The sequence below is a fragment of the Prionailurus bengalensis genome, chromosome B2, assembly GCF_016509475.1.
Source record: "Prionailurus bengalensis isolate Pbe53 chromosome B2, Fcat_Pben_1.1_paternal_pri, whole genome shotgun sequence".
NCBI classification, from domain to species: Eukaryota; Metazoa; Chordata; class Mammalia; order Carnivora; family Felidae; genus Prionailurus; species Prionailurus bengalensis.
In genome coordinates, this window is record NC_057349.1 from 129,767,507 (window position 1) to 130,030,297 (window position 262,791).

General features: G+C 39.9%; 4 protein-coding genes, 1 non-coding gene and 2 pseudogenes across 16 annotated transcripts; 2 read left to right on the top strand and 5 right to left on the bottom strand.

Annotated features, from left to right (window-relative positions):
* Nucleotides 1–9,036: 9,036 nt before the first annotated feature.
* On the top strand, nucleotides 9,037–24,653 carry LTV1 (LTV1 ribosome biogenesis factor). Its single transcript, XM_043592511.1, has 11 exons — nucleotides 9,037–9,234; nucleotides 10,235–10,366; nucleotides 12,532–12,705; nucleotides 17,148–17,235; nucleotides 19,256–19,394; nucleotides 19,760–20,015; nucleotides 21,247–21,374; nucleotides 23,069–23,208; nucleotides 23,521–23,573; nucleotides 23,782–23,982; nucleotides 24,112–24,653. Exons 1-11 carry the CDS (start codon nucleotides 9,232–9,234, stop codon nucleotides 24,220–24,222), a joined length of 1,425 nt encoding a protein of 474 aa, XP_043448446.1. The 5' UTR covers nucleotides 9,037–9,231; the 3' UTR covers nucleotides 24,223–24,653.
* Nucleotides 24,654–24,767: 114 nt separating this feature from the next.
* Nucleotides 24,768–66,698, top strand: ZC2HC1B (zinc finger C2HC-type containing 1B). 2 transcript variants are annotated; one of them, XM_043592513.1, is made up of 8 exons: nucleotides 24,768–25,262; nucleotides 34,741–34,802; nucleotides 37,411–37,530; nucleotides 38,058–38,196; nucleotides 55,297–55,436; nucleotides 58,945–59,053; nucleotides 65,937–66,021; nucleotides 66,492–66,698. In XM_043592513.1, exons 1-7 carry the CDS (start codon nucleotides 25,235–25,237, stop codon nucleotides 66,005–66,007), a joined length of 669 nt encoding a protein of 222 aa, XP_043448448.1. In that variant the 5' UTR covers nucleotides 24,768–25,234; the 3' UTR covers nucleotides 66,008–66,021; nucleotides 66,492–66,698. The 2 variants fall into 2 exon arrangements, with proteins under 2 accessions (XP_043448448.1, XP_043448447.1); XM_043592512.1 differs by lacking the exon at nucleotides 65,937–66,021.
* A 2,200-nt stretch (nucleotides 66,699–68,898) lies between these two features.
* On the bottom strand, nucleotides 68,899–143,019 carry PLAGL1 (PLAG1 like zinc finger 1). 11 transcript variants are annotated; one of them, XM_043592522.1, is made up of 8 exons: nucleotides 142,244–142,562; nucleotides 117,070–117,103; nucleotides 99,023–99,096; nucleotides 96,991–97,078; nucleotides 94,844–94,875; nucleotides 90,154–90,227; nucleotides 76,343–76,474; nucleotides 68,899–71,256 (listed from the first exon to the last, which is right to left on the bottom strand). In XM_043592522.1, exons 7-8 carry the CDS (start codon nucleotides 76,369–76,371, stop codon nucleotides 70,011–70,013), a joined length of 1,275 nt encoding a protein of 424 aa, XP_043448457.1. In that variant the 5' UTR covers nucleotides 76,372–76,474; nucleotides 90,154–90,227; nucleotides 94,844–94,875; nucleotides 96,991–97,078; nucleotides 99,023–99,096; nucleotides 117,070–117,103; nucleotides 142,244–142,562; the 3' UTR covers nucleotides 68,899–70,010. The 11 variants fall into 11 exon arrangements, with proteins under 11 accessions (XP_043448457.1, XP_043448454.1, XP_043448450.1 ...); XM_043592519.1 differs by having other exon boundaries at nucleotides 76,008–76,474; nucleotides 142,244–142,553; XM_043592515.1 differs by lacking the exon at nucleotides 96,991–97,078 and having other exon boundaries at nucleotides 76,008–76,474; nucleotides 142,244–142,565.
* Nucleotides 85,817–85,925, bottom strand: LOC122490690. The gene has a single exon (XR_006299224.1). It is a non-coding gene; the product is annotated as a U6 spliceosomal RNA (small nuclear RNA).
* Nucleotides 130,191–131,348, bottom strand: LOC122490550 (annotated as a pseudogene).
* A 64,521-nt stretch (nucleotides 143,020–207,540) lies between the features above and the next one.
* SF3B5 (splicing factor 3b subunit 5) lies at nucleotides 207,541–208,847 on the bottom strand. The gene has a single exon (XM_043592526.1). It carries the CDS (start codon nucleotides 208,141–208,143, stop codon nucleotides 207,883–207,885), a length of 261 nt encoding a protein of 86 aa, XP_043448461.1. The 5' UTR covers nucleotides 208,144–208,847; the 3' UTR covers nucleotides 207,541–207,882.
* A 34,151-nt stretch (nucleotides 208,848–242,998) lies between these two features.
* On the bottom strand, nucleotides 242,999–243,431 carry LOC122490551 (annotated as a pseudogene).
* Nucleotides 243,432–262,791: the final 19,360 nt, after the last annotated feature.

The window sequence follows — 262,791 nt, forward strand, 5'->3', positions numbered from 1 at the left end:
CTAGAGAAAGGCTAAGAACCTAAAATTTGTGTGAAGGCTTTTTTGCTCTTTTGCCAAAAACAGGTACCATTTCTAGGGTTTTAAGGAGAAAAGCTGTAGATAACTTTTCACAATTAGAAAAATATCGTAAGGTGGAGAGAACTTGCATTTCAATGCTTGTTAACTCAAGGGGCGCCTGGGTGGCGCAGTCGGTTAAGCCTCCGACTTCAGCCAGGTCACGATCTCGCGGTCCGGGAGTTCAAGCCCTGCGTCAGGCTCTGGGGCTGATGGCTCAGAGCCTGGAGCCTGTTTCCGATTCTGTGTCTCCCTCTCTCTCTGCCCCTCCCCCGTTCATGCTCTGTCTCTCTCTGTCCCAAAAATAAATAAACGTTGAAAAAAAAAAATCAATGCTTGTTAACTGAAGGATTTGTTCCTGGATGGACTTTTGACCTCAGCTGGCCCAGGTCACTCTGAAATAGGAAGCACTCAACATTTGGAAGAATTTGCCCCTAATTATCAAGTAGGTATACTCAGCAGCTCAACCTTAAGTTATAAGTCATCTTCTCCATTGTCAATTTAAATCTGTTACCTCTTTACGTTCAGCCCCTTGATTACCTCTGAAATCTTGGTCTTTGCCTGAGTCTTCCCCAGCCAATCCGTTCTTAATCCTGCTACCACATTATTCTTCCTAAAGGATAGGCCTCATATAATTCCTTCTTAGAACTTTCCAGTGAGTCCCCTCTGCCTACTGAATACCTCCCAGGTGCTTCAAGCTAGCCCTCAACATCTTCTGTGGTTTCACCATAGACCACAGTTCCAGATTATTCTTTTATTCCTCACTCGGGCCTAAGTGAGTGAAACTCGTTGTTTTCCAAATAAATACATCATGCATTCTTCCAACATCACAACTTTGCTTAATTGCCATTCCCTCGAGCTAGAATTGTCTCCTGTTTATTAACATCCACCCATCCTTCTAGGGCTCAAATGTCTTCTCCAGCTATTGCATTGTAGTTTCTTTAAAGTGTTCAACACCAGGGGCTCCTGGGTGGCTCAGTCTGTTAAGCATCTGACTTCTGGCTCTGGTGATGATCTCACGGTTCATGGGTTTGATCCCTGTGTTGGGCTCTGTGCTGACAGCTCAGAGCCTGGAGCCTGCTTTGGATTCTGTGTCTCCCTCTCTCTTTGCCCCTCATACTCTGTCTGTCTGTCTGTTTCTCTCTCTCAAAAATAAAGGGATGGAAGACTAAAGAGCTTAACAATGGCTAAATTTTGAAGGTCCTTCTAACCTTTCTAAAAGAGTTTGAAATTTATTCTTAAGATGAAGAATTTTAAGCTCAGGGGCAACATCCTCAGATTTGCCCTGATTACACTGGCTATAATGACAAGACTGGACTGGAGGAAGCAATGTTGGAAGCATGAAGACCATTACTATTGCCATAATCTGACTGGAAGATTATGGTGGCCTCAACCAAGGTTTTTTTGTTTGTTTGTTTGTTTTTTATACATTTTTTTTTCAACGTTTATTTATTTTTGGGTCAGAGAGAGACAGAGCATGAACGGGGGAGGGGCAGAGAGAGAGGGAGACAGAATCGGAAACAGGCTCCAGGCTCCGAGCCATCAGCCCAGAGCCCGACGCGGGGCTCAAACTCCCGGACCGCGAGATCGTGACCTGGCTGAAGTCGGACGCTCAACCGACTGCGCCACCCAGGCGCCCCTCAACCAAGGTTTTAACTAAGGGAATGAAGAGGGAGACATAAATTCAAGGGACAGCTGAAGGGTAAAAGTGATTGTTGCCTGTGGTAAATGAGGGATATGGAAAAGTAAAGACTCTACCTATGTTTTCCGCTTGGGCAACTTGGTGGATGGTGGTGATGCCATGTGCTGAAATAGAAGGCAGCAAAGGTAAAGTTGTGTGAGTGGGGCGTGTGGGGACAGAGAGCCAGGCCAGGAGAGTGGAGGAGGCATGGAGAGGTGAGGCATTTAATTTGGACGTGAAATTCAATTTGGATTGTCTGCCTGTTGAGACATCCGCACGTGGGTAGATGTAAGTATTCAAGTGGATATATGAATCTAAAGGTCAGGAAGAAGGTCTGGCCTACATAGAGGAAGTTGAGAATATTAGCACATGTAACAGAAACTCTGGAAATGAATACACCTCCCTAAAGATAATGTAGCTGAAGACTAAATAAATTAGCACAATGAAATTCAATGAACTATTTTTTCTTCACCAGACTTTGTTTCCAAGACCATAAAGTCATTTCATTTACACATCATCTGAGTGCTTTGGAGAATATATGTATTTTTAATTTTAACTGGGTTTTACTGGTTAGCTTAATTTTAAGTAAAATGGAGTAGTGTTTTATGTAGAGGGTTAAGTTGTAAAGCAAATTATATTTGAAAATATATTTCCTCAAATACAATGAACGTACATATATTTCAATAGGTTCACACAGACTATTTTTACTTCAACAGTGAAATACGTGGCTGGTTCTGTAATTCAGCCACAGATGAGGAAGTTAGTTTACATTTAAGTACTATCTTGTGTTAAAAAAAAAAAAAGAAAGAAAAAGAAAAAACAAGCAAATCTTACCTGAAAAAAACAAACAAACCTTACCTTTAAGCATAAGAATTACACTCAGCACAATGAGATGCTCATACCATAAGCACAGAGAATATAGTAATCGAGGAAATAGTGGTCAGTGTCTCACCCACATTCCCAGTATGAGTTCATTGATGGAAGGCAGGGAGAATCACTCAGTAGTAATGATGGTAATCTTATTTCTTTCTCATTTGCTGAAAACATACAGTTAAATTCATAAGTTGAACTCATGGATAATGTAATTACCCCATATTTTTTCAAAGTTTGTCACCTGTCTCAATAGTGTCGTTGGCACTTAAAGGAGACTAATGATTTGTGAGCTTTTAATAGCCCAAAGCTAGAATGAGCATAACTGAATCATACCAAAGAAAACTCAAAATTCATGTTATAATTAGAAAGGCACAGTAAAAAAAAAAAAAAGGATTAGTATTTCCAAAGTGTATTCACCAGTGAAATGTATGTACTTTCAACTCAAGGAACAGGAGTCAGTAAACATAAAGCCAAGAAATATTATGAGTTTGTGCTGTTAAAAAGGATTTTTAAAAATATACAATTACTGGGGACTACAAGCTAGCAAAAAAATCTAAGTATGTAATATAAAGGACCTGAAAGGTACTGGGATTTGAGAGAAATCAAAAGGATTAGGACCGAAGGAAGCTGACAAGTTGGGTTAAAAGGCAAGCTGGGAGATTCCCATGATGTGAATCTGATTTGAAGCAAAGCACATGTTCCTGGACAAATCCCAGGTGCTGGGGGCCCTGATTTCAGGACACAGCCATCCTGAGGCTATCATGAAGTTAGGTGAGTAACTTACACTAACCTGGAAGAGGACAATGCTAACCTTCGCTGAGTGCTGAGCACAGGCCAGGCACAGGCCCCAGAAAACGTGTTTTCTCATTTAATCCAATAACGATTCCTATAAGGTAAGTATTAATAATATTATCCTTCCCGTTTTACATTCAGGTGAGAAAAAAGAAGCCCACTCGCCACCCCAAGTTACACAATAAAAGTGAAACAAACCAGAGTCTAATTTCAGCGAGTATACCAAGCATACTATAGCTGTCATTTAATTTGTGCTTCACTGGAAAATGATGCATTTCCAGAGCAGCACACACTTCCATTTCTGGTTTTGTGACGACTTTGCGCCTATCCTTGCCTTTGAGCTATTTCGCAACTTTGTAAGTTGTAGAAAGCTGACAGTAATGTGGAATAATTCTTGGCTCCAGACACATACATAAATTCTGCCCAGTGGAAGTTCAACTGTCTTCCCTAGGTCACTGGGAAAGAAGCCAGTTTTGTCTCCATTTGCACATTCTTCTCAGTATTCCTGCTCTTGAAACGTTTTTCTGAATTATCCTCTGAACTAATTGTAACATCTTCTGTTTCCCTCATTAAAAATTTGTTAAATAAAATCTTTACATGTGCTCACTTTATGCATATATTTTTTTAATATTTATTTTTGAGAGAGAGACAAGAGTATGAGAGGGTCAAAAAGAGAGAGAGACACAGAATGTGAAGCAGGCTCCAGGCTCTGAGCTGTCAGCACAGAGCCCGACGCAGGACCTGAACCCATGAACCGTGAGATCATGACCTGAGCCGAAGTTGGACGCTCAACCGACTGAGCCACAAAGGTGCCCTCACTTTATGCATATGTATGAGAGTCATGGGTTTACCATTAAAAAATTATTCTTTAACAACGTTTATTGGACAAGATTATACTAGTATTTAACCTCATTTTGGTTTTTTTTTTTAAGATTCTGTTTTTTAATGTTTGTTTATTCTTTTAATGTTTATTATTTATTTTTGAGAGAGAGACACAGCACAAGCAGGGCAGGGTCAGAGAGAGAGGGAGACACAGAATCTGAAGCAGGCTCCAGGGTCTGAGCTGTCAGCACAGAGCCCAGCATGGGGCTTAAACTCACAAATTGTGAAATCATGACCTGAGCCGAAGTCGGATGCCCAACTGACTGAACCACCCAGGCACCCCTATGTATTTTTGACAGAGAAAGAGAGAATCCCAAGCAGGCTTTGGCTGTCAGCATGGAGCCCAACACGGGGCTCGATCCTACGACCTGTGAGATCATGACCTGAGCCAAAATCAAGAGTCAGACTGTTTGATTGAGCCACCCAAGCGCCCCTTAGAGATTTTATTTTTAAATGATCTCTATATCCACCGTGGGACTCCAACTCACAACCCAGAGATCAAGAGTCACATGTTCTATCTGCTGAGCCAGCCAGGTGCCCCACTTTGGTTTTTAACTATCTTTACTTTTTTTAGATACCAAACATAATACTTCAAATCTTCACTGTAAATATATAAACAATAAAATACATAAAACAATGTAAACTATTGTGTCTTTTTCCATTGTTTACGGTTATAAACAATGAAAAAATATGTCAAATAGACCTCTAACGTTCCTGTAATCCCAGCTCCTGATGGAAAATCGCTATGGCGAGTTTGGTACATAGTCAACCAGATAGTTCTCAGTGCTTGCACTGATACGCCCCGATTCGAGAGACACCCCCCCCCCCCCCCAGGACAAACCACCAGAGTCCAGAGTCAAAGCCAAGCAGCAAGGGTCGTTTATTGCAGGTTCAAACCTGGTCCCCCTCGCACTCGTTGCCGGTGACGCTAAGAGGCCCCGAGCAAGGATCTTACAGCTTCTTTTATAGACAGGCACAAACAAGTTAGGGATTTTTTTTTAGAGGTTACAGAGCTGTTGTTGGTTGACATTTAAATTTGAACGCTCAGCAGAACTTGATTGGTTCCTGCCTTTATTTCAAACCATTCAGCAGAACTTGATTGGTTCCCGCCTTTAAGTCAGACTACAACCGGGCACGCCCTGGCTGGTTTCAGGAATGGCGGGGGAGGGGGGGAGGACTTTTCTTTGCAGTTGTGAGTACACCTGGTAATTTTTCTCTTAGTCTCTCACGCACTATGATATTTCTGTGTAAAATGTTTTCTATTTATAATTTTTAACAACAATAAATGCCATTTGCATAGTGTTCTACAACCTGCTTTTTATTTCATGGCGTTCTACACCCGCTTTTTTTCTGACTGAAAAAGTGTCCACATCCTCTTTCTTAGAACAGCTTCATAAGAGATTATGGTTATTAATTTTTTCAATTCATCCCTTACTAGTGGAATTTTAGTTGCGTTATTATTGTCTAATAAAAACAGTGCTACTGTGGACATTCTGGTACATCATCTTGATGCTCTTTCCCTTTTTATATATTAACTATCTCCATTAGCTCTATTAATATTGTCAAGCACGTAATTTATAACTCCTAAAGTCACTGCATCACTGTCTAGTTAGTTTGCTGTATTCAAGCAAGTTTTCTCCACTTTTTGTGTGCGTTGGTTTCCCGGTGCTGGGGGTCTTTGGGCAATACTGACGGAGAACCACTGCTAAGTGTGATATAAATGGTGTTAAGACGGTAAAAACGGTTCAATGGGAAAGTTCATTTCTCATAGAAAATACAAAATTTTTCAAAGCCTAGACTAAACCAGAAATTAGAATTAAGTTAATTAAAATTCTGTTGGGGTGCCTGGGTGGCTCAGTCGGTTAAGCGTCCAACTTTAGCTCAGGTCATGATCTCATGGTTTGTGAGTTCGAGCCCCATGTCAGGCTCCGTGCTGACACCTCAGAGCCTGGAGCCTGCTTTGGTTTCTGTGTCTCCCATTCTCTCTGCCCCTCTCCTACTTGTGCTCCCTCTCTCTTTCGAAAATAAACATTTTTTAAAAAATTTTTTAAATAAAATTCTGTTTAATTATTTTGAAATGGATGCCATTTAGTAGAGCATACTAATAAGAGACTAGGTGGTTATTTATTAGTGATAGGAAATTTTTTTCTGTGTTAAGACAAGCCAAGGTTTTGTATATATATACTACTTTAATGAATGCATTGTTCTAGATACTGTATTAAACAAATATTAAATGAGCTCACACATATATAGTATAACTCTAATGCAAGCAAGCTCACCATATGTGTCGACTTTTTGAAATGGGTATATTGTAATGGTTAAGGGTGCAATTCTCCGGTGAATTCAGGGTGAATACACCTGAATTCACAGTCTGGCTTCATCATGTAGGGTTCTGTGCTCTTGGGCCAAAGTCCACTTAACTTTATGTTCCTCAATCTTTAATCTGTATATAACAAGAGAATAATGATAGTATATCTCTTAAAACCTTCCTTAAGAATTTAAAGAGTAAATATATGTAAAGTGCTTTAAACAGTCCAATTCTTATTGAGTCCTTACTATGCTATATGCCCTGGGGGAAGTAAATTAGGTAAGACAAAAATCCTTGCCCTCAAGTGGGTTTCTGCAACTTGAGTCTAAAGACATTTGAGAATGGTACGGGTTTATAATTTGGCGTAACTGAGTAGTCACAGGGTACAGTGAAAACATTTAGGGTGGGCCCTAGTTTTGAAGAGTGTAAGTTTCCTAGGGGCAGAAATGGCCAAGCTAACACCTGAACAGGAAGGCGAGAGAAAGAAATTTTCAGATGGGCACAAGAAAGTCCATCTGTTTTAGGTACATTTGGGAACTGCAAACAGTTTGACAGGGCTGAGTCATAGAGTGATGTGTGGGGAATAGGAGACACAACACTAAATTGAGGGGTAGAGGCCAGATGATAGAAACTCTCAGCTGCTATGCAAGAGTTTGGACTTTATCCTGAGGCCAGGGCATAGACATTGAAAGGTTTTGCACAGGAAAATGACATGATCAGATTAGAGTACTAAAAATGATAAATTTGATAAGAGGGGTAATGAGGTGTTGGCTATTTAAAAAGTAGAATGGACAGAATTTGCTGGCTGCCTGCTTTATGGTGGTAATGTAGCACATGGTTAAGGGTGTGGCCTTCTTGACCAGATGGGCTACGCATCTAACTTTTCCATTTATTGTGTGACCTTAGGCAAATCACTTCAGTGCTCTGAACTTCAGGCTTTATAAGATTGGCTAAGTGTCATCTAACTACAGATTTATCAAGGGAATTAAATGACATAATGAATACAAAGTGAGCGGCACAGTGTGTCTAGTGTATTACTACATCAGTAAATGTATACAATAACAGAATATTACTCAAAAATTTAAAAACCAGCCAGTTATGGTTAAGTGGTCAGGTCTAGTCAGACTCAGGCTTAAATTCCCACTCTGCCATTTACTACCTGTAGGACATTTCCTGTGCCTCAGTTTTAGTATTTGTAAGATGATGAAAATGATAGTGCCTCTCAAAGTGTTTGGTAAGGAAGATATGAGATAGTTGAGGCAAAGTGCCAGCATATTAATTCATTTAAACAGATTACTTATTGAGTATATGTGCCAGGCACTATTCTAGGCCCTGAGAAGAGACAGGCACAGTAGTAAATAAAACAGATGAAAACAGCACATGGAGCTTAACTATATCAAACATCTGGCACATACAAGTGTTAGGTATTCTATCTGTTACAAAGCATTATTCAAAGACAAGTTCTGTGGTCCTAATCTAAATTATTTCTATAATTTATATTGTAATAAAAGAGTAATATTCCATAAACATTTGTAATAGTAATAGGAAGACAGAGAGACACAATTCAAGATAACTCAGACATTGTAAAGACGCCAGGTATTGGAAAAGGGAAACACATATTTGAGGAAAGATTTGCTGATAAGACGATGACTGCATTAACACTTTCTTTTTCCCAGGAAAAGCTGGAAGCGCGCGCGGGCACCTGCCTGAAATCTTCCTAAGAAGGTGTGATTATAGCCTATTTGCTTAAACCACGTTAAAACATTTGAGGAACGACTTGGAAGAAAATAAACATTAGTTTCCTTCTTATAAGATAAGGTATGCAAACACCAGAGATTCCAGACATATTTATTTAGTTCAAATGCCTCTACTTACAACAGAATCTCGGGGGTTTGTGCACCGGATGTTTGAACAAAGACCTGATTAAGCATGGTGCAGCCTAGAATAGCGAGGCCCTGATCCTCCGTTGCTAAGGCAACCAACTCCGCGCTGGCCCAGAGGAGATGGAACCTGAAACCTCGGTGACCCGGCGGGTGGCCACCTTCCTTTTGTGTGTGTGTGAGTGTGTGTGTGTGTGTGTGTGTGTGTGTGTGTGTGACCTGGGAGGGTAGCCACCTTCCTTCTGTGTGTGTGTGTGTGTGTGTGTGCGCGCGTGTGTGTTATGGGTGAGAATAGGCCAGCAATACAACGGTCAATGGGGATGCTAGATACGTTGCCTGCCTCTATTCTCGGTAGAGGGCGCTACAAAAGCAAGTTCCTCTAGAAACAGCAACCCCTCTTTCGCGCCTCACCGCCACAAAAGCGCCCAACACTCCCTTTCCTAGCTTACTTAATTTTGGCCGGAAAAGCCCCGCCCCCAGGGGAGAAAATAGCTCCACCTCCCAATAGCTTCTCGCGATCGTTGCGACGGAGCTAGCTATGGGTAACTTCCGGCCGCGACCGCTTCAGCTCTTCGGCGATTGGCCCATTTCCACCGTCTGCGCTTAACTTCCTGTATGGGTTCCGGGGTTGCACGTGTGGAGAGGCCTAAAGACGCAGCGGGGATTCGGGCTTTGCTGGCGTTTTGGTAATAGTCATTTTCCCGGGGCTGGCAGCGTGCCGTCGTCACTCTTCTCTGGAGTGAGCGCCGCGCAGCTGCAACATGGTGAGCAAGCCTCGTTGTCTCGGGTACGAGGCGCTCTGGTTTTCCAGACGCCAGGCGGCTTCCTCTGGTGCCAGTGGCTACTACGGCCAGGGTTTGGGACGGCTGGCCCAAAGGTGTGGGGAGGCGGCTTGGCGGCCCTGTGCCCCGTATGAGTCACCCTCACCACCCTGGGCATCCTTTGCAGTTTAGAGTGCTTCTCCCACGGCCAGGCCTCCCCGGGGAGTGGAAAGAAGAGAATGGCTTCCCATTTATTCCAAGGGGCCTAAAAAAGCCTGTGAACGCAAAACACACAAACGTATCACCCTGTGCTTTCTGCAGTCGGAGGGGGAGTTGGCAGGTTTCTCCAGACGTTGGAATGCCAGTTGTCTGCTCATCGGGTGTTCTCGGCATAGGCAACTTGTGGGAGAGTCTGAGTTTGGGCCCGAAGCAAGGTGGCTTACTCAATTGGGATGATGCTTTCTCAGTTTAGGAAGTCAGAGTTGGGTAGGGTAATAAGAGTGTAGAAATGATGAATCTTACTGTAGTTGTGCAGTCCTGGTTTCACTTATAGTTGGTACGCGCCGTGCATAACTTGCTGGAAATGGTCTTCCCCAGATTTTCTGTGGCAGGCTCCTCCTTGTCATTCTGGTTCCACCTGTTGGGGACCTTCTCTGAGCACCCAGTCTAAAGTAACTGTTAGTCATTTGTAAGTTACTGTGTTTTATTTTCTTTACTTGAAATCTTTTTTTACTTATGGTTTGCTTGATAAGAGTAGGGACTGTGACCGTCTCATTGCTGTATCCCCAGAACCCATAACAAGGTTGGGCACAAAGTGCCATCAAATGTTTATCGAAGGAAGGTAAGTACAGATTTTCTCCAACATTGTTGATGTTGCTTACCACAGAAATGTGAGTTTTAAAAATCTGTTGACCCTTTTATGTAACTTCCTGAAGGTGCCTATGTGGATTATGGTCTTTTTTATTCTTTTTCAACGGCTCATTCTGATTCCGTTGCTTTGAAGCCTCACAGGAAGAAGAAGCCTTTTATAGAGAAGAAGAAAGCTGTATCTTTTCACCTGGTCCACCGGAGCCAGCGAGATCCTTTAGCCGCGGATGAGACTGCACCCCAGAGGGTTCTATTGCCCACACAGAAAGTAGGTCCTGTTATATAGCCAATAAGTTTGCAGGCAGACTGTCAGATTTTAAATAAATTGTTAACCGCTGCTATTCTCAGACAACTGTGATTTTCTGGGAAACAAAATCTGTGACTTAATTTTCAGTAAATGTGCTGATTTTTACGTCTTGGGTATTTGATTGAGAGGATAAAGCATCTTTATTTGAGATGTTTAAATGAGCAAATGTTATAAAGTAACAGTGGATATTTACTAAACTAGCTACAGTGCTGCATGATTATTTAGGGCACATCTTTGCTTTCCTGTCATTTCAAAATCACGGACTCCCTTTTGGAGTGATGATAACCTCATCACTTCTCTCATGAATTAGCTTTAAAAAATGCCAGGAAACCTTTAAAAAGTTGACTTGATTGTCAGAGTGTAAGTGTTGGTAAATTTGATAGGAAGTCTTGGAGAACATTGACTGTATCTAGCTTTTTAGTAAAGCCTGCTTGTGTTGTATGTTGGGAAGGGTTTTTTTTGCATATAAATACAAGAAATTGTACTTACTTTTCAGGACCCTCTGGTCTTTTAACCCTCCAAGTACGTGATAAAATTCTGTGTGTGTGTGTTTCTTGGCCTGAATTTAAAAAAAAAAATTTTTTTTTAAGTTTTTAAATTAAAAAATTTTTAATGTTTTAAATTAAAAAGTTTTTTATTTATCTTTGAGAAAGAGAGAGACAGAGTGCCAGTGTGGGAGGGGCAGAGAGAGAGGGAGACACAGAATCCAAAGCAGGCTCCAGGCTCTGAGCTGTCAGCACAGAGCCCAACACTGGGCTGGAACTCATGAACTGCGAGATCATGACCTCAGCCAAAGTCAGACGCTTAACTGACTGAGCCACTCCGGTGCCCTGGCTGAATTTTTTTAATTGAACTGTAGTTAGACATACAACGTTACATTACTTTCAGGTGTACAGCATAGTGATTTGACAAGTCTGTACGTTAAGCTGTGCTCATCACAAGCATAGTTACCATCTGTCACTGAACAATGCTATTATAGTACCATTGGCCATATTCCCTATGTCGTACCTTATATTTCCACGACTTAACTCATTCTATAACTGGAAGACTGTATCTCCTGTTCCCCTTCACCCATTTGCCCATCCCCCCACCCTCCCCTTTAGCAGTCATCAGTTTTGTTCTCTGTATTTATGGATCTGCTTCTGCTTGTTTTTTTTTTTTTCTTTTTTTAGATTCCACACATAAGTAAAATCATATATGTTTGTCTTTCTCTGACTTACTTCGTTTAGCATAATACTCTTTAGGTCTGTCCGTGTTGCAGTGGCAAGAACTCACTGTTTTTGTTTTTATGGCAGAGTAATACTCCATTGTGTGTGTATGTGTATATATATACACACTACATCTTTATCCGTTCCTCTGTCAGTGGACACTTGGGTTGTTTCCATATCTTGGTTGTTGTAAATAATGCTGCAGTCAACATGGGAGTCCATATATTTCCTTCAAATTAGTGTTTTCATTTTCTTTGAGTAAATCGTAGTGGAATTACTGGATTATATGACATTCCAATTAATTTTTTGAGGAACTCCATTCTCTTTTCCACAGTGACTTCACCAGTTTATATTCCCACCAACAGTGCACGAGTGTTCCTTTTTCTCCACATTCTCGCCAACGCTTGTTCTTTTTTTTCTACCTTGGCTTGAATTGTTGCACAGAAATGTCTAGTAGAAGCAGTAATTGTTTTCATTCCATTTAACTTTTTTTTTTATTTTTTTAATTTTTTTTTTTCAACGTTTATTTATTTTTGGGACAGAGAGAGACAGAGCATGAACGGGGGAGGGGCAGAGAGAGAGGGAGACACAGAATCGGAAGCAGGCTCCAGGCTCTGAGCTATCATCAGCCCAGAGCCCGACGTGGGGCTCGAACTCCCGGACCGCGAGATCGTGACCTGGCTGAAGTCGGACGCTTAACCGACTGCGCCACCCAGGCGCCCCTCCATTTAACTTTTATATAGCACTTGGGTTCAGAATCTCTGTTTTTCCTGAGTTTTCAAGAATTCTTTGTCTCATTCTTATTAGCCACATCTTTCGTGTGCCATCTGCCTCCTATTCTGAAAGCTGTGTTCACTGGAAGGTTCCTGTGGCTTGTGCTTGGAAGAGGTGCTGATTCCATTTTGTTTATTATCCTAGATAAATGACGAAGAACGGCGAGCAGAACAGAGGAAGTACGGTGTGTTCTTTGATGATGGCTATGACTATCTGCAGCACCTGAAGGAACCATCTGGACCCTCAGAGCTGGTTCTCACAAGTGCCTTCAGTGCACCCAACAGAAGAGACGAAAAAGGAGGAAGTTTAGAAATTTCAGTAAGGCTTTTTATCAATATGTGTGGGAGCGAGTGAAGAAAGCACCATTTATAAATCAAGATAACTAGGGCGAGAAATGGTGTCAATCTGAACACAAAAATAAGCCACGCTCTCACTTGAAATCATGTATGTGTGTGCGCATAGGAGACAGTAGGCTTCCTGTTCTCTGGTGGCAGCGGTTGGAAGTTGCAGCCTTTGACGGGGTTAGAACCTTTCATTAGTAGATGTAGTCATGTTAGAAAGCACCTTCCAATAGAGGAAAAGCAGCTGATATTCCATGCGTTAACTATTTAGTGTCATAAACTGTCTTCTAAGGTAGAACTTAATTTTTGTGGAATGTTCGGATCTTTAATAGTTGTAAAAAGCTGTAAGCTGACCAGAAGAGAATAGAAGCAATAGATATCATAATGAAGTTTCTGATACTCTTCTCAACAGAAATGCGGTGTACTTTAATTTTTTCTTTAAAGTATAAGCTAGAGCACATATTTCTGTGAAATTAATACTACTAACAAGTTCTGTTTCCTTGTTTATGTTCAGGATACTCGTGTCATATGACTTTATCTTTTTATTTAGTATTAGTATATAGTAAATTTTCCTGTGAAACTTTTATATCACCTGACACTTAAAAAAAGCTATTTATTTATTGGGTTTGTTGACAAAAAGAAGAGTTAAAAAGGGCACGAATTTCTCCTGCTTCTCATTCTTCAATCCTGTCATGGTCTAGGTATTGTTTTCCTCAGTGAAGTGTGATCATAGCTCCTTCAGTCTATAGCTTGTTGCTTAAGGAGAGTCAAAGGGGTTGCATTCAGGGTATCATCCCAAAGGAAGGTAATAACTGCAGCTGCTCTCGTTCACTCCCTAGGTTGTAGCTCTCTTGTAAGGCTGCATAGTCCACTCCACAGCCCTGTCCCACTCCCACTGGGCTGTGTCCCACAGCCCACTCCCACATCTCTGTCCTAACAGAACCAACTTCTGTACTGCTTCTTTCCCAAGGTGATATTACTATCAGGAGTAGGGTAGGTATCTTATTGGCTCACCTCCTTCCATGACCCAGTGAGGGAGGGAAGAGGGTCTGGTAGTGCTTCAACTTTATCTTTTTTTTTTTTTAACGTTTCTTTATTTTTGGGAGACAGAGTGAGAGGGAGACACAGAATCCAAAGCAGGCTCCAGGCTCTGAGCTGTCAGCACAGAACCCAATGAAGGGCTCAGATCCATGAACTATGAGATCATGACCAGAGCTAAAGTTGGATGCTTAACTGACCGAGCTACCCAGGTGCCCCTTGCTTCAACTTTATTTTAGGGAGAAAAGTCTTAATAAAGTTCTTAACATTTTTCTGGCTGAATTGTATTGGCTTTTAAAAGATTAGCTTTTTAAGGGGCACCTGGATGGCTCTGTTCGGCTTTGGCTTAGGTCATGATCTCGCGATTCACGCATCTCAGCCCCACGTCGGGCTCTGTGTTGACAGCTGCAGAGCCCAGAGCCTGCTTCTGATCCTGTGTCTCTCTGCCCCTCCCCCACTCATGCTCTGTCTCTGTCTCTCAAAAATGAATAAATTGTTAAAAAGTTAAAAAAGATTAGCTTTTGAAAGATTGTTTTAATCCTCAGTTAATTTTGGGTAAAAGTAATCACTGTCTAATTGGCTTTGTAAGAGAATAATGCTCTTAAATGGACGCCTCAGTGATATTTACAAGGGTGAGTGAATTCTATTTAAAAACAAAAATGCCATCTGTTTTCTGTAGCATGATGCAAAAATATGGATGAGTCCTTTGTGCTTTTTTGATTTTAAAGTATTTTGTAACAAACTGCCAAAGTTGAGTAAACCAGAAATATTGAATAAACCCTAGAAACAGGAAATGAAGCAGTACAGAAGTAGTCCTGTGTGAGCAGCTCGATTGTCACATGAAGGAAAGGAGGTCCTGCTGTGGTGGAAAGCAGCTGGGCAAACTCAGCAGAGTTCACAACTACTGCAACCAATAAAAACATACACATTTTTTTAAATGTTTACTTTTACTTATTTTGAGAGAGAGTGAGCACGAGCAGGGAGGAGTAGAGAGAGACAGTCCTAAGCAGGCTCTGTGCCATATCAGTGCAGAGCCCGACAAGAGGCTCAGTATCACAAACTGAGATCATCACCTGAGCCAAAATCAAGAGTCATGCGCTTAACCGACTGAGCCAGTTAGGTGCCTCCACCTTTCTTTTTTAAGAACGTAATCCCTAAACTCTGTGATTGTGATTCTTTGACTCTTTTTCAAAATTTGAAAAATACCTCCAAAGGTGAATTCACTAAACACAAGCTGATCCTCCCTTTTATCTTTTTAAGGTTTATTCATTTTCAGAGGCAAAGTGTGAGTGGGGGAGGGGCACAAAGAGAAGGAGACAAAGAATCTGAAGCAGGATCCAGGCTCTGAGGTGTCAACACAGATCCCGACGTGGGGCTCAAACTCATAGACTAGCAAGATCATGACCTGAGCTGAAGTTGGAGGCTTAACGGACTCAGCCACCCAGGTGCCCCTGATCCTTTTTTTTAATCCCACCTTCCAAGAATAATCAGAATATCTTACAAACAAAACAAAACTGCATACATATTTTATAATTTTTAAAAAGTAATTTATCAAAAGTCATTAAATTGTGCACTTTAAGTGGCTGAATTGTATCATATGTCAATCCTATCTCAGTAAAGCTGTTTTTTCTTTAAAAAAAGAACTCTGTAGCAGAAACCAGATCTTTTCCTGTACTTTATGCCACCAAGAAGCGCCTTTTGGAAGCTAAGTTTGCTTGGTGTGCACTACTCCATAGCTTTTACTCATGCTCCTCAGAGGTTTCCAGTTTCACATGCTCCATGGGCCAGCGAGAACCAACATCTCAGCTATCTGCCTGCTACTAGACTGAGGATATGGTGGGTGATGAGGTACATGAGACAGATAACATGTGACCCTCACATTGGTAACTATTTGATTGAAAAAAGATCAAACAGAGTATAAGGACCAGTCAGTTCTATGTGCCAGCGTAAGTGGAGGTATTTGTGTGGTATGAAGAATGAAAGAGATTTCACCCAAAGGAAAGTTCTGGGAAAGTGATCAAGAAGGCCTTCATGGAGGAGGGAGAAACTGAGCTGGACACTAAAGGGTGGGTCGTATTGAAGGAAGGAAACATTCCAGTTAGAAGGAGCATAGGTAGTAGTTGGATCAGTGTGTGACATGTGTGCTCCATAAATTACTTTGAATTATCCCATGATGTGAGGAACTGGACCTGAGTTACATGGCGGCCATCTTACCAGAGGTACTGAGTAACAGTCATTTGGATACGTAGAATAGGCCTGGATTTTACAGACCCTGAAAATCAGGAGTGAAAAATCAAAACCCATTACAAGTTTGAGAAGGTCACCTTATAAAATATTACAGGAGTGTTAATCTGGAAGTGATGTGAAGGTTGGATTAGGTGTGGACTAGCTAAGCAGTGGTGGTAGTAATCTACATCTTGGTTAGCCATGAGCAAGATGGTGCCTGAAAGACTGATGTGAAATCACTTTATACAAGAGAGTTCAAAGGGTTCTAGGGATGGAGAGATGATTTATGACCATCCCAGGATTTAAGATACCCAGTTCAGGGAAATGCTCTGCTATTAACCAGAAATTGGCATGTTATCTCGGTTTAAGAGGGAAAAGATTAAATTTTGAGACGAGGACAGTGGCATTGCAAAATCTGGATTTGAATCCCAGAACTTCACTTGAGCACTTTGAGGCAGGCATGGCATTTGATCTTTCTTAGCTTTTGTTGACTAAAACATGCTGATATCTCATGAGCATTAAATGGAATAATACTGGAGAACACTTTGAAGTATTGCTTTGAAGCTGCTTGTTGCTTCAGCTGATGGAATATACATGTTTAAGATATTTAACTGGAGCATAAGTGAGAGAGAATGCAGGATATAGTTGTATTAATTTTCCTGGGACTGCCATAGCAAATTACCACACATTACCACTGGGTGGCTTAAAACAACGGAAATGTAATCTGTCACAGCTCTGGAAGTCAGAAGTCCAAAAGTAACCTTTCAGCAGCATTGCTTGCATTGTGGGGGCTCAGGGCAAGAACACTGTCCCATACCTATCTCCTTGCTCTTGGTGGTTACCAGCAATCCTTGGTGTTCCTTGGCTTTCGTAGACCCATTGCTCAGTCCACTTGAATCTTCACATGGCATTCTCCCCTGTGGCTTCGTGTCATCACATGGCCTTCTTACAGGGACACACCAGTCTTGATGAATTAGGGCCCACCATAATCTACTGTCACCTCATCTTAACTAATTACATCTGCAAGGATCCTATTTCCAAATGAGGTCACATTCTGAGCTATTGGGTGGACAAGAATTTGGGGTGGGGGGAGGACACTTCAACCCAGTTCAGAAGTATTTCTGAATCTAACCATTGTGTAATTTCTCTTTCAAGACCACGGGAATTCAGTTGCCTTCATCAGTATTTGCATCAGAGTTTGAGGAAGATGTTGGATTGTTGAATAAAGCCGCTCCTGTTTCAGGTGTGCTTGATTTCTTGAACTTCTCAAGTGATTTGATCTGTGTTTTACAAACAAAGCATAATAATGATAGTTTTTCTGTCTCTGATAAAGTGATGAAACAATTTGAGATGTGTGTAAATTCAGATTAGCGGTCATTAGGAAAGGATGAGTGAACAGGATACTTTTCTTTCATTGCCATCAAATTCTTAGTCTTTGAAGTTCCTTTTTGGAGAGGAAAGTAAGAAAACTGTTTTTGGAGATCCAGTAGGGGAATTTTAACCTGGACCTAGCCTCTTGCAGTGGAAACGTCGGTTAGCCTTAACATGTATATAGACTTGGGGGCGCTTGGGTGGCTTAGTTGGGTGAGCATTCGACTCTTGATTTCGACTAAGGTCATGATCCCAGGGTTGTGGGATTGAGCATGGAACCTGCCTGAGATTCATTCTCCCTCCCTCTCCCCCCTGCTCATGCACTCTCCCTCTCTCTCAAAAACAACAAAACAACCCCCCCAAACATAACTTATGATAGACTAAATATGCTTTCAGAATTTCTCCCAAGAGTGTATTTTATGGAAGTCCATTTTACCATCTGTTGCAGATGGACTGAAAAGTTGTTTTATTTATTTTTACTATCAACATTGTATTTTAGAACAAACAGAAGTGATGTTTGGTATTTTCTGTTGAATTGTCTTAATTGAGTAATATTTGCCTTGTAGCTTTCATTCGTTCATTCCACAGATTTTTGAGTTACCACTATATGATGGGCTCTGGGCTTAAACCAGAATAAAGCATAATATCTGACTTCAGGGAATTTATTATGAGTTGGGAAAGATGGACAATAAAGAAGGAATTACAGTTAAGTGTGCAAGTGAATAAATGGTTTAGGTAATAGTGGGCAAGTTGTCCTGGAGAAAATGGTGTCTGTTATTTCTTAAGTAGAAGTTAGGCAGGTGGATGAGGAGGGGGGTGGGAAGGAGAGGATATTCTAAACAGGAAGCTGCATATGCAAAATTGAGAGAACATGAATACAGGAAACCATATTTTAGCATGCCTAGAATGAGGCAAGAATTAGTATGAAATGAGGCTGGAGAGTCCAGCAGGGGCCATGTTATGAGGGGGGGGTTGGAATGGAAGCCATGTCAGTTTACAAGTTTGAATGTGAGGTTTTTCATAGACTGTTTTTACACACAGAAGACCATAGCTGAAGAAACAGGATTTATTAAACTCTCCTAGGCTAGAAGTTTAACAGGCCACACATACTTAGAGTTACTTTTTTTTAAGCTTATTTATCTTGAGAGAGAGAGCAAGCACACACGCGCCAGGGAGGGACAGAAAGAGAGAGAGAGAGAATCCCAAGAAGGCTCCGTACTGTCAGCGCATAGCCCAATGTGGGACTCCAACCCACAAACTGAGATCACCACCTGAGCTGAAATCCAGTTAGACATTTAACCCACTAGCCACCCAGATATCCTAATTTGAGTTATTTCTTACAGGTGAATTTAAAACCTGATTCTAACTGCAGGTGTATGCTGTGAATTTTATAAGTAGACGAAGTTTAATATAGTCTGTAATGCAAGAGGTTTTATGATTTGATTACTGAAACCAGAGGTATTGTTTCCCCATCTCCTCCCATTCAACCCTCTCTGTGTCCCACACTAGACTGAACTTAAAGTTTTTTTTATTTTTTATTTTTAAAAAATTTTTTTCAATGTTCATTTATTTTTGAGAGACAGCATGAGTGGGGGAGGGGCAGAGAGAGAGGGAGACACAGAATCTGAAGCAGGCTTCAGGCTCTGAGCTGCCGGCGCAGAGCCTGACGCGGGGCTCGAACACACGAACTGGGAGATCATGACCTGAGCTGAAGTTGGATGCTTAACCAACTGAGCCACCCAGGTGCCCCTGAGCTTAAAGTTTTTAATCATTTTTTTAATCCTCAATACATTGATAGGTAGAATGTGGCATAGAATAGGTACTCAGATTATGTTACAGAAAGGAATGCTGTTTTCTTGGGAATTAGTGCTCAGTTTTTGTTTTCCTTCTAGGACCTCGACTGGATTTTGATCCTGACATCGTTGCGGCTCTTGATGATGATTTTGACTTTGATAATCCAGACAATCTGCTTGAAGATGATTTTATTCTTCAGGCCAATAAGCCAACAGAGGAAGATGGAATGGATATACAGTACGTGTTGTTTCTTTCAAATTGGGAATGACCTGACTGTTGGTTCTTCTGTAGGGTGGTATCTATAGAATGTTAAAACTGCAAGAGACCTTTGAGAACATTTAGTGTGAGGCTTTTGTATTTTAGAGCAGAAAATGTGAGACTTGAGGTCTTTACAAATTGACGATAGGTGGGGCTAAAGTCCAAGTTGCCTGATTGCTGGTTCATTACTTTTCCAGCCATACCAGACAGGTCAGGCAGCACAGCTGTTCCTGCCTTAAACAGGAATCCTCCCTGAAATACCCTCAAATTTTACTTGTGTAAAGTCATTTGGTTCTGTTGTTTCTCAGGTTGTTTTGACAGTTAATTTATGACTCTGACTTTAGGAAATCTGAGGCTGAAGATGACAGTGAGTGGGAAGATGTGGATGATGAGAAGGAAAGAGGTAGAGATGACGATAACTATGGCTCTGCGGGCTCATCAGATGAGGCCATGTCTGTCCCTGGAAAACCTCCTGGGGCTGTAGAAAATCATTTGTTCTGGGAAGAGGAAACTAAAAGTCGCTTTACTGAGTATTCTATAACATCCTCAGTCATGAGAAGAAATGAACAGCTGACTCTTCATGATGAGAGATTTGAGAAGGTAAGGTTCCCAGATAAGGAACCTTTTGATACTGGTTCCTGGTAAATTTCTTATGACATCGGAACTCAAAGCCAAAACTTTCAACATTAGAAATCGCCTGTCTTATTAAAACAGATCACAAAACCATCCTAGTTTTAATTCTGGAAAGAATGCATATAGATCTGAGACAGCTGATAGAACTTCCTGACTTTCCTTAGAGAGGTTTGATATTTTGATAATGAGAGTCTGACTCCAATCCCCAAGATTATGCTGTTTTCCTCAAGCATTGGCCTGAGCATAAACAAAATTCCATTACTTTTCTGTTTTTTTGTGTATGTTTGTTCACTGATATAGCCCCAAGTCTAATGTGGTATCTGGCATATGGTAGGAATTCAGACTGTTCAGCAAATGATGAATGTGTGGATGGTTGGTTTCCTTTAGAGTGAATCTTAAAGGTTCTAACTTTGCTACCTTTTCACTAAGTACCAGTAGGTGAACTGTTACTACAAATAACCTCACTCTTCAGGATTCACATCATCCCATTTACTCTTAACAGAGTTTGAATAATACAGTAAACATCTAAACAAGAATGAAATTTGTAACTAAGCCCCCTTAAAGTCTGCATAATCACTGAATTTGAAAGCATCTGAAGTAAAGATTTCTACCTAGCATTGTTCTCTAAGCTGGACAGAGTGATCATCTTTCACTTTCATTAAATGGCAGCCTATTTTCCACTAAGTGTAAGTCTTAAAGTACTGGGTAAAATGTCTTCCACATACCATTGTAATGGTGCTTGTGATCTCATGGTAGTGCTTAAGTAATTGTGTAGAAAGGAAATTAATGTAAAAACCAGGGTGCTTAGCTGACTGAGTTGGTGGAGCCTGCGACTCATGATCTCAGGGTTGCGAGTTCAGGTCCCACCTTGGGTGTAGAGATTACCTTTAAAAAAACTTAAGGGGCGCCTGGGTGGCGCAGTCGGTTAAGCGTCCGACTTCAGCCAGGTCACGATCTCGCGGCCCGTGAGTTCGAGCCCCGCGTCAGGCTCTGGGCTGATGGCTCAGAGCCTGGAGCCTGTTTCCGATTCTGTCTCCCTCTCTCTCTGCCCCTCCCCCGTTCATGCTCTGTCTCTCTCTGTCCCAAAAATAAATAAATGTTGAAAAAAAAAAAAAAACTTAAAAAAAAAAAGTAACATTTTAAGTGCTGTAGTTTTAAAACATTTTTTTTCATGGTATCTTTTCTCTTTATATACAAGTTTTATGAGCAGTATGACGATGATGAAATTGGAGCTCTGGATAATGCTGAATTGGAAGGTTCCATTCAAGTAGACAGCAATCGCTTAGAGGAAGTCTTGAATGACTACTATAAAGAGAAGGCAGAGAAGTACGTGCCTCTTCCTTGTTCACTTACTTTTTTTTCCACTTTCATTTTTCTGCATGTTTTCTTACGGTCTTAATGGATTTCCATCCATCATTAAAATAGTGTTTATTGTCTCAAATGGAAGGTAGACTCAGCTCAAGACAAAGTAGTATTTTCTAGCTCTTAGTTCCAAAAAGTTTTTAAAAACCATAGCAGAGATAAAAGATGAAAACCAAAGTATAATTGTTTTGCAAGGGTCAGATCCTTGAGAGAGATGGTCTTTAGATTTCTGAAAACACTATTTTCAAATTGAGGAAATCTATTAGATTCAATAAAGCTGAATTTCTCTAGAGAGTGAGTAGGTAAGGATTCTTTCTGTCTTTATTTCTATTTTTTATAGAAGGAAGGGTGATGATTAGATATTGGGTACCAGAGGACCAGAGTTCTAAGTCCATAGTTGAGAGGATACAAGAATGAAAGGAGCATCTTGGTTACGGGGAACACTGCCCATGTCAAAAGAACATTCTGAGAGCTTTATTGATAGGATTATTTTATTGAGAGAAACAAAGTGTTAATGAACGAGGAGACTTCATACCTGAAGTTGGTATGGAGCTCAGAGGCATGACAAGCAGGGTGACTTTTCTTTTTTTCATTTTCAAATAAAGTTTTTAGTTCAACATCTGAATCTAGAAAATCACCCAGTCAGAATCTATATTGAGAAAATGGTATGTTTCCTTCAGTGTTGACTCACATTTTGATATTGAGGTTCAGAAGCTGACTGTAACTTTGGGTGGGAACATACTGAGAACCACTTTCTTTATGGCTCTGACCTGAGAGTCAACAATTGAAGGGCTTGAGGGTTAGAGTGGGGAGGTGCAAGATCACATTCCACTTGAAGAATAAGGTGGTGCTTTTAGCCTCCTTGGCTGAAGAATTCTGACTTCTGATTATATATGCTCTTCTCATCTTTCTGAAATGCCAGGCATTCTGAGAAGTTGATTTTTATGGCTCATAGAAAAATAAGAATTTGTCTCTCCAGCCATATTAGTATAACTTTATGGCCAAATATTTGGCAAATCAACATCCATATTGAGGTGATTTTTCTGCGAGAAACTAATGAAGTGTTTATGTCTGCTGGAAGGGTCTCCTTTTCCGTGATCACTATCACTTGCAGATCCTACAGTGGAACAAGGGCTACATATATTGAGTGAATTGTTTGATCACTTTGGAGAGACAGATTGGGTAATAACTTTTCGAGGCTTTAAGAAGACCATGTTTTAGGAAAGCTCCCATCTTGTTTATTGTAACCTTGCAGAGATCTCTTTTCTCTCAGCGGAATGAACGTTGGGGCTGGGGAGAGCTGGGATTTTTTTGAAATGCTATTGTTTCTGGGGCGCCTGGGTGGCTCAGTCGGTTGGACGTCCAACTTCGGCTCAGGTCATGATCTCACAGTTTGTGTGTTCGAGCCCCGCGTAGAGCTCTCTGTTGACAGCTCAGAGCCTGGAGCCTGCTTCAGAGCCTATCTCCCCCTCTCTCTGCCCCATCCCCGCTGTCACTCTGTCTTTCAAAATAAAGGTACACACACACACAAATTTGAAATACTCTTGTTTCCATAGCTCGTCAAACATCCATACCAGTTTTAGTAACATACAGTATAATAATGGGTGGTGTTTTGTTTTTCCCTCTTGTGCTGCCTTTTTCAAAAACTCAATCAAAAGTTGTGTAAAACTGAATACTCTGGAACCCTTTGAGGATCAGGACCTGCTAATGAATGAACTGGATGGGTCTGAGGAGGAAGAGATTGTTACTGTAGTTCTTGAAGAAGCTAAAGAGAAGTGGGATTGTGAATCTATTTGTAGTAAGTATTTTGGTGTCCTTTTTACTGATAAAGGTATGGTAGTGATTTTAAAGTATTAAATACATCAGTATTTTGAAAAAGTATGTTTTCTGTGAAAATGATTTAGAAAAAGTAATATTCCTGTTACTAAGTTGCAAAAAATTTCAAAACATCTGTAATAAGAGAGACTGCCATTTTGGCCCCCATGCTATAATAACAGAGACTTCTTTAAGGTATGAAAAGATCAAAGTTGGGAAGATAGTAGGAACTCAGTAATGTTTTCTGAATTGAAAGTGTTCGTATCGATACGTGTTTATTTGGTTTTTTTTAAAGGTACATACTCCAATTTATATAACCATCCGCAAATTATCAAGTATCAACCAAAGGTAAGTCTTGGTGTCCTGAGCTACTTGAAGTATGCAATGCAGAAAACAGTGGATGAATCATTTTTTCACGGTAGCTATATCCTTTTGTGGCTGGAAACACTATTGGGAAGAGCAACACATGATATGTCATTAGTGAGCTGTGTGTGTGTGTGAGCTTTTTTAATAGGAATGGGAAATGACCTTAGTATGATTTTTGTTTTTATTTCAGCCCAAACAAATCCAAATATCTTCTAAAACAGGAATACCTCTCAATGTCTTACCTAAGAAAGGACTCACAGCAAAGCAAGTTGAAAGAATGCAGATGATTAATGGCAGTGATCTGCCAAAGGTGTCAACCCAACCTCGATCTAAAAACGAAAGCAAAGAAGATAAAAGAACGAGAAAGCAAGCTATAAAAGAGGAACGCAAGGTGAAGTACTTTTCTCAAATGGAAGATTTACAAAGAGCTTATGGGGGCAGTGGTCATAGAGATTTTCTTTTGTAAAATTAGTCTGCGTTTGTTTGAAGATTTGAATAACACTAATGTATTCTTATACAGGAACGGAGAGTGGAGAAGAAAGCTAACAAATTAGCCTTCAAATTGGAGAAAAGAAGGCAGGAAAAGGAGTTGTTGAACTTGAAGAATAATGTTGAGGGTCTCAAGCTATGACAGTAGAACATTTAGGAAAAGGTGCCTTCCCCATTGGGGTTCTTTGTTATGTTCAGTAACGTACAAGGATCTTCAAAGAGACAAAACTATGTAATCTGCCATTTTTACTAGCAAGTATTTATACGACCAAGTTTTCTGTGCCATCTGTCTTGTAAATATTGTAACATTTAAAAAATATTATAAACGTAGAATATGCTCTGAAATAAATGATGTCACAAATGTGAAATGTTTGGATGAGTTGAAGGAAAACATCTTCATAATGTAAATGGAATTGGTGTATTCTTCATTTATTTGTATGATTGTCCCAGCTGTCTTTTGCAGATGTTCTCAAATATTTCTTTGAAACCTCTCCACTCCTTTTCAGGAGTTAAGTGGTTTAATTTGCTGTATGTAGAAAAGTGACCCCAATAAACCCCATTTTGAAATGCTAAGTGGTAAGAGTTTTCCTGAGAAGATTCCACTGGTAAGAAACTAAGTTTCCCCTGCTGTATGCAAAGGCCTATTTCAAAAGGATGGTAAAACTGAATATTAAGGTTGTTGGGACTCAATTACTGGATGACTGACTTTTGGAATTTAGGAACAGTGAAGACAGGAAGCAGAAGAAGAAATAATCAAGAAAACTTCCTTGGCTTCAGTAAGTACCTGGCTCAAAATCAGAAATATTTACTTCAGTTTAAACTAGAAAGTTTGTCTTTAAAACATTATTTAATGCTTGGAATCGTTCATATTTGATTAAAAGACATAGTTGAAAACTTTCCTTGTTTTTTTGGTGAGGTTTTTGTTTTGTTTTTGGTTTTTTTTTTTTGTTTTTTTCCCCTGTAAAACCTCTTCAAGGCTCAAGCAATGACACCATCACAATTGTTAATTATTTGGTAAACTGTGACTTCCTTGCAACAGATGAGTTGTTAGTGACCCTTGTTCCTGTGTCCATGACTAATGTGTTACCTGGACTGTTCTGGGGGAAAAAAAAAAAAAAAATCCGTGGACGCTGTTGGTCTGAGTTGGGAACAGAATGGCTGAGACAGAAGCATTTTTAGCCGGTGAGCTGCATTTGGTAACTAAATTATTAGAAAGGCTTTTCTATAATTCATTTGATTACAACGTTTCCAAACTTGGTGGGTGTTATTTTGTTCTGTTTGTTTTAAATTGTAAATCTGGGTACTCAAGGATTTTTAAGAGCTGTGAAAACCAGTAGCATTAGGTACTCAACCAGCACTGATACTCAGCAGAAGAGCTTGTCTTTATAGAAATAGACTCTGACTGGGGAGTGTATGTTTAAGTGTCAGTCTGCAGAAGCACAAGGTCAAGTGATGGTTTATGTTAATAACTCTGTGAATGTATTAAATCCTGACAAGATTGACCATTTATTTTGGTAGCTATCTCAGTTGAAGGTATTAAAACCACCAAACCATCAAGAATCTTAGACTTGGAATATTATTTTGACTTGATATTATTCAGATTCCTAAGGAGCCTCTTTTTTTACTATATATATATATATATATATTTTTTTTTTTTTTTTTTTTTTTTTTTAAGTTTGAGAGGGATAGAGAACAAGAGGGGGAGGGGCAGAGAGAGAGGGAGACAGAGAATGCATCCCAGCAGACTCTCCGCTGCCAGTGAAGAGCCTGATGCGGGGCTTGAACTCAACTGTGAGATCATGACCTGAGTCGAAACCAAGAGTCAGATACTTAACCCACTGAGCCACCCAGGTGCCCCACCTTAGGAGCTTCTCATATCACTTCACTTGATTCAACACATTTAAATCAGCTCATGTTATATTTTGCAGTCAAGGAAAGGTGACTACAAGCCATGAATCTTGCTGACGTATTATTGTGACTTAGGCTGGTTATCCTCCAAATGTAAAGATCATCTTTCTATTCTAGAGAGCAAAATTTACATATTTTGGGTTATTGTGTAAAATTTTGGAGTATTTATTATTTGAGTTATTTATAAACAATGGTTGGGAACTTAACAGAAGGTCCTTGTGAATGTTGAGTCCAGAGCGATAAGGGGGCTTTTGCCTTCAGAGACCACATTATCTGTGGAGGCAGGGTGTACAGCAGAATCTGACCACACAAAGTCACTGATAAGTACCACTTGAAATGGGGATCTTGGTACTTGCTGTTCCCCTTGAAGGGCTTACCTCAAATAAAGTTTACTTAAGGTTGGTTTTCAGTTGTCGCCTCCAACTATAAGCTTTCACCTGACCATATTTAAAAATAGCAACATCCCTCCCCCGCATTTTTTACGCTCCTTCCCTGCTTTATGGTCTCCATAGCATGTGTTGGCATCTTGTTTTTCATTCTCTCACTATGGCAGGGAATTTTTGCTGCTTTATCTGCATGGTCTAAAACAACTTGTGGCATTTGATAAATGTTCACTAAGGAGTATATAAATGAATGGGTAGGGAAGACATTTCACCACTGCTTAAACTTGGAAGGAACGCTAGGACCTAAGCCTCCAGGTTAGCTAGGAGAAAAAAGGCCTGAGGCATCCCAGGTAGAGGGCAAAGTCATGAAGAATTTGCCTGCTGTACTGGAAGCCCCTATTTTGTATGAGCTTACTTTTTACTTGTTATAAAGTCACTTTCAGATACTTCAAAACTGTTGATTTACAAGTTTAAGTATCAAGAGCTATTACCACTTGTGTATATTGTTGTGTGGCCCATTGTATCCATACCTCCATTGTGATGTCATCAAATCATCTCAGGTAAAGGACAGACAGCTCCAGCCAGCTTGTAACTTTACTATTATCAGTACATTTATGTCGCTTTTTCTTGCACATTGATTAGTATGTTTTATCCACCTTGGTTGTTACAATGAAGAATCAGGATAAGGTAAAAATTCTAACGGCCTTTTTTTTTTTTTTTTTTTTTTTTTTTTAAGAAATAGAACATAGCAACCTGTGGTTCCATCCTCAATTTCATTCCACTCTTTCCCCTCAGGAACTCTTAAGTACTGTCTAGATTATATTAATCATCACCTGTATGGTATTCCTAAATACAATATCTTGTGTAGTGTAGTTTTGAAACACTAATCTGGCTTTATGAGGGTAGTAGTTACTACCAGTTGATGAAGGCATGCTTGAGCTGAATGGTCTCTGAGCCTGAGTTCCACGTCTAGAATTTACAAGAGCCCCAGGTGGAGATGTCATTGAGCCAGATGATGAGTGAATCCTAGGGAACATAAGTCCCCTCAGTTGACACATCTTGGATCTCCTGCATAAATATGCTTAGTGGCTGAATGCTCATTTTATATTTTCTGCTTCTAAGGTCACCGTGATCTGAAGATCAATGCAGAACTTTCCTGTGGAGTGAAATGGGTGTCCTCAGCTCATGTAGATGTCAGAATGGGAAGGGAAGAACAAGCACTCTAATGGGACATGGTCAAATAAACCAAGTATAGAACAGAATGGGAGCCAGATACACTAGGACATACTGTCCTCCCATTAAAAGGCAATGAATATCTTCCTCACAGCAGCCTTCAACCTGGCAGTTTTTCATTACACGCCTTCAGATATGGACTGTTTGCCTTCTAGTTTTTCCAGCTGTTATCTTGGGAGTTACTTTCCCTCTTGTGTTGAATTGCCTATTTGCTGTATGTTTTACTCACATTGTGGAGCACATCCTCCAGTAATTCTTGAGACAGGGTATGTGGGAAGTCAACTTCTTGAAACCCTGCATGTTGAAAAATACACTCAACTCTCATATTTGATAAATAGCTCGGCTGGGTATGAAATTATAGGTTGTAGATTATTTTCCCTCTGAAGTTTAGAGGATTTCCCCCCCATTTTATAAATTTACTATATGGGAATCTGAAGCCATTCTGATTCCTAATATTTTGTATGTTGTTATTTTTTTCATCTCCGTAGAATTCTGTCTCTAGCATTCTGAAGTTTCATGATGTTACAGATCTATTTTCATCTATTGTGTGGTGTCTTTTCAATGGAGGCTCATGTCCTTTCACTTCTGGAAATCGTTCAAGTTTTTTATTTTCTTCCCTGTGTTTTCTCCTTTTTTTCTCTTGAATTGTTATTTGGAGTAGGTCCTGCTGGACCAGAGGTACTCAAATTGCTTATGTTTCTCTCCCATCTCTGTGCCGTTTTACTCTACTTTCTGAAAGATTTCCCTAAGTGTATCTTCCAAACTTTGTTGAGTTTTTCATTTTTCCTAGAAGACTTTTAATTTCTAAGAGTTTTAGTTTTTATTTAGATTGCTTTTTTATTTGTTTTGGGCTTACATGCTAGAGTTTTTCTTCAGATCTTTGGAAATTCTTGTCAGCTCATTAAGACTAGAGAAAGGAGACACTGGAAATTCTGAACGGATAAGTGACATTTGATAATTTTGAGCTTTATTGTAGTCTGAGTGAGCTCTTTGGGTATCTTTCCGGTGTTGGTATCTTTAAGTATTTTGTCATGGAATGGTTATATTCTCAGGGAAGTTTTCATTCTGCCTTGAGAGTAAGTCTGGTAGGCAGAGTTCTATGAGCCAGTAGAGGAAGGGGATTTGGAGTATTCTCTGCTTTCAGCATCACTATTCACGAAAGTAATCACTAGGTTAATCGCCATATATGCACACATATGTCATCAACCTTGATTAATCGAGTCCCTATTTGCAAATTTGCCTACTTGCTAAAATTTGAAAACCTAGAAACAATATTGTGGTGCTTTCATAGTCATTTGCAGACCTGCACATAGCAGTTAAAAAGTTGAGTCACAGGGCACCTGGGTGGCTCAGTCTAAGGTTAAGTGCCCAGCTTTTGCTCAGGTCATGATCTTGTGGTTTGTGGGTTCAAGCCCTGCTTCTGGCTATTTACTGTCCATGCAGAGCCTGCTTCAGATCCTGTGTCACCCACCCACCCTCTCTCTTTCTCTTTCTCTCTCTGCCCCTCCTCTGCCAGTGCTCTCTCAAATACAAATATTTAAAAGAAAAAAAGGTGAGTCACCCGACATGCATGTTCCCAGCAAAATTAGAACAAAGTGATGCCCTGCCTTCTTGTTTCAGCTCTCATCCTGTAAACAAGTGTCCTTTTCACAGTCTGTGCCACATTTTTCATATTTTTGCAATTTTTCTTGGTGATTTTGCTGTACAAAATGACCCCCAAACACAGTGTTGAAATGTACTCTAGTGTTTCTGAGTACAGGAAGTCTGTGATGTGCCTTATGGAGAAACTATGTCTGTTAGATAAGCTTCATCCAGGCATGAGTTATAGCATTGCTGGCTATGTGTGTTCATGGTTACTGAATCAACAATATATATTTATACAAGGTGTCTTTAAATAGGTTGATAGGTTGATAAAAATAGGGTGACCAGAGGCTCACAGGACCTTGACACTGTATTTCCCCTAGAAGTAGTAAGTCTGTATTTGCCCATTCAGTGCTCACAGAGACTTTATAGAATAACTACCACAAATAATCAGGCAACATGAGGCGCTGCTGAAGACATGGGTATGCAGACCTCCTCTTTCAATCCTTTTGGGAGGGTAGACAGGCTACAGTTGGAGAGGGCAGTCACCCAGAAGGTATGGAGCGGGGGGGGGGGGGGGCGTCTAGGAGTCCACTGTTTTCAGAACTCTTTCATCTTGGCCCTCCATATTTTAGCAGGCTCTACCTCATTTATCTCGTCCTAATTCCAGAGATACTTGCTGCTCTGGGGATTCCTACAACTTTGAAGGGTTCTGCAGTGTTGGTTGGGAAGTGGATGTTGATGTAGTTTTAAGTCTTCTGGGTCACTTATGTCTATCAGTTTTCCAGAGTCCAATTTTTTTATTGTCTTCCTTCCTCCATGACCTGTGGCTCTCTTTGTCTCTTTTCCTTTACTGCAGTTTTTTGGGGACTTGGGGGGAAAGCAAAAACTGATTTGGGTGTTCTCTCTGCCATCCTGTCTTAATTCCTCTTTTTTCTTTCAGAACTCATGTTCCTGAGATAAGTTAATAAGTTGTTACCCCCTTCATCATAGGGCCATGGAAGATGTTGATATTGGTAGTAGTTGTATGTTCTGGACTGCAAAGGACGATGTGAGAGTTTTTTGATTCGCTGACAACTGAATGAGAAAATGTCTTCCTTTTCTTTTTTCTACCATGCCTTTGTAAGGAAGTGTGGATTGGTAGGTGTCTGTACAGAGCATTCTTAACTTCCAGCTCAGAAATAGTAGGTCTAGTCAGAAGTAAAATTTTTTCCAATTTCATTACAGTCATAATCCTCTCCAGGCTTCTCATAAAATTTTTGAACCGAGATCTTTGTGATGCTTATTTTTCATTGTTAACATACTAAACAAAACTGTTGATGGCTTCCAGATCACTTTATTTTCCTTATTTAAAAAATTGTCTTAAGATTTTAAACCAATGTATAAAAATAATAGCCAATGTATAAAAACAGTGGCCACTTTAATAGTCTACTAAGTAATACTCCTCTTAGGGTAAAGACACATAGCTAAGTTGGTACTTACTGTTTTAGAATATTTCCTATCAAAGGGTTCTTTTTAAAAATGTCAGTGTTTTAATTTTTTTTTTTTTAATTTATTTTTGGGACAGAGACAGAGCATGAACGGGGGAGGGGCAGAGAGAGAGGGAGACACAGAATCGGAAACAGGCTCCAGGCTCCGAGCCATCAGCCCAGAGCCCGACGCGGGGCTCGAACTCACGGACCGCGAGATCGTGACCTGGCTGAAGTCGGACGCTTAACCGACTGCGCCACCCAGGCACCCCGAGTGTTTTTTAATTTTTAAAACAATAATGAGTATTCTTTGTAGAAAAATTGAAAATGCAGGAAACTAAACGTGCACCTTTATTATCACTTAGGTGTGTGTGTCACTGTGTGTGTGTGTGTGTGTGTGTGTGTATCTATACATGTAATGATCTATTTCCAGTCTTTATTTGTAAATATATGAATAAAAATGTATCATTAACATTTTCCATGTTATTCTCCCACAGATTGTTTTTAATCACTATATTCTCATTCACTGATTGGCAACCTATTTTTTAGTATAATTTTTGACTTTGTAGGCCATACGGTCTCTGTTAACAACTACTCTACTGTTGTAGTGTGAAAGCAGCAATAGATATTATATAAACAAGCAAATGGGTGTGATTCTTTACTAATAAAGCTTTATGTACAAAAACATACAGTGCCAGATTTGGCCTACTGGCCACAATTTGCTGACCCCTAGATGTTTTTTTAAACTTTTTATTTTGATAAAATTAGTGCACAAGAATTGCAAAATAGTAGGATCCCATTCACCTTTTACCCAGTTTCCCCAGTTTAAGGTCCAGTTTAACTAACTATAGTACAATATCAAAACCAGGAAACATGCATTGGTGCAATGTGCATTTATAGTTCCAGACCATTTTGTTACATGTATAATAACCACAACCACATTATAGCTACAGAACTATTGCATTACCCAAAGGTCTCCCTCATTGTATCCTGTATAGTCGCAACCACCTCCATGCCTTCCTTGTTGGCAATCACTATTTTCCATCTCTATAATTTTGTCATTTTGAGATTGTTACACAAATGAAATCATACAGTATGTGACCTTTTGAGATCGGCTTTTCTCAGCATTGAGATCCATCTAGGTGTTGCATATATCAATAGTGTTCTGTTGCTGAACAGTATTCCAGGGTTTGGATGTTAACAGTATAACCATTCACCTGTTGCAAGGCCTTTTGGTTGTTTTAAATTATTTTAAGGTTCTAGTGATCATATATTCTATGTGATTCAGCATTCTGGAACAAGTACTATAGACCTCATTGATCTCCATGTTTGGTTTAAGTGACTTAGGCACGTGTTCCCTTTCTTATAGTCAAGCTTCAGAATGCAGTATTCCAGGTGTTCTGTTGAATATTGTATCTCATTATTTTAAACTCATTGAACTAATTAAAACTCATGGATTTAAATCAGAGGCTATTTATCCTTCAGGGACTTCCATTTGTTTTGCAGGTTAGTACTGACATATCTGCACTTATGGTAATGGTTGGATACATAGTCTTAATACTTGTAGAGACAGAGACTCAAGTTTTGAGTCTCAGTGTTATTGCTTACTACCTGTGGTCTCGAGAAGTCCCCCAACTTTCCATCTCTGTTTTCTTATCTGTTAAAAAAAAAAAAGGTGGTACCAACTCTGTCTTGCAGGGCTGCTGTGAGAAGTAAAGGAGATTACATAGGAAAAGCGTTTGGCAAACCGGAAAACACTACACAAACGGCACAGTAATAATCATAAAAATCATCCTTCATTAGCAGTTTAGAAAAAGCAGTTTTATAATTAAGATGAGTACCTTTTATTCACTAGTAAGTGTGTGGAAGGGTGGAATATTCTTGCTGAAAAAAAAAAACACAATTTTAAGACCCAGTTTTACAGAGTTAGAAGGCCAAAAGAACAGAGAGGAAGAGTAATATTTCTGTATGCTGTAATGGATGACCTGTGTTGCAAATACAATACCATCTGGCAGATGTGAGAAGAAATCATTTAAATCAACAATGTCTGTAATGAGCTACCATCTGATTCCTGTTAATCAGTCCTTCCTTTTTCAAACCTTTTCTTGGTTTCCATGACCCTGTTCTCTCCTGTTTCTCCTTCTGGCTTATCATCCTCATCTTCTTGGCCCTTAAATACGGAGTTCCCTAGGGATCATCCCTGTACTTCTCTTTCCATGACCTCTTCCCTGGCAATATCATGCCTTTACATCACTCTCCAAACAAAGCCTACATCTGTGTCTCTAGCCCTGACCTCCCTCATTTCCATCCTGCTGGCTGGATGACTCTCTCAAACTCAGTATTTCCAAAGCTGAGGTCATTTTTCTTACTAAGATGGCCCTTCTTTTCAAATTCTGTTTCTGTCCACAGCCCGACCATGTTCTGTGTCCTTCAGCACTGTTCTCTCTTTGCCACTTCCCCACTCCCTCCACAGCTAGTCATGTTGTCAGTTCTTTGAGCCTGGTGTCTCCCATTTCCTCTTTTCTTTCCAGTTCCAGCCTACACCTTTAGCTTTTTAACTGAAATCTCATCTTCCCTCCCACTACCGTCCATTCGGCCCTCCTCACCTTTGTCACATGAACCTTCCACAGCTCTGTTCAGATTCTTCTTCATGTCAGCGATTGTTCCCCTTGTTTGTAGGATAAAGCCCAGATTGTTAATCTAATATAAAGTCCTCTCCATGATCAGCTTTTCTAGTCTTTATGTATTCAACTCCAGGTGAACTTTAAGTAATATGAAGCAAAATCTTCTCAGAATTCCATGTTTTCCTTTTCTTTTGACACTTATCTAACTTTAATGTAATTGATGCCCACATTCTTTTCTGTGCCGGACATATGTATGGTTTCTCTCAATATTTCTACAGAGTTGCATGTAGCAGATATTTATTGAATGACTGGTCTTGTGGTAGAAACTCAATTCTTGTTTGACCCATACGTTCAACAAGTATTTACTAAGCACCTTACTATGGGTCAGGTACTTTGAGACATGGGACATATGTGGGTGCAATCTCGTGCCTTTTTTTTTTTTTTTATATATTTGACTTTATTCTTCATTTAACTTTTAAAACACTATAGTTATTTTATCAATAACAATAGCAAGTAGTGAGCATATTGTGATTATACTCCTTCACTCATTCACAACTGTATATAAAATGCCAGCAGTGAGTGTTCTTCACTGACCTCAGGAAGAGGGCTGACACCAACACCACCCCTAGGATGATGCTTATCCTCACATGCTTCTCCACTGTAATGGTCCCATCTTTCTTGATTTAGATAGAACTCCTCAGTTCTTTCTACTCGGTCCTTTTCATCAGTATTTTATACTCTCTCTCAGGTAGGAGTTTTTCCTGCAAAACTCTTTGAGAGAGAGAAAGCCATTCTCAGGAAAGTTGACCTTAAATTTGATTATTAGGTGATCCTTTACATATGACCTATGATAAATTGCCATGCCTTCATTTAGCACACACACAGACTTTGCACTCTAGTAGGAATCTCAAAGACGTTACTGTTAGATAATTTATCACTTTTAAAAAATATTTATTTATTTTGAGAGAGACCGTGCGCACAAGTGAGGGGATGGGCAGAGAGGAGAGAGGGAGAGGATCCCAAGCAGGCTCTGTGCTGTCAGCATGGAACCCAGTGCAGGGCTTAATCCCACAAACCCGTGAGATCATTGACCTGAGCCAAAATCCACAGTCAGACGTTCAACTAGCTGAGCCACCCAGGTGCCCCAGTTAATTTATGACTTTATACTAAAGTATTAACTTTGTACTTCTGTCTAAAGCAAAGCTATCAGGTGCTTAGTTTAGGAGTATATTAAATGTACTCTGGTTGCCTGAAGGATATGGAATTTACCTGTTTAGTGAAGTGAGAAGTCTCTGTTAGAAGAGGAAAATGGGTGAGTTCATGAAATATCTTCCTAAGAGAAGTTGGTGGGGAGGGAAAAGAATGAGGAGATCAAGCTATTGAGGTCCCCTCCAGTTAGTCATTTCTTCTTGGGCAGGCAGTTCCACGAAACTAACATAATGTGCTTTTGGATCTTATACAGATGGCAATCAGGAGTTACTTCCCTGTGAAGTCTGTGGAAGACGCTTTGCAGCAGATGTTCTGGTAAACATAAAGACATTTTGTAGATGTGTTTCGTTGGAGTTAAATGAACTGTCAAGTCAGTGAGGAGGCTGTAGCGGCAAAGATTAAAGACAGATGTGGAGAGAAAGCGAGGGAAGAGGATAGGATAACCTATGGCTGGCAGGCCCGGAGGACACTGAGGCGGATAGATGCCACCCCATTCAGAAGGGAGTGTAATTAAACATGGTACTCTTAGAAAAAGGATGCCAGATGAAAGTGTTTTGGCACAGCTCGTTGTCTCTTGAGAGCTTTTGGCTCTTTTGCCTTTTCTATAAGCATCAAAAATTCAAATTTTAAGGCCAAAGCACCAGGGAAATTAGCTAGTCAAGAGGAATGAACATTGAATTTGGAGCATCTGGAAACTTGGCTTTTAGCCTCAAATTTGTCACTAATTCTGACAAGTCCTTTAACCTCCCTCTGTTTCCTGCTTTGCCACGTATGAAGACAGAACCTTTCAATTTTCAGGGGTTTTATGTAATTTGAACAAAATGGGTGTAAGGCCTGTTCCAAGATTTAATTGTTAATCAGATTCAAGCTAACTGCATGTCAAGTCCCCTGATTGATGCCTATAAAGTGGAATAAAAGCTTAATTTATTTAAAAATTGGGGAATCAAACAGGTATTAGACCTCGGTATTCTAAAGAGATGCCCAAGAAAAATGATTAAAAAGAAACAAACAAACAACTTAAGGTGATAATACAACTATGAGATTGAACATTTTAGATCAAGGAGACATAAGCAGACTTAAAGGTTTTGGACCATATACCTGACTACATTTGGGGCAAAAGACTATATAATAAGGTTGTAAGTTTTGTTTCTCTGGGGAATTTTAAAAATGAAATACCTGTTCTGATTAACTATAGTTAGCGCTTCCTGAATTTAGAAACAGGAGTTCACAGGGCCTGTTGTGGCCCAGGAATCCACCGGTGTGCTGCTTTTTGCCAAGCCAGGCTTGCACCCCATAAGGATGAGTTGCAGAACTAGGAGGTACCATTCCATTTGAAATGGAATCACTGAATGTCAAATGTGTCTTGGCGTCTTCTTGGTTTTTACTTTCTAGGCCTATCTCCAGGCTACAAAGAGCATTTGATCGAATGATATGATACCTTTCTTTCCTTTAATTTAAAATGGAGGGGACGCCTGGATGCCTTAGTCAGTTGAGTGTGTGACTCTTGATTTCAGCTCAGGTCATGATCTCATGGTTTGTGGCTTCAAGCCCCCACATCCAGGCTCCGCAGTGCGGAGCCTGCTTTGGAGTCTCTCTTCCTCTCTATCTCTCTCAGAATAAATAAACTTAAAAAAGATAATAATAAAATGGAGGGCACCTGGCGGGCTCAATCAGTAGAGCATGTGACTCCTGATCTTGGGGTCATGAGTTTGAGCCCTACATGGGGTGTAGAGATTACTTAAATAAAACTTAAAAAAATAAAATGGTATAGCTTGTTTGTAACCAAGTATAGGGATTTTTTATAGAGTCCGTATTTTGTTGGGTCTGGACAAAGGAACTGTGTGTTAACCATTATGAGTTCCATATCCACCAAGGAAGAGGCCATTTAGTGGAAAGTTGTTGGTATAATTCTATAGCAGTGATGCCCTAGCAGATTTTGTAAGGGTGGTACACAAGCAAAGCTCTGTTTGTTGGTGCCGTTTTTTATGTACTAGAAATGTTGACTACTTAAAGGATTACTTGGCTGGAGTAAAGAATGTTTTCCCTGCCGATTATCTGTTAAATGTTAAATATTGTAACACTTTAAAACTTAATATTAAAAGTTTAGATTTGCTCTGAAATAGATGACTTCATGGATGTGAAATGTTTGGATAAATTAAAGGAAAATATCTTCATAATGTAAATGGAATTGGTGTATTCTTCACTTATTTGTATGGTTGTCCCAGTTGTCTTTTGCAGATGTTCTCAAATATTTCTTTGAAACCTCTCCACTCCTTGAGGAAGTTAAGTAGTTTAATGTGCTCTATGTAGAAAAGTGGCCCCGTTGAATTCAATTTTGAAATTGCTGAGTGGTAAGAAGAGTTTTCTTGAGAAGGTTCCATCGGTAGGAGCTAAGTTTCCCCCTGCTGTATGCAAAGGGCTATCTCAAAAGAACGGTAAAATGGAATATTAGGATTGCTGGGACTCAGATTCCCTGTTATGTTACTGGATGCCTTGCTCGTGGAATTTGGAAACCGTGGAGGCAGGAAACAGGAGACAGGAAAATTTCCTTGGCTTCAGTGAGTACCTAGCTCAATATCAAAAATATTTATTTCAATTTAAACTAGAATGTTTGCCTTCTCAACATTATTTAATGCCTGGAATCATTCACGCAGCCCAAGTGGTAGAGTTCAGTGTATAAAACCAAATTCGAAATAAGTCTCTGTAGCTGTGGAGGCCTTTTCTTGACCTTGCCCTCACTCAATATCTAGTGATGTGTAACATGGGTGGAGAGAGCCAGATGGATTTGCTCTGCTGTGATTTGAGAGTTAGAGAATGAACTTGGCTCCGAAGGTGAACCCCGTCATTCTAGTGGGGGCTGCCTGAGTACAAACCTTGTGACTATACATGTTAAAAATTTTAATCCCCACTGTTTCTTTTCTAGGAAAGACATGGACCAATATGTAGGAAACTCTTCAACAAAAAGCGTAAACCTTTCAATTCCCTGAAACAAAGATTACAGGGCACTGACATTCTCATTGTGAGAACAGCTCCTCAGTCCAAGGTACTATCAGTATCGTGCTTGTTCTTCTTGATTACATCCTTAAGTACATTAAAGCCCCTTTTTGGCTCTCTGGTTTCATTTTTGCTTGATAGTGCAGTGTAATGTCATGTAAGTATAATCCACCTTTACTGTTTTCTTTTTAATCATGCTCACTTAGATTTCGAAATGTATTTCAGATACTTTCCAGATGTGGCAAAAAAGAATCTCGTTTATGTTTTCGTTAGTGTAGCATTAAATCTCGCAATTAACTTAAAGAAAGTCCCTTTTCATCTTACAGTTAAGTCTTTCTGTAAAGTGTTGTCGTTTGTTTTTCTGATTGTTATTTTGTGTTTTCCCACACTGTTGTGACTTGCAAATTTTATTACTGTATTTTTCCAAATCTCTTTTTGTACTCTTGAACACAAATTTTCTTTTCCCTCCAAATTTCACAGTCCTATGTCCTGTAAATTTAAATCCCAGCTTAAAATAAAGTTGCAAGGGACAGATGTACAGTCGAGGTTAGTATATATTGGTTTTCTTTTTTATAGCATCAACCTGTGAGGAGATCTAACTGGAGACAACAGCATGAAGATTTCATTAATGCAATCCGTTCAGCCAAGCAGTCTACACTAGCCGTTAAAGAAGGCCGACCTCTCCCACCTCCACCTCCTCCATCCATCAACCCAGGTGTGGGGCCAGTTTGGTTTGCTTTGGGCATTTTATTCTTAACCAATTGTGCTTGATTTGGGGCCAGATCATCATGCCTTGCTTCCTCCTCTGCATTCTAAAATTAATAATAACAAATTATAAAAGTAATTTTATCATACAATATATCTTATCCTAATTTTAATTCCGTATAAAGGTTCTGTGTTTCTTTCTAACTCTATTTCAACATAAGACCACTACATAACTCCAGGGGACACCGTTCACATCATGGTCTATGAGAATGGGGCTGTGCAGGATACTTCTCCAATACAGTGTCAGATACCCAAGCTCTGGGTTTGTTTGTTTGTTTGTTTGTTTGTTTGTTTTTGGTGGGGAGGACAGGGGGATAGGGTTTTGTTGTGAGATAAAAATCCCATAATATGAAATTCACTGTCTTAACCATTTTAAGTTGTGCAATTTAGTGGCCTAAAGGCTTTTTACCCTAAACTTTTCATTTTGAAAATTTTCAAATTTACAGAAAAGAGGAAGGTATAGTACAGTAATCACTCATACACCATACCTTCCATTGAAATTTGACAGTTGTTTACATTGCCATGTTTTCTGTCTTATTTTTGGGGGGACAGAACTATTTAACACTAAGTTTCAGACATCATAACACTTTACTTTTAACTGTATCAGTATGCGTTTCTGAAGTATGCGTGCATTTTCTTGCATAATATAGGGACTCATATTTTCCCAGTTATCTTAAGAATGTCTTTTAAAGCTCACTCCTTGCTCCCTAATCACAATCCAAGAATCATGCATTTTTTGTTGTTGTCTCTTTTCTTTAATCTTGCACAATACCCTTACTAAGCCAGTAGGCTTTTAGGATATCTTTTAGGACATCTTTTAGGATATCTCTTGTTCTAGATTTGTCTGGTTTTTTTTACTCAGGCTAATGTTTAACTTGTTCCTCTATCCTCTGTTTTTCTGTAAATTGGAAATTAGGGCTAGAGACTCTATTAGATTAATATTAATATTAATCCCTATCAGATATAAGATTTTCAAGTATTTTCTCCCATTCTGTAGACTTTCTTTTCACTTTTTTTTTGTCTTTACACTTTCTTGATGGTATCCTTTGATACACAATTTTTTTAATTTTGATAAAAGTGCAGTTTATTTTTCTTGTGTTTCCTAGCTTTTGATTGTCAGATCCAAAAAATCATTGCAAAATCCATGTCATGAAGCCTTCCCCATGTGCTTTCTTCTAAGAGTTTTATATTTTCAGCTTTTACAGTTTTGTATTTGAGCCAGGTGGAGTTAATTCTGTATGTGGCATAAGGTAAGATCCCAGCTTCATTGGAAGTTGCAGATCTAGTTTTACATGTGGGTATCTAGTTTTCTCAGCACTGTTTGTTGAAAAGACTATCCTTTCCCTATTGAGTGATCTTGGCACCCTTATAAAAAGTCATTTGACCATATATGTGAAGGTTTATTTCTGAGCTACTCTAGTCTGTTTTTCTATATGTCTGTCTTTATGCCAGTAACACCCTGTTTTGGTTACTCTAGTAAATTTGTAGCAAGTGTTGAAACTCCTCCAAGATTGTTTTGGGTATTTGGGGACCTCTGAGATTGTATATGAATTTTTAGGATGGATTTTTTTTTGTTGTTTCTGAAAATGCCACTGGGATTTTTATAGGGATTGCATTAAATCTATACATTGCTTTGAGTAGTGTTATCGTCTTAACAAAATTGTTTTCCAGTCCATGAACATGCAATGTCTTTTCATTTATTTGTTTTCTTTTTAATTTCTATCATCAACATTTCATTGACTAGGTATAGGAACGTACAAGTCTTTTACCCCTTTGGTTTGATTTATTCCTATTTTATTATTTTTGATGTTATTGTAAATGGAATTGTTAAGTTTATTTTCAGATTGTTCATTGCTAGTATATAGAAATACGACTGATTTGAGGGTATTAATTTTGTATCCTACAACTCAGTTGAATTTTGTTAGCTCTAACAGTTTTTTTGGTGGTTTTTTTTTTTTGGTGTGGAATTTTCAGGGTTTTCTACATATAAAATTATGTCATTTGTGAACTGATGTAATTTTACTTCTTCCTCTCCAGTTTGTCTCTTTTATTTCTTTTTCATGTCTAAATCCTCTGGTTAGAACTTCCAATACTATATTGTACAGCAGTGGTGAAAGCAGATATCCTTGTCTTGTTTTCCATTGAGTAAATGTTATCTGAGAGTTATAACTGGCTATTTAAAACATAAATAATAACATATTGTGAGGATTATGCATGTGGAAGTGGTGAAATGTATGAAAACAATACAATAAGGTTAAGTAAGGAAAATGGACATACATTGTTGAAAGTTTTCTGTGTAATAGACATGAATAAGTTTAGTACCCATTATACATGAATAGGTGTAGTATTGTTTGAAGGTAGAATATTATATCTTAAAGATATAATATTATATCTTTATAATAAACCCTAGAGTAAACACACAAAAATATTACTTTATAGTAAACCCTAGAGTAAAAACACAAAAATATTGACACTGCATCAGTAATAAGACAATAGGTGGAGTGGAGATAAAATGGAAGAAAATTCAATCTAAGAGAAGATAGGAAAAGGGGGGGGGAACAACAAAGAAAAGATGGGATAAAGACAAATAGCAAGATGGTAAACTTAAACCCAACCATGTGGATAGTTGCGTATAAATGACCTAAACCCTTCAGATAAAAAGCAGATTGTCAGACTGAATAATAAAGCAAGGTCCAATTATATACTTTCCACAAGAAACACACTTTAAATAGAAAGATGTAAATAAATGTGCCAGGCAGGTGAGCAAACAAGGAGGTGACCCAGGTAGGCCTACAGAGACCACACTCTCAGGACAGCTGCTCCTATGTTAGCAGGCTGCTGCCGCCTCAAGGGGACATACACCAGGGTGGCCATATCTAATTTCTCAAAGGATGTCAGAAATGCAGATTTCCTGATTTATAAATACCAGAAACTCAAATGTTTTAGAAACTTCAAGTTTGAACCTCTGAGGTTGGAAGTCAGTCAGCGGTTTTCCTTGGAGGGGTGGGGATGAGCAGGAGTGGACATGAGGAACATTGCTGAGAATGTTCTGTGTCTTGATCCGGGCTGGATTACATGGGTGTGTGCAGCTTGAAAACATTTCGTGGAGACATACATTTACGATCTGTGCCTTCCCTCTTGGATAAAAAGATAAAAGGAGAAATAAACACCAGCAATGTCAAAACAACTATAGACTGGCATGTTAAAAGCATGGGGAAAGATATACATGCAAATAATAATCATAAAACCTGAGTGCTAATATTAATATCAGGCAAAGCAAATGTCAAGTGTTATTAACAAGAGTAACGATTAAACATACATATTCATCAAGAAGGCCTATCAGTCCTAAATGTTTATGTACCTAGTAACAGAGTTCAGAGAACATAAAACAAAAACTGACAAAACTCTAGACAGATTCACAGTTATATTTAGAGATTTTAGTGTTCCTTTCTTAGTAGCTAATAAAATAAGCAACAGGAAAATCAGTGAGGACGTAGGACATTTTCTAATGTGAACAACAGTATCAACCAGTTTGACCTAATTGATATCTAAAGCTATAATGTGACGTGTAGCAACAGCAGAATATAATTCTTTTTAAGTACACATGGAGCATTTGTCCAGGATAGACCATGTGTAGGGCCACAAAGTTTCAGTAAATGTAAAAGGATTGAGATATCATGCAGATTGTTACTTGACAGAGCAGAATTAAGTTGAAATTTATGATGAAAATATATCTAGAAAATTTCCTAATATTTGGAAATTATCAGCTTTTCTTAATGCATGGATTTAAGAAGAAATCGTAAGAGATATGGGAAAATATTTTGAACGGAATGGTAATGAAAACATCAAAATTTGTGGGATTCAGCTACAACAGTGCAAGGAGGAGGTTTATAGCTTTAAAAAAAGCTTATAATTAGAAAAGAAAAAAAACGTTTAAACCAATTGCTTTATATGTTTCCTCTTTAAAAAGTTTCAAGAGGGGCGCCTGGGTGGCACAGTCGATTAAGCGTCCGACTTCAGCCAGGTCACATCTCGCGGTCTGTGGGTTTGAGCCCCGCGTCGGGCTCTGTGCTGACAGCTCAGAGCCTGGAGCTGCTTCACATTCTGTCTCCCTCTCTCTCTGCCCCTCCCCCATTCATGCTCTGTCTCTCTCTGTCCCCAAAATAAATAAAAAACGTTGAAAAAAATTTTTTTCAAAGTTTCAAGAACAAATTACACCTCAGTTAAGTAGAGGGAAGAAAATAGTAAATGTAGTTCACCATATCAACAAAATATTTGTAAAAGCATATGATTATCCCACTAGATACAGGAAAAGCCTGTGACAAAATGCAACCCCTGTACATGTTTATATAAGAAAATTCTTAGAAAAGGTAGAAATAGAAGGGAAACACCTCAATAAAAGGACATTTTTGAACAATCTGCAGTTAACATTACACTTGATGAAAAACTGAACACTTTCCCATGGAGATGAGAAAAAGCAAGGATGTCTTTTCTGACCAGTTCTGTTCAATACTATACTAAAGATGTAGTACCCACCGAAATAAGGAAATAAATTATTGGAGAAGAAGAGGTAAAACTGTCTTTCTTCATAGACAACATAACCATGAATGACTAAATATAGAAAATCTTAGGAAACTGTAAGAAAGCTACTGGAGTTAAAAGTGCATTTAACACACTTTTCAGGATATAAAGTCAATATACATAAATAATTTATATTTTTATATACTAGGCATAAACAATTAAAAAATGAAATTAAAAATATGTTTACAATTGGGGCGCCTGGGTGGCTCAGTCGGTTAAGCATCTGACTTCGGCTCAGGTCATGATCTCCCTGGGTTTGCGGGTTCAAGCCCTGCGTCAGGCTCTGTGCTGACAGTCCAGAGCCTGGAGCCTCCTTCAGATTCTGTGTCTCCTCCTCTCTCTGCCCCTCCCATGCTCATGCTTTCTCTCTCTCAGTAATAAATAAATGTTAAAAAAAAATACGTTTACAATTATGAAAAAGCATTAGTACTTAGGGGTACGTTTTTTTTTAAGTTTTTTTTTTTAATTTTTTCTTTTCAATGTTTATTTATTTTTGGGACAGAGAGAGAGCATGAATGGGGGAGGGTCAGAGAGAGAGAGGGAGACACAGAATCTGAAGCAGTCTCCAGGCTCTGAGCTGTCAGCACAGAACCCGACGTGGGGCTCGAACTCACAGACCGTGAGATCATGACCTGAGCCAAACTTGGACGCTTAACTGACTGAGCCACCCAGGTGCCCCTACTTAGGGGTATGTTTAACAAAATATGTGTAAGACTTGAAAAATGAAAACCATGAAACACTGTTCAGAGAAATTTTAAAAAGACCAAAATAAATGGAGAGATTTACCATTTTCATGATTTGAAAGACTCAGTATTATGTTACAATGTCAGTTCTTCCTAAATTGATCTATGGACTCAGTGTAATTCCAGTAAAAACCCCTGCAAGTTTTCTTTGCCACATAGGAATTTACCAGTTGACTTTAAAATTATATGGAAATTCAAAGGATCTGGAATAGCCAAGATAGTTTGGAAAAAAGGGAAAAAATTGGAGGACTTACACTACCTGATGTCAAGACTTATTATGATGTTAGAGTTATTCAGGAATTTGATATTGGTGTATCAATTGAACAGAAAAGAGTATCTGGATGTAGATCCATGTATGGGCGATTGATTTTTGACATAAATATCCATTTGGAGAAAATGAGTCATGATCCTTATACAAAAATTAATTGACAAAAATTAACTGACAAAAATTAATTCACAATGGAACATTGACCTTATAAGTGCTACAACAATAAGATTTCTAGAAAAACCAAAAATCTTTGATCTAAGAGTCAAACAAGATTTCTTAAGCAGGATATAAAATGTACAGATTTTTAAAAAGGAAATTGATAAATTGGGCTTCACCAAAATTAAAAATTTTAGTCTTGAGAGACACCATTAAGAGAGTGCAAAGGCAAGCCACAGGCTGAGAGATAATACTCATAATACATACTGACAAAGGACTCGTATCAAGAATATAGAAAGAACTCTTGAAATTCAAGAAGACAACCCAGTAAGAAAAAAGGTGAGAGATGTATTTGAACAGATACATCACAGAATAATGGCCAATAAGCACATAAAAAGATACTTAACATCATTTCTGTCAAGGAAATATGAATTACAACTAGGGTGAGATACTACCACATGCCCACTTGATGGCTAAAATTAAGGACTGACAATACAAATGATAGCGAGGATGTGGAACAGCTGGAAGTCTCCCACTGCTGAAGGGAGTGTAAAATAGGACAGCTACTCTGCACTGGTATTTTCTTAAGTTAAACATATGCTTATTTATAGAGCAATTCTATACCTAGGTATTTTTGCAAAAAACTGGAAATGTGTCCTTAGAAAAGACTTATATATTAATGTTCATAGTAGCTCTATATAGCATAAACTGGGGGAAAACCCCCCCGCAAACGTCCATCAGCAAGTGAGTAGATACAAAAATTGTGTAATTACTTACAAACCAGAATACAACTCCACAGTAAGAAGAAAGTGCTACTATATAAGCAGCAACATGGGTATTCTCTTATGCGAAACTATACAACAGATAAAACTTGAGTGGCAGGAAGGGTGCCTGGTGGCTCAGTTGGTTGCATGTCGCACTTTTGATTTCAGCTCAGGTCATGATCCCATGGTTGTGGGATCAAGCCCCACATTGGGCTCCACACTGAGCATGGAGCCTGCTTAAGATTCAGTCTCTCTCTCTCGCTCTGTCCCTCACCCCCCTCATGTGCTCATGCTGTCTCTCTCTCAAAAACAAAACAAAAAACCCCGAAACTTTAGTGATAGAAAATGGAGTTTTGATTGATTGAGACTGGGTTTGGGGGAATATTGACTGAAAAGGGGCATGAAGGGAACAGTTCTGTGTTTTAAATGAAGTGGTTACACAAATGTGTACGTTTATTAAAACTCACTGGCCGGTATGCTTAAAATAGGTGTATTTTACTTCATGTAAATTAGTTCACATTAGTGATTCGACATTTGTACACATTACAAAATGCTCACCACGTTGAGTGTAATTAACATCTGTCACCGTACAAATTTACTACAATATCATTGACTATATTCTCTACACTATACTTTTTATCCCCATGACTGATTTACTTCTTACTTATTTTTAAGTTTTGAGGGGAAGATGAAACTATTTGGTACTGAAGTGCACAGGAATGTGGAGTAAAGGATTATGTTGGCTGTAATAATTTTCCAGTGTGAAAAGAGCTTACCTTGACTATTCTTAACACAGGAGATTATTTCAGTTGCTGAATGAATGAAATTTTAGAGCTCTATGTGAAAAATAAAGTATATTTTACTTGGGCCACTATAACAGTGTTGAGATCGATCATTGTGGGTGTTGTTGGTCTGTTACCCATTGACAGAGCACGTCCTAATTTTCTGTTCTTGTGTTAGTTTTCCTTGATTAATTTAATCTGCCTTTTTCCTTCCTTCCTTCCTTCCTTCCTTCTTTCCTAACCAGAGGAAGCAGAAAAGGAGTAAGATAGGATGCTTTCGGTAATGCTTTTTGTATTGCGTCTGGTGTTCGTTTTGTTTTCTAATGTGAGGAAACTTACAGATTCCTTTTATAAAATTAAAAAACATATTTTTTTGGTGAGGTGACCTTTTTTCTTTATCCTTTGTTTAGGATTATTATTTAAGATTCAGCCTTTATTGAAAGGGTGATTTACTTATATTGTAACTGGAAGTTTTTACCTCTTAATCCCTTTTACCTATTTTGCCCATCCCCGCACCTCCCTCCCCTGCTGGCAACCACCACTTTGTTTTTTGTATTTATAAGTCTGTTTCTGTTTTTTGTTTGTTCATTTGTTTTTTAGATTACACGTATAAGTGAAATCATATGCTATTTATCTTTCTCTGTTTTATTACCCTCTAGGTCCATCCATGTTAAATTACTGTTTTCATTTCTTTGGGTAAATATCCAGAAATGGAATTACTGGATTATATGGTCTCTCTCTCTCTCTCTCCCCCTCCCTCCCTCTCTCCCTCTCCCTCCCTCCCTCCCTCGCTCTCCCTCTCTCACTCTTTCCCTCTCCCCCTCCCTCCCTCCTTCCCTCTCTATCTCTTTCTCTCCATATATATATATATATGTTCACTTATTTTTTTTTGAGAGTGGAGACTGAGAATCCCAAGTAGGCTCCATGCTCTTTGCTGAGCCCAAGGCGGGGCTTGATTTCACAACCATAAAATCATGACCTGAGCCAAACTCAAGAGTTAGCTTGAGCCATCCAGGCACTCCTGGTATTTATATTTTTAATTTTTTGAGGAATCTCCATGTTCTTTTACACAGTGGCTGCATCAGTTTCTATTCCCACCAATAGTGCTTGGGGGTTACCTTTCTCTGCATCTTCACCAACACTTGTTTTTTCCTGTCTTTTTTATTCTAGCCCTTCTGACAAGTGCAAAGTAATATTTTATTTTGGTTTTGATTTGCATTTCCCTGATTAGTGATGTTGAGCATCTTTTCATGTGCCTGTTAGTCTTCTGTATGTCTTCTTTGGAAAAATGACTATTCAGGTCTTGAGTTCATTTTTTAATCAGATTTTTTTGGTGTTGAGTTCTGGGAGTTCTTTATATATTTTGGATACTAACCCCTTATCAGATATATCATTTTCAGATATCTTCTCCCAATCAGTAGGTTGTCTTTTTGTCTTGTTCATGGTTTCTTTCATTGTGCAAAATTTTTTAGTTTGATATAGTCCCAGTTTATTTTTGTTTTTGTTGCCCTTGTCTAAGGAGACAGATCCAAAAATATATTACTAACTCCTATGTCCAAGAGTCTATTGCCTGTGTTTTCTTTTAGAACTTTTATGGTTTCAGGTCTTACATTTAGGTTTTTAATTCATTTTGAGTTTATTTTTGTATATGGTGTAAAAAAAAAAAATGGCCTATTCTCATTCTTTTGTGTGTATCCATACAGTTTTCCCAGCACCATTTGTTGAAGAGATTGTCTTTTCCCTACTGTATATTCTTGCCTTCTTCTCTCTATTCTGTTCCATTGTGTCTGTTTTTGTGACAGGACTATACTGTTTTGATTATTAGAGCTTTGTAATAGAGTTTGAAATCTGGGATTGTGATATCTCTAGCTTTGTTCTTCTTTCTCAAGATTTCTTTGGCTATTCAGGGTCTTTGGTAGTTCCATAAAAATTTTGTTATTTGTTCTAGATGTGTGAAAATGCTAGATTTATGAAAAATGCTAGTGATAATTTGGTAGGAATTGTGTTGAATCTGTAGATTGCTTTGGATATTATAGACATTTTAACAATATTAAATTTTTCAGTCCATGAGCATGGTGTATCTTTCCATTTATTTGTGTTGTCTTCAGTTTCTTTAATCAGTATTTTATAGTTATCAGAGTACAGGTCTTTCACCTTCTTAGTTAAATATATTCCTATTTATTTTATTCTTTTTGATGAAGTTGTAAGTGGGAATGTTTTCTTAATTTCTCTTTCTGTTACTTCATTTAAAGTGCATAGAAATGCAACAGATTCCTGCATATTAATTTTGTATCTTGTAACTTTACTGAATTAATTTACTAGTTCTAACAGTCTTTAGGGTTTTCTATGTATATAGTATGTCATCTGCAAATAGTGACAGTTTTGTTTCTTCCTTACCAAGTTATATGTCTCTTATTTCTTTTTCTTGTCTGTTTTCTGTGGCTAGGACTTCTTGTAGTATGTTGAACAAAACTTGTGAGAGTGGACATCTTTGTCTTGTTCCTGATCTAAGGGGAAAAGCTCTCAACCTTTCACCATTGAGTATGATGCTAGCTCTTTGTTTGCCATATATGGCATTTATTATGTTGAGGTATGTTCCCTCTGTACCCATTTTGTTGAGAGTTTTTATTATAAATGGATGTTGAATTTTGTCAAATGCTTTTTCTTCCTCTATTGAAAGGATTATATGAAGGATTTTATCCTTCATTTTTTTGAACATGTTGTATCACATTGATTAATTTGCAGATATTGAACCATCCTTGCATCCCAGGGAATAAATCCCACTTGATTGTGGTATATGATCTTTTAAACATTTTTTATTTTTATTTAGTTATTTTTATTGATGTAGTTAACATACAATGTTATATTAATTTCAGGTGTGCAGCATATTGATTCAACAATTCAGTACATTACTCAGTGCTCACCATGGTAAGTGTAGTCACCATCTGTCATCATACAAAATTATTGGTGTTACTGACTATATTCCCTATGCTGTATTTTTCCTCTCTGTGACTTACTTATTTTAATGTGAATTAATTTGAATTTGGTTTGCTAATATTTTGTTGAGGATTTTTGCTTTAAATTTCATTAGAGATATTGGCTTATAATTTTTTTTTTTTTTTTTTTTTTGTAGTAGCTTTGGTTTTGGTATCAGGTTGCTGGCCTCATAGAAGGAATTTGGAACCATGTCTTTCTCCTCAGTATTTTGGAATGGTTTGAGAAAGGTAGATATTAACTCTTCTTTAAATGTTTGGTAGAATTCACCTGCAAATTCATTTGATCCTGGACTTTTGTTTGTTCAGAGTTTTTGGATTGCTGATTCAATTTTTTTTTTTAATTTTTTTTTAATGTTTGTTTTTGAGAGAGAGCAAGCAAGTAGATGAAAGGCAGAGAGAGAGGGAGACACAGAATCTGAAGCAGGCTCCAGGCTCTTAGCTGTCAGCACAGAGCCCGATGCGGGGCTTGAACTCACAAACTGCGAGATCATGACCTGAGTGGAAGTCAGATGTTCAACTGACTGAGCCACCCACGCGCCCCTGCTGATTCAATTTCATTACTGGTAAATGGTCTGTTCAGATTTTCTATATCTTCATGATTCAGTCTTGGAAGATTTCATGCTTCTAGAAATTTATCCATTTCTTCTAAGTTGTCCGGTTTGTTGGTATATAATTTTCAATAGTAGTTCCTTATAATTCTTTGTATCTTTATATTGTTGGTTGTACCTTCTCCTCTTTCATTTCTAATTTTATTTGAGTTCTCCTTTTTCCTTGATGAGTCTGACTAAAAGTTTGTTCATTTTGTTTATCTCTTCAAAGAATCATCTTTTATTTTCATTGATCTTCTCTATTGCTTTTTTAGTTCTAATTTCATTTATTTCTGCTCTGATTTTTATTATTTCCTTCTATTAACTTGGGCTTTGTTTGTTCTTTCTGTAGTTCCTTTAGGTGTAAGGTTAGATAGCTTATTTGATATTTTTCTTGCTTCTTGAGGTAAGCTATATTGCTGTAAACTTCCTTCTTAGAGCTGCTTTTGCTGCCTCTCAAAGATTTTGAAACATTGTGTTTTCAAATTCATTTGTTTCAGGGTGTGTTTTGATTTACTTTTTGATTTCTTTGTTGATCCATTGGTTGTTTAGTAGTAGCATGTTGATGTAACTGATTTAACTACTTTTGTGTTTTAACTTTCATACTAGCTTTATAAGTGATTGACCTTTACTATATGTTTGCTTTTACCAGTGAAACTGTTTTTTTCATAATTTTCTTACTTTCTTACTTATGGCCTTTTATTTTACACTTAAGTCCTTTTAACATTTCTTGTAAGGCCAATTTAGTGGTGATGAACTCTAACTTTTGTTTGGGAAACTCTTTATCCGTCCTTTAATTCTGAATGATAACCTTGCCAGGTAGAGTGTTCTTGGTTATAGGTTTTTTTCCTTTCAGCCCTTTGAATATAGATCATGCCACTCCTTTTTAGCTTTCAAAGTTTCTGCAGAATAACTTTAATGACTAAATGACTTTAGTTTTAGCAGAAACTAAAAAATCAGCAGATAGCCTTATGTGGAGGATTCCCTTGTATGTAACTAGTTGCTTTCCTGTTGCTGCTGTTAAGAATCTTCCTTTATCTGTGATTGTTGACATTTTAATTATTACATGTCTTGGTAGACTTCTTTGGGTTCATCTTATTTGGGACTCTGTGATTCCTGGACCTGGATGTCAGTTTTCATCCCAAGGTTAGGGAAGTTTCTTCAATATTATTGAAGAAATTATTCAAAATTATTTATTTCTTCAGTAAATTTTCTGCCCTTTTTTCTTGCTTTCCTCCTTCTGGGCCGCCCATGATACAAATGTTAAAATGCTTGATGTTGTCCCAGAAGTTCCTTAACCTATCCTCATTTTTTTTTCTTTTGAGAGAGAGAAAGAGAGAGAGAGAGGCAGAGAGAAAGGGAGAGAGAGAATCTTATAGGCTTCACAACCAGCATGGGGCCTGACATGGGGCTCGATCTCATGACTGTGAGATCACGACCTGAGCCAAAATCAAGAGTCAGATACTTAACTGACTGAACCACCCAGGTGCCCCAACCTATCCTCATTTTTAAAAATTATTTTTTATTTTTGCTGTTCAGTTTGGGTGATTTCCACTACCGTGTCTTCCAGATTGTTGGTCCATTCTTCTGCATCCTCTAATCTATGTTGATTCCCTCTAGTGCATTTTTCATTTTGTTATTCGATTCTCTGATTGGTTCTTACACTTTCTTTGTCTTTGTTGAAGTTATCATTGACTTCATCCACTCTTCTCTCAAGTCCAGTGAGCATCCTTGTTAACATCACTTTGAACTTTTTATCAGGGAGATTGCTCATCTCCATTTTGTTTAGTTATGTGTGTTTTTGAGATTTTGTCTGTTTTTTTATTTTTTGTTGTTTGGCATATATTCTCTGTCTTTTTTTTCTTATTCTCTGTGTTTGTTTCTATGTATTTGGTAGGTCACTTATGTTTCCTGGTCTTGAAGGAAGGTAGATGTCTTGTGTAGAAGGCCTATAGGACCCAGTAGTGCAATCCGCCCTGGTCACCAGAACCAGGAGCTCCAGGAGTGTGCTCTCTGTGGGCTGCTTGTGCCCTCTCGTTGTGACTGGGCCGTTACTGCTGTGAGTGCACTGCTGGGCGGGGCTGGCCCTTGGCATAGCTGGCCGAGCAGCTTGGCTGCAGCTGCTGTGGGCGTGCTGGTGGGTGGGATTAGCTCCCAGCGCAGCTGGCTAAGAGGCCTGGCCACAACTGTTGTGGGCGTGCTGGTGTGCCAGAAAATAATCTTAATAATTGCTTTACTTTTGCTGGGTGCTAATGAAAATATAGCTTAAAATAATGTGAAAGTAGAAAGATCTATGGCTGTGATTTTGATAATACTTTGGCAACAAGCCTTATATAACAAAAAAAATCTTTTATGAGTAGTATTTCCTGTTAATAGCAGAAGCTACAGGGTTGATGGCTACTTTATAGTTCTTTAGTCAAATAAACGAAACTATGTCAGCTGTCCTGCTGTGTGGATTTCTCTAATTTCCACATTGGATTTAAAATGTGGGGATTATTGTTTCCTTAAAATAAATAATTCTCTTTGTAAGGTCTCATGACATGTACAATTTATTTTTCTGCCCTCATATTCTTATGCTAAAACATAGCTTTATAATTAAATTCTTCCCTGTGCCCTTAGTATAATTTTATGCACCAAACAAAACGATTATCTAAAATAGCACATTTTTCATTACTATTCCATTAGACTATGTGAGGATTTTATATTAGTCCATATATTCTCAGTCTTAAATACTAGAAAACATGTACAGTTATAACTGGGGTTATATATAATGCGGCCTAGCATGCATGAGTTTGCAGATCATTTCCTTGTTTTCTCAGCATGATTCCTGATTTCATGACTCAGTTTTTGTGACATGCGTATATTTATTGTAATTCTTCCTAACTTAAGTAAATGTGCTAATCATTCAACTTTCCAGGATGCTGTGATACTTTATAGGAACAATGATAGAGAATATTTGCAGTTGAGATTTTCAGTGAGGCCTGGGACATTTAGTGCCCATTTCACAGGCTTCATAGACATGGACACTCAACACAATGCTTACATTTTAAAAATGATGCTTGCTGAATGTTTTTGAGATCTGGCCACCTTTCCCATAGTCGTCCTAAGAACCCATGTGTAGTCAGACTTTAAAGATCATTACTTTGGAAATAAATAGCACATAGTGACTTTTATGACACCATTATTTTTTTTTAATTTTTTTAAATGTTTATTTATTTTTGAGACAGAGAGAGACAGAGCATGAACGGGGGAGGGTCAGAGAGAGAGGGAGACACAGAATCTGAAGCAGGCTCCAGGCTCTGAGCTGTCAGCCCAGCGCAGGGCTCGAACTCACAAACCGCGAGATCGTAACCTGAGCCAAAGTCGGACGCTTAACCTACTAAGCCACCCAGGCGCCCCACGACACCATTATTGATAGAGGAAGAGGGGACTCAGATTGAGATGACGGTGGACCATGTAAACCAGTCATGCTGTGTTCAGATTACTGTTACAAAACCATTTTTTTTCCATTCTCAGAGTATTTGAAGTTTTCTTCCTCTGGCCCTTTATTATTATTATTATTTTAATATTTGTTTATTTTTGAGAGAGAGAGACAGAGCACAAGTGGGGGAGCGGCAGAGAGAGAGACACACATAGAATCTGCAGCAGGCCCCAGGCTCTGAGCTGTTAGCACAGAGCCCCATGTGGGTCTCGAACTCAGGAGCTGTGAGATCATGACCTGAGTAGAAGTTGGGTGCTTAATCAGCTGATCCACCCAAGCCACCCCTTCCTCTGCCCCTTTAAGTCTTGGCTTCCTGTCCCTCCTCTGGGCCCCTGGAGGACCCAGTGCTTCCTTAGAAGCTTACATCATGAGTGGCACTTGTCTACTTCTTTGCCTAGCCTTCTAGTTTTCTCTGAGATTTTTGTTGGCAGGGAAATACACCTCAGCTTTGTTGTGTCCCTGATGGCATACAGCACCACACAGAAGGGTGGCAGTGAATCAATGAACGAACAAGTGGGAGTGAAGAAGCCATCCAGTCACTGCCATGATCACTGTCTTTGCACAAACTGAGTAGGGTTTGTGGTAGCAGCATTTCTGATCAAAGCCTTGACTCTCAGCTGGTAAAACTCAAGAAACCACCAAAGCAAGAGAAGAGTTCTAGGTTTGCTTTCTCCATCACCACCATGAATTCTGCACAATAATGGCACTTTCAATTTTACTTTTATAAGCAGTTTCATTCCTGTTTGGTAGTTGGAAACGCAAGCTTGCTGGGCCTGTTTCCTTATAGTAATAGGATGTTCCACCTGCCCACTGTACTGAGCCCTAGTGTGACTTATCTGAGTTAACTTTCACAACAGCCTGATGAAATAGGTGCTGTGTAGGGACTGGGGAAATCGAAGCTTAAGGGATATTGAGTAACTTGCCGATGTTCGCGCATGTAGCAGGTGAAGAGCTCAGGTTCAAAACCAGTCAGGCAGGCTGCAGGGCCTTCATCATTTCCCAATGCTGCCCTATTTTATTCTGTTCAAGGGAAAAACCTTTACCACTGCGGGAAAACTTTGTTTCTGCAGAGTCTTTGTGCCCCCAACTATAAACCAGTGCCGGGCACGTAATAGGTGTTCAATACAGATTGAATTGATGATTACATACTGCCTTTTAGGATGTGAAATAAAAGGTTAGGCTAAGTGCTCATCTGTTATATTCCAATTTCTTATATATGCCAATTATTACACTTTACTAGTATTCATTCTAGGAAATGATTTGTTCCAACAAAACTCTCCCAAATTGTTTTAGAAGATGCCTTCAAAAAGACTCTTAATCTTGAAGACATCACTGCTTCAAACAGTCATGCACCCGTGTAGATGTGGATGTGGGTGACTATATACTAATCCAAATTTCCGTACCAAGCGTAAGATCGGTGCTGTCTCAGATCTTTCCTGGCAGGGGGGAAGGGGAATGTTGCTCTCTTCTAGTGCTCCTATCCACTTTGTCATCCCTTACCGGTGCCTAAAACAAAACAAAAAGAAAACCTCACGTTCCCGCGCACTTCAGAGGGGTGGGCTCCAAAATGGCTTTGCCATGAACGCCTCCTCATTCTACAAAGGCCGTGGTTCTGGCACATCCCCTTGCGCTCACTGGTTAGTCATTACAAACAAGGGCCAAACGGAGAGCAGTGGGCAGCAGCACAGAGGGTCCTGGTGCCCACAGAGCTGTCCGGAAGGTTCTGACCCTGAAGCTTTCCTACCACTCCTCCTGCTTTCCCCTTTCTCCTTTTTGAACCCCACCTTTTTCTTTTTCCTTTACCTCCTTCCTGAACTTATTATTTGCCTCCTTATTTAGGAGTTGAGTAAAAAAAAAAAAAAAAAAAAAAAAAAAAAAAAATCAACCACTGCAAAAGTAGTGTGTTTTTCTGCCAGCGACACTGACTTCAAATCCCATCCCCCAAACCCACAAATTTGAAACACCTTCCTCCTTCTATAAAGAGCAAGAGGAGCCCCATAACCTCTCTGGTGACCTTCCGTCCCACCCAGTACCACAGCCTGGGCTTTTTATTTTTTGTGTTCTTCACCATCATCAAAACCAACTGTCTGTGATCCTAGGACTGTTTTCTTTACATAAGGATTCACTGAATATCTCATTTAATTGAGAAGTGCCTAAATATAATGAGTCTATTGTCTAAGAAAATACCACATATGGGGCACCTGGGTGGCTCAGTCGGTTGAACGTCCGACTTCGGCCCAGATCATGATCTCGCAGTCCGGTCCGTGAGTTCGAGCCCCGCATCAGGCTCTGTGCTGACCGCTCAGAGCCTGGAGCCTGTTTCAGATTCTGTGCCTCCCTCTCTCTGACCCTCCCCCGTTCATGCTCTGTCTCTCTCTGTCTCAAAAATAAATAAACGTTAAAACAAAAATTTAAAAATGAAAAAAAAGAAAATACCACATAAACATTTTAAAGAGACACATTTAATTGAAATAAATGTATACAGGAGAAAGATGTCTCCCCATGCTCTGTCCTTTATTTCCACCCTTGTACACCTTTCCCTCGGGCATAACACTGTCTCAAACCATAGTCTGAGACTTTTGCTCTTTTATGTTGGAGCAGAGGTCATATCTCATTTATTTCATTTCATATAGCCCATTCCAGAGTTGTTTTTGAAACATTGATTGCCTTTCGTTGTTATCTTTGCATTTAGATTATATTCAGTGCCCATACTGTATGAGGAGGTTTAATGAAACCGCCGCCAGTCGGCATATTAATTTCTGCAAGGATCAGTCTTCTCGCCGAGTCTTTGATCCAGCCCAGACAGCAGCCAAAATGGCATCCAGGGTGCAGGTAACTATCTCTCCCCAGGTGTTGGCTCTGTGCCCTTGTGTGTTCGGGGTGAGCAGGTAGGGTTTGCTAGGGAACCTAAATTACCCATCCCCAGAAGTATAAGGATCAAGGTCGCTACTCACTGTCATTCATCCTCATGGAAGTTGGCTTCTTTTGAGGCATGCTTTCTAGCTAGCAGCACCTTTGGATATTATAGAAAAAAATATTTCTACAGTGTTTGAAGCTTCTCAGGATGAAGCCTTGAATATATAAGTAGTGTTTCTGTAGTGTTACGGTAAAACCCTGTGCATGTATGCAACAGTAACTATCAGCCTTAGTCATCCAGAAAAGCACTCCGAACCTGAAGCGGGGCTGGCCGAGTGGGCAAGCTGTCGTAAGGAAGACCTGTTCTGTAGGTCGTCTGTGTTGTTCTCTGATAGAGGAGGGGTCTGCAGCCTTTTCTTTAAAGCCATAGAATCAGCAAGGTAAAGTAAATGAATGGAAACAGGCTGTTACAAATAGGTACGGGTAAGTAAATGGACGGGCTGATCCGGAAGACAACAGACTAATGAAAACAGAACTGAGGTCCGGCAAACAGCTTCACACACATCAGCGGCCCCAGGGATATAACTTACGATATACTATGGAGACTGTTAGTCTCATAACATGACTCCGATGCCAAGGAAAGATTAAACTGGCCTGAATACTTGAGGGTATGAAACATTGAGAAAGATTTCCACAAAATCCAGTATGTAATAGGGGGTGGGAGCTTGTCCAACAGTAGCATATCCCGCGGACTCTGGACTCTGAGCTCTGTCTCCATACACAGTGGACAGTTACTGAGTGTCTGTTCTGTCCCAGACACTGTGCTAGGTGCTGATTGATCAGCATTTGTAATTCAACAGAGGTGGAGGAGGGCTTGGAAACGAGGCAGTCGGAAGCTGTGGGATTTGACCTGTGCAGGAGCGCTATGGAGGAAGAGGCCAGTGAGATCCATGGGAGCCTTCAAAGAAGAGCAGCATTTCTCCTTGAATATCAGATGGGTTCAGCAGCCTGGAGTGGGGGTTGGGAAGGATATTGCACACAAAATATCCAGTTTGTGGCCTGAGGAGTGCCTGTGTGCGAGGGGGAAGGGGCAGGTGAGGGGGCATCAGATCTAGAAGGGCTTCCACTCGAGTCAGTTCAGAGAGGAGGAAAAGAGGAAGTGGCGAGATGCCCTCAAATCTGAGGACCTCACACAGGAACTGGGAAGTCCCCCCTGAACCCAGGAAGTCATCCTCTCCACTTTCTCAACTTGTCCCTTCTTCCTGGCATGCTTCTGCTAGCTCCCTTCTCTGCAGATCACCTTTCTTAGCTCTCCTGTCTGGTTGTGACCTGCCTCCTGTGTCATTCTGTGGGCAGTGTCAACGGGTTGAATAGTGCAGACTGGAGTGACACAATTGGTGTTTTAGAAGGATCACCTTTGCCACTAGTGGTCAGATGGATTGGCCACGGTTAGGAGTCCCAGCAACAGATAAAGAATGCGGGACCAGAGAAAGAGGACTCACGGGTTGTATGCGGAGGAAGAATTTGAAAATGGGGGGTCTGAGATGCCGATTGGATATGGGCTAAAAGAGGATCAGGGTTGACAAGGATTTTAGCTTCGGAGCCTGAGAAGGTAGTATACTATACATCTAGATAAAGAAACACAGGAAGCAGGAGATAGATGTGTTGGTGGAGCAGGCAGGGTGGTTATGATAAATACAGTTGTAGAGATTCAATCTTTATACCTGCAATAGCATGGGAGCAGTGCGGCGTGGAAGGAACCCAGATTCTGCAATCGCTAGTTAGGGTTTGACTTTCAATTCTTTAATTTATTATCCGTAGTAAACTTAGACAAATTCTTTGAGACTCACTTTAATCCGTACCTTGCCACATTGTTGCGAGGATTATAGACAACATAAGCAAAGTGGCTTGCACACAGGTCTCCTCTGCCTTTCCTCTTTCCACGCTGCCCCACCCTCCTCCTCCTCTCTGGCCATCCTCTCTTGTCAGTGGGACAGGCACCACAATCTGGGGGGGTGTATGATGCTTTGGGCTTGAGTTCAACTGAGTTGGAAAAGTTTTCTTTCTTAAAATTTCTTTTTTTTTTTGAAAAATTTTTTAAAAAGTTTATTCATTTATTTCTGAGAGTGTGAGAGACAGTGAGCGCTAGTGGGGGAGGGGCAGAGAGAGAGAGAGAGAGAGAGAGCAAGAGAATCCCAAGCAGGCTGTCAGCACAGAGTCCGACGTGGGGCTTGAACCCACGAACAGTGAGATCATGACCTGAGCCAGGACCAAGAGTCGGATGGATACTCAACCGACCGAGCCCCCCGGGCACCCCGGAAAAGTTTTCTAAGTAAAACTCTACCTATACCTTCTAAAGCAGGGAAGGGCGCATTACATTTCTTCGAAATGTTCTAACCAGTTCACGAAGTTCGTCACATTAGTGGGGCCAAAGGGAGCCCAGGGAAGCAGCAAACGGAAGTGCTTTTTATTCCTGAAGAAGGCCAGCTGGCCGTCCTGAGTGTAACCAGTGACTTGGCCCTGTTCCTCTCCTTGTTTTCCAGAACTAAGTGGTGATTGGGAGCGCAGAAGAAAAATTAGCTGCTTTCTGAGGAAACTCCCCGTGGAGTGTATCTGAACAGCAGCCCTTGTTTGTCTTCTGCCAGCTTCGCCACTCAGGGGCCGGGCTAATAGTGGGGCCCATTCAGAGTGGCGCAAGACGGGAGGGGTCGTCTTACTGCTGAAGGGCTGTTAACAGCACAGCTGAAATGTGTTTCTATTTTAAACATAATCAACTTTAAAAATGTGTTATAGCCTTCACCAAAAGAGACCAGTACGGGCCTCTGGAAATAGCTGTCTTTGTCTGCATGGGGATGAGCTGCCTGCTGTAGCCCCGCGGCTATCCTTGCCCACGTGAGAACTCTCACTTGGAGTAGCAGGTTATCTTTATACAGTAGTTGCCATGGAGATGTTGGGACCGGTAGCTAGGTAGGAAGCCCCCAAGGACCTTCGGGTCCTTATTCTGTATTAATGTAACTGTTCAGCTACCGCTGCGCGGCAGGGAGGGGCGTGGTGTGGAGATGATGGAATTCTGTGTTTAAAACATGTGCTGCCTGCCAACGTCTGTTTTTCTTCTCCGTTCGTGGATTTAAAAACAAAATCATCCTCAAGTAAAATGAACAACTAAAATGTTCCATAACTGTCCTTATTGACATTAAGTGATTTCTTATGTCTCCATACAATGAATTTTACAGGATTAACATATCACCACTCCCCTCAGGGGTTGATTATGGAGTGCAAGTGCCAAAACCCAGACGTGACTCTGAGAACCAGCAGGAAGGACAGGCGAACGAGGGTACAGGGTGTGTGTGTGTCCCCTCCCCGTGGGTGCAGCATGTCCTGGAGCTGACCCCCATCTGCTACTGGTTAAGTGGCAACAGCTTTACCTCCTGAGTGCTACCTGAGGTTACAGACTTGTTCCCCGTCTCTCTTGCTCTTCCTGTAGGCTAGGGCTCAGATGAGTCCAAAAAAAGAGCCAACTGTAACCAGTGCCGTGAGAGTGTTGCTGCAGAACAGGGCCCTGGGATCCCCGACTGTGGTCCCAGCTAGGCCAGGTGAGTCGGAGCGAGCGAGTCGGCTATCGGATGAGGGACCAGAGGGGAACCACTGTTGGCTTTGGGATTTGTTGGCGGTTGAAGAAAGCTGTGACATACAGTGTCGCTTTTGGGTGTAAAGATATGTGGTTTTGTTTGAGGTTAACACTTATTTGCCAAGAAGGAGTGTTTCCGAATTTATCGGGATTTGATAACTCTGTTGATATACAGAGTCAGATACGATTACAACAGGACGGTCTAGAGCCATCCTTCTCTGGTCTTGTGAAATTGAAAAGAGGTTAAGAATGGGATATAGCAGTGTGTCAGGTATGGTGTGGAAAATAAGAGAAGAAAATGGAAGAGCCAAGACATGGCAACAACCTAAGTGCTGCTGGATGAAGAGTTAAAGACGTTGCATATAGACATGATGGAATGTTATGTAGCCATAGAAAAGAAGGAAATTCTGCCTTCTGTGACAACACGGACGGACATTAAGATCATTATCCTAAGTGAGATAGTTCGGACAGAGAAAGATAAATACCGTGTGATCACACTGACATATGGAATCTAAAAGAAGTTGAACTCATAAAAACAGAAGTAGAATGGTGTTTGTCCTAGGTGAAGGTGGGGTTGGGGAAATGATGGTCAAAGGGTACAGACTCCCAGTTGTAAGTGCCGGGGATCTAATGTATGGCATGGGGACTTTTGTTAAAAATATTGTGTTATATACTTGAAACTTGCTAAGAGAGTAGATCTTAAATAGCCTCACCACACACACCCACCAAAAGTAACTATGTGAGGTGATGGATGTGTAAAATTTTTTGTGGTAGTTATTTTGCAAGATATATGTGTATCAAACCATCCTGTTGTGCACCTTAAACCTTCACAATGTTCTAATCAATTATATCTCAATAAAGCTGGGAAAGAAAAAAAAAGGGAAATTTTCCTTGCTAGAACTAAACAATTTCTTCCAAGTAGCAGAAAGGCATAACCACCATTAAAGCACTTCCTATGTGCTAGAACCATTTCATTTTATCCTCCTAATAATCTCCCGAATGTTTTAATCTGTGGAAAGGGAAAGAGGCTCGGAGAGGAGAAGTTATTTGTTCAAGGCACACGACCGGTAAACCTACATGTGTTTCCCCTCTGCACTCAGCTGCCTTAATAAATGTGGCATTCTTCTTATGATCAACATTATGCTATGAAGGCAATGTGAATTCACTCACGACCATATTGTTGCCTCTGACCAGAAGTCATATTTTGAAGAAGTTCTCAGAATCAGACCAGGAACTGCCAGTCTCAAAGCTTATAAAGTCGCCACACCAGAAAGCTTTTGTAGTTTTGAAATTCCTCGTGAGTTGTTTATCATGGGCTAAAAATGGAATGGGACATTGGAAAAAGATTCCCTACAGGCCTGTAAGCCCAATCCATTCATTTTTTTCCTGATCTGTGAAAACTTAACAATGGGGTTTTAGTTTTCACTTAGAGAAAAATAAATTCAAATTGTACGTGTGTTTATTTGGTAAAACTTGCTATTTTTCTAAATTATAGATTAGTGTCCTTCAGGAGAGACAAATTCTTTCTATTATAGTTTCTTTCCTTATTTTTTCCAAAGATTATATTGCCTCCCTTCCAGTGAAAGGCCCTCTTTTAAGTTTGAGCTTGAACCTTACTTGCCAGGAGGGAATATTTCTAAATTCATCATGATTAGAGAACTCTGACAATGTGCAAAGTCCAGTCTGAGTGCAGCAGTGGAGATAGGGCCTTCATTCCTTGGTCTAGTAAATTTGCAAACCGATTGGGAATGGTTCGAGAAGACAGTGTGTCAGGATGAAACAGTGTTGAAAATAAAGGAAGAGGTTTTTTTGGCTTGAGCTAAGTAATTTCTTCAAAGTAGCAGCAAGGCGTAAGTGAAAAAGTCCTAAACTACAACTCAGAAGTCTCATGTCACAGTATGTGACACATCCCATAATATGTCTTGGGATCTGATATGTCCCAGCACTTGACACTAGGCAGAATGTTATAGACACCATTCTAATATATCAGAAAATAGATTAATAGCCAGCAGGTCTAAGCAAAATAGTATTATGTTTGCTCTCGACGAGTTATGGTGGTTTATGACCACTGTGATGTGGCTAAAAGGCACATTTTTTAACATGGCTCACACTGGGTTCTATACCACCACCACCTCTGTGTTCTTTAAAAAAATTTTTTTTAATGTTTATTTATTTTTGAGAGAGAGTATGAGTGGGGGAAGGGCAGAGAGAGAGGGAGACACAGAATCCAAAGCAGGCTCTAGGCTCCCAGCTGTCATCACAGGGCCCGACGCGGGGCTCGAACTCACAAACTGAGATCGTGAGCTGAGCTGAAGTCGGACACTTAACTGACGGAGTCCCCCAGGCGCCCCTGTATTGTTCTAGGCGGTAACAGGCCTGCACACTCCTGACCCAGGGCTCTTGTTGCTCCTTTGGCTGAAGACCAAAATAGTCCCCCACCGACCTGCACTGCTCACTCCCTTCAGGTCATTAGTGAGTGTCGTCTTCAGAGTGACCCCCCCCCCCAACCTCTGTGTTTAAACTTAAACCCTCCATAATTCCCTTTGTAGTCTTTTTAAAAACTTTTTTAGTGTCTATTTATTTATTTTGAAAGAGAGCATGCACGCTCTAGCAGGGGAGGGGCAGAGAGAGAGAGAAGAGAGAGAGAAAAAGTGAATCCCAAGCAGGCTCCGTGCTGCCAGCGCAGAGCCTGACATGGGGCTCGAACTCACAAACCATGAGATCGTGACCTAGGCCAAAACCAAGAGTCAGATGCTTAACCTACTGAGCCACCCATGTGCTCTCCCCCTTTGTAGTTTTTTAATATAGAATTTATTACCATTTAATATTCTATATATATTTTTCTCCCACCACCAAAAAGGAGTTTAAGTTTCAAGAAGGCTAGGATCTGTCTCGTTTGTCTATTTTTTTTTTTTAATTTTTTTTCAACGTTTATTTATTTTTGGGACAGAGAGAGACAGAGCATGAACGGGGGAGGGGCAGAGAGAGAGGGAGACACAGAATCGGAAACAGGCTCCAGGCTCTGAGCCATCAGCCCAGAGCCTGACGCGGGGCTCGAACTCCCGGACCGCGAGATCGTGACCTGGCTGAAGTCGGACGCTTAACCGACTGCGCCACCCAGGCGCCCCTCGTTTGTCTATTTTTAATTCTGCTGTATCTCTACCTGTTGGAACTGTTTAGAGCACATATGAGATATTTGAGAAACACTTTTTTGAATGAAATATATGGGAGAGAAGTAGATATCTTGATTCTGTAATTTCCCACTTAAATTATTGGCATGTGAATTAGAATTGTCATGTTAATTAGCTTTAAGAGGTAGTTTTTGTTTTGGTGTGCCTGGGTGGCTCAGTCGGTTGAGCGTCCGACTTCGGCTCAGGTTATGATCTCACAGTTTGAGAGTTCGAGCCCCGCATCAGGCTCTGTGCTGACCGCTTTCTTAGAGCCTGGAGCCTGCTTCGGATTCTGTGTCTCCTTCTCTTTCTGCCCCTTCCCTGCTCATGCTCTGTCTCTTTCTGTTTCTCAAAGATAAATAAATGTTAAAAAAAAAAAAAAGAGGTAGTTTTTGTTTTATTTCAGGTTTAAGATGCTTTTAAATTTTAATTTCTTGGAGTGCCTGGGTGGCTTAGTCAGTTAAGCCTCTGACTCCTCATTTCAGCTTAGGTCGTGATCTCGCAGCTTGTGAGATCGAGCCCGTGTTGGGCTCTGTGCTGATGGCCTGGACACTGCTTGGGATTCTCGCTGTCCCTCTCTTTCTCCCCTACCCCATGTGCACAGGCACTCTCTCTCAAAATAAGCATTAAAAAAAAAATTGAATTCCTTGTCTTTTCCTGTAGTGTCACCTGCTTACATTTAAATATAAAGTCTCCGGTTGGTATGCCTTTAAATTAGTTAACATTTCATTTGGAGTCATTCTGGGGAGAAAGCATGCTGAACATATAAGAAGTATATTCATCTCAGGGGAGATGAATTCTTAAAAATGTTTAAGGCTTAGAGAAAAACATTGCCTTTCACTAATATAAAGAGGCTCTGATATGAATCAGATCTGCATCTTACTGTCCGTTGTTTCTGTTCAGCTCGGTCTCAGTGTATTTGAGAATAGGAGAATCTTTTAAAAAATTGTGGTTGCTGGGCTTTGCTATTTCTAGATTGATAATCAGTAGTTTAGGCCACTTGGTGTCACTCGCCTTCCACATAAATCCTATTATTGTCTATCATCTAGCTGGCGGTTAACTCTCTAAAACTCTGGCTTTCATTCTTAACCTCTCTTGAGTAAAATAAACATGTAGTACCTTCCAGGTACAGCATTTTGTTCTAAATTCAGTCAGGGGAGATACGTGTGCAAAAGTCACAATCTTAGGAGAAGATAAGCGTGTGCGGGAAGATCTCTGATTCAAGAAAGCATGTGATGTATGAAGTTGACACAGCAGCTGCCGTGGATGTTCAGAGGATTCATTCATTGAACATATTATGCATGGTTATTTCTTATGCCCGTAGATTCTTAAAAGTCTAAGAGAAGAGGCAGTTAAAAATTATGTCAAGTATTTAACAATTAGAAGTGAAAGTCCTAAGGGAATACAAGAAAATCATGTTTGCTCAGGAGGCTTTATGGAGGACGTGTCAGCCTGAGAGAGAGGAAGCTTCATGGGGGCGGAGGCATTCGGGATGAGCTTTCAGGGTGAGCTAGATTTTGACCAGTGGAGAAAAATTGAAGATGGAACAAACAAAGATAAGAAAAGGAAAATGCAGAAGACATACTTCGGAAACAAATGGCCCAAAGCATAGCAACGAGTTGGGGTGTGAGCAGAAAATCAAGTTAGAACGGAAGGCTGGCCCTGGAGCAAGGAGGGTCATAAATGCTCAGTGAGGCACCCAGACTGGATGTGATAAACGCAGACGCTGATGTTGCCTCCTCCGTCACTGGTGGCTGCATAAGTTAGGCAATCACGATGGCCTGGGATTTCTCATTTCGAGCTATTTTGTTTGTCTGCAGAAAATTCTTTTGAGGGAGCATTTTTTAAAAAGTATCACGTAGGAAATTAATGCTTAGTGTGGAAAATACTGGAAAATGGAGAAGAAGAAGAAAATAAAAGACACTCATAATTCCATATCCTGACATGACCACTGTTAACACCGATACCGTTTTCCATTTTCCTCTACTTACACTTTCTTTTTTTTTCCCTTTTATCAAAGTTTGGGATCATAGCCCCTCTACTCATCCTCACTTTTTTTCACTAACACATTTTGAAGATTTCCCTATGGCAAAAAGAGTTTTGTCTTCGAGCACTGTATCACAGATTACTTATTTAGTTCTTTTCCTGGTAGTGAGCAGCTAGGTGGTATCCACTTTTTTGCTGTGCTAAGTAATTCCCTTCTTCATGGATGATGGCCCAGACTGACTGATGGCCCAGACTGACGTCGAGCAGTCTTCTGAGCACGTCATGTATCAACTCGTTCACACCTCACAGTAATACAGTGCACACGTAATTGTCCTGTTCCTGGTTTACAGGTGAGGGAAGCACAGAAAGCCTAAGGAACTGGCTCAAGCCACTTCATCGAAAGGGGTAGAGCCGACCAGACCTTTGTCTGGGAGAACTGGGTCAGAAATGAAAACATTAAGGAGATAGGCATTGATAATATTGTAATCATTACCTGTAATACTTATGTATGGAAATTGTTGTGGAAAAAGACACATAGATCTTTTACTCACACGAAGATTCTGATGTTCAGTTGCAAAGTGAGTTTATAGCCTAGTTAGCAAATATACAACCGGTGGCTATTTGCTCGAGGGTTTGGGTGTAAAAGGGACTGGGTTTCTGAGAAGGTGCTGCTGAGCGAAGCTTCTCCAGGACTTTCATACAGAGCAACTACGATCACTGTGTCAATACAGTTCTGGGCGCTAGACCTATATTGTGTCATGTATTCACTGAATCGTATTGCACGACTTTGTTGGATCCAGCGGATTTGATGAAGGTAAGCATCTTCCCTGCACTGGCATCCCCTCCTTACTAATTTAATTATGTAGCAGATGTAACGAGTATCAAAGGGTCAGTTGCCGAGTCTTTGGAAGACCTAAAACTTGTAGGACTTTCAGTAAAAGGAACACTGAAAACTCTTTCTACTCCCATGTCTTTTGATTAGTTTGATTCACGGTGTCCTTGGGTTGTTTGGTAACTCCCCCTTCATAAAACACGGAGTGGAAAGGAGGCCTGTAGGACAGAAGGGGATTGTTCCATTTTACAAAACAAAACAAAAAAAAAGATTTATCTGAGACTCCTGTCCCATACCATGCAGTACAAAACAGACCATGGTATGGCAGGCTTGTATCTACAAACTCCTCCACCCTGATACCTAATAATGCTGCTGGGCACAAAGGAAAAGAATCCTGTTTGTGGAATGAGTCCATCGCTATGAAAATAAGCCCTGGGAGGAAAGGCATCTCATGCTTCCATAAGGCTTATCAAACCCTTTCTGGAATGAGAGCCGGCAAAGAACTGTGAAGACACGATATGCTCAGGGAACATTTCGAAAGCCAGGACAGCAGTGGGGAGAGTCGGATTGTATAAGTGGTGGCCCGCCTGAGGTGCTGGTCCCAGAGGGCCCAACCGCGAGAAAGGGAAGCGCCAGGGGCAGAGATAGAGAAGGTGCCTGGGACTGTCCCTGTTTCCCTTATTATTTGGCCCAAGATAGAGACTGATTATTTGTCTATAGCTACAAAACAAAACAGAACAAAACAAAAAGGAAGGAGAGACTTCTGAATCCAGTGTGAGGATTTCATAATCATTCCTTTTTTTTTTTTTCTTGCTAATGTTTGCTTTTACATAATAACAAATCTGTTTATGTCTGCAAAGGATTAGCAGTGGACCCTGCTTCTGGAGCAAAACTCAGACAAGCATTTACTAAATCTTCTAAAAAAGATTAACTCCTAGAGGCCAGGTAAGGGGAAAAAAAAAAAAAATTAACCTCTAATCCAGGTGTTGCTAATCATTTAATGTGTAAGATCCTGTTACTGAGCCTTTAAGAGAATGAATCCATAGCAGGCAAACCAAAGAGAAATTTGGGTAAACCCTCCCTTGGATTAACAAAATATATGCTCTTGAAACATACTCTTTTGTTAAACATATAGTTTGAAAATGATATTCAGCTTCTGACTGGTAAACCACAGGAAAGGGGAATGAGCCCTCATTTTGACCTGGAAGGCTACAGCCCTGTCCCTTCTTCCACACGCATTTCCCCCAAAAAGGCCATTTCCCTGAGATTGATACTGAATCGGACTGCTATGGAGACTTTTTTTTTTTTTGATATTGTGATTTTTGTTGTTAAAACTGTAATGAGGCCTATATTATTTAACATTCTCAATGTGGAAACAATGAAGTTCTAAAGTAAATGCCTTTTTTTGTTTTCAGACGGTCTCCCCTTATCAGCCTGCGTGGCTGTGTACCCAGGAATGCCACCTAAGGGGGGGGAAAGGCGGACAGCTCTTCCATAAGCCCACGATTCTTCTTGAGACGTCATGTAGAACAAGTAAAAACCAGATTCAGATTTTCTTTTTCTTTACTCCCTTTAAAATTTTCAAAACAGTATCATTAAACAACATATCAGCCTGCGTGAAAGTGGTTGAAGTTTTGGTGGTTTTTTTCGGACATTTAATAGGTCTTTAAAGAAATGTTACTTTGGTGTTAGAACTTTTTGGTGAAACAGTCTTTGGAGTTCTATTTACTGGCATTATTTACTTACTAGGAGAATCAGTTTTTTATCCAGCTTCAGTCTATATAATGTGAAATCCCATTTTTGATATTTTCTTCTGATAAACTTTAATTAGTAAATATCCTAAGTTTCCATCTGTATACGACGAAGAATTGTCCCACACCAGTGCACACAATTTCGGGGGAAACGCTGCAGTGGAGGAACAAGATACAAGAACCTTCCCGTCCTGTGGGAAGGATGCTCTTAAGAGGCCTCAGGCTGTTTCTCATGGCCAGGTCAGAAGTCACCTGCTCAGTTTGCCTCCGGTTTCTATGGCTCTGTGGGGAGGTGGTGTCTCAACTCTTCCTTCTCCTTGCCGTCCTCTGGGTGAATACACTCTTTTTGTAAAGTCTTTTGTACTCCTGCTTTTTCATGTAAGAATTTTTATTTAAAAAAATTGTTTTAATGTTTTATTCATCTTTTGGAGACAGAGCGAGACAGAGTGCAAGTAGGGGAGAGGCAGAGAGAGACAAAATCCGAAGCAGGCTCCAGGCTCTGAGCTGTGAGCACAGCTGACACGAACCGTGAGATCATGACCTGAGCTGAAGTCAGACGCTGAACTGACCAAGCCACCCAGGTGCCCCAAGGATTATTTTTAATTAAAGCTTTTATTTATTTTGAGTGGGGGAGGGGCAGAGGAGGGAGAGAGAGAATCCCAAGCAGGTTCCTCGCTGACAGCATGGAGCCCTGTGCAGGACTCAGACTCACGAACTGTGAGATCATGACCTGAGCCAAAACCAAAGTCGGGCGCTTAACCCACAAAACCACCCAGTTTTTTTCTTGAACTCAGGGAATTTAAATTAGGAATTAGCCCATTTTTCCTAGATTTATTTTTATTTTTTTAATGCTTATTTTTGAGAGAGAGCATGAGCAGGGGAAGGGCAGAGAGAAGGACGCAGAATCCAAAGCAGGCACCAGGCTCTGAGCTGTCAGCACAGAACCCAACTTGGGGCTTGAAACCACGAACTATGACATCATGACCTGAGCCGAGGCCGGACACTTAGCTGATTGAGCCACCCAGGCACCCCTCCTGTCTAAATTTAAATAGGAGAATCCCAAGCTACTCCCACTCGTAGTATAGCAAGTACAACATCTGAACTCTTTTGATCTGTATTTTGGGACCAAACGCTATGTTCTGTGCTCAGGTGTATCAAGTATGTGTTCTGGATTGGACTGAAGACTACGAAGCCATGTAAAAGTATCTGTGGAAGGTTCCGTAAGTGGATCTTGGGAGATTTTGCTAAGGTGAGCCAGTACTCTCGTCATGCTCTGGCAGGTTGCCTTCTCTCAGGTAAGAGTGGATATAGGAATGGAGCTAGGCCTCCCACTGGAGTCCTACTGAAGAAACTTTACCCCTTTTTCTCATTTCCTACCCACAGCTTAAACTGTACTTTAAGGATCCACCATGTTGGTTCCCCATACTCCAGCCAAGCCCTGGGTCACTTGGTGCCCTGTGTTCATCAGCATCACCATTAAGGGCTACAGGCCAGGGTCTCTCACATTGGCTAACAGGCTTCTTTGACGGACAAAGGTTCTCACGGCTTCCTTTTCTCGGCCCACCCCCCAACCCCATCCTAATCAGAGACAAAGCAGAAATAGGCTTTTCAGATTCAAGGGGTCCTAATACTTTCTGAAGAAATCCCAACAAGGAATAGGCAAATTTCTAATCTGTACTAGAAATTAATGGTAAGGACCATTGTAAAACTGGAACATGGTCGTCCAGGATAGACTACACTTCAGTAGCTAGTACTCTGACATCCGCATCAGAAATAAATTACATAATATTATGGCAGAATTCAAAATGTTTTATCAGTAATTTTTAGAAATAAAGTCACAGTGGTGGGAACTTAACTGAAGCATTTAAGCTTCCACCTTAAATCCTAATTTACTCCAAAAAAGGTAGTTTCTAACAGATGCTGAGTAGAAGTCACAATAGTAGTTTCTGTGGGGGGGAGTAATGGCCAGGAGGGGGCATGAGGGAGCCAGCTAGGGAGCTGGAAATGTTTTATATCCCAATCTGGACGGTTATGCGAGTGTAGTTTGTAAAAAAAAAAAATCAGTCAAGTCTGCAGGATTTGTAGAGTTTATTATATGTAAGATATATCTTCATATAGAAAGCCTCTAAACACAAAAGACAAAGGAGCTTTAAAAAAAAAAAAAGGTTAGGTTTTATATTCTTAAACTCATTAGATACCAAATTCAAGACATAGATTATAGTTACATTGCAAATGTTATCCTTTTGAAAAAAACTAATATTGACTTAAATGATGAATTTAAATGCATTTATTGGTGATTAAAAATAATACTTAAGCAGAGTAGTATTTTAAGCCAGACAGAGCAAAGAAAATTCTTGTTTAATATATATATATATTTTAAAATTCCAGTAATATTTTCTTAAATTCCTGTTAAAAATATAATCAATATTAAAGTCAGCAAAATGCTTTCTTTTGACTGACGCCTGGATTATTTTACCACTTAACCTGGTTACACAGTGATTTTTTTTTTTTCTGTCAGATGTAACTGACAACCAGTTTAGTCTTTTAAGATACATGAAGTGATAACTCACATTGTAGCATCTTGTGGAAAATATTCAAACTACATTTAAAATGCTTTTTTAAAATGGAGACGTCTATTATTCCACAAGAAATTGTTTCTGTAAAACTACAGGTTGGCTATGGCAATAGTAACTAAACTACATCCAACCCTGAAGGTAGAAAAATCCCTGAAAAGAAATACACAGCCTAGTTATAATATGCAATATAAAGGTTATTTTGTATTTTAAAAATTCTCCCATTTTGGAGAAAGCCAAACCTTCCCATAGTTCCCTTTACTAGGCAGTGCCACATAAAATTAGTTAACATTATTATGATCATGGCTTACGATTAAATTCAATTTGACAAACACCTATATATAGCAGCCCTCGTTTGGATGTCGGTTCTGACAATATTTGCAGTTCCATTAAAGAATACTTGCTTATCAAATTTGGTACAAAGCATGAACACTCAGGACAATTGGCACGATACATGCAGTTCGAGAACTCTCTTATCTCAAGCCAGTCATCACTGAATTAGCCGTATTTCTAGTCCCGCTTTCCAAATCTCTCCTTGTAGCATAACTGATGCTTACATGCTCCTTAAAACACATCTTCCAGAATAAGAAAAGGACGCTTTAAAAACCAGTCATCTGAATGCATGATGGAAATGAGGCAGGATAGCAGAGCCGGTGCCAGCTGGGAAAACATGGGGGATGGGGGGGAGGGGGAGCTGGCCCAGGCTCATAGTGCTCATGGCTAGTGAGGGATCTTGTTGCTGCTGCCCCAGACAGCTTAACCTGTGGGGCAGAGACTCCCCAGGCCCCAGGGTGAGAGTGCCATTCCCAAAGGCGTTTTGGGTAGCAGGAGGGGGCAGCTGCCAGAAGCCCAACAGGGGGGAAATGTCCAGAGAGGCAGGTATCGTTAGGTTCACAGCATCTGCAGGTAGCTCCTTGGGCAGGCTCACTTTACCAGCGCTTCCCTTAGCCGGATCGAAACCTGGGTTGAGCTTGTGAGGTGACTGAGGCTCTTGCAGAGGCAAGTCCTCAAGCAAATTGATATTGCAAAATCCTTTAGTATCTGCTTTGAGGGGCAGGCTTGCAAGTGGGGAGTATGAGGTAGAACTGGTGTTGTACTTGTGATTCTGGAGGGGCGCGGGAGGGGAGCTGGGAGAGGTTACGGGGTGGAGGGGGGCCAGGGGCTCCGGCAGCGCCTGTACAGGCTGGGAGGCTGGATCCGAGGGGTTGTGGGCGTGGCCGTGTACCTCAGCGGGCAGGCCGCTGGCGAGCCCGTTCTGCGCGTGCGCGGGAGCCCCCAGAGGGAAGGGAGACAGCGGGGCGGCCTTCAGCTGAAACTGGGGAGAGATGGAGTGGAAGGTGCTCAGAAGGTCTCCAGACTGCAGACTCTCTTTCATCAGCTCCTGCGAGTGTGTCTTCTTGGTATGTCGCGTGAGGTGGTCTTTGCGCCCAAATCTCTGGGCACAAAACTGGCACAGGAAGTCCTTGCAGCCTGTGTGGACCACCAGGTGGCGCCGCACGTCCTTCCGGGTGTAGAAGCATCTCTCACAGTGGTCGCACTGGTGCTTCTTCTCCTTGGTGCCGCTGGGGGGCTTTTCTTCCGCGTGGGCTTTGAGGTGGTCCAGCAGCACCTCGGTGCTCCCTAGCTCCAGGGCGCAGACCCCGCAGGTGAGGTCGCCACTGCTGGCCGCGTGGAGGGCCAGGTGCCTCTTGTAGCCCAGCATGGTGTTGTACTTCTTCCCACACTCCTCACACCCAAAGGCCATTTTGTTGGGGTCATGCGTTTGGAGGTGGTTTTTTAGGTGGTCTTTCCGGTTGAACGTCTTCTCACAGTGAGCACACTGGTGAGATTTCTGGGGCGAATGGGTAGCCATGTGCCTAGGAACAGAAGGAAAAAAAATTGAGTCCATTCTGAAATTTCAACAGTCAAAGGTGTAGGAAAAATATTAAAATGTTAATAGTTTTCTCTAGGTGCAGGCGTAAGAAATTATTTTCGTTAAAAAAAAATAACTTTTCCATGACTTTCCGGATTCTACAAATATATATCTCTGTGATAAAAAAAAGTAGGCACCACTAAAGGCATCATACAATTTTCATACCTGTAAAAAAATACTCTTTGAGAACCTATTTTCCTCATATAGGCAAAGATTTCTAAGCAAATACGAATATTTAAAAATATGTCATTTTCAGGAAGGGGTTCAATGGATGTCCTATACTCTCTGGAAATTACTCAATTTTCAAAAGTGACCCAATTAACCTTCTACACAGAACCCATGCGCCCCTTCACACCCTCTTCCCAGATTTTAGGTTTTTATCCTATGTACAATTCCTGCTTGGTTTCATTAATTGAGGCAAAAAGTTCAGGCCGTAGAAATAACACGAAAAGTCTATCCTTGACCTCAGAGAGTGCTCAGTTGGACCCAAAACCCAGAATGCCACCCCACCACCTGTGCTGTGAGCCTGAGCCTCATGCTCAAGTCTCGGCCCCCTGTTTAAGATTTTCTATCAGCTGTCATCTCAGAGGTGTGCAGCCCCTGTCTCCAGAGGCTCGAACGACAACATTTGTGAAGCAGCCTAGGTTGTACTTCAAGCCACAAGCTGCAATTAAGGATGCTGTTCTGGAAGTACAAGTAACATACAGGACCTGGCGTTTCACAGGATACACTCAGTTATTAAAATGAACCTTTTTAAAGTTTTAAGGATGACAAACAGGATTTCCTCATCGAGGTTGTTTTGTTTTTTAAAACCAACAGAGTTTAGGGGTAGATTCTCGTGATGTATATACTGTATGTTAGCCAACTTGACAATAAATTATATTTAAAAAATAATAAAAATTAAAAAATCAACAGAGTTTAGATTTTAGGAGCTCAGTGGAACTACAACAAATGGAATTGTGATGGTTTTCCAAAATGGATTTGTGCTTTACAAATATAATACAGGTATTTTGATGTTTCAGACCGACTAACAGGACTATGGCTTGTCCCTGAAGCTCAAAGGAAAACTTTTTTTTTTTTAACATTTTTTTATTTTGAGAGAGAGCGTGAGCAGAGAGAGAGAGAGCGTGAGCAGAGAGAGAGAATCCCAAGCAAGCTCCACGCAGGCTTGAACTCACAAACCATGAGAGCATGAGCTGAGCTGAAATCAAGAGTCGGATGCTCCACCGACTGAGCCACCCAGGCGCGCCCCTCAAAGGAAAACGTTGAACTGTTGTAGAAGCTTAGTCCTTCTAGAAAAAGCCCTTTTGAATTTTGCCAATGAAATTACCAGTGACCTTCACGAAGCAGGCTGAGGGTGTCTCAGTGGGATCTTGAAGAACTGGAGACGGGCTGCACGCCTCTGAGATGCAATTGAACTTGTGGCTTTGGGTACAAAAGAATTTCTAACAACTCATTCTGTAAAAAAAGAATTTCTTTAAAGACCATATGTTGAAGTCAAAAGGATACTCATCATACCTTTCACCCAACCTTCTAACCTACATTGTCCACTCCTGATCCTTTTCTAGAATTGGTAAGGGGTCTATAGTAGCCGCTGTTGGGAAGCCAGTTCAAAAACATAAAGGTGATTTGAGTCTAATTGTCATTTTCTTAAAAATAAAGCAAAACCTTAGGTCACCTCCCTTTCTCCTTTAAAAACAAAAAGCCAACTAAGTGCAGGGGATAGAAGGAAAAGGAAGTTCCTTCCGTCCCTTCCCTCCAGGACACCAGAGCTCAGCGTACACAGGGATACGTATAATGGTACAGACAGTTGTGGAGAGACAGGAGCCAGTGCGACAGGCACCTGGGACATGCAGAAGTGTGTCCCCAAGTTCTGCATGTATTGAAACAGACTGCAGAAAGGGTTTTGCAAGCCAAGTTATACAAGGCTTATACCCCATTCTTACACAAGATATCCACAGATACATCATCAGCAATAGATGTGAGGGGGAACTGTTTGCAAACTTGGCATTTAAACAGTTTTCAATGTGGTCTAGTACTAGTGAACAGGACCCCCTGAGCTCTGCCCTGGCTCTTCTTTCTTGCTTCTCTTCCTTTTATTCTTTGTGGAGGACTTTGATCGGATTAGATTTGTCACCCATGGGTGGGTCAATGCCAAGTTAACGACTCTGGACTGTCCTACTCCTGACTACCTGTGAGAAAGGCACAGGTTGACAAAACCCTACTTGAGCAACAATCCCACTTTTCACATTTTACCAGCTGCCATTCCTCCGAATTTTTTGACTCTTTCCTTTGACTGGTATCCAGCCCTTCCCCTTTTAATTGATCCCTTACTCACTCATGCAATAGTCCCAATCTAGAACACGATCATCTTATAGCTGAAATTACTTCAACAAGTGGTTTCCTTCCCTCAACTTCTTGTCTTGCCTCACAGTCCACGACACCATCAGTTTCAGTCTGTGCTACAGGCAGCACCAAGTGTAACTGCTTACAGTAAGACTTCCCACCAGGAATTCTGACCAGCCTTGCCGAATCCTCTTTTCTTCTTGCCTTCTGCTGTTTCCACCTGCGTCCCCCGTTTGCTGTACTGGGGCCCACGTTCTCTTTTCTACTTAAGCAAGTTCTTTTCTCCAACCTCTGCTTCTAAAACAGAGCTTATGTTGAAGCTGTGGGAAATGGGATGGAATGCTACCCCCACCGTAAAAACGAAAACCACAAAACCTAAAGCGTCCCCTCATCTTGCCACTCTTTACTCTCCTTCAGGCCAGAGAGGTGTGAGGTGCGGGGGCCGTGCAGGGCGAGCGGTTCTTGCATAAAGCCCGTTGCTTCCCGTTTTGGCCGCACTTTGCCCCCTTCGCCCAGCAAGCTGTTTCCCTTGCTTGAAACGACCACCTCCCAAATATTGCTTAAGGCGACTTCCTCAGCGCGGTTTACCACAGTAATCCCACCTAATTCCTGTCATTCCAATAATCTGTTAGCTCCAGTCTTTTTCAAATATTTACCTCCTGTATGTGTTTTGATCTTTATTCACAGCCTAATATCATCACTGTGGGTTTTAACTGCAGCAAATGCTGCTTTCAGTGTTTGGGTAGAACAATCACTGTGCACACATAAGAAGCTTGTTGCAAAACAGGAGGGCTTTGCAACAAAATTGATGCACACAATAGGCACTCGGTACTTATATATTTCTGGCAACTAAAGACTGGCCTGTGTACAGAACCCATTTGAGTTTTAAAATACCTAAGCGTTTATCGGCTTATTTTAAACCCGATTCTATTACATTATGACAGTGGTATACTGAGGGGCCAGGAGCATAATGTAGATCTTTTTAAAACTTTCAGGTGCCTCTCTTCAAGGGCACTCCAAGATGTAATAATAATGTGGTCCATGTTAATGCCACTCATATGGACATCCTCTCTTGCCAAATTTCGACTCTCGCCTGTGCATTTATAGGTGAGTAGTCTGAAAGTTGAAGCTCTAATGTTCATTTCATGGAGATGAAAGGCAAATAAGTTTCCCTTAACCAGGTGTCAAAAGATGCACACAACAGCACAGATTCTGCGTGTGGACCACATCCATAGCACACGTGGCCTTTGTTCTCAACAGTTCTCAAGACTACTGTGCAATTTAGCAACTTTGTGTGTGTGTGTGTGTGTGTGTGCGCGTGTGTATTTTATCTTTTCTAGGATGTGAAAATCCTTTAGAGGGAGAAGCTTCAACTTGTATATTCATTTCCCTTGCAGAAGTGAGGACCTAATAGGCATTCAAAAAATAATTCAAACTAAATAAACTTTTTTTTTTAAATAACGGTTTTTATCCTTTGGTGTATCATGGATGCCTGTGAAAATCTGATTAAATGCACATACTCAATACCTGTATTCCCAACAGAATTCCACTTGGGAGGTTGGACAAACTCCTCGCAAGTTGAGAAACTGCTCCGAAAGCTGGCACTTGGGAGATGTTCCCTCCCCTCCATCCTTACTGTCAGGATGCGAACACACGCTCCGTATTTCATACTGGACTATTACTTCACACCTCCCCGCTCAGTCTACTTGCCTCTTCTCTCACCTCCGAATTACTACCAGAGTCCTCTAACACCCTGATCAAAACCACCTTTTCCACTGCCCAGACTCATTACAATAAACAGACCCTTCAGGACAGAGGCTAAGGCCAGTTACAAGCTGCTTTCCTTTTTTGCCTCCACTTTGAGCCTCACCTGTTCCTCCTCCACTACTACCCTTTAGATTTGTGCGCCTTAAGGCCAAGGCTTCGGGCTTCCCCAGAACCTCATCTCTGTCCGCCTCCTGGTCCAGCGTATGGCTGTGTCTTTCTGAGAAGCCCTACCGACGCTCCTCATCAAGCAGCGGAGAACAGCTTCCTCCACCTGCACACCTCTGTCCAAGCACCTGCACTGCATTTTAATTGTGTTTGCATGACTATCTCCCCAGCACGGGTCTTTTCATCTTTGTGTTTTTATGCCTGGCATATTGTAGGACCACAGGAAATACTCGCTGAATGAACGAACTGACACTACATGCAAAACTGTCATAGAAAACCGCATTAAACCCTGCAGTGTGCAAGGCTAATGTGCATCCACATTCTGCATCCATTTTCCCTTGTGGTCTCTGGTCAGAGGGCTAGCAAAGCCACTTAAAGGTATGTGTCGAAGTACATACCTTTTCTAGAGCCTCTCACCTCATTAATTTATATCTGGAAATGAAGGCTTTGCCACAGTCTGGCTGCAAGCACTTGTAAGGTCGCTCCCTGGAGTGGGAATAATTGTGGATAGTGAACTTCTCCAGGGTGAGGAACGTCTTGCCACATAATTGGCAGGGATAGGTGGCCATGGGCTTTACTTCTCACACCTTCCTTTTCAGATGCGCTGACCAAATGCTGTGCCATTTAAGCACAAATGGAAGGATGGTGCTGAGCACATGAGCAGAGCCACGGCAGCCTGAACTCCAGACCAGGGGAGAGGCAGCGTCGTGGTCCTGGGCCTGGTTCTACCCAGACATGGGCCTCTCAGTTACCATGAGCTTTGCTTCCTGCTTTCCCACATCCCAATTTATAGATGCAGTCTCAGGCTGGGAGAATGTCGGAGGCACAGATGAGGTTCCAGGAGCATCACCAGAGCTGGGGCATCTTCTGGATCGCCAGACTGGCTGCGGAGAGAACAACAGTGTTCTTGTATTAGCTTGTATTGGACAAGAGTGCTCTTCCTCTCCTCCCAGCTCAGCATCGACTACCCAGAATCCACATATTACTTTCAATGGCTCCAATGCAGCACCCGAGTCTCTGTCCTCCCCTCATGTGCTTCGGGAGGTCCTTCTGCACATAAATCCTCCCAAGTGGCGAGGAGGCAAGCACACAGTGTTCTGATGGTAGGTGAAGCACACTTTCCTTTTGACAGAGACAGCTCTTTCCATCGACTAAGGTGTGCGTTACCTACTTCAGATCATGACTTCAGGTCAGTGTGAGGCTCAGCCAACCAATTCAAAGGAAAAAAAACCAAAAATCTCCCCCATGTGTTAGAGTGTTTTATCGGTACAGAAATAAAAGTCATCTCTGCTTATTCAAACCTTGGGCTGTCTTCACCCATGGTTAGCATAACATACGTTGTTTATCACACCTGTTTAAACTTCCAGGGGAGGAGATGAAATAATTTGTATACATCCAAGTTAATTTGTTTATAAGGTTGCCATGCTGAAGATCTCAACAGCGTGATGTAAACAAAATGTGAATAAAACCAGTTTAGTTCACTCATGTGCCTTTGGAGGGGAGACAGAATATTCCCACGGAAACAAAAATGATGGCTCAGGCTGCAGTCAGAGGTGTGGGTAGCATCCTCTTGTAAACTGTTCTACTGATCTCTTCCCCTTTTGTTTCTGGGGACCTTTCCTCATTCCCCAGCCCCACTCTGGAGGGCCAACTACTCGTTAGTAAGGCCACTTCTAGAAGGTGGGCCTGCTGCCTCAACCTGTCTCAAACCAACCTTCCAACCCAGGCAAAGTCACCCCAATCCATGCTCTTCTTCTTCTACCAATGCGCCACCATTTGAGGAGCCTTAAGAGTCTCGGGCAGTCATGAACAATGCAGAAAAAACCCTGGCTACCTAGAATCCTGTGCTTCTCTAGAGAGAGTAATTCTCAGGCAAGTGGATGCTAACCTTTCAGTTGCCATACTTAAAAAAAAAAAAAAAGTACTATATGTTTACATTAAACACACTGGAGTAGCTTGTATGCAGGCCAGTCTTTTCTGAGCTTTGCCAAATAAGCAGGGCACCCGCAGCAAAGTGACCAATCACAGCAGGTCCTCAAGGGCCCGTTTCCTGCATGCATTCATTTACTGCCCAGTCTTTAGAGATGCTCCTTGTTGTTAAAAGTTTTTACTTACCTTTTCACAGTTACTTTCAGGTAAGAAGGCTGGAGTCTAGCTAGGTCAAATTTATTACAACAACAGTCTAAGCATCTTTAAACCTACCAGCTCACAGCACACATACACAGAAAGAGAGATACCCCTTTTCCAGCAGACAAAACCTAGAGCAGACTTCTTGTGTCCCTCATCAGCTAGCTCGGATGTTTGCAGACACTGCTCAGAGCTCGGCAGGAGCCAGCACCAGGCAGAGAGCCCTCCCCCTGTGCCCCGCCTGCTCGGAACCCTCAGAGCTGACACGCAGGCTTTGAGCCGAAGCTTCAGCGCTGATCCAAAACTGGGGACGCGGGCGCTCTCAGCCAGCATCTTGGCACCAAAACTTCCTTCTGATGGCAGCACGCACACGCCTTGTTCCTCTGTCACCAAGTGTGACTTGAACTGAGCCCCTCTTCCCCAACTCCTTGTTCCCGCACAGTACTGCAGCTCATGCCTGAGGCCCTACTCTGAGGCATCCCCAACGAGCGTGGCCACAGACAAAATGATTCCTTCCAGGAATGCCATCCTGCGTGGCCGAGTTTTTGCTGCCAGGTCTCATGACGTGTCCCACTTCCCATCCAGCCAAAGTCTGGCTGCAATACTGGCCCAGCTATAAGAGGCATAGAATTTATCATCACCATTAAATGTCCTCATTCATTTGAAATTTCTGTGTTCCAAGGCTATCAAAAAACATTAAAATGTAAACATAATATGAAGTTTGAAATTCATCTTTTCCTTGTTCTCATGATGGCTGAACTCAAAATAGCACCAGTCCCTCAGGAGGAGAGCCGGTGTGGTGGAGGGATTTGCTCTCTCTCTCTCCCCCGCCAATCCCCTGCATGTACACTAAATTCATTCTCCACATTCTTGCTGAGAGATGACCAGTACGTCCAAGAGAACTTTCTGTGATGACGGAAGTGTCTCATATATGTCGGCTACTGAACACTCAAAACGTGACTCTGAGAAACCGAAATTTTTGTTGAAATGTAAATAGCCCCGTGTGGCTAGTGGCTGCTGTATGAGACGGCACAACTCAGTTCCACACTTGAGAGCAAGAAAGGCAAGGTTCTGCTTTCCTTCAGACACAACTGTGCTGATTCACCCTCAGGTGTTTCCCTGAAGTGTGGGAGCGATTCGTGTAGATCCAGCCACTTGTTCTATGAATACAGTGGAAAGATTCCCCAGTTCAAATTCTAGCTTGTCCACTTGTCGGCTACATCTTGAGTCTGTTTCCTTATTTGTGATACCACCTGATGCATATAATGGGCTGCTGGGGACAACCAACTGGAACAACAGGGATCTGAAATATGCAGTAATCTAAAAACATACCACACAAGTATAAGTTGTTTATGAAACACTGGGATTAAGAGCAGAAGCCATCAGCTGCACAAGTGGCACAGGGTTCTAGCCACTCAGCTACGGCCATGATAGAAAAACTCACGTTCTCTCCCTCTGTGTGACCCACCATCCGCTATTCACAGTGGGAGGAACCAGTAGTCTGGATAACACAACATGCTCACACACGCAGAAAGACCTATAACCTTGGCAAGTCAAAATCGGCATTCTTTGTTCCTCAACAGATACCAACTTTGACTGATGGCTTACCAACAGACCAAGAATATGAAGGAAAAGTAGTATTTATTCCATTTAGACTTAACAAAAAGTGACTGCCCTTTAGCACTAAATAAAATTTTCCCAGATCAACTTTCCAGCCACTTCCCTAGATTCCAAAGTCCACCAGTCATGGACATCATTACCTACATTTCCCTTGGGCCTTTGAAGACAGTGGGTATATAATCAGGGATTTACAGACACAGCAGATTTTATTTAAATGTGACACACATTTCCTCACTTTGTTCCACGTGGAACTTTCAAACAATAACAAACATCACTTAAACATTTTTATACACATTTAACTCATTTCATGAGTGTCTCTTCACAATCCCTGATGTGTTTTTAGGTCCATGTGTTAAATACGCCTAGCCCAACACTAACTGGCCTTCAAATGTCAAACTGAATTAATTATACTATAATTAACATTCTTTAAGTCTTTTTGAACGATGAATTCAAATTCACAAATGGTTTTAACGTTTCTTTCACCATAACTGTGTATTTCATTAATGTGGACCTTCAAACATAAATATTTACACTGTGTTCATGATACTATCACAAACTCCTATAAAAATAGTCTTTCTCAACAGACTATAAATTCATTGTGGCCGAGGATCAAAGCCTAGCTATTTTTAAAAAAATAAACCGTGTGGATAATACAGCGTCCCCCATCACCATGTACTTGACCAGTACGGGCTGGCTGCCGCTGATTCCAATCTTTGGTTGAAACCTGATGCGCTTTCTGGCCACATCCTTGAAACAGACTCGTGATTAACTTTCTATTATCTGGCAAACCACCAACAATCCTAACAGAACTGACAAAGGGATGGTCCTGATGATAATCAGTCTATATTCTGTGACCTGAAATACAGATGGCATTTGAGTCTTAAATACGGTAATATTTCAACACCTGTCACCCTGGAAAGATAGTAAGTCTTCCCCCAAAACATCTCAGGACATAATTTTCAATCCCCTTGATTCTAAAAATACTGCGTGAGTGATACAGATCTGCCACTATGCCAAAGAAGGCTTGTGCCATCTGCTTCATTCTGTTCATGCTGATTATTTTGGGGAGGAGTGAGGATCAGATTGGAATAAGAACATATATATATGGCAACAGCTAGGAAAGACTGTGTTCCCTGAGAGCGAGTGGTATACTACAGTAGAGGTCAGAGCACAAGTGTAGTTCTAGGATGTCCCCAGTGCTGCGTAACACAAGCATCTAATAGGGGACGACAAATGTTCTACAACATTCTCAAAATAAACTATGACTTCTGGCTTCTATTTCCATTGTCCCCAGTGACACAATGCAAGACCCATTTCTGAGAGGAAACTGAATTTCCATTTTTAATCTTCTAACATGGGTACTCCAAGCTCTTTTTTTGACTCCATTCATCATCACTCCTTGTGGATAAGAAGGTTCTGCTCCAAACATTTCCCTGTGTCTCATAGACCCCTAACTTGGGATTGTTTTTATACAAATGAGTTAAAACCAGTTTTAGAAGGGCTTCTATAAAAGTTCTCTTTTCTTTTTATACACGCAAAACATGAAAACAGCCCATCATGGAGCAGGGTAAGTGGAACTTCATTGCTTGTTTGAGCTCTAAGAGCCCTCTGTAGAGAGTGCGCTTCTCTTAGTATCAGTTCTTTGAAGGACTTTGGTAGTGAGTTTCTAACCTCAATGAACAAAACTATCCATAAACATCAACAAGATAAAGAAGATTCTCAGAACCTCTGGGTAGTCGTTAATTGCTTATTACGCACATGCACTGTAGAATTTGTTAGGTACTGTATCTGAGCAAGCACGACAGAAGAGTTGGGGCTCAGTATATGTCTGATCAGCAAAACAGGTGCTCACGGGGCAGGACTAACTTGGTTGAGGATGACAGATGTGAGGCCTTGATAAGTACCTCACCACATGGCTGTGGCTGGGTTTTCACTCTTAACCTACAGCAGGGGGTTATAAGTGGCTCCGAATTCTCTGAAATTCTGTATAAAATTAGGAGGCATGTACGCTGGAGTTCTTATGGGGGGAGGGGCCATGGCTTTCTTCAGATATTCTAAGGGGTCCTAGATTCAAACAGGTTAAAGGTCACTGACTTAGATGAAAACAGAGGAAATCCCTCTTGGTGCTATCAATTCAGTTTATTCATAAAGTCATTGATATTTCCTAATCTGTGGGCCATATATTTTGTGCCTCAATCACTGCATGTTATCAGGTTAATGTAAAAAAAAAAACAAAACAAACCCAAAAAGGTCCTATAATAATGTTCTTCTGAAATTCAAGCAGTAAACAACTTGTATAAATTTCATTTCAAATATGGCCTCAGGGGCACCTGGCTGGCTCAGTAAAGCACGTGACTCTGGATCTTGGGGCTGTGAGTTTGAGCCCCATGTTGGGCAAAGAGATTAAATAAAAAAATTAAAAAACAAATAGGTGAAAAAAAACAAATATGGCTACAGATGATAAATTCAACCATCACGTAAGACAGGGCTACATTTTGAATACAGGGAAGACTACCCTCAAAATTATAGGGGTTCATTTGTCAGCATCTCTAAAAATCTTTTATATAAAAAATATGTGTATTTATCTTCTTTAATGTTGTAATATATTATCACTAAAATCCGCTAACACCTGAGCTGCCAGCACATGGAATGAACTCATAAGGAGGATCCACAGGCTTGTCACCCCCTTGTGTGTGCACCTCTCTCCCACAGTGGCCCAATGGCTACCGGGACTGCAGGTCGATTTACATGCTATTTCATTAGCGTGCCCCGTTCTGTCACGCTTCTGTGTTTTCCACACGATGCCCCTTCCTAGAATGGTCCTCCCACCCCCTGCCCACCTGGCACCTGGCAAACTCTTCCTTCTCCCTGTCACTCCCAGGCAGAGGAATGAGCTCCTTTCCTGCATAGGGAGATGGTGGACCTGAGAGGAACGGATTTGAAAGTCCAGCTGAAACCCTACAGACTTGGGCTCAGGAGGTTGCAGTGGAGAGAAAAGCAGATCACTGAAAACCATGGCTAACTGAGAGCAAAATCTGTTTGGTGAGAACCTACCTCCACAAAAAGTTCTTCTGTGTACTTCCAGAATTACATATTCAACAGCCTATTAGATATTAGACATCTCCACCTTAACACATTGGAAACCATTTGTTCTCATCTGGTGGGAAGCACCCACTGACTGACCTTGCCCCTCTGTTCTGTTCTGGGAGCACCACCGGCCACCTGCTGAACAATCAAGTTTGCTGCCTACTGACTTTTAAACTGCTACCTTGAGAGACTTAGCTTTGTTAACTCAATGACTCAGCTCTTATTTTCTTAGAAACAAGGCCTAAAATAAACAAGAAAGCCAAAGTGACTTATTTAATATTCAGAGAGAAAAAAAAACGAGAAAGCTCTCTGGTCGACTATACCACAGCTTTAGAACATCAAATCTATGCTATTTTCTAGACTTAGAAAATGTCAGTAAGGGGCTCCTGGGTGGCTCAGTGGGTTAAGTGTCAGACTTCGGCTCAGGTCATGATCTCACAGTTTGTGGGTTCGAGCCCCCGTTAGGGTTCTGTGCTGACAGCTCAGAGCCCGGAGCCTGCTTCAGATTTTGTGTGTGTGTGTGTGTGTGTGTGTGTGTGTGTGTGTGTCTCTGCCCCTCCCCTGTCGCTGTCTCTCTCTCAAAAATAATAAACATTAACAAAAAAAGAAGAAGAAAATGTCAATAAGGACAGGGTGCTAACTTTCTATTTACAGATAGCTGGGAAAAATCCAGTGGAAGATGGCAAACTGAATAAAAGTATGTAGTTCTAGTCTCTCCTGAAACGCTACTAAAACAGTATTAGTGAGATTTTTTCAAATACAGCCTAAGATAACAGGAAAGGAGAAAACTACCACAAAATATGGGAAGCTGGGAAGCAGGTAAACCAGCAGTAACTGGCTTTGCAGTCATAAGAAAGCTCAGTGCTAAGCCAGTCATGAAAAGCTGTGAAGCAACTTGATTGACCCTGCAGAACCCATTAAGAGTCTCAGAAATGTGGGCACTAGGGAACTCTGGAGGTGGGGATGAGAGTGGGTGTACAAACACAAAGAGTGGGAACGTCTGTGGGGAAGCATGCAGCGCTCTGACCCCTCCCGGTAGAGGGCATGGGGGCGGGGCACTCTGCGGAAACAGGGAATGAAGGGAAGTTTGTATATTTGCCTTATTTGGCGACCAGGCCCATCCCCTCCAGGGTAGGAGACTGAAGGAGTCTTCTCTGGGAAAGCTGACCGGCCCAAGAGAAAAGAGTTAATTACAAGGACAAATGGCAGGCCCCGGGTTTACCTGCATTAACCTACAACAAGCCCTAGTGAAGTACACAAAGCTTCCATCAGCTTTTTAATGGCTCCACTCATAAATCAGCAGGCAGCTGAGGATCACCAGAAACCAGAAGAAAGCATCTAATACAAAAAACTGACAGAATAAATAGAAAAAAGCAGCTGGGATGAAGACGATGACTCTACGGGGAAAAGAAAACTTAAAAAACAACTATAAATACCTGAGAGAGGGAGAGAGATCCCTAAAAGAAGAAATACACATACACAGATACAAACACATTTTTTTAAGAAAACAAAAGAAAAGGCAGTAGCAAGAGCCAGACAGGGGCAGGGATTTGAGTCAAACTTGCTAGGGGAGCATCTGAGAATCTGCAGAAACTCCTCTGATATCTTATGTTTGCCAGTGTGGCTTATCTTGAGGGTACCTGCTATTTTTACATGTTTGCTCCTCCTAATGCTCACTAGTGATTAACACCATGAAGCAACCTTTTATAAGCCAGCTAATATAACCCAGAGACTAATTAACAGTAAAACCATTCATAGGCTAAATAGTTGAAATATGCACTGTTAAACTTAGAAACAGTAAAGAGGAGGTAATTTTTAAGTTAATGAAACAGCTGATTATCTTCATTATATGATAAATACCTATTAAACACTGCACCTTGTTAAACATTTGTACTAGAAGTGGACCTATAATAAAGCTATAAAAAGAGATGACAGGTGTAAAATTGGAATGGAGTAAAATCCTTCATTATTTATAGATGACTGTCTACATAGATTCCAAAGAATCCATACACAGAATAGAATTAGAAAGCTTGGCAAATACTCAGTTATGAAAAATCAAAATACAAAAGGAACTATTTCTAAATGCCAGCAAACAAAAATAAAATTAAAAATGCCATATACATTTGCCACAAAACAAAGATCTAGGAATAAATCTAATCACAAATGTACCATATATTTATGGAGCAATTATAAAGCTATACTGAAAGACATTACAGAAGAGCTAAATAAATAGAGAAATATACCATGTTCATGAATAGGGAAATATAGATAGAATTATTGTAACATCAGTTCTTTCCATATTATTAATTCGAAGAAGTGCTAATAAAAATTCAACAGGATTCTTTGTTAGAACTCTTACCATTTTAAATTTTATATGGAAAAAGAAAAGTCCAAGAACAGCCAAGAACTTCCCAGTCCTACTGGATCATACTCATCAACATATAAACAGACCACGGTATCTCCCAAAGAAGAAAAAGGTAGGAGATAACAAATACAACAAATGGAAGTTGTTTTTTTTTTTTTAAAGCTACCATAATTAAGGCAGGATGACCTACTAAGGCACAGAATTAGACAAGTGGACCAATAGAGTAGAATGAATAGCCAAGAAACAGACCCACCCTTGTATGGAAACAATATATTACAGGGCTGGGACTGCAATCACTGGGGAGAGAATAGACTACTTAATAACTGGTTATCCATAGGAAAAATAAGGAAATTGGATTCCTATCATACATCATATATAAAAAGTCTTGACAGGTTATAAGCTTAATGTTTAAACAAAACTTTAAAACTGCAATCAGGAATGAAAAATAAGGGGTGCCTGGGTGTCTCAGTCAGTTAAGCATCCAACTTCGGCTCAGGTCATGATCTCGGAGTTCTTTAGTTTGAGCCCCCCATAGGGCTCTGTGCTAAAAAAACAGCTCAGAGCCTAAAGCTGCTTAAGATTCTGTGTCTCTCTCCCTCTCTCTCTGCCCCTCCCCCACTCACACTCACAACGGGAAGGGCAGAAATATAGGAATCTAAGTTTCAAGAAGACCAAGAGGAGCCAAACCACAAGAAGCAAGGACAACCCAGGGCTGATACCAGGGGGCTGAGCAACAGGAACCCATTATAAGCAGTGGACTTGTCATCAGATCATACTTTGTGACAATAATAATGGCAGAAATATGAAAGATCTATTGGAGACTGGTGAGACCAGGAATAGTGAGGCCATTTTAGCTTCTGCCGCATCTCAGAAGAGATAACAGTCACCTGGAAAGAAGAGAGGGTAGGTTGAAATGACAGTAAACAGACTGGTTAGATTAGGATTTAGGTGAGGTCATCAGAGGAAAGAGGTGACTGTGACGGTGGTGAAGGAAAGGAAGGAGGAGTCCCAGAAGAAAAGCCCAGCAAAACATATGCGTCAGGAATTTAGTTTTGGACATGTTATCCTTAGTATTAGACAAGCTAATCTTCTCTGTATCACTCCAATTTTAGTATATGTGCTGCCGAAGTGAGCACTGGTTTCAAACATCTTGAATCTCCTGGTGCCTAATGGGCATTCAGGCTCGTGAGGAGACCTAGGACATGAAGGAGGAGCTGAGGCACTTTTCTAGACCAAATTAACAGCAAATGACACCCTTTGGTTACTGGCTTCTGTAAGGACCCCAATAGCTCAAGTCTTTGGTTGCCCAGTGTACTAAAAGAAAGTAGGTTCTTTACAGGTGGGAACCTTTCCTTGTTATATTGTGTTTGGCAGATTGAAAATCTATCTAACCTATTTAACAGTCAAGGCTAACCCTTCTGAGTCTACATGGAATGGGGTGAAGAAGGTAGGAAGAGAAGGTGTAGAAGTAAGTAGAAAATGCCACTCGAACTCTGTCTCAGCTGGACTAGGAGGAAGCCCCAAGCAGCAATGGAAAAGGCAGAAGCCTAGGAACATGAGCCTCAAAGAGCCACAGAAGATGAAGAGAAGCCACACTACCATGGGGAAAAGGACCGATGACCAGGGAGCCAGGATCCATCATCACTGCAGAGGCCCCTCTCTGAAGCTGGGGCAGGGCAAGTAAAGGGGTGGGGGGGGGGGCGGGGGAAGGGGGGGGGGGAAAGGGGGCTTGCACAGCTCGGGATTCCCCAGACAGGGCCAAAGCACTTCCCCAGAATGGGTCACTGTGCATGGTACTTAAATCTTCCACTCCCTTCCTCTCCCCACCACATACATGATATTTTTAAATTCAAACATTTAGGAAGAAACATCAAATGTCCACAAACAAGCAGAACAGGCATGTGTATACAGAGAGATAGTGTGAGGTCCAGGGATGGTTCTCAAGCATAGACAGAACAGACCTGATTTCACAAAGACTACTAACGAACTCCAGGTAGCATGGTAGGGATGAGAAGCGGACAGCAGTCCTGAAATCCAGACGAGAGCTTCTGGGATTAGGAGAAGATTTTCTAGTCATTAAAGTCAGCGGTGGGGACTATTCTTTTTTGACAGCTGAAAATAGATCCCCCTCCTCCCTCCCAACACACCCTTTGCGCCAGGCCGCTAGGCCTTTTTAGGGTATGCTTCTACAGCTGACAGCCAGTGATCTCTTTTCCTGGGTCTCTAAGAGGAGGGCGCAGAGGAACCAAAACTTACCTAATTAGCAGCAGGGCCTATTGTCCTAATACGGTTACCATTCTAGGGAAAAGAAAAGCCTGGTCCCTTCCCAGGAAGTGTGTGAGGGTAAAGGCGTACACTGAGAAAAGAAAGAAGAAAAGCATACTAGTCACACTGATGACGGGAAGCCAGATCCATGAGTCAAAAATCTCTTGAGAGCAACATAAAAGCTACAGGAGGTCTGGAAAAGATGCTCATGACTTAGGTGGACTATTTGATCCTGAAACAGCACTATCTCTAAATAAACAGAAAAAGGCCTGCAAACAGGTACCTAGGTGTCAGCAAAGTATCTCTGGGTGGCAGACTTAGACATGGCTTCAGTTCATTCTTTCTGAAAGTCTGTACTTGCTAAATTTTGATACTGGCCAGTCAGGCGAACCTAGGAGCACATGAGGAGGGCGAGGTGGCCTTTAGACAGAGGGAAGAACACTAAGCAGAGGCCTGCAGCAGCACAGGGGCAGCCTGGCCCAAAGTCCGGCAGGAAGGCAGGTGTGAGGATAAAGGGAGGAGGCAGTGCCCTGAGCAGCAGGCAGAGGAACAACAGGGGCTGTCCTAGAAGGAGCTGGGGGCCGGTGAAAGTGAGGATGTTTCCATCAGAGGGATTCCTTCACACAGGAAAAGCCTCACAAGTACTCACTTATTCCTCTCCACCAGGGGCAACTCCCTTACCCTGGGGGAACAGCAGTTAAAAGTACTATTCGGAAATTCTACCTGGCTCTTTTTACACACAATGAGCCTGGGACCAAATGTGATTACCCAAATGGACACAAATGTAAAGCACCCTGCTTACAATGCAGTTGACAAATGACAGCATACAGTCTTTTTCCCCCTAAGCTTTTTCAACAAATGAGCATCCAGAACTCACTTTACTGTGACCTGTCTTCATACTTAAGGGAAAAAGGTAAAATCGCCACACCTCTTCCGGAGCTCACTCCTCCTTCTTCTAGAAGGGTGTCTGCCCACCTGTGAGGACACATGCCCTATATTTATCAGACAGAATGACCCCACAATGCCAGAGTGAGAATTTTCTCTTTCCCTTTCCATACCACATCCAAAAGATCCAAACAATGCAGAGCAAACTGTTCATCCAGAAATGCTTAATTTGAAATGTAAAAAAATGTACCACTGGCCCTTTAAAATGATTCCAATTGTTGACTTTTTTCTTTTTAAGATGATACACATTTCATCGGGTTTCCATTTTAAAAGGCGCGGGCTCTGGACAGACAAGGCAACTTGTCCCAGTTCTTGCACTGGCCTCTCTGAAAGGGAGAAAGGAATGTCGGGGGAAATGGGGGCGAAAGCTTCAGAAGAGAGGAACACTGGCAAGCAGGGCCGCCTCTCCTTTTCACCTTAAGTCTTTTCTCTCCCCCCATTCACAGCTTTAGGTCCTTTGTTTGTTTAACAAACCATTACAATCATACCCAGTTCAATGGGGAGGAATGTGAACTCTCTAAGTAGCTGTCCTCGTAATCCACATGTGTGGTCCAGCCCACAGCCCATCCCAGGGGCTTCAGTGTGCGGTTCTGTGCTCCCGGCCCCTGGAGGCCAGGCACCTTGCTCACAATGAGCCCAATTTCCCCGGCCGCATGCTTGCTGCTCCTTCCCAGTAGCCTGTAGCGATGTCCCAAGTTGTTCCTCCTTTCCCCCTTGCCTAGCGACTGTACTGGCCGTCCTGTCCGGGCTTGTCCAGTTCAGCCTGAGACAGGCACTGCCTGGTGTGGCAGCCACCCCCTACCTTCTTCAGCCCACAGACTCACCACTGACACAGAGCCCATACATTCCAGGGTCTTCCTGGTCATCACGCCCAACTTCCAACCCAGCCCTCCGACGTCAATCACACGGTATACAGAAGACACAATGGCAAGAGTCCCCCTCCCCGCCTTTGCTGGAACTGTTAGTGCCTTGCTCAGTTCCTAGTAGATATATTGGCCACGTTGGGATGAATTTCAATGTCTTGGCCAATAAGTCAAAATAGCATTCAGTCAGATTATATTTCAAAGGGAACCAAAATACTACCTAGCAGAACGATATTCTAGGTCAAACTCCTAAAGCCCTCTGTCAGCCCTGCTAGATAGAAGGGCACCTTTATACCCATCCAATAGATGAAGAAACTGAGGTTTAGAGACTTACACTGTTTGTCCATAGGCCCTGACAAGATACTGCAAGTAATGTTCTGTACTAAGCAGAGTGCCTAGCACAGAGTGAGTGTCCCAGAAGTGTTAGCTTCCCTCAATACCATTATTGACAATAATGACGAGGATGACCAGGGGCCAAACCCAGATGGTCTGAGCTAAGCTAAGTGTTCTTCCTACTCATACCTCGCCATCCTTCCTAGTTACACTGTCTGCATGAGCAGCGGACTTCAGCATTTTACTACAGCGTTTCCAAGTAAAGCCTTGGAATCTGTGACTGGATCCCCTGGTGCCACTGGTATGTGACCAGCATCGTCCTCAAGCTAATCAGTTAACATGTTCCACAAAGAGGACTTTTCTTAGGTACACAAGTTAGGGCAAGGTACCTTTAAAACTTTTGAGCTGACAAAGCGCCCCACAGAAAACTCCACAGGTTTGTATGTATTACCACAGTCCGTGGATGGGGGACAGTAGAGGATATGAAAAGTTGCTGACTGCATCATCTGATTCCCTGAATTGTACAGCATACTAATGCTCCTCAAAAAACAAAAGGTTAGAAGAATTCTGTTCTAAGGTATTTGGCAGTTTGAGGCAGAAATGTATTTATTCCCTACCAGAAAGTTTAGAAACAAAAAATGTTTGTTTTTGAAAGAAAGAGAGAGAGAGAGAGAGACAGAGAGAGAGAGAGAGAGAGAGAGAGAGAGAGAGAGAATCCCAAGCAGGCTCCACGCTGTCAGCACAGAGCCTCACGTTGTGCTCAATCCCACGAACCGTGAGATCATGACCTGAGTCGAAATCAAGAAACAAATGCTTAACCAACCCAGGCACCTCTATACTAGAAGCTTTTTGAAGTACCTTGAATCTCCTTGACTGATTTTACTATGTGTTTCCAAGTAATTGTTAATAAACATGCCCAGGCAGAAATAATTTGAAGAAGCTTTCATTGTTTGCATACCTACTCGGTGACAGGAAACAACAGCTTCCAGGTGGTCATGGAGTCCCCTTGGAAGTTTGTCTGACGACTCAAACCTGTAACAAGAGATCTTGCACACCTTCAGTGAATGAAGCTAGGAAAACATTTCCCCCCATCATGTTGCAGCTTGAGCCTGACTTCAAGAGCACATACACACAATTGATGACTGACAGAGATTTCTGACTGCCCTTTCACGCATTTTCATTCACAGATCAATTTTAAGTGTTAAAATCCTGTAGTAGGATACCTCAACAGACACACAACCATTAATTTTTAAATGTCTCAGATCGACCATCTGGCCAAAGTCTTAAACATTTAGCTCATCTGACATATTTTAAAGGTATGATGAAGTTCATAATGCTGTAACTTAAAGGATTTTCAATCTTATATTACCTTGACCAAGATCTTTAAGTATTTATATTACAATTGGGTTAGAAAAACCCTGGAGTTTTCCCCTACTTTCTGCAAGTAGGGAAAATAACAAAACAAAACATGAAATTGTTTACATCAAATATTCAAAAGAGCACAGAGAGGAAATGGTATTTTTTTTAAAGCAACAGTATTAGAATACTATAAAACAGGTATGCAAATCTATGCAATAACAGAACCGGAAACAAATTGTGAACTGAAAAAAGCAATAACCAGCAGGCATTCATTTTCAACAAAAGCTTCAAATAAACATATAGATTCATCAGATGGTGAAAAGGCTGAGGTCTCCAAATTGAATACACAATTCAGTGGTTACCAAACCTGGCTATGCATTAGAATTGCCAGAGACATCTTTTAAAAATACAGATTCCGAGGCCACAGCACAAAGCAGCACAGAATGCCGTAACATCACTTTGGCACTGGGCATTCACGTTTTCACCAAGTTCTCCAGAGCCAAGTCCATGGCCAGCTTTGTACCACTGATCTCTGGTGAGCATTCGGAAACCAGTATCTCTATTCACCAATTAATTACAAAACTTGGCTTCTTCCAATTTAGGACTATTCCAACCAGTCAATTCTCATAGAGGGAAAGCTTTTTAGGATTTTCTTAACCAGCACAAAGGTAAGCTTACTATGAAACAAAGCCAATTATATCCTACCTATGTGGTTTATTCACTTGGTCGCCTGTTCTCTTAGTTTGATTAAAAAAAAAAAAAGCTATGTCTGTTTATTTTGTAGGAGAGCATTCCTTTTAAGTTAAAAATGGAAAAATGAAGATCATTTTTAGACAACCAAATTTGAAAAATAACCCATCACAATTCAGGAAAAAATCAGAGGTGAGTAGGACCTCTGAATTATCCAGAGAATTTGTTTTAAATGTATTCCTCACTTTGCATGTATAAACACTTCAACACATCATCTCATGGCCCATCTCTCTTCTCAAAATACCCACCATTTATCATGGTGATTTAATTGGGTGGTCTACAAAGGCCTGTATTAATTTTTTTTTTTTAAAGAGCTTTAAAAAAACACTGAGCAAGAGAGTAAAATTCTTCTGGAGGATTCTTCCTTTGCTTCTACTCATCTCACCAACGGACAATACCAATTTACAAATTCAGAGAGGCGAGGGCTCTCTTCTTCCCAAGGAAGGGCGCACATGACACGAGGTACGCAAACCAGGCAGTGGAGTGGCTTAGCTTCATTGTCGAAATATTCAAATGATCACTAAAAGAAAGCGATTCCTTTCTGAATCCAACAATACTCCTTGGCCTCCGAGGGCTCACACAGGAGCTTATTCTTAAGCTGTTCAATGTAAGCAGCACTAGTGAAAGAGGAGAACTCTGGCGGGGAGGAGGCCAAGTTCCTCTGCCTCTCCCACCTGCCATCTCGGCACCAGCCAAACGCTTAAATAGTTAACAATGCAACAGAGAACCCGAAAGCATGCGTGGCCCTGGGGAAAAATCGTGCGCGGTGTGTGACAGTTTAATAAAGCAGAGAAGAGACAGGAAAAATAACACATCTAAGTTTGACAGGATGCTCCTTGCAGACTGCTTTTCAGGTCAGAACTTAGATTTCAAATCTGACAAAAGGGCTTTAATCATTCATATATGTATATATGTATGTATATATGTATATATACACATGTATATATAATCTTTTAATATATAATATGTAAATATATATTTAAAGTATATGGTAAAAACACTCCTAAATATACATGTTTCTGGGCTCCAAAGTAACAAGGAAAGTCACAGTTTTCTAGGAATGAAATCGGCACACAGTAAACAGATCATTGTTTTAAATAAAAGGGAAAATGTTTTTTTGGAAAATGATCTGTTTACATCTGCTTACTCAGATGTTTCGATGACAAAAAGTAAAATTTCCTGAATACAGAACATATGATTTGTAGAATAACTTTTTGCTGGCACGGTAGGTCTTTCTAGGCGTTTGCCTCTGAGAGCATTTAAGAACATGCCCTTTTCTCTATGAATGTCCTGATTTAGCTGCCTGCTGAGCCTGCACTGAAACCCCCATGAAACAAAGGGATTCTCCTCCACTTTCAGCTCATTCACTTCCGGCTACTCCTGATTTTTCATAAGTCAATTCTTCAAACTGACTCTTTTATTTCTAATGATTTGAGTGGGAAAGAATTGGGAAAGCCCCAAACACTGGGAATTGTCTTAGTTTTCAGTGAAAGCCTCCTCTCGATTGAAGATTGCAAGGTTTGTTTTTGAAAAGCTTTTCAAAAAAGGTGTGTCCGTGTGTGTTTTTCTAAACACTGTAATTCCAGATAGAAAGGAGCCCACCCAATATGGGAGATTACAGACAACTAACTTGTATTTCACCGAGCAAACAATGAGATTATACCTCCGAAGCAAAGACCCTAAACGGGATATTCATGTTCATCTCAAAACAATGAAGTCAGGGGGCGCCTGGGTGGCGCAGTCGGTTAGGCATCCGACTTCAGCCAGGTCACGATCTCGAGGTCTGTGAGTTCGAGCCCCGCGTCAGGCTCTGGGCTGGTGGCTCAGAGCCTGGAGCCTGTTTCCGATTCTGTGTTTCCCTCTCTCTCTGCCCCTCCCCCGTTCATGCTCTGTCTCTCTCTCTCCCAAAAATATAAATAAATGTTGAAAAAAAAAATTAAAAAAAAACAAAAACAATGAAGTCAGTTTAAAGATGACATAGGGGGGCGATGTCTGAATACATTTGTGGGCCTGACACCTGCCCCTCTACCTTCTTGCACCATTTCTGGGGGACCACATTCATACCCCAAGGCGTCAACTACTCCATGGAGGCAAAGGTCTCCCAAATCTGTCTACAATCCCGAGCTTTCTTTCCAAGTCCAGATGAATCCATCTACCACCTCTCAGCCTGGCTATCTCACAGCCCTGAGGGTCACCTGCCCTAAAGCAGGGGCTCCTCCTCTAGTATTACAGATTTTAGCTACTGGCACCACCACATAATAATAGCTAACATTTACTGGATGCTCAGAAGGTCATGACCGTTTTAGTCATGCTCACAACCATATGAGTATGCAGTATTAGCCCCATTTTACTTATGGGGAAACTGAGGCTTAAAAGTTGCACTAATTTGCTCATGCTCACATGACCAGCAGGCAGTGGAGCTGAGACCTGCATCCAGAGTGTGTGGTGTGAGTCCACATTATCAACAGGTCAGTCTCTTTACTGTGTTACTTCCTGGTCTCTCTGAAGTCAGAAACTCTGGAGTCATACTAGATTTTTCTCACTGACTAAGCTATACAGATTCTGCAAGCTTACTGTCTCTCAAATCTGTTTCCTTCTCTTAATTTCCATAGTTACCACTGTTTGGGCGATGTTTTGCCTTCATTACAGCCTCCAAATCAGCACGGCAGGACAACTCTGGAATTTCGCTTTGTTTGTCCTCCCAACAGCTTTTCTTTCTAGCTCATTTAAAACAGGTGGCAGGCTCTGTAATTCCTTGTATTTTAGCCCAGATGACGGCACAGGCAGTTTGTCTTTGTTAACCTCTAAACCCAATGAGGAGATTCTGCCTGACTCCTGAGACTAGAGAAGCAGAGGGCACATACAAGGGTGAGAAAAAGACCCTCTCTCTCCCTCCACCCCCCACCCCGGGGCCTGTAAAAGAGAAGGAGATCTGTCAGCACCAGCCAGGCATCCCTTGCACAGCTCTGTTCCCCAGGGCGGTGAGCAGAGCCCTCAAGAGTGTGGGATGTGCTCTGGGAGACCAGACCCGTGGCACGGTTTCCAGCCTCTACTCAGTCCTGAGGCAGATACACAAAAGGTCAGAGGCCAGTCCCTTACCTACCAGGTGCCATGGTAATCTCTGGGTTCTAGAACACACCCCATGGGGGAAGGAGAGACACCTAAAAATGACTGAGATGAAATTTCCCTGTAGGTTAGCAGATTGGGGGCTGGAGTCTGAATTAGTTACAGGGAATAAAAAAAAAAAAAGGAAGATTTCCTGCATACTTGAAGTTGTGCAGGGAGATTCAGACTCGCAGGGTGCCTGCATAAGGCGCCAAGAACCTTAGACTCATACATATCTGCGCTATCGACTGGCCTCAATTGCTAAAACTGGAGCCAGAATGTTTTTTTAAAAAAGGCCACCCCCTGTTGCAGACAGGAGTGTGGTCTCTGCAAAGGCAATGGTGACCTGGGGGCAGTCCTGTGCTTTAGAATCCTGGGGCAGATAGAGAAAGAAGGAAGGAAGGAAACTGTGCAGATGTTGAGAGTTTACTCACAAGATTAACTCCTCTGATTCCTATGCAAATACCTAGAAAGGGAGAGGCAGAGAAAGTTGTCTTTAAGGCCTTTATCTTAAACTGTGAATTGCTTAAAAACCAAAGGAAGTAACAATGTCAACCAGGAAGAGGAAAGAGACAGCCCAGTGCTGTTGGTCTCGAAGCACAGGACATCCCTGCTTCCCAAGCCTGGCCATGCCTCCCACCCAGGTCAGCAAGTGGGACAGGAGAAGGATGGCTGATTTCCATAGGATGGAAATGAGACTGTGTGGCAAACTGACGAGTTTTCGGGAGAGGAGATTCCCCCCCGGGGGAAAGGCTATAAGTTCTTAATGTAACAAATTTGCTGATTCAAACATGTTGGGGTACTGTGACACCAAGTGAAACGTCTAAGAGGGGTTCAGACTCTGAAACTAGTCACACATTCTCAAAGCACATTCCATCCATTTCAGTTCTGTGGCTGAATATCTGAGACCTTCAGAAGAGGTTTCCGAAAGCCCTGATGAAAACTGGAGAGGATTCTAGATAAGCCAAGATATACCATCCATCCTGCAGAGATCAGAGTTTTTAGAACAAAGAGCCCTGGCTGGAAGAACTTCATATGAACAAGAGTCAGCAACCAGGGAGCCCCATATTCCTGCCACCCAGATGCCCACTAAGTCTGCCGAGAACGTGGGGTGCAGATGGTGGGAAGACGGAACTGGGAGAGGGGGAGTTGCCTAGGGAGCAAGTGCTCTGTCATAGATGCAGAGTGTGCCAAGACAGTGCCCCCTCCTGGCTTTGGTTATAAGGAAGGGGAAAATTTCATATTAAATTGTACCTAAGAAGGAAACTCACAGGAAACATGGAAGCTAGGTATGTTGAGCCAGCAGGCAGAGGGTTGGAAAAGCAAAGCAACCACAGCATGGGGCCACTCTGGCCTCTGCTGACAATTGTTTCCCTTCTCACACCAGATAGGTGAGGCCCAGAAGGGAAGAGAGTAACAAGCAGTTCATGAACATTCACATGGCCTATCCCCAACCCCTATCACCCAGTGTGGGCAACCACATGCAGAAGACTGCTTTCCAAACTGTGGTGCCTAAAAACCTGGTAGGAGGAAGGTGGGGAGATATGCTGGAGAATGGAGGACTAGCCCATTTTATGGGCCCAAACTCAACTTTCATGTGGCTCCCTTAAACTCGCTACCAGTCTGGTGAGTAAAGAGCTTGAGCAGCTAGGTCAGTGCAAAGGGACATTTCTGCGTGCTAGAGATCTAGGTCCGTTCGGGCTCCTGTCTCTGTTTTTGGAGTGGCCCCCTTCATTCTAATCACAATGCTGCTGCTAGAGTGATTCTTCTAGCACGCAAATACACGACATGACTTGGCTATTTGGAATTCTTCAAAGGTCCCATTAGTTTCCGTCAGTTAAAACCAAGAGTCCTGACTAATCAGAATCACTGAAAGTTTTTAATCAGGAAAGCAGTATGCTCGGGCTTATGTTCTCCAAAGAGACCTCAGACAGATGTACAGATTATGCTGCTGGATTTAACCATCATATACACTAAAATTAATATAATAGTAATTCCCTTGGGGGAAAAGAAACCCAAAACCCAAAAAAATGTGCACAGAAAGAATAAACGCAATAACTGCACACTGAAGTTGCTCTATAAATCCGTTCACAGGGACTTCTAAGTCTTCCGTGAATCAGAACTAACAACACCGTCACAGCACTCTGAGTTGAACATACAGGGCAAATGAGAACCATTTTAGGGAAACAACGTAAAATGATGATCATCTTAATGTGGTTCTAATTTACATGTTGATTGTGTGTGTGTGTGTGTGTGTGTGTGTGTGTGTCTGTTTTATGAATCACTTTTAATTCCTGTGTTCAAACAAAAAGGAAAAAATTACCTTGGTAAATGCCACATAATGGACTAATTAAATTATTCCCCCAATAAAGTATACTTTGTTAAAGTATAAACATGCACAACTCCTAGAGCTATTTTAAACATACTAATAAACTGTGCTTTATTTACTATTTTTATATTTAATACTATCCTATATTATGACCACCCCCCAACTCCCTTCATCTCTGAACTGCCTTAATTTTAACCTTTTGTTTGTCCAAGAAGTCAGAAATTTTAATAATTCTTAGATAACTTTTCTTACCTAAAAGTGGTACAATAATGTATTTTAACCACTCCTCCCTTATTCTACTGTGTCAGCAGCATACTCTACTTAACACGAGGATGTGTTCCTACAGTTAGTTTAAAAAAAAAAAAAGAGTCGATTAAATGATGGTATTCATCTAGATACAACATAGAAAAATGGTGTGGTATAACGCAAAGACCAGGTGATGACTGGCTCTGCTACCTGCCAGGTATGGAATCTCACGCAAGTTCCCTAACTTCCCTATTTGGCGACATCTATGTACTTTCCAGAGCTGTTACAAGATCACACATTATGTATGTACCTACAGAAGCACAGACACTCATACAGAGTCTAAAGTGTATGTGCAAAAGAGATGGGTGGCCTGTTGTAAGTTTCAAGAAGGACTTTGCACACTGGGTAAATTCACAATTAGGAAACATTAGTAACTTGTTTCAGAATGCAATATATGTGACAGAATAAAAATTATTGATTCACTTCCATAACCTTTCCTTCATTTGGACCATCATGACATGATTTCATTTCCTAACATGTGCTTGTAAAATAAATTTCTATTATTTCCTGCACGCTACAAAGTTTTGTGTAGATTTTGTGTACTTTTGAAAGATTCCTGAATTCTTAAGCAGTGTGATATTATTGCTGTGCTTTAAATGGTAATATCATGTTTAACTAGAGAAAACCATTATAATTGGCATGAATTGGTTGTACAGGTACTATAAAGTCACTTAAGTATATACAGAAGTGATTCTGGCATTTTTGGATTTTGCTAAATTGTTCTTTTTGAATGTGTTGGTGGGGAAGTGGACTGGTTTCAGTAAGAATCATTTGGAGAACAGGAATTTAAACACACACACACACACACACACACACACACACACACACACACATATCTAACATTCTCTTCACTCTGGCCTTCCACCTCAGGCAGCTGTGGATAACCTTCTAGAAGTTAGCCCCAAGAGCAAAATAAATTGGGAAGTGACTTATCTAGTGAGGGGTTTAGGGAAAAAAAAAGTGTAAGATGTAATGTAAGAAAACTTACAAAGAACACTGGAATAAAAAAAATATGGCATATTACAGTCAAGGACATTTTGCAAAAAAAAAAAAAAAAAAAAAAAAACCACACAAAAAAAGTGTGGACAGAGGCCAAGAATTATGGTTAAACAACACTGTTAGCACCGAAGCTACAAAACAGTGGGTGGGTAGCATTAGGGGGGGAAGGCAATGGGCTCACACGGAAAACTAATACATGTTACAGGGAAAAACCATCAAAATGTTGGATATGAAATTTAAGGCTGCAATTAGAGGTTGCTATTTTGAAATAGGTGGTTAGAACAAATTATAATCTCCATATGTATGATGGGTAATGATAAGAAATAAAAACGCCTGATAAATACTGAGGATCCTGCCAACCATAAGTTCTCTCAAATACACACTGGATTTAGAAGCACACTTATTTCATAACTTAGGGAATCCGGACAGAATAGATGCAAATGGAGAATCACCTCATATTATGGTTTTAAGAGCATGATTTAGAAACTATATTGTAATAAAGGCAACAGATTAAGTATGATTCTACATGAAGGCTAACACACCAAATTCTCCCCCCCATATGTATTTGTCCGTTTTTAAGGTAATTTTAAAACATCTTTTGAAAACGTGAGAGAGGGAGATCACAAATTTCTAGCGAGCAAGTCATGATAAATAAAAAGCAATTGTATAATATCCCTTATTTCTAAATTAATATGAGTATCAATGATAGTTCTTGGCATATTCTCCTGATTTTTTTCTAAACAGTGAAAAATAGGTTTTCATATCCCTCAACCTTATTTTTCCCTCAAAGCCTCAAGTTCCTCAAGTGCAAATTCTCTGAGAGCAAGCATTTTCGGGAACATAACCCCCTCTACTGTGGAAAAAGCAGAAGGCTTTGGTGTGTGCTCTACCATAGGAAAGAACGAGAATACAGACTCACGACTGACCATGGGAGAGCAGACTGGGCAGAAGTCCGAGGGCTTAGCAGAGACATACTTACCTTTTTAAGTCTGAGGTACAGAGAAGTTTTAGATGTGACATGAAACAGAGGCCACATCAGACGTGAGAGCAAGCCTAGAACGGGGGTGGGGGGAGAGAAGAGAAATCAAAAGGTTAGGAAAAAAAAAAAAAGCATGGAGAAAAACCACACTGGTACTAAGTAAGTAGACATTTATATACAGAATATTAGTCCAGGTATGCCAAGATCAAACATGTCTCTTCGTCAACACGCCACAGTGCCATATTCCAGCCTTCCAGAGACACGTGTGCCTTTAAGTTTTACAGGAGTCTTACTTTTAGAGAGGCAGTGCAGTGATGTGGTTAGGAGCATGGGCTCTGGTGTCAGAATGCCTAGATTCAGATCCTTGTGCCACCGGAGCCACTTAGAAACCTCACGCAATTTGTTTAGTCTCTCCCTGCCTCGTCCTCCTCGCCTGTAAAATGGAGACTATAACCGTACCTACGGCACAAGAGCCTTTTGAGGATTAGATGAATTAATTTGAGTAGTGCTTAACAGTACTGCCTGGTAAGCAAGGAGCAAGCATGTATTTGCAACTGTATTCCAGAGACCTCAGTTCAAGTGAAAATACCTCACAGCCTCAGGCAGAAATTAGACAATAATCAGAACCTTTTAAAAAGTATCACACGTGAACCCTATCCTTTGGGAAAAGGAAACCAGCCCCTGAGCAGGACTGAAGGTGAAGTAGGGAGGAGAGGAGAATATTCTAAGGAGCAAGGAAAGATCATTAAAAGGCCCAAAACAAGCACAGGCAAACAAAAACCAAAAACACCAAAAACCAAACCAAACCAAACCAAAACAAACAAAAAAACCCCCAAAACAAAACAAACAAAACTCCTTTCCTTGATTCCATTTTTACCCCCTGAAGACAAGGCTGCTGTGAGAAGAGAGGCCTGAATGGCAGAATTTGTTGACAGTAAGCATACCCAATGAAGGTAATTTCAAATCTGTATTTCAGAACAGTCTTTCCTGTAATTCAATCTAATGAAGAAGGAGGATGTTTCCCTTTCAATGACTAGATAAGCCTGTATTAGGGCTGCTTTATTTGGTCAGTCTCGATGGACGGGAAGCCATCTAAGAGGGAAGTATCTGGTGTCTTTCTACAAGGAAGTTTGCTTATGGAGATAAACACACACGCGCAAATACAAACACCTAATATGTGTTGATCCCCAAACCTATTTTGGAGGTTTGACTCACATTATTTGAAATTATTCTTCTCAGACATTATAGCATTCTTCAGGCCTGAGAAAAGGCGCTTTTATGGAGGATCATGTAGTTGGAGTTACCTGATTCTATAGACCTAGCTAGAACACAATTCTTACTGAAATTATTTCCTTGGCCTGTAAGTAGTTCTATCAATGTGGACAAAGATATGCCTCACTGCTAAAATGAAAAAGTGTGGTTTGATTTCCTATGTTTCCTTCCACCCTCTACCCCTCCCTACTTTGGTATGATGTCACATGAAATTACTTCCAGAAACAGAGGGTAGAGCAGCCAAGTTATAAAACCTAAGTGCTATGCTTACTGCTTTCTTATCTACAAGTTAATACTTATGGGGGCGAGAGTCTATCGATGATCAAGGCCATGGTAATTTTCCTATTTGGTAAGAAATCTGAAATCTCAGCAGAATCACAAACTGCTGAGTCCACCACATTCGTATGACCCATACAAATACCCATTCCTCTACAAGATTCCTACCGCAACTCGCACATTTGCAAACCTGTTTAAACTTCACCCTTACCTTTAATCAAAAACAGACAACCAAATAGATTTCTTTAAAAAATAATCTTGGTGGTAAAAACAAAAATATCATGGAGAGTAACATATTAGCCAGTTACCACACTTCTGTGATGACTTACCACCCCCCATCCCCATTTACTAAATTTTTCCATTACGATTTTAAGATGTTGTTTCCCAAAGAATGTTGACAACTATTTCCCACTTAAAGCTGTGGTTTAAAAAGAAATAGGTTTTAACTTGCGAAGAGCTCAGAATTGGGCTTGTTCTAGGGTCCCTGTGAAATCATAGCAGTTAGCCCTTTAGACTCAAAATTTCCCTTACACTTTTCACTGACAAATGAAGGTGTTGGCTTCCTTTGATAAGGGGTTCATAACATACAGCAGTGGTAAATCTGGTTAAATAAACTGTCAAAGGATGGTTTGTTTTATATTATTTAACATTACATCATAGAATTAAATCATGTAAAATGGAAGCTTTATCCATCTCCATCACTAAATGTGGTCAAGTGGAAGTCTACAAAACTCGAAATTAAAAGCTTTTTCATTATACTGAAAATACGTAAACCCTGTGTTGAGATTTAATTTTAGGAAAGAATATTAGACAACAGAGCTTAGACTTAAAAAGGACAATGCCATCCACTTTTTTAATGCTTCCTGTTCAGAGGCTGATGGACTGCTCAACAAACTTGCCAAATCAAAAGTGTTTAATGAAATTCTCCATAGAGCACAGATTTTAAAAAGCCATAGCACCAATCAGGTAACAATAGATCAATCAAGTTTTCCTAAAACGTAGTATTTGCAGTTGAAGCCTGGATAAGTAATTACATTCAAACTAACGTACAGGGAGCTATCAATCCCCATTCATGCAGCTCGCATTCACTGAGCCAAGAGCTTTGCTGGGCTTGGAGATATAAAAATGAATCCGACACAGCTGCTTTACTTCCAGCTAAAAGAATACACCTAAACAAAGAGCTACAGGGCAATGTGTTAAGTGCGAGAATAGAGGTGTGCACAAAGGGCTCAGGGCCAAAGGAAGACGCCATAAATTCTTCCTGGGAAATCAAGCAAGCGAGGGGAGATGTAAAAGAAGGTATGGTGATGTTTCCTTGTGATAAACTCAAGATTTTTTCCTTGCTGTGTTCTCAAAAGTTAGGTAGTAATTTTAGGATTTATGAAATACGTTAATTGCAAGTGCTAATAGTGGTCTATTAGTTTCATTTATGCTTCGCATAGACTTTCAGTTACAATATTCAAATAGAAGTTTTTAAAAATAAATGTATTTCCACACAACGCACACTATCCAGAGCAGCAGGAATGGGCAGCATGAGTGAAATTTAGATACAAAGTTCAAAGATGTTCTGGAACATAAATGAATGACATTCTTTATACTCAGTAATATTACATTAATGCTGATTTCAAGTGTCAGTTTTTTTCTTCTTCTTCTGAATGCAAAAATAAAAGAATTACTCGATTATATCATGGGTAATATTTGTCTTTCTCTACTTCTGTGTTTAAAATAGAAGGAGGGTGTTGAATCAACTTCTACTTAACATCATTTATTATGCATACCATATTCCTACTTATAACACAGTTGTGACAGAACCTCCATTGTTCATTACACACTAGCCCCAAACTCGAGTAATTCTAATGTAAGCATGAGAAACCACCGTCTCCTTTGGGGTGAATTTCCAAATTCCTCTGTGTTAAATTGAGGTCTAATTTTCCCTGCGCCTGGTTTTCACAAGAAGGTCCATCCCACCCCATGTGCTCCTTTTCAGCTGTCAATAAACAGAGGCAGTGAATTCCCCCACAGCTTCACAAAGCTAGTTAGGCAGAGCCATTCATTCCTTCAGGAAAACAGGGCATTGATTTCAGCGAGTTCCCAGGGAGCAGCTGCAACAAAGAGATCAAAGGCCCACCTCTCTTTCCCTCCACTGCTTCCATCAGGCCAGGCCCAGACAAACAGCGACAGGTTTCCTTGAGACAAGGAGAGGGCCCGGCAGACCACCTCATGGTTCAATTCAAATTCATCCGTTTCCTACATTCCAGTGACAGTCCAGAATGCTAACCATGACAAACCAGCACAATCGCCCGGCATAATATACTGCTCGCTAGTTCATCCAAGGTCAGAGGGAGAAAACAAGCACCGAGGGAAGTCCTCCACTTCTAGGGCCTGCTGAGCCTCAATGGCCCCCTGACATTCCATAAATAAACTTCGCCTGCTCACTCTCCCTTTCTTTTTCCATCCTGCAACCCCACAAGCAATGGTCTCACTTAATCTGCAATTTCTTTCGTGTCACCGTACCCAAACTATTGGGACATTTTATTCTCAACCTAATAGTTCTAATGATGATAGGAACATGGCTTTGTGGGCAGCCCTTCTCGGTTCACACCTAGTAAACTACCACCATAGGGTGAATTTACAGCTGTAATTACTAGGGCTTCCTTCAAGGCCTCATTTCTAGTGAAGGCCACACAACCTAAAGAGTCAGTTTGCGTAAATTCTGTTTGCGAAACAAAAAACGTGAACAGAGACAGAAGGGTTAGCTTTTGATGTGAACGGAGTAATCACCCAAACCGCTAATCCAAACCCCTATGTGACAGTCTGTGTGTGAATGAGCCCTGTGCAGCTCTGTGGGAGTGAGAGGACTGGGGGTGGGGGGTGGTGGGGGTAAGAGGGGCTAGAGGAAGATGGGTTCTCCTGATTGGTTACCTCTGTTGAACAGATTTGATTAAAAGGTTTCTAAAGTCCCCACTGAATTCTGAGCCGCTTCTTTGACACAACCTTCACGAAAGCCTGTAACAAAATGCATTTGTTTTGTTGCGCCCCCTTCCATTTCTGTCACTAATCCCGAGGAAACATGGGAGTGGATGGGTTAAATTTGAAAATTCCTAAACCAAAAAGAAAATAAACAATATTGGAATGAAAGGTATGGAGAACTCATTCCTTGACACAGAACACAACCTTCCCACGTGCCCATCTTATGAGCTTCAGTGTGACCGGGGGGGGGGGGGGGGGGGGGGGATCCGTTCACTGATTATTCATTTGACTGCCAAAGATGCCATTTTGTACATGGTACTGAACAGCCCTCCAAGAGAAGACTTTCACTTTCTCTCAAGCTGGGACAGAAATGAGCTTAGAAAATACAGAAGTCTAAATGGCGCAGGAAAGGTAGCTTCCTAGTAGGCACAGTGTGACAGCTATATTAGGAACCTCAAAGCTGACTCTGGCACTGATCTACTTTGGGCCTCTCTGTCTTTCTACTCTTCCAAAATGGAGACAGAAATATCCGTCAAGAATTCCATTACGAGGTATTGTGAAATAACCATTCCTCAAAAACAAAGTATCTCATCGAAGAACGCTAGTCTTTTGAGTAGAACTTCCTTATGTAATCACTCTAAATTCAATAGAGCTGCTCTAGAAACTCACTAAGTTCCTATAAATCAAATTATTTTTTAAAAGCACTCAGAAAATTTACTACTTAAATGAAAGTCTATAGCAAATGACAAAATACACCCGTCAATTCATTTGTATACCCTTTCAAAAGCATTGAAAGCACCTACAAACATCAATTTGCTCTTCATCACAACCACCTGAGATAGGTGGTTTTATTAGTTTCTATTTTTCAGTGAGGAAAACAGGCTTAAGAAAGGTAATAAATTGACTTGCCAAAGTCACAGAGCTGGTAAGGAGAAGAGTCACTGTGAAGTATCCAGTTTCTCAATCCCACGCAGTTTCCACTGCATGTAGCTACCATATATGCATACAACTGCTCACTGAACTTCTCTCACAATAACTATATTATATAATCACAATCTACTCCTAAGCCCAAAGCACTGGCCCACTCATTCAAGGACGCAGTGCTTGAGTATGGATTATGGTGTCAGATCCATATTTAAATTTTAGTGTCACCTTTTAGTAACTGTGTAAATTAAGCACTTAGTATTTGCACACTCAGTTTCCTCATCTGTAAGACATAAATAATATCTTCTGATAGGGTTTGTGAAGGATCAAATAATGAGTATAAAGCCCCTAAAGCAGTGTTAGCATATAATAAATGCTTAATAACGGTACCTATTATCAATGGTGCTGAAAATCAAACCAATGTAAAACTTGTCAAAAGAGAAAAACACGTCTCCTTTTTCTTTTTAAAAAAATTTTTTTTTTCAAAGTTTATTTATTTTTTTTGGGACAGAGAGAGACAGAGCATGAACGGGGGAGGGGCAGAGAGAGAGGGAAACACAGAATCGGAAACAGGCTCCAGGCTCTGAGCCATCAGCCCAGAGCCCGACGCGGGGCTCGAACTCACGGACCGCGAGATCGTGACCTGGCTGAAGTCGGACACTCAACCGACTGTGCCACCCAGGCGCCCCAATGTCTCCTTTTTCAATAAAAAGACATAAAATTTAACTTACAGCTTCTGGATTACATAGCTCTCTTTAGCACTAAAAATTTACCACTCGCATCTAATATTTTAAGGTGGCCAACTAATAAACCCAGATCAAACTGTCATAAAAGATAAGCTACTACACAAAATAGAAGCACTAATTGAATTGTGTTTTAAAAAGCTGATTGAAGAAAATCCCTGGCTGTTATAAAGCAGCAATGTGGTTTTTTTGTACAATCAGCTTTACTTCTTGCCATTTAACTATTTTAAGCAAGAATGTATTGGTGCTAGGCAGAAATGCAGACAGTTGCCACATGAAGAGAAAAATACATAATAGGAATATTTGTTACACAGAGCTAGTGCTTTACAGTTTTCAAAGAATACGTATATTATTTCATTTGACCCTCACACTGCTCTGCTCACTAGAAGAAAACAGATGGACTTTTTAAGCACAGGCAAAGACTGCCAGTGATAAACGGTAAACTTTTTTTTTTTTTTTAAACTCTTGGTCTCATTTTTCATAACACCTTATCGATAGTTGGTAGTATGTAGATGTTACAGTACAGAGTGTACAGAATACTGTGGAAAGACAGAGGCCACTAAGTCTGGTAGAGCCAGAAAAGGCTGTGGAGAGAAGTGACATTTATCCAACATTTTACCTAGTACAAAATCACATCTAGAATGTTAGTGATTATCCCTGAGCTTGATAAAATTTTCTCTGAACTCTGAATATGCCTTTCAGTACCTTAGTTCTCATGCACTGCTTTTGTTTATTTGCAAACTTAAATGCATTTCCCTTTAAAAAAAATTTTTTTTTAATATATTAAAAGAGGCAGGGAGTTGAGGCCACTGCTGTTTGACTAAACACCACTTAAGGCTCTAATTCTACAGTTCTGTGATTTTTAAAATTACTGGTCATTCTTATATTACCTACTATATAATACATCAGTTTAAATGTGCATGTTAATGTATAGCCTATTAACATTGAGAAATATATATGCTTTTTTACTTCACTAACATTTATCTCAGAAATTAATAGTTGGGAAGAGCTTTTAAGAATATCTAAGGGAGGGACACCTGGATCAGTTGATATACATGTGACTTTGAGCCCCACCCAGGGATTACTTACAAAAAAAAAAAAAATTAGAGTATATCTAAGGGAACATGCCTCATTAAAGAAACTCAGCTCCCAGCAGGGGAAGTCTAATGGTTATTGCTTCCCTATGAAGGGCCAAGAGTTGCCTTTTTATAACCACCAGTATTGTCTCCTCCAACATGAAACAAACATGTTTAATAAAAGACATCCACAAATTTGAAGACAATTGTGACAATCCCTTACCTTCAGCCATTACTTTGAGACTGTTCTTTTCTAACATGGGCACATAGTGCTATACATTTCCCTCTAAGCACTGCTATAGTTGCATCCTAGTTATTTGGAAATATGTTTTCATTCCAATTCAGTTGAAAATACTTTCCAATTTCCTTTTTCATTTTTTGTCACATGGGTTATTTGGCAAAAGTCACCAGCCCAACCATTTGGGCCGGGTGCATTTTCTTTTCTGGAAAGTTGTGGGTTTTTTTGTTTTTCGGTTTTTCCCATTTCATCTGTTATCAAATTTGTAGGCAGAGACTGATTGTAGTATTCCCTTATTCGCCCTATAATATCATGAGATCAGTAGTCATGAACCCTCTTTCATTACTGACACTGGTAATCTAGGTCTTCTTTTTTTCTTTGGCCAATCTGGTTATAGTTTTATTTTTTTGATCTTGTTGAGAGGACCATTTTTTGTTTTTATTTTCTCTCGTTTTCCTATTTTTCAACTCTATTGACTTCCCTAATTTTTATTTATTTTCTTCTACTTGCTTTCAGTTTAATTTGCTCTTCTTTCTCTAGTTTCATAAAGTGGAAATTTAGGTTATTGATTTTAGATATTATTTCTAATACATGCATTTAATACTATAAATTTCCCTCTAAGCACTGTTTTAGCTTCCTCCCCTACCCCCAATTTTTATAAGCTGTATTTTCTTTTAGTTTAAAATATTTTTAAGGTTTCATGAGGCTTCTCTGACCTATGGATTATTTAGAAGTGTGCTATTTATTGGAGAAGTATTCTATTGGAGAATTTTCCAGCTATTGTTCTGTTATTAACTTGCAGTTTAATTCTGTTGTAGTCTGAGAACATACTTTGTATAATTTCTATTCTTTTAAACTTAAAGTATCTCGTATGGCCTAGAATGTGCTCCTGGGTTGTTTGGAAGTGTGTTGTTACATTTGAAAATATTTTTCCAGATACCTTTCTGTACTAATTCCTTTATGGGCAGGAGATATTCTTTGTATGATTAGAATTTTAAAAAAAATTAATTTAGTCATTTTCTTACCTAGAATATGGTCCATCTTAATAAATGTTCTGGGTATACTTAAACGTGGTGGGTAGAGTACTCTATAAATGTCAATTAGGTCAAGTTGGTTGACAGTACTGTTCAAGTCTTCTCTATCCTTACTGATTTTCTATCTAGTTGATCTATCATCTATTGAGAAGGGTATTGAAATCGGACTGTAATTGTGGATTTATCTATTTCTCTTTATGTATAGTAAAACTTTATTATTAGGTGTAAAAACACTTACGATTATGTCCTCAGTTTAGCACTTTATCATTATGAAAATCATCTTTATACCTGGCAGTATTTTTTGCTCTCATTTCTACTTAGAGGTTTTAAGTCAAGGCTTAAAAAAAGGTTAGTATTATTGTTTTGTATCCTTTACATTATAACCTAATTGTGTCTTTAGCTATATGAAGTACATTGTTTTGCAGACAGCATATAGTTAATTCATTTTCTTTAAAAAAAAAAAATCTAAGCTGACATTCACTGCCTTTTAACTAGAGTGTTTAAACCATTTATACTTAATATGATTATTGATATAGGTAGGCTGAAATGTTCATCTTGCTGTTTGTTTTGTATTTGTTCTATCTGTTCTCCATTTCCCCTTTCCTTTGCTTTTCTGTCTTCTTTTGGACTATTTTTTTCTGATTTAATTTTATCTCCTTTAGCTTATAACTCTTTTGAGGTTTTAGTGGTTGATTTAGGGTTTACAGTCATATCCTTAACACAATGTACCTTCAAGGGATATTATACCTCTTCACATAGAGTATAAAAGGTTTGTATTACATTTCAATTTTTCCAATTCTGACCTTTGTGCAATTGTTGTCAATACATTTTACATGTTATAAACCTCCACTACGTTGTTACTATTTTTGGTTAAAACAATCTTTTTAAAAAAATATTTAAGTTGAAAAAAATTTATATATTTACTCATTTCTGATGTTCTTTGTTTCGATATAGTATTAGTTTCCTTCTTCCTTATGGTTTCCTGTAACATTTCTTATAGTGTGGGTATAGTAGCAGTGAATTCTTTCAGCTTTTACAGGACTAAAACAGTCTTTTACTACCTTTCTTTCATTACTTAAATTATGTTGTTCCACTGTCTTCTGGCTTGCATTGCTTTTGGTGAAAAGTCTACTGTCATTCTTTGTTCCTCTAAATGTATAGTGTCCTGTTCTCTCCTTTGCAATCTTTATTATTGGTTTTAAAGTATTTGATTGTGGTGTACTCTGATGTAATTTTCTTCCTTTTTTTTGGTAACTGCTGGTATTCACCAAACCTCTAAGATTTGTGGGCTTACCGTTTCCATAAAATTTAGCAAACTTTCAGTCATTATTTCTTTAAATATTTTTTCTATTACCTTCCTCCTTTGGAGACTCCACTTATACATATATTTGACTGACTGAAGTTGTCCCAAAGCTCACTGATGTGGTGTTTACAGTGTGTTTTATTTTGTATAATATCTAATGCTTTTTATCTTCAAGTTCACAGAGTCTTTCTTCAGTGTCTGGTCTGCTATTACTCCTATCCAGTGTATGTTCCATTTCAGATGTTTATGTTGCCTCTAGAAGTTCACCTTGTATCTTTTTTTTTTTTTTTTTTTTATAGATTTTGTATCTCTCCTTAAACCAGTGCTGTCCTCTACAATCTTGAGCATATGTATAAAATAACTTTTAATATCTTTGTTTAGTAAAGCTGTTTACTAAATCTTTAAAAATCTGTTTAATATCTTTATTAAAATCTATCATCTATGAGTCTATTTGTATTGACTTATTTTTCTCTTCACCAATGAATTTTCCTGTTTCTTGACATATCTAGTAAATTTTGATTGAATACTAGATACTGCACACTTTACCTTTTTAGGTGCCAGATATTTTGTATTTCTTTAAATATTCTTGAGCTTTGTTCTGGGATGAAGTTAAACTACTAAAAACAATTTGACCTTTAAGAATGGAGAGTCTGCAAATTGTGGCCCACAGGCCAAATCTGGCCCACAGCCTATTTCTGTAAATGAAGTTTTACTAGAATTTGGCCATCCTCATTCACTTAGGTATTGTCTATGGCTGCTTTAACGTTACAATGGCAGAGCTTAGTAGCTGCAACAGAGATCATATGGCCTGTAAAGCCTAAAATATTTTGTATCTTTTCCTTTATCAAAAAAGTTTATGATTCCTCTTCAATGGTTTACTTTCAGGATTTTTTTTTAAAGAAAGGACCAAAGCAACCTTTACTCTAGAGCTAATTTTCCCTTACTACTGAGGCAATACCCTTCTGAGTACTCCACTTTATGCCACTTATACTACAAAGGGTTTTGTACTCTGCTGGGACACATTCTTCCTTACGCTGTGATCTACATTTGCCTTCCTAGTGGTTCTTTTCTCAGCCTTGGGTATTTCTCTTACATGCATGCACTAATCAGCACTCAGCTAAAGACTCCAGTGTTCCGTGTTCTCTTTGTGCAACTCTCTTTTCTGGCACTCTGTCCTACAAATTCTAGTGGCACCTGCCTCCCTGAATTCCCAACTCTATTACTTCAATTCATGGTGACCACTGAGCTGTGTTTGGTTTCCCCTTCTTACACTGTGGCCGTGGGCACATCATTTGTTTTCCTTCTCTCAGTGTTCATGATAGTATACGGCTAGTTGCCCAATGTGTGAAAACCTATTTTAAATTTTTATGGGCTTTTATTGGTTCCATTTTGTTTTTTGGTTGTTTAAGGCTGGAAAATGAATCAAGTTTCTGTTACTACCTCATGGCTGGAAGTCATGAAAGTCCCCTCAGTTTGAAGTTCCAATTGCTTACATTTGTATTAGTGTTTTATATTTACAAATAAGTACTGAAAACTCTGCATTACCTCATTTCATCCTCTCCACATCACTAAGATATAGATATTACCAAAAAGCTCAGAAACTACAAAAAGTGACTTGTCTGGGGTCACATTACAGAGCAGCCCATGTCTCTTAGTCATTTTCTCTTCCATAGAAATAGAGAAGTTCTCAAAATTTGGGATATAAATAATAAGAGGCTGCCTTCTCTATAAAGTACATTGTAAAATACTTACTAGTATCTCAAATTATAATACTGAAAAATATAGAATTAAAGGATTGTTACTGAATGTCGCTAATGACCAGGTCTATCACCTCAATTAATCCTCATAGCTATTATTATTTCGGTTTTATAAAAGACAACTTGTGACTAAGAAAGGTTAACTTGCTCACAATCATGTACTTACTGACATTACAGCTAGAATTCAAGCCAGGCTACACTCATTCTAAAATTTGTGCTCTCCATGCTGTCTGCTCTCTAATTTATAGCTCTTTAAAAAAAGGGAGCTTTTGGAACTAAATTATGATAGAACACTCCAAGTCCTCAGTAACAAACTGGTTATAAATTAGGAGCCATTTATTAAAAGTATCAAGATCTATTCATTTTTACCAAAGAGCTTTTAATCAAACAACCATTGAAAAAGAAAATGAAGTATGTTCTTAGAAGAAATTTCAAACCTAGTTTTTCTCCCTGTAATACTTAGAAACATATAGATGATTGAGATTTTGGATGCTTTTTAATCATGTTTCATCTAACTGAAGTTCTCAAATCAAGCATTTAAAATTCCCTTACTGAGTTATCTGGGAAAGCCTACAACTGAACAAAACTCAGTTGAGCTTGAGCTCCTGCAACAGAATTTTCTTACCTCTAAATACTGAAAATATATTCAGCTTTCTTAAGATATTACTACTTATTTTCTGGTAACAAAGCTATATATACTTACTGTAGGAAATTCTGAAAATACACATTTTTTTATTTGCATTATTCTCAGTATGTCAGTTTCTTGCTAGCTTTTTTTTTTTATTTATTTTTGAGACACAGAGAGACAGAGCATGAACGGGGGAGGGGCAATGAACCTATTATCTTAAGCTTCCAATTATTGCCACTAAATGTATACTTATCATCTCTGACTACTTTATGCAATTGCATTAATTCTAAAAGTTTTAGGGGCGCCTGGGTGGCGAGGTCAGTTAAGCATCCGACTTCAGCCAGGTCACGATCTCGCGGTCCGTGAGTTCGAGCCCCGCGTCAGGCTCTGGGCTGATGGCTCAGAGCCTGGAGCCTGTTTCCGATTCTGTGTCTCCCTCTCTCTCTGCCCCTCCCCCATTCATGCTCTGTCTCTCTCTGTCCCAAAAATAAATAAACATTGAAAAAAAATTAAAAAAAAAAAGTTTCATAACTCATTTTCAGAACTGTATAGGTCTATCATCATATTGCCTACAGATTTTAGCGTTATCTCCTCCTCTAATAACTATACTTGTTACTTGTCTGTCTCACTGACTGGCTAGAACTTCTACTACCCATGTTAGCAGACATCATGTCACTACTCTTGTTTTTGATGGAAATGTTTGTGACCTTTGCTATTAATAAATGTGTTAAGATTCAAAACAAATATTTTATATCCAAAATAAGAAAGTACTATTCCTAAGGGATGACCAGAAATGGGTGTTTAATGTTGTCAAATGTCCCACAAAACTCTAAGTTCACATTTAAAAAAATTATTAATATGGTGTAGTTTTTCCAGAAGATTCCCAAATACTGAATCATTTTTGTACTCAGGGCAAGTCCAATTGGTTAGAGTAGACAGTTCATTTTAAAATCTTATTTGTAGACTTTACATTTATTCTCCTAACTGACAATATTTTAAAAGTTTTGTGTTGGCCATTACATTTTAATGACAGTTATATAAATCAATATATCTATTTTACCTTTCTGAGCTGTGGAAGTTATGTAGCATGGAAGTAACTATTACATGAACATTAGGAAGAATCAATCTGACAGGCAAACCAAGTCAAAATAACCTTTAGCATCTTAATCACTCAAAGTTTTAAAGCTTATTTATATAGAACTTTATATCATGTTCACTTAAATTTTTCTTATTTTCCTCTCTATTTCTCTGATATATATACACACATTTTGATAACCTAGTATATGGGCAATTTTTGTATGTCTTCCAAAGGTATTATAGTGTATGGCTGTACTTATCTTTCGTCTAATGGTTTGTTAACAGTTAAGGGGATCCATGACAAGATATGAATTATTTATTTATTGCCACTTCCAGCAGAAAAAATCAAAATCCCATGGAAAAATTCCAGTTGGCCTGGCTTGGATCACATGCCAATCCTAGGACTAGAAAAACAGAAGGACAAGATACAAAAACTGCCTCAATGCGAGTCACTTACCCATCTTTGTGAGTCAGGAGGCAACAACAGAAGGGCATATTAGACAAAGTCAGTAACTACTACATAATCCCTTTCCCCTGTTCCACTTGTGGAGTTCATCTTTGAATGAAGGGAAGACAAATAAAATATATATTAGATGGTGATTAAAAACTAAAGTACTTAAGAGATAAAAGACCATTAAGAGAGTAAAGGGAGGGAGAAATAACGGCAATTCAAAATAGGCTGGGGCACCTAAGTAGCTTAGTTGGTTAAGCGTCCAACTCTTGATTTCGGCTCAGGTCATGATCTCATGGTTTGTGAAATCGAGCCCCATGTCAGGCTCTGTGCTGACTGTAAGGAGCCTGTTGGGATTCTCTCCTTCTCTCTCCCTGCCCCCACCCCAAATAAATAAATAAACTTAAAAAATGTTTAACAAAACAAAAACAAAACAGGCTGGTCAGGGAAGGCCTAGGTGAGGAGATGACAACTTAGCAAATACCTGAAGGAGGTAAAGAAGCAAGTCTTATGGCTTCTTGTGGCAACAATAACTGCAAAACCCTAACTTGGAAGAAGAATATTGGTATGGGTAAAGCAGTGAGTGAGGGGGAGCAGTAGAAGGTTAGGTCAGAGGTAATGGGGGCCCATATCATGTAGAAGATGATAAACCTCTATAAAGAGAGGCACTGAGGCATTGGAGCAAAAAAGTAACGTGACCAGACTTAGAGTTTTAAATAATTTATCTGGCTGCTCTTTGGAAAATGGATTATAGGAGAAAAAGTATGAAAGCAGAAAGACCATGGAGTGCCTGGCTGAGCAGGTTAAGCATCGGCTCTTGATTTTGGCTCGGGTCATGATCTCATAGTTGTGAGACTGAGCCCCGCATAGGGCTCCTCACTGAGTGTGGAGCCTGCTTGAGATTCTCTCTCCTTCTCTCCACTTGCCCTTCCCCCCTTGAGCTCTCTCTCTCAAAAAAAAAAAAAAAAAAAAAAAAAGGCAGGGAGAACAGTAAGGAGCCTATTTTAATAAAAAGATGATTAATGATGATGGTTTGGACCAGTATGAGAGTGGAAGAAATGGTGAGAAGCAGTCATCTTCTGGATATATCTAAGGTAGAGCTAACAGTATTTCCTGACAGCTAGATAAACAGAAGGTGAGATAAAGAAGAAATGACAATGGTGTCAAAGAGTGTGGTGTGAGAAAATAGAGTAACAGAGTTAATATTTATGAGTGATAGAGTTGCCATTTACAGAGATGAAAAAGACTAAGGAAGAAGAAAGTTTAGTTGAGAGTGGAGAGGAACCTAACTGTAGACATATTAGGTTTGGTATGCCTGTTAGACATTCAGCAATTGGGTATTTAAATTTGGAGTTCAGGAGAAAGGTTCACAATGGAGATATAAATTTGGTAGATATCAGCATATATGTGTAGTTAAAGCCATGAAACTGAACCAGCTTAGCTAGGAGTAAGTGTAGGCAGAGAAACAGTGTAGGAACTGTCCTGGGTCACCCAGTGTTTGGAAGTCAGGGCAATGAAGAGATATCTGCAAGGAAGACTGATACGAGTGGTCATGGTAACTGGAAGGCAGCTGGGAAAGTGTGGAGACTCAACGCTAGGGAGGTGCATGACTGACAGGGTCAACGATACTGGTAGGTCAGGTAAAACGAGGGCTGAGAACTGTGAGATTTGCAACATGGAGGTCACTGGTGACATTTAAGACAGTTTTGGTAGAATGATGAGAATCAGTCCAGACTGAGATGGGATCAGGACAGAATGGACAGAAAGACTGAAAAATTGTGTAGAAGAAAATGGAAATGAAATGGACTGGTAACTAGGGAGAATGGGAAGTAAATAATTTTTTTTAAGTAAAAGAGGCAGGAAATCCATAACTCAGGGGGGTGAAGGGACAACTGCTACAGCAATATCCTTGAGTAGGTGAAAGGAAATAGAATATAAAAACATAAGTAGAAGAGTAAGCTTTAGATTGGATTTGGGCACAAGTTCACCCAGAGAGGAAGAAGAGAATGCAGAATTGTATGGTGCAGGTAGTAGGGGTATATGTGACGATGGGCACTTATGGAAGTTCTCTTTTGAGTATTTGTATTTTATCAGTGATAAAGAAAACAGAGTCATCAGGTGAAAGGGAAAACAGAAGAAGAGGAACTGCAAGTTTATAGAGAAATAGGTTTTAAATGTCTTCCTAGGAATTAGTTGTCCAAATTGCCTGAAAACATTAGGGGACCACTGAGGTTAATAATCAAAATAGTTAAAATAAGACTAGTGAGTATGGCTGATCACTTTTCTCCAGCTATGACTAGCTGTGCAGCTAAAGGCATGGAAGAGACAAAGTCTTTGGGGTTTAGATAGCAAAGTATCTAAAAAGTAGAGCAAGAAGGAGGGATAAGAGAAGGGGATAAACAGGTAATTTCAATGACAGGGTAGAGGCTATTTACACTGAATAAGCAAATATCTAGATGGAATTAAAAATTTGGGAGCAGGGACTGGTGGAGAATGGGATTCTTGAACTCAAGATCATGGAGGGAAACAGTTATTGCTAATGACTAAGTTTGCAATATCACCATGGGAGGGGAGGACAGGACCAAAGTAGTCTGGGAGACAAGATCACTGAAAGAGAGAAAGTTAAGGAACTGAGAAATCAAGGTATTGGAAGGACCCCAAAGTGGCCATAAAATCACCAAGAATTAGGACACAAGAGTCTTGGAGAGGAGGACAGTGAGCCAGGAACTAAATCCTCAAGGAATGAGAAAGAGTAATGTGGGAATTAGGTGACTACAACAAGGAAAAATACATATTTTTACTTTCAAGATTTTTAGAAATTATGTTTTATAACTATATTTATAATTATTTATGGTTAATTGTATGTCAACTGTTTTAAGATACTTCAACAGTCTTTTTATGTTCTATTTCTTCTGTTCTAGCTCAAATGTCCTTATTCTCTTCCGCTATCATTGTGAAAAATGTACAATAGATCCTGTCATTGTTATCAATTTCCTAAATTTTAAAGCACTATTTCCTCAAAAACGTTTCATGGAGCCCCAATCCTACAGTATATATGGAGTTATATTGGGAAATATGTTTGAAAAACAACACAGACCATAGGCTCTTTTAGATAATCAGTTCTTGGAAGTAAGTCTAATTTTTACTAAGGTTTTTTTCCCCTGAATTTACATGACTATAGGTCCCTTTCCCATATAACATCCAAAGGAATGAGTATACTAAGGCATATACTTTGGGGAAAACTGTATTAAGAGGTGTGTGTCTTCCTAGTGGCCTGAAAATAGGTGAAACAAAACTTGTTAGAACAAGATTCAAACTAATTTAGACACCGTCTGAGAATGCAAATCCCCAGTATGTTACCTTGTAACAATATCATCCTCCACTGCTAACATTATGAAAAACGAAATCATCTTCACACAATGTTTCTCAAAGAGGTCTTTAAAATTAGTTTAACATATTTCAGTTCTTCATCAAAATGACAACATGCATAAATCAAAACTATTGATTGTACATTATGGTTCATAACCTTATTCTTCCATACTGGCAACACAGTCTCTTTTCTAAGAAACTGGCCAAGTAAAACCCATTTAATAATGTCAAATGTTTTCTGTGACACAGAGAATAATTTCTTTTCCAGGTTAAAAATGTTTATTCAAATTTTCCTATTTCAAATGTTTGCATTTCATGGAATTAAAAAAACCCAAAAACCTACCATTATAACAGGAGCTCTCAATTTTTGTTTCCAATACACAACAAAGAAAAAGTTATAGAACAGCAAGACAGCTACTTCAAACGATAAAATAGGAATAAAGTCATATTCTCAGATTCCCAGTCTAGAATCCTGCCCTCATTTAATCCAATTGCCAGATTTTCACAGGTAAATGAAGCAGAATTTATTTTTCCTCACTAGTCAAACCACCTACACTTGTGGCTTTCTCCCAGGGTGCTGTGCCCCTCTTATCATCCGACACAAAGATGTTCTGGGTGCAGGCTGTGATGTCTAATGGGAGAGATGTACATACAACCTCAACTCCACAGATGGCACTTTACTCCTTCTGATCATAACCCTGATAGGAAGTCACTCCAAAGACACAGAAGGCCCTAGCCCAAGATGTGTAATGCAAACTTCCTCAAAATAACTATCACCTAATGGTATCAGAAAAAGTGAAACAGCCCTTAAAATAATATAAGAACCAAATGATAAAGTTTTGCTCCAGGTTCTCTAGAAAAGTACTCTTATAATCAGAAAATACAGAATGTTGAGGGTGGAGAATAAATAAATTAAAATGTCAACTTACAAAGCCAATGATGACTTATCAACGAGGCAGAAACCTAAAAACAAAAAAATAAATAAATAAAAGTCATTTATTAGTTTTATGTAACAGTTGTACATGCATTTTTAATTTTACTGTGGTAACTACAGATTCCCACGTGAATTTTAAGAGAGGTTTGAGTCCCTTTACTGTTTCCCCCAATGATAACATTTCACAAAGCTAAAGTAGAATATCACAATCACTACATATTTGTATTAATACAATCCACTGATCTTTTGAGATTTCCCCAGATTCATTGTACTTATTTGTGTACGTATTTAGTTCTACAGAACTTTATTACCTTAGGCTCATGCATATATCACCATACAAGATACCGAACAGTTCCATCACCACAAGGATCCCTCACGTCCTTTTATAAGCACACCCCACCTCCTTTTTCACAACCCCCTTATGTCCCCAACCTCTTATATATCCTTTTGCTTCTCCCTTGGGAGAGAGAAAGAATGTTCGCAAGGGCACACATGCAAGCAGGGGAGGGGAAGAGAGAGGAGGAGAGAGAATCCCAAGCAGGCTTCACATCCAGTGCAGAGCTCAAAGGGGGGGCTCAACCTCATGGCCAATGAGATCATGACCTGAGCTGACATCAAGAGTCTGATGCCTAACCAACTAAGCCACCCAGGCACCCCAAACCTCTTACACATCTACTTTTTAACATTAAAAATAAACAACATCCATTTGTGAGTGATAAGTATTTTACTCATTGTGCATAAAAGACTACTACCCAGTTATATGTCAAATCATAAATAAAGAATTCTATTTTTCTACATGAAAGAGTAAGATTTAAAGCAACAAATTCTCTGGAGAGAAAATTTTGTTTGCTTGTTGTTACCATGACATAAACTATTCGCTTCAAAAATCAAAAGGTGAAAGGTAAGAGTGTTGTCTGAACTCAGATTCCGTATTTTCAACAATATATTTTAAAAGGCTTTAATCTTTTAGAGCAGTTCTAGGTTCACAGCAAAATTGAGGGGAAGATGTTTTTAGTTTCACACTCCACTTGTTCAACTGCTGCCATATAGGAAAGCAATGCACTTTCATATATTAGCCTTATAGCTGTAACCTTGCTATTACTCATTTATTAGTCCCAGGTTTTTTTATTTTATTTTATTTTATTTGGATTTTCTATATAGATGATTGTACCATGTGTGAAAAAATATAGTTTTTTTCTTCCCAATCTGTATACCTTTTATTCCTTGTCTCATTGCATTAGCTAGGAATTCCAGTATTATACTGAAAAGGAATGATAAGACCATCTTGCCTGTTTTCGATCTTAATGGGAAAGCTTTTACTTTCTCACCATTAAGTATGATGTTAGCTGCAGGCTTTTGCAGATATTCTTTATCAAGTCGAGGGAGTTCCCCACTATTCCTGATTTACTGGAAGTGTGTGTGTGTGTGTGTGTGTGTGTGTGTGTGTGTGTGTTGATCATAATGGGTATTGGATCTTGTCAAATGCTTTTTCTGCATCTACTGATAAATCATCTGCTTTTTCTTCTTTAGCTTGTTCATGTGATGGATTACATTAATTGATTTTCTCAAATGTTGAACCAATTTTGCATACTTGGGATAATCCCCTTTTAGTCATGGTATATGACTTTTTAAGGATTGTTGGTTTGGGGCACTTGGGTTTAATGTCCAACTCTTGATTTTGGCTCAGGTCATGATCCTAGGGTTGTGGGATCGAGCCCTGCTTTGAGCTCCACACTGGGCATGGAGTCTACTTCAGACTTCTCTCTTTCTCTCTCTCTCTCTCTCTCCTTCTGCCCCTTTGCCCTGCTCATGCCCTTTCTCTAAAATTAAAAAAAAAAGGATTGTTGGATTTGATTTGCTAAGGATTTCTGAATCTATGTTCACGAGAGATACTGATCTGTAGTTTTTGTGTAATGTCTTTGTCTGGTTTTGATATTAGAGTAATGCTGGCCTCACAGAATAAATTAGTAAATATTCCCTCTGCTTCTATCCTCTGAATGTGATTGTAGAGAACGGCATAATTTCTCCCTTAAATGTTTGGCAGAACTCACCAGTAAATCCATCTTGGCATGGTGCTGTTTTGAAATGCAATTATTTTATTTCTTTAATAGTATAGGCATGGGCATTGAGTTCAAAGTATTGCTTTATTATTAAATGTCCAAAGGATGTGAAGTGATACCTCTTTTTTGTGATATTAAGAATTTGTATCCTCCTCCTTTTCTCAGCCTCACTAAAGGCTTATCAATTTTATAGATCTTTCAAAGAACTAGATTTTGGTTTCATTACTTTTCTCTGATATATATCTTCTTTTCAATTTCACTGATTTCTGCTTTATAAAGTTAAAAAAAATTTTTTTTATTTATTTGTGAGAGAGAGACAGAGCATGAGAGGGGGAGGGGCAGAGAGAGAGAGGGAGACACAGAATCCAGAGCAGGCTCCAGGCTCTGAGCTGTCAGCACAAAGCCTGATGCAGGGCTCGAACTCATGAACCGTGAGATCATAACCTGAGCCGAAGTTGGACGCTTAACCTACTAAGCCACCCAGGCGCCCCTCTGTTTTTTAATGATTTTTTAAAGTAATTTCTATACCCAACATGGGACTCGAACCCATAACCCCAAGATCAAGACTTGCATGCTCCACAGACCGAGCCAGCTAGGCACCCTTTTTCCTGCTCTAATTCTCATTACTGCTTTACTTTTGTTTACTTCAGATTTAGTTTGCTCTCCTTTTTTTCTGGTTTTCTAACATGGAAATTTAGATTATTGAGGTCAGGACTTTCTTCTTTTCTATATACACATTCAGTACTATACATTTTCCTTTAAGCAACACTGTCTCTGCATCTGACATTTTGATGTCATGTTTTCATTTAGCTCAAAGTATTTTAAATTTTCTACGGATATACTTTTTTGACCTATTATTTATAAATTGTGTTGTATAAGGCAAACCATAAGAGACTCTTAAATACAGGGGAAAAACTGAGGGTTGATGGGGGGTGGGGGGAGGAGAAAGTGGGTGATGGACACTGAGTAGGGCACTTGTTGGGATAAGCACTGGCTGTTGTATGGAAGCCAAATTGACAATTATATACCAAAAAAAAAAAAAAAAAAGAAAGAAAAGAAACCACTAAAAAAAATTAAATTGGGTTGTATAACCTCTGTAATTTGAAATTTCCTACTTGTCTTTATGTTATTGATTTCTAAGTTAAATTCCATGGTGGCCTGAGAGCAAACAATGTATGATCTGTATTCTTTTAAATTTGTTGTGTTTTATGGTCCAGAATGTGGTCTTAGTGAATGTTCTATGTGAGCTTGAGAAGAATATATACTTCTTTGTTGTGGATAAAGTGATCTAAAGATGTCAATTACATCTAGTTGACTGATGGGATATTATGTTCAACTATGTCTTTATTGATTTTCTGCCTAATGGAGCTATCTATTTATTATAGAAAGTATGTAACATTTTCTTTCTTTTTTTTTTTGTTTAGAGTATATTATAATATTTTCTAACCAGGAACCTGAGTGCTTACCATAGCATGATCTAGGCATTTTAACCATTTTCTCATTTAATCCTCCTAACAACCCTATGAGGGATGTACCATATTATCCCTTTTGGGCCCATAGAAAAACTCAGGCACCAAAAGTTTTATTAATTTGCCCAAGGTCACACAATTAGCAAACAGCTGATCTGGACACCCGAGTCTAGACTTTTAGCATCTAGGCTACAGGGTCCCTCAAAGAAACCTAGGATGATGAAATCAAGGCATTTTGTGTTACCATTAATTTTTATGATGAACAATGAAAATTTTCCTAGTAAGTCTTGGCAACAGTAATTACTCCTAAGCACTAATGTCCCTTTTACTCACTGTTGCTAAACACGCTTATATTGGCAGACACAGTATAAGCACAATATTTGTATGGTTTTTCATTCTAAAACATTCCACAAAATTGAGTGAAATATTACATCTATTTTGCTTGCATGTCACCAGAGCAATAACATTTATATTCATATTCACTGTTTTTCTAAAATTGTTAAATTCTTAATGGATAGAGACTATACCTGTACAAGTAGGTTTGTAAATAGCTATACACAAACATCCAAGAAAAGCCTTTGATGAGCACAATCATAAGCACAAAGACAACGTCAGGTTAGCTCTACTCCACCAGAGTTTCTGGTTTCTAGAAACCTGGACTCTGACATGGAAAGGGAGTCAAGACCTTCACTGGAAGGTAGGACCCTGCATCAGAGAATACAGTGGGCACTTTCCTTTAAACTTCATTTACCAGCTAGAAATATGATGTAACTTATTAACCTAAAGTTTTAAAAATTCTAGGATGCAAAAAACTAACCATGCCATTCTTAGCTCAGGCAACAAAGTACCATGGACTTGATGGCTTAAACAGTAAATATTTATTTCTCTCAGTTCTGGAGGCTGGAAGTCCTAGACCATGGTGCCTCATGGATGGGCTCTGGTGAAAATCCTCTTCATAGACTACCAACTGCTCATCGTATTCTCAGATGGTGGAAAAAAGAGCAAACTAGCTAGCTCTTTGGTCTCTTCTTATAAGGGCACTGATTTCATTCGTGAAGGCTCTGCCTTCATCGTCTAATTACCTCCCCAAAGCCCCACCTTTAAATATCACATTGGGGTTAAGATTTCAACATATGAATTTTGGGGGACATAAACACGCAATCCGTTGCAAGGACCTTATATGGAGATGAAGATAATACAGTCATCTCGTAAAAACCTCTTGCAGAATCTCACATCTAGGGGAAAAAATAGGGATAGACTACTAAAAACCTATGCAATTCTGTAATCAAATGGTATCTTGCTGCTAATCTGGACAGCCCAGGTAGGCATCAGTGTGACTGGAGAGGGCCTCAGGGGATACTAAAAATGCACAGAAACAATAGAGTGGAAAAGCTACTGCAGTAGAGATGGAGATGGAGGGTTCTCACAAACAAGGAGAGTGACTTCACTCAGTCAACTCCAGAGTTCTAAAGCCCGGCTACAACTCCAGAACTCTTCCCTGCCCATTATCTTCCAGTTGGTGTTTTCACTCCCGACACTTGCACATACACATACGTCTCTGCTAACACCCCCACTTCATGCTCCACTGAGGGAAGAAAAAAAAAAAAGCTACTGGATAGAGCATTTCATCTTTTCAATGCTAACGCTACAAACTTCCCTTCTAGCACCACAGCAATCTCACTTCTCCATTCAAAACATCCTTCGCATTGTCATTTTCTCCCTTTCTACTAGAGATACTGCTCCCCAAGATACAACCATGATCTGGTATTTCTCAACCTATAATAAACAAAACCTTCATTAACCTTGCACTGCCCTCCAGCTCCCACTATATTCCCAGACTATCTTTCTCAAATTTCTGAAAAAGATTTAAAAAGTAGATAATCCCCATTTCCTCACCTATTCACTTTCCAACCCCTTCCCCTGGCTCTGATCTCCACCACTCTATCAAAAGATCCTTATCAAGGTCATCAAAGCAATTCTTATTATCCTCATTTTAAAAATCAGGGCACTGAAGCTCAAGAGAGATTACTAGGTTGAGATAGTAAAGACATATCTTCCCTTAGAGATAAGCAAGAGCCCAGAGCTGCCCCAAAGCTCTCTTTTCATGATATTAGACTAAGGACTTCATCTTCCAGGGACCCCACCTCCTTCTTCTGTTAGGTCATCTTCCCTGCATTAAATCTCAGACTTACGCTCCAACATACCTCATTGTTTTAAATCATTTTTCATTGAGAAAGAATTTTGCTTGATCTATGAATATTTTCTGTAGATCACTTGGTATATATTATTTTATTTAATTGAAAATAGGTAGTTCTATTCCTTTGTACAAATAAGAAAACATTGAAACAGAAACCTTTCTCAATATCAGACACCTGAAAAGTATCAGAGCCAGCATTTGACCTCATCACCTAGATTTTGCACCCCAGGCTGCCTGGCCTTCATGATGGTTAGATCTCACAGCTTCCCAGTCGTTCCTATTACATGGTAACAAGGTAAGAGCATCACTTAGAAGTGTGCCATACCCCGATATTTCCATCAAGTCAGACACCGTGGGGTTGAGGCAAATTTGCTATGAGCAAACATGTAAGAAACTGATTTATATATCATAATTGGACTTTATAACAGAATCACAGTTGTTAACACAGGATACTCAACTTTGGTGACTACAGCATCTTCCCTCCATAGCTCTATCTAGGAAGCGAATTCAGTAAGCGTGAGGTAGGATACAGATTTGTATGCTCACCCATATCCTATTCTTTTTCTAAGCACATAGACATTACACTTGCTCAGTATTGCCCTTAAAGTTGGACATGAGGGGTTCCCAGTAAACCCTTCCCTCGAGAGCAAGAAGGCCAAGGGTCTAAGGGGACATATCCACTCAGGCCCAGACTCCCCCTCCCAGACCATGCCGTAGGTTCCTGGAACAAAGGGATTTCTTGTCCAAAGAACTCCAACCCTGCTATCAGGGACTGTGAAAGCCTCTTTCCCAGACCTGTGTTTATGAGGATAGATTGTGCCACTGTGTATTCAGCCCTAGGCTCCAAGAAGTGGCCAATGGGTAGCTATCTGCAAGGGTGTGGACATAGGTTCGACGTGTGCCCTCCATCGTGCAGAATTGGGCCTGAAACATGAAGAGAAGGGAAAATGGGCCAGCATTCCTAAGCTGCCATGTTCTCGAGGTGCAGAAACCTCAAGACTCCAAAAATTCCACATTCAAATCTAGTTTTCCAGGTCACAGAAGATAAATGTGCCCAAGAATGATATACTTTATGTTTTACAGTTAATTATTAGCTTAACTTATAACTTTTAACTATTCAGATATATGATACAATTCCTTCTAATATTTCTGTTTTAACTTCTCTACCTCCTTATAGTTAGGCACAGCCATGTAAATAGTTCTAGACTGTGAATTAAACAGTTACTGGTACAAGACCATTTAATATTCTCTTTTCCTCCATGACAATCAAGAAGGTCAGGTGTTCCATAAAGCATACAAGATGGAGGTGCACCCATAGTCCTTAGCCTAAGTGTATAGGGCATAGTCTCCCAGAAATCCACAATGGATTTTTAACAGGAGAAGAAATCATCTGTTCTTCACTAAAGCCACTGAGGTTTGGGGACAGCTTGTCAGCACAGTGTAAGTTTAACCCATCCTAACTAGAAATTGGTACCAGAAGTAGGATGCTTCTCTAGTAAAAACTTAAAATATATTTAGTGGTCAAGAAGCAGGGAGGAAATTAATCTTAAGGGCTGGAAAGACAAGTATTATATTTATACAATGACAAAGTATTTTACAACACCCCTAGTATAAATTATAATACTCCCAGTACCTCACAAGACATATTACCTAAAAACTTGCAGCTCTAAAAGAGAGAAGAAAATGGAACACTTGAAGTGTGAATTCGTTATTTTTGGCTGCATATGGCAAGTATTCAAGGGATAAGATGAGAAAAGGACTATCCAGTTTTCAATAATAAGTGAAAAGTAAGATTCCAGACATTTTCAATTTGCAATGTTATATGGACTAACTACTTCCCATACTAACAGAGACATTGAATGAAGGTCATAGGCTCAGGAAAACATTAAAAAAAAAAATTAAACTGCCTCAGGGAAAGGACAGATTAACATGTTCATTAAATCATTTTAGTTGGATAAGACAAGGAAAAAGATCAGATTAAGGGTATGGTTTTCCCATAGAAGTCAGTCAGTCCTCAAATAACTTTCTTTTGGTCTAGAAAGAACTATACAGGTGAGAAATCAAATCAATGCAGCAGAGCTGAGAACCAGGTACCACAACAAAAGAAAAAAAAAAACAAAACAGATGTAATTACCAGCATATAGAACAAACAAACAGAAATCTTTTAGATTTTGGAGAGAATTGTGCTGCCAAAGAGAACCAGTCTATCAGCTAAAGTCTGAAAATGACCCTTTGGCTCCTTCTATATGGAAGCAGTGGGAAGAAAGGGTTGCTCAGTTCCAAGCAGAGCAAATCCTCCACTCTCCATTTCATACGGAGCCAAGGAAGAGAAAAGGAAGAACTACTCAGAGGAAAAAAACAGAGCCTCATGAAAACAATGAACAAGAAGATAAAATCAGGCCAGCAAATTTTGTTCCTCCAGGGTGTCCCAATATCCATCATGAGGGATTTCAGAATTGCTATGGACCAGTAATTCCAGTGTGCCTATGTTACCTTTTTTCTAGATGGGATAGTCTACTACATTTAACTGCCCCATCCTACCCTTATATGTATCAGGTATATATACAAGTGAGGTGTGTGCATGCACACACACAGAGGGAAGGCCATGTGAGGACACAGCAAGAAGGCAGCCATCTGCAAGCCAGGAAGTGAGGCCTCTGAGGAAACTGAATTTGCTGGCACCTTGATCTTGGACTTCTAGTTTCCAGAACTGTGAGAAAACACCCTTGTGTTGTTTAAGCCACCCAGTATGGTGTTCTGCTATAGCAGTCCAAACTACAGATACATGTTTGGTACCGTGAAATGGAATGCTGCTGTAACACATGCCTAAAAATGTGGAAGCAGCTTTGGAACTGAGTAGAGGCTGGATGAGTTTTGAGGTGCATTCTAGAAAAAGCCAAGACTGCCTTGAGGAAATAGGAAGTCAAAGGTGACTGGTGAGAACTCAGATGTAAATGAGAGTGTGCTATTGGAAATAGAGAAAAGATGATCCTGCCTATAAACTGGTAAAGAACCAGCTGAATTGTGTTCTAGGGTTCAGTGGAAGGAAGAGCTTGTAAGTCACGGATGCTTAGCTAAAGAGATTTTTCTTTTAAGTTTATTTGAAAGAGAGAGCAAGTGAATGCGAGAGGGGTAGAGAGAGGGGGAGAGAGACAACCCCAAGCACCCTCCACACTATCAGTGTAGAGCCCAAACTCACGAATCCGTGAGATCATGACCTAATTCAGGTGTTCCTTAGCTGAAGAGATATCTAATCAAAGTATAGAGTGTGGCCTGGGTTATCCTTATTGCTTTAGTAGAATGCAAGAAGAGAGATAAATTGAAGGAATCATTAAGTGAAAGAGAGAGAGAGAAAGAAAACTTGAAGATCTGGAAAAATTCTCAGCCTATCCATATTGCAAAAAATGAGAAAGTATATCCAGGAGAAAACACCAAGGGTGTGGCTGGACAATAGCTCCATGAGGAGATTATCCTTGGAATTATTAGTCAGTCTAATCAACAGAAACCAGGAATAGAGATGGGATTAACCAACAGAGACACAGACAGTTTGGCCCAAACAGAATACAGTTAGGATGAAATAAAGGAAGGCTTTTGGACTTCTGAGATTGAACAGGACTAGACATTGAACTATTTGGCTGCAAACATGTTTTATTTCTCATGAAAAGGAAAGAACCCCAGGGCAGTTTAGACATCCTCACTTCTACTCCCACTACAGAGAGAAAGGCTGCTTCCTCCCTTCGTTTCAGAGGGTGGTGCTCCCATCCCTGGTTTCGGTGGGTCAGGCTGCCCCCACCCAGTGCCTTAGGGGTGGAGCCATTGCCTAGGGCTACCAGGCCAGAGGGCAGATCTCGCAGCCAAAGAGGATTATTCTTAAGCCTTAAAATCAAATAGAGTTTGCCTGGCTAGATGTTAGTCTTCTTTGGGATCCAACATTCCTGTGACCTTTCTGCTTTCTCCCTTTTGGAATGTGAATATCTATCCTATTTCCATCCCACCGCTGTATTTCGGAACCACCTAACCAGTTTAGTTTCACAGGTTCACTGCTGGAGAGGGATTCTGCTTCAAGATGAATCATACCTTGAGTCTCATACATACCTAATTTAGAGGATTTTTAAGTAGGCTCCACACCCAATGTGGGGCTCAAACTTACGACCCCAAGATCAAGAGTCACAGGCTCTACTGACTGAACCAGCCAGGTGTCCCATGATATTCAGGTAAGACTTTGGAATGTAGAATTCTGAGTTGATGCTGGGACAGGTTAAGACTCTTGGACCTGTTGAGATGGGATGAATGTATTTTGCATGCAAGAAGGACATCAATTTAAGGGGGCTAGAGAGCATAACGTTATAGGTTGAACTGTGTCCCTCCAAAATTCTTATGTTGAAGCCCTCATCTTCAACATGATTGTATTTGGTGACAGGGCCTTTAAAAAGGAAGTAACTAAGATTGAATAAGAATGGAACTTGTGTCCTTACAAGAAGAGAAAGAGACATCAGAGACTACCCTCTCTCCACACATGACAGAGGAGAGGCTGTGTGATGACACAGCAAGGCGGCAGCAATCTATAAGCCAGGAAAAGAAGCCTTACCAGAAAACAAAATTGCTGGCACTTTGATCTTGGACTTCTAGACTCCAGAACTGTAAGTAAATCTGTTGTTTAATCCAACCCAGTCTGTACCATTTTGTTATGGCAGACTAGTCAAGCAGACTAACACATCTACCCTTCTTGGATATTTCCAAGTATCTCCCCCAGGGAAGGACATGAAAAGGGAAGGACATTTAACACTGGGCTGGCCCAAACCATCACAGACCTTTTGTTTCAAGGTCTAGAAATACTAAATAAATCCTTTGAAATGAAAAATCTATACCAACTAACTGCATTAATGGCAGCCAACAAGAAAATCAAAACAAATAAAACTGGAACCTAGACCTCTACGTTTTCTTTTCCAAAATGTAAAGTATAAGGGGACATTTAGAAGACCCACAGATGTTTCACTGGTCTCCCTCCCACCACAGTCCACACTATTATCAGACCTATTAAGCCATCTCTTTCTTTAGACTTTCCTGATTTAGGCTTTTATTCCCTTCCAGCTGTTTTGATGGCACCAATACCATATAAAGAAGTACTGGGTGATTTGAGATGAACTTTAACAAGACATGGACATGTGTCTCACTAGAAAGCAGCTGATTCTATCACTACTCGGTACACTTCTTGTTAAGTAGTTCTGGGAGAGTTTTCTATCACAGGGCTGTGACATCTGCACGCTTATGAGGTTCCTATGAGGGGTAGGTGATCAAATAAAATGTTTATTAAACATACCCACAAAGTGCTCCAAACAGAAGTTACGGCAAAGACTACAAATGTTTCCTGATATCCATTCCTGCCCTCTTCCTTTGTGATATAATCTCTGAATTTTAAAAGGACACAAGGGCACCCAGAATAAGGACATTTCCCAATGTTCCTTGAAGATAAGAGTTGTCATATTACTGACAAACAAGATGTAGGCATTTTAACTGTTACATGCAAATTCTGAAAATAGCATACTCTGAGAAGGAGCATACTCTTATTTTCCCCTCCTTCTTGGCTGGAATACTGACATGATAGAGCTTGGCTAGCCATCTTTAACCATGAGGCAGACAAAAAGAAGAATGGTAAAAAATAGTTTAGAAACAGACCCACACAAGTGGATAGAAACTAGGTTTTCACCACTGCAATTCAATGAAGGAAATTCTTTTCAAAAAATGATTCTAGAGCACGTGGATTTCTATAATGAAAAACAAAAAGTAATCTAGATTCTTATCTCACATCATACAAAAACTATTGAGATAAATCACAGAATGGAACACAGATCTAAATGTGAAGGATAATTAGTATCTTCATGACTGTGGAGTAGGCAAAGATTTCTTAAACAGGACACAAAACACAGTATTCAAAAAAATTATAAACTGGATTTAAGAAATTCTGCTTGTCAAAAGACATCATTAAAAGAGAAAACAATAAAGTCACAGACTGAGAAGCTATGTGTAACACACATATTCAACAAAGGACTCTTATCCAGAATATAAGGAATTCCTACAAATCAGTAAGATGACAAACAACCCAATAAAAATATGCAGAAGACATGAAAAAGTATTGCCTAAAAAAAGGAATCCAAATTATCTGAAACATTTGAAAGGGTGCTCGACATTATTAACAATGAGGGAATGGAAAAGAAAACGATGAGATACCACCTCACATCCACCAGAGGGCTTAAAATGAAAAGGAACAATATCAAGTCCTGCTGAAAATGTGGAACTGTTACAACTCTTAGATTTACTCACTCACCGATGGTTGACCTGGCAGAATTTATTGAAACTAAACACATGGCTACCCCATGACTTTAAAATCCTAGTTTTAGATATATTCCCAAACAAAACACTGCAAATGTCACTAAAAGATCGTGTATGACTATTCATGGCAGCTTTTTTTTCTCAGTAAAATTTTATTCTGTAGTTAATTCCAAAGTTGACAGAGAAATGGATCAAATGTCCCAATCAGTTGCACTGATTGTGCAGAAAATGTTCATGACCACTTCATAGAAATTATAGTTTCTCCTAAGTTAACAGAATATTTGGGATGGACACATCATGTCTAAATAGTTTAACCTGCAAGCATAAAGGATTAACAGCCAGAGGCAGACTGAGCTGTCGAGTATTTTATTGAAACAGGACCTGTATGGTACTATCACCATCCAGTCACCTCCCTCACCTGCCAAGGTGCTCGTGGGTGCAGGAAAAGGCCTAAGGCCCCAGTTGAGTCCAGATCCAACAGCATCAGAGGTACAGGACTCTGGACTGAGAAACTGGTTATCAAAGCAAGAGCCCAGATGAAGAGAATCTTTAGTTGACAAATATTGAAGTGACAAAAAGGTTTTAAGAAATGAGAAGAATGTATGACAAGAAGTTCTGAATAGAAGCACTGGCAGCCCCTCTTCCTCAGAGCCCCTCGTGCCTGATGGGCGTTGCTGACAAGCCTCAAGGGGCTTACATGGTCAACTGTGGTCATGACCAAAGGCCCCCATGAGGACTGCCCGTAGTCCCCACAGACAGCGTTGGTGAGGCCTCCTCCTGGTAGACAATGCAGAAAATCCCAAGATAGCAATCAGGATGCTCTGCTCAGAACAACTCCTTTTTCCATCCTGGGCCTGAAGTATGGACTGAAATGCCACATTTTAGATTCTTTAGGTGTTCATATTTTTCATTCTCCTCCTTGAGAAATGCAGTGTTAACTGTGCTGTGCAACCTGTGGAGAGAAGACGGGAAGGAGCTGTGCTTTTGGTGGCACCCGCTGGAGCCAGGCTGGGGGTGAAGAAGAGCAGGTCCTTTAGGCAGCCCTCAGGAGCAGGAGATCTCATCCAGAGGCTCTATCTTTGTAATACACTGTGTTCCAGTGGAATACAGGCAGGTCGGGCTTGATGGGCAGACCCTTAGTAGGTCTGTGCTGACCTTGCAGATGCCAGGCAGATATTTGCTTACCATATTGGTGGTTTCTTTTGCATGGGTCATGGACAAATAGCCAATTTTATTAAACTTCAACCCCAAGCTTGCAAGTTGGAGCCCAGTTAGTTCAGCTTGTTCATGACTCGGGGACGTTAGTGTGCGGTCTTTTCCAGGGAGGCATTCACATGGTTGTGGGAATGCCTGATGAGGAAGATGGGTCACATGGCCTTGGCTTTGTGGTGATCCAGCCCAGATGACCATTCTCCAGATTCTAGGTTCTTCTTCCGTAGGTTGTCTCCTGTCCCAGCTGGGGTCACAAATGCCCAGCCAATGGCATGTGGCCCCCGCAACCATGCCCACACCTTGAGCAGGTACGTCTCCATGTCCCTACCCACTCGGGGCTTCCCCAACATCATGGTCGAAAACAGCATGGCTGCTGAGACCCTTACCATGGCACCTGTTGGCATGCCACGCCCACTCGACCTGTACTGGCCCTGTGCCCATAGCAGTTTTATTTGTAGTAGCCAAAATTAGAAGATAACTCAAACATCTATTAACAGAATGAATATACTATGGTATGTTGATACAATGGAATGTTTTAGAAAAATATGAGAAAAAATATATACACATGCATTAATATGGATGAATTTCAAAAAATAGGCTATTATGAAAGAAGTCAGACAAAGGAATGCATATTATCTGGCTACCCTTACAGTCCAACAATAGACAAAACTAATCTGTAGAAATGGAAATCAGTACCTCTAGGGGAGGTACTAGGTGGGAGGAGCATGGAAATTTTCTCTTTCTGGATGGATGTAATATGGTCTTTCTTGATCTAGTGGCTATACAGGTATACATACAGAAAATTCACCAAGCTGTATATTTAAGATGGACATGCTTTCTATGCTTTACCCCTATGTATTTAATACCTCAGTACAAAGAGAAAAAGTACTTCATAAAAGATAACCAGACTATTTTTACCTTATCAGTTGCCTAGTAAATGTTATTAGGCAAATGCAAAACTATCTACTTAAAAACAAAGACCAAGCAAATTGTGCTTAGGTCTCTGTTTCACTGACCCCAAAAAAGTCAAAATCAACCTTATCCATTAGTATCAATAAAAACTTAGAAGAAAAATCTGAAGAAAGTAGGAGTGTATCAGGTAGTCCATAGCAGCTACCTTAGTTACTGAAGTGAAGACTCTACGTAGCATATTGGCAATCTATGTGAAGCAATTTTAGTAGTGTTTTTCCATAAATACACCTATTTAATAATTTTAACTATTTTTAGTACCAAGGTAGTATGTCATAAAAGAAATAGCAAGAGCTTTTGAATCAGACAAACCAGTTTTGCAACTTACTAACTATACAGCATTGGGCAAGTTTCTTAATCTCTTTGATACTGAGTTTCTTCACAATTTAAAACAGAGACAATAATACTTACTTTGCAAAATTGTAGCACAATTATAGTAGGTATTTAAGAGTGGTAGCTATTTAGCAATAGCTCTTTGTATGCAAAGTATCATGGTAGGTACTGGAACTCTATCTCTAAGAACCCGACCAACTGGAAATGACATTTAGATATAAAGATTGGTGATGAAAGGTAAGAATTTAACAAGGGCTATAGATTACAAATTACAGGGTTCCTATCCAGCTAGGAGGATTGTGGAGTGAGTATCCTCTCAACAGAGCCTGGAAAATTTTTGGAAAATCCACTTAAAGCAGAGGAAATGGCATGAATAAAAAAAGCATAGCCTCAAAAACAATACAGTGACTTCAGGTTCTAATTAGTTGACTAACTAATGACTAACTGTGCCGCTGGACTAAATCTAAGGAGAAAGACTACAAGGCTAGGAAAGCAAGCTGGGACTAGACAGAAAAGGACCAGTCAGGCTAAGAAGTCAAGGACCTGTTTTCTCAAGTCCTGGAATGTCACAGAAGGGTTCTTTTCAGGAACCAACCCCAGTGGTCACTGTACAGGAAAGGAAGGGAAGGAAAATCTCAATACAGGGAAAAATAGCATAGAATGATAAGGGCCTAACTCAAGATGCTGACAGGAAAGGGGCGGGGGGGGGGGGGACCAGAAAAAATATTAGAGTTCAATTTTATGAACTTTAAAAAAAACGAACATTGAGTTTCCCTGAATATTCAAGTAGGCTTGCCTTCAACTTTTAAATGACTGACTGGCTTATAAGAGCAAAGAAGTATCCAAAAGCAGCAAAACGTATTTCCAGGCACATAGAAAGTGCCCATACATACTGCTAGCAAATGAATCATTTAAAAAATTCCAAATATTGAAACCTCTACAATAATACAGTGTTCATGGTGAAACATGCAAAAGGGCTATAATCATTTTTTCTTCCTGTTGAGTGACCATTCTTTTACAATACATGCCAAGTTTCGAATTTGCTCAGTTCGATATTTTAAAAGACTCATTTGCAAGAGCTATCTCTGTCTCTACAGAAGACTCTGATATAAATCACTCTAGAAAGTTGGGAATATTGCCACTTCAGTTGCTAAGCTCTTGTGTAATTTTTTTTTAAGGACTCTATCATTCATTGTCTTCTGCCATGGCAAAAAAAAAAAAAAGCCACTATGACTCATGAATATTACATGAAAAAAATTTAAAAAGTTAATCCAGATCACATAAATATATGTAAGATTTACCCAACAGTACATGACAATTTAATAATTTATACAATTGTTAAAATAATTAAAATGAGAATAACCTACCATATTAAGGAACAAAGAAATGGGTGCTTCCTAGGGGCTAAGCATAATTGTTAGCCCTTTCTATGTATTAGCTCTCTTAATCCTCTCCACAACCTTCTATGGTAGACACTTGTTATCCACACCGTATAGTGAGAAAATCCAAATATAGAGAACTGTCAAAGATTACACTATATAAAAAGGGAGAGGCAGAACTAGGAATTGAACCCAGGCAGTCTAGCTCCAGAGTCAGAAAATGCCAGTTAATAAGTGTAGAAAGAACGAAAGAAATGGAGGGGCCCCTGGGTGGCTCAGTTTGGTTGAGCATCTGACTCTTGATTTTGGTGGAGGTCATAATCTATCATTTGTAAGATCAAGCCCCGCATTGGGCTCTGTGCTGACAGTGTGGGGCCTACTTGGGGTTTTCTCTCTCCCTCTGCCCCTCCCCTGCTTGTGTGTGTGCTTGCTCTCTCTCAAAACAAACATTTAAAAAGAAAGAAGGAAGGAAATGGAAAATCATCATTAGAATACCACAATAATAACTGCTGCAGGCAAGATCAGTTGAATGCTAAAATTAGTGGGCTACACTTTGAGAAATAGCACATTTGCACAACTTCAAAACATTTATTAATTACCATGGTAGTTTTAACATATCCACAAATCATTTGATACTTTTCCCTCTCATCCCTTTGAGTGCAGACTTCCTTAAACAAAATAAAGTATAAGAAGTGAAAAGTAGTAATGTGTTACAATGGAGAAACCTGGCAAACACTGACTAAACTATGTGATTAACATGTTGATGTGGAGATCCCGTGCCCCCAGATATGATGCAAAAAAGAGCACAACATTCCTCTGGTATTCTTTCCCCAAAGTCCATAACCTCAGTCCAATTGTGAGACTACACTGGACAAACCCAAAATGAGGGACACAGTATAAAATACAAAAGTGGCAATGTCTGAAAGACTAAAATGTTTTCACAGATTGGAGCAGACTAGAAAGACTTGATAACTAAATGCCATGTGGTATATGGATCAGATCATGGAACAGAAAAACGACACTGATGGAAAAACTGGGGAAATCTGAATAAAATGTTATTCAGTTAATAGTATTGCACCAATGTTAATTTCTTAACTTTGGTAAATGTATCATGGTTATGTAAGATGTTAACATTAGAGGAAGCTAGGTGAAGGGTATACAGGAACACTCTATACTGTCTTTGCAAATATTCTATAAATCTAAAAGCATTTTATAAATAAAAGATTTAAAAGTTCAATACTCATTTGTGAAAACAAATGTCAGTAAACCAGGAATAAAAGAAAGTTTCCTCAATCTGGTAAAAGGCATCTATAAAAAAAAAAAGTATACTAAATATCTTTTAAAATTTTGAGACAGCGTGTGTGTGCACATGTGCAAGAGAGAGGGGGGAGAGAGCAGGTGAGGGGTGGTGAGGGGCAAAGAGGGTGGGGGAGAGAGAGGGGAGGGGAGAGAATCCCAAGCAGACTCTGCATCTTCAGTGTTGTGGAGCCTGATGCAGGGCTCGAACTCACAAACTGCAAGACCATGACCTGAGCCAAAATCAAGAGTCGACGTTTCACCAACTGAGCCACCCAGGCACCCCTTTAGTGTCATAACCTTAATAGTGAAGAATTGAGGTATCCTCCTTTAAGATCAGGGGAAAGCAAGGGTACTTTTGTTGTTGTTATTGTTGTTGTTTTTTGAGAGAGACAGAGAGCGAGAGTGAGCATGAGTGGGGCAGGGACAGAGGGAAAGAGAAAATCTTAAGCTCCATGCTGGGCATGGAGGCTGACTCAGGGCTCAGTCTTATTATGACTGTGAGATCATGACCTGAGCCAAAATCAAGAGTCAGATGCTTAATCAACTGAACCACTCAGGAGCCCCAAGGCTGTCTATTTTAACACTTTTGTTAAATACTATTCTGCTATTCCCAGCCAGTGCAATAAGGCAAGAAAAATAAAAAAGTAATAGAGATTAGAAAGACAAAGTTAGAGGAGCCTGGGTGGCTCAGTTGGTTAAGCATCCAACTCTTAGTTTTGGCTCAGGTCATGGTCTCACAGTTTATGAATTTAAGCCCCAAGTCAGGCTTTGCACTGGCACTGTGGATGGAGCCTCTTTGGGATTCTCTCTCTCCCTCTCTCTCTGCCCCTGCCCTGCTTGCATGCTCTCTCTCTCTCTCAAAATAAATTAAAAAAAAAAAAAGAAGGCAAAGTGAAACTTTTTCTTTTTTTGCAGATGACATGATTGTGCATTTAGGAAATCTCCAACAACCTAGAAACTACCAGAACTGAAAAGTGCATTTAGTGAAATTATAGAATACAAGCTCAAAATACAAAAATCAACTGTATTTCTAGATACTAGCAAGAGGAATGGAAACAAAATTGAAAAAGAGACCATTTACAACAGCATCCAAAAAAACCTCAAATGCCTAGAAATTAAGTTTAATAATATATAAGTCCCTTACACTAAAAAAACAAGACAATGCTAAGAGTACCTGAAAAACTTATTCAATAGAGAGATATACCATGTTCATATATTGGAAGATTCCCTTAAGATGTCATTCTTCTAAAATTATTCCGTAGAGGCAATGCACTCCCAGTCAAAAGTCTGGTAGCCTTTTTTTTTTTTTTTAATAGATGTTGACAAGCTGATTCCAAAATTTATAGAGAAATGAATAACACTTAAATATCCAAAAAATCCTTAAAAAGAAAAAAAATTGTGGAGGGTTTACACTACTTTACGTCAAGACTTACTATAAACTACAATAATTAAGAAAGTATGATACTGACAGAAGAACTGATATAGTCCAAATAGAACAGAGTTCAAAAACACATCCAAATGTATGATCATTCATTTTTTTTATTTTTGAATTTAATTAGTTAATTTACTTTTGGGGAGAGAGAACAGAAGCAGGGGAGGGGGCAGAGGGAGAGGGAAATAGAGAATCTTAAGCAAGCTCCACACTCCATGCTGGGACCCTGAGATCATGACCAGAGCCAAAATCAAGAGTGGGACACTCAACTGACTGAAGCACCCAGGCACCCCTATGATCATTCATTTACAACAAAGGGATGACTGCAAGTCAATGGAAAAAGAAAGGTATTTTGTTTTTTTGTTGAGAGAGAGAGAGAGAGAGAGAGAGAGAGAGAGAGAGAGACAGAGCATTAAGCAGGGGATGGTGGGGGGTAGGGGTGGGGGGAATCTTAAGCAGGCTCCATGCTCAGCATAGAGCCCAACACAAGCCAGGGCTCAATCCCACATCCCTGGGATCATGACCTGAGCTGAAATTGAGAGTTGGATGCTTAACCAACTGAGTCACTCAGGTGTCCCATGAGAGGGTTTTTCAATAAATGCGTAGAGCAATTGAATGTCCATATGGGAAACCTTGATATTCCTCATCTCATACCATACACAAAAATCAACTAGCGATAAATCAAAGACCCAACTGTGAGGACTGAACTATAGTTTCTGGAGGAAATCACAGGAAAATGTATTTAGGACCTTGAGGGTAGGCAAAAATGAGCATGGGTAAAAAAAAAAAAAAAAAAAAAAAAAAAATCTGTGGGAAGGGTACAAGAAACATCACTAGACTTCATAACAGTTAAGTCTGCTCATCCAAAGGCAACAATTAAAAGAATAAGTATGCAAACTTTAGACAGGTAGAAAATACTTGCAAACATATACCTGATAAAGATTTCTCATCCAGAATATATAAAGAACTAAAATCATGAACAAAAGATAACCCACTAAAAAAAGTAGGCAAAAGATTTGAATAGCACTTCACAAAAGAAATCTCAATGGCCGATAAATATAAAAAGATAGTTCAACATTATTAATATTCATGGGAATGCAATCAACTTACCCTAAAACCATCAATTTAGCACTTTGGTATATATCCATAAAATAGGAATATATGTCTGCCAGCAGCAATTTCAAGAACATCTGCAGAAATGGGACTTAGAATGACCAAAAACTGAAAACAAATCAAATGGTCATCAACAAAAGAATAGATAAATGAACTGCAGTCCCACACGCATAATGCAATACTATGGAAGAGGGGTCACCAAACTTTTTCTGCAAAGGGCTAAACAGTAAATAGTTTAGTCTTCGTAAGTCATACGGTCTCTGTTTTAACTACTCAACCCTGATACATGGACATATTTATGTTCAACAAAATTTTATATACCAAAATATGTTGTTGGCGCACAGGTCATAGTTTACCACCCTTTGCTATAAAGCCAACAACAAAACATTACCTATACACGCAACCTGGACAAATGTCAAAAATATCCTGTGAACAAAAGGAAACACACACAAACATTATAGGATTCCATTTATATGAAGTTCAAGAACACCTGAAAATAATTCATAGTGATAGAAGTCAGGACAGGAGTTGACTGATGGAGAGGAGTGGCTCCACTGTGTGGAAGACACAGGAGGGAACTTTTACAGGGATGAAAATGTGTTCTATCTTTATCCAAGTGGTGATCATACAGGCATACACATATGTAAATTTCGTAAAGCCATATACACTTTATTTTTGTGCTTTTACTATACATAAATTATAGCTCATTTTGGAGAAAACAAAACTGGACAAAAGTCAAAATAAAGACCTGAAGAAATTATCTAGAATTCAACATGAACAAGAAATATATAATATATATAAAAGATAGATTAAAAGAAATGGATAGACTGAGCAAGTCTAACCAAAGTGTAAGCAGAGTCTTGAAAGAAAGAATAGGAAAAAAAATGGAGGGAAAACTACACGGAAAGAAAAAAGAAGAAACTTTTGGGAACTGATGAAAGCCCAACCTTAGAGACAGGAAACAATCAATCCAGGATAAACGAAATGTCCACACCTAGATACACTGTCATAAAACTGTAGACCACAAGATAAAAGATAAGATCTTAAAGTAGGCAAAAAAAAAAAAAAAAAAAAAACAAAACCCAAAAACAAACAAAAAAACAAAAACAAAGATTAACAACAAATAAGTTATTAGAACTAATGGTAACATTGAAAGCAGAAGTCAATGAAATGATACGTCCAAAAGACTGAGAAAGAAACTGTCAACCTGGAACTGCATACCAGACAAATCCATCATTCAAAAGTGTAAAAGATATTTTCAGATAAAGTTCACTGTCAACATTCCTTTAATAAACAAGCTTCTGAAACATATTTGACAAAGAAAGATGTGAGATGCAAGAAGGAATGACAAAGGATGCATAAAAAGAAAAAAAATCACGATGTCGAATTTATAGAAGGAAAAAAAAACAAGGTGTTAACTAAAACTCTAGATGAGAACATGTAATTAACTGGTGTCAAAGCAACCTAGGTTTCTTGAATTATTTGCAAGTAGAATTAATAAACTTTAGATTAAGCTGTACATTAAAAAATTTTAAACTACTAAAAGAAATAAAACATTTTCATACTAGTTAAAAGGGAAGAAAACAGTATGAAAAAATCCAAAAGGTGGCAAAGAGAAAAAAAAACCACAAAGAAAACAATAAAAACAACCATAAAACAGAATGTTAGCTTTAATCCTAAATATATCATTAATTATACTTTATCTAATTGGACTGAGAGCTCCATTAAAAGACAAAGATTGTCAGAGCAGAACAGGGGAAAAAAAAATCAGATTTCATCTGTGCTAAAGAGATCTTCTAAACAAATGTTAACTGAAAAGGTGTAACTAGAGTATTCTAAAAATTGATTTTAAGGTAATAGGCATTTGGTGGGGAGGCATAGGGCATCACTGTAGAATGACAAAAGGTCCAATCTACAGATTTCAAAATACAGCAATTCCAAACTCGTATATACTGTACTTTCAACTTTTACAAAGTGACAGAATTACAAGAAGAAATGAGAAAATTCATTATTTTACTGTGATCTTTTTATTACACCTATCTCAGTCGTTGATAGATCAAACAAACCAAAAAACTAGTAAGGTTAAAACGATTTGCACATCACAATTCTTGTGCTTGATCTAAGACACATGTGTGTGTTTGCGCGCGCGCATTTATGTTTTTATACCTACCTTGCCCCAAAAGTCTGAGTACATATTCTTCTCAATCATTCAAGGCGCAGTTGAAAAACTAACCATGAGGCCACAAAGCAATTCTCAAATTTCAAAGAATGGGTAACATAGAGCCCTCATTTGCTGACTACAGTGCAAGTTAGATATCAATAACAAAAGGATAACTCACAAAACCTTCCACATTTAGAACTAGAGAATACTTCTGAAAAACTCATGGGGAAGGGAAAAAAAATCCTAATGAAAAAATTTTTAATTCTTAGAATTGAAAAAATAGACTACGTAGAAAGCAACAGTAAATAAAAAAATGTGTAGTATTCGTGGAGACAAATCCATGACCAGAGTGAAGAGCCCAGAAATGAGTCCAAGCATATCTGGGAAGATGTGTATGATAGAGCTGGTACTGGTGTGGGGCTCACTGCCACTCCACACAGAAAAAAGAGAATGAATTCGTCCTGATCTCACAACATAAATTTAAAAAATACATATCTATACAGCTACAAGGCACATAAGTTAAAGAACTAATTGTGTAAAAGAACAGAAACTTTAAAACTTAGAAAAAACTTCTAAGTACATTTCCCTAATGGAGGAGAATATCTTAAGACACGAAAACACAAAGAAAAGATTGTCTGCGGTTTACATAACCAACAAAGGATTTGCACCTTGAACAATGTTTTCCAACAGAAATTGTTGCAATGATGGAAGTGTTTTGTTATATAATATAATACAGTATAATATAAAATAATACAGTAAAATATAATAGCCACTAGTCATATGTAACTATTGAGCACTTGGAATGTGGCCTAAAGTGACGGAGGAATTGAAACTGTTGAAGTGCACAGGACAGCATGTTAACATTTAAAAATCCTCGATGAGGGTCCGTGAAGGTCCGTTAGGTTTTTTATATACTTTTTAGTATTTAAATTTTTCATAAAAGAACTTGATTTTAGCTTATGTTACTGTATAAAATATAATTTCAATTTTATAAAAAAATACATAACAGTCACTTTTTGGAAAGCAAACACACCAAATGTTCAAAATGTTATCTATGAATTTTATTTTTCTTCTATTTAAAAAAATTAAATATAAAAGCATATAAACAATTCAATGAACATGGACGTATCCACCCTAAAAGTTATGAAATAAAACATTACGGATATTGTGTAAATTCCCTAGATACCTATCCCTGATCACAACTTTTCTCTTTTTAAAGAAAAGCTAGGAAATATGAATAGACTAGAGCCCTGGATTCAGGCTTCATTTCGCAACACCCATATTTTAATAGATTTGGGGGGATACTTTGTAATACGTAGACATTACATATATCATTTAACAAAGAGTAATAAAGCAAACACTGATGTAACCATTGCCCAGGTCAGGAGATAAAGCATGTCCAGCATCCAAAAGTCCTCAGTATGTCCCTTCTCAATCCCCCCCCTTCCGCCTTGATCCCCCCAGGAGAAAACCACCAGCTTGACTTTTAGGGTATCAATTTATTCACAGCTACTCCTTACTTTTCATGCCTATATATGAATCTCTAAACAACAGTTTTATTTCACCAGGTTCTGAATTTCTCATAGAATACTGAATGATACCCTCTTCAACAACCTGAGGTTTTTTTTGTCTGCTGTTTTGTTTTTTTTTGGTTGGCTCAACATTATTGAGACACATTTATGTTGAAACACAAAACTACTTCATTCACCACTGTTCTGGGTAGGTTCCATTTTATGAATATAATTTACTGTTCTCCTTCAGATAGACAACAAGACATCCAGCTTTGGAGTATTACAAATAACACCATAGTAAACCTCATACATGTCTGCTTGTGTATATGTATGAAAATTTATCTAGGGCAGTGGCTTTCAAACTTTTTTGACCATGACTCATACTAAGGAATGACGTTTTACATCATGACACACATCTGTGTGTGTATAAAAACTGAGGGGGGGGGGGTGAGTTTCATGAAGCAAATACCCGATGACCTGAGACATAGTCTGTTATTTTCTATTCTGTGTTAATTCGTGTTTTACAAATTCTGATCATTATCCACTTAACTGATTTCACGACTCACTAAAATGGGCTTCCAACTTTGAAAAACATCGCTCTAGAGGATAAACACCTAGGGGTGGGACTGTTCAGGATGTGTAACACGGACATCGGACAGGGGCAACTTTTCTAGATCCTTAACTTTCAAATAAGTGTTTTTTTATCTGAGTGTATATAAATATGCCACTATGTAATTTTAGAGCCCAAACTTTAAAACATCAGACCGTTTTATCTCTTCCTTCGGTCATAAAACAGTACTAATCACTTACCATGCGTTATGTATCCACTGGACTCCGAGCGAGACTGATGGGTTAATACACAGGGGGGTGGGGAGGACATAAGGGACCCGGACCTCAGTGAGGCCCCAGAAAGCTCACAGGAGGGGCCTCCGATCCTGCCTGGGGAGGGAGGGGTTAGGGAAGGATTCCTGGAAGAAGGAGGACCTAAGCTGAGTGCTTCTATTTTTAATTTTTATTGGTTTCCTAAAACATAAAAGTAACACGTTTGTTGGGGGAAAAAAGTCAAAATTACAGAAGTATATTTATTAAGAAGTAAAAATCTCCACCACCGTCCTTAAAGTTTAATGCTGGGACTAAATAACCAAAGTTGCATTATCAGTTATCGTAATGTAGTAAATTTTTAGGAGCCCCCGCTCTTAAACAGTTTTAAGGGAATATCTGACAGAGTCCGTAATATTGAAGGATAAAACGAATCACATTTTCCATAATGAACACGAATGCAGACGTTTCATGTTTAGTCACGTTACTACTTTCAAGAGACTTTTTTCTTCTCTTTTCTTTTTTTCCTTTTTGGCCTTTTGGCAAGGTTAGCGTGCCAGGTTTCAAAAGTCGAGTCTATTTACTGCATACCAAATATACACAAATGCTTCAAAAAGCGGCATTAAAAACGGCCAGCTGAAAGAATGTTTTGTTCAAGTCAACTTGGCTTGGCCGGTGACAATTTGTCGGAGTTTCACACTTCGTCCCGAGGAGCCCCGGACCCCGTCACGTACGCGGCGCGTCGGCACCGGCACACCCTCCCCAGCGCGGCACGGAGCCCGGGACGGTCCTCGCTCCGCGGCAATGCCGCCGCCCCGCCGCCCCCCAGGCCCGCGGCGGGCCCCACCGCCACCGAGCCGGGCCACGAGCACCCCAACCACCTACCCTGCGGGGTCAAGAGCCCCCCGGAACTCAGGCGAGGCAGCTCGGGCGCGCCGCCTCCGCGGCCATGACGGCGACCCGGGGAAGCACCCCGCGCGCCAAGGCCCGCGGTCCGCCGGGCTGGGAGGAGAGCCGCCCCGTCCGTTCGTCCGTCCGTCCGCCAGGAGAGTGAGGCCAGAATACGCCCCAGACGTGTCTAAATCAAGGCTCGGGGCGGTACCGACGGGCTGAATGACAAATGGCAGATGCCGTGGGCTTTGCCGCCCTCGGCAGCCGCGAGGATGGCTGCGCCGAGGAGGCCGCGCACAGGCGGAGCCCGGGAGCCGGAACGGCGCGTCCGCGAGGAGGGCGCTGGGGCCCCTGGCGGGGGCGTCACGTGGCAGGAGGAGGCCCCGCTGGGGAGCCAGGGGGTCGGCGGCCTGGGCGGAGGAAGAGGACAGGCGCCCAGACGCCTGGCCGATTGAGTCATCCGTGTGGGCTAAGCCAAGGTCGCCCAGGTGCAGAGCTGGCGCAGGTAGACCCGAACCAGCCCGAAGCCCCGTACGGTATCGAAGACTGTTCACTTAAGTCACCACCAGGATGAGCCGCCCCGAGCCAAATCATAAACGAGAAACACGACAGATGCTAGGAGAACGCTGCACTAAGCCGGATTCACTTACCTCCTATCCGTGCAGTGTTGAAATAATGGCAGCCTAACTGTGACCACTAATTGTGAGCCAGGCACGGTTCTAAGCGCTTCGCAGGTAAATAAAGTAGTCCTCGTGACTACCCTGGGAGAAGCACTTCTACTCCCGTCTTTCACATGAGGATCCTAAGGCACAGAAAGATTAGACGGAAATGATTGTATGGTTCTGGAACCCTACTATGTACGCTTTAAGTAATTCAAAAATATTCAGTGCTATTTGAATTTAAGAAAAAGAAACGGAAGCAAATCTCCAGCGGTTGCTTTCTTTCCTACACGATATACATTCCTAAAAGAGGCCTATAAACGTAAAGCAAAATGAAAGGCATGAAGAGTTCACTGCAGATTTCAGACAGTCTCCTAGCTTTGAGATAGAGGTTAAGCGCATCTTACAATTCTACCCACCTTCATCGCAATCTTCCAGTTTCCACTGCTTGCATTACTCTTGGCTTACTGGCTCTTAGAACATTCACAAGTTCTTATTGGCCCACCTTATGCTCCCAGATGTTCAGTCGTAATTCTGTATTTGAACGAATTCAATATTCATCATAATGTATGCATTCCTAAATTCCCTATTTTTATTTCTTAATGGCCTGCCCTCTTTTCCAAGTAGTTTCCTTAAGGAAGGTTTATAGAATACCTTAAGGTTTTATCTGCTTTTTAGCTCTACACATAAAAACTGAGCAGGGTAAATATTTTGGATTCACACCTTTCTTCAAACCTAACAAAACAAAATGGCAATCGCTTCATTGATTTTTGACACCAGATTTTTGTGGAGAGATCTGAATCCTTGGGATTTTCTCCCTGGGAGGTAATCTGATTTTTCTACTTGAATGCCTGAAGAGTATTTTTTTTTTTTAATCATTAAAACCAGATCCCTATCTGGGCTATGTCTCAGTGGCAATTATTCTCTATCAGCATTCCCCTCCCAGTATATAGTGTGATCTTTCAGTTTATGGATTCCATTCTCCTTTTCTTAGTATAGCATCCCATTCATATTATACATCTGAGTAAGTTTATCTTTCATCGGTTGGATTTTTTACTACAGAGTCACCAGTTGTTCTTCTACTTGATTTTTGTCCTTCCGCATCCATCTTCTTGTGATTTGCACGTACTCCGATTCTCTCAAAATATTCTGTTCACTTATTTTTCTAGTTTACTGGATTTTAAAATCATGGTTTTAAACCTCAATTTTCTTAGCTATGCAATTTCCCTTTTCATCACATTCTCATCTTATACTCTCCTTAGCTGTTCTTTCTGTATTCTTTTTTTTTTCCTGTAGTGTGAAACACATATAAAGAATACAAATTTCTGCTCATGAGTTATGTTTTCTTCCAGCCTTAGTTTCTTGTCTTTTACAGGATATTTTCCTTTCTTCCCACTCCCATGTTATAGCATGTTTGCATAATAGCTATGTCATTATCTCTTATCTTGTTTATCCTTAAAAGTTGATACCAGACCGTGTATTTGCACTCATATGCTGGGAGTGAATTCCTGGTGCACTTTTCTCTTCGCCTGAGATGTGTTGGTCTTCTCTAACCTGAGCTTCAGTTTTAGGGTTGAGTGTTGTTGCTATCTACCCTTTCTGCCACCCGAGGGTTTAAGGATGAGAGGAGGGGCAATGGGGGATTGAAGAATTCAGCTTGAAATGGAGCATAGAGCTTGCTGGGAGAAGTCAGCCATCACTTCTGAAATTCCTTAAATCCTCACCAGCCCTCCTTCAGGCCAGGCAAGGAGTAGCCCATGCCTGTGAACTTCAGTTCATTTGCCCAGTTTAACATAGTACCCCAGAAGGTGGCGAACTTTTCTGCTTCCAGCAAAAATGCAACAGTGGCTCATAAAGATTCCTAGACGTTTTATGGGGATGCCACCGACTTCTTTCCCAATTGGAGGACATTTGTGAAGATTCTCAAAATTTGGTCTGATCATCTTTTTCCTCAGTATGTCTTGTGGGGAGAGGGGTGGAAGGTTGTAGACATATATCACATTAGTGGAATCTCTGGTTTCTTTGCTTTCCCATCACTTCTTACATTTTACATTATACATTATGTTACATTATAAGGTACTTCTTTCTTTGGTTGCAGGTGAGCTGTTTTACTTTGTGTGGTTTAGGGTTTTAATTTTGATTTTCTTAGTGTTTTCTTTGTGCCGTATTTATCCATAAGTCAGTTAACCAGACTCCCTTATTGGTAATGAATTGTATGAAAATCCTTTTTTAAGTTATTCCCACAAAGTTCTTCAAACATCTATATGTTGACTTGGTAACTGTAATACCCTTCTTTTCCCTAAGCCTTCCGTCAGTGACCCGTGCCTTTGGATGACAGTGTGCCCCAACAAAGGTTCTGGAGCAGAGATTGCAAACTCCAATCTCTACGAAGTTTAAAACAATGAGGAATGAGATTGTAGTAAAGTGAAAAGAACATTCTCTGTGCAAGGGGCAGATGCTGTACAGCTCAAGCCAATTGCCACCATGTTGGAATTCAGGGCACTATTGCCAAATCTCTATAATTCAGGACAAGCTCGGTATCTGGCCTTTAAATATAAAATTTCCTAATTTTGGAAATGGTGTGGAGGCCAAATGAAGTATCTCTCAAGGCCAAACTGGACCCATGGGTTATGAGTGTGGTCCCAGTTATAGAGAAGCACTCAGCATAAATTCCATGATCTGTTTTATTTTTGTAAGCATTTTGAGATACAGGCTTATTCTTCAGACTCTCTTCAATGACTTCTTAAAATGTCTTTAGCAAATATAAAGCAAGAAGATTCATGCTGACATATTTACAATTTGATACAGCATGTTAGGACCCAGCACTTTCAGGAACAGATGTTACCAGGGGTAACAGCTATGATTGGGCTAAAATCAGTACCATGTGAGCAGAGTGTTTACATAGATATGACAACCTTAAAAATAGCAGGAAAAAATATTTTCAATTGATGCAGAAAACACCTTTGACAAAATCCAACACCCATTCTTGAAAAAAAAAAAAACAACAGGAAAGAAAAGAAACTTCTTCAAGTTGATAATGGACGTATTTGTTTCCTATAGCTGCTGCAATAAATTACCACAAGTTTGTGGCTAAAACAAGAAATTTATTCTCTCTCAGTCCTGGAGGCCAGAAGTACAAAATCACCGTGTCAGTGGGGCTTCACTCCCTCTAGTGGCTCTAGAGTAGAATCCTTCCTTGCCTCTTCCAGCTTTTGGAGGCTGTTTCCTTCCTTCTCTGGTTTCCTTGGCTTCCTTGGCTTCTGGCCACATCACCCTTGGCATCTGGCCTCCCACCTCTGCCTCCGTTTTCACATCGTCTTATCTTCTGTGTGTTGTGTGTTTTCTCTTCTGTAGGTCTATCTCACCAGACACTTGCCATTGGATTTAGAACACACCTGAATTACTTGGGATGACCTCATCTCAAGATCATTAACTACATCTACAAAACCCCTTTTTTTCCAAATGACATAACATTCTCAGTTTGGGGGATTAGGACATAGGCATATCTCACGGTGGGGGGGCGGGGACACCTTTCAACCTTCTATAATGGGCAAAATCCCAATTGGCTTTGCTGTGGAAATTGACTAGCTGATTCTAAACTTCATATGGAAATGAAAAGAATCTAGGATAGCAAAACAGAAAAAGAGGTTAAAAGTTGGGAGAATTACACTACTTGGTTTTAAGGCCTATAAAGCTACAATAATCAAGTCAGGATGTTATTGGCATAAGGATAAATGGAACAGTATATGGAGTCCTGATATAGAGCCACACGATATGATCTATTGATTGTGGACAAAGGTACAACATAATTCTACTGGAAAAAGGTAAATGGTGTGAAAACTGGTTTGTATGGAGAACAAAACCCAGCTTATATTTATACTTCACATCATATACAAAAATAAAATCAAATTAGATCACAGACCTAAATAAAAAACAAAGACAATAAAACTTTTAGAACTGTCCTGTCCAATAAGGTCGTCACTAGCCATGCTACTTACCACTTAAAATGTGGCTAGTCCAAACTGAAATGTGCTATAAGTATAAACTGCAGTCTAGCTTTTGAAGACTTATGATAAGAATATAAAATATCTCAGTAATTTTTATATTGATTACCTGTTGAAATAATATTTTGGACATATTGGTTTAAATAGAATATATAATTGAAATTTTCAACTTTTTTTTTAATGTTGCTACTTAAATCTTAAAGTTATATATGTGACTCATAATGGTTTTGTTTGACAGGACTGTTCTAGAAGAAAAATCTAGGAATAGCAAAGACTGCTTGGGTTGGATATAAAAAGCAACAACCATGGAAGAATAAATTGGTAACCGGACTTTACCAGAAATAAAACCTCCTGTTCTTCAAAAGGAATTAAGAAGCCACGCCACATACTGAGAAAAAAAAAAATATTCACAATACATAGATCTGACATAGGACTTATATCAGAATATTTAAAGAATGCATACAACTCACTAATACAATAAATGCAATAGAAATGGGCAAAGACCTAAAAAGATACTCCATCAAAGAAGATATCTGAATGACCAATAAGTGCAAAAGTGACACTTGATGTCACTTCCCCAGTGACCATTACAAATTAAAATCACAGTGAAATACCACTGTATACCCACTGGAATGGTTAAAAATTCAAAGACTGACAATACCAAGTGTTCTAAACAACGTGGGAAATCTAGAATTCTCATACACTGATGGTGGGAATATAAAATAGTACAACCTTTCTGAAAAACTGAAAGTTTCTTATAATGGTAAACACATACTATATACCCAGTAATCCCACTCCCAGGTATTTATCAGAGAGAAATAATAACTTATCTACACAAAGACTTCTACACAAATATTCACATTAGCCCCAATCTGGAAACAAACGGGAAGAAAATGAGCAAACAGGGCACCTGGGTGGCTCAGTAGGTTAAGCGTCCGACTTCGGCTCAGGTCATGAGCTCACAGTTTGTGAGTTTGAGCCCCGCATCGGGCTCTGTGCTGACAGCTCAGAGCCTGGAGCCTGCTTCGGATTCTGTGTCTCCTTCTATCTCTGCCCCTCCCCCCACTCGTGCTCTGTCTCTGTCTCCCAAAAATAAATGTAAAAAAAAATTTTTTTTAATAAAAAAAAAATGAGCAGATGATCATCTCATAGATGAATCTAAAAAACATTATGCTGAGTAAAAGAAGTCACACAGAAGACCTGCTATATAATTTCATTTATGGGAAATTTTAGTGGGAGAGAATCTAATCTATAGGAATAAAAACCAGATCAGTGTTTTCCTAGGGTGGATGGAGATGAGGCATGAGGGAACTCTGTGGGGTAATGGAAATGTCCTAAATCTTGATCAATGAGATAACTACATGGATCTATATATTTGTCAGACTTTGCCAAATACTACGCTTCCAATGAGTACATTTTGTTCTATGTAAATTAAATCTCAGTGAAGTTCCTCTTCTATTCTTACCTGCATGGAATGGGGAGAAAGAAATTATAAGACTGTTTTTATCCTCATCTACTGTAGTTGGAATTAGTATTTACCTTCTGCTTTTTTGTTAACTTTTTCATGAACACTCCTTTATTCATTATCACTTCATTTTCTCACCTGTGTGGGTTTAAATGGCAGAGATGAAACGCAAATCCACGTCTTTCCTTGGACGCCTAATCCAATGTTCTTTCACAATACAAGCAGCATTCTGCTTAACAGATTTGAACCAGGCAACTTGAAAAAATCTTTTAGTGAATTCAACTCAACAAATATTCAATAAGTGTTCAGATTTAATTTTCTTTAACCAAAATATAAATAACACCTTAAAACCTAAATAAACATTTAGTTCTTTTGAGGCCCTTGGCTTCTGGCCAAATTACCTTTCTCACTGGCCTTCTGCTGGCCTTCCTCAATCTCCAAGTCCCTTCTTTTTTTAGAGACTGTAATTCTTGGCTCATAGGGCTCTCTCCCCTTCCTTACACTTGTCACTATTTGCAACGACTTCTCCATCCAGGTATCACTTCCTCAAACAGGACTCCCATGAGAACATTATTTTTCCCAAAGCAAAACTGATTAATGTCCATTTCTATCTTGAACAGAGCGACATGTGGTGAACATAATAAACTCACAAGGCAATGTTTGGTATATGTAGTTCCTCTACTGACATTTTTTTTACGTTATGTGGTAAAGTTCTCCTGTTATATGCATATTGGAAAGTGTAACAAAATAATCATGTTGCTTCACCATGTACCAAGGATCAAGATGGTATGTGAGACAAGAGAACATGGCTGCTTGTGGCTCCTAATGAAGTGAGGATGGTCCACTGATTTAAGCAGCTGTGTGTTTTTTGTTTTTATAGTAATAGGTATGGATGTAATTCAAATTATATGAAGTATGGAGAAGAATTTTTTTTTTTTTTTAAAGAGCGAGACTGTGCATGCCTGCGAGAGAGAGTAGGGGAAGGGCAGAGAGAGAGAATCTTAAGCAGGCTCTGTGCCCAATGCGGAGCCCGACACGGGGCTCCATCTCACAACCCTGAGATCATGGCCTGAGCTGAAATCAAGAGTCAGACGCTTAGCCAACTGAGCCACCCAGGCGCCCTTCCAGTTTTTAAGTAGGAAAATTTTTAAGTAGCTTGAAATGAAGAAAATAGCAAAAAGATGGGGGGGGGGGTGAAAACATTCACCTTTTATTAATAAACAACCAGAACCAGTCAGAAGTGATTGAAAATAGATTCAGTGGCATCAATTTTCACTCCTGTTTCATGTAGCATAAAAAAACCAAGTTGACAATGACCAAATGCTGACCTTTGGAGTGAAAAGTAAAAGTAGTGTACAGACGCCAAATATTGATATTTTTCTCTACTAGAACTAAAATTTCCTCACAACATTCAACAACAATAGGCAAAAAGGTACAAGACAAAGGGAAGGTGGTAGAGGCTTTTCATTATTTAGGAGTACCAGCCACTTATTCAAAGTAAAAGCGGATGTATGGCAGGCTGACCATACCTATTTATCTTCTCCCTCCCAGAGCTCCGCCAAAACAGGGACATCAGAAGAGAGACATGAGCCACAGTTGAAAGAGTTCAACAGATTTGAAAGGACGAAAATCAAATGCAGGAGTGGTAAGTAACTTAAGAGTGGAGAAGTACCTACTGAGGGGCTGGATACTCAGGGGGACCAGTGCGCAAGAAGTCGAGTGTGGCGTTATCAGGAAAGCGTTGGTTGAAAGCCTTTATTTTGCACACAGGGCAATTAGGTGACCAGATCCGTTCTCACACCCTGGGTAGTCTGGCAACCACACTTCCACCACCCCAGAGGAAACCAGAGTTATTATCTGGATGAACTAAATGGAGAGAGATGTTGAGACCCATAAGGTCAGAGGATTAAAACAGAAGAATTACTGAATATCTAGAAACTGAACTAAGGCACCAGATACTATTTGGTTTTAAATCTGTCGTATACTTTTTATTCAAAATATTTGAAAGCATTAAAAAAATTAAAACAACGAGCACTAATTGCACTAACTGCGTAACTGGTTCATCATATTCTTTTATTGTTCATCTTAAATTTTCTCTTTCTTTTTGGTATTAGCAGCCTGATAGCCTGCCTGCACTCTTAGTCCACGGACTTTACCAACAGTTACTCGTGATTATCAGAAGATATATTTTACTTCCCCTCCCAAAATGTCCCTAGTGACTCTTAAGTCTCTGCTTTAACACAAATTCCTATACCTTTACCCTAGAGAAGGGATTAGTGAACTATGGCCTGCGGGCCAAGTGTAGTCCCTAGGTCTCCTACCATACAGCCTGCAGGCTAAAAGTTCTACATTTTTTAGATGTTTCGGAAAAAAAAAATCAAAACAAAAATATTTGGTGATATGAATATTATATGAAATTAAATTTCAGTAGCCATAAATAAAGTTTTATTGGAACACAGCCGCTCTCATTCATCTATTGGAACACATATCATCTATGGCTGCTTTCATGCTATAACAGCAGCCATCTTGTATGTATGGCCCACAGAGCTGAAAATATTTGCTTGCCAGTCATTTACAGAAAAAGGGCTGACACATGCCCTAGAGGTCCAGGCACAATCCTGACCTCAGCTCAAACTCTCATCTCTTGTTTTTTTTGTCCTTTGGCCTCCAATCCTCAATTATCCTGCAAGGTAATCTCATCTCAGATTACCCTGAGCTTCCCTGTCTCCTCTTTCTCTCTATTCCTATGGCTACCTATCCTACTGCCTTTTCCCTTGTGCCCTCTGATCCTCTCCACAGTAGCAAGGCCGTGCATCTCCCTCCTTCTCCTCAAAGCTCTCTCCAGCTCTTCACTTTTACTAAAATGCCTGGCTCTCCTCAAAGATACCCTACACCCAAGGGCATGGTTGGCAATTCCCAGTGGCCACACCACACTAGGAGAGGTTAAAAAGACAGGATGATTCTTACCCCCATCCCTACTGCTAAATCATTGTTCCTTTATTCACATAATAAGACATCTCCTTTTGGGCCCAGGACATCTGGCTCCTCCACAATTTCCCCACCGCTATTACAATCATCTAAGGACTGATCCACTATAGACCTTGAAAAATGAAGGACTTCGGCAGTTGGCTCATATAATTTCTCCAATTACCCCATCTTCCTGGGCCAATTCAACATCTACATGGGTGATTTATGCAATACCTTGGTCTTAGAATTCCTTCACTTCCTCCTAATGAAAAGACCTTCTCTCTATTCAAACTATCTTCTGAATCCATGACAACCTCCTAGACCTTCAACAGCCTGGAACAGCTCCATCCTAAAAATTTCAAACTCCAGCATCCCAATTTCTGACTGCAACTTCCGACCTTTTCAGGTCTCTCTCTGCTCCCAGGATATTTATTCTGCAGTGAAACACACACACACACACACACACACACACACACACACACACACACACACCCAACACGCGTGCGTACCTCTTCTGGTTTCAGTTTCTTCCCTAGCCAGCCTAGATTGCATAACTCATGATCTCCCCATGGTCTTCTTCATTTTGACACCCTGCCTTTGCATTGAACCAATCTCCAAAGCTACATCCCAGCCAACTGATAAGCATAGAAGGAATAATTTAGAAAAATAATATTTATAACTATAATAAAAATTGATACATGCAAGAATCACCAAAGGATGCTAGAACTACTGAGTGAAAATTAGAGAGGAATAGGATATTTACAGTACACATAGTTTCTAAGCATCTATTTCCCCATAAATTTCTTAACAATTAAAAAAGGGAAAACCGTAACTTGACAGCAAAGAAACCTAGCAAATACCGCCTTAACCAAGTGATGAAAGTTCGTATCATCAACGATGGGGTAGATGGACATATGCTCCTTGATGCAATGCATGGATAAGGACACATCACATACGTAGTATTCCTGCTAGAAACAGAACCTAAGTTTACAAAAAGGAAACAAACAAATCAAAACTGAGGGACATTCAAAAAAAGACTAGACTGTATGTTCCAAAAACATCAATGTTATGAATGACAAAGATAAAAAAATCTTCCATATTGAATGAGATTCAAAATTCCACTGAATGCAATGCCTGGTGAGTCCTGGAGTATTCTTTTAAGCTACAAATTTTTGGCTGGCTGCTTCATTTGGTGAATCACACGACTCTTAATCTTGGGGTTGTGAGTTTGAGCCCCACACTGGATATAGATATTACTTAAAAATCTTAAAAATATATATTTAAACAATTGAAGAAACCTGAATATGGACTATATGTTCAATACTATTGTCCTGAGGTTAAATTTCTTGAGTAATAGTTGTACAGTCATTATGTAGAAGGTGGTCATGGTTCCTATGAGATAAATGCTGGAATGTTTATGGTTCAACAGTCAAAGTCTAACTTACATTCAATGGTTCAACAACATAAATATCACATATATGAAAATGATAAGGCAAATGTGTAAATATTAATAATTGGTGAATCTGCATTTAGGATATAGGGGAGTTCATTCTTTCAACTTTTTGTTTTTGAAAGCTTCAAAATCACAAAAAGTTTATAAAAAACTCCAGCTCATATCCAACTACCTACGATGCTCCCATAGTCAGGCTGTTGAGAACTGCTAGAAAAACTCCTACAAATGAAAACGTGATTGAAGACTGAGCTATGCCCAATATTGCTTATTCAGCTTGCCACTCATTTGCTGGGGAGCTTTTCAAAACCTTTATCCCTCTCCTGAAACCATCTCAAACACCCTCACCATCTTCCTACTTCCTGGAAAGCCAAGATCAGCAAGAACAAACTCCCAATTTCTTCCCTGTCCCACCACCTATGAGCTTGTCTTTCTCATCCATCCTGTCCCTTGTTTTGCCCAGAGCTAATTCCTCCATGTGAATTCTCATGCCTTCCCAACTCTTCAAAAAACTTGTGTGGTCATTCAACACCCCTGTATCTCCTCCAAGGTCCATCTTTAACTCTCTACTGGCTTTCTCCTCTGTAAACAAACATATTAAAGTTTCTCCTAGCTTGAAAAAAATTAAACTCAAGCCTTAGATCTTCTCTAGCTACACTTTATAGTTCTGCTTCCACTCCACCCCTCCCCCCACCACAAAGCTTCTTGAGAGCAACCTCTACTTGGGCGCTCTACTTCAACATCATTCCCAGGTCAGACTTAGGTCCCCAGTTGTCAGCTCTCCTCTGTCTCCCTCACTACTCTACCGATGTACTTCTGTAATCAGAAAGCCAATAGAAAGTCTTTCATCTGGGATCTCTCTACATTATCTGGTGTTATTCCCCACTCCTTCCTGCTCGGAAGGACCCTCTCTCTGTCATTGGCGCCCTGCCCTTCTCTCTGGGACTCTTTCTTACTACTCTGACTATCCTTTCTGAGCCTTCTGGGAAGGGTAGTAGTCTCTACAAGGACGACTTTGCCAGGAAATTTCAACAACATTCTCTTTCTTGGGCTCCTGAAATGTCCTTGGCCCTCTAGTCTTCTCAATTGAAACATTAACACCTAGGTGACCTCCTCTAAGCCAGCAGTAGTAGCAGCAGCAACAAATATATGCCAGGCACCACACTAAGCACCTTTATGTTTCATTAGCTTCTTTGACACAGCAATCTAAGCAGGTACTATTATTACCTCCATGGTACACATGAGGAAACAAAAGTTAGGGAGGGTAAAGAACTTGTCAAAAAATTTCTCAGCTAGTAAGTAATAAAATTCAAAACTAATTCCATAGCCTGTGCTGTGCTACTCCCACAAAATCATTAAGAGAAGACAACATGGGCATAATGGCACACGACCAGAACAGAAACGAGATGGGTAATAGAACATTCTAGAAGATCTGAGTCCATAATACAAGATACTAAAAGTGAAGGAAAAAGGACTTCATGTTTCATATTTAATAACACCATGGGATGGGGTCAAGAGCCTCTGCAAGTTCTCTTTGGTTAGGAAATTTTAGCAGTTATTATTGTACTTTCTGTGTTACTGTTCTAAGGTTCATTAATATCTTTCCTAAGATTACTCCAAATGGAGATAATCTTCAAGGTATTGTACCTCTACTCTTTGTGAGTCTTTCTAATATCTTGGAGTTACTTTCCTGTTCTGTCCTTCAGGGACCATTTTTGCAGGAAAAATAAACTTTTATAGAAAATGGGGTTTGCTCTTTCATGATGGAATAATTATACAGAGGAAGGATATAGAGAAATTCTAAATTGCCATGGTTTCCTCGCCTGCCTACAAATGTACAAAATTTGTAATACATGGTAAACATGGTGGGCACTTTTGTGAGCGGTACCTCTGAGATCAGATCCAGTAGATTTTCGTCCTATTGTCATTTTAAAGTCACTGACAGATTTATTTCACTCAGGCATGCCATCATAACAGTTGAGCTTTTAGGCGGTGGGAGTAATAAAATTCCACAAAGAAATTAAAGACTCTCAATGTCTGGATCATGCAGTTCTTTTCCTTTGTGAAAGCAATTAGAAAGGTAAGGAGATCTAACTGTATATTGGTAGCATTCCAAGAGGGTTTCAAAAGGTCAGGTGGTCATGGAATCATAGAACTGAAAATTGAAAGATACCAGCTCTCTGGAAGGTAACTTAATATTCCTCATTTTACAGACGAGGCAATCAAGACCCAGAGAGGCTGACTAGTAAGAAATGGAAAGAGAGAGAAGATAGCTGCAGAAGAAATGACCCAATGCTCTTATCTCAATCAGATCTGGGTCTTTAAAACCAGAGGGTCAGAATCACCCGAAGAACTTTCAAAATCCATATGCCAACAACAAACCACAGACTGGGAGACAATATTTGCAAACCACAAATCTAATAAAGTCTTAAATACACAGACGTACAAAAAGTACTTAAAACAACAACGCCAGTTAAAAAATGGGCAAAAGACCCAAACAGGCCACTCGCCAAAGGAGATATATAGATGGTATAAACGCATATGCAAAGATGCTCAACACCATTTGTTATTAGGGAAATGCAAATTAAAACAAGGTACCACTACACATGCATAAGAATGGCCAAAACCCCCAAATCTGACAATACCAAATGCTAGCAAGCATGTAGAGCAGTAATCCATCATTGTTTGTGGACATATGAACTCACTTTGGCAGATTATTACAGAGCTGAACATAAACATCCCATCCCATGCAGCTACTGCTCTCCCTGGTATTTACTCAAGTGATTAGAAAATGTAGGTCTATGCAAAAGTCGGCACATAAATGTGTCTAGCAGCTTTATTCATAATCACCAAAATCTGGGAGCAACTAAGATGTGCCTCAAATGAATCGGTAAACAAACTATGATACACCCATACAATAAAACATTCTTCAGCAATCAAAAGGAATGAGCTAATTCATGCAACATAGAAGAATCTTAAATGCATATTGCTAAGTAGACTTAGCAGTTTCAAAAGACTACATACTAGATGCTTCCACATGTTATCTTCCACATAACATTTTGTAATTAAAAAAATTTTTTTTAATGTTTGTTTATTTTTGAGAGGGAGAAGGAGTGCGAGCAAGGGAGAGGCAGAGAGAGAGGGAGTTACAGAATCTGAAACAGGCTCCAGGCTCTGAGCTGTCAGCACAGAGCCCAATGCAGGACTTGAACTCACGGACCTTGAAATCATGACCTGAGCCGAAGTTAGAAGCTCAACTGACAGAGCCACCAAAGTCCCCCTCCCCCCATTCACATAACATTTTGGAAAAGGGTATACTGTAGAGATGAAAAACAGATTGAACTCATCAGAAGTTTGGGAGAGAAGAATACCAACTACTCATGATGAAGCACAGAACTTTTTGTATTTGTTTTTGTTTTAAGGACCGTGAAGCAATTCTGTGTAGTAACATAGTAGGGGATACACAACACTATGCATTTGACAAAACCTATAGAATTAAACCTTAATGTACAAAAAGTAAACCTTAATATATGCAAACTTAACAACAACAACAACAAATCATCCAGGAGGTCATGAATGCAGGCTGTGACAAAAGTATCTAACTGTAATTACTAAGGTACAAACTCACTAAAGGGAGCCGGAGGGAAAAAGGTGTTGACCTAAGTAACTTTGGAAATGACTAAAGGTGAAAGAAACCATACATAAGCACTGAACTCCAGTTGGCGAAGTTGTTTCCCGTGGGGGTACAAGTTAACAGTTCTGAAACCACCGCACATGCATAGTGGGAATGAAAAATTAGTAAACAGATGGTGATAATGGAAGCCGGGCTTTTCTCACTGTTGGAGAGGGAGATCACAGATAAGAGAGGGGAAGACTACAGTAAGCCATATAGTACTGGATTAGAGCTGGAGATCACATTCTGAGCTCACGTTTACTTTAATAAAGACACAACGGATATAGAAAGAGTCATAGGTACATGTAACACACAGGTTAACATTTCCTAGTTCTGTCTACTGAGAAGACCTAGATGCAATAACATCCCGTAGCCATCAGCACACCCAACACTCAGATCTTTGTTTCTTCTTCTTCTTTTTAAATATTTTTGAGAGAGAAGGGTCGAGAGGGGGGAGACGGGGGGGAGGGAGACGGCGGGGGGAGACAGAGAGAGTGGGGAGACAGAGAGAGGGGGGAGACAAAGAGGGGGGAGAGAGAAAGACAGGATCAGAAGCAGGCTCCAAGCTCTGAGCTGTCAACACAAACCGTGAGATCATGACCTGAGCCGAAGTCGGAAGCCCAACCAACTGAGCCACCCAGGCGCCCCGGATGGAAAATTGCCTATCTAAAGACTGAAAAAGTAACTTTTCAACTGAAGATTTCCAGGTTGGACCAATTCACCTTACGTTTCTCAAATGCAAATTAAGCATATTAATACAATCTAGCACTGACATTTTGTCTGAAGCAAAAAGTGATTAAGAAGTTAAATGTAAGTATTCAGAATAAAAAGTGAAATTGGAAGTAAGAGCCTCTTTTTTGTTGCTTTCACAATACCCAGAAAAGAGGCTAAGGAAGAAAACAGAACAAAAGAATAGTAGGAAGGAACAGGGGAGAAGGAGTAGATGGGCAGAGAGGAGGGGGCATAGAACACTGAAATATGAGGGAATAAAAATGAAAACAGCCAGAATGGCAGTGATCCCCATTCCCACTGAACCCCAGTATCCACTGAACCACACTGAAAAGAACCTGGTAAAGGTACCAGCACACTCAGAATCTGAGACTGGGCCATGGTGAAAGTGTGTTTAAGTGTTCCTTTTTTGAAATGAGGTTAGATCTTTGAAACAGTCTCTTCACTGGGAAACACTCTGCTCTGCTGGGGAAATCTTAATCACGTTTGCTAAACTATTATATTTCCATTCTAATTATCTTAATGTCTCCAGTCTTGCTAATATAGGTACACTCACATATAATATCCTAAAGGAAGGATTTGGATGCTCTCAATTGCCTCAGTTATCATTCATCTTGTGAGGAAAAAAAAAATGCCTTTACAGAGTTTTACAGGGTTGGGGGGGAGGAGGTGAAGGAAATATAAAGAAATCAAAACTTCAGGGACACCTGGGTGGCTCAGTCAGTTGAGCATCTGACTGTTGGTTTCAGCTCAGGTCGTGATCTCACGGTTCGTGGGTTTGAGCCCTGCATCTGGCTCTGCACTGGTGGTGCGGAGCCTGCTTGGGATTCTTCCCTCTCTCTCTGCCACTCCCCTGCTTGCACCGTCTCTGTCTCTCTCAAAATAAATAAATAAAACTTAAAAAATTTTTTTCTTTACAAAAAAAAGGAATCAAAACTCCAAAAATGCATAGAATTGTTCCTTTGAAGTCTCAGCCTCTCAAAGAATTTAAGGGAGCATATGGCTCTTTATCAAGTTTGCTTATTACAACTTTATGCTATAACCAAAGCAGAGTTTCTTTGTGAAGTTAATTATTTAACTATATACAGTTACTGCATAAGCCATTAACTTTTGAAACATCTTTGCCTCTTTTTAATACTCTAAAATTAACTGTTTCTCTCATAAGTGCTCCAGAATATATTAGAATAAAACACATTCGATCTTTAAAATTATATTTTTTAAAGTCAAATCTCAGTCATCTCCTAATGCAAATGCTTTATCTTAATTGTGGTGACAGCTCCAAAGGTAAACACTTTACCAAACACAGGTTTATCAAAACTCAAGCTGTATAGTGAGATTGGTTATATTTTATTGTTTCTAAGTTATAAATCAGCAGAGCTTAAGAAAAAAGGCCTCTACCCACGGTTATGAGGATGTAGAAACCAAAAAAGTACAATTAAGGGCTTAATTTAAAAAGAAATTCATGCCAGTCTTAGGAGGAGGAATTTAAAAGAGAAATAAAAAAATCACTATTATGTGCTAATTTTAGGGCGCCGTTGTAATCTGAGCTGCACTCTCTCAATGGTGAAATACATAAAAGAGAACATTCCCTAAGATCCTGATATCTGACAATGGAAGAAAAGAAGAAAATCTGGATAAACTAGCTCTATTCTGCACAAACAACCATGGTTTTCTTTGCTCCACTTCTGGGCTGCGGAGGGTGTGAAGAATGTCGATCGAGCCAAAGCAAATGAACCCCACAAAGCACATAGTATATGGTGCGTGTGCAACTATAGTATCTATGTTGTATTTTCCTTATTACAAAAAGACAGGCTTGTTTTAGAAGTCTTGGAAGAACCGGAAGACATTTTTAAATCATCATCATCTCACCATCCAGTGACAATTATTAATATGCCTCCATTTATTCCTTTCCATTCCTTATATCATTGAGATGATCTGCAATATATACAGTCTTGATTCTGGCCTCAATTTGAACACAAACATCATCCCATGACATCCATTTTTAGGCATCTGAGGAACTATCTGTAAATATTAGACAAGTTACATCCTAATTTACTGTAGAGCAATATCACAATTAAAGCAACCATTTTTCAATTATTGTATTTCTAGGTTATTATCAGTTTTTTATTATTTTAGAGAAATAGAAAGTGAGAGGGGCAGAGGGGAAGAGAGAGAGAGAGAGAATCTTTATTAATTTTTTAAATTGTTTTTTATTTATTTATTGAGACAGAGAGCATGCCGGAGAGGGGCAGAGAGAGAGAGAGAGAGAGAGAGAGAGAGAGAGATAGAATCCGAAGCAGGCTCCAGGCTCTGAGCTGTCAGCACAGAGCCTGATGTGGGCTCGAACTCATGAACTGCAAAATCATGACCTGAGTCAAAGTCGAACACTTAACCAACTGAGCCACCCTGGCGCCCCTGAGAGAGAGAATCTTAAGCAGGTTCCACACCCAGCACAGAGCACAGGGCTCCATCCCACGACCCTGGGGTCATGACCTGAGCCAAAATCAAGACTCAGATGCTCCACTGACGGAGCCATCCAGGCGCCTCTATTATCAGTTTTTTAAAAAAAATTACAAAGAATGTAGTAAACATCTTTACATATAAAGCATTCAGCATACTTAAAATTATTTCCTGAGGTAAGGAATGCCTTCCTACGTTTGACACAAACTCCAAAAGCCGTGAAAAAAATTGACAAGCGATCTAACAAAATCAAATTTTTGGCATGAGCTCACACCATGAGCACCATTAAAAAACAAACTGGTAGGTGGGGACTGTGACTCGTGATAAAGGGCTACTTTCTTTAATATATTTAGAGACCACTTTTACAGATCAGTAAGGAAAAGAACAACAGAACAGGAAAATGAGCAAGGATAGGAACATAGTTCACTTAGTGAAGAGTATGCAGGCAGCTCTTAAATCTACTAAAAGACACTCCTTTTCATCTTGAGAAATACCAATTAAAACTATGCTGAGATTTTCCACTTATCACACTGGCAAAGATTCCACAATTTTTAACACATACTGCACTGTCAAGGGTTTAAAGAAAGGGACTGTCACCCTTCACCAAGAGGAAGCTCTTCATGTCGTGACATGTAATAATCTCCAAGTATTTGTAAGTAAAACTGGGAAATACTGACTGGTTTAGACAGCATGCTATCACTTGTGTACGAATGGAGTGTGGACAGAGGAGAATACCCCTTCCCACCACATACACACAGGCATTTGGATGGATAATGAACAATAATATTACTCTTTTCATAAATCCTCGGGTCTGGGGTTCACAGTAGCAAGCAAACTGCTTCACTGTCCACTCTTGAATGCCTTTTGAATTGAAAAACATTTAAATATATACCTATTAGAAAAATAAAAGTCCAATTTAAAAAATAAATTTCAAAATGTTTCTTTAGGATGGATATCTATAGGAAGAATTTTCCAGCCAAAGAGTCTACATATTATAAGACTCTAGACTGTGGAACTGCTTTCCCAAAGGGCTTAAACTCTATTTCTGGTAGCCACATGTATCTTTCATAGGCATTATGGGCCACACAAGATTTTTTTTTTTAATTTCTATACCCAACATGGGACTCAAACAACCCCAAGATCAAGAGTCACATGCTCCACTGACCGAGCCAGCCAGACACCCCAAGATCTTCATATTGGATAAAGTGATTAGGAAAAAATGACATCATTTTGATTTGCATATTTTGATTACTAGGGACTTTGAGCATTTTCCACCTTTGGTTAGTTCTTTATAGTTCCTCTTTTGTGACTTACAGTCATCACCTTTCCCCCTTTACATACTGGGGACAATGTTTTTTTCTAAAATATATTACACAGGGGGGGGGGGGCCTGGGTGGCTCAGTCGGTCGAGCATCTGACTTCGGCTTAGCTCATGATCTCGCAGTTCGTGAGTTCAAGCCCCACGTCTTGAACTCTGAAGCCTGCTTCAGATTCTGTATCTCCCTCTCTCTCTGCTCCTTCCCCGCTCATGCTCTCTCAAAAATGAATAAATGTTTAAAAAAATTAAAAAATAAAATATATTACACAGTTTATCAACCTTCTCCCTGTCACTCATTGCAACTTTTTTTAAACCAGTTTTTTATCTGCCTTTTAATCTGTATTTGTTTGACAGAAATTTTAACTTATGTGGTTAAATGTAATCATAATTTCCTCTACCTAGTTCAGTCCAAACATTCTTTAGTTGCCACTACGTACCAGGCAATTACTAAGGCCTGTGTGTAGTTGAGAGGTGCAGACTATCAAGGTGACCGACATGGGAAAGGTAATTCTGATACAGCCTGGTAAGTGAAGCTGAAGAACTACAGGTTTATTATGGACACGGGTTATTATGGACACATACAACCGGGGCACTTTGCTCAACTCAGCAGCAGAGTCCAATTTTCTAGAAGAGATCATTCTATACATTTAGAGGAAAAAGACATTGAGTGGGAGGAGCATGCTAGGTGCAACGGACTGAGTGTGTGTTCCCCGCAAATTTCTATGTTGAAGCCCTAATCCCCAGTGGGACAGTATTTGGAGATGGGGCCTTTGGAAGAGACTCCAGTTTAGATAAGGTCATGAGGGTAGAGCCCCAAAGATCGGATTAGTGTCCTTATAAGTGGATAAGACCAGAGCTCTCTCAATCTCTTTGCATGCACAAACCAAGAAAAGGTTATATCAGTGTGTAACCAGGAAAAGGGCCCTTACTAAAATCCAATCATGCTGATGCCCAGATCTTGGACTTCCAGCTTCCAGGACTGTGAGAAATGTTTGTTGTTTAAGCCACCCAGTCAATGGTAATTTATTATAGCATCCTGAACTAAGTACTGAAAAATGAGTAAGTGCTATAGAAAATACCTAAAAATATGGATGAGACTTTGGAACTGGGAAGAGGCTGGAAGAGACCTGAGGCACATGCTAGGAAAAGCCGAGATTGCTCGTAGAGACTTTTAAAGGAGATTCTGGCAAGAGCAAAGAATGAGAGGAGAGCCATAGAGAAAGCTTCCAGCTTCTTTGAGAACATACCTTTGAGAACGTACAAAATGTTGGTAGAAATATGGATGGTAAAGGTCATTCTGACGAGGATGAGCACAGATGAGGAACAAGTCATTAGACCATGGAGAAAGGCAATCCTTGTTAAAAAGTGGCAAAGAACTTGCCTGGATTCTAGTGTTTCGTGGAAGGAAGAACTTGCAAGCAATGAAGTTGGATATTTAGACAAAGAGATTTCTAAGCAAAGTTTTGAAGGAGTGACTTGGTTCCTCCTGACAGCTTGTAGTAAAATACAAAAAGAGAGCAATATATGGAAGAAAGAATTGTTAAGCAAAAAGGAAGGAAACAGAACTTAAATATTTAGAAAATTCTCATCTTATCCAAAATGTCAAAAATGAGAAAGCATGTTTGGAAGAGAATAGTGTGTGTCTGACCATTTGATAAGATTAGTATAGGTGTGAACCATGGACCTAATCAACCACTCCAAAAGGAACACTGCCAGTTTGAATAGAGGTGGGACAAAATAAAGGAAGGCTATCAGACTTCTCAGATCCTACAGGACCTTAGAATTATTTGGTTTCAAACATACGCTATTTTTTTTTTTTAACATTTACTTTTGAGAGAAACAGAGCGTGAGTTGGGGAGGGGCAGAGAGAGAGGGAGACACAGAATCTGAAGCAGGCTCCAGGCTCTGAGCTGTCAGCACAGAGCCCAACACGGGGCTCGAACTCAAGGACAGTGAGATCATGACCTAAGCCGAAGTCGGACACCCAACTGACTGAGCCACCCAAGCGCCCCACACACTATTCTTTAAGACAAAGGAAGAAACACACTGAGGGGGGATTCAGAGATAATAGGGGCTACCCACTCTCACCACAGACCTTGAGTACATGGGCCCAGGGGGGCAAGGCTACCCCTACCTTGGTTTCAAAGGGTGGGACCACTGTCCAGCAAAGTTGTGTGATTGGGGCTACCCAGAGACGAGGGAACAAAGCCCACCCCTGGCAGAGCAACAGAGTCAGATCCATTGCCCCAGGGGGTCCAAACGGTAGTCTGTCCAGCCCAAGGAGATTATTCTCAAATCTTAAGGTCTAATGGAGTATGCCTTCCTAGGTTATAGACTTGAGACTCACCATCCCTTCCTTTTCTCCTAATTTCTCCCTTTTGGAATGGGGATGTGTATCTTATGCCCATCCCACCAGCATAGGTAGGAACCACATAACTTGTTGGTTTCACAGGTTTACAGCTTGTTTGAAATTCAGCCTCAGGCTGAATCATACAAGTCTAACCCATAGCTGACTTAGATGATACTGAGAGAACTTTGGCCTTTGGAATTGATGCTGGAATGAGTTATGACTTTTGGAGCAGTTGGGATGCAATGGATGTATTTTGCATGAGAGAAGGACATAAACTTGGGGGAGTGAGGAACATAACGCTATAGACTGAATGTTTGTGTTCTCCTGAAATGGTGAAGGTCTCACCCCCAAATGTTATGGTTTTTATAGGTGGGGCCTTTAGGAGATAATCAGGTTTAGAGGACGTCATGAAGGTAGAGCCCTAGTGATGGGATTCTCAAAAATTATATGGAGATGAAGACACCAGAGCTCACTTGCTCTCTGGATGCAATATTAAGGAAAGGCCATGTGAGGACATAACCAGGAAGAGGGTTCTCATCAAAATCTCAATCCTGCTGGCACCCTAATCTTGGACTTCCAGCCTCTAAAACTGTGACAAATAAATGTTTAAGCCACCCAGTCTATGGCAATTTGTTATAACAGCTTGAACCAGTACACTAGGTAAAGGGAAGACCATAAGAAGTGCATGGATACATAAATGGCCTGGTATCTTCGGGAAACTATCAGCTGCTTGTTATCAGCAGAGCTTAGAATACATAAAGAACTGATAGATAATGAGAGATAATGCTAAGGAGATACTGATGGGTCAGCTCAGACCTGTGATTTACACAACTGTGAAGTAACAAAATAGGGGTTTTAAGCCATTAAGTTTATGTTGATTTGTTATGGCAGCAATAGAAAACTAATACAGACTTTGGTGCCTGGAAGTGATATGCAGTTATAACAAATAAAAATATGGATTCCTATTGGAATTACGCAGTAGGTGGAAGCTGGAAGAATTCTGAGAAACAGGATAGAAAGTCTTCAACAAACTGTAGTTGAAATAGGGACATTAAAGATGCGACCAGTGAGGACTCCGAAGGAAATGAAGACATGCTATTAGAAATAAAGAATGCCACACTTGAAACTGACCTACAAGTGTAACATAAGCTCTATAAGAATTCTAGCTAACTTCTATGCAGAAATTGAGAGGCTGCTCCTGAATACATATGGATATTAAGGGAATCATAATAACCAAAACAATTTTGAAAAACAAGATCAAAGTTGGAGGGCTTACCGTAACTTCCCAAATTCAAAACTTACTATCAAGCTACAGGAATCAAGACAATGTTGTACTCATGTAAGAGTAGATATAGACCAATGAAATAGAATAGAAAGTCCCAAAACAAACACATACACCTATGGGCAGGTGATTTTTTTTTTATGAGTGCCAAGACTATTCAAGGAGGAAAGAATAGTCTTTTTGACAAATGAATAAAATATGGCATATCCATACAAAGATTTATTCAGCAGTAAAAAGAAATGCTACATGCTACAACATGGATGACCTTTGAAAGCATTGTTACATGGAAAAAAAAAATCAGTAACAAAGGACCACATATTGTATGATTCCATTTATACGAAATGCCCAGGATAAGCAAATAGAGAGACAGAAAGCAGATTAGCAGTTGCTTAGGGCTGGGGAGACGGAAGGATTGGGGGCGATGAGGTTTCTTTGTTAAGATAATGAAAATGTTCTAGAATTGATTATGGTGATAGTCGTACAACTCTATGAATGTACCAAAAGCCATAGAACTGCATACATTAAATGACTAAATTGTGCTGCATATGAATTATATCTTAGTAAGTTCTTTTAAGAAAAGAAAACCACATCAAGGCACATCATCATATTGCTGGAAACCAATGACAAAGAAAAAATTTCAAAGCAGTTGGAGGAGGGGAAGAAGACCTAAAATAAAAAGACCACCCACAAATGTGGATGAGGCTTCTTATCCCAGAATTATAAAGAACTACTAAAAATAAAAGAAAGACAAACCATCCAAAATAAGACTGGGCAAAACATATAAATAGGCACTTAACTGAAGAATAAACTGAAATGGGCAAGAAAGAAATGAAAAGATTGTTGACTTCCTTAGTAATCAGGTAACATAATTCAAAAATATCAGAAACCAGGAGCACCTGACTGGCTTAGTTGGTAAACCTTTCACTTCTTGACTTCAGGGTCATGAGTTAGAGCCCTAGTTAGAAGTAGAGCTTATGGGGCACCTGGGTGGCTCAGTTGGTTAAGCGTCCGACTTCGGCTCAGGTCATGATCTCGCGGTTGGTGGGTTCGAGCCCCACATCCGGCTCTGTGCAGACACGCTCGGTATCTGGAGCCTGCTTCTGATTCTGTGTCTTTCTCTCTCTCTGCCCTCCCCTGCTCACACTGTCTCTCTCAAAAATTAAAAAACATTAAAAAAAAAAAAAGAAGAGCTTACAAGGAAGGAAGGAAATATCAGATACCATTTCACACTGCAAAATTTAAAAGTCTGACAAGAACACATATACTTCTGATGGAAGTATCAAATAGCATAACCACTTTGAACAATTTATAACATTCAATGAATACAAAGGGGTATGTACTAAATATCCCAGAAATACCATTATTTATTATAAATCCTAGAAAATGTACGTATATGTATGCCAGGATGTATGTACAAGAATGTTCAGGGGCACCTGGGTGGCTCAGTCAGTTGAACATGGGACTCTTCATCTCAGGGGTTTTGAGTTTGAGCCCCACATTGGGTTTAAAGATTACTTAAGAACCAAATCTTTTAAAAAAAAAATAGAAAATACTTTATAATTTGTGTATCTAGTCAATATCTCATTAAAAACCATTTGCAAAAAGAAAAGCTAATAGGAGGTAAAGAAGTAGAGACAACTACCCTTAAATATTTTAAGTTTGAGAGAGAGCACACGTGCAAGTGGGGAGGGGCAGAGAGAGGAGGAGGGAAGGAGGAAGAATCCCAAGCAGGCTCTGAGCTGCCAGCACAGAGCCAGGTGTGGGGCTTGAACTCACGAACCGTGAGATCATGACCTGAGCCAAGACCAAGAGTTTGACGCTTAACAGCCTGAGCCACCCAGGCACCCCTAACCTTAAATATTCTTTAGAACACCTGGGTGGGAGGAGGAGCGAGAGAAGGTAGTGGTTAGAAGGGGCCCAGGGTAAAGAGAAGGTTTGGCTTTATTCTCTTCCAGAGTAGGAAAGGGGTCAGCAAACATACCGGCTAAGGAATAAAAATGAGTAGAGACAGAGATTGGTAGGTTAATGGTGGCAGTAGTGGGAATGGTAGAAGCTAACATTCACTGAAAGCCTGCACCAGATACTGTTCCAAGCCCTTAACCTGCCTTATGTCACAGCAGTCCTATTACTAGTCCCATTTTCCAAATGGGAAAACTAAAGCATAGAGAAGTTCAGCAACATGCCCATGGCTACACATTTAAGAAGTACAAAACCACATTCTAATGTGGCAGACTCTGGCCCCAAAGCCAGGATTTTTATCCTCTGTGCTATATCGGCCTCTAAGGAAGGGCATATAAGTGAGAGAGCAAAGTCCGACAGGTGTGAAGACAGGTCTTGACTAAGAAGATACTTCCAAGGCAAGAGGAGGATAAATGGCAGGAATGGGAAAGGACAAATGGGAAGGAAGCCGTTCCCAATTTATAGTCTCCATTTTTTTTTTTTTTTTTTTCAAATGAGGTAGGAGGTCAGATTGTTGAAAGTGGAGTGGAGACTGGGTTGAACTAAAAACATTTGTGTGTCTGATGGGAGCTGAGTGGAACTAAGACCAACAAAGGGAACACGAGATTCACATTCCCCATGACGTATACCTATTGCATGGAATGCTAGGTCCAACCTCCGGCACTGACTGAGGCGTTCTTTCTTTCTCTTGATCTTGACTGGTTGAACTCAAGTAAATTAAATGTGCCCATAATGCAATTCTACTGCAAAGTCTTTGAGACCAGCAACCACAGCTCACTCAGCTTTCCTGCCTAGAACCTCTAAATTTTATCTTTTGGATGTTGTTCTCTTGTTATCCAAGGAGGAAAAAAAAGCAAAACAAAACATCTCTATGCTCTTTTAAGGCAAGCTTTCTTTTACATTTCTGTCTCCATAATTAGATTATAAATCTATTCTAGGGAATAAAACCATGCCTTTCAAAGAACAAGCATAGGATATTTAAATCTCTGTCCTGGCTAATTCAATAACTGAATTTCCGTACATATCTCTGAAACAAATTACAACACAAAAAAGGGGACTTCTTTCTTAAGTGCTACCAAAACTGTATTTTTACAGATTTAAAACTCATAAAATCCTTTACATGGCTTTAAAGCAATAAGCTCTTATCTTTCCAAAGTATGAGTCCAATCATCCAATGATCAAATTCCAAATTAATGACATTTTCCCATAGTCTATGAAATCCCCCAATTTAGGGAACTATATCCATTACCTTTACTACAAATAATATCTTCAGGCAAAAGCCACTGGCAAACATTCACAAATTAAGTGAGAAAAATAATTTCAAAACAACTTAGTATGTTATATTTAACAATTTATATTAAAGTAATCAGCAATAGACTTTAAATTTTTTAATGTTTATCTAATTTTGAGAGGGAGGGAGAGAGAGAGAGAGAGAGTGAGATGGATGGTGGGTGAGGGGTAGAGAGAGGGAGAAACAGAATCCGAAGCAGGCTCCAGGCTCTGAGCTATCAGCACAAAGCCCAACAAGCCCGACGTGGGGCTCAAACTCACGAACTGTTAGATCATGACCTCAGCCGAAGTTGGACACTTAACCAACCGAGCCACCCAAGCACCCCCTGTAGACTTCATCATAATCATATTATATGACATTGCCCCAAGTAGATATTTTCCCAAATTTCTCTATATGCCATGCAATTAAATTGCAAAATATATTTCAAAAAATAACGAAACCACTCAATACAGGAAACCGCAATAAGCAAAAGAATAGGACACAGGGAAACCGGTAACTGCAACGTGTGTTTCATGAAAAAAAAAAAAAATCTGTTCAGACATGTATTCAGATGCCAAATAACTTCCACTAGGACTTTCATCACACAAATTCTACTTTGTTGCTATGATCCTTTTAGGTAAACAACACATTCAAATGATTGCTAAGGATAATCACCTACTTTTATTTTTGTCACCAGCAGTATCTTACCTGATGGCCTTTTAAGCCGATGTTTCAAATACTTTTGACCACAATCAACAGGAAGAAAAAAATTTTCATGTCGCAACTCAATACAAACACATTCATGAATTTCGAATATTTATCTTACTAATAGTGATGCACCTTTTTTTTTAATACTGGTTTCATTCTACGAAATTAAAACAAGAGTTTGAAAAAATACTGCTTCAATTATTTTACTTATATATATATATATACTTTTAATGCTTATTTTGGGAGGGGAGGGGCAGACAGAGATAGGGGCAGAGGATCCAAAGCAGGCTCTGTGCTGACAGTAGACAGCCCGATGCAGGGCTCAAACTTACGAGCCATAAGATCATGACCTGAGCTGAAGTCACACGCTTAACTGACTGAGCCACCCAGGCGCCCCCTCAAAAGTCATTTTCAATAACATGATTGATTCTAGGTTGCTATCAGAAGTTAAATAGGATTTGCCCGAGTACCAGAAAAGGGTATAAGTGACTCCCATGGACAGGATCTCTCTCTGCATCCATCCCAAGCCACGTAGGTTGGAAAAGAATAAACCACCATCAAGAGTAAAGAAAAGGTAGACAGAACCATCTTGTTGATATCTGATCAGGGTCCTCCAAAATTACGTGAGGCACTATAGAATACAGGATAGAACACAAAATTTAGAATTCAGTCCCAATTTTCCATGTTGGGCAAGGCACCCTGCAGACATTTCATTTTCTCAGCTGTGATGAACAACATGGGTCAGGGGCTAGTCTCTTATCCACTACTCTATTCCCAGAGCCTGAACAGTGCTTTGTATGTAGTAAATGCTCAACAGAGATTGTTGAATAAATGAATATCTTGTTCATGTGGCTGCAAGCAGGATGTCATCCAAATGTGAGTTTTTAAAATCAGTCTGAGATCATTGGAGATCCAGTATATGCTGGAAGCTTCACATTACCCAGTGACTAAGTGCCTTCCTCTTTTTTCTGAGAAAAAAAAAAAATGGGATTGGGAGGATTTTGTTTTCTTTTCTATCAGTTCATCCTTAAGAAAACATGTATACTCTTCTCTCCTACATCCAGCATATATGTAATATTGTGCCCTCTTAAACCAGAAATGTAAAAATTGAGCTAGTCTTTCATGCACCTGAACTATTTAGCTCCTCCTTGGAACAAACAGATGCCTTAAGAGGGCCACAAAACAAAACTGTAAATTACAGTACTCAATTTTTTAGCTTAACATCTATATTGGTAAATGTTTTGAAATTATTTTGACTGATGCTCAATCATACTGAATTATCTTTATTAGATATTATCTCATATTGCCAAGATAAATCATTTATTCCATTCATTGTTACGTCTTGAGCAACTCTTTTAGCTATGCTATCATGCCTGCTTCTATGAGGAATAGAAAAGATTCCTGTTCTTACAACCTTAACATGACTTATCAGGAACCTATCCACTTGCTATGTAAAATACTAAGTATAATAATTAGTATAGACAGTACGTCCTTAAGATATTTGGATAAAAAGAAATATTTACCTTCATAAATAAACTCATCACCTAAAGTTCTAGGCTTCAGGATGGTAAATACATGGCAAATGGTCGCCATTTTCTTCACCCTCTAGTACCTTTGTCAGGTCATTTACCGATCATGGTATTCTTGCCTAGTGAACATAGATAGGATCTCTGGATTCTTCTCAACACAACCCTCTAGGCAGCCACAGTCAAATATGATGAAACTTATTTGTCATCTCTGGGTTCGAAATTCCTTAAGTGGTTGGAGAAAAGTCTTTGCTTGTATTAACTATCATATGAATCCTGTCCAAATATACACCAAAAAGAACATCTTTAACTCCAAAACCTACCAGGGAAGAGGTATTCATTTTTCTATGTTATCTAACAAAATTATACTATTTAAATTTGGGTCTTAAATTACCTATGTCAAATGGTGATTATTGTCTACAAATCCAATAAAGACACTTGATGACCATTAAGGCTAATTCTGTAACAAATCACACACGAGATTATAAAATTTTTTCATGTTTATTTTTGAGAGAGAGAGAGAGAGAGAGAGAGAGAGAGAGACAGCCAGCTTATGAGTGGGGGAGGCACAGAGATACAGGGAGACACAGAATCCAAAGCAGGCTCCAGGCTCTGAGCAGTCAGCACAGAGCCTGATGCGGGGCTCGAACCCACAAGCCATGAGATCATGACCTGAGCCGAAGTCAGACGCTTAACCAACTGAGCCACCCAGGTGTCCTGAAATTATAAAATTAATATATGTTCATATAACAAAAGTACCTAAGTAAAAATTGGAAGTTTACCATCCCTTTAATAGTCCATTCCCCAGAGGTAGCCAGGATTAAGTTTGGTGAATGTCCTTCCTTCCTTCCTTTCTTCCTTCATTTATTTTGGAAGGAGAGAGACAGAGACAGAGGGAGAATCTTAAGCAGGCTCCACGCCCAGCACAGGACCTGCCTTGGGGTTCAATCTCACAATTGTGAGACCATGACCTGAGCCAAGATCAAGAGCTGGACACTCCACTGACAGAGCCACCCAGGTGCCCCAAACTTCCTTTACATTTATACAAGGGAAATCTGTGTGTTCACGTCTCAGTTATACTAGAGCTTTTTAATTTTTTTTTTAAACGTTTATTTTTGAGACAGAGAGAGACAGAGCATGAATGGGGGAGGGTCAGAGAGAAGGAGACACAGAATCTGAAACAGGCTCCAGGCTCTGAGCCGTCAGTACAGGGCCCGACGTGGGGCTCGAACTCACGGACCGCGAGATCATGACCTGAGCCGAAGTCGGCCGCTTAACCAACTGAGCCACCCAGGCGCCCCAGAGCTATTTTCTTGATGAAAATATTTCCAGCAAATTTTAAATTTATAAATGAAATGCAGTATCTAATAGATGAAAGATCATGCCAATTTAATGTTATATTTTGTATCTAACACAGCTCAGCGTTTGAAAGAAAACACTGCGAAAATGCATTAACCCAGCACTTTTTCACAACCTGAATCGTTATAATGAAAGATTCCACCCAAATTTTGCTGAAGCTCAAAAAATGGAACTTGCTATTGAAAAATATCCTTTGCATATGGTGGTACTACATACATAGAAAAAGGCAGGCCTCATTTCTTGTTAGGAGAAATTGAAAATAGGAGAAATGAGCACCGAGAGGAGCCACAGATATTCACATCCATAGATATTCATGCAAACACATTTGCCGAGACACAAGGTAGTCAGCAAAGAAGGAAGCTCACCAACTGCTTAGTTTAACACTTTCATTTTACATATAAGGAAGCAGATTCAAAGGTCACAAAGCCAAGAACAGAAGCAGGACCAGAATCACAACCCACAGTCTCTTGCTGTGCAAAACCACGTGGCCTCAGCATTCTTTAATGTGAGGAACTGCATTTATTATGGAATGAAGTTTTACCTGGTTTAAACACAATTGCTTTTGTCCCCATATCTTCCTCCTTAGCCCCTGGATCCCTCTCTCCCAGGACTCCCAGCTACCCTCAAGCCTGCCATCCCTTCTCACTCCAGGCTGGATTCTGCAGCCTCTTCTATGGGCGACCCTCTGGCTGGTGCATCTACACTCTGCCCAGAACCCCGTCCTTTACATTATCCTTAACAAAGTCCCAAAGCGCCCAAGGAGAGAAATGTGCCTGCTCGTCTCCAGATACAGAGCCATGGTTGTCAGAGAGAGAAGTCATGAGCACAGGTGCCTTTAAGAAAGCCAAAGGCATTTCATTTACATTTCATTATTAAGGACCGAAGATCAAAAAAAATCTGATCCCCACAATTATATAATCAATGTCTTGAGTTCTGTATTCACAGAGATAGATTCATATTTCCAATAAATAGCAGCCCTATAATTTAGGCTAAAGTTTAACCTGTGAAAGTTCTTGTAAGGAGCACTCTTCTGAAAGCAGAAACACTTTTTCATAATGATATCGCAGAAGTTCAACATGTAAAACAGATTTCACTGTATTTTTCCTTCATCCCTTCTCCTAACCCACACCCACCTTTGGGCACCCCTGAGGATCCCTTGAGCCCTAGAGATGTGAACTTTATATATTTTGACACATTCACACCTTTATTAAGCAATGTCAACACCTATACAGAGTAAATGACCTTTTACACATTGCAAATTGATAATACCTCTTGCTTGCTAAAAACTTCCCTTCCCCCCCTTCTTTGCCCCCCCCAAACATTAACTACAAATATCTTGTTCTGTGCTGGATAATGTATATATTAAAAACGACTTTTCTTCTGATCACAGACACACCCCACCCGTGTCCCCAGCCAAGGGCTGTTCCGTTGGTGGCAAGAGGGGCATGAGCCCAGTGCCAGTGTCAGTCGGGCACCTGCTCACAATGCTCCAGAGAACTGTACCCTTCTCTGCCCTGGGGGCCGCCTTCCAATGTACTCCCAAATTCCAAACCTTCAAGCTGCTAAGGACACTACATTCCCTTTGATCCTCATGCAAAAATGACAACAAATTAGCTTCAACAGTTCACACTGCTAGTCCCCCCTCCCCGAAAGCCCAATCTAAGCAATTAACCCCTGGGGTCAGGGATTGCTGTTGGGGGTGCCATAGACCATCTCATTTCCTCCACACCACTCACCTGTGTCTCTTACTTCCAGATGCTACTTCTGCCTTCCTTTAGCCTTAAGTCTTCAGGTTTGTGGACTTGTGCAAACCGATGGCCAATTCAGAACCCACTTATCATTGTAGTTGTATCTTTCGCCAGATCTTATTCCAAGTTTAGGCTGAGCCAATACTTGATTCTCTGTGAGAAGAGTGACTTGAAATTCACATACATACACTGAAGCTAAAATTGGCAGAGTTGCCCAAATAGTACTCAGAAGTAAGTTGGCACGTATTAGAATTTCTCCTAAGAAAAATGACCTCTGATTTAAGACAGGTTGTCATAACTAAATCAAAATCATGAATACCTGACCGTGGTTGACAAATATAAGCAAAGGCTGGTGATCTGGGAGTCCTGGAAAGGGAGACGAAGAGGAGCATTTCAGTCAATGCATCTCTTCCACAGTGCAAAGGAGAGTGAAGCCATTGGTTCATTGACTGGCCAAGGGTAGATCACAGGCTGCGGTGGTTTCGTGACATTATTCGGAGGATCAGTCAACTCTCCTGTTCTCTCTTCTCAGCATGTAGCCCTCCAGCCTTTAACTGGTTTCCCCTGCCATAATGTAAATGCCTAACCCTACTTCTGAAAAAGTAAATGGACCTGCTGGGCACTTTCATCTTTCAGATGTAAATTAATAATCTAAAAATGGGATGCTGTAGATAGGTTCTGATTTGTTTACTTAGTATGACTCAGACCCACAGGTCCTACTGACATCTGGGCAGGATTCAAGGGCCTTTGTGTCTGATAACAAAGGTCCCAAAGTCCTCTCCAGACACCTCCCCTCCACTTTCCTTTCCTGGGGATCCTATGGCTTCCTGATCTGACCTCCTTTCTAAGAATAGGAAAGAATCATTTATACTTTGATAAATGCTCTTCACAGCTCTAACTGGAACTTTCTTAGGTATTTTTGATACATTTAGCAAATATATTCAATAGTTAATGCCTATCATAGCTAATCACTCAATTTTCTATCACATCTTGTGAATTTCAGGGAGCCTTGTAATTGGCAGAGGAAGCTTTGACTTGCCACTAGTATTCTCCCATGGAGGCTGCCCAGCAAATAAACCGGCTTTGGTCTTTCGGGATCCCTGGGACCAATTGTGGAGAATCAGCCTCAAGGTCTCCGTTATCTGTACTCTTTTTTTAAAAAAGAAATTTTTTTAATGTTTATTTTTGAGAGAGACAGCATGAGTGGGGGAGGCACAGACACACACACACACACACACACACACACACACACACACACACACAGAATCTGAGACAGGCTCCAGGCTCTGAGCTATCAGCACAGAGCCTGACGCAGGGCTCGAACTCACAAACTGTAAGATCGTGAGCTGAGCTGAAGTCCGATGCTTAACCGACTGAGCCACCCAGGCGCCCCATCCTGTACTCTTCTTACTCCTGTAGCTTTCTATCCCTAATGCCATCCACTGCTCCTGCACCCTCAGGTGACCAGGGTTTGAAGGCTATTCTCACTCCCGCAAGAAGGCTGAGGCACCCCCCATCTCCAGGAGGCTTTCTCGAACTTTTTGAGAGCACTCTGGTCCCCTCCTTTTGGGAGACTGTGCTGCACCCACTTAGCATTTACATTCACTTCACCAATTATTTCTTCACTGCTTCCTGAGCAATCTGGTGACTTTTTACCGTGAGTATCACCGACAACACCCAACACTACCCTAAGGCACTTACATTTTTGATTGCTTGACTGGGGTTAAAAATGCTAAATTGAGAGTTACGAAATTGGGAATCCTTTGCATGTAAAAAGAGAACAATGATCCATGAAGATTAAAGGCACACCCTCATTAAGGAGAAAAAACGAACCAAAGTTGGGGTCTACGCTCAGAAATGTTTTCTTTATGCTTTTTTGCATTCTTGTTTTACATTGAAGAGATTCTTGGTCGTACTTCTCCATCGCAAGTTACTAATTAAGATTCTAATTAAAAATCTGACCCACATCCACGAGTTCCCTACACAGCCATGATCCATGCACGATCCATGATCCTCTCGCCCACCTCTCCAGGGACCAGACTCGTGTGAAAGGGGATATGCAAGGAAGTATTATTTGTACCCCAGAACCACCAGCTGCAGATGAAAGCAGTTAAGTCTCTGAGCAATAAGGCTACTTTGCTGGTAATATGACAACACATTACTGGAAGCTGGAGAGACGGGCTCCCCCTTTTATGGCTCTTCCATAGAAGACTTCCTCATGGCTTTCCCACTGTCTCCCTCTCCCAGTCCCATCCATAAGCCTCAGAAAAATGTAATTTCCATAGAAATCAAGGAGAAGTGGACAGACACTGGGTGCTGGGGTTAGTGGCAGCCTTGCAACAGACGCCCACAACTACAGCCTTTGCCCCTTGAAACACCAGGGAGGGTCGACTTTGGCCATAACCCTAGTAGAAACCTGGTGGAGGAGGAACACAGACACAAAATTGCGAAGCACAGAGCTTCTCCCTTCAGTTCAGCTACCTAGAGGACTTTTGCAAGCCGGCCGCACCCAACTCCAACTGGAAAAGGACAGAACTATCTGTCTGGCTGACTGGTGTTGCCACTAGGATAAGTGAGGTGACATAAGAACAGCAAGAGCAGAAGCCACTGGTGATTGAGGCCTTATCACAGCCAGGTGCCTCCTAAGCATCATAGCTGTTAATGCTCACAAGTCTCCTGTAGGTAGGTCATAGCATCCTCATTTTACAAATGAGCCGACACAAAGTCACCGGCTAGTAAGTTATCCAAACTCAGAACTGTTGCGCCCACACCCTAACTAACACATTATACGGCTTCCTCTCATGTTTTGAAATGACTGAAAACTAAGAGTCCATACGCATGGGATCAGAACGCAGAAGACAACAGATCCCTGAAGAAGCTGGTGGCCATGTTTGATTTACCCATTTCTTTTTCACTCTTCCCTCCCCACAAGTACCTACCCCTCTCCACCAATTCTGTCAAACTTCATTCTCCTCTTAAACTCCTTTTTTAATTTGAAGTTTACTTATTTGAGAGAGGAGGGGGGTGCAGAGAGAGAGGGAAAGAGAAAATCCCAAGCAGGCTCTGTGCTGTGGGGCTCGAACTCACAAACCGTAAGATCATGACCTGAGCCGAAATCAAGAATCAGATGCTTAATCGACTGAGCCACCCAGATGCCCCCACCTCCTTCTAATTATTCCTGTTTATTCCTCTTACAGCTTTCCTTTTGTGCCCTCTCCTCTACTAAATCACTTGAAGTTTTCCCAATTAACACAATGAGAAGCACCAAAAAAAAAAAAATCACATTTTCAAAAAGTGGATATAACTAAAAGGCTATCTGAATATTATATTTAAATGGAGCTAAATAGTAAGAATGCAACACACATTGAAGGTGTGTGTGGTGTGTGTGTGTTTTAACAACCCTTTCTTGGATTAACTGTAGACACAGCTGAGACTTACAAAGATAAAGTGATAGAAAGCCTAGTAAATTTTAAAGAGAGTCATCATGAAACCAAAAGTCATTTCTACTTTAGATTGTCAGCATATGATTACACTAGAATTTCATCAGATTGAAAAATAAGAACACAGATTTGACTACACATAGAATCTTCAGTTCTCAAAGCTTTTACGGAAGGGTGCTGTTTACCCAGATCCTAAGTCGCCTCTTACGGATGCCCTTCCCCTAAGGCTGATGGGGCTGCTCTTTCTTCTGAGCCACATGGAACTTTGTTCATTCTATACCTTTGCTGTCATCTGAACCAGGTTATATTGTGGTTTTCACATCCGTGTCCTCCACTAGACAGAGATGGCCAGAATAAAAGTTTTTTAAAACTGCATTTTATTCATCTTTGTATTTCTGAAATGCCTGGGCCATCAAGATCCTCAACGCACATCTGTTGAGTAATGGAAACAAAATTCACATTTCGCAGGGAAACATGTAGCCTTCAGCCTGATTGGGGTTACCAGAGGGGAGGACACATTGGGGATTACTGGCTCTCGATTTGCCTAGATGAAAATAATCTAAAGCCTTTGGTGTTTTAGAAGAGGAAATATACATGGTGCATTTTTCAAACCATCATCCAGGGATGGGGCAGGCTGGAGCTTGCTTGCATTTCTTCCAGATGATTCTGATTTTCTGAGTTGCAGTTTACACGAACTCTGTTCCAGACTGGACTCCCGGAAAACAAACACTCCTTTTCCCTGGCAAGGTCATTCTTCCTTCCACTCCCCTCTCCCTTAATCCAAACATCCAAAGGCACGTGTCCTTTGTTGCCACCGAACCAGGATTTTGGATCATTATTCCAATTTCCCCCCTCTCAACACACTTCCACATATCCTACACCCTCTGGTCTTGATAACAAGTTCTTAGGGGCTACTTTACAGGTGAGGAAACACTGTGCTTAAAATTTCTTCAACAGTCACACCGAGTTGAGCCCGGTTCTCCCACTTCCTGATTCCTAACCAAGCGCCCACAGCAAAATTCCCACGGAAGCTTTTACAAAAATTGCCAAGACCTGGGCTTCACCCCCACCACTTCTGATTCGGGATCTCTGGGGTGGGCCCAACAGGTGTACTTTGAAAAACTCTCCAGGTGCTTCTGGGAGGGGCCTCAGGCCGTCCCGCACCAGACAATATAATAAACCTCGTGATGTCATGATACGTTTCCTGAACACCTCGCAGCTATTTGCTTTCCTTCAAGTGGCCAAACAGACGCTCAAAACCACGACATCGGAGTAACCGTAGTTGTCACTATTTTTCTCAATCGAGGAGGCTTCTACGGACCTTCTTCACACTTACTTAAGCAAACGAAACCAGCACCCGGAGGTCGCTATCCCTCGACTAAGCCGACCCTCTACCCAGCACACATACAAACAAGCCGGAGCGCCGTCGCTGATACCAAAACGCAGCTGCGCACCTGCAAAAGCTAGGCCGACCACCGCCTCCGGCAGCGTGTCCCGCCCGCCGTCCAGCATGGGGACCCAGCTCCCTAATGCTCTGTGCCTTGTCTAGGGTGTCGGGGGCACCACGGTCCCCAGTCCCTTTTCTCCCGAAGTCAGTGGGGACTCCCCCCCCCCCCGCCACTCGGTCATTTTCTTCCCAGCAACTCAGTCTCTCCGGGGACAGGCTACGCTTGAACTTGAGATTCTCACGTTTGGGGTGGTTCAGAAATTACCCAGCGGTAAACGCAGACCTCCCTGCACCCTCCGCTCTGCGCACACGGAGCCTGGATAAGGCAAAACACGCCCCCCCCCCCCCCGCCCGGGGACCGCGGGGCGGGCAGTAGGTGGCAGCTCCTCCGCTCCCTCGTCACCGTCACCCGCCCCGCCCCGCGCAGTAGCGAGCTGCGGCCGACCCCAGAGAAAGGGGAAGCGCGCCCCGAACCGCACGGAGCCGACCCGCCGGCGGCCAGCGCGCCCTTCAGCGCGCGGGAGCCGCGGGGCCTGGGGTCCTCGACTCCCGCGACGGCCCCGCCTCGCCCCGCCCCGCCGGCCTCCGGCACCTGCAGCCCCGCGGCCGCCTGGCCCGCGCGCCCACCTGCGCACCGGCACCCCCCACCCCCGCCCGCGCGCACCCCACCCCCGCCCGCGCGCACCCAGGCTCCCCGCCGCCGCCTCCCGGCCTGCCGAGCGCCTCACCTTCCAGTCCTCCCAACACGCCGCCAAGTTTCTCCTCCTCGGAAAGTTCTGGGGCCCGATCCCGCGGCCCGGCGCGGGCACCGAGGGGAAGCGGGCCGCCTGGACGGCCGCCGGGCGAGCAACGCGGCTCCGACTCGGCGGCGCGGAAAAGGAGAAGGGGAAGGGGAGGAAGGGGCGGGGAGCCTCCGCGGGCTGATCCCCTCCGACCCCAGCCTGCCCGCGTTGGCCGCTCGCAGGGACTTGGGCGCCGATTTTCCGGCCCGCCGTTGGCGACACTGGCGCTCTCCCGGCTGTCCTCACCTCCAGTGGCTAAGAGCTTGGGCTCTGGGGTCAGGCCGTTGTCGGTCTTGCCCCACTACTTACAAGTGTGTGATCTTGGGCAGTTTCCTTTACCCCTCTTTGCAAAATGAGGAAAACAATACAGTACCCATCCAGGGCGAAGCCAGATTTTGTGAGGCCTGAAACTTCACAAAATGGCCGGGGGGGGGGGGGGGGGGGGGCTCCTTCAAGGGAAAACTTAAAATTAGGCTCAGGGCTTTGAAAGGGATGAGGACAAGTGACAAGGCCTGAAGCTTCACTAGCTTTACATGTCAAATGCCTTCTTGGGAGAATGAAATTAAGTGAACCACGTGCAAACTCACAATGGGGCCCGGTGCACTCGACAGGTGTTGTTGACAGGGATGATTTCCTCGTAGCCGGTCAGGTGGACCTGGGAGGGGAAGAAATAACACTGCCAGTTATGTGCCAGGTGTCTTAAATACATATTGGGCTTAATTTATGCACAAACGTTGTGCCAGTTTTACAGTTCAAAAACCTAAGGCCCAGAGAAGTCCTGTAACTTGCTCGCGGTTACACGGAACCCAATTCTGACACGTTGCAAATACCTGGTTTTTCCGCAGTTTTACCTCACAAATACTAATATGTAAATATCCTCTATAACTTTTTGTTTGAGCAAGAAAAGAAAGAAGAAGAAATTCCCCCGCGAGAGAACAAAGGGTTTCAGAAATACCTGTATTTCTGAATTTTCACTGCAAAATTTCCCCCAGTTCAATACAACAGCAAATGGATTGCCCTTGAAATCACACCCCGCGCATGTGAAGTACCCTGTTGCAAAATCAATAAATGGCTTTGCTTAAATGTGTTCAGGTTACACATTTGCTTGCTCTGCTAGCACTATGTGTTTACTTTTTCTATCGATTATTAATACTAGTGCAATTCAGATTGATGCGTTTATAATCTGTCTGCAAGGGGCTTATAAACTAAGACAAACAATAACATAATGAAAGGAACTCTCCGTGTGTAAGTCACTTTGCGTACCTTTCTCACTGGAGCTCCACTGTCTTTGCTACAGATAAGTTACCCTCCATTCCATTGCCTCCAAGCTCACACAGACACCCAGAATTTGAACTTAGTTTGGCCTCAGTCCTAAACCGTGGCTCTTTTTTCTACACCCTGGTAAAGGAGAAGAAACTAGCAAAACTACATGAATCTATGTCATTTATGTCCTGCAAAGTGAGGGAAAGGAAGATATCAAATGCTAGTCGTTATTTTCTTAAAAACTCTCTATAGCAGAAAACTAAAACATAAAGCTTAGACAATTTGGTTTTCTAGAGTGAGGAAGAGTGACTAATATAGTATCAGGCACATAACGGACAGCAAATTTGTTGAATGAACTAATTCATAAAATAATTAGTGAAATGGTACTTGGTGATGCTTATTAAGTCACAACCTTTCAATAGATGTGATTCTTGCAAAATGACAGTACAACAAAGAGGTATCCCCCCACCCCCACCTCCGTGTTTTTCTCACTGTATCTACTTTTGGGTCACTATTTAAAAAAATTTTTTTTCATGTTTACTTCTTTTTGAGTGGCGGGAAGGGCAGAGAGAGAATGACAGAGACAGAATCCGAAGCAGGCTCCGGGCTCTGAGCTGTCAGCATAGAGCCTGATGCGGGGCTGGAACTCAGGAACCGTGAGATCATGACCTGAGCCATGCTTAACTGACTGAGTCACCGAGGTGCCCCAGCTTTTGGGTCACTATTAACCAGTAAAATGGGCAAGTTAAAGTTTAAGAGGGAGCAAGAGGAAGAAGGAAAGGACGAAGAAAAATAAATGGACGATAGGCAAGAGAGGAGAGAGAAGGAGGAGGGACATCCTTTCTTCTGCCTGCTCCTCGGAGGGAAAAGATCATTTGTCTGTAAGAAATATGAGAAAAAAAATCAAAAGTATGTTAAATCCTAAATTATTCAATTGAAGCTATAGTTTTATTTTTATTGTATTAGTGTAAAAACAGCAATATTTTGTTAAGACGGAAAACAAAACCTGCATCGAAGCAATCTGTGCATTCCTCCCTGCCCCCCATGTTAGTTCTGCAGTGGCTTTGGATGAGGTGGGGGATGGGAGTCACACGTTTAGATAAAGAAGGTAAGTTCACTACCTCTCCCTCAGGCAGGGAAGCGTTCATACAGGAAATGAACTTTCAAAGACTTTCAAAAACAAACTCAATAAAGGAAGTGAGAGAGGATGGCATATATACAACTTTCAAGGAATAGGTGATTTTTCAGAAATTCCAAGGAGGGGATGAAATGGTGACTCTAAGAAAGGGAATTACAGCTCGTTAGCCCATGCTGGTAAGTACTTGGAAGTAGAGGAGGTGAGACCATCTGATCTAAATATGGCAGGCTGGAGAATAGAAACTAAGGGAAAGGACTCTGGGTGCTTTCTTAAATAATCTGCAGAAGATATGAGGCTCTTGAGCTTGAAGGTTTAAAAAAAACCCTTTTTTTTTTTGAACATTTATTTATTTTTGAGGGAGAGAGAGACAGAGTGTGAGTGGGAGAGGGGCAGAGAGAGGGGGAGACACAGAATCGGAAGCAGGCTCCAGGCTCCATCCAGGATCCAAGCTGTCAGCACGGAGCCCAACCCCGGTGGTGGGGGGGGGGTGTTGAACCCACAAACCATGAGATCATGACCTGAGCTGAAGTCGGATGCTTAACCTACTGAGCCACCCAGGCGGCCCTTGAGCCTGAAGTTTAAAGCAAAATTTAAAGAAATAGGTGAAGGGGGTCAAAAGGTAAAACAACAGCAACAAAACAAAGAACCAAAATAATCTGTTGAATGAATGAATATGTTGGCTTCACTGCAATTGGAATCATCTCATATAAAACCAGAAAAGAATATTGACTTTTCTCATTCAACTTGTATTCAATAAATATTATTTAGTATTTTAACCTAGAATACAACTCTTGAATACATAAATTTAAGCATATTGAGACAAAATGATAACTTTCATTCTACATTTTTTCTGTTGAGTACAAGATTAGCTCTGATGCTCAGCAATTGAAGTATCTAATTTTTTTTTCAATTACCTTCTCTGTTTTTACTAGATTAACAGCAAATCACTTGCTTATTGTATAGTTCTCTAACAAAGTCAAAAATAAATGTATTACTAAAAAGTATAAATACATACGTATGTATATACATACAGTGATTAAGAGGGATACTTGTCTCTACTCACTGATTTCAAGAATGAGGTTCATAACATATTTTACTCTGAAGTATTATAACTTTTTTATTGCATTAAAACTGTAGAATAACCCTATTAAAATTACACCGAAACATAAAATGCGAAAAAAAAATGGTGGAAATTTCTGGAAAAGATGACAAATCCACTACTTATTTAAGGAGGTCATCAAGAGGATGTAACCTCCAGCTGACCTGAGAGCTAGCCCTGGGCAAATGGAGGCTCCTATCCCTACCGGCCCCATTCCTGTCCTTGGAATGTCTGCTTTGCCCACTGTTCCCACAATAAGAGCCATTTTCAAGGACACAGCCTTGAAAGAGTAAGGTGTTGTTGAGACCATCTGGACTGTGTACCTGACTGAAGCCAGTTAAAGCCTCCATATGAATTTTTAAGATTCTGGTAGGCTGGTGTGGAGGTATACTCATCTTGTGTCCACCCAAGACAAGCCTGGTAAGGAAGTTCCCTTGCTTTTTAAACCTGCTACCTACAAATCTGGAGTGGTCTGCCTCTTTTTTTGGTTTCTCCTTGCCCTCCATATGCAGAGGCCAGTTTGTGAACTAACACTACTGTGAGAAGTAAGGTGATTCACTTTCAGAAACACCAAATAAAAGCTGTGCTGTCTAGTTAACAATAGGTTTACAACCTATTGGAAATATGTATGAAGCCCTCCTCCCCTCCCCCCGCAGTGGAGTCCCAAACCCTTAGACACTTTACTTCCTGATTCTTCTTCCCCTCTCCATTTTGCGGGCTTGTTTTTCAGGGGCTTTGCAATGAGCATGCGACCAAGAACTGAAGTATCTGCATCACTTCAAGGAATGCACATTTGTTCCAATCAGACGACTTTCTGGTAATCAATTCCTCAGCCAAGTCCTCAGCCAATGAAGAAGCAGGGGAGGGACTTCACACTAGGAGATAAATTGCCTGCTGTAACTGCCTCAAGTATGCCTGTCCTTCAGATACCTGCTCTTGCAAGAGCGTTGATTAAAGCCTCACTTCAAAGTGCTCTGAGTCTCTGAATCCCTCCTTTGATTGAGGCAGTGGGCTTATTTCTTACAACTACCATAGCTGGAATTTTAACAGAATCTTTCTAAATTATTATCAGATTAAGCAGACAAAAATAGCAAGGATATAGGAGGTTTGAAAAACATAATTAACGGGCTTGATCTGCTAGACAGACATTTTAAAAAATTAAACAAATCTATTCCCTACACCCAGATTGAGAGAATAGCTCTCTTTAGTTATATACCTTGTTAGGACAACCCTCATCTCCTCATCAAATTTCACTGGCATATCCAGCAGTCCTCAACCTGCAAATACAGTATCTTAGTTGTGTACAGTTGGCATGGTTGTGCACTCTACATTATACCCAGCCCCCCCCGCCTCCCACCGCCAACCACCTTTCATACACCCAATTCCACTCTGGGACATCATCTGCTGAGAGATGACACTAGCTACTGAGTGATGGGCGGCGCTATCCCCTTCTTACCAAAAGGTCAGGCTTTTGGGGAAGCCTGAGTTGCGCTGGGGGCTTGTGGCCCCAGTGCCAGTTACGCTATACTGAATGATAGTGTTCTTAACCTCTGCCTCCCCACAGATGGCATCTGGAAGGAGGCTGGGGGGTCAAGTTCCAGTGCCTGGAACCTACTCCACCCAATGGGGGGATGGGTAGTTCTGGCAGACAACCTCTGTTCAGTAGTGACATCTTCAACTCCTGTCCCCTTTTCTGTTGCAAATACACAACATAGTATGACCCTGGAAGCCTAGTTTAATCTCTCTAGGTGTCTGGAATAGGGGGAACCTGGCACCAGCAAACTATCTATCTCCCTTCTTGGCATTGCGGGGTGGGGGTGGGGAGACCATAGCTCTCACTTGTCTCCTAGGCTGCTCAGGCTTGAAGGAGCCAGGGCTGAACTGAAATCATAATGAGGGATTTTATAATCATTTCTTTGTTATAGTAATGAGAGCCATTTGTAACATTTATGGTTTTTCTTTCCTTATACATTTGCCTTTTGAATACTTTTCCAGGAACTCATTAGTTACCAATATAAGGGACTGTCTTAGCAAATACATTACTCCAAGGGTATACATTTCTCTTCTCACACAACAGTCTCCTATTATGCCCCTGCCTGTCTTCCTTCCTTTTTTTTTTTTTTAATTTATGACCTTTAATCCCTAGAACCCCTTCCTATTTTCTCAGTCCATTACCTCCATTCTGACTTCCCTTATCTCCCTGCCCAGTGTGGTCAGTTGTTTTTTTTGTGTGTGTTTTAAAATTTTTTTTAGTGCACATTTCCTTACCACCGTGAGACTCTTCATTCCCTAGACCTCCCTCCATTCCAAGTCAGGAAACTTGCCCCATCTACTTTCACCCTATCTACTGTCATTGTTACTTTCCCAAATTATTACATGTTACTATAACATCAGAGGAGCATGTAGATTGGATCCACCGTGAATTCATACAATCTGAGAGGGGTGTTTAGCACTTTTTAGCATCGTTTTCTTCCTCTTTCCATTACATGCTCTTCCACAATGCTAAGCCTTTTCCATCCAAGACCTCAGTTGATGCCCTTTCTCGTTCTCAATGGGATTGAGATAGGGTTGCCTTCAAGTAGAAAAGTACTTCCCCCTGGAGCTTCCACAGATATCTTTGCATCTTTCTATTCTTAATCTTTTTTCTTTCTGAGAAACAATTCCTCCTTGCAAAAGCTACTCTCTGTGCCTTACACCTGAAACCCTCAACTTCAAAAATTGTCACTTTTTACTTGCATTTTCAAAGTCCTCCACTTTGTTGGCCCTTGGGTCTCTGCCTTTAAGCTGAGGCCTCAATTACTCATTATATAACAATTATTAATATTAATATAAAGTTTACCAACATCTATGCTATTCCTTTAAACGATTGACCTGTAGTCTATGTTCCCTCATCATCAAATTTGTCAATGAGTATCTATTCTCATTGCTTCAGATTCTAGACCTTACCCACTGCAGAACTCCTTAGAACACCTGCACCCACTCCCTGCCCCCAGAATCTGAGCTACCCAACCATTCTACTTTGCCTTCTTCCTTTGAAATCAATATAGTCACATCCACTGGTCTCAGTCATAGCATCCTACACTTCTCTGAACCATTTATCTTCCTCCTTCATACTTTTCTCCCCAAAGCTTTTTTTTTCCTAAGAAATTTGGAGGATTTTTTTTATTGGCTACATGACAACTACGGGATGGTACCCTTATTTAGAGGTCTTAGTTCTTTGGTAATCCATCAGGTTGTACATTTCAAAAAAAAGCCACACTCCTGGGCAACCCATGCCATACATCAATAACCCAAAATGGTTTTGGCAGATTTTCTATACCTATATTATATATACTCTTTCAATATTCCCTACCTACAGACTTTCTGGGGAGAGGGAGGAAGAATTGTAAATAACCCCAAGGAAATAGCTGTCTTCTCTTATTCTCCTTCTCTTTTACATTTATGTTCCTTTTTTTTTAAGAGACAGCATGAGTGGGGGAGGGGCAAAGAGAGAGGATCCCAAGCAGGCTCCACACTGACAGTGCAGAGCCCAACGTGGGGCTCTATCTCACGAAATGTGAGATCATGACCTCAGCCAAGATCAAGAGTCAGATGCTTAATTGACTGAGCCACCCAAGCACCCCTCCACTTATGTTCTGAATAAGCTTATTATAAACCATTTGTAGGCACGCAAACTCCAAATCTCTAGCCCTGGAAGATCCTGAGTCATGTTCCTCTGGGATCCACCAGTCCTTCTAACTCAACATTCCAACCTGAACTCAGTATCATATCACTATAAGTAGTGTCTTATTTCAACTTTTGTAATTTTAACAGCACTGACATTCTCCTACACACCCATATTTGAAACCTCAATGCATTTTGATTCTTCTCTGTTCCTTCTCTCCCATTTCATACTTTCTAAATTCTATCAAAAGTGCCCTTAGAATAGGCTTGGCATATATAGCCTTATGATACCTGTCTTACTTTGTTTTGAATTACAGTATGTGACAATTATAAGAGAAAAATCTGTAAAAAGAAATTTAAATAGTATTATTTAGATACTTAATATCAATGATGTTTACTCTGTAAAACAGTTATTTATGGCAAGTACAAGATGTAAAACTCAACTTCTCCTGTTAAAATTGAATTTTAATAGGCTAAAATAATATGCAGTTGTAATATTTTTACCTACTAGGAAAAAATTAGTAACATTTTCAAACTATATATCCATCATCTTACAAGGTGAGTTAATGGCATTATGTGTTATGGACTGAATTATGTTCACTCAAAATTCATATGTGGAAGCCCTAACCCTCAAAGTGACTGTATTTGGAAATAGGGCCTTGAAAGAGGTAAAATAAAATGAAGTCATCAGGGTGGGGTTCTATTCCAACATGACTGGTATCTTATTAAGAAAAGAAAGACACCAGAGGTGCACAGGCACAGAAAAAAGGCCACGTGGGGACACAGGAAGAGGGCACCATCTGCAAGCCAGGAAGAAATCCTCACCAGAAACCAACCCTGTTGACCCCTTGATCTTGGATCTCCAGCCTCCAGAACAGTGAGAAAATAAATTTCTATAGTTTAAGCCACCCAATCTGTGCTTTTTTTTTTTTTTTTTATTATGGCAGCTCTAGCAGACTAATACATTGTGAAAATTTTAAACATACGAAGAAGAGAAGATGGTAAAATGATCCAAACCATTGCTGAACCCAGGCATATCACATATTTTTTCTTTTATTTCATCTGCTGACGTGTTTAAAGCAAACCCCAGACATCCCTTACTTCATCCCTTCTTCCTTCACTATGCACTTCTGACACAATATCGATGCCATTATCACACTAACACAATTAACAGTAACTCGGAATTGTATAAAACCGAGGTCATACTCAAACCCTCAAGTGTCTCAAAAATGTGTTTTCACACATTCTTGTATTGTGTGTGTTTCTTGTATTTTGTTTTGTTTTACTCAATATCTGTACAGCCCCACCCATTGCATTTAATTATTATGTCTCCGAAGTTCTATTTAATCTTTTTATTTTCCATGTCATTGACTTGTGGAAGAAAGGAGGTCCGTAATGTCTGACTGTCCCACATTCTGCCTTTGTATGTTTAGTTCCTTCCTAGAGGTATTTGTTCCTCTATCCCCATACTTCCTGTAAACCTATGCCACTCAGTTTGTTTTTTACATTCTGTATTTTGTTTCTCTATTTTGTGGGTCATTCACAAAAACACGTGGCTTGCAGTGATGCCTTTTTTTCCTGCATTCATTTCAGTCGGTGTTTAAAATTTTACTTAATAGGCATACAAATTGTGATGAGTTAGTCATATTCTAGTGGTTTCCCTAAGATTAGAATGATGACATAATGTAGGATCTGAAGATACATCAACAGGAGTTAAATAAAAGGAAATTATTTTAGAAGAAATTCCACAACCAGTTATCATTGTTTATATATACAGCTATGTTCATTGATTCAGTATGCTCTGCTATAAGAGTAATCTCTCTTTAAAAATTTACTGATTTTATTTAATTTATTTTTTCAATGTTTATTTATTCTTGAGAGAGAGAGGAAGGGCAGAGAGAGAGAGAGGGAGACACAGAATCTGAAGCAGGCTCCAGGCTCCCAGCTGTCAGAACAGAGCCCAATGCGGGGCTCAAACTCACAGACTGTGAGATCATGACCTGAACCGAAGTCAGACGCTTAACTGACTGAGCCACCCAGGGGCCCCCAAATTTACCGATTTTAAAAGAAATAAAACCTTCCCATATATTAATGAACTTTCTTGATTATGAGGGCTATGTTTTAAAAGTTTTAGATGTATAGAAGCAATTATTTTAAAATAATTAGAGGAATTCAGCTTATTTGTGTACAGACATGCTATTTTTAGTGGTGTATGTGGGGAATATTGAGTTTCATAGATTAAAAACCAGAGCTCAGTAAGGTTCAGTGTCTTTACCAAGTAAATATAGATATTAGTTTTATATTTTATCATATATGTATAACTTTTTAATAAGTATATGGGTTTTATAAATTTTTTCTAGACTTGATAATTTTTCAATGTTATGGAAATTTCATAAAGGATATGGCACCATTATAATTATTCACATTTATTGGTTACCTACAGTGTGCCAGGTATTAGTTTACGCTCATTATGCATAATAAACTGTTTAGACTCCACAGCAAGCCTATAAATAGGTTTTAGAATTATTCCTATTTAATGGATGAAGAATCAGTCACAAACCAATTAGGTTTCTTTCCAAGTTTTTTCTTATAGCCAGCAAATGGCAAAGACAGGATTTGAAACTAGGCGGCTTAACCCCCTGATCCTTAGAGACCTGATCCTGAGCCTTAGATCCTAACCCTCCATGCTGTGCAAAGCCTGTATTAAAGTGGTCTAAGCAGGGAGGAGGAGGAAATCACTAATTAGTTCTCAGCCTGTACAGGCCAGTGGCCAATTTCCTCGTGGCTCCGGGGGACTTCTCCAGTTTCAGGGGGGCTTCAGGGAATCCCCATCCAAATAAAGCAGTGTGGGATAGATCTGAGAATACTCTTGAAGAGCAGTGGAAAGCCCCGGCCACCGAGACACTTGAAAGAGTCTAGCAATTTCCCTCCCTGTCTCTTCTGACAGAACTAGCCAGAGCTAGTTTACGGAGACGGCAGCAGGTCAAGAAACAAGTGGACATAAATCCTTTTGCAGATCTAGTCTGTGGAAGACCATATTGCCTAGATCTACCGTACCTTCCAGGAACATTCAGCAGAACAAAGTTTGCATTCTGAAGATCAGTTCCAAGGGAACTTAGGTGAAAAGTTGCTTGTCACACATGCCTTTTTATCCTTCATGCTGAACACCTCACTTTAGATCTTCAAAGACTCTGTAAAGGAAACCTTCCTAGAATAAAAAGACATTGTATTAAAGATGCAATTGATTTGGTAGGGGTTTGTTTTGTTTGTTTTGTTGCAAAAATTCCTCTATATATCTGAAACTTAAGTTTGAACACATTCTATTTTATTTATATTAAATGATATGAATTTATATTTTTACTCCCCCACCACCACATTTTATGGTTTTGAGATCACAATTTATATCTTTTTATCTTGTGTATCCCTTAACAAATTACTATAGCTACTATTACCACTTTTGCCTTTTAACCTACACACTAGCTTTATATGTGATTAACCAATCACCTTCACAACATCAGATTATTCTGAATTTTATTATACAGCCACCATTACTGGTGAGATTTAGACTTTCATATGCTCTCCTGTTACTAATGAGTGCCCTTTCATTTCAGCTTAAAGAAATCCCTTTAACATTTCTCATAAAGCCAGTCTAGTGGTGGTGACCTCCTTTAGCTTTTGCTTGTCTAGAAAACTCCTTCTTTCTCCTTCAATTCCGAACGATAATTATGCCTCGTAGAGTATTTTTTGTTGGCTGTTTGTCTCACCAGCACTTTGAATGCATCATGCCATTCCCTTCTGGCCTACGTTTCTGCTAAAAAATATCTGCTCATAGACTTATGGGGGTTCCCTTTTACTTGAATTGTTTTTCTCTTGCTGCTTTTAAGATTCTTTCCTTGTCTTTAACTTTTTACACTTTAATTATAATGTGCATGTGCCCTGGTGTGTGTCTCTTCAGGTTCATCTTATCTGGATTCCCTGGGCTTCCTGGATCAGAATATCTGTTTCCTTCCCCAGGCTAGGGAAGTTTTCAGCTGTTATTTCATCAAATAAATTTTCTGTCCCTTCCTCTCTCTCCTCTCCTCTGGAGCCCTATAATGCTAACGCTGTTCTATTTCATGTTACCCTATAAGCCTCATAAAACCAGCCTCACACTTTCTCATTGCTCTGGTCTTTTGCTGCTCAGACTGGGCGAACTCCACTGTCCTGCCTTAAGTTTACATCCAGTCTGCTGTTGAACCCCACTAGGGTATTTTTCAGTTCAGTTACTGTATTCTTCCGCTCTGTGACTTTGATTTTGGTACTTTTTTAGATTTTCTATCTCTCTGTTGCAATTCTTACTTTGTTCATCCATCCTTCCTCTAAGCTCAGGATGCATATTTATGACCATTATTTTGAACTCTTTATCAGGTAAATCACTTACCTACATATCTTTTTTGGGAATTTTACCTTATTCTGTCATTTGGAATATATTGTTCCATTTATGCAGATTCCTTGGCTCTTTTTGTTGGTTACAATGCATTAGATAAGATAGCCACCTTTCCCAGTCTTGAAGGAGTAGCCTTGTGTAGGAGATAAACCTTATTGTTCAACCTTGTCCTAGCCCTTGGTTGTCTCTCAAACCTCTGTGATTGTCCAGGCATCCAACTTTATTTTTAGTGGCTCCCAGTATCTGAGGGTGTGGCTAGACCTGTTAGTGTCCCAAAGGTGAAGAACTCAGGCAGCACCTAGATTCAGGCTCATTAGAATCCAGACCCTCTGTCAGCAGCTTGCAAATATACCTCTTCCAGGGGAAGACTGGGAGAAGACTTCTCCCTTTGCACTGAGCCCTGGGGATAATAGCCAGTTAAGAACTGTTTCTTTGCTACTGTCCTGTTGAACCCAAGCCTTGTGTCCTGTTGAACCCAAGCCTCACTTGCACCAGAGCCAGACTATCAAGGAATATGACCTCTGGGTGGCAGACCCCAAATCTGGGGCAGCAGGCATGCACACAGGCTCTTCTCTTGGGACACTGATCACCTGGAGCCCAGCAGAGAGCTAGCATAATGATGGTATCACAGGCCTCCCTGGTCTCTGGATTGGATTATAATCATCCCTGGATGTGTGTCTAATTAGAAGCCTTCCATTCAAGCCACAGTCATGAAGACAAGATAATAGGCCTCTTTTACAGAAAGACTGGGGGTGTGTTTTAGTCTGCGGTCTCTTTGCTGTGCCCTGGGTAGGGGGTAGCTGGTTGAGAAGTATTTCTCCATTTGTAACAGTCCCCTGAAACCCACAAGCATAAGCCTGCTGGCCACCGGGGCCATGTGATTAAGAAGTGTCCCCGGAGCAGCAGCCGTAAAAGTTGGGGTGCCAGATGAGTGTGCAAGTCCGGCCCTGGAAGACAGTAGCAAGCGACAGTAAGGCAGAGGGTGAGCACAAAGATAGCGCCACTGGCCTTCATCCCCAGATAGCACCTCAGTAGGCTTCTTGATGTGTGCCAAACCAGAAGCCTGCCCCTCATGCTGAAGCTTCAAAACAAGCAAATAGGTGTTTTTCGCAGGAAGACGTGGTGTTTCAGTTTGCTGTCTCTGCACGGTGCCCTCTGGATGGGAGCCAGCCAAGAACTATCTGTCCATATGTTACAGCTCCATGGAACTCCCAAATGCATGCCCCACAGAGCCAGGTAATAAAGGGGAGCCTCCTGGGTGGTGGCCACAAAAACCAGGGCACCAGATACATGTAGAAGCTCCACTCCGGGAAATACCAATGCTCTGGAGCATGGCAGAGGGAAAGCTCAAAGGTAGCATTTGCCTTCTGAGGTCTCTGGAGAGGATTAAGTTGGCTCTTACAAGTGTGTTTAATTAGAAGCCTACCCTTTGGACCACAGTTATGAAGATAAGCTAATAGGCCTCTATCACAGCAAGACTGGGTGCCTCAGTTTGTGGTTTCCTCTCTGCTGTGCCCTGGGGTTGGGGGGGTGGGGGTGGTAGCTGTCTAAGAACTCTTTCTCAGTGTGTTACGGTCCTTTGGGATCCATGACACTAAGTCCTGCTGGCCATTAGATCCCAGCCATCTAGAGGTGTCCCTGGGGCTGCAGCCACAAAAGTCAGGGCACCAGACAAATGTGTAAGCTGCTTTGAGGAGATACTGGTGAGCTGGAGTGAGGCAGAGGGAGAGAGTAAAGGTGGTGCCCACTGGCCTCTGTCTTTGGAGAGTGCATCAGGAAGCCCCTAGAAGTGTGCTAAACTACAAGCCCGCTCCTTAGGGGGACACCTTAAGGTAAGCAAATAAGTCTCTTTTGCAGAAAGTCTGGATGCTTTTCAGTCAGTTACCTCTGTGCTGGGCCTGGGGTTGGGTAAGTCTGTGAGGGCCCTCTAAGTACAGTTTTTCAGTTCACTACAGTCTTGTGGATCTTGTGAACGCAAGCTCTGTTGTCTTTCAAAGCTAGATGTTTGCGGGGCTTGTCCCTCAGGTGCAGGTCTTAAAAGTTGGGTTGCCAGATGTAGGGTCAAACCCTTCACCCCTCGGGGAGAAGCTCGGGGTTGTGAGTTCCCTCCTGATTGTGTGTTAACACACAAGGGGGTGAGGTTTATAGTAAAACTGTGTCTCAGCCTTTTCTACCCACTTCGATGTGGATTTTTTCTTGTTCACCCAATCTGTGGGTGTTGGTAGTTACTTTTTGGTTTTTTTCTCCCCCAGAGGAAATTTGTCCATATGTGGCTTTAGATTCAGTGTGCCTGTGGGAGGATGTAAGTTCAAAATCCTCCTACATTGCCATCTTGAAATGGACTTGCTCTCCTTTTATTATTTTCAATTCTATTTCTTTATCAGAATACTTGCTCTGTCTCATTCTCCAATGATAGGTGACAGAACTTTCTCCTGTTTCTTTCCTGCCCCTTCTGCCTCCTTCGCCCTTTTCTCTCTATTCAATCCTTTCTTCATACTGATTGCAGGCTAATCTTCTAACAGTATAACTTTGAACAAGTAAATCTCTGCTCAGAAATCCCCATTACCCCAATACTCATAATATGGAGTCCAGACTCCTTTGTTTGGGATTTGGGGGTCTTTCACAATCTAGCCTCTAACACAGTGAAAACCTTCCATTCTTGACTTTCCCTGAACAACTCATTCTGGCCTCCTAAAGGGGCATCTTTCTAAAATACATACTTTTACCTGCACTTATTTTCTTGCCATCTACTCTATTTCTTCTAGAAATACCTCTCTCTTCTTCCTTTTGGTTTACCTGAGGCACATCCTTACTGAAATGCCAAGTTCAAGACCCACTTCTTTCAGAAGAGGGTCTCTGATTACATGTGCAGCCTAATTTCAGAGACATAACAATGTGGATAAAATGTGCATTTAAAGTAAACAAAATGCAATGTGTTGCATGTAGTTGACTGTTTAACAGCCTTAGTATAAGCATCTACAGAGGATAACTATGGTTTATTTTTGTCCAGCATCCATTGGATCTTTTCCTGATAACTGTCCCCCTCTTTCTCTCAATGGATCTATCCCCTTGCCTACCGTGAGATTTGGTACTTCTGGAACTTTGGGTCCACATCCGATCCAGGGATAAAATACATGATTAAGGATAAATTAGTCAATGTATTAATACCCCTGACCAGAATGATGGGTTTAGGGAAAGACTGGGATTTGAACCTGGAACTAATAGCCCCTGGAGTGACTGGTAGCCTTCAGGAAATAGAGGCAGCACCAAGGAATCAGAAATAAGAAATTAAGAGAGAGGGGCGCCTGGGAGGCTCTGTTGGTTAAGCAACCAACTCTTGATTTTGGCTCAGATCATGATCTCATGGTTCATGGGTTCAAGTGCCCTAGCAGGCTCCGTGCTGACAGTGGAGCCTGCTTGGGATTCTCTCTCTCCCTCTCTCTCTGCCCCTGCTCATGTTGTCTTTTCTCTCTCTCTCTCAAATTAAATAAATAAACTTAAAAACAATAAATTAAGAGAGAAAACCAAAGTCCTGGCCACAGGTTTAAGTCTTGGATCATAAATCACCAAGACAGAAGCATTTGGACTGGTTAGTGACATGAGCCCCTATGTTCTCTTTCTGCTTCAGATGATGGATCTCAACATCTTCTTTTGCAACTAAAACAATCCTGACTTACAATAGGGGAGACAAATCCCTAGCTATAAAGATGCAATGAACAAACATTTATTACCTGCCTATCACATACCAGCACTGTGCTAAAAATGAGTAAAGTAGTCTTTCCATTCTAGCTCCTCTTGGGTAGGAAGGGACAATCCTTCACCAATCTTGCCCAGGTAAGTTTGGTGTTCTACTTGGATTCTTTTGTTCACCCTGAACGGAATAAATACAATTTCATGTATGTGGCTTAATCAGGAAGGATTTCTGTAAGCATACTATGTAACAGATAAAATTTGGACTTTATTAATCACATACTTGTGGTAAGTTCTATCCTTTTGAAAACCATAATCTCTCGTTACAAAAAATTAAGCCATGACACCAATTTAGAATATAGACTTAACATTATCTCTTAAAACCAGCAGTGCTGTTTCAAGGAAGCTGTTAGTAAAGATACTCACACAGAAATTAGAGGATAGTTTGAATTAAATACATTTTAGGTTTATGTGCCGTGCACTACTGATATTCAAGATTCAGTTACTTGGTGGAAATCTGGAAGAGAAAATAGTCAGTAAATTAGGCTGAAGAACAAAGAGAAGATGTGCCATTCTGGGTACAACACTTGGTGTACATGTGTTGTGTTCATTTCAATGCTTAACATGGCAGAAATAAGCCAACTGATGTTGATTATTAACATGCTGGGCATATAAAATTGCATTTTAGCATTGCCACAAATAGTCTGACACCAAAATTTTCAGCAATTTAGAGTTAGTCTGAAGAAATCATACCACTTAAAGCTCATAAAAATCAATATTATCACACATATTTGAAAAAAATGAGGTGATTATTATTAATACTAATTGGAATTTTAAAACTCGAAGCCTAAGTGAAAACAAAGTTTCTGCAGAAATCCATACATGTATTGTGTTATTATTTGAAACTTAAAAATGGACATGCACAGGGGCACCTGGGTGGCTCAGTCGGTTAAGCGTCTGACTTCAGCTCAGGTCATGATCTCAAGGCCCATGAGTTCGAGCCCCATGTCGGGCTCTGTGCTATCAGTTCAGAGCCTGGAGCCTGCTTTGGATTCTGTGTCTCCCTCTCTCTCTCTGCCCCTCCCCCACTCACGCTCTGTCTCTATCAAAAAATGAATAAACGTTAAAAAATTTTTTTTTCAAATGGACATGCACATACAATAAGAACCAATTTTTACCTTGGTAATTGCCTAGGACCTTCTGTCTAAGGCAAAAGTAGGCTTTTATATAAATTAAAAATGATACTTTAGAGAGGCACTTGGGGGTCTCAGCCGGTTAAGTGACCAACTCTTGATTTCAATTCAGGTCATGATCTCACAGTTCATGAGTTCAAAACCCACACTCAGCTCTGTGCTGACAGTGTGAAGCCTGCTTGGGATTCTCTCTCCCTCTATCTGCCCCTCCCCAGGTTGTTCTCTCTCTCTCAAAATAAATAAAAATAAACTTTAAAAAAATGATACATTAGAATTGAAAGGGACCTTAAAGTTCTTTAAAGTAAACTAGATGTACAGCAAACTTCTCATTATAGAGGAAGGGTAAATTGAATATGTACAAACATATACATACAAATATAGGCATGAGGCAGGCCTAAGTTGATAAAGAATAAGTTTGAGGCAACAGGCTTTGAATAGCAAAGAAACTTTCTGTATAGTGATATCTACAATCTACATATCTGTATCTATGTATCTATACCTACCTATTTAGGGGTGTGTTTGTGTGTGTGTGTGTGTATGTATATATGTATATATCTATGTATATGTATATATGTATATATCCTAAAAATTAAAATAATCCTGCCAGAAATACAGAACCAATAACACTTGTCTCCAAACATTGACTCTCTCAAGGGTGGCTATTAGGAGAAACACTGGCCTTTTACTGCATACCTCATGCTGTGGCAAAGGCATGCCCTTTGGATGGCTCTCTGGTAACAGCATCTAGACAGTTCCATCTGCCTTCCCACTAGAAATATTTCCAAGAGAACTGGCCTGGGTAAGGTTATAGCTTGTTTCTCATTATTGAATTTGTAGTGAGCAAACTTACTGGCTTCACTAGTGAATAAATTAAAAAAAAACACTTTTGTTAAATAAATTCACCACCCTTAATTTTTTTTTCAGAGATTTGATATAGAGGCATAAGAAACCAGCTCAAATATAATTAGTACATTAAATGTACTCAAGTACTCCTCATACAAATGAGTAACCTCTCCAACCTTCTATTATACCAACCCATAAAAGTATATAAATATTACTTAATATTCTATTTTCCATTAATAATGCTTATTGTATAAAAATAAATGTGTGTTTTCAACTATGGAATCCTTTACAGAAATATGTCATATTTACTACCTTAATAAATCCTGTCTCTGTGACACAAACTTCAGAGTGTGTGAAATTTAATTAGCACCACTTGTTTCAGTGTGTGAATCCTGAAGAAGTTCTAGGGCTGAGAGAAAAGGTTAAAGATGTATTAGCTTCACTACACTAATTATCTGTTAATTATCTTATCACAGAACAGCAAGAATCATGAGGAGATAAATGGGAAGGGAGATAGAACAAAAGCCAGAGAGAATACTGAAGAGAGAGAGAAAAAATGAATGTCAAATCAGCTTACAACCTCACGAGTGTAAATATATTAATTTTTCATAATTCAGACTCTAATAATTACAGGTCCATTTAAATTAAGTAGAAGACAAGGTGCATATTTAGTCCTCTGCTACAACATTGTATTCATCAACCCCAAAGTGGGTCCTTTCTGAGATGTATTTATCTTTGATTTCATTTTCTACTACACATTGGGGATACTTTATTTTTAGCAAAATATCCTTTCCCCAAGAAATTAAGGGCAAGAATTCCCATGTAATCTTATAAAAATGGATATTGTGAAACTGCTTATTCAATCACAAATATATTTTGAGATTTACTTTAAGTCTTTCATTTTATGTGAAATGTCGAATTATTTGGGTATTTGATATTTTTCACATCACTTATTTATATGTCAAGTGATAGGAACAAGTGTGCGTTTCTTTGAAAGATATTGAGACTAGAGGGAAAAACCTATCACGCTTATCGTACTTGATAGTACTAAAATCATTTAGGTGAGGTTTTTAACACATCACAATACATAAGAGTTATATTTTGAGCCTAAAGGGTGGAAAGATGCATAATCAATTTCTGTTTAAGTCCATCTCAACTTTACCCAATCTCCATTGCTTCTTGTGTATTTGCTCATGCGTTCACTTATCATTTAACACATGAAGTTATCGAATACCCACTGTTCTAGAACCTGGAGATCCATGGGTGTACTGTGTTTTCCTTATTTAACTGTGACCTTATTTTTATCATATTTATATATCTTCTGTGCTCAGGACTGTGATTTACATGGTCTGATGATGGATTCTACTAGGTTGATGGTCAACAAATATTATTAAAGTGTCTACAGTGTGTTGGATACTAAACTACCTGGTGAACAATATCAGCTAAAATCATTGTCCGTGCTTAATAATACTTTATTACCTAAAGTTTGAGATAACCTAGTAGGAAGACACAAGTTATGAAGAGATGGCCAAGTTCTACACTGTGTTCTTTTGAACTCATTTTTAGAAAAATTTCTTCCAAGGCTTATCCTTTTTTGTGTGTGTTTTTTGAAAGATGGATGGAGTATGTAAGGATATAAAGGAAGGGCTCTTGACGTAGGGAGTATAGTCAATAATATTGTAATCTCTTTGGCAACACATGGTAACTAGATGTCTTGTGGGGATCGTGGGGCTTGGGGATAGCTTCGTAAGGTATCAAATCACCATGATGTACACCTGAAACCAATAAGATATTGTATGCCAGTTATACTTTATAAGAAATGGGGAGATATGGGGCGCCTGGGTGGTGCAGTTGGTTAAGCCTCTGACTCTTGATTTGGGCTCAGGTCATGATCCCAGGGTCGTGGGATCAAGCCCTGTGTCAGGCTCTGCACCGAGCATGGAGCTTGCTTAGGATTCTCTCTCTGCCCCTCCCCTGCTTGTGCTCACTCTCTCTCTCAAAATAAACAAATAAGCATTAAAAAATGTTTATAAAAAATGATGAGATATATTTTATAATTCACTATTAAAGGTTAAACAAAACAAATTTAAATAAATCCTCTTTCAAGAGGTTGGGATGATTAAAATGCTGTGCGGGGGGGGGGGAGGGGGGTGGTGGTTAGACAACAAATGAAAACAGTAGGAGGGAAAGGGCACACAGAGGAAGAGAGAGGGAGCAGCTGAGGTGGGCCCAAATGAAAAGTACAGAGTAGAAGGAGCTGCCTTATAGAGACAGTTGAGAGTCTGCTCAAGAGTCTGTTAGTCCTCATTTCAATCCACTGATTGCCTTCTTCTCCAGACTGTCAGACCCATAAAGGCTGTGACCCCATGTGTCTCGGTACATTCATTAAGTGAACGGTTAATAGTAAAGGTTTTGAAAATAAGAACTCTACAACTTATACATTTCTTTTTTTTTTAATGTTTATTTATTTTTGAGACAGAGAGAGACAGAGCATGAACGGGGGAGGGTCAGAGAGAGAGGGAGACACAGAATCTGAGGCAGGCCCTGGGCTCTGAGCTGTCAGCACAGAGCCCGACGCGGGGCTCGAACTCACAGACTGTGAGATCATGACCCGAGCTGAAGTCGGACGCTCAACCGACTGAGCCACCCAGGCGCCCCGCAACTTATACATTTCAAAACACATGATACACATCTTTCCCCCAAGTAGGACACCTTGCCCACCCCTAAGAGGACATAGTGAAGGTGTTCCACTATTTGAAATAATGAAATGCTGGAAAGAGTCTAAGTGCCCTGAATCAGGCAATGGATATATAAATTGTAATATATTCCCATAGTGTAGCATTAAAAAAATAAAGTACATATCTATATCTCTCAATTGGGATATATCTCTAAAATAAAATGTGTGAAAAAAGCATAGAATTATATGTACAATATAATACTATATACATGTATATATATATATATATACACACACATACACACAGCATATACACACACACACATACACACAGCATATACACAGACACAGTTTTATCAAGATGTAATTCACATACCATACAATTCAGTCATTTAAAGTATACAATTCAATGGTTTTGATGTTATTAATTTTTTAAAATTACAGTAAAATACATATAACATAAATTTTCCCATTAAAAAATTTTTTAAGTGTAAAATTCATTGACATTAATTACATTCACAATATTGTGCAGCCACTACCACTGTATTTTCCAAAACTGGTTCATTGCCCTAAACAAAAATTCTGTAACTATTAAGCAATAATTTCCCCTTATGCCTCCCTGCAGTCTCTGGTAATCACCAATTAACTTTCAGTCTCTATGAATTCACCTATTCAACATACCTCAAATAAATGGAATCATACAATATTTGTCTTTTTGTGTCTTGCTTATTTCATTAATATAATGTCTTCAAGATTCATCTATGTTGTAGCAGGTACCAGAACTTCATCACTTTTTATGGTTGAACTATATTCCATTGCATATATTACATACTATATTTTGTTTATTCATTCATCTGTTGATGGACACTTAAAGACTGTTTTCACCTTTTGGCTATTCTGGAAATGATGCATTGAAATTGGTGTACAAATATCTGTTTGAGTCCTTGCTTTCCATTCTTTTGGGTCTATACCTAGAAATGAAATTGCTAGTTCATATATAATTATGTTTAGCCTTTTGAGAAACTGCCAAATCATTTCATTGGTATATTTGTTAAAATACAAAATTACAAAACACTTCTATAGATAGATGATAGATAGATGGATAGATAGATAGATAGATAGATGATAAATATGTTTGGTGCACTGGGTAAACTGGAAGAACACTTACAGAAATTATTTTTGTCGTAAGGATGGGATACACATAAGGAGAGAGAAAAAACTAGGCTAGGAGTGATCAAAGGAAACAGTTTTATCTGTAATGCTTCTTTTATTTTTTAGAAGGGCTACATATACATACATTATTTGCAGAATTATCTTAAATAGTTAAGAGGAAAGGACATTTGATAAAATATAATCAGTTGTAAATTTGAGGTAGAAGGAATATCCATGTTACATTATTCTTTGTACCTTTTTTATTTTTTTAATTAGAAAAAGACAATTTTTTTGAGAGAGAGAGAGAAACAGAGAGAGAGAGAGAGAGAGAGAGAGAGTGTGTGTGTGTGTGTGTGTGTATGTGTGTGTGTGATTGGGGAAGGGGCAGAGAGAGGGAGAAAGAGAATCTTAAGCAGGCTCCACAACGGGCATGGAGCTCAGTCTCACAACCATGAGATCATGACCTGAGTCAAAATTAAGAGTCAGATGTTTAACTGACTGAGCCACCCAGGTGTCCCCAAAAAAGACAACTTTTTCTAAAATGTACATTATCACTTGATCCTCGTATTAAAACTGATGAAGGAGATAGGACCGTGATATTATCCTCATTGTGAAGGCAGAATTCTGAAAAGGACGGCGGTGGACCAGAACCAGAGACTAAGGCTCTGGGCTACTGGTGGGAGGGCTTGGTGAGGAGAGGGAAGCTGGGGAGGTGGGCACCCTAAACTCTTTGATGCAGTGTATCACATCCCCTGAATATACCTACTGAATTTTTCCCCCATTCTTAATGGTATGATGACATTTCTGCTTCGAAGCCCATTGCTTTTGTGGGGCAACATGGACGAAGAAAGGATAAGGTTCATTAAAGCAGAAAGATAGCATGATAAGAGAAAAGGCTGGGAGACAAGATAAGAACTGAGAACAGTGGCTAGGAAATGAGCGAAGTGGAGAAAAGAAGGGATTCTGAGGTCATGCAGATCAAAGAGACAGAGGTTCAAAGGGCCATTTGTAGCAGACCATTTGTGCCGTGTGAGAGATGAGATGTATTCTTCCATGTCCTGGTGTCCTACCAGTGCCCCTCACCCTTTCTCAGTTTTCACTACTTCTGTGCTAAGTGATTGAGTGGGCAGGTATGTGTGATGTGTATGTTGCATGTAAAGAAAATGAAGGACATGGCGAGTCTGAAAGAAATGTGGGATGTGAGATAAAAAGCCAGTTAAATTAAGAACAAATTATCATCTCTCTAAAGTAGAACAATTGTCGGCTGGCGTATCACTCACTATTGATCCCTGATCAGCATACATTGTCCAGAAATAATAAAATTAGAGAACAAAAATGTCCAAATTCCTCAAAAATATTTTTTTATGCACTTGCCCTGGAAAATAAACTTAATAGCTTTGTAACTAATTTGTACAATATAAGTCTCTTTTCTTTCTAATATCTTAAAGTTGCTAGTCCCGGAGAGATGAAAAAAATCAGAGATGAGAACTAAGAATGCTTTACTCACAAAAGGTATTCATTTTCAGTTGAGGGAATTACAATCTAAGAAGGAAAGGGAAGTTATCTGTGGCTATGAGTTCCATCTACACATTGCCACCAAATTCATTTTCCTCATGCCCAGTGTTGAATACATTTCTCTATTCAAATTTCTTTCCTTACAAAAGGAGTATATCCCAAAGGTATTTCTCAGAATCATCTTTACAAGTGTTTCTTAAGGAAAGAAAGTCCAAGATCAAATAGGTTTAGGAAGTGATGAGTTAAGAAAAATTTCTTACTGCAGAACTTAAAAAAAAAAAAAACACCAAACCTAATCTGAAGCATGAATCTCCAAGCAGTGGGACATTTCTGAAACTTATTTGACCAAGATATTCCCCTCTCTTTATTCCCCCTTCCCCAGCCCCAAGTCTATAACTTTTTATGGAATTAGAATTCTGCAAAACATAGTTTTGGAAACATTGACCTACCCTATGAGCCTGGATCCTGGAACCAGATCTCAGTGTAAGTGCCTTAAAACGTAACTAGCTCAATGATATTTAGCAAACAATTTAAGTTTTCCTGTGTCTGTTTGCTTACTGGTAGAATGGGATAATAACCTTCCCAGGGTTGTTGTGAAGATTTATTGAGATAATATATAAAAGTTTTGGGCACATAGTGAGTACTCAGCAAACAGTAGCTGTTATCTCATTGTTATTCTGGAATTTGAAACTTAACTTGCTTTTCCAGCCTTATGAAAAAAGCAGGAGCCAGAGTGGGAAATCTTATAACCCACAAGAAGTTAATGAAAGTAATGGAAAGGTTTTAAATAGGAATGAGTGGATTGAATTCTCCCACCCTTGCTAGGACAGCTGGTATGATCTCCAGAGGCTCATAATGCCTTGCCATTGTCTTAACACATACGAATCCTACTTCTCACTCAAGGTCCTACTTATCACTCAAGCCTCTTTCTTGACAATGTCCTCATTTACTCCCTCACTGGCAGTTTGCAATCATCTCTTCTTGTAAACTCTATAGCCTTTTTTCCCTGTATCTTTCTTCAGCACTTACCAGTTGCTATGACAAATGGAGTTGTTAATGTGCTGCTGTATTTACTTCCCTAACAAGCATCCTTTTAAGGGCAGGGTCCACATCTTGTCTCATCTTTGTAAGAGTAATACAGGGATTTGTAGTATTCACTACATACTTGTCAAATTAAAAACATGCTATCACCTTACAGTTCACAAAGTGGCTTTCAAACTACAACATCACTGTAAATAAATATAGAAAATTGATTTTCTCCAATTAGCAGAAATCTGTAAGTCTGGAGCTTTTTCCAAAAGTAGTTTCTATCAGAGCATTATTTGCTGCCCTCCTGTGTTTGATAAGAGTATTATTTTTTACCAGAACTATAAAAAAAAAAAAAAAAAAAAGAGTAACAGGCTCAATAAAATATATTTGGACTGCACTTTGTTTACTTTCAGAACCTTGAATGAATTTTTTCCCATACAAATTATTTCTCCTTTTCCCATTAAAATTATCTGCATTCAATACATTTCAAGCTACATTTTTTTACTTAGATCTATATGGTATATAAGAACTTTTCATATTGGTCTGATACTCCTACTAAATCTAATGTACTAAGCTTTTTATATTTCCATTTTTTTTTAATCTGAGACAAGAACTAATCTCAAACTATTCTAGTGTGACTTTTATATATTAGACCTGCTTGGGAAACTGTATATTTAAGACTGTACTTTGGAGTTAGAAAGACCTGGTTCAGATCCTGACTTAGCCACATAGTAATTGTATAACCTTGGGTAAATTTCTTGTCTGACACTTTTTCCTCTATAAAACAAAGGTAATACCGCTGAAAGATCACATATGATAAAACACTTAGCACATCATAAAAGCAATCAATATGTTAGCTATTATTACAATTTAGGAAGCATGTTTTCAAACATCTTTTTTCTTTAGAATTACCTATTTGGGTGAAGTTGAAGACTGCAAAAGGACATGAATTAGAATGGACCCAGTGTATTATCTGGATTAAGTTCTGTCTTTCCATATTCAACACTCAGTATTTATTGCACACTTGTGACGTGCCAGGCAGCATCCTAAACACTTGCCCTTGTACAACTTAACAATATAAATCCTACCACTTCAGGGGCACCTGGGTGGCTCAGTTGGTTAAGTGTCCGACTTTGGCTCAGGTCATGATCTCACAACTCGTGAATTCAAGCCCCACACCAGGCTCTGTGCTGACAGCTCAGAGCCTGGAACCTGCTTCAGATTCTGTGTCTCCCTCTCTCTCTGACCCTCTCCCACTCACATTCTGTCTCTCTTTCTCAAAAAGAAATAAACATTAACAAAAATTAAAAAAAAAAATCCTACCACTTCATGACATCTTTCGCTAAGTTATTAACTTTCTTTGAAATTCTTGCAGTTCTTAATTGTGCACATTACTTATTGGATTCTTTTTTTTTTTTTTTTTTTTTTTTTGAGAGAGAGAGAGAGAGACAGAGACAGAATGTGAGTGGGAAGGAGCAGAAAGAGAGGGAGACACAAAATCTGAAGCAGGCTCCAGGCTCTGAGCTGTCAGCACAGAGCCCGATGTGGGGCCTGAACTCAACTGCGAGATCATGACCTGAGCTGAAGTCGGACGCTCAACCGACTGAGCCACCCAGGTGCCCCTAGGTTCTTCATACAAGCTACCCCATACTATGTATCCAGTCCCTTCCTCTCTATCTCCAGTGCAGGTTGTCACCTCTCCTGGTTTGCTGTCTTGCCAAAGCCTCCAGTTAGGGATGGGGGCTCACCCTCATGCCACTTTGTAAACCTTTGTCAAGTTTTTTAAGGATGGGGACTTAAAACTTGAATCTCTCCTACTCTCGAACGTGAGCTGGGGGAAAAGGCATTAGTGTGGATACTTTTATTGGATTGCTGACAATCACAGTCTATTTTCTGTTACCCCACCTCAGTCTATTCTCAACACAGCAGCCAGAAGGATCCTCTGAAACAGTGCATTGTTTTCTTAGAAGTGATGTCTCTCTTCATTCATTTCTTGAGAAAATGCCTGCCAAATACTCAAGTCTAAATAACCATAGTTCAATCTACTGTCTGTTTTGTTTTGTTTTTTTTCCAAGCAAAAATGATGGGAAAGGATTTCAGGGAATCTGTGAAGTTAACACTTTTCATAATACTGAGGTTTGCCATTGCTAGCCACTTTAACATTCGTACAGATGATACAAAAGCAACAGAAAGTAAACTAGCAAATCTGCACGAATCAAGGTAGTGGCACCAAACTACTGGCAGTCTTCGTATTTTCCACTGCCACGCGCTCTCAATAAAAACAAACAAAACCACAAAGTCAACTCAGTTTCACTTAAAAATGTGCTCTCTGCAGTAAAAAGTAGTAATTTTATGAAATCTTAGTCCTTGAGGGCACATCTTTTGAAAGGTTCATGTGGCAAAGTTGGTGGTATGCGTAAAGCGTTTCTGCTGCTTCCAAAGGACGATGGTTTTCTCAAGGAAAAGCACTTATTATTTGAGTGACAAACTGAACTGGCTTTCTCCCCGCCCCCACTCAAGGAAAACCATTTTACTTGAACGCCTGACAAACCATAGTTACTCAGAATTGGGTATTCGGCAGACATTTTCTTGAAAATGAACCGAGTGGGCCTGTTGCTTCAAGGACAACAGAAGACAGGTTTTGCTACCAGTGATCACAGTGAAGCTATCAAGCAAAACTTAAAATTGTTTAAAACTTACACCATCACGGTGAGTTTTTCAGCTTCCCAATACCATGAGACTTTCCTAATGACATCAGTGGTGATATTAATAAATGTGATTTTTTGATGTATAACTAAATGTGTCAACATTGGAAGGCCTCTGTAACTCAGTGAGCCAATACTTTCCAAACAACAGATGCATGGTGTTACAAAATCATATATGGGTAAAGGATCCTTTCAGAGTTCATGATAGATAAATGAAGAATGAAACATAACAGAATTTAACATAACAGAATGAACAGAATGAAAAGTTCATTGATCAAAGTCCATAACTTTTAAGAAATTACCACTTGTTGGGGTTTTGCTAGAGAATTAAAGTAAAGCCACAATTATTTGAAAAGGCTATTAGAATATTCCTCCCTTACCACATATTTATGTGAAGTGGACTTCTCAAACTTCAACCAAAACTTCGTATCACAGGGGTGCCTGGGTGGCTCGGTGGGTTAAGCGCCTGACTCGATTTTGGCTCAGGCCATCTCACAGATCCAGGAGATCACGCCCTACGTCGGGCTCTGCACTGGCAACATGGAGCCTGCCTGGGATTCTCTCTCCTAATATTAATAAACATTCAAAAAAAACTTCATTATCACAAGACTTTGAATACAGAAGCAGATAGGAAACCCCAGTTGTTTTCTATTAAGCCACTGAAGACATCTGCAAAACTAGTTTTTTTAAAAAAAGCCATTCTTGGGGCGCCTGGGTGGCGCAGTCGGTTAGGCGTCCGACTTCAGCCAGGTCACGATCTCACGGTCTGTGAGTTCGAGCCCCGCGTCGGGCTCTGGGCTGATGGCTCAGAGCCTGGAGCCTGTTTCCGACTCTGTGTCTCCCTCTCTCTCTGCCCCTCCCCGTTCATGCTCTGTCTCTCTCTGTCCCAAAAAAAAAAAAAAAAAAAAAAAAAAAAAAAAGTTGAAAAAAAAAAAAAAAGCCATTCTCACTAAATTAGTTTTGGAAAAATATTAGTTATTTATTTATCTTTAAAAATATTTATTTTGAGAGAGAAGAGTGCAAGTGGGGAAGCAGTTGAGAGGGAGAGAGAATCTCAAGCAGGCTCTATGCTCAGCATGGGGCTTGCTAGATGCTGGGTCAATCTCATGCATGTGAGATCATGACCTGAGCCAATATTGAGAGTTGGGCACTCAACCAACTAAACAAACCACCCAGGCACCCCTTTCTAAAGTTTTTCACAAGGTTTTTTTCTAACATGTAATGGTTTTATTATTATTTTTACATGAATTAGTAAACCTTTTAAATTTTTGTTGTAATTTCTTATTTGGTTAGTATCAACAACTATAAGCCTCACAGACTATGGGTTGGGGGTGTGTGTGTGGCGGGTGGTCTTCAAGAATTTTTAAGAATGTAATCAAGTCCCAAGGCCAAATTGTTTGAGAATTGCTGATCTAAATTACATCAGATCACATTACTTAATAAAACCATTACTCCCAATGACTCCCCATTTCCCTCAAGTCCTTGCATTGGCCTACCAGGCTCTATTCTTATCTGTTCCTCCTCCATTACCAATCCCTCTATTCTTCCCCTTGCTCACTCCCTCCAGCCATATTTGCCTCTTTGCTGTTCTTCCAGTAAGCCAGACAAAACTTCATTATTAGGACCACTGCACTGACAGTTCTCTCTGCCTAGTAAGCAATTCCCGCAGTTTTCCACAGGGCTATTTCCCTCCCTTCCTTAAAGTCTTTGCTCAAGTGTAACCATCTCATTAGTCTAACATAAGCATCGTGTTTAAAACTGCAAACCTACTGCTACTCCCATCCTGCACAGCACCTTCTAATACTTGCCTGTTTATGTCTACAGTTTGTGCGGTCTCCCTCGCCCAAGTATAACATAAGCTCTAAAAGCATAGAGAAATGCCCACCACATAGAGCTCAACAAATATTTGTTGAATGCTGAATGATAGAACTCGTTTGACAGCCCGTTACTTTTCACAGTCCCAAGGATGCAACTTGCATGGATAGGAGTGGGCAATGCTAGCAAAGATTTTTTGAATGGAAGAAAAAAACGAGGGTGGGATACAGTGATCAGAAACCTCAATACTGAAGGCATTATGGGTCCGAAAAAACCTTTTGGAAGAAGTCAGGGCTGGGGAATATTATAAAGGTTGTGCAAGGTGGACTTAACTGCCTGGCAATGAACTGGCCCTGGGCTCAACCCCGCCACCGCTCATCCCCTTCTCCACTTCCCATACCTCCAGCCTCTCCCGTCTCCTACGAAACCAAAGTCCCCAGAGCCCTCCCTGGACCCCTCCACCCGAACACAAGTAGTCCACACCAAGTGACTGAAAAATTTCTAAACTTTATAGAAAAAGCAACGACAACAATCAACTAGCCAAAAACGAGCCTCCAAATTCCGTCTCATTCCAGTGCCTTCTCCCCTCTCTGGCTGGCTTCAGGATCTCTCCACCGTCTCAGTTCTCAGGGGTCCTGATGGTATCCCAGCGCTGTGTTCCAAAGGGTCCACAGGACGGCGGGTCAGGCGGGACGCCCTCGGGTAAGCACTTCTGCACTGGGAAAGCACGAGAAATAGGAGCCATGGAGAATCGGTCCACTTGGTACAGGAACAGGCGGGAATGACGGCAAAAAGGGAGGAACTCAGGAGATGCTCCCGCACAGCGGTCTCAGTTCTCCTCCGGCTTGTCGGCTGGTGGTCCGCAAGGCTGCAGCATTTTCTCCATCAAGTTGAAGCGGACTCGCGCTTTGCTCTCATTCTCCGCAATGGCAAAGTAGTTCAGAAGGTCGAAGTGGCCCATGTAGGAGCAGTAGGAGTCGCGGTGCTGGTTCACCAGCCATTCCCACTTGGTGGTGTCGGCGTGACCCGTGCCGATGTACTTGGACTGCAGGTGCTCCAGCTGACTGTGGATGGTGTAGCGGTCCGTCATCTCGCCGCTTTCCCTTTGCTCCCAGGTCAGAGGCCACAAATGAGAACCAACAGCTCTAGATTTTCACGCGGGAGACAGGCCGCGGCAGAGAACCTACAGGCCCGCGCAGTCGCAGACGAATGGCGTCACAGCGACGAAGTTGCGTGGACTCGCGGTCCTAGGGCTCAGAAGCGGAAGCGGCTGTGTTTTTGCCCTGCAATTGGAGTTGCCTAGGCGATACTACACGTCGGCCGCCCCCCCCAAAGAGAGCCCCGCCCCCTTCGTAGAGCGTTGCATTATGGTCCAGTTAGTGAGCCTTTTACTAATAGGGAGCTTTGCATGCTGGGACCTGTGGTCTCTGAGGGTTCGTGCACGTCCGTTTCTGGGAACGGTCGTCGCAGTTTACGAGGCCGCCGGCGGCCTAATGGAGTGTGGTGTAGGGGAGGTGGGGAGCATCCTTGGAGGTTGAGAGCTGAGAAGAAATGGGAAGCTCAAGTAGGACGGGGCCACAGGCAACTGTGAAAATAAAGTCGGTATAATTTTGGTTTCGGAACGAATGTGGCGGCGTGGCAGTCCCTTCACAGCCAGGGGTGGGTGACCCAGAAATCAGTCGCCGCCGAGTTCTGGCCCCAACTCTGTGTCGTGTAAGCTATGTGGAGTGAACGTTATTTCAACGTTTGCAGGGCCGCCGTTTCCTGCCCGGTGACCGAAGTGCTAAACCAGTTCTGACACGTTCCGGCTCCTCCCCAAGCCCCTCCTTCCTCTCCGGTTTCTTAATTTGATAGTTTCCCTAGTCTCCCTCCAGCCCCTCGCCCCACCCTACACACCCCCGCCTGTATTTCTCAACATTCCGTGCAGCTCGCCTGTCCAATTCTTTGTACTAGCTGTTCCCTCCGCTCGGAATGCTTTTGTTCCCTTGGCTAACGACTTCTCTCTTTAAGTCAGCTCAAAAGCATCTCCTTGAAATCGGCTTTGGCCACGCCAGACAGATGTAAATTGTGCCTCCTTTTCGCGTCTTGTCCGTCTCTCTTCATGTTTTCGCTTTATATGCTACTTTTTGGTTTAAGAACTTCCTCCTGTGAATTCAAACTCTTGGGAAAAGTAGTTTACGTTTTCGATGGTATCTTTTGTCACATGCTTCTTTTATGTTATCTTTTTATGATATCCTCATGGGCTGGCAGAGATTGTATTCTCGAAAAACATTCGATGAATGGATAAACAACTGTATGGAAGCCAAATAGAAGGAATTTTTTACTGGGAGAAAGAGAACTTTAAAATAGTTTTATTCTGATACAAAATCCCAGCTATGTACAGATGAGAAAGTCTAGAGATCTAATGTACAGCATGATGACTGAAGTTAATATTGTATTGAATGTTAGAAATTTGCACAATAGATTTCAGGTGCTCCGAACACGCACACACACACAAAGGTAACTGTTAAGAGATGGATATGTTAATTAGCCTGACTATAGTACAATCATTTCATTATGTATACATATCAAATCATGTTGTACACCTGAAACATAATTTAAGTTTTATTTTTTAAAAGATTTAAAGGAAAGAAAATGACAAAAAAATGTTCTTTATGGGATCAAATGCCTGTGCCAAAATGAATAAAAAAAAAAGTCTTACTCTGTTTAAGCTATTATAATAAACATCTGTGGATTCACCATCCAGATATATCAAAGCTTGCCATTTTGCCATTGTTTCCAACGTTGTTAAATAAACATGAAAGTTCTCTGTGTTCCTCTCCCTAATCTGTTCACTTCAGGAAACTAGCTTGAATTGAGAGTTAATCTTTCCTGAGTCTGGTTGTTTGTTTTTGTTTTTTAATTGCTGAAAGTTTGTGTATCCAAGGTGTTATTGGTATGCGTGTTTTGAAACTTTACATAAAATGACACCCTGTGGGTATTTTCCCTCGTCAGAATCCATGTTGATATATGCAATTTTAAAAATTATTTTTTTAATGTTTATTTTTGAAAGAGAGAGCGAGAGCAGGGGAGGGGCAGAGAGAGAGAGAGAGAGAGAGAGAGAGAGAGTGAGAAGGAGACACAGAATCTGAAACAGGCCCCAGGCTCTGAGCCAGCAGCATGAAGCCTGATCTGGGGCTGGAACTCACAAACTGCAAGATCATGTTAGACGCTTAACCCATTGAGCCACCCAGACACCCTGATATATGCAATTTTAATGCATTTTTCCTGTCATGTAGTATGCTATTGAATTAATATACCATAATATATCCATTATCTCAATAATGGACATTTAATTTTATATTTTTGACATAAGAAACAATGCTGCAATAAATATTCTTGTACATATATTCTTATACACATGAAGGAGTTTCTTTAGGGAATCATATATACAGGTAAAAATTTGTTGAGATAGGGATGAGTGTCTTCAAGCTTTGCTAGTTATTGCCAAATTGTTGTCCAAACTGGTTATACCAATTGGTTCTGCCAAGAAGAGAATGAGAATTCCTTTTGATCCACATCCTTCCCAAAACTTGGGGTCCTCAGACATTTAATATATATTTTTTTAATTCAATGGGTGGAGCGGAATTTCATTGTCTTTAATTTGCAATCCCTGCTTACTAGGGAGATGGCATGTTTTTTATGAGTTTATTGGCCCATTATATTTCTGATTTGTGAAGTGCATATTCATATTCTTTGACAATTTTTTTTATTGGGATGTTTGTCTTTTTCTTACTAATTTTTTAGGAGATCTTTGTATATTCTGGATACCAGCCTTGCTAGTTATATGCAATGAAAATATTTTTTTCCAGTCTCTAATTCATCTTTATAGTTTCTTTATGATAACTTGTAAGAGGTTAAGTTTAAAGTAGTAAAATGTGTCAGCCTTCCTTTATGGTTTGTGCTTTTTGCAATTGGATTAAAAAATGAAATGAAGCAAAACACTTTTTTACCCTAGGGCCATAAAAAATAGTTTATTTTATTCTAAAAGGTTTATAATTTTGACTTCTATATTTTGAAATTTAATCTACCTGAAAGTTTTGATTTGTTTGGCTTTAGGGATCTAATTTTCAAATATTTTCCTATATGGCTAACTAGTTCACAGTGATAACCATCATTCATTAAATTGTACAACTTTTCCCTACTCATCTTTAATGCTTCTGTTGTATATGCACAGATCTGTTTCTAAGTATTCTGTTCCATTAGTCTCTTTGTCTATATGCTCATTGGTAACACGGTAATTATTATAATTTTTTAAATTTTTTTGAGATGGTGCTTATTATACCTTTATAATGTCTTGATACCTGGCAGGGTGAAACCTGTACAATTTCTTTTTTTTTTTTTGGAAATGTCTTAACAATTCTTGATCCTTTGCTCTTCTGCATGAATTTAGAATTGTCAGTAAAATCCACATGGAAATTGTGATTGAGTAGTCAAAGCCACAGAAATTAATATTATTTCCATTTCATTAAGAATGATTCTAAGAGGGCGCCTGGGTGGGTCAGTTGGTTAAGTGTCTGACTTTGGCTCAGGTCATGATCTCACAGTTCACAAGTTGGAGTCCCGCGTTGGGCTCTGTTCTGACAGCCCAGAGCCTGGAGCCCACTTCCAGTTCTGTGTCTTCCTCTCTGCCCCTCCACTGCTCACACTCTGTCTCTCTCTCTCTCTCTCTCAAAAAAAAATGAACATTAAAAAAAAAAATTTTTTGTAAAGAATGATTCTTTAAAAAAATTTTTTTTTAACGTTTATTGATTTTTGAGATGGAGAGAGACAGAGCATGAATGGGGGAGGGTCAGAGAGAGGGAGACACAGAATCTGAAACAGGCTCCAGGCTCTGAGCTGTCAGCACAGAGCCCGTCGCAGGGCTTGAACTCACGGACCACGAGATCATGACCCAAGCCAAAGTCGGCCGCTTAACCAACTGAGCCACCCAGGCGCCCCTTAAGAAGAATGATTCTAAGGATATGAGAGAATTCCTCAAATTCAAAGGCCTTTAGAACTAGATGGAAAAAACTGAGGTTTGATCGGGGTTGGGAGGGCAGGGAGGGTGAGTGACGGGTATTGAGGAGGGCACCTGTTGGGATGAGCACTGGGTGTTGTATGGAAACCAGTTTGACAATAAATTTCATATTAAAAATAAATAAATATTTGGAAAGAAAAAAAAGAACTAGATGGAAAATACATTTACATGTAGTAATTAACAGCTAACGTATATTAATTTGCTGGGGCTGCGCAAACAAAGTACCACAGATTGGGTGCCTTAAGCAATAGGAATATATTCCCTCACAGTTCTGGAGACCAAAAGTCCAAGATCAAAGTGATGGCAGGGTTGGTTTCATTCTGAGGCTTCTTTCCTTAGCTTACAGATGGCCATCTTCCCTCTGTGTTCCTCTGTATATCTGTGTCCTAATCTCCTCCTATAAAAAGACTAATAAGGCAGACAGCCTCCCCTCTCCTATCCTGCCTGCCACTCCCTTGCAGTATATTCAATAAACTTCTCTAAAAAAAATAATTAATTTAAAAATTTAATAAAAAGGCCACTCATATTGGATTAAGGTCCACGTATATGACCTTATTTTATATAAAGGCTCTTTCTCCAAATGTGGTCATGTTGAGTTATTGGGGGTTAGGACTTCATCATGAATTTTGGTGGGGGGACACAATTTAGTGGTAATGGTTTTATACAATAATGAGGAATATGTAAGAAAACTTGTTCCTTTTTACATATTTGTAAATTTAATTAGATTTGTGAAACCAGTTTACATGAAAAACCTTTATTTGTCCTCAGACAATTGCAATATTTACAAGGAGAATGCAACATATTACATTAATAAATGTGGTTTAAAATGTTTAAGAGTCAAAACTTGGAGTGGATCTAAATTTTATCCAAAGGCCTATTAAGAGTGATTGTGAAATTTTGCTAGACTTATGAGTGGTTTAGGATTAAAAAAAATTTTTTTAACGTTTATTTATTTTTGAGAGAGAGAAAGAGCGCAAGCAGGGGAGGAGCAGAGAGAAAGGGTGACGCAGAATCCAAAGCAGGTTCCAGGCTCTGAGCTGTCAGAGCCCAACACGGAGCTCAAACTCACGGACATTGAGATCATGACCGAAGTTGGATGCTTAACTGACAGGCGCCCCATGAATAGTCTAGGATTTTTAACTGAATTTACAAGCTTAAGGAAAAAAGGCAGGTTTTTGATTTATAACTTTAATAAACTAAAGATTAAGTTTTAAAATCTAAACAAATCTCTGGATGATATCATTTCCCCAAATGACCCTTAAAGTCACCAAGAAACCTTCCATTTAACAAGACCAGCTTGCAAATAACGCAAAAACCCTGCTTCAATTTGAATTGTAATTAAATTAATTTTAATTTAATCTATTTGGAGAGGATTGTCATCTTAACTATATTGAGCTTTCTTATCTATGCACATAGGAAGCATTACATTTTGTTTTTTACTTCTACTTTTTTTACTTCAAATAAAGCTTGGACAATTTTCCCCATAAAGGTCTTTCACATCTTCTGTTAGATTTATTCCCAAGTATCTGCTATATATACTTAAAGATGTTCCTTGTGACCTACTAAGGAATATCACAATTTCTTATGCGTATTGGCAATAAAGAATTTTGGTCTGTAACCAGTGACCTTGGAGAAGGCATGGGAAGACATTCCAGGAGAGCCTTTAATATTTCCTGACCCAAGATACTATTATTACCTCAAGTCAATCCTGCCTGTTAGTTACATCTATGTAACTATCAAATACCATCTTATAATTTGGCATTTGAGTAAGAAAAATATGCAAGAAAAGATTCTATTGGAAAAGACTATAGAATTAAAAATGCATAAGGAAAATAAAAAGTATATATACATTTTTAGACAGAATTATATTTTGTGTATTTTTTAAGTCTGGAAATGCAGGTAGTATTTTATCTTTTCATTTTCTTGGTCTTGTGCTAATGACTTTAAATATTTTAAAAGTCATTTAATATTTTGAATAGCCAAGGCATCATTCAAAAACAAAAAAGTATACAAAGGAATGCAGTTTCTAACATCTACCCATTTCCATCCCCATCCTCAGTAAGTAACCATTGTTATGTGTATCTTGTATATCCTTCCAGAGACTTTTTTTAGTGGAGGTATATAGGCAAACACAAATATATATGATATTTTACTCCTTTTAAAATGTAGATGGTAGCAAAGTGCTTTTTTTTTATGTATCATGGAGTACATGAAAGAGCTTCCTCATTCTCTCTTTTTGGTCTTGTTTTACAGCTGTATAATATTTCATTGTATGGATATATCGTTCTCTAACCACCCTCTTCTTGTCAAATGCCTTCTATACCCAGAAATTACATTTAAATTTATTATTGCAGAAAAATATGAATTTCAAATTGACATGAGATAAAGTCACATTTCCTTTGGTGAAAAATTATTTTAGCTACCATTTTTTTGTCTGTAAGCAAGTTTAAAATATTATAAAGATTTTCAACACGTGCAGTGTTGATACCACATTTCACACTAGGGGTCGCCAAAACAGTACTTAACGCCAACAAATAGGTGGATGATTGAGAACATTTTGTAAGTAGGGACCGGAGTTTCTCAACCACAATAAGAGGGAACTGTACCTGTGACTGAGATGCTGAAGGCAAAACTTTGGTTTGTTGTATCCTCAAAGGCAATAAGACTCTGATAATTTAGGAGGAAAATAAGCAGTCCTTCCTTTCTCATCATGCAAATTTTTTACTTTGGGGTTTTATATTTAATTGGATTAAACAGGAATGGGGGGCCTGGGTGGCTCAGTCAGCTGGGCGACTGACTTCAGCTCAGGTCATGATCTCACAGTTTGTGGGTTCAGGCACACATCGGGCTCTGTGCTGGCAGCTCAGAGCCTGGAGCCTGCCTCAGAATCTGTGTCTCTCTCTTTCTCTGCCCTTCCCTCGCTCACACTCTGCGACTCTCTTTCTCAAAAATAAATAAACATAAAAAAAAAAAACAGGAATGGGGAATTTAGGTGATATAGAATTTAGGGAATTTTTAAAAAGAAGGTTGCTAGACATATTTTCCTGTGATTAAAAATGTCTTTATCTTCAGGTTTTCATTTCTGGCTATCCTGGGTTTCATGTATCTGAGCAGATCTAGAACTCAATTTTTGAAGGGTTTTGCCTCTAATTGGGCATATATTTCAAAAGCCTAAAGTGTACTGTATCTTTTTTATAATTGCTCCTGGGGAAAATATGATCACCACAGACATGCATTCTATAACTCTTCATTTGAGATTTAATAGGTCATCCCTCTCTGTTCTTTAGTGATTACATTAAATCACAAGCTGGTGCAATTTTTGAACAAAAATTTCTCTGGAGAAATTTCACAAAGGAACTTTGAAGTATTATATACATATTCCATTCATTGCAGTGATATGAAATCTTGCAGCACTAAGATTAGTGATTGACATATCAGAGACACTAAATTAATATTTATTGGATGAATGAATGAATGAATGAATGAATGTTTGTGACAATGTCTTGAGTGACAGCAAAGGATTGGAAGCAACTTTAGTGCCAACAATAAAGGAATAATTACATAAATTATGGTGTAATCTGGGTACATATGACTCATTTCACTTGAATGTAATTTCCTTTGAAATATGTAACTTTTTTCTCCGTTATATTAGAATAATGATTTACCCATTGTTGGAACTCCATAAAAACTGTTGAATTATAATACTGTCTTCCTGCTGGTATTAGGGAGATACCCAAAATCTCAAAACATCTCCCAGGAGTTGGGATTAGCCACCTCGAAATTCCACCATTCTCTACCCTAAGCTTAAAGAGATGTGGATGCGGGGGGGGGGGGGTGGCGGGCAATATTTTCTTTGGCATTAATGGCAGAGACCTATGACAAAGCTTTACAAAACTACAAATATACTAAATTTTAACTGTTATAGGGTTGCTTCAGTTGCAAGGAACAGTTTTTTCATAGCTGAGCCAGGTCCTTGAACATCAGTAATCACAAATTAGAATATGGAATCTAAGAACAAGAAGTGATGGGACTGACCATATATGCAACATTTCAAGTATCCAATTAAAAAAATTTTTTTAAAGCTTTAATTTATTTTGAGAGAGTGAGCACAAGTGGGGGAGGGCCAGAGAGAGAGGGAGAGATAGAATCCCAAGCAGGTTCTTCACTGTCAGTGCAGAGCCTGATGCGGGACTCAGTCCCACAAACCATGTGATCGTGACCTGAGCCAAAATCAAGAGTCACAACTGAGCCGCCCAGGCGCCCCTCAAGTACCTTAAACACATGATTCCTTGTAGTCTACCAAGAGTGAAAGTCGTAGGTGAAACTGGAGGAAAGGAGATGAGCCTATACTTTCCTTTGACTCGAATCTGAGCAAGTGTAAGGTATGCACGGTTCCTAGGGAAGCTTTAATGCCTCTTGGTTTTAAATCAACGACGGGGAAGTTGTTCGCTTTTGACGTTTTAGAACAGGTATGTGTGTAAAAGAGAAGTGATGACATCCATATCAGTCTGGCCTCTTTCACTTTCCACAAGTTGCTCATCAAACAGAACATGTATCAAGATCTCTCTGTGTATTTTTGTGAACTTATTCATTTGTAGCTTATCTCCTTCATGTGTCACCTAGGAGTGTTTCCTAACGTAGAGGTCTCCAAAGGATCTGTGTTGATATGGTGTGTACAGTGGCCCCAAAAAGAAAATGACACAGAAGCTACTTCGTATTTTTAATGCTGCTGACTTGTTTCTAGTATCTTAAGGCCAAACAGGAATGTGGGGGGTGGGACACATTGGCACACGCAGCCGTGGCAAAGCACTAATGGTGCCACTGGCCCGCCGCTTTCCCTCATTTTTTCTTCAGTTTACGGAAACCACTGTGCAAATGCAGTTTCAATTCTCTCCACTTCCAACTAGGTATCTGCCTCTAAAGTCTCTCTTGTAAAGAAATTCTAACATTACGGCCACCGAGAACTGCTCTAATAAGTTTCAGTAAGTTAACGGCCTTTGTGGTTTGAGGAACTGATTTGTTCTGTTCAGATATAAAAATATTTCTGAAGTCTCATCTTTGGAGCCCTCAAGACAGCTAAATGCTTTGGTATACTTCCCCCCGCCCCAAGATTTTTTTCTTGTTAAGCAATCTCCACACCCAACGTGGGCTTGGAACCCACCACATCCCCAAGATCAAGAGTCACGTGCTCCACTGACTGACTGAGCCAGCCGGGCACCCCATATACCTTTTCATTTCCCTTGATTTGCTAGGATAATCTTTGTACTTGGCTTCACAGCTTTACTTGAAAAGGATAGAAAAGCAACTGCAGTTCTGTCCTAGTTTTAGTGCAGTTTTGCCCCGAGACCAAGACAAGAGTGGGCCTTGTCCCGGGCCCCCTTACTTCAGGGGGTCTTGCTATGGCTTTCCACTAGCTCCACCCTCCCAAGAACTGAAAAGTCCATAGGTCAAGGAGACATATTCATCCATGCCCCCACTTCCCCAATCCCTGGCTCAAGCACACACTGACAAAGATTTGAAACACAAGTTCCACGTACAAACGGCCCCAGGCCCAATTCTTAACTGGGATGTTTGCCTTGTGAACTCAGAGAGGCAGGTTGAGAAATTCCATCTGAAGAGTTTGAGTTTAGATGCCACGTAATTTAGAGATGATTTTTATTTTTTTAATTTTTTTTCAATGTTTATTTATTTTTGGGACAGAGACAGAGCATGAATGGGGGAGGGGCAGAGAGAGAGGGAGACACAGAATCGGAAACAGGCTCCAGGCTCTGAGCCATCAGCCCAGAGCCTGACGCGGGGCTCGAACTCACGGACCGCGAGATCGTGACCTGGCTGAAGTCGGACGCTTAACCGACTGCGCCACCCAGGCGCCCCTAGAGATGATTTTTAGAAAGACCCGGGTGCCACCTGTAGATTATCTTGCACTTACACTTCTCCAGGTTCCCATTCAGTCTCAAATTTCTTACTGGCCAGTATCTTAGATCATAAATTACATACTTAGTAACAATGACTTGCTCCAGGTGATAACCTTAGTTCTCCTGAAATGAAACTTCTTATCACCTTCAATGCTAAAGCTGCTTCATTTAGAAGGTGACTGACTTTTCAATCAAAGGAAGATCTATAATACAAGGATGATGAATTAAATCATATAATTAGAATTAGTATGTTAGGTTTAAGAATAGCCTGTCGATGTATGTTAAAGTGTTTGTAATATTTAAAAGACTTTGGCATTTTAGATGATCTGACGGATTAATGTTGTGATTCTATTTATTTAAAATGTGTAACTGACTTGTAATTTCAAATTTAAAAAAGAATGTGACCAAGTTTGTAAGTGGCATTCTAATATTTAAAAGAAATGGCTTTAGCAAATGTATAAGTTAAATATAGATTTGTAAGAGCCTTTGAGGCGCTTTGGAACAATTTTCTTACTGGGAGCGTGTGCTTGCTTGGTCAGAAGTTTTGAAGCACTTAAAAGTAAATCAAACACATGAAACCCAATAATTCAGTGAAGTCAAGTTGCTGGATACAAAATCAACATAAAAAAAGTAACGATGTTTCTGTATTTCAGCAAGAAGAAAATAAAATGGTCCCCACACAAATGGATACTTGATATATGACAGAGGCATATTACAGGGAGGAGGGAGGAAAGAAAATCTACCTAATAATAGTGCTAGGATAACTGTGCAACATGTAAGAAAAAAATGAGATTGGACTTCTAACTCACACTGTACACAATAGTCAATTCCCGGTGCATATGAAATCTAATATGAGGCCAATTATGAAGTTATTCAATATAGGAGAATATCTTCATGACTCTGAGGTAGAGAAGGGTTTCTTTAATGAGACAAAAATGCACTAAATATAAAAGTTAAAATTAGGAGGGCTGAGGGAGGCTTTCAGCAGAAGGCAACATGTTCAAGGGCTAGAAAGAGTGGCTGGCCAGCTCCAGGGCTGTGAAGCCTTCAGGGGGAGAACTGAGCAATTTTTTGTAAGTCCAGAAGAAGCTGTTCCTTCAAGTAGGCCCAAGAGGAAGGCATCTAATATTTTTGGACCAGTTGAAGAACCTCAGGACATACCTGCAAGGACAAAAATCCCTGGAAGGAGAAGTATTATTTTTTGAAAAATCAGTGGTGTCTGAACCCACCTGGTGGGAAGACCAGTGATGTTTTTGGGTCCTCAATCCCTGACACTTCACCCTTGGCACAGCCAATCAAACCCAAGGATCCTGTTCTCTTATGTGAAGGAGAAGACCCTCAAATGGACCTGAAAGCTGCAAGGAGCTCCTCCTGCAGAGAAGAGCCAAAAACAGGCGTCCCCTTTCAGTTGCCTCGCTGACTGTGGAGCCAAGAAGCACTCATTCTATGTACTCATTCCCTGTAACTGGCTCTATCAGGTACTTCCTGTCTCCATTAAATGGTTTGCAGTTCAAAAGTTGTTGAAAAAAAAAATGTAAAAAAAAAAAAAAAGTTGTTATCGGAAAGGTGTTTAGATTCCAGGACATTTTTTCTCCATTAAAAAACGTCATATATGGTGGTTTTGCTTTTTAAGTCCAAACACACTAACTTGCTTGACTTATAATGAAATGTTCTAATGGTAGAAATGAACTACCATTTATAATTATGTTTTTTTTTAATATATAAAAAATAATTTGTGAATTCCAAATTGGATTGCCAAGAAGAAACTTGGACGTTGTAGTGCTGGCTCTTGTGGTCCCTCACGTCCCCAATCCCCTGCCATCCGCCAAATAGGAGGAAAATGCTCTCTAGTTCTCTCTGCTGACAAGGAATTTGGGGTGGAGATGGGGGAAACCAGAGATAGGAATAGAAGCTTTGGGGAATGGGGAGAACATGAACTATAGCAAGAGCTTCTCAACAGTAGTGACAGAACTCTTTCTGTTCCTTTCTCCCCATCTTTTCCTGCTTTCTTTCCCTCCCTGAAGCTGGAGGAGTGGGTTCAGTGTACAGTGTACATGGGTAGTTTGGTCACCTGCGAATCTGCTGCATTTGTATTTAGAAAATGTTCTTTACACTGAAGACTACCTGTATTTGGAAGATTAAAAAGCTCTTAGCATCCTTTTCTCAAACTCTAGTCTGCATTGAGAAATTATTAGTCTCTGTATTTTTATTAAGCCTTGAAACTTTTAAAAAGTTTGGCATACGTTTTTTACTAAAGCTATATCAAAAGAAAAGCAGCAAACCTGTACTCACATCACAATATAATTTTGATAGAAATGTTTTGTTATTTTTACAAAGTGGAACTGGCTATAACAGTTGAATGAAACTTAGCACTCATGTACTCAAAAAAAAAGTCAAGATTAGTACATTTAATTACATAAAAACAAAACACTTCTGTTTATAAAAAAATATGATTAAAAGAATAAAAATACTAGCCATAGACTGGGAGAACCCATTTACAGCCTACGTAAACAATCACCACCATCACCAACAATAACAAAAAACTTGTTTCTGAACACATAAAGTACTCTTTAAATTTGGCTTTTTAAAAAAGGGGCAGAAAATACAATAGAAAAACAGATAAATGACTTGATTATGCATTTCACAATAGAGATTATCCAAATGGCTAGTAAACATTGAAAAGTTTAATAAACAGAGAAAAGTTAATTAAACCAATGAGATATCACTGTACCCCTACCATATTATCAAACTTTAGGTTTTATAAAGCCAACTATTGGTGAAGAATTCTAATTTTTGGTAGGAACGTACTATAAATTGTACAACTTCGGAACATTTAGAAATGACACTTCTTGGGCCCTACCCCCAATCTATTGAACCTACTGATATGTGGGGATGGGGTCCAGTCATCTGTGTTTTAACAAGCCCTCTAGACGGGTCTGATGAATTGTGTGCATGTATACTTAACTACACATCGACAAGAAAGTTCATAGCAGAGTTATTCATAATGATCCCAGAAAGGAAACAGCCTTTATGTCTATCATTAGTAGAACAGGAAATTCATTTTTAATTTGGGAATAAAGGAAGTATCTTTATAAACCCAGAGTTGGGAACAAGTAGGAGAGCAAAGGCAGGAGTCACAAGAGAAAATAGTTTCAAGGAATAAGTTGAAGATCAGGTAAAATATAACTGGGGAGGTTATTTGAGGTGGAAAAGAAAAGTCTTTCTCAGAGATTAGAGAAGGAATGCTAAAATTTTACTCAAGGGAGAACAGGAGGAATTCAAGGAGTTTTTTTTCATCCATGAGAGTATCTATTTCTTTATTTGTTAGGAATCAGGGTTGGATGCAGAAGGGAAGGGATGGGTTAGGTGGCATGAGAGTTATGAAGGTTTGAAATATCTTATGAGCAGCCTGGCTTAAAATGTTGAGCAGCCCAGTTCTAACTGCACATTTGGAACCTACTGCAGTGGGTTCAGGAATGATAAAATTGCACAGAACTGCTTCATACAGGGCTCGTTTCTGTTATCTCTCTGGCACTTACTCATATTCTTCACCCAATCTTTGTAAACTAGTTATTTCAAATGGTTGACTCTGTTGAAGAAGCAAGTGGCATTTCTAACACTCTTAACACAGTGTTACATTTTGTAACAGGTGCTCAATAAAAAAATTAAATCAGTGATGGAAGGTTAGAAAATGGTGGCTAGCACACCAGAGTGAGTGTGACTCAATGAAAGAGGAAGGTCTTTGGAGATAAACAAACAAACAAACAAACAAAAAAGGTGTTTTTTTTTTTTTTTAATAATAGTGACTCTACAGCTTAACAGTTGTTCTGATTCTGGGAAAGTGCAATTCTCAGGACAGGCCCCTTAGAATCTTTTTTTTTTTTAATGTTTAGTTTTGAGAAAGAAAGAGAGACAGAGTGTGAATGGGGAGGGGAAGAGAGAGAGGGAGACACAGAATCTGAAGCAGGCTCCAGGCTCTGGACCATCAGCACAGAGCTCAACGTGGGGCTCGAACTCATGAACTATGAGATCATGACCTGAGCCGAAGTCAGATGCTTAACCAACTGAGCCACCCAGGCACCCCAGGTCAGGTCCCTTAGAAGCACAGCCACATGTGGGGATTCTTGGGTAAGTAATCCCACACTTGGTGAGGGAGTAGTCTCAGGAGAAAGGCAGGAAGAGGTATGGTAAGGCAGGGGGAATAAGTGCAGCTTTGGCTGATCCCACAGGAGATGATGGAGCTCAGACTGCTCATCTCATCTTGAAACAAGAGGGTCTACAGTCAGTATTTCCATGCCAGTCAATTATTGGAATGGGCTATCCATCCTAGGGAAGACAACTTCCCAGGCAAGGGACTTCTGCTTGGCTAAGGTCAGTTCTCCAGAAAACTAGCCAGCTGTGGGCCTTTAAAACTCAAAATTCCCAGCAGCCTAGGGATCAGTGCATTGCCTGGTTAAGGATATCTGGACAACAACAGCATCTACTACAGTCCACCCCTTATACTACTTAGCTCTACTTCCTTCTTACCAGGTACTTACAATTTCGGGAAAACTAAGAGGAGAAGGATCAGTGGATCAAATGTAGCTTCCCACTGTTGCAATTGGTCCCAAGTCTGTAACTGATATTTATCATCTCCCTTCATCACCACACACTCCAGATTCTCCTCCCCTCCAGCTATCATTTATGTTGGTCCAGGTTGCTTTCCTGGTAGGCTGATGTCGACTCTCATATCATACAGGTTACCTACAGGTTACCCTACTATTATTGGGCTGTGGTTGCTGTACTTCTGGGTATAAGAAAACCAAGGGACACTTTAGTAGATTACGTGAGTGCCCAATATATCAGGTTCTTATGATGATAAGGGTCAAGTAACCCTAACAATATGGTAACTCCTTTCCTTGCTGGCAGGTCTACAGCAGTCATAGCTTTAAGTTTAGTGGTTGTCTTATTGTGTTCCTTGGTGGAAGCATCCCCTCTGGGAACCAGGACATTTAGATTCACAAAGCCTAAAATTGTGAGGGGTCACAGGAAATAATGGTGGGGCCATTCTGAGTTTTATTCATTGGTTCCAAGACCTATGTATTCTACTTAATGGGAACACAGCTATACAGTGGCTGATGGCTTAAGATCTATTCTGCATCCTAAAGGATAATGCTCTGTCCTTTGCCTTGGCTGTACATTCAAGATGCTATTGCACTGTTCTTTCAGGCTGGCAGTTTCTGGGTGGTGCACATACATGATCTATAATAATATGCCCAATGCCATACTTCCTCTACTACAAAGAAAGTAAAGATGATGTTAGATGCAATCCCATGTCAGGTTATCATATGCTTTATGAATCTTCACATAGTGGTGATAGCTGAGGCAAAAAGGGTAGGAAAAATCCATATCTGGAATAAGTGTCTATCCCATTCAAGATAAAATGGGGGAACCTCTAATATGTCATCCATTTAGAGAATTAAAGTGAAGTTCTGTGGGCAATTCCAGGTGGCCTGGATCCCTTTGGACCATTATGGCAAAGAATTAACAGAGAATTAATATAGCATTGGGGCAAGACCATGAATGTATCTATCTATCTGTTATCTATCCTGTGTGATTGCAAACTGTTTCTGATTCTCATTCTGATAGGTATAAGACAGATAGATATAGACAGAGCTGGAAACCATACATACACGAGAGTATGTGGCAATCTGTTATAGTAAATACACTGCATCTAATATGACAGATGCAAATGAGGCTACTACTTGGATAAGTTTGTAGGTACTCAATGGCATGCTGATTCACCTGTTAGGCCAGAATGGTGGATTAAATGTGGGATATAGTGAGACCCATCACCCCTACATCCTAAATGTAAATTGTTTTTGATTTACAGTCTTGGCCGAGAGTCGAGGGTGTATTTTCAGGGACTTCTACTTGTCCTTCTTACTACTACAACTCTTATTCTACAAATCAAGGAACTAATATGAAAGTTCTGTAAAATCCTAATGTGCCCGTTCCAGTTATACATTCAGAAACTGGGGGAACGATCTCTGTATGGATCTGTGGATCAGTGAACATGTGCACGTGGCTAGGTGTCTGTTAATTACTCGACCCTCACATACTCCAACTCTAACCAGGGAGTCAGAAGGTGCCTTTGGTCTCTAGATATTAACATCAATTCAGACTCTATATCAAATAGTCCTTTAAAAAGCCATTCGTTCCCCATTTCCAGCGCATGGCTACCTTAATATATTGCCATAAGACTCTTTGGGGAAAAATTAGGGGACTCACTACTGTACACACTTGCCATGATGTTTCAGGGTCCTTCCTCATGTGGACCTAGACTTTTTTCAGTCAACAGAGATATTCTGGAGTGGGTTTGAAAACTGGGTTGGGTGAGAAAAATGGGAAAGGGATCATGGCTTTCCATTGGGGCAGCTGGCCAGTCTTCTGCTCATCTATTCTTGATCTCTTTTGATTATATACATTAAGCAATATCCTTGGTAGAAGTACATCTACGTTACTTCTTTTAACACCTTATTCTTTATTTTTAAAAAATATTTATTTATTTATTTATTTATTTATTTTGAGAGAGAGAGGCAGAGAGACAGAGAAAGAGAGAACCCCAAGCAGGCTCAATGCTCAGTGCAGAGTCTGATGAGGGGCTTGATCCCATGATGGTGAGATCATGACCTGAACCAAAATGAAGAGTCAGACACCTAACAAACTGAGCCACTCAGGCACCCAGCAACACCCTATTCTATTCAACATTTCCACAGATTTCTAGAGCTCAGCCTCCTGTTCACTCCATTCCAAACTTCCTGCCCATGATGGAAATTATGGCATGTAGATTTTGGTGGTTAAGTGCTACCACATGGCTTCTGTGATTCTGGGATCCTATCATTGTCATGGCTACTAGGTCTCCTGCTTCTGTGACAGCATTTCTTATCAACTCCGGCCTACAGAGGAGATTCACCACTGAGCATCTCAAAAACCCTGTTATTTCCTCTCTTAAATGTATCTGTGGTACTTAGCAACAGGCTCCCAACTCTATAATTTATAGTTACTACTTCCTCACATTTCTCAAACTACAGAGATAGTGGATCTCTTTCCCTTTATGCCTCATCCAATTCACCCCAAGTGAAAGTCTCAGCAGTGTCATCTCTTTTTTTTTTTTTTAAACGTTTATTTTTGAGACAGAGAGAGACAGAGCATGAACGGGGGAGGGGCAGAGAGAGAGGGAGACAGAATTGGAAGCAGGCTCCAGGCTCTGAGCCATCAGCCCAGAGCCTGACGCGGGGCTCGAACTCACGGACCGCGAGATCGTGACCTGGCTGAAGTCGGACGCTTAACCGACTGCGCCACCCAGGCGCCCCAGCAGTGTCATCTCTATGGTCACTGCCAGCTGACCACCAAGTGAATCAACTCCAGAACCACAGTCAATAATCTACTTCTTAGGATTACTTCTAGGACCAGTTATCTCAGATTGAAATTCCAAGTAGCAGAACTAAAGATCAGGATGTTGTGCAGGTGATTTATTGAAAGAGCACTCTTTGAAGAAAAGGAGTAAGAGAAGAAGGATAGGGCAGAGGGAAGGCTAAACAATGATGAAGTGTCAGCTAGAGATGCACTGCAGCCTGATCCTGTGGGAACTCTGGTGCATTCACTGCCCCACAGAGGTAGTTCCATATTGAGACCAGGTTCCCAGCACTTAGTATCCCAGTGCTAATCACTGGCTGTGTTTGTGTTGAAATGACTCCTATTTAACTGGTGGCAACGCCCTAGAGAAGAAGGTATTTCTCCAAGAGTTGATAGCAGCCAATGCCTAGAGCAGCCGGAGGATGGACACAGGGGTTTGATAAAAACAATCTGGATGAGGCGGATCCTGAATCTTCTGAGTATTAGTTTCTCCATCTATAAGATAAGGATATCAATACGTAGTTTAGACTTATTTGTGAGGTATAATGAAGTTAAATGAAAAGTTGTGTGAATCTATGGAATTTGGACCAGCCAGGATGTCTGGAAAGTGGATTGACTAAGCCTGCCAGTAGCCTGTTTGCACGTAGCTTGAAAATCTTCCTGGGAGGAGATTCAAACTATGGTTGTTAGCACTCATTTACTTATTCACTCATAAATATTTAGTGCTCTTCATTCATCAGCACACTGCTAGGCTGTGAGTGTTCTGACTGGCTTAACTGTGTGGAGGTTGGGGAGGTAACCCATTAGAAGTCCTTTCTTCTCTGTCTCAGAGCTAAGAAGTACTGGGACATGAATCAAGCATGATGAGCTTGATGAAATCTGAGAACCCAGAAAGACGGGAGCCAGTAAGGGAAAACAAAAAGTATATTTGTTGTTGACAGCAGTTTTCTTTTTATTTCTTAGCTTATTATTAATGATTGTTAAAATTCCAGTAAAGTTAACATACATTGTTATATTAATTTCAGGTATACAGTATAGTGATTCAACAATTCTATACATTACTAAGTGCTCATCACAAAAAATGTACTCTTAAATCTCCCCCACCCACTTCCCCTCTGGTAGCCACAAATTTGTTCTCTATATTTAAGAGTCTGGGTTTTTTTGGGTTTTTTTGGTCTATTTTTTTCTTCACTCATTTGTTTTGTTTCTTCCACATATGAGTGAAATCGTATGGTTGTTTTTCTCTGTTTGACTTATTCCACTTAGTATTATAGCCTTTAGATCCATCCATGTTGTTGCAAATGGCAAGATTTCATTCTTTTTATGGCTAAGTAATATTCTGTTTTATATATATATATATTTTTTTTTAATTTTAAATTAAAATTTTTTATTTTATTTTATTTTATTTTATATTTATTTTATTTTATTTTATTTTTAATTTTATTTTAATTTCTATTTTTAATTTTTTGAGGAAACTCCATACTCTTTTTCACAGTGGCTGCACCAGTTTGCATTCCCACCAACAGTGCATGAGAGTTCCCTTTGCCACATCCCTGCCAACACTTGTTTCTGGTGTTTTTGATTTTAGCCATTCTGACAGGTGTGAAGTGTTATCTCATTTCTGTTTTGATTTGAATTTCCCTGATGATTGTGGTGTTGAGCATCTTTTCTGAAAGTAAACTTAAAAACATTTTTTTAATGTTTATTTTTGAAAGACAGAGTGAGCAGGGGAGGGTCAGAGAGAAAGGAAGACACAGAATCTGAAGCAGGCTCCAGGCTCTGAGCTGTCAGCACAGACCCAGATGCAAAGCTCAAATGCATGAACCATGAGATCATGACCAGAGTAACCGACTGAATCACCCAGGTGCCCTGAGCATCTTTTAATTTGTCAGTTGGCTATCTGTATATCTTCTTTGGAGAAATAACTGCTATGTCTTCTGCCAATTTTAATCAGATTATTTGTTTTTTGGGTATTGACTTGTATAAATTCTTTACATATTCTGGATATTAACCAGAATATTCTGGTTATTAGCCCTTATTGGATATATCATTTATAAATACCTTCTCCCATTCAGTAAGTTATCTTTTTGTTTTGTTTGCTGTTTCCTTTGCTGTGCAGAAGCTTTTTATTTTGATGTAGTCCCAGTTATTTTTGCTTTTGTTTCCCTTGCCTTAGGAGACATATCTAGAAAAATGTTGTTATGGATGATGTCAAAGAAATTACTGCCTGTGCTCCCTTCTAGGAATTTTTTTGGTTTCAGTTCTCACATTTAGGTCTTTAATCCATTTTGAATTTATTTTTGTATATTGTGTAAGAAGTGGTCTGGTTTCATTCTTTTGCATGTGGCTGTCCAATTTTCTCAACACCATTTGTTGAAGAGACTTTTTCCCAGTGGATATTCTTTCCTGCTTTGTCAAAGATTAATTGACCATATAATCGTGGGTTTAGGAGCACCTGGATGGCTCAGTCGGTTAAGTGACTCTTGGTTTTGGCTCAGGTCATGATCTCACAGTTTGTGAGTTCGAGCCCCATGTGGGGCTTTGTGCTGGCAGCAGAGGGACACTCTGTCTCTTTCTCTCTCTCTCTGTCCCTCTCTTGCTTGAATTCTCTCTCTCTTAAGAATAAAATAAATAAACATTAAAAAAATAATTGTGGGTTTATTTCTGGATTTTCTATTCTGTTCTATTGATCTACATGTCTACTTGTGTGCCAGTACCATACTGTTTCAGTTACTACAACTTTGCTAGTATATCTTGAAAGCTGGGATTGTGATACCTTCAGTTTTGCTTTTCTTTTTCAAGATTGCTTTGGTGTTTGGGGTCTTTTATGGTTCCATACAAATTTTAGGGTTATTTGACCTAGGCCCATGAGAAATGCTGGAGGTGTTTTGATAAGGACTGCATTAAATGTATAGACTGCTTTGGGGTAGGAAGGACATTTTAATGATATTCATTCTCCCAATCCATGAGCACAGAATATCTTTCCATTTGTTTGTGTCATCTCCAATTTCTTTCATCAGTGTTTTATAGTTTTCACAGTACAGATATTTCACCTCCTTGGTTAAGTTTACTCTTAGGTATTTTATTATTTTTGGTGCAATTGCAAATGAGATTGTTTCTTTAATTTGTTTTCCTGCTACATCATTATTAGTGTATAGAAATCCAACAAATTTCTGTATGTTGGTTTTGTATCCTGTGACTTTACTGAATTAATTTATCAGTTCTAGTAGTTTTTTGGTGGAGTCTTGAGGATTTTCTACATATAGTATCATGTCATCTGCAAATAGTGAAAGTTTCACTTCTTCCTTACCAATTTAGATGCTTTTATATCTTTATCTTGTCTGATTGCTGGACTTCCAGTACTATATTGGATAAAAGTGAAAGTGGACATCCTTGCATTGTTCCTGATCTTAGGGGGAAAGCTCACAGGGAGGAGGAGTTAAGATGGTGGAGAAGTAGGAGGACTGGACTTTCCCTTGTCCCTCAAACACAGCTGTATTGAGGTCAGAACACTTGGACACCCAGGAATTCAGTCTGCGGAGTGAAAGAAAAATCTCCACAGGTGGACGGAGACAACTTGGCAGGACAGAGGTGTATGTAGGCAAATTGGGAGAGATAAAACAGGTGGCATAGGCATGGAGGGGAGGGAAAGGGAGAGAAAGTGAGGCTGTGGAAGTGTGGTGTTATGTTTGGACAAGAGAAAAACCTCTCTGGAACACAGAACGGGCAATGAGAAATACAGAGAGTGCTCGTTTCTAATTTGCACACAGCCTTAGCAGTTGAAGACTGGAGTTTTCAGGGGTGTGCAACTTTCTCCGGACTGGAGCCACTCCCATTTGAACACACCGGCAGGGAGCCTGCCCCAGAGCACTGTATTGATCTCAGGGGTGTACTGGGAGAGAGCAGCCCCCTCTCTCGAGTACTGTGGGAAGCGGGCTTATTGCCCACCCCCTTCCCTCAAGGACAAAAGACCTTGCAGGCACCAGCCAGAGGCCTTTTGTCGGCTGGGCAGACACTATTCCAGAACTGGGTCTGTGTGGGGCAGGATCCTTTAAGACTTCAGAGTTTGAATCCCAGCTGAGTACCTGGGAGGTGCCGGAGACTGTGGAGCAGGACAAGCCAGCATGCCTGCGCTGCTCTGTGAGGGCAGCCTAAGAGCATGGTTTGAGATGGGAGAAACTGGGGTATTGCCATTTTTCTCCCCATCACCAACAGAGTGGAGCTTTAGGGAACAGGACAGCTGTCCCCAGTGGAGGCGGGACCCACTTATATCAAACCTTGACCTTCCATGCCTCCTGGTAACTGTTTATCTAATGGAGCAGGACTGACACTGAGAGAACCAGATGTCCTCTCCTCCAGACCAGCATAGCCACTGGTCCCAGGCACCAATAGACAACTGTCCTGTGGTTTTGTATGTTAGTCTGGTTTTTTAAAAAAAATTTATTATTATTTTCTTCTCTTTTCTTTACTTCCCTTCTCTTTTCCCTTCTTGTTCCTTCTACCCTCCTCCTCCCCCCCCCCCCCCACCTTTCCTTTGGAATCAGGCTTATAGTTCCTGATTTGATTTTTGGCCAATTTTTATTATTTATGTTTTCTCTTTTTCTGTTCTGGTTGTTTGTTTAATCAGGCATTTTTGCTCTATTCTTTAAAAAAATATTTTTTTTAATGTTTATTCATTTTTGAGAGACACAGAGAGACAGAGTGTGAATGGAGGAGGGGCAGAGAGAGAGGGAGACATAGAATCCGAAGCAGGATCCAGGCTCTGAGCTGTCAGCACAGAGCCCAACGTAGGGCTTGAACTCACAAACTATGAGATCATGACCTGAGCCAAAGTTGGACACTTAACCGACTGACCACCCAGGCACTCCTACTTTATTCTTTTTATACCTTTTCTGTACCTCCTTCTTTATTTTCCTCTCTCTCTGGATTAAGTCTTATAGTTTCTTTAATTCTCTGCCTGGTCTTTTTGTTTTTTGTTTTTGCATCTTTCATTTTTCTCTTTGTATGGGATCAGGTGCTCCCATTTCCTTTTTCCCAGGGTTACTTCAACAAACAAATCAAAGCACACCTGACGGAAGGACCATACAATCCACCACTACAAGCAGTGGGATAGAGCAGCCAAATATGCAATAACAGGGTGTATGCAACACACTCCAAAAACACTTCCTGAAGTGCCAGGCCCTGGACAATGTATGACCCCTTTTTAACACAGTAGTGTTTGCAATTGCAGTGCACATAACAAGCTATTAAAATGCATCAAAGACAGAAACCTAGCCAAAATGACAAACCAGAAGAATTCTCCTCAAAAGAAATTTCAGGAAGAAATAACAGCCAGAGAATTTCCCAAAACAGATATAAACAATATATCTGAATAAGAATTTAGAATAACAGTCATAGGACTAATAGCTGGGCTTGAAAAAAGCATAGAAGACAGCAGAGAATCTATTGCCACAGACAGAGATCAAAGACCTAAGAAATAGTCGCAATGAATTAAGAAATGTTGTAAATGAAATACAAAATAAACTAGATGCAATGACAGCAAGGATGGAAGAAGCAGAGGAGAGAATTGGTGAATATGAAAATAAAATTAAGGAAAATGATGAAAAGAGGGAAAGGAAATTACTAGACCACATAGGGAGAATTAGAGACCTAAATTATTCAATGAAATGAAATAATATCTGTATCATAGGAGTTCCAGAAGAAGAGAGAGAAAAAGGGGCAGAAGATTTATTTGAACAAATTATATTTGAGAACTTCCCTAATCTGGGGAAGGATACAGGCATCCAAGTCCAAGAGAGTCCAAGAGGCACAGAGAGCTCCCTTCAAAATCAACAAAAACAGGTCAACACCATGGCATATACTGAAATTGGCAAAATACAAAGATAAAGAGAGAATGCTGAAAGCAGCTAGGGACAATCCAGTAAGGGTAGACACAAAAGAGTAGGAGCAGACCTGTCCACTGAAACTTGGCTGGCCAGGAGGGAGTGGCAGGAAATATTCAATGTGCTGAACAGGAAAAATATGCAGCCAATAATCTTTTATCCAGCAAGGCTGTCATTCAGAATAGAAGGAGAGATAAAGGCTTTTCCAGACCCAAAAAAAACTAAAGGAGTTCATGACCAGTAAACAAAGCCTGCAGGAATCTTAAGGAGACTCTTAGTGGAAAGTAGCAAAGACTACAAAGGACCAGAGACATCACCACAAGCATAAAACCTACAGATAACACAATGACACTAAATCCATATCTTTCAATAATCAGTCTGAATGTAAATGGACTAAATGCCCCAATCAAAAGACATAGGGTATCAGAATAGATTAAAAAAACAAAATCCATCTATATGCTGCCTATGAGATATTCAATTTAGACCCGAGGACACCTGCATATTGAAAGTGAGGGGTTAGAGAAGCATCTATCATGCTACTGGATGGCAAAAGAAAGCCAGAGTAGCCATACTTAGACAAACTAGATTTTTAAAAAATTTTTTTAATGTTTATTTATTTTTTTGAGGCAGAGAGAGACAGAGCATGAACAGGGGAGGGTCAGAGAGAGAGGGAGACACAGAATCCGAAACAGGCTCCAGGCTCTTAGCTGTCAGCACAGATCCCGATGCGGGGCTCGAACTCACAGACCGCGAGATCATGGCCTGAGCTGGAGTCGGATGCTCAACTGACTGAGCCACCCAGGTGCCCCAAAACAAAGTAGATTTTAATACAAAGACTGTAACAAGAGATGAAGAAGGGCATTATATCATAATTAAGGAGTCTATCAATCAAGAAGAGCTAACAAATGTAAATGTTTATGCCCAACATGAGAGCACCCAAATATATAAATCAATTAATCACAAATATAAATAAATGTATAGATAACAATACTGTGATTATAGGGGACTTTAATATTCTACTTACAACAATGGAAAGATCATCTAGGCAGAAAATCAATAAGGAAACAACAGCTCTGAATGATACACTGGACCAGATGGAATTAACAGATATATTCAGAACTTTTTCCAAAGCAGCAGAATACACATTCTTCTCAGTGCAAATGGAACATTCTCCAAAATAGATCACACACTGTATCACAAAACAGTCCTCAACAAATATAAGAGGATTGAGATCATACCATGCATATTTTCAGATCACCACACTATGAAAGTTGAAATCAACCACAAGAAAAAATTTGGAAAGCCCCCAAATACATGGAGGTTAAAGAACATCCTACTAAAGAATGAATGGGTCAACCAGGGAATTAAAGAAGAAATAAAAATATATGGAAGCAAATGAAAATGAGAACATGACAGTCCAAACCCTTTGGGATGCAGCAAAAGAAGTCCTAAGAGGAAAATACATTGCATTTCAGGCCTTACCCAAGAAACAATAGAGGTCCTAAATACATAACGTGACCTCACATCTAAAGGAACTAGAAAGGCAGCCGTAATAAAGCCCAAAGCCAGCAGAAGAAGAGAAATAATAAAGATTAGAGCAGAAATAAACAATACATAAAAAACAAACAAACAAACAAACAGTAGAACAGATCAATGAAACTAAGAGCCGGTTTTTTGAAAAATAAACAAAATTAATAAACTCCTAGACAGACTTCTCCAAAAGAAAAGAGAGGATTTAGATAGACAAAATCATGAATGAAGAGGAGAGATCACAGCCAACACCACAGAAATACAAACAATTATTAGAGAATACTATGAAAAATTATATGGCAAATAACTGGACAACCTGGAAGAAATCAACAAATTCCTAGACATTGCCAAAACTCAAAAAGGAAGAAATAGAAAATTTGAGCAGATCCATAACCAGCAAACAAATTGAATTGGTTATCAAAAATCTCCCAACAAATGAGTCCTGGGCCAGGTGGATTTCTTGGGGAATTCTACCAGACATTTAAAGCAGAAGTAATACCCATTCTTCTCAAGCTGTTCGAAAAATAGAAGTGGAAGGAAGGCTTCCAGACTCATTTTATGAAGCCATCATTACCTTGATTCCCAAACCAGATAAATCCCCACTAAAAAGGAGAATTACAGGTCAATAATCCTGATGAACATGGATGCAAAAATTCTCAACAAGATACTAGCAAATCGAATTCAACAGCATATTAAAATAATTTTTCACCATGACCGGGTGGGATTCATTCCTCGGACTCAGGGCTGGTTCAATATTTGCAAATCAATCAATGTGATACATCACATTAATGGAAGAAAGGATGAGAACCATATGATCCTGTCAATAGATGCAGAAAAAGCAGTTGACAAAATACAGCATGCTTTCTTAATAAAAACTCTCAAGAAAGTCAGGATAGAAGGAACATATCTTAACACTGTAAAAGCCATATATGAAAGGCCCACAGCTAATATCATCCTCAATGGGGAAAAACTAACAGCTTTACCCCAAAATCAGGAACAAGACAGGGGTGTCCACTTTCACCACTGTTGTTTAACATAGTGTTGGAAGTCCTAGCCTCAGCAGTCAGAACAACAAAATGAAATAAAAGGCATCCAAATTGGCAAAGAAGAAGTCAAACTTTCACTCTTCACAGATGACATGATACTCTACATGGAAAACCCAAAAGACTCCACCAAAAAACTGCTAGAAACTATATGAACTCAGCAAATTTGCAGAATATAAAATCAATGTACAGAAATCAGTTGCATTTCTATACACCAATAATGAAGCAACAGAAAGAGATATAAAGGAATGAATCCTTTTACAATTTACAATTACACCAAGATTGATTAAATACCTAGGAATTAACCTAACCAAAGAGGTAAAAGATCTATACACTGAAAACTACACAAAGCTTATGAAAGAAATTGAAGAAGACACAAAGAAATGGAAAAACATTCCATGCTCATGGATTAGAACAAATATTGTTAAAATGTCAATAGTACCCAAAGCAATCTACTCATTCAACGCAGTCCCAATCAAAATAGCACCAGCATTCTTCTTAGAGCTAGAAAAAACAACCCTAAAATTTGTATTTTAGGTCACAAAAGACCCCAAATAGCCAAAGTAATGTTGAAAAAGAAAACCAAGACTGGAGGCATCAAAATCCAGGACTTTAGCCTGTATCACAAAGCTGTAATCATCAAGACAGTACAGTATTGTCACCAAAACAGACACATAGACCAATAGAATAGAATAGATAACCCAGAAATGGACACCCAAATATATGGCCAACTAATCTTCATCAAAGCAGGAAAGAGTATCCAGTGGAAAAAAGACAGTCTCTTTAGCAAATGGTGCTGGGAAAACTGGATGGCAACATGCAGAAGAATGAAACTGGACCACTTTCTTACACCATACATAACAATAAATTCAAAATGAATGAAAGGGCCTAAATGTGAGACAGGAAACCATGCAAATCCTACAGGAGAAAACAGGCAACAACCTCTTTGACCTTGGCCGCAGCAGCTTCTTACTTGACATGTCTCTGAAGGCAAGAGAAATAAAAGCACAAATGAATTATTGGGACCTCATCAAGATAAAAACTTCTGCACAGCAAGGAAAATAATCAACAAAACTAAAAGGCAACAGACAGAATGGGAGAAGATATTTGCAAATAACATACAGGATAAAGAGTTAATATCTAAAATCTATAAAGAACTTACCAAACTCAACACCTGAAAAACAAACAATCCAGTGAAGAAATGAGCAGAAAACATGAATAGACACTTTTCCAAAAAAGATATCCTGATGGCTAACAGACATATGAAAAAATGCTCAACATCACTTGTCATCAGGGAAATACAAATCAAAACCACAATGAGATACCATCTCACTCCTGTCAGAGTGGCTAAAATTAACAACTCAGGAAACAACAGATGTTGGCAAGGATGTGGATAAAGGGGAACCCTCTTGCACTGTTGGTAGGAATGCAAACTGGTGCTGCCACTCTGGAAAACAGTGTGGAGGTTACTCAAAAAATTAAAAATAGAACTACCCTATGACCCAGCAATTGCACTACTAGAAGTTTACCCAAAGGATACAGCAGTGCTGATTTGTAGGGGCACATGTACCCCAATGTTTCTAGCAGTGCTATTAACAATAACCAAATTATGGAAAGAGCCCAAATGTCCATCAACTGATGAATGGATAAAGAAGATGTGGTTTATATATAATAGAATACTATTCAGCAATGAAAAAGAATGAAATCTTGCCATTTGCAGCAACGTGGATGGAACTGGAGGGTATTATGTTAAGTGAAATAAATTGGTCAGAGAAAGACAGATATCATATGATTTCACTCAAATGTGGAATTTGAGAAACTTAACAGAAAACCATAGGGGAAGGGAAGAAAAAAATAAGATACAAACAGAGAGGGAGGCAAACCATAACAGACCTTAAATACAGAGAACAAACTGAGGGTTGATGGGGGTGGTTGGTTGGGGGGGGGGGGTTGGGAAAAATGGGTGATGGGCACTGAGAAGGGCACTTGTTGGGATGAGCACTGGTTGTTGTTATGTAAGTGATGAATCACGGGAATTTACTCCCGAAGCCAAGACTACACTGTATATTAGCTAACTTGACAATAAAAAAAAAAAAATGACAAGAAAAAAAAGCTCACAGTTTTTCTCTATTGACTTATGAGTGGGTTGTTCATATAAGTCCTTAATTATGGTGAGATATGTTCCCTCTAAGCCTACTTTGTTGAGATTTTTTAAAATCATGAATGGATATTTTACTTTGTCATATGCTTTTTCTGCATCTATTGTAATGATCATATACTTTTTATCTTTTCTCTTGCTGATGTGATGTATCATGTTAATTGATTTGTGAATATTGAACCACTCTTGCATCTCAGGAATAATCCCACTTGATTATTGTGGGTGAATGTGAGTTCACAATTATTGTGAGTGAATGATTTTTTTTTAGTGTATTGTTGGATTTGGTTTGCTAATATTTTGTTGAGGATATTTGCATCTATGTTCATCAGAGATATTTACTTGTAGTTCTCTTCTCTCTCTCTCTCTCTCTCTCTCTCTCTCTCTCTCTCTCTTTGTAGTATCTTTATCTGGTTTTGGTATAGGGTAATGCTGCCCTCATAGAATGAATTTGGAAGCTTTCCTTCCTCTTCTATATTTTGCATAGTTTGAGAAGAGGTTTAGCTCTTCTTTAAATGTTTGGTAGAATTCATCTGTGACACCATCTGGTCCTGGACTTTTGCTCGTTGGGAGTTTTTTGATTATTGATTCTATTTTATTGCTGGTAATTGGTCTGTTCAAATTTTTCTATTTCTTCCTGATTCTATTTTGGGAGGTTTTGTGTTTCTAGTAATTTATCCCTTCCTCCAAGGTTGTCCACTTTGTTGGTATATACTTTTTCATAATATTCTCTTATAATCCTTCGTATTTCTATGGTGTGGTTGTAATGTCTCCTCTTTCATTTCTGATAATGGTAATTTGAGTCCTCTCTCTACAAAAAAAAAGGGTATTTTGCTAAAAACTCTTAGCATGTTGGAAATGAGGAGCACAGCTTAGAAACTCACCTAAGTAAGTCTTGCACATGAATGAGGGTGTGGAGTGGGACAATCCCTTCGCACTTCACAGCAGGACATCAACTGCTTTGTCATCTTGAGGGCATCTCCACTGTGGTGGAGACAGCTATGCTGGGAAGACCTGTCAGTAGATAGCGCTGTGATTCTGCAGGATGGTGGCGACAAGTAACAGTTGCAGACATTCATGAGTACATGTGTGAACCCTCTGGGAACTCTCAAAAGTCCTCTGGAACTGCCTACCCAGTGTAAGGCTGATAGAGCCTAGGGAAGCTTGGTTATAGCTCTAGCATATCTACAACACTCAGCAGAGTGCAAACACTTAGCAGATCCTCAACCCATTTCTCCACTCATCCTTCCCCAATTCAGTGCCTTGACCCTGCTGCCCTTCTGTCACCAAGGAGGCCACCCTGAATACACATTTTAATTACTGTCAGTTTGAGGAACTGTTGCTTCCTGACACACCCTCCCATATTCTTGCATTTAATGACAGTAACTGTGACAATCTGTTACTTTTTATTAATTCCAAAAGGGCAGCTAATTTTTTCAAAGTGGGCAGAGGAATCAATAACCTAGAAAATCTAGTTTTCAAAACTAACTTTTGCAAAAAGATAGTTTTGTTGTTCTTGTTGTTGTGCTTTGTGTTGAACCTGAATGATTCCACGAGTCACTGCCGGAACGATTTGTCTTTTCTTTTAAAAAAAATTTTTTTTAATGTTTATTTTATTTTTGAGAGAGACAGACAGACAGAGCATGAGCGGGGGAGGGGCAGAGAGACAGGGATTCAGGATCCGAAGCAGGCTCCTGGCTCCGACCAGTCAGCACAGAGCCTGACCCAGGGCTCGAACTCACCAACTGTGAGATCATAACCTGAGCCGACGTCGGGCACTCAACCAACTGAGCCACCCAGGCGCTCCCCTTTTGTCTTTTCTTTTGTTTTCCTTGCTCTAGAAAGTTAATTGACTTTCTTTGTATTAAAAAACAACTCAAACTCGGATATAGAATTAGAACTAAAAATATTAACCTAATAGTTTATTTTCATTCCATCCATATACTTTCCTAAGCCTTCTTCCAGTTTAGGATTCAGCTGGAGTGATGTGTGATTCTGAGCTCTGATTGGTGCCCCAACGCTTCCCGTACAAGTAAGGTTAGTACAAAACATATGAAATAGTTTGAATCAGATCAGACACAAGAAATATGGACACAAAAAAGAGGTCAGAGAGGGCACAGAAGAGGGATAGGAAGAGGACAAACAACATAAAATTACAAAAAGGTTAATATGAAATCGATTTTTCAGGAATCGGTGTCCTTATAAGGCCGATGTGGGGTTTATTTTCAAATAACTTATTAATTTTAATTGGGAGTTTATTATTCATTTCAAATTCTATAGCTGTATCTTCCTGTATGAATCTAATACACAGAGAACTAATTGAGAAATTGACAGAAATTGGCCAACATGGACAAAAGATTGATATGAAATAGGTCTTGTGGTCATATTTAACACAGACAATTCAATGTTGAAATTATTTTCACTTCTATCTTCTGTCACGAGAAAATTAGCAGCAATCAAACTATAATTTTCTTTTTATTATTATTTCTGAACAGGCCTGAGAGTTAAAAGAGAAAGTAAGGTAACATAAGTGACAAACTAAATGACCTAGCAAGTGTTTGACTGAGATAAGTTATAACACTCTGCTAAAAATTGAAAAACTGTCACTTCCTTGTTAGAGCTGCAAATAGTTCTTACAAGTTGTTCTTCCTGATGCAAAACCATATTAAGCTTTGTGTATTAATACAAATCACTCAAAACAGTTCCAAGTAAGTACATATAGATTTAGAGAGAATTATGTAATGAATAAGACTAGATTGTTGATAAAGCATTTACTCCAGTTTAAATGAGTATTTTATCCAAAGAGCACTGACTTGAGGTTTTTCTATAACTTTTAGTGCTTACATACCAATTCCACTTAATAAATATGTGTTGTGCAGCTGTTAGGTAAAAATCCAGAGACTAGGTGCTCCCAGGACTACCAAAGTGAATCATATGTAGTGAAGGCTATATAATTTACAGTAAAATCATAGTTATGAATATGAAAATTTATAATTTACTATAATGAAAGGCAGCATAAATACAGTGGCTATTCCTAGAATGAGTAGGCTATTTTTAATTGAAATGTTGAAAAATGAGTTTATAAAAGTAATATTATTTTGGGATAGAATTGGAAGTCTGTGCAGTGTTTCAAAAGCTCGTGTTGGGCTTTTAGGGAGCTCATTCTGGTAGAGGGTCTGTCAGGATCAAAGTTATGGAGAACTGAAAGCTCATGGTATATTCAGGGAATGGCCAGTTGAGAGGATAAAGAAGGAAAAAGAGGTGTCCTTACACAGCTAGATTGCTGGGTAAGCAGACTCTGTAAGGCTGATGCCTGAGCTTGAAGTCCAGAGCACAGGCAGATGGGAAAGAAAGACAGATGTAAAGTGGGGAAGAGCAAAAACAAGGTGAGGCTCACAAGGACAGACTGAAACCCTTGTCAATTCTCATTGCCCCAGATCTTGATGCTATGAGTGTCCTGCAGAATCTGAGTCCCCTCACGATGGAGTTAATCACACACCCCTGGTCTGGGAGTCAGAAAAGGTGAAGGAGGATCCCGGGGCAGGTGGAAACAGTTGGAAGCCTGGCTGCTGCCTCACACCAATGAAGTCATCCAGCAGGTAAACAACGGTGTGCGTGTGCGTGAGCTACAAAGATTCCCTCCAAATCTCATGCAAGACTCTCTCCTGTGCCCCTCCCTCTGCAGAAACACACGGGCAGGGGAATTCTGGGAAGTATAATTTAGCCTGGCCACCACACATGATGTTTTGGTTTATTTTAGAAACATTTTAATAAAGGGAACACAGTGATAAAGATATCTGGAAAACATTTTGGTAGATGAAGATCTAGCTTATTGCGAGATCCATACTCCAGAAGTTTTATAAACTTTGCTTAATGGAGAATATATCTGGCTTGGCCCCAGCAGGAAACAAGTCCTTTTGAGGTGAGATTTTGATGAAAATCTGTTAAATTTATCTAAGTGAAGAGAACCAGGAAGGAAAACTGGGGCATCTAGAACAGGACTGGCAGGAAGCCTTTCCTGCCCCACAGCTCTGGCAGGCTGAGCTCCACGGGAACTGTGATGGTCAGCAGCAGCTACAGCCAGAGCCTCAGCGTCACCCAGAGAAGCAGAGAAGAAATTCCCTGGCCCAGTCTCATCCTGCCTTTGGGTTTCCTGCCAAAGCCTCCTGGGACGGAAAGCAGCAGATACAATGGCTCAAAGTGGATGTGGGAGGCACAGAGAGCAGCTAGCTCAGTGAACGGTATCTAATTCAGCCAAACTTCCTAACATTTACCAAAGAGCCTGAAATAGTCATGATGATAAATAATCTGGTGTAAGGTTTACATTTTCTGTGAAACTTGTTCTTTTCCACTGGTGTTGAAATATATTCATCATCATCTTGACAAATGCCATTAATTTTCATTTTTCTTCAAATGGAACATTGCCCTATAAATTATTTTCACAGCAAAGAGTGACTCAACTCTCAATAAAAGTGATTTATGGAAATCTGCCATGTTCTCACTCTGCTACTCATAAATTTTCTGCATGTAGTCAAACTTCTTTAAGTGTTCTGAGTCACAATAACTCATGGTCAGGCACTGAAATGCAATTCAACTATTCGAAAGGTGAACACATATAATGGGTTGATATGTCATTCAAGTAATAATATAAGAAAGCAAGCGGCTCAACAAAGTCAAAGCACACATGCACTTAGTTCAAAAAGTTGGTGGATTTAGACTCATAAAGTCTGTGCCATAACAAATACTCCTCAAGTGTATGCTCATTTTCAGTATACACTTTCCTCCTCTCTATTTTCAAGTGCTTCCATGTACGTCATCTTATTTATCCCCGAATAGAGGAATTATCCCCATAAGGCAGATGACAAAACTGAAACCCAGGAAGTTTAAATGACTTGCTCACTCTATTCAGCTGGGGAAGCTAACAACCCATAAATTGAAAGCAGGTACTGTGCTTTCAAACACTCCAACTTTAATAAAATACTTTACAATATATTAAAAGGCCATTTACCTGCTTGCTGACTCTGTAACCTATACTTTCTGTGACCTGTCGTCCTAAAAATCGGTCTTTTGATTTCACTCCTGGGAGGGCCCTGCCTTGTCAGGAGGAAGTGTTAGTACAGTCATATAGAAAAGCCTTTAACATTTTAAACCTCTTTGCACACTTATCAGGTCCAGAGCAATTAAAAATGAACAAACAATCAGACAAAACCAACTCAAGTGGTAGTGGTGACCTTTGAAAGCTACTCTTTAGGTCAAGAGACCATCAACTGATGGCTATAAGGACAGAAGTCATCAAAGGTACCTGAAACACAGATAACCAGCTCAAAGCCAGCTCAGAAAAGGAACCCTGCCAGAAGCTTGTGTTTGTCTATTTAATCTTCTTCAACAAACACTGGAGAACACAAGGTTGTGTGAAAGGTTTCTCAGACATATATTTTTAGGAAAGTCTACTCTTACCTGCCATTTTCCTTTCATTCACAATGATAATATTATTTACTGAGTTCTTACTACATGCCAAGCACTCTTAGATCTTTATGTAGCAAACTCACTCATCCCCATATAGGCCCTATGACATAGGTGCCCTTTTTATCTTGACTTTCAGGTAACCAAGCAAGCAGAGGAAGGTGAAGTGACTTGGCCCAGGTCATCCAGCTCAGCAAAGCTCTGAGCCCAGACAATCTCTCTCTCTCTTTTTTTTCTTTTCTTTTTTTTTTTAATTTTTATTTTTTTTATTTCAATGTTTTTTTTGTTTTGTTTTGTTTTTGTTTTTGTTTTTTGGGTTTTTTTTGGGGGGGACAGAGAGAGACAGAGCATGAACGGGCGAGGGGCAGAGAGAGAGGGAGACACAGAATCGGAAACAGGCTCCAGGCTCCGAGCCATCAGCCCAGAGCCCGACGCGGGGCTTGAACTCATGGACCGCGAGATCGTGACCTGGCTGAAGTTGGACGCTTAACCGACTGCGCCACCCAGGCGCCCCTCTCTTTTTTTTCTTAATGTTTATTCGTTTACTTCTGAGAGAGAGAGAGTGGGGGAGTGGTTGAGAGAGAGGGAGGGAGACTCCCAAGCAGACTCTGCACTGTCAGCACAGACCCCAATGTGGGGCTTGAACCCACAAACCATGACCTGAGCCAAAGTCAGACGTTTAACCGACTGAGCCACCCAGGCACCTCTACTCTTTTTTTTTTTTTAAATGTTTATTTATTTATTTTGAGAGAGAGAGAGAGAGAGAGAGAGAAGAGAGAGCGGGGCAGGGGCAAAGAGAGAGTATCCCAAGCAGGCTCTGTGCTGTCAGTGCAAAGCCTGAGGTGGGGCTCACACTCATGAGCTGTGAGTTCATGACCTGAGCAGAAATCAAGAGTCAGAGGCTTAACTGACTGAGCCACTCAGGCGCCCCTGGATGGTCTGACTCTTAACCTCTATGTCTTATTGTACTCCAGTTCAGGCCTTCATCAGTTCCCTTAGATGCATTCCTGTTCACCTGAAATCTTCCAGAGCACAAGCATCTGTACCAGTAGAGTGCCCAGTACTGTGAATGCTCAGCCGAGTTCATTGTATGATTGATAGAATGAATGAAGGAGGGACAGATGAATGAAAGAATGAGTATAGAAATGTGTTCTGAGAGGTCAGAAAAAGAAGAGATTCTTTTAGAGTAGGTGGGGTAGGAAGAAAACGTTACATCAAAGAGCCTTGAATAATGGTAGGATTTCAAAAGGCAGAGATAAAGAAAAGGGAATTTCAGGTGGAAAAATTATATAAAGCTGGAGACACTGGAAAGCCTGGAGATACAGTCAGAGAACAGCAAGTTGAACAAATTGGCAGTGGCTTATTCTTGGGCTACATGAATGAAGGTAATGCAGGGAGAGGTCTGATCAGGTTAACGTGAGGTTAGTTTGCTGAATGTTTTATTTTTTTTTTTCATTTTAATAGTTTTTGTTTAAAGCTGTGTATAAGATTAGTTTATTCCTACATATTCTCAATTGTTTCTTTCTTATATTTGCCCTTTTATTTTACTACTTGCTGAGATTTGGTTTTACGTTCAAGGATCTTTTTGTGGTCTTTGTCCACTTTTAGTCTAGTGATAACCACCTTGCTGGGGTGAATGTCCACATGGACAGTTGTGCCACTTGCCTTCTGTCACTGTACTTATTCACTGTAGATGGCATATTTTTTCCCATACACCTGGACTACTTTGCCAATTTGCTGACCTTTGTAGTGTCTTTGCACAAGCTGTACTTCATCATCCTTCCAGATGGCCACCGGTCAAATGTTGTACTTCTGTCTCAGCTTTTTGGAAAGAGAGGAAGATACAATCTCTCTGCAAATGTGGGAAAGGTGCATTGAAATGCCTTCTATGGTTCTTGCTCCGCTCAGAAGTCACAGAGGGATTGGACTTCATCTTGGCCACTGGCACTTCAGTGATGGCCGCAAAAAGAAAGAAGTACTGAATGTTTTATAGCAGGCTGAAAGAATCACTGCTTAAAGAACTGGATGCCTCCGGAGGAGTATAAATGTAGATGTAAAGGATGACAATCTTGGGACTATGCTTTTGGGAAACTGAATGGGCAGTAATGTGTCAGAAATTCAGGGCAGGGGTTGCTGACCTATAATGAATGAATACATGAATGAGTCTTAGGACGTCTGTGAATCCCTGAAAGGCACACAAAATTTTGTCTGTATTTGTTTATGTACATATTTCTACTGAGACTGTCTACAACCTCTCAATGATTCTCAAAAATTGTGACCAAACAGGACAGCCACAAGGCAAAGATCCAAATAGATACCATAATTCCATACATCTAAATATCTTAATATTATAATATTATATAATATTTATATACTATTATAAATGAAGTTAAACTGTTGAATAAAATATGTTCTTCAACCTCACAATATGTAGTACAGTAATGATATTCAAATTTTACTTTGAATTTACTTTCATAAAAATGTAAATTAATGTAAATACTAAAACCTCAAAATATTAAACATGTTAAAAACTATATATAAAAACTATCCATTAAAAACTAAAAAGCAATTAAAATAATGATGAGATACTACTACGTACCTATGCTAATAGGTATCCAAAATACCAACAACACCAAATGCTGGTGAGGATATGGAGAAACAGAAGATCTCATTCACTGCCGGTGGGAATGCAAAATGATGCAGCCACTTTGGAAGACAGTTTGACAGTTTCTTACAAAACTAAACATGCTGTTATCATAGAGTCTGGCAATCCCGCCCTTTGGTTGGTGAGTGGATAAACAAATTGAGCATAGCCAGACAACAGTATATTATTCAACAACAAAAAAGAAATGAGCTATAAGCTACAAAAAGACACACTGGAAACTTGAATGCATATTACTTAGTGAAAGAAACCATTCTAAAAAGGCTACATACTATACAATTCCAACTATATGACATTTTGGAAAAGGCAAGAGTGTGGAGACATAAAAAAAATCAGTGGTTTCCAAGAAGGAAGGGGGTGATGAATAGGTGGGCCACAGGAATTTTTAAAGCAGTAAACTATTTAGTATGATACATGTGGATATGTTTATTTAAATTCAATTCAAAAAGAAAATCACACACACATTCACATGCTCTCCCCACCCCCACACACACTCCAGAGCATGTACAACATACAGTGAATCCTAATATAAACTATGGACTTTAGTTAATAATGTATCAATAGTGGCTCATCAGTTGTAACAAATGTATCCACTAATGCCAGAGGAGGGTTTTGGTGAATATAAAAACTTAAAAATTATTTAAATAGAAAGGAATTTTATTAATTTATTAATTCATGCATTTGGAAGCTGATATTGATACATAAACTTAAGATTATTTCTTCTTGATTAATTGATCTCTTTATCATTAAGAAATCACTTTCTTTATCACTACTACTATTTCTGCTCTGAAATGTGTTTTGTCTAGCATTAATGGAAATACTCTTGGTTTCTTTTGATTTGTGTTAGCTATCTTTTTTCTATTCTTTTGTTTTCAATCTGTTTGAATCTTTATATTTAATAAGAGATTTTCTTGTAGGCAGCATTTAAAAAAAGCATTTTGCTTTTTATCCAATCTGACCATCTCTGCCTTTTAATTAAGAGTGATTAGACCATTTATATTTAATGTGATTATTTTGTGTTAGATTGACATCTAATCTTGCTGTTTGTTTTCTATTTGTTCCATCTCTGTTCTTTTTTCCCTCTTTTTTTGCTTTCTTTTGGATCAATTAAACATTTTAATGGCTCCATTTTTGTTCTCTTTTCCTGGCATGTTATTTTGTCATTTTAGTTGCTTTGGGGTTTATAGTATCCCTCATTCACTTATTACAGTTTACTTTCAAGGGATATTATATCATTTTACAAATAGTTTATGAGCCTATTTTAAGGTTCTATTATTGTCATACATTTTTCATTTGAATATTTTATAAATCCCACACTATATTTTTATTATTTTTGTTTAAATAGCTAATTATCTTTTAAAGACATTTAATAATAAAAAAAAAACTTGCATATTTATTTATGTAGTTACCATTTCTGGTATTCTTCCTTTTTTATTGGTAGATGTCCATATTTCCATCTAGCATCATTTTCCTGTTGCCTGAAGGGCTTCCTTTCATATATCTTACAGTGTGCTGGTAATAAATTTTATAGTCTGTTGGTAATAAATTCTTTCAGTTTTTTATGTCTGAGAAAATATTTATTTCACCTTCGTTTGTAAAAGATATATTGTGTATAAAATGATAGACTGACAGTATTTTCCTTTAATATTTTTACCTTTTAGTCCTCCACCATTTCTCTGTTATATTATTACAGATGTGAAATTTGCTGTTTTCCTCATCTTTTGATCTTTTTTTCTTTTCTACATAACATGTCTTTTTTCCTCTGGTTGCTTTTAAGATGTTCTCTTTATCATTGGTTTTGCGTAATTTAGTTATGATATGCTTTGGTGTACTTCATGTATCTTGTGCTTGGGTTCACGGAGCTTCTTGGATCTATGGGTTTATAGGTTACAATAAATCTGGAAGAATTTTGGACATTATTTCTTCAAATACTTCTTCCATCTCTCTTTTCCTTTGGGGAATTCCAACTGTGTGTGTGATATGTGTGTATGTTGGGAGGGTACTGGGATTTCCTACTCTTAAAGAGAACAGATAAATTACTATGTCTGGTAATTTTTAAATAGATGCTGTAGATTATGAATTATACCTTTTTGGGTGCTAGGTATTTTTGAATTCCCATAAGTGTTCTTGAACTTCATTATGTTAAATTACTTGGAGACAGTTTGATGCCACTGAGAGAAAAATTTTCCGACCACTCTTTCCAGTAAATTATGAGGTTTTCCAGTCTGGTTTGTGAGAACAGGCACCATTTCTGGCTGTGTGTAGACAGTAGTTACTGCTTCCTCCAATCCTTTTAGTTGGTTTTGCCCCCAGCCCCAGGTAGTTTTCTGACATGCATTAACTGATAAATCCTCTGCTGAATACTCAAAGGGGATCTTTTTTTTTTTTTTAAATTTTTTTTTCAACGTTTTTAATTTATTTTTGGGACAGAGAGAGGCAGAGCATGAACAGGGGAGGGGCAGAGAGAGAGGGAGACACAGAATCGGAAACAGGCTCCAGGCTCTGAGCCATCAGCCCAGAGCCTGACGCGGGGCTCGAACTCACGGACCGCGAGATCGTGACCTGGCTGAAGTCGGACGCTTAACCGACTGCGCCACCCAGGCGCCCCGTCAAGGGGGATCTTGTGCAAATCTGCTCGCATCTCTCTCTAGTCATCTCTCTATCTCCAGTATTCTATCCTATGAACTTTAGTCACCTTCATTTCCCTGGATTCAGCTTCATCTCAACTCAGGGAATCTGCCTGGCTTCTTCTCCATGCCATGTGCTAGAAACTCTCCCAAAGCAGCAAGCTGGGACAAGTGGGGCTTACTTTGCATGTTTTCCATATCTTGGGGATCACAGTCCTTCATTATTTGATGTTTAATATCTTGAAAATTGGTGTTTATATATTTTGTCTTTGCTCTTGTTATTCAGTTGAGAGGTTAAATCTGGTCCCTGTTACTCCATCATGTTTGGAAGCAGAAGTCAATGTATAAGTATTAACCAAATAGTAGAGCAGTATCTAGACTCATTTTACTCAGCTTGGGCAGGAGTAGAAAAATGACTGTTAATAACCAAGACTTACAGTGGGGTTCCATGAATTTCTGGATTTACCATAAACTTGTAGAGTTAGAAAGGTACACAAAAATTATCTGTCCTAAGAGAATATGATGCCTGGGAATAGTCTAGGGTAGAAGGCATAAATATGAGGGAATATACTGACCATGAGTTAATAAATACTTTTGCTTAGGAATTAACTATTCTAAAGACTTTTGTACAGGCCCAACATTTGCCATAACAAAAAATTTAAAAAAATTATGCAGTCCAACTCTTTGGTTTTACAGAATAGGAAATCCTATAAAGAAAGGTATGCAGCTATGTTGGGGATAGCATGATGATGATGATAATGATAATGTTCATTATTTTACACTAGCAAAGTGCTTTCTCATTTCATCCTGCATGAACCACAGAAATAAAAGAAGAAATGAGTGCTTGGAGAAAGGTGAGTCTGTCTGATTTATCATGATGAAAATTTGTGGTTATTACAAATAAAGCTAGAAAGTGATGATGATGACGATGATAATTATAGTAGCTTACTATATTCAAGGCACAGTTCTAAGCGGTTTGCATGAGTTATCTCATTAATTTGTAATAACTTGCATATACAAAATAGTCTACAATTCACATTTTTTTTCACATTTGGGCATTTCTGAAGTCAGGATGCATCTTTTGACTATTGGTATAGTTACTGTCAATACGGAGAGTTTAGTATTTTCAGAGAGGGTGTGCCTTTGTTTTAGCTGGTCATCTAGTGGCATAATCAATCCATTCCCTATAAATGAATATCTGCTTGAGGCTCTTTGTCCCACACAGGTAATATGAATTCAGACTTCCGAACCATTTTACAAAGTTGGCATTGCCCTGATGCCAAATCCAACTTGATACATTTCTCAGGGGAGATTTTTTTTCCTCCCTACATCCAGTGTCAAATTAAGACACAAGTAAGACCTAGATTGAGACAAGATGGTGGGCCTGCAAGGAGGAGTTGTCAAAGGATGAAAATGGGGTGACAGAAGCAGAATTTAAAAGCAGTTTCTATCAACACATCTTTTTTTCACTCTACTTGATTAGTACCTTGATTCTCTATGGCAGTAGCAACAGCAAAATAGGCAATATTAAACACAACTATTTTGAAACATTTATTTCCAATTGAAATGGAACTTTATATTGTGTTTATTAATTTCTGTATTTTTCTCTTCCAGATGACTATAAATGAAAAGTAGAGCTTGTTTTGACACTTTCAACAATGGATAGATCATTCACACAGAAAATCAATAAGGAAACATTAGACTTACACTATGCACTGTAACAGATGGACTTAACATTTGCAGAACATTCCACCAAACAGCAGAAGAATACACATTTTCTCAAGCGCACATGTAATGTTCTCCAGGATACATCATATGTTAGACCACAAAGCATCTCTTAATAAATTTAAAAAGATAGAAATCATATCAAGCAACTTTTCCGAACATAATGGTATAAAACTAGAAATCAGTTGCAAGAAGAAAACTGAAAAATTCACAAATACGTGGTGAGTAAACAACATGCTACTGAAAAACCAATGTATTTAAAAAGAAATCAGGGGCATCTGGGTGGCTCAGTCGGTTAAGTGGCCGACTTTGGCTCAGGTCATTTTCTCAGAGTTTGTGGGTTCGAGCCCCACATTGGGCTCTGTGCTGACAGCTCAGAGCCTGGAGCTTGCTTCAGATTCTGTGTCTTCCTCTCTCTCTGCCCCTCCCCACCTGTGCACTGTCTCTCTCTCTCTCTCTCTCTCTCAAAATAAATACACATTAAAAAATTTAAAAAAAAGAAGAAACCAAAAGAGAATTAAAAATTCATGAGACAAAAAAATATGGAAGCACTACCTACCAAAACTAATGGAGGAAAAGCAGCTGTAAGAGGGAAGTCCATAGCAACAAATGCCTACATAATGAAAAAAAAAACCCACTTAAATAAACAACTTTACACCTCAAGAAATAAGAAAAGAATAATAAACTAAACATAAAGTTAGCAGAAGGAGAGAAATAACAAAGATGAGAGTGGAAATAAAGGGAGTAGAGACTATAAAGACAATTAAAAAGATCAATGAAACTAAGGGGAGGGTTTTTTTGAAAAAGCAAACAAAATTGATAAACCTTTATCTAGGATTACCAAGAAAAAAAGAGACAGAGAAGACTCAAAGTTAGAAATGAAAGAGACATTATAACTGATACCACAGAAATACAAAGGATCATGAGAAACTAAGATGAATAATTATATGCTAACAAATTGCCAACCTAGAAGAAAAAGAAATTTCCTAGAAACATACAACCTCCTAAGCCTAAGTCATGAAGAAATACAAAATCTGAATAGACCCATTACAAATAAGGTGATTAAATCAGTAATAAAAGCCCTCCCAATAAACAAAAGTCTAGGACCAAGTGGCTTCACTGATGAAATTCTACCAAATATTTTAAAACTGAGTACCAATCCTTTTCAAACTATTCCAAAAAAAAAAAAAAAAAATAGAAGAGCACAGAACACTTCCAAACCATTTTACAAAGTTGGCATTACCCTGATACCAAATCCAATTAAGGACAACTACAAGAAAAAAAAATTACAGGCCATACTGATGAACATAGATGAAAAATCCTCAACAAAATATTAGCAAACTGAATTCAACAATATATAAAAAAGATGGCATACCATGATCAAGTGGAATTTATTTCAGGGATGCAAAAATGATAAAACATCTCCAAATTAATCAACGTGATACACCACATTAAGAAAGTGAAGGATAAAAATCTTACAATCACCTCAATAGACGCAGAAAAAGCGTTTGACAAGGTTTAACATTGATTCATGATAAAATCTCATAACAACCTGAGTACAGAGTGAACATACCTTAACATAATAAAGGCTACATATGACAAGCCCATAGTTGTCATCAGGCTCAATGGTGTAGAGCTGAAAGCTTTTCTTATAAGATCAGGAACAAGACAAGGATGCCTACTCTTGTCACTTTTATTCAACATGGCACTAGAAGCTTTAGCCACAGCAATTAGGTGGGAAAAAGAAATAAAAGCCATCCAAATCGAAAGGTAGAAATAAAACTTTTTCTACTTGAAGATTACATATACTAGATAGAAAATCCTAAAAACTCCACCAGAAATTGTTAGAGCTAATTTAAAAATTCAGTAAAGTTGAAGGATACAAAATCAATACACAAAAATCAGTTGCGTTCCTACATCTTGACAATGAACTGCCAGTAAGAGAAATTAAGTAAACAATCCACTTACAATTACATCAAAATGAGTGATTTTTGAGGAATAAATTTAATCAATGAGGAGAAAGATCTATACACTGAGAACTATAAGACATTGATGAAAGAAATTGAAGAAGACAAAAATAAATGGAAAGATAATATGTGTTCATGGATTAGAAAAATTAATATTGTTAAAATATCCATACTACCGGAAGCAGTTTGACAGGGATTCAATACAACCAAAATTCCAGTGGCATTTTTCACAGAAATAGTATGATATTGGCATAAATAGAGACACATAAATCAATGCAACATAATAGAGGGCCCAGAAATAAACCCATGCATATGCGGTCAACTAATTTTCCATAAAATAGCCAAGAATATACAATGGAAAAAGGCTAGTCTCTTCCATACATGGTGTTGGAGAAACTGGCCAGCCAAATGTAAAAGAATGAAACTCTCCTCTATCTCACATCATACACAAAACCAAGACAAAGTACTTGAATGAAAGACCTGAAACCATAAAACTCCTTAGAAGAAAACAGGGGATAAGCTCCTTGACATCACTCTTGGCAATGATTTTTTTTTTTTTTTTTTTGGATTTGACACCAAAAGCAAACATAATAAAAGCAAAAATAAACAAGTGAAATGACATCAAATAAAAAGATTTTGCACAGGAAATTATCAACAAAATAAAAAGGCAACCTACCAAATGGGAGAACATATTTACAAATCATATATATTATAAAGGGTTAATATCCAAAGCATATAAATGACTCATACAACTCAATATCAAAAACAAAACAAAACAAAACAAAACAAAACAAAACAAAATATTTTAAAAATGGGCAGAGGTACTGAACAGACATTTCTCCAAAGAAGAGATACAAATGACCAACATATGAAAAGGTGTTCAACATCACTAATTATCAGGGAAATACAAATCAAAAGTACGAGTTATCACCTTACACCTGTTAGAGTGGCTACCATCAAAAAGATAAGAGATAACAAGTTGAAAAGGATATGCAAAAAGGGGACCCCTTGTGCATTGTTGGTGGGAGTGTAAGTTGGTTCACCCTCTATGGAAAATAGTATCAAAATTCTTCAAAAAATTGAAAATAGAACTACCATATGATCTAGCAATTCCACTTCTGGGTATAAATCCAAAGGAAATGAAAATGGAATAATGAAGAGATATCTGCACTCCCATGTTCCTTGCAGCATTATTCACTGTGGCCAAGCTATAGAAACAACTAAGGGACACCTATGTGGCTCAGTCGGTTAAGCATCCGACTTTGGCTCAGGTCATGATCTCACAGTTTGTAGGTTCGAGCCCTGTGTCCAGCTCTGTGCTGACAGCTCAGAGCCTGGAGTCTGCTTCGGATTCTGTGTCTCCTTCTCTCTCTTCCCCTCTCCCTCTCCCTCTCGCACTCTCTGTCTCAAAAATAAATAAATGTTAGAAACAACCAAAGTGCCTATCAATGGATGAATGGGGAAAGAAGATGTGTTATACAGATACAATGGGATATTATTGGGCCATGAGAAAGAAGGAAATGTTACCATTTGCGACAATGTGGATGGACCTTGTGAACATTATGCAAAATTAAATAAGCCAGACGGAGAAAGGCAAATACTTCATGGTACCACTTATACATGGAAACTTAAAAAAAAAAAAAAAGTCAAACTCATAGAAAGAGTAGAAAGGGAAAGCAGAATCATGGTTGCCAAGGGCTGGGGGTTGAGAGAAATAGGGAGAGGTTGGTAAAAAAGTACAAGCTTTCAGCTATGAGATGCATAAGGTTTGAAGATTTAATGTAAAACATTGTGACTATAATTGATAACACTAAATTTATATAATTGAAATTTGTTAAGAGAATATAACTTTTTTGCTTCATCAAAACAACATAAATCAATGCTGCTTATTTTAATATTAAGTTTATACTTTTAACATGTAGATTTGTTCAATTTTTTAAAGTTTTTAATTTGAATTCCAGTATAGTTAACATACAGTGTTATATTAGTTTCAGGTGCACTATAGTATAGTGATTCAACAATGCTATATATTACTAGGGCCCATCATGGTAAGTGTACTCTTAATCCCCTTCACCTATTTCAACTATCCTCCCCCCCCCCCCCCCCCCCCCCCGCCACCTCTGGTAACCATCAGTTTGTTCTCTATAGTTAAGAGTTTCTTTCTTGGTTTGTCTCTCTCTTTTTTGTCCTTTGTTCATTTGTTTCTTAAATTCTGCATATTATTTGCTTAAATTTTACAGTTTCCTAATGAGGCTGTAACCATAAGGAATTTATACCATGTTTATGTAAGTTACATATACTTGAATATATGTCATATTCAGGTAATTTGTCAACACTGGGTATCATACATTATTTTTCCTTGAAAAGGGGTCTACTCACTACTGAAGTTGGAGAGATGATGTCCTGGGGCCCTGAAAGAAATAGGGCATGAATACATTATATGCAGCACTCACATTTGCATTGTAATCAGTTATGGATTCCTATTGGCATGAGGGCATTAAATGTTTTGTAAATGTTTCTTTGTGACTAGGGATGTAGAATTGTGGCAATAGTTCCTGTTTCATAATTCAACTTTGTCCATCACCAACTTGTAGAAAATAGGGTTTAAGGAAATCAGCTAGAGTGGCCTGCTTTCAACACTGAGAGTTAGTGATGCAAGGCCATGTCAGCTCCTACCAAAGATTCCTACTCATGCTCGGGGCACATAAGTAAGGTAAGGAACTACGGACTGAGAGGAACATCGATCAGCTTCCCCAAGTTCTCGTCAACAAGATCACCATCCCAAGAGTAGATACCTGCAAGAAGTCTGTCCACTGAACCTGTGAATTTACACCTGAGACTTTGATCTGTTTTCACAGTGTCACTTTTGGTATGTTCATCTTTAAGACATGTTCATCATTTGAAACATGTTTGTTTTTTTGTGGTGCCAAGATTGTACTTTCAAATTTTCTTTAGGGTCACGGAAGGATGCTGGCTGTGGTCCGTGCACTCACAGAAACTATAAACCATCTTTGAGGAAGGACTCAGTCTACCTGAAGAGTGTGTTGAAGGGAAAAGTAAAACAAAGTCGTGGAACTGCAAGAAGAGGATGAAATGGATGAAGAAAAAGAGAAGAAAACCATGTCTCCGCCCCAAAGTAAGGCTTTTTGGTGTAGACATACATAGTTTCTAAATGGATGGTACAAATTCATCTAAATGAACAAAATATGGATTATAAACATGTTTAGTCTATTTGTGAGAATCATGCTTGTTGAGAACAAATTTAATTATTCAAATTCAAAAACCAATATTTAAAGGCTTACGACTAAACTATTACCTATAAAAGGCATGGCTCATTTGCTACATTCTGTTTATGCTTTTCTGTTTCACTTTTATCAGTTCCTCAGGATAGGAGGATGGTGTAAAAAGGGGTTTACCAGAAGTGAGTATTGAGTAACAGTCTCATCTTAAAATAGTTTTGTAACTTGTTATGCAAAATCACAGTTGAGAAAAAAACCATTTAGTGTCATTAAGCAGATCAATTATACTATCTCTACACCTAGTATTTTTTAGTCCCTTCTCTTTCACAGAGAATGTTCTATTTGTATGAATAAAGCAGCCAGTACATGCTCACCTTCAAGCCTCTTGCAAGTATAGCAATGTATCAGAGGAAAATTTTCACATAATTGCAATTTGGGTTAAATAAACAATACAACTATGTCATTTCACGAATTGTAGGCAGGAATAAGATTTAGCTAATACCAAAATAGTACAATTTCACTACTAATTTTCTACCCCTCCTATATACCATGCACAGAAAAATAAGCTTACTAGATGATAAGAAATTTACTTTTCTATGAGTTATCTGTTGCATTCTTTTATTTTTTTTTTTGTAAGTTTTCTAAGCTTATATAGATTTAGACATTGCTCTTTGAGGGTAGGTAATAGGATAAGAGAAATCCTTTGTTTTGGATAGTCCTTATTTTTCGGTTCTTCTGTGGTCTTTGATGTTGTTCTTGGATTCTTTATTGGTGGTTAAGAGCATGAACTTTTGTGTTAGACACCAGGATTTGAATCTAGGGTCCTTTGCTTGCTGGTGCTGTGACAGTGGACAGGAGACTTTAAGGCTCATTCTTCCCCTGTCAAATGGGGTTGGGTTGTACACACTTCATCAATTTGTGATGAAAATTAAACAAGATAATATATGAAAATGTTAGCATAGTGCTTGGCACACTGCAACTGATAAGTATCAGTTAACTTTAATATAGGTATTAGCATTATGGGGTTTACATATTTTTAAATCAGCTGATGTCTGCTAGTAATTGTACAGTTAAACACTGAGCTTCAAAGGGTATCTTAGTCCATGTAGGCTTTACGCTATATACGAAAAATACTCTAGACTTTATGGCTTATCAATAGCAGAAATTGATTTGTCACAGTTCTGGAGACTGGGAAGTCTAAGATCAAGGTGCCAACAGATTTGGTGTCTGGTGAGAGCCCGCTTCCTGGTTCATAGATGGCCGTCTACTTGTTGCGTTCTCACATGACCGAAGGGGCAAGAGAGCTCCGTGGGACCACTTTTATAAGAACATGAATCTGATTCTTGAGGGCTCCATCCTCATGACCTAATCACCTCCCAAGGTCCTCCTTCCTAACACCATCACGTTGGGGATTGGATTATAACATGAATTTTTGGCAGGCACCATTATTCGGTGTAGAGGGAGGGGTTAGAAACTCCAGTAAGCTGTGTATATTGAGTAATGATAGCTGGTTTGTAGTACTGAGGTATAGATTTTCTCCCATATCAAGAAGTAATTTAAAGCTTATTAGATATTAAAATATTTAATATCTTAAAAATTAACCGACTTGTTTTATAGTCTTATTTATATGTATTTCCATAAATAATATTTTATGTAGAGAAGATAAATGCAAAAAGATTTACGTATGAATCAGTATTTTTCTAATCTGAGTGTGCTGGAGAAAAATGTATATTATATGACATATAACATGATTTCTTCATAAAGCTAACCAGTGCACTGATATAAGAAGATGCTAAAATTATCAGGGAATATTTTAGGACTGTAGGTATAAAATTTTCAGAGCAGGGATTTGGACACTGTGGTCTAGCTACTGATAAAGGATGCTGTATCAGGGTCCCATCGGGAAACAGATGGCACATTCAAGTTAGAATAATTCCGTGAAGGTTTATAAAGAAAGGTAATATTTAAAGGCATAGGCAGAGTGGAAACTATATGTATTCTATATGTGATACCCCAGGTCTGAGAATCACGAGTAGGGAGAGATATTCAGAACCAGGAAGGAGAGGGAATCATGTAGAACAGACCACTTTAGAAGAACAGTGACCTGTGGAGAACACAGAGAGCCCTTCTGTTTCAAATAAATTCCTGGACCCCATCTGGCTGCTTCTGCTCTCCTGCTAGATCTCCCTATTGGCCAAGCCCAAGAGAAGTTAAAGGGTAGAGGAAACTATTGCAATAGCCCATAGAGATCAACCACCCAGGGTAGAGCGTAGGATGGTGAGAGGTAGAAAGTAGACGTGAAGGGGCAAACAGAAGATGCCTGCATACATGTTGACATTATAAAAATCTAGAATTTATTTTTTCTTGTTATTATATTTATTGGTGGTGAGTGCTTATAAAAGAGTTGAAGCTTTATAAACATGCACTGCACAAGATCCTTACAGGAATTAAATTTTAAGCTACTTTTTGAACAATGGAAGAAAAGACCGTAGCTTAAAATCCATGTTTTGTTAAAAACAAACAAACAAACAAACAAAGCTAGATCTCCTAAATCTCATTATGCCTGGGTGCCACCCTCTAAAATGTCATCTTAGTGTCCTGAGCTCCAAAGTTCAGCTCAGTGCTAACTTGTGTCATTCATTCACTCATCTTTCAACAAATATTTACTGACAGTCTCTAATTATTGTGTTAAGTTTTGGGTAAAAAGTAGTAAACTGGCAAAGTATTAAGTGGAGACATAATCTCCATTCTGAATCTAAGAATATTTTATTAAACCAATGGTTCAGTAGAGAACAGTTTTGAATCACATAGAGAAAGATTTAAATAGTTTAGTAAATCTGTGTTCATAAAGATAATCAAGAGGGACAGAACCATGTGATCACTGAAAGTCCAAATATAATATTAAAACATAAAAATCTGAGACTTTGCATAGCAGCCATTTACGTAGTAAGGGGCCACAGACTTTTTAGGCAGCATAGTCCCTCCCTTCCAAAAGAAAGACCTTTATCTTAAATTTTAAGGTGTCCAATTCTGGAAAAGCTGATCCAAATATGAATTGTGAGACAAAGCACAGGGTGCTAGCAGGATCTGGAAAGCACTGCTCAATATAGTAACCAAAGAACCATCTGCAATCATGCTAATTTCCTACTCTGCACAGTCCAATGCAGTGGGCACTAATAAGCATTAGTTACGGTGGCTCTTATGCACTGAAAATGTCACTGAGACTAAGGAACTGAATTTGAAATTTTGCTTCATCTTAATTAATTTAAATTTAAATAGCTACATGTGGCTACAATAATGGACAGTGAAGATCTAGAACAAGATGTGCAAGATGGGGCTTGCTGATTCATTTAACCTCATTTCCTTTTTTGACAGGGCTAACAACAGCTGTTCATTTACTCATACACCATCATGTGCCTAGCAGCATAGAGAGGAATTTCCATAGAGAGGAAATCAAAGATAGGTTTAAGAAGATAACAAGTGTTGGCAAGGAGATGCAGAAATCAGAACCCTTGTGCACTGCTGGTTATGAATGTAAACTAGTGCAGCTCCTGTGAAAAACGGTGTGAGGATAGCACAAAAAATTACACAGATAATGACATGATCCAGCAACTCCACTTCTGGGTATGGACTCCAGAAAAATGAAACAAAAGACTGAAAAAGAAATAGCATTCAGCCTTTAAAAGGAAAAAGATTTGGGTCACCTGGGTGGCTCAGTCGGTTAAGATCTGACTCTTGACTTCAGCTCAGGTCATGATCTCACGGTTTGTGAGATTGAACCCTGCATTTGGCTCTGCGCTGACAGGATGGAGCCTGCTTGGGATTCTCTCTCTCTCTCTCTCTCTCTCTCTCTGCACCTCCCCCCTTAAAATAAGTAAATATTTTTTTAGAAAAAGGAAAAAGACTGGGGCGCCTGGGTGGCGCAGTCGGTTAAGCGTCCGACTTCAGCCAGGTCACGATCTCGCGGTCCGTGAGTTCGAGCCCCGCGTCGGGCTCTGGGCTGATGGCTCAGAGCCTGGAGCCTGTTTCCGATTCTGTGTCTCCCTCTCTCTCTGCCCCTCCCCCGTTCATGCTCTGTCTCTCTCTGTCCCAAAAATAAATAAACTTTGAAAAAAAAAAAAAATTTAAAAAAAAAAAAAAAAAAAAAAAAAAAAAAAAGAAAAAGGAAAAAGATTCTGACACATGTTGTAACGTAGATAAATCCTGACCATTATGCTGAGTGAAACAAGCCAGCTAGTTACAAAGGAACAAAGATTGTGCCATTTCACTTATATGATGTATCTAGAGTAGTCAAAATGATACACACAGTAGGTAGAATGATGGTTGCCAGGGGCTGCAGAGAGGGGGGGATGGAGAATTAGTGTTTAATGGGTGCAGAGTTGTCAGTTCGGGTAGATAAAATTTTCTGGAAATGGATGGTGATGGTCACGCAACAGTGTGAATGTACCCATGCAACTGAACTTTGCACTTTATTTTTTTATTTTTTTATTAAATTTTTTTTGACGTTTTATTTATTTTTGAGACAGAGAGAGACAGAGCATGAATGGGGGAGGGGCAGAGAGAGAGGGAGACACAGAATCAGAAACAAGCTCCAGGCTCTGAGCCATCAGCCCAGAGCCTGACACGGGGCTCGAACTCACGGACTGCGAGATCGTGACCTGAGCTGAAGTCGGACGCTCAACCGACTGAGCCACCCAGGCGCCCCTGAACTTTGCACTTTCAAATGGTTACAATAGTAAATTTTAAATCACATATATTTTATCACACACACAAAAAAGACAGGTGAAACATATGTCCTCAAGGAGTTTACAAACTATGGCAAAGAGAAACGGTGGCTGGTGATAGGTAAATGGTGTGGGGATAAAAAAATGTTTATTTAGCTGAGGGCTATGGAGGAGTTGCATCTGAGGGGGTAGCGGGGCTAGATGTCCTTCCAATCCTGAGATTCAATGGGTTTATGAGCGCTTCAAATTTGGGATGGCAGTAGGGTATGAGATAGTGTATACAGAAGACAAGGCATCATGAGGCAGCTATGCCTTTCTCCAAGTGCTTTCCCTGCTTTATCTGGATTTACCCTAGAGTCCTCATCCATATTTATAGTTCAGACTGGAGATGAGAGCCAAACTTTCCAGAAAAAAATGTATAAAACATAGGAGACCTACCTGGAAGCCTAGAAGGAGGTGGGCACATCAGCTGCAGAAAAGCCAGGTCAGTCTAGACTTTGTCATTACCAATATCTTCATCCCTTCATAATCTAAGTCTCAAAGATACCACTCCCTCATAACCCACTTGCATTTTTCCAACTGAATCTTTCTAACCCCCTCACTGCACAACTTCTTGACACCTGGAACGTCCAATCCATTAACCTAACACCTTTCCACTTTGCCTCAACACCATCATTCATGTCCTCTCTTCTCTCCCTCCTTGGTTTAAATGCAACGGTCCTTCCTTATAATTATTCTCTTGCATAGATGCTCCATGCTCTTGTCCCTCTCTCCTCCATCCTATTCAGCTGACCAACACTAAACTCTGCTTGTATCTAGACCTCTGCCTAGCATTATTTGTACCCAAGTAGGCAAATGAGACTGGTCAGAACACGTAACTATTCTGACTGGTCTCCCTTTATATCCATGATCTGTGACTTCAAATGGATCCTATTGTTATCCAGCAATGTTACTATATTTTCAAAGTTCATTTACTCTCTCACACCCCTGGATAATGTTTCAAGCTGACTACCCTCTTCTCAAACTTCTGTCTCTACTCCTCACTCTCCACCGATAACTTTGCCTCTTCACTGAGAAAACATATTCCTGCCTCCACATTCACCAGCATCTGTGCCCATATATTCTGCCTCTCCTCCTGCAATCAGAAAAAAATTCTATCTTCTCCAATTTAACCCCAACATTGCATGTGCATTGGATTCCATCGTTGGTCATCTGCTCAAGAACATTGCTTCAGTAATGATCTTTTGTCTCCCGCATCATCACTTGTTCCTTCTTTTTTGGCTTATGTCCATGAGCATACAAACCGGTGTATCTTCTAATTAAAAATAAACTCTCCGTCTTGACCTTATATTTCCTTCCAGCCTTTGCCTCTTTTTTTCTGTCTCCATTTACTCTTTTTTTTATTCTCTCTGAGCCCAATCCAGACATGCATTGATAACTACACACCACCCAAATCCTTCTTATCAAGTGTACATTGACCTCCACATGGCCAAGCCCATCGCTCAGTTTTCAGTTCTAATTTTACCGACTTTAGCAGTGTTTGATAGAGTTTGCTCATTCTTGAAACATTGCTTTATTTCACGTGGCTTCTGGAGCACCATTCTTTGTTAGTCTACCTCCTGTATCACTGATTATGCCTTTTCATTCTCCTTTTTTTGATTCTTCATCCTCCTTGATCCCTGACCTTTGGAGTGCCCCATGGCTCAGACTGCAGACATCTAAATTCTACCTGCACACCACCGATACACTGAAGACTTCCCAATTGATATCATCATCCCAGACACATCTATCCAAATGCCTTCTTGACAACTCAAACTTAAAGTATCCAAAATGTAACTCTTCATTCCCAGCAATCTCCCCTCTCCTCCCCCCACCCCAGGACTTCCTGCTCAAGCAGTCTTCCTGGTTAGTGTAAGGAACCTCTTTTCTTCTAATTGCTCTGAGTAAAAACCTTAACTCACTTCTTTTACTCTCTCATGTCCTGCACCCAATTAATCAACCAGTCGTGTCAGATTCTCTTTGGGAATATACCCAGAACCTGTCCACTTCTTACCAGCTCTACTGCTATGGTTTTTTATCAGTCAGGGTTGTCCAGTGAAACAGAACTGTATGCAAATATATATATGAAACATTACAGAGGCTGAGAACTTCCAAGATCTGCAGTAGGCAAGATGGGGACCCAGGAAAGTTGGTGGTATAATTCCAGTCTGAGTCCGAAGGCCTGAAAAGCAGGAAAGCAAATGGTATAACTTCCAGTTTGAGGCCAAGTCTGAAGGCAGGAAAAAGTTGATATCCAAGCTCAAAGACAGGCCTAGAGAGGATCAATTCTCCCTTACCCAGCCTGCTGTTCCATTCAGGCCTTCAACAGATTGGATGACACCCACCCATATTAGGGTGGGCAATCTGCTTTACTCATTCTATAGATTCAAATGTTAATCTCATCTAAAACACTCTTACAGACACATCCAGAATAATCTTTACCCAATACCTGGGCACCCCATTGCCTAGTGGAATTGACAGATAAAATTAACACGCATGGTTTCCTAACTGGTCGGCCTTCTTCCATCCTCTCCCCCTAACTGGTCAACACAATAGCAAAAAAAAAAAAAAAAAAAAAAGCCGTATCAGGTCACTCTACTACAAATTCTTCAATGTCTTCCTTTCTCAATCAGAGTAAACTTTTAAAGCTATCATGACCACCAAGGCCCTACGTGCTCCATTCTCCAACCCTAGCTCCATCACCCATCCATACATTGCTCTCCCCCCACCCCCCATTCTGTTCTACCCACTTTGATACTAATCCAAGAAGCCAAAAATGCTCTGGCCTCAGGGCCTCTACACCTACAATCTCTCTGTCTGAAATGGTCATACCCAAATATCCACATTACTTCCTCCTTCAACTGTTTCTGTTTAGTTTTGTTTTTTATCTTGGAAGCCTTTGAAATAATTTTTTTTTTTTTAGTTTATTATAGCACCGTTCAATCTCTCTTAATTTGCTTTACTTTTATTTAAATTTTTTTTTAATGTTTATTTATTTTTGAGGGAGGGAGAGACAGAGCATGAGTAGGGAAGGGGCAGGGAGAGAGGGAGACACAGAATCTGAAGCAGGCTCCAGGCTCTGAGCTATCAGCACAGACCCCGACGCAGGACTGTAACCCACGGACTCTGAGATCATGACCTGAGCCGAAGTCGGATGCTTAACCGCCCGAGCCACCCAGGTGCCTGTAGCTTTACTTTAAATAAATGTTATTTTTAAATTTTTTTTAAATTTTTTTTCAACATTTATTTATTTTTGGGACAGAGAGAGACAGAGCATGAACGAGGGAGGGGCAGAGAGAGAGGGAGACACAGAATCGGAAACAGGCTCCAGGCTCCGAGCCATCAGCCCAGAGCCCGACGCGGGGCTCCAACTCCCGGACCGCGAGATTGTGACCTGGCTGAAGTCGGACGCTTAACCGACTGCGCCACCCAGGCGCCCCAATAAACGTTATTTTTTAGAACAGTTTTAGATTTACAGAAAAATTGCAAGGACAGTATAGGGTGTTTTCATAAACCTCGTACCCATTATTACCTCTCCTATTATTACCATCTTCTAATTAATATGGCACACCATCACAACTAACGAACAAATCTTGATACTCTATTGCTAATGAAAGTCCATCCTTTATTCAGATTTCCTTACTTTTTACCTCATGGCCCTTTTCTGTTCCAGGATCCCATTCAGGATCTCATGTATATATTTAGGTGGCATGTCTCCTTAGGCTCCTCTAGACTGTAGCAGTTTTTCAGACTTTCCTTGTTTCTGATGACATGGACAGCTCAGAGAAATATTGGCCATGTATTTTGGAGGGTGCCCTTCTGTTGTCACGTTTTTCTTATAACAACTGGGGTCATGGGCTTGGGGGAGGAAAGCCACAGAGGTAAAGTGACATTTTCATGACATCATATCATGAGTGCATACTATCAATATGATTTATGGCTGTGAATATTGACCTTGATCTTCTGGCTCAGGTGGTGTTTCCATTGTGAACCTATTCTTTATCTCCTTTCTACGCCTTATATTTTGGGAGAAGTCACTGTGGGCAGGCCATACTTAAGGAGTGGGAAGTTATGCTTCTCCTTAAGGGTCGAGTATCTACATAAACTTTTACGAATTCTTCTGCAGGGGAGATTGATCTCTTTAGCATTTATTGATTTATTCAACTACTTATACCATTAGGAACTCATGGATTTTCTTTTTACTTCGGATTGTAGTCTAATACTACTGTATTGTCTGTGTGTGTTTAACATTCCCTAACTTTTAAGTCTCAGTCTGATTTTCAAGGTACTTACCACCATTTAGCGTAATG

Coding starts and splice junctions, on each gene's coding strand:
- LTV1 (XM_043592511.1), top strand. Junction 17,236..19,255: donor TAAAGCCGCTCCTGTTTCAG/GTGTGCTTGATT, acceptor TTTTCCTTCTAG/GACCTCGACTGGATTTTGAT. Junction 23,574..23,781: donor TTATCAAGTATCAACCAAAG/GTAAGTCTTGGT, acceptor TTTTTATTTCAG/CCCAAACAAATCCAAATATC.
- ZC2HC1B (XM_043592512.1), top strand. CDS start 25,235: ATGGCTGAGACAGAAGCATTTTTAGCCG. Junction 34,803..37,410: donor GCTTTGCAGCAGATGTTCTG/GTAAACATAAAG, acceptor TTTCTTTTCTAG/GAAAGACATGGACCAATATG. Junction 59,054..66,491: donor TGTGGTCCCAGCTAGGCCAG/GTGAGTCGGAGC, acceptor TTTTGTTTTCAG/ACGGTCTCCCCTTATCAGCC.
- PLAGL1 (XM_043592518.1), bottom strand. CDS start 76,159: ATGGCCACCTATCCCTGCCAATTATGTGGCAAGACGTTCCTCACCCTG. Junction 71,257..76,007: donor TCCAGATATAAATTAATGAG/GTGAGAGGCTCT, acceptor TTCTGTTCCTAG/GCACATGGCTACCCATTCGC.
- SF3B5 (XM_043592526.1), bottom strand. CDS start 208,143: ATGACGGACCGCTACACCATCCACAGTCAGCTGGAGCACCTGCAGTCC.